Genomic DNA, 288,358 nt, shown 5'->3' with positions numbered 1-288,358 from the left:
AGAGAATTCAGGGTCATGTATGTCTGATATCTGCTAGGAGAGCAATACAGCGGTGCACAGACAATCCAGGAAGTTTTTGGAAACTGTCGGGGACAATTTCCTGGTGCAAGTGCTGGAGGAACCAACTAAGGGCAGAGCTCTTCTTGACCTGCTGCTCACAAACCGGGAAGAATTAGTAGGGGAAGCAAAAGTGGATGGGAACCTGGGAGGCAGTGACCATGAGATGGTCAAGTTCAGGATCCTGACACAGGGAAGAAAGGAGAGCAGCAGAATACGGACCCTTGACTTCAGAAAAGCAGACTTTGACTCCTTCTGGGAACTGATGGGCAGGATCCCCTGGGAGAATAACATGAGGGGGAAAGGAGTCCAGGAGAGCTGGCTGTATTTTAAAGAATCCTTATTGAGGTTACAGGGACAAACCATCCCGATGTGTATAAAGAATAGTAAATATGGCAGGCGACCAGCTTGGCTTAACAGTGAAATCCTTGCTGACCTTAAACACAAAAAAGAGGCTTACAAGAAGTGGAAGATTGGACAAATGAACAGGGATGAGTATATAAATTTTGCTCGGGCATGTAGGAATGAAATCAGGAAGGTTAAATCACACCTGGAGTTGCAGCTAGCGAGGGATGTTAAGAGAACCAAGAAGGGTTTCTTCAGGTATGTTGGCAATAAGAAGAAAGCCAAGGAAATTGTGGCCCCTTACTGAATGAGGGAGGCAATCTAGTGACAGAGGATGTGGAAAAAGCTAATGTACTCAATGATTTTTTTGCCTCTGTCTTCATGAACAAGGTCAGCTCCCAGACTACTGCACTGGGCAGCACAGCATGGGGAGGAGGTGGCCAGCCTCTGTGAAGGAAGAAGTGGTTCGGGATTATTTAGAAAAACTGGACGTGCACAAGTCCATGGGGCCGGATGCGTTGCATCCGAGATTGCTAAAGGAATTGGCGGATGTGATTGCAGAGCCATTGGCCATTATCTTTGAAAACTCATGGCGACTGGGGGAAGTCCCGGAAGACTGGAAAAAGGCTAATATAGTGCCAATCTTTTAAAAAGGGAAGAAGGAGGATCCTGGGAGCTATAGGCCAGTCAGCCTCACCTCAGTCCCCGGAAAAATCATGGAGCAGGTCCTCAAGGAATCAATTCTGAAGCACTTAGAGGAGAGGAAAGTGATCAGGAACAGTCAGCATGGATTCACAAAGGGCAAGTCATGCCTGACTTATCTAATTGCCTTCTATGATGAGATAACTGGTTCTGTGGATGAAGGGAAAGCAGTGGACGTGTTATTCCTCGACTTCAGCAAAGCTTTTGACATGGTCTCCCACAGTATTCTTGTCAGCAAGTTAAAGAAGTATGGGCTGGATGGATGCACTACAAGGTGGGTAGAAAGTTGGCTAGATTGTCGGGCTCAACGGGTAGTGATCAATGGCTCCATGTCTAGTTGGCAGCCAGTATCTAGCGGAGTGCCCCAAGGGTCAGTCCTGGGGCCTGTTTTGTTCAATATCTTCATAAATGATCTGGAGGATGGTGTGGATTGCACCCTCAGCAAGTTTGCGGATGACACTAAACTGGGAGGAGTGGTAGATATGCTGGAGAGTAGGGATAGGATACAGAGGAACCTAGACAAAATGGAGGATTGGGCCAAAAGAAATCTGATGAGGTTCAACAAGGACAAGTGCAGAGTCCTGCACTTAGGACAGAAGAATCCAATGCACCGCTACAGACTAGGGACCGAATGGCTAGGCAGCAGTTCAGCAGAGAAGGACCTCAGGGTGACAGTGAACGAGAAGCTGGATATGAATCAACAGTGTCCCCTTGTTGCCAAGAAGGCCAATGGCATTTTGGGGTGTATAATTAGGGGCATTGCCAGTAGATCGAGGGATGTTATCCTTCCCCTCTATTCGACATTGGTGAGGCCTCATCTGGAGTACTGTGTCCACTTTTGGGCCCCACACTACAAGAAGGTTGTGGAGAAATTGGAAAACGTCCAGTGGAGGGCAACAAAATTGATTAGGGGTCTGGAACACATGACTTATGAGGAGAGGCTGAGGGAACTGGGATTGTTTAGTCTACGGAAGAGAAGAATGAGGGGGGACTTAATAGTTGCTTTTAACTCTCTAAAAGGTGGATCCAAAGAGGATGGATCTAGACTATTCTCAGTGATAGCAGATGACAGAACGAGGAATAATGGTCTCAAGTTGCAGTGGGGGAGATTTAGGTTGGATATTAGGAAAATCTTTTTCACGAGGAGGGTGGTGAAACACTGGAATGCGTTCCCTAGGGAGGTGGTGGAATCCCCTTCCTTGGAAGTTTTTAAGGTCAGGCTTGACAAAGCCCTGGCTGGGATGATTTAGCTGGGATTGGTCCTGCTCTGGGCAGGGGGTTGGACTAGATGACCTCCAGAGGTCCCTTCCAACCCTGATATTCTATGATTCTATGATTCTATGTGAGCGCGAGGTGGAGCCTCTCTGGAGTTTTCTCCTTTTCCACTGCTAATTGAGCGAGAAGACAGACGTCCCTGTGGAGAAGGTAAGAGCCCCAGAGAGGTTTAGTACCTAGGCAGCCTGATCCACCCAGCTGCTGGCCAAATTCTCGGCAGGGAAAACAGGAGGTTAAGGTGGGATAATTTTCCCCCAGCTTGGCCTTTGTCCCTTTGAGTCCTTGGGGTTTGACTTTTTTGGTTTCCCTTTTCCTGCTTCCCTCCCTCCACTGGCGAGGAGGGGGTACTCTATAGCCCTCATGGTGGGAGACCTCCCAAAGAGATGGGACAGGAAGCGTGCTCTGAGAGTGATCCTCACCGGTGACCTGAGCCATCCCTGGGCCATCTGGGGAACCCTCAGCCCACCGCCAGAGTCTCCACGCTGATTGGCTGAGCAGGGGGTCTCGTGGCAGGGAGGAGACTCAGGACTTTGTTCTTCTCGTTTAAGGCCCAGCAAATAAGCCAGAACCAATCATCTACTTGGTGAATTGTTCTCCTTCTCACTGCTGATTGTCTCTGAGCCGTTCCTGGTTCTTGCTGGTGTTCTCGTGCTTCTAAAACACTTGCTGAAGAATCAGTGTGAATGGTTGTTGGCCTATAGCTCATTGCAGGTCCCTTTATTCTGATCATTCAGTGTGTGAAGCTCCAGCCTGATGGTTAGTTTGATGGTTAGTCAATTCTGTTTTGTTGAAATGGCTGATAAAAGAAGTTGTGGTGAATGGAATGTATATTCCTAATTTTTGTGTCTTTTTGTTACTTAAGGTTTAGCCTAGAGGGATTCTCTGTTCTGAATCTGATTACCCTGTAAGGTATTTCCCATCCTGATTTTACAGAGGTGATTCTTTTACTTTTTCTTTCATTAAAATTCTTATTTTAAGAACCAGATTGCTTTTTCATTGTTCCTAAGATCCAAGGGTTGGGTCTGTGTTCACCGATGCAAATTGGTGAGTATTTTTATCAAGCCTTCCCCAGGAAAGGGGGTGTAGGGCTTGGGAGGATTTGTGGGGGAAAGAGGTTTCCAAGCGGGCTCTTTCCCTGTTATATTTCTTTGACACTTGGTGGTGGCAGCAATAAAGTCCAGGGACAAAAGGTAAAATAGTTTGTACCTTGGGAAAATTTTAACCTGAGCTGGTAAAAATAAGCTTAGGGGGTTTTTCAGGCAGGTTCCCACATCTGTACCCTAGAGTTCAGAGTGGGGAATGAACCTTGACATAGACTGTTGGGATATGTTTCAAAATGTTGCAGGGCTTGTTTCATGGTCTCCACAACGACAATCTTTCTTCCTTTTAAGACGTGATGACATTTTTGGTCAAGGTCCTTGATTATTCAGGGACATATCCAGGAAGACCCAAAGTATTTGGGACATAAGCCTTGTCTGGAAGGGTGCACAGGGCTAAAGTGTTTTTGGCCATAGCAGGTTACTTGTCCCAAGACTGACGTCCATCCCCCTTCAATTCAAGCCCCAAATGAGCTGTTACCAGAATTGCCCATTTTGGGAGCTGCAGGGATCTTTAGCTTAGGTACAAGGAGCGTTGCTGCAGAGTGAATGGAGAAGCCAAAAACACCCATGGAGGTGGGGTGGGGGGGAGAGCAATCAGCTTAAGCATGAAAGTTATTTATTCCCAGTTAGTAACCTTACAAGGGGAGCCAAACCAAAAAAAACCGTTCCACTATTAAATGTAATTTAAATTTGATGACAAAATTAGGGCTAGCAAACTATAACTGATCACAAAAGGCAGGGTCACGAGGCTATTCCTAGAGAGAGAGAGAGGCACAGAAAGAGACAGATGGATCTCAGCACTCCTTGAAGCTGGACTCGATCAGGGTTCCCAGGTGGCCTTGGTCGCGGAGGGACCGGAGCGCTGGAGCCAGGCAGAGCCCCCAGCACAGTCAGTCAGGAAAAGCGAATGAGGAGGACTTGTGGCACCTTAGAGATGAACCAATTTATCTGAGCATAAGCTTTCATGGGCTAAAGCCCACTTCATCAGATGCATGCAGTGGAAAATACAGCAGGAAGATATAGATATAGCGATACAGAGAAGACGAGAAAATGGGGGTTGCCATAGCAACTCTTAACGAGACCAATCGATGAAGGTGGGCTGTTAGCAGCAGGAGAAACAAAACTTTTGCTGTAATCATCAGGCTAATCTGGGGGGACTAAAACTGCAGGGCAGAGAGAGCAGTAAGTGTTGGGGGTCCCGATCCAGTCCCCCAGCTTCTAGCCGCCCACCCCTTTAAGGCTGCCATTGCTGGGAGCCCCCTCCATCTGCAACTTCAACTTGTAAAGATTGTAGATAAAACCTATACAGCTGTGTGCCTTTGGGCAAAAACTTACACACAGGTACATGAAATCCATGCAAAGGAAACCACAGTGGGTAAAACCAGGGAACAAAAGCCTGAGCAGCCAAAACCCAGCCAGCTGTTGCTCCCACGAAGAGGGAGTCCACAGCTCACCCCCAGAGGGTCGCCGACGGTCTGGTGAGACGCTAGAAGGGCCATTTGCAAGTGCTTCAATTTTCCAGCTCGATTTGGCTGTTGGTTTCTGGCCCAAAATGCGGAGGCCTGACAGCGTCAGCACTGGGCAAATGTGGCTCGTTGCTGGAAGAGTCTGATTCTCCCGTCGTCTTCTCCCTCCCGAGGGATCCTCCGCGTCTCTCAGCAGCTCCTGGGGTCCCCAGCCACTGTCCCCCCAGCCCGGTGGCAGACTGACGGCAGGGCAAGAAAGCGGACGCCGAACCCTCTTTGCTGTTGGCCTCCGGGACATCGCAATCAGCTTGTGCAGAAACACACACAGACCCCACCCGGAGCACATCGTACGTCACACACACAACACGTCCTGCGTCGCACATCACACACACAAAACATTGCACGTCACACACACACAACACGCCTCACGTTGCACGTTGCATGTTGTACGTCGCACACGCAAACAGAAGACATCGCAAACCACACTTCACATGTGCGTCTTCTTGTTTGCCGTGTTGAGTGTGTGTGTGATGTTGTGTTTCTGGTGTCATGTGACATGGTGTGTGTGTGTGTGTGTGTGTGTGTGAGATGTGTGTTGGGTGTGTCGTGTTGTGTGTCATGTTGTGTGTTTGTGTGTGTGATGTGTGGTGTGTTTGTGGTGTCATGTGACATGGGGTGTGTGTGTGTGTATGTATAAGATGTGTTTTGCATAGTCTTGGGTGTGTCGTGTTGTGTGTCATGTTGTATGTGTTTGTGCCTATCTGTGTGATGTGTCATGTGTCGTGTTGTGTGTTTGTGTGTGTGTGACGTGTGGTGTGTTTGTGGTGTCATGTGGCGTGCGGGGATGTGTGTGTGACATGTTGTATGTCATGTTGTGTGTGTTTGTGTTTGTGTGACGTGTTGTGTGTTGTGTTGTGTATGTGTGAGGTGTTGTGTTTCATGTTGTGCATGTGTGAGACCTGTTTGTGTGTGTGATGTTTTGTGTTTGTGACACATTGCGTGTTTGTGCGACGTGCGACGTGTTGTGTGTGCGATGTGAGGTGTGCAATGTGCGACGTGTGCCGTGATGAGTGTGCGTGCGACGTGCGACGTGTTGTGTGTCTGACATTCGACACGTTGTGTGTGTGACGTGCGATGCGCAATGCGTTGTGTGTGCAGGTGTGATGTGCAACATGTGACGTGCGATGTGCAAAGTGTTTGTGCGAGTGAGGCGTGAAATGTGTTGTGTGTGTCCGTACGATGTGCGATGTGCGATCCGTTGTATGTGTGACTTGTTGTGTGTCATGTTGTGTGTGTTACATGTTGTGCTGTGTGTGTCATATTGTGCATGTCTGTGTGAGATGGGTTCTGTGTCTTCTTGTGTGTGTGTGAGAGAGGTGTTTGTGTGTGTCATGTTGTGTGTCACGTGTGTTTGTGTGTGACGTCTTTCTGTGTGTGTGTCGTGCGACTTGCATGCATGTGTGCATGCGATGTGTTGTGTGTATCTGTGCAACGTACAACAGGTTGTGAGGGACATGCAATTTGTTTCTGTGTGTGTCGTGTTGTGTGTGTGTCATCTTTTGTTATGTGTGTGTGTGAGACGGGTTGTGTGTCGTGTTGTGTGTGTGAAATGTTTTTGTGTGTGTTTGTGTCATGTTGTGTGTGTCATGTTATGTGTGTTTGTGTGATGGGTTGTGTGTTGTGTGTGAGTTGTGTGTTATCTAGAGTGTTGTATGGATTGTGTGTGCTTGTGTGTTTGTGATGACATGTGACGTGGTGTGTGGGTGTGGGTGTGTGAGACGTGTGTTGTGTGTGTGTGACATACTGTGTGTGTGTCTTTGTGGTGTGGTGTGTGGCCATTTTCTGTATTGTGTTCAGTGTGTGTATGGTGTTGTGTGTGTGGTGTCATGTTTTGTGTGAAGTGTGTGTCGTCTTGTGTGTGTTTGTGTGTGAGACGAGTTGTGTGATGTGTTGTGTGTATGTGACGTGTTGTGTGTCACATTCTGTGTGTGGTGTGTGTTGTCTAGAGTGTTGTGTTGTGTGTGTGTGTCTGTGTGAATGTCTGTGATGTGTTGTCTGTTAGGGTGTGTGCCTGTGTTATGTTGTGTGCCGTTTTGTGTGTTGTGCTGTGTATGTGACGTGTTGTGTGTCGTGTTGTGTGTGTTTGTGTATGTGTGACATGTGTGTAGTTTTTTCTGTCTGTGTGATGTGGTGTGTCTCGTGTTTTGTGTTTGTGAGTGTAAGGTGCTGTGCGAGCGACACGCAATGTGTTGTGTGTGTCCGTGCTATGTGCGATGTGCATCGTACAACAGGCGACGCGTTGTGTGTGTGTGTGCGACGTGCAATGTTTTGTGTGTGTGTGTGCTACACACAGCATGTTGTGCGTGTGATGTGCGACGTGTGTGTGAGACGTGCTACACGTGACGTGTTGTGTGGGTGGCGTACAATGTGTTGTGTCTGTGTGTGCGACACACACATCACACACAACACGTCTCATGACACCACAACCACACAACACACACTCAACATGACACACAAAACGGCACACAACTCAACACACACACAACACGACACACACACACACAACACAAAACACAACACAGCACACACACACTGAACACAAGACTCTGCACGACACACAGCACACACACAAGACATCACACACACACAGACGTGTCTCACACACACACGTGGGCAAACGTGGCTGGTTGCTGTCAGGGTCTGCGTCTCCCTGCGGGTCCAGGGGCCTGGCTGCAGCTCCCGCCCCAGCCCTCCCCCCGGGGGCGTTGGCTGCTGCCCCTTCCCGTGTCCCGGCCCCTCCGGCCTGGGTGTGTGGCTGGTGGCTGCTCTGTGGAAACGCCTGTGGGATGCGGCTTCCTTCGAGTTCCCAAAGGGTTGGTTGGACTCGGGGTAGAAAGTTGGCTAGATTGTCGGGCTCAATGGGTAGTGATCAATGGCTCCATGTCTAGTTGGCAGCCGGTATCTAGCGGAGTGCCCCAAGGGTCGGTCCTGGGGACGGTTTTGTTCAATATCTTCATTAATGATCTGGAGGATGGTGTGGATTGCACCCTCAGCAAGTTTGCGGATGACACTAAACTGGGAGGAGTGGTAGATACGCTGGAGGGTAGGGATAGGAAAGAGAGGGACCTAGACAAATTGGAGGATTGCGCCAAAAGAAATCTGATGAGGTTCAACAAGGACAAGTGCAGAGTCCTGCACTTAGTACAGAAAAATCCAATGCACCGCTACAGACTAGGGACCGAATGGCTAGGCAGCAGTTCTGTGGAAAAGGACCTAGGGGTGACAGTGGACGAGAAGCTGGATATGAGTCAGCAGTGTGCCCTTGTTGCCAAGAAAGCCAATGGCATTTTGGGCTGTATAAGTAGGGGCGTTGCCAGCAGATCAAGGGACGTGATCGTTCCCCTCTATTCGACATTGGTGAGGCCTCATCTGGAGTACTGTGTCCAGTTTTGGGCCCCACGCTACAAGAAAGATGTGGAAAAATTGGAGAGAGTCCAGCGAAGGGCAACAAAAATGATTAGGGGACTGGAACACATGAGTTATGAGGAGAGGCTGCGGGAACTGGGATTGTTTAGTCTACGGAAGAGAAGAATGAGGGGGGATTTGATAGCTGCTTTTAACTACCTGAAAGGTGGATCCAAAGAGGATGGATCTAGACTATTCTCAGTGATAGCAGATGACAGGACAAGGAGGAATGGTCTCAAGTTGCAGTGGGGGAGGTTTAGGTTGGATATTAGGAAAAACCTTTTTTACTAAGAGGGTGGTGAAACACTGGAATGTGTTACTTAGGGAGGTGGTGGAATCCCCTTCCTTAGAAGTTTTTAAGGTCAGGCTTGACAAAGCCCTGACTGGGATGATTTAGTGGGGATTGGTCCTGCTCTGGGCAGGGGGTTGGACGAGATGGCCTCCTGAGGTCCCTTCCAACTCTGTTATTCTATGATTCTATGAGTCTATGATTCAAATCCCTGACGTAATCCCACTCCGTCCAGTAGCCCCAGGCACATTCCAAGCGTTGGATTTGAGACACTGAGTCAGCTTCCTGCAGTGAGTTTCAGCCTTCCCAGAGGTAATTTGTGGGGGCTCGCCATTTTCGGATGTTCTTGTTTATTTCCCCTCCATCCAATTCAAATGAGTTTGAAATTACTCACGGCAACATTCTTTCACTTACTTTGGTAAACAGAACAGTTATCAAATGTTGTACTGAGAGACCAGTCAGTGGGGAACAGAGCGATAGTCATTTGTAAACCAGTTGCATTAAGAACCACAGGTCTCTGGATGGGGGTAGACCACCGTGGGGATGGGAGTGTCACAGAGAATTTGGAGGGAGGTGGCGGAGTAGAGGGTGGAAGAGGTTGAATTAGGGTACATTTTCCCTTGGCCCCGAAAGGGGCAGCACGACATGCCCAATTAAAAGGGGGTGTCACGCCTGAAGAATTTACAATATCCACCAAAATAACAGTAACAACAAGACAAACACAGAACACAATGTTTTGTTGCGACAGGGGACCCACGGCGTTCTGGGTTTTCTTCCACTGGCACCAGCTTGCCCAGAAAGTGTCTGAAAAAGAAAATAAACATTCCCCAGCCCCTGGGTGGGGACAGATGATTGCTTAAAAATGCCCCTTTCTTTTCACATTTTTTTTGACTGACTGCAGGAAAACCAAAAAATTACCTTTATATTTTGTTTGTTTGTTTTTTCATTCAAAGGATACTTGCTGCATACCTAGGCAGAGGAGGCCTGTCTATGTAAACACGGTCTGTTCCTGAAGTCTTTCCCCCAGCTCATCACTAGATGTGAGGGGGGAGGTCATTCAGGCCTTCCTTACACTTCGTATTTAAAAACTCCTTATTGTTCCTACCTCTGCTGGCCTTAGATTTCTCCTCCTGTCCCTTCTTTGGCAGCTCGTAAGAGGTGGCCAAGTGGTTAAAGTGGTGGGCTGCTAATCATTGTGCTTTGCATGCATGGGTTTGAATCCCATCCTCATTGTGTGCATTTTGTCTTCTCCCCTCCTTCACAAACAACCATCTCCCCTTTGGTACAAGCCACATTGCTTCCTGTAAACAAAAACCTTCTCAGGAACTCAGACCTCCCTTGCTGTCAATAAAACACGTCTAAATCCCAGATTTCTCAAAGAGTTCTTTGTTTCTTAGTATTTATCTCAAAAGGTAACAGCCTCATAACGTCCCCCAAACACCCTGGGACCAGCCCAAATAATTAAAATGCCCCCACCTCAGCCACGACAGTGACCCACAGCTAGCGTGTCTAGGTCAAGGTGCTCTGGAGGAAGCAACTCAAACGTTTTCTCTCTGCTTCCCTTGGCGAGGTCTGACTGGGAAAACAAAATTGAAAATTTTCTGCTGGGAAACCAATTCTAGTCTGTTTGGGGACTTTCATTTGAATGGATTATTATTATTCTCTTCTGATCTCTGAATTATTTCAGTTCAGTCTTTGTCCTCCAGATGTGTTGCCAGGTGTTGAGCAGAGTGGGAGTGAGGCCAAGTCATGACGTCTCTTCCCCTCTTCCAACTTGCTAGGAAGTTCCGCTGCCTTGATGTGAGTCAAGCAGTGTCCATTGTCTCCGGGCTTTCTCGGAGGTGTCCGCATTGTACACGGTTCCTGGGAGAGTCCTTGGGAGCGTGGATACCTTTACTGGGCCATCTGTCTCCACTGTCATTTTGTAGCCCTGCAGCCCCAGCCCCAGAAGCCTGAGTCAGCTACCCCGGGCTCTGAGACAGGTGCCCTGGGTGTTTTAATTGCAGTATAGACATAACATTAGGATACATCTACAGTGCAATGAATCACCCACGCCTGGCCCGTGTCACATTAATCCAGGACAGCGGCTTGGGCTGTAAAGTTGCAGGGCACGTGTCTCGGCTCAGGCTCAGGACCCTGCTCTAGGAGCCCAGAAGGTTGGGAGGGAGTTTGGCAAGTGAAAAAGGTAAAACCGCAGTGAAGTATTCCCCTGGACTCAATGGCATTTCTCCATTTCTCTGTCTGCTTCGGAGCAGTGACAAAACAGGTCCTGCTGCATTCGTTATTTCAAAGGGAGGTTTAGGATTTTCATTCTCAGACACGGTGCACAAAGCAGGACTCAACCCTCAGCATAAACTGAATGAGCCGCCCACAGATTCTGGCAGCCCCAATGAGCCACTTGGTGTGAGAGCTCGGACCTGCCCCTGTCCCAGAGGGAGGGGGTCATCTGCGAGGGGACTGGAACACTGGCCTATCAGCCCTTCACACCCAAACTTTCAGTCACTCTATTATCAGTGCCTATGAGTGTAATTTAAACAACAAGAACGGCTACACTGGGCTAGACCAAAGGTCCATCTAACTCTGTTATTTGTCTTCTGATAGGAGCCAGTATCAGGTGCCTTAAAAGCCACTACTGGGAGTTGAACCCAGGATCTCCTCTTTAGAAGACAGGTGCCTTAAACCAGCTAATCCATGGTGCTTTCCTCTGGCTAATGTATGGTGTCTGCCCACACCTGACTCCCTGCCAACCCGCACTGGGCCCTGACAAGCGTTTCTTGTGTTTCGATTCTGTAAAGCAGAGAAGCAGGTGAAGTTTTACTCCCAAGGTGTGTGTGTGATTCTTTGGACAGGTCTATCTTACAAAATTAAGTCAGTAACAACATTACTTTGGGGTGTTAAAAATTTTACCTTCCCTGAGCAATGCAGTTATATCAGCCTAATCCCGGTGTAGATAGCACTGGGTTAACAGGAGGACTTCTTCCCACCCCACTCTGCCTCTTCGGCTGAGGCCTGCTGGTCCACCTTTCACTCGCTCCTCTCTCCCCGAGGCCTCCTTGCCGGCTGCTCATTCCTCTCCGCCCCCTACCCCAAGGTCTGCCCGCCACCCACACCTCTCTGACCCCTCCCCTGAGACCCACCATGGCCGCCGCTCCCACCTCTCAGCCCCACCCATGAGACCCACCCAGCCTGCCACCCGTGCCTCTCCGTCCTGCCCTGCCCACCACTTGCACCTCTGTGCCCCTCCCCTGAGGCCCACCCTGCCCACCTCTTTCTTCATGCCGCTGTTGTTATTCCATGACACATTAAAGATGGAATGAAAAGCTGAGTTTCCTCCAGGGTGAGGAAAGGAAGGAGACACCAACCCCCTGGCAAAGCTCTGTGCCCCACAGAAAACCTGCCCCCTGCTATTACAGTCACTGATGTACTGGGGATATGACGGGAAAGGGACTGTCTGAATTATCGAGGCAGGAATTTTACAACAATCTACAGCAACATCACTGGCCACAAACACACTCTCCTCATGCTCCAGCCAGAAGGGAAACGAGCAGGAATTCTTGTTCAGCCCTGGGCACACTTACACAACAGCACAGCAGTGAGTGTGTTGTGGACGCTGGTCTGAGGAAACAATTGGAAACGATCACTCAGTGAGAAAAGAACTAGAGTGTCGTGAGAGCGCTCTATAAAGCAAGTAGTTGTGGCTGAGTGGTTAAGATGGTGGACTCGAAATCCCTTGGGGGGGGTCTCCCTGTGCAGGTTTGAATCCTGCCAACTACGGAGGAAGTTGTGGCTCTTCAGTTTCAGTGCCTGAGCATCCTTGGCCCCAGTGGGAGCCAGGCTACGTCTACACGACAGAGTTATGCTGCTTTAGTTAAAGCGTTTTAATTAAGCCGCTGTTGCATGTCCACACTAGGCTGCTTGTGTCACCGGAGCGCATCCAGGCTAGCAGCTCTTGGATCGCCACAGAGAGCAGTGCATTGTGGGACGCTATCCCACTGTGCAACTGGCCGCAGGGTGCTTTGGGAAGGGTTTGCAATGCCTTGTGGGCAGCCACACGAGGCAGGTTTCTCTATCCCATTGTTCCATGGGCATCCGACTCGATTGCCAGCTGCTTTTCAGCTGCCGTGGGCATGGTGGGCAGAGAGTGTGTGTGTGTTGGGGACAGACAGTGTGTGTGTTCGGGGAGCGTGTGTGTTGTGGAAGAGTGAATGTGTTGGCACGCTGTCCCTAAGTTCAGACAGCTGCTGGAAGCAACCAGTCCTGAGTCAGGCGGAGGGGGACACCCCAGTCCTGAGTCAGGGGGAGGGGGACACCCCAGTCCTGAGTCAGGGGGAGCAGGACAGCCCCGACATCAGCCCCCACTTCCCGCACTGGCTCAGCACAGCTCAGCAGTCTCTGTCACATACACACACTGCTGCCTGCCTGGCTGTGTGTCAGGGTGCAGGACGAGGGGGGTTTAGAGGGCCATGGGCCCAGCACTTTTTAGCAGCCCTAAGAACGGACAACGGAGGGGGGAACAAGGTGGAGCCTTGGGGGAAGAGGCGTTCTGTGGGTGTGGCCTCGGAGGGAGGGGTGGCATCAGGGAGAAGGGGCGGTGTGAGATTGGGGCCTCAGGGAGAAGGGGCGGAGTGAGTGAGGGCTGGGGGGAAAGGAGTGTCATGGGGGCGTCACAGTTCGGACGCCGGTGGCCCCCCCACTGTAAGGAATATTCCACCACCCCTGCTCTGGGTCCTAGGTGTGGTGAATTTGTCAGGTCTGTTGCCGGCACCCAGTGCCGAGAGGCTGAACAACAGCTTGAGTTGGTTCGTTACCCGGTGTGCTACACCCAATAATCACAACGGGGTGGAGAAGCAGAAAAGTTTATTTGCAGCTGCAAAAAGGTACAGGGAGAATAAAATCTCAAATCCTGCACAACAGAGCAGGAAGTTACACAGGCTTTTATACATCCTTTCTCCCAGCATACTTATCCAATAGCAAGCTGCCCCAAGTATCCATATAGCCAGCCAATCCAGTTCCCAGCTAGTTCCCTGATTCTCTGTATCATTTGTTAAACGAAACATAAAGCTGCTTTATTCAGCATTGTTCTTCCATATCTCCCCTGTTTGGCCTTGCTTAGTTTCAGGCAGTCTGACTCTGCAACATACTGTTGCAGATTCTCAGTATAACTGCTGTGTGTGCCTCCAGGTGGGGGGGCGGGCAAGGACACCTGGGCCTAGTGCAAGGGGGCTTCATAGACACTCATGGTCTTCCATCTCCTCGAGTTACCTAGTGGCCATGCCCCAGTGTCCCCAACAGGTCTGAGACAGGAGTTGCTTGTGAATGACAGTGACCCCTTTGCCAATTGGCACCAATAAGCTTTTGTCACACATTGCGACGGGGCAAGGCAAGACGGCTATAGTTAAGTAGTGCGGAACAGGTATTTTAGCCCCAGCCTAAACAAATCCTTGGTACTATGGTAACCAAATGGCAGTTGTTTCAGGTTAATCAAGACACCTGGGGCCAATTAAGATCCTTCTAGAAAGCAGTGGAGATAGCTAGGTTGATTGGAATACCTGAAGCGCATCATGGCCTGGCTGGAACTAGTGAAAAGCCTCCCAGTTCGTCAGTGAGGCGCATGTGTCAGGATCTGTAGGAGGAAGCCGTGCTGTTGGAGGAACCAAGCAGTGCAAATCCACATCAGGTGCAAGGAAGGAGGCCCTGAGGTAACAGCGAAGGAGATACTGAGTGGGGGCTACTGTGGGGAAGCGGCCCAGGGAATTGTACACGTCCTATTTCCCAAAAGTCAGCTACCATAGCTGCTACTATTAGGGTCCCTGGGCTGGAGCCCAGAGTAGAGGGTGGGCCCAGGCTCCCCCCTCCCCTCTCCTCCCCTTTCCTCCCCTCCTTGATTAATCATGGATACTGGGAAACAGAGATTGTGCGAGGGAGGGTTGCTTCTCCTCACCTCCCTTGCTGGCTTATGATGGCTCAGTAAGCTGTGGCCCTTGCCTCTAGAGAGAGAGAAGGGCTATGTGGATGGTCACAGTGAGCCTCTGAGGCTAGCAAAATCCACCAGGAAACGTGGGACCCATAGAGACAAGGACAGAGCTTTGTCACAACATGCACTGAGCTATACCCTCACACCCTGATATAATAGAAAGACCAGCACAAAAGACAGAGAAAGGAACAATAAGATACTAAAATAACAACGGTTGGAACTCTCCATTTCTCTCAGTCTTTGGGTGGATGGGTACGAAGAGCTGTAGCTACAGTTGAGGAACCAGGCGATCAGACAGCTGGCCCAGCCCTCCATACTAGTACCTCTCTCACATATAGGGAAATGGGTCAAAATTGGAATTCATGTCATGACTCACTTCCCATAGGGGATCGGTCTGTCTCAGGCTCTGTCTATACTTCAAACACTGGAAGTATTCTTCTGACAACCTAACACTGTCTATGCTGGGGCAGAGGTCACATTAACTACTTCTCTCAGTGGACTTTTCACACCCCTGAGAGAGGTGGCTACGTCAACATCGCTTTTCAGCATAGACCAGACTTTAGATGGCTTCTTGACCTAAAAGGTAATGGACTTCAGCCTTTTCCTTGGTGGTTGAGGACTGCAACTTTCCTACCTGCTGAACACATCCTATGACAGATGACTTTCCTTTGCAAATTAGAGAAGTGGGGAAGTCAGTGACCCTTACAGTCTAAGTGTAAGAACTTGTAAAAACTTCTACAAATTGTCTCTTCAAATAATTTTGCTTTCACTAGAAATAGACTTTGAAACTAAGCAAAATAAGTTCTATTTGAAACACAAAAATTTAAAATCTATACTGGGCCAATATTCACTTATACACTCTCACACACATTCTTCCACCCCAACCATTGGAGTGAGGTTTTTTACCAGAACTCCTTACACTACAGGGGGTAAATTAAAGCAAATTAACTTTTCAAGATCAGCTGTCACTTCCTGTATGACTAACAAAACAAAAAAAACAAGACACTTTGTTTTACAAAGTGATTCAGATTATCACACAATTAGTCTCCCATTCTTTAACCAATAAATTCATTTTAATTGGAAACAATAATATATTCAAAGAGCTCAAATTCTTGTCATATGAGTTCATTTTCTTTTAATCCCCGTTGCCAACAACTGAACCTTGGCTCTAGTTCCGGTTTGTCCCAACGTAGGTCCCAACCAATTCTCTGAGTTCATATATCCCTGGTTCTTCTAAAAGGCATTTATCGGTATAACTATATTGCTCAGGGGTGTGAAAAATCCAGAGTTGAGCAATGTAGTTACACAGCCCTAACGCCCTGTGTAGATAGCGCTACGTCAGCAGGACATATAGTTTGAGGGGGCTGGACTAATGAAGTCCGACGGCAGAGATCTCTCCCATTGGCTTAGAGCATCTGTAATAGCATGCTACACCAGTGCAGCTACATGGGGGCAGCTGTGCCAACATCAGCTTTATTGTGAAGCCGGAGCATCAGACACAAAACCAGAGAATCAGGACTCAACATGCGAGTATCTGGAAGTCTGAAACTGGAACCGGACACATTCGTTGCCTCATTGGTTGCCATCATTTCCACAGCCTGAAAGTCCTTGTTTCTGTGAAAATAGAATGAATTATATTGAAATTATAATTCATTAAAGAAATGCTACTTGAAGGGTTTGTTGAAATATAGTTGTCAAGAAGAGAAACATTAAGGAGTGTGAGACAATGGGTCCTCAAACTAATTAACTTAGAGCTCCTACTGAGCTGGGAGATTGGTAAACATTAGTATGCAAGTAAGATATGTATGTATATTTGTCAGTTTCTGCTTCCTTTTGTCTCTTATGTTAAATTGGCTTATCTGTATAAATAAGTTAGCTTGAGCCTTTGCAGGGGGCTCACATATCTGGGTGCACTGGCAAAGTGCTTTGCTAATAAACAGAATGGTCTGACAAATTATGTGAGTCCTGAAGCTGACTTTGACATTACCGGATCAGGCACCAAGTTTGGAATCCACGAGGAGGGAATGTCCTATGAAGCACTCTCTCTCTTTGGATCCAAATGGTGAAGGATGATTGTTCTCAATCTAACCCTGGCATGCTTTGGATCTGTAATCAGTGAGTTGTACAAACAAACAATTTTCCTTGGGGCTTTGGTCACCATAGCTTCTTTTACTGGGATGGAAACCAAGAATGGAGCGTGTACTCATTCAACCCCAGTTCTTTCCAAATCCTTGGCCTTGGTTAGGGTAAGTGTACACTTCAGAATCCTTTACAAAAGCACTCAAAATCTCAGCAGTGTTAGTGAGGAATGGCTTCCTGAAACATGCCCAGCTTTTCTTTAATTTGGTGGCACAATTCCAGGCAAGGGACTGGATACAGGCCTGTTAGTTATCAGAGCTGGAGTTTCTATTCAAAACTAGCTATTTTTCTGCAGCTATTAGATTTCCAACACTGATTTCATTTCATACACTTTTTTTTAGCACCTACAAAGGATAAATTCAATAAAAAACCCACTTCTATTTCCTCAACATCTGCATCATGAAGGAGACCATTCCCCATGCCATAGAATTAGTTAGGTTATTTAAAAACTTTTTAGTAACCTAGCATCCCCCATAATGGGGGACAAAACAGCCCCCTTGCCAGAAGTGGCTCTACCAATTGATGGAACCTGGGATTTAAACTCCAAATGATCACACAGTGCTTGGGATCCATCTGAATTCCCCTTCCAGGTTTTTGACACTTTCATCTCCAGGCATAGCGACTCTGATATAGGATTAAAGAAGTCAAAGCATCGTCTCCAAGCACAGACAGCTGAGAACGCTTCATCACGTGACACTTTGAGAAGTGGAGGGATAGAATGTGACGAAGATCCCTCCTGTCTGAGCCATGCAGAGTTAACAGGTCTGGAGTGATGGGGAAGGAGGGAATCTCTGAGTCACCCCATCTCCTTCCAGTGTCACAGAGGCTGAAATGACACTTCTTTTCCTGCCCCTGCTCCTCTTCCTTTAAATATAATTGGGAAAGTTCCCAATATAACTGCTCTTCAGCACAACCCAGAGCAACGTGAGAACAACTGGCAATGATATAATCTGAATCATTGGTGATTCCGAACAATCATTTTGCAATAGGAGGAATGGTATAGATGTGATGCTCCCTGGTTCCTGATAGGAAGGGCACACTCAAATTATTCATGAGACAATGGAGTAGATAGGAAGGACAAATGGGTCCACTTCAAAACAGGGTGAACTGCAAAAGGCAAAAATGGGCCACTCATTTGGACACGCTGAGGGATAACGGTGCTGCAAACAGTTCAAACAACTTTAAAAGCTACTATGTGGGAATCAGGAAAAGTATTAAAGAAAAAAAAGTACGGATAGCCCTAGAGGTTTTTATGGTGTTGATCTCCTGTGCAGATTCTTGGATGGCTAACATGGGCTGAGTGCCAAGAGAAGGTTTTCCCACACTCACAGCATTCATAGGGCCTCTCCCCTGTGTGGTTCTCTGATGGGTAACAAGGTTTGAGCTGCGATTGAAGGTTCTCACACTCACGGCATTCATAGGGCCTCTCTCCTGCGTGGATTCTCTGATGCTTTATAAGGGCTGACTGGTCATGTATGTTTTTCCCACACTCAGTGCATGCATTTTTTGTCTTTCCTCTGAGGATTTCCTGCTGTGTTGTGCTTTCCTTGAGGTCCTTCTGAGTTCCCCGACAGGAAATTAATTTACCCACTTTATCCCTTGGCCGATTTCCCTGCTCGCTCTCTGGTCTGTGCTGAATCTCACAGGATTTTCCCTGCTCATGACTCCTGGACACGTTCCTTTCCGATCTTTGTGATAATGCTCTGTGTTTATCCACTTGCCCAGCATCTTCCTGCTGAGAATTCTGCTCCTCTTTCTCACATGCCATCGCATCACCTGCTGCGGTAGAGACAGAAACCTCAAACAGGGATGGAAAGGGGAAGGCCAACGAAAAAAAGTGCTGGAGACAGGTCAAATAAAAGCAGGAACTGAACTCCTCCAAACACTTCCCCTAAATGGGAGAGAGGAGGGGATCAATTCAGCCTTCACATCCCATCAAATTCATGGGGGGAAGGGAGGAAGCTACTGCCTGATGTCTGCTCGGATCTACAGGAAGCCATGAGTTATAGTTACCCTGAGGTTATGACCCCTGCTCGGGACAATAATGAACTGAGTGACCTCCCAAGGGCTTCGTAGGGCATCCCAGATGTTTCCTTCAGGCACTTACAGATTCTGAGTTGGTTTCATGTTTCCTCACCTTTGCAGGGAGCTCTCAGGGTCTGTCTTTCCTCTGAACCCTGGAGCTCTGAGACCCATGGCTCTTCCCCTTCTTCCAGCTGGGAAAACACATCAGGTTTGGAAATGGGAAACCCTGCTCAGATGAAAGAAAACAAAGGAGTTCAGGTGATTGCATAAGACTTTGTCATAAAAAAACAAAACATTCTATTAATTTCACTTCAGTGCTTGGTGTGACCTGGTGTGCCTTGGGGAGTCCTGACTGAAAACGCTAAGGTCAGGGCAGGCTAAAAAAGGGAGAGAAGATGCTCCCAGAACTGATGGCTAACACTGAAGTTAAAATCACCGACCACTCACAAACTATGCTTCTGATCCCCCACACTGGTTATTGAGAAGCTGAAAAAGATCACACAGCCCCCTTTATTGCATTCCAGTTCTCTGACTCCCAATCAGCACCTGTGTTCGCTACAGTGAGAGCTTATTTAAAAATTCTGGTCACAGAAACACAATGTTCTGACCCCAAAGGGTCAGCCATATTACCAGGTCAGCACAGGTTTGAATCATAGAATCTCAGGGTTGGAAGGGACCTCAGGAGGTCATCTAGTCCAACCCCCTGCTCAAAGCAGGACCAATCCCCAATTAAATCATCCCAGCCAGGGCTTTGTCAAGCCTGACCTTAAAAAAAAGGTTTGGATCTTACCCAAAATACCAGGCTACCAGCCAATCCTTTAGCCTCTAAACTAAAGGCAAGAAGGAAAGGTCAGACACATTCAGAAATCTATATATCGGGTTCTTCACAGTATTGGTGAGTTCCTGGCTTGAAAGTCCGTCTGGAACACATCCACAGCTTGGATGGGTCATTCAGTCCTTTGTTCAAGGCTTCAGTTTGCAGAGAAGTTGCTCCAGAGGTAGGTAGAGGGATTGAAGAGAAAATGAAGATGATGCAGCTGCCCTTTCTATTCCCTTTGCCTTGTGGCTTGTACTTCCTGTGTCCCAAACACAAGCTTCACAGCACATGGCATGGAAAAGCCCTGGAGTTCTCAGTACACAGGCATACCCCTGCATGTCTTGCTGACTCAATAGGTGTATCCCCTTGGTTCTTTTCATGGGCTCATTGTACAGCTGATGACCCTTGACAGGCCAGTGAAGAGGCTCAGCAGTGCTGATGCCAGTCTGTCCGGGGATGTCACCCAGAAACACTGCACAAGTCTGGAAATACAGATATACCCTACATGTCTATAACTCACAACACAAAGGTGGTACAAAACATAGAAACAAAATGATCATACTTGGAAAATCATAGCATTTTCACTGACACCTTACATGGCATATCTAGCATGATTCATTGCAATTTCATCATATTGGTATTTTATTATTAATTATTATTATTAAAGTGTCTCACAATTCCCTACAGTGTCACGCCTAGTAAGCCAGTGAATTCCCAGGACCAGCTCCCTGGGTCCCTGAAGATGCTGAGCACTCTGCTTATGAGGGATTGAAATACCCACATATCTGCTGGGGACACACACAGACAGGCACAGTCTGTACCCTGTGACGAAGTTCCTGCTCTACCTTGGTGGGTCTTGCGCTTATTGGCGGATTTGCTCACCTTGGAGCTTCACAGCAGCCCTCAGCTTGGCCGTTTTTCTGAACCCACAGTCCAGGCTGACGACTCCTGCGTCTGACCAGGAGTTGGGAGGATTTGGGGGGAACCCGGGCCCGCCGTCTACTTCGGGCTCCAGCCCAGGGCCCTGTGGAATGCACCTGTCTAGAGTGCCTCCTGGAACAGCTCTGCGACAGCGACAACTCCCTGGGCTACTTCCCCATGGCCTCCTCCCAACCCCTTCTTTATCCTCACCATGGGACCTTCCTCCTGGTGTCTGACAATGCTTGTACTCCTCAGTCCTCCAACAGTCCGTGTTCTCACTCTCAGCTCCTCGCGCCCCTTACTCCCAGCTCCTCACACGCACCTCACTAACTGAGGTGAGCTCCTTTTTAAAACCCAGGTGCCCTGATTAGCCTGCCTCAATTGATTCAAGTAGCTTCTTGATTGGTTGCAGGTGTTCGAATCAGCCTGTCTTACTGCTCTCCAGAAGGTTCCTGATTGTTCTGTTACGTTACCCAAGGAAAAGGGACCTACTTAGCCATCTGGCCTGACCCTGTCACAACCCCTATGTTCACTCTTCTAGAAAACTATGATCAATTATTTACATAGTATGGCTTCTTTGAGGTATCATTTGAAAATGCATAATCTACAGAATATTATCCTCCTGTTAAAATATGTGTAGCAACACTATGTAAAATTATGAGATTTTACTGTATCCTATTAGTGAAAAAGTTACAATTCTGGGGAACACCCTCAGACCAGTTCCTCAGAGACAGCAAGGCAAGCAGCTGGTCAAATTGCCATTCTCCAGGAGGGGGAAGGTGTGAAGAAGACATTTACATTCCTTCACAGGGACCACTTGAAGCTCATAGCTACAACAGACAGCCGATCACCATGACTCAGCTGAGAACTGAAGTTGTTTGTCGTACAGAGGACTGAATTATAAAAAGAGGGGAGGAAAATGCTTGAGACTCTCTCTCTCCCCCTTTTCCTCTGCTCATGACAGCTCCTGAAGAAACTGAACTTGGCAGCAGGGGCGAATTAGGGGGACTTCTGGCTGAAAGGACAGCCAGCCTGCCTCAGGATATAGTGAGAGAAACATTTGCTTTGTATCCGTTTTAGCTTGTTAACTTAGATGTTAGTTTGGGTTTTATCTTGCATTTCTTTTGTAAACAATTCTGGCTTTTATACCTCACTACCTGTAGTCAATTAATATGGTTTTTGTGCCGGTAGTTAGCCATCTCTTTTTATTGTTTCATCTAACCAGTGTGTTGGGATTAAAGTGTGTTGGAAAATCCATTTGGGATAACAAGGCTGGCACATGTCACTTTTCCACTGATGAAATGACAGACTTCATATGACCTTGCGTCGTTCAGTAGTGTGCTGGACAGTGAAAGATGCACAAAAGTCCGGGACCAAAGAATTTTCTGGGGTTCTCCTGTGGTGCACTGGAACTGCTTCTTGCAGTTCCCTGGAACTGCTTCTTGCAGAGAGAGAGAGAAGTCCAGACACAATGAGAGAGTCCTGGGGAAGCTGGGAACACTAAGAATGGGCTGGTGGGGTTCAGTGGAGAAAGGGAACAGGAAGGGCAGGGATATCACTGAATGCAGGATCTCAGCAGTCCTAGATGTCAGGATAGCACCTAGTGCAGCCCATTGGAAAACATAATCCCAACTATACATATAAAATGATGGGGTCTACATTAGCTGTTTCCACTCAAGAGAGGGATCTTGGAGTCATTGTTGATAGTTCTCTGAAAACATCCACTCAGGGTGCAGAGGCAGTCAAAAAGCAAACAGGGTGTTGGGAATCATTAAGAAAGGGACAGATAATAAGACAGTACATAACTTGCCTCTATATAAACCCATGGTACGCCCACATCTTGAATATTGTGTGCGGATGTGGTCGGCCCATCTCAAGAAAGATACATTACAATTAGAAAAGGTTCAGAAAAGGGCAAAAAAACCCGGACTAGGAGTATGAAACAGCTTCTGTATGAGGAGAGATATGTAAGACTGGGACTTTTCAGCTTGGAAAAGAGACAAGAGGGCATATGAGAGAGGTCTATAAAAGCATGTCTGCTGTGGAGAAAGTAAAGAAGGAAGTGTCATTTACTCCTTCTCAGAACACAAGGACTAGGAATCACCCAATCAAATTAATAGGCAGCAGGTTTATAAGAAACAAAAGGAAGTATTTCTTCACACAACGCACAGTCAACCTGGGGAACTCCTTCCCAGAGGACGTTGTGAAGGCCAAGATTATAATAGGGTTACAAAAAACAAAAAACATCATGAGAAATCTATCGAGGACAGGTCCGTGAATGGTTATTAGCCAGGATGGGCAGGGATGGTGTCCCTAACTTCTGTTTGTCATAAGCTGTGAATGGGTGACAGGAGATGAATCACTTCATGATTCCCTGTTCTGTTCATTCCCTCTGGGACACCCAGCGCTGGTCACTGTCGGAAGACAGGACACTGGGCTAGATGGACCTTTGGTCTGTCCCAGTGTGGCCATTCTGAAATACCAGGGAACCTAGTGAGTCCAGTGCAATGGGAGGGAGTAGGAAAATCCCTGGCTGTGGAGAACACTGGGAAATTAGAAACTATCATTCAGAAGCAACAGACTCTAAATAGTCTAGAAAAGCAGAATGTGAAAAATAAGAATCGGGGTCATGTGACTTCAGGAATGAGGGACTCAAAAAACCAAGTGTGCAGAGAAGGTAAATTGTGGTTAGTGCACATGGGGATGGGGGGAGCAACTCTCCAGGTCTCAAGGATTTTCACCAGCAACCGAGGCCATTGTCCCATGCACGGGGCAATCTGGAGCAGTGAGGAGTTGTGTCATCTGTAATCCTGGCTGAGTTTCAATGCTCTGCTGCTGGAGCTCCCTTGTCTGGATTCCCCCAGCCAGCATTCAAGGTCTGTGTGATCAGTAACCCTGGACCAGCCGCTCTGACCCCAGCAGCCTGCTTCTTACACCCCAAGCACTTTCTGGTCTGGGTGGAAAGGCTCAGGGTTTGAGAGAAGGCCAGGGGTAGGAAGCTTCTGCTCGTTATGCTGGACCTAACCCCCCGTTTTACTTGTGCAAACAGGAGATATTTGACACTGTGCGATTCTGCTCCTGTGCTCTCTTCCCACAGCGTTCAGCAGCAGGGGAGGGTCTCTGGTCGTGTGTGTGTCACTGGCATGCTGGGGTGATGCTGGAACAGGACAGAGCAGAGGTGGCATTGTGGGGGTGGCGTGAACCTCATCTCTTCAGTTCCCCTTCCAAGAACCGAGGGGACAGGAATCCTTACCCAGCGAGGTCACAGTCTCATAGGTCTCCTGCATGACGTCTCTGTAGAGGGCTCTCTGAGCGGGGTCCAGCAGAGTCCCCTCTTCCCTGGTGAAATACACAGCCACCTCCTCGAAGGTCACCGTCCCCTGAAAGAGCCAGAGCCCCACACTCAGGACCTGCTGCCCCACTCACAGCCCCACTATTCGTGGGAGAGAGGAGCCAATCAAACGGAAACTCTGGGTGGACCGCAGCCAACAGAGTCCCACCCCCACCCCACTCAGACCACCCAGGAAACACCAGGGTGAGGGGGCGAAGAGACACCCCTCCTCTCTCCCAGCAGATCCATCACACACCTACTAGCCACAGACTGATACCGGAGATGCTGCCCCGAGCAGAGTCTAGGGAGAGATCTCTTGTAGGAAGCCCAACACCCTCCTCCTTGTGAGGAGCTGGATATGAGGCAGGAGAATCTCCCCTAAGCCTGACTGGTGGCTTCCCCCTTCATATTTCAAGGCACCCACTGGTTAGTTGGGTCAGGCTCCAGCACGAGGAGTCTGGTCCTTTTTCCCAGCCCCATGTACGTGCGTTATTTTCTGTTCACCAAATTGGAGCATTTCCACCTCCGAACCTCATGCGTCTGTTCCAAGAATCTAGGCCACTTATTAAACAACTCCCAGCAGGTCTGCCACCCCCTGGTCTCCTCCCTTTCTCCACCCTGTGCATTTCCTGTCCCCGCTCCAACCTCCAAACCAGACGGTGCAAACCTTCCCCTCTCCCATGTATTTGCTGTCCCACTCCCTCCTGCAGGAACAGATCAGAACCCCCCCAATAATCCCTACCTGAGCTGGCTCCCCTGCAGCTATGTCGCTCCCCTGTCCCATGGGAGGACGGGATGAACCGGAACGAAACGTGAGCGTCGTTCTGCAGCCTGATCGGGCGAGAAGGGCCGTTGTGGAGGTTTGGGAACGGGCATTAGTTCATTTCACATCACGCTTCCCCAGGCTCTTTCCTTGCAGAGCGAGATCCGAGATTCTGCCGTGCTGAGAAAATGCTAAAAGAAAAGGAGTACTTCTGGGACCTTAGAGACTAACCAATTTATTTGAGCATGAGCTTTCGTGATCTGCAGCTCACTTCATCGGATGCATACTGTGGAAACTGCAGCAGACTTTATATACACACAGAGAATATGAAACAATACCTCCTCCCAACCCACTGTCCTGCTGGTAATAGCTTATCTAAAGTGATCATCAAGTTGGGCCATTTCCAGCACAAATCCAGGTTTTCTCACCCTCCGCCCCCCACACAAATTCACTCTCCTGCTGGTGATAGCCCATCCAAAGTGTCAACTCTCTACTCAATCTCTGGATTACAGCAGAGACCTGGCCCCTCCTGCCAGGCTAAGCCCACAGACACACTTTTAACCTCTTTTCTCTCTCCCGCATCCCAAAACAAAGTCTCTGAACGCAATCCTAGAAAAAAGCAGAACCAAAGGAGTCCCTTTCGAGGATTCCCTCTGACACTGACCCCACGGCAGCCACACCCCAGCAGGAGGGACATGGAGTCAGGAACTGGGTTTTCCTCTCTCTCATCCTCGTCTTGTCCACAGGAAAGTGATTCTCCCCACAGTGCAGTAATACATCTGTCTGGGCAGATGAGAGAGCTGGAAATCTCTTTCAAAACTCTTTTATCCCACGGACCCTGTCAGTCTCTATCTCCTTTTCCCTCTGCCCTCTCCATGCCTGTCTGCTCGGAAACTCTCATTCCTGGGTTGTTTGCTCCCCCATGGCTGGATTTGCTCCTGCAAATGGCAGGAGAAATGGGGTGGGGGGCTGTTTGTGTAGAGTCATTTTATAGTCCCTCACTGCCTGCCTGGGATTTCCCCATTGCCTGCCTAGGACCCCCACCTGCCCTCCACCAGGATCTGCCAGCCCATTTGCCTGGGACCCCCTGCACCTCCCAGCAGGACCCCCTGACGCTTTACAGGAGGACCCCTCACTCTGCGCCAGGGACCGCCCCACCACAGCTCTGTGCACTGGGCATGGCAATGGTCCCAGGAGCCAGCTGGGCAATCCCAGACAGAGCCCCTGGCACAGCACCAGGCAGCGTCTAATCCCCTGCCCCACCTGCCCAAGAGACCCCCACCCCCACTGGTCTGCAGCCAACAGGCCCCCAGCCATACCCACCTCCAGGACCCATAGCCTTAGGGCTGGGCACATCAGAACTACTCCCCGAAACCCCAAACCCTCCAGAGCCCACCAACCTGACTAGGGTCCCCCCTGCCCAGCCACCCAGAGGCCTCCCCCTACCACAATGCCCCTTCAGCTCCCGCTGCAATCTCCCCACACAGACATGCCCCCCCCCCAGCAACAGTGTTCCCTCACAGTGTCTGACAAGTGGACAGAAAGTTATCACCGCCCCCTGCTGGCCAGTCACACAGGCAGGGGGAGCCCGGGGGGACGCCTCTTTAACAGGAGAAGGGAAGCCATGGAGGGCCAAAATAACTAAGAAATTTCCATACTCTGTCACTAGCAAATAATGGCCACCGTGGATCCACCCCAGAGTTGGCTACAGCTTTGCACTGCGGGAAGCCCCCCCTCATGGATACCCTTTGTCATGGGGTTTGGGATACTTCTGGACCCACGCTGCACTCAGAGGGACCTCCTCATCCTGTGCCAGCTGGAGAAAAGAAAAGGGTCCAGCCAACTCGACCTATTCGACATTGGTGAGGCCTCTATTCGACATTGGTGAGGCGTCATCTGGAGTACTGTGTCCAGTTTTGGGCCCCACACTACAAGAAGGATGTGGATAAATTGGAGAGAGTCCAGCGAAGGGCAACAAAAATGATTAGGGGACTGGAACACATGAGTTATGAGGAGAGGCTGAGGTAGCTGGGATTGTTTAGCCTGCAGAAGAGAAGAATGAGGTGGGATTTGATAGCTGCTTTCAACTACCTGAAAGGGGGTTCCAAAGAGGATGGCTCTAGTCTGTTCTCAATGGTAGCAGATGACAGAACGAGGAGTAATGGTCTCAAGTTGCAGTGAGGGAGGTTTAGATTGGATATTCGGAAAAACTTTTTCACTAAGAGGGTGGTGAAACACTGGAATGCGTTACCTAGGGAGGTGGTAGAATCTCCTTCCTTAGAGGTTTTTAAGGTCAGGCTTGACAAAGCCCTGGCTGGGATGATTTAACTGGGAATTGGTCCTGCTTCGAGCAGGGGGTTAGACTAGATGACCTTCTGGGGTCCCTTCCAACCCTGATATTCTATGATTCTATGAACTCTCTTGTTGCCAACTGGGAACCACCCATCCCCCAAACAGGGGGAGGCCCCTGGCTTTGATGGGTATTGAATATATGGCTAGTCTCTTTTATCAGCCAACATTTTTAACAGAGAGAAAGGAGGGAACAAATGATTCTCAAAGGAGAAGGAAAGATGATCATTGTTGCAGGGGGGTTAATTTCCCAACCAGGATGGAGAAGGACTCAGGGCGACAGGTTCCCCACAAAGAAGGACAAGTTCCTAGGATTTAGAGACATGGGGAACAGCCCCAAACGCGAGAGGATTTTTAATTGACATTTGATAATGACATCGTAAGAGGGAAACCTGAGATTTGAGATCAGTGTTCAGAAATGAAAGAGAAAGGTTGGAAATCTGAGGGATTTTGGATCCATTTATGCAAATTATAGAGAGGAAAGTGGAAAATGAGAGGGATTTTATAGCAGTTGTTGATAGGAGGTTGTCACGGAGTCCCTGGGCGATGCTCTGGAACTGCTCCCTACGAAGCCAGGCAGGACTCTGGGGAAGTCTCCTTTCTGTGAGCACCCTGTCTTCAGGACACACAGCTCACCCGGCTTCCACCTTCCTGGGTCTGACCTCGGACCATTCAGCATCCTCTGCCCCTCCGTCCGCTTCTCACAGCGAGTCCGCTCAGGCAGGGCTCCTGGGGAAGCCAGAGGGTCCTGCCCCCGAACTCCGCAGTCAGACGGGACTCTCAGCCAGCCAGTAAAACAGAGGTTTATTAGATGACAGGAACATGGTCTAAAACAGAGCTTGCAGGTGCAGAGAACAGGACCCCTCAGCTGGGGCCAATTTGGGGGTAGTGAGCCAGACAACCACGCCTGCACTTCACTCCAACTCCCTCCAGCCCCTCCTCCTCTGGGCTTTGTTCCTTTCCCGGGCCAGGAGGTCACCGGATTCCTTTGTTCTCCAACCCTTCAGCTCTCACCTTGCAGGGGGGAAGGGCCCAGGCCATCAGTGGCAAGGAAACAGGGTGTTGGCCATTCTCTGTGTCCAGACCCCTGCACACACATGCCCTCTAGGGCTCTGCAATGATCATACACCCTTATTGCACGACCTAGATACTAAAAAACTTCATAGGGGAAACTGAGGCACCCCCACACTATTCAGAGGAAACATTAAGAACAGTCCCACTTTGTCACATCTCTCCCCCCTTCGAGATCGAACTGAGCGGGGTCACTTTAGCCGGTGACCTGGGGAAGTTCGAAGCCACCAACGTTCCCATGGGTGCCCCAGCATCTCTCCCATTCCTTGGGAGGAGTTACACCAGGCCCTTCCAGTTTCACGCCCTCCCTTAGGTCAATGGTGGTCGATAGCACTCGCAGGCCACATGTGGGAAGGTTTCTGCGGCCCATGCCCTTTGGCCACCCCAAAACCCCAGGGGGTCAAACTGGGATTGGGTCTTCTCCCCAACAAGCTGGCCAAACACAGCCACTTGGTTATGGGACTGTTTAACTTTCTTAACAGCTTTCACTTCATCGGAGACCTTCTCAAAGCTCTCCACACTGGGTCTTTCAACAGGACAGTCAGTGGATCCATTCACAACAGAAAATTTCTGGCTGTTAGGAACTGAAACTTTCTTGATAAAATCACTTTCACTCCCTTCAGTGGCAGTAAACTGCTTGCAAAGACTCCATGAGGATTCCTTTCCCTAGGGCTTTTCTATGCAATAATTCACCCCTCACAGAAATTCTGCCCTTACCCTCTTCACCGAGGGCTTCCTCTAGAGGAACACTTTTCTGAGCAACAACAGACTCTTTCTGGGTCTCCCTTACATCCAGAATCACCTCTGGCCCATCCGGCGGATTCCTACACAATCCCCTTTCAGGCAAACTTACAGACTTCCTAGAGAAAAGGTCAGAAGCATTCTCCTTCCCTTTGCCACACACAAGTTCAAGAATCTTTTCCTTCTTGCTACCGGTTTCCACACCCTCAGGAGGTAACACAATCACATCACCTTCCTGCTCTCCTTGTGCCCTGGCTAGGATCTCACCCTGATTAGACAGAGTTGCTACACCCTTTCCAACAACACACTAGCAACAGGCAAAATACAAGCACCAGAATTGTCTCGTCTCTGGGATTTTACATAGACCCTAACTGGATGCGACCTAGTTACAGGGCCATTCTCCCGAGCAGACACAAACTTAGGACCCTTCCCTTCCTGGGCTTTAGCTGAATCCAGAACCAGCTCTGAGACAACTGCACGCCCCTCAACCATCACAGGCTGAAAGGCCCCTTCTGTCGCTCCACAGACAAAGAAGAGCCGGACACACTTTCTCCTTTCCCAGACACCCAGCTTGGGACCTCTCTCCCCTTGTCCCAGCACACAAGGCTGGTCACAGACAACTGCTTGGAGATCAGGGTAGCTCCCTCCAAAGGCAAGTCAATACCCCTGACAGACACAGGTACGTTTCCTTCACTGTCCCAATTCTCCACCCAGCTAACAGGTAAGGTCCAGGGACACTCCTCTTCCACTCTCCTCGACTTCCCACCCTGCTGACGAGACACAGCCATCAGCTCACAAGGCTGCCTAGGCTCATCCAGACTTTCCTTACCTAGCACCTTGCCACTCCCCACAGATCCCCTGCCCTGCCTGTGTCTCCCCCCACTCAGCTGGGGTCTCAGCTCCCCCCTTGCTCAGCACTGCCCTTGCTGTCCCAGTGGGGGTAGGCAGCGAGCTCGCTGCTTTCCTCACAGCATCAGAGCCAGCGTGAGCCCCCTCTCCGGTGTGCAAGGGGGGCGGGGAGCATCTCTCTGTCCCACCCAACTCCAGGGGTCTGGTTACAGGCAGGCAGATAGCTTGAGCCTAGCCGCTCCTCCCTGCTGCCAGCCAGGTCATCTGCATTTGCACTGACCATTTCCCTCTTCACGGATTGGTTCCCCGGATTCAAATCCTTGGAAGTTACATGAGTACGGCCTGGATCCTGTCCCAAAGAGACACAGTCACCCCATAACAGGGTCTTGCAGCTGGTGTCCTGGAGAACCCTAACGACCAGCCAGCCCCACCCCTCCTGGGTCTGCACAGGGATCTGTGCTATAGGCAGGGCGAGGGGCTTCGTCCCTGGGACCCTCACACAGCTCACACAGCCCCTCAGCCTCTGAGGCTGCACCACCCAGGGCCTGACACCAGTTCTCTCTGTCCCAGGATCTCGCCACCCCAGGAATGTCTCCCCATTCACCATCACCTTCTGCTCCCACTGGGGGTCTGAGGGGCCTGGCCCAAGGAAATTCCACACAGACAAATAGGTTGGGACCAGAAGTGGGAGCCTGTCCACCTCCCCACCCATCTGGCTGACGGAGTCTATGGCCTTGGGACCCAGCAAGGGAGCTAGACACCGGGGCTTTTCCGCAGGGTCCCCCGGTTCAAATCTCCAGCCTGCTCAAAGGCAGTGAGGTGGGCATCCACATCCCCCCCTCCTTAACCAGGGGCAGCAATTTAGTCTCGAGGTTCCCTGCAGAACTGGCCCCCCGGGGTCTATCCCCACTCACCCCTGGGGGGTCCCCTAGGCCTCTCCACTCCCCCATCACCAGTTCATGCTGCTGCTGCTGCTTCTGCAGCTCTTTCTCGGGCTCTCACTGTCTCTCACGGTCCTCTTGCTCTCTCGGACTCAGCTCCAATCCTGTCCGACTCCGATCCCCGGATGGGGAACCCGATCGTGAAGACCCTCGTCTGGTCGGGGACAGGAGTCTTGGCGATGCCTGGCTCCCACTCCAGCTGCTCCCAGATCCTGCTATAGCCCCATTTCGGGTCAGGAATCTGTCCCTTAGAGCGGTCATCCTCCTCCAGCTGCACGATTAACTGTGCTTTGGTGAACTTTCCAACGCTCAACCCTCTCTTTCTGTACAGGGTTACAATGTCCTTCTTCAGGAGACGGTGACAGGCCCTCACTCCGCCCTTCCCAAGTTGTTGTGGACTCACAGGCCTGTGTGCTCTCAGCTCCCCACGGTTTCCAGGGAGAACCCCTAGTGTGCCAGCCCTTCTCGAGATCACCCCCTCTTTGTCAGGGTCGAGCGGCAGACTCCTCCGTCCCTGGAACCGCTCACTGCAATCCCCAGGGGAACCCTGTTACTGCAAAAGTCCTTCTCTCTGGTCACACACTTCCAGGAGTTAACCGCCCCCTGAAACTGTCTCTCTCTGAATCTTCAGCACGCCTGGTTCCCGTCAATCCCCCTTCGTTTTACTGCTCCCCAGTCACTTACTGCAGGAAGCGCCATCCACTGGGTGCAGTACATCCCACCGCTACCACCAGTTGTCACAGAGTCCCTGGGCGATGCTCTGGAACTGCTCCCCATGAAGCCAGGCAGGACTCTGGGGCAGTCGCCTTTCTGTGAGCAGCCTGTCTTCAGGACACACAGCTCACCCGGCTTCCACCTTCCTGGGTCTGACCTCGGACCATTCAGCATCCTCTGCCCCTCCATGCGCTTCCCACAGCGAGTCCGCTCAGGCAGGGCTCCTGGGGAAGCCAGAGGGTCCTGCACCCCAACTCCGCAGTCAGACGGGACTCTCAGCCAGCCAGTAACACAGAGGTTTATTAGATGACAGGAACATGGTCTAAAACAGAGCTTGCAAGTGCAGAGAACAGGACCCCTCAGCTGGGGCCATTTTGGGGGGGGCAGTGAGCCAGACAACCATGTCTGCCCTTCACTCCATGTCCCAGCCAGCCCCCAACTGAAACTCCCTCCAGCCCCTCCTCCTCTGGGCTTGGTTCCTTTCCCGGGCTAGGAGGTCACCGGATTCCTTTGTTCTCCAACCCTTTAGCTCTCACCTTGCAGGGGGGAAGGGCCCAGGCCATCAGTGGCCAGGAAACAGGGTGTCGGCCATTCTCTGTGTCCAGACTCCTGCACACACCTGCCCTCTAGGGCTCTGCAATGATCATACACCCTTATCCCACCACCTAGATACTTAAGAACTGCCTAGGGGAAACTGAGGCACCCCCACACTATTCAGAGGAAACATTAAGAACATTAAGAAGAGTCCCACTTTGTCACAGAGGTAAAAGCTGAGTGTATTTCCCACCACTATTTGGTCAATGAATAGAAATGGGCAACATTGGCAAACATTTTAGATCCAAATTCAGGAATCTGAGAAAAGGTGTAAATCTGAGATTTTCGTCGTAATTTATAATTACGGAGACAGGGAAAGCTCTCAGGGGCATATTCAATTAGAAGTAGACAACTAGAGTAAAAGTGGGGCAAACATTTTTATCAATCTTTGAGACGTACAGAGAAAACGTGTCACAAACTACGCAACTGAGAACATGGGATAAACGCCAAGACCGGGGGGGCTTTTATGTGGCTATTAAAGAACTAGCTGGAAAAGGGGGGACCGTTTGTCATATAAAATCCAGCCTGTCCAAAACATAAACAGAGAGTGATCGTCCCCCCCCCCCACGGCCCCCGTTCACCTGGGCAGCAGGGAGCCCTCTGAGGGGCTGACCGGAGGGGGCGGGGGGGGAGCTGGAGGGCTCCCTGGGGGAGGGGAGGGTCGTGGGGGATGGGCAGGTGGGGGGCAGGTGGGGGCTGGGGGCAACGGTGCTGCAGTTGGGGGCAGCAAGTGGGACTGGGAAGCCGGGATCGGGGGCAGCCCCATGGGGGACACGCCCCCTCCCTTCCCCGCCTGGCAGAGACCCGGCGTCTCCTCCCACCCCCACGCAGGGGCAGCCAGGTTGGGGGATGGCTCCGGGCTCCAACTTCCCACCGACACCGGGACAAATCGCTGCGGATAAAACGGGGGGGGGGGGAAATCCCGCCCCCCCCCACGGGAGGGGAGTTTCAATGGACATGTGAGGAGGAGGGAGAGACGGGGGGGGGGATCAGGGAGACCAGAGAGCGGATCAATGGGGGGGTGGGGGGGAGTTTACAACCAGGTGGGAGCTACAGAGAGGGAAAAGGGGAAAACTGGGGGGCATTTGTGCCCGTGGGGGGGAAGGGATCCAATTAACTCCCCCGCCGCCCCCCACTTCCCCCCCGGGAATTTCCTGGCTGCACAGAGACAATTCAACCCCCACCCCCCGCAACTCCGGCTTCTCCCCCCAACACCCCCCAAGGGACCCCGCCCGCCGGGCCCCAGTCTCTGCCCCCCCCCAATCCCAGCCGTGCCGGGGGCAGAGAGTCATTTTCCTGCCCCCCCACCAGCGCTCCCCCCCCCCGCGGGGTCTCCCACTCACCGGGTCCGGGGGCGGGCAGAGCCGGGGCTGGTCCCAGCTGGACAAAGCCCCCCCCGGCCGGGCACGGGGGGGTTAATGACGGGACCCCCCAGCACAGACCCCGGAGCGGAGCCGCAGCTGCTCCTCCGAGAGACCCGACACGAGGCAGCGCCTGGGGGCGGGGCCTGGAGCAGACCGGGGGCGGGGCAGCGCCTGGGGGCGGGGCCTGGAGCGGATCGGGGGCGGGGCAGCGTCTGGGGGCGGGGCCTGGAGCAGACAGGGGCGGGGCAGCGTCTGGGGGCGGGGCTTGGAGACGACCCGGCGCTGCCTCGTGTCGGATCTGTAGGAGAAGCAGCTGCGGCTCCCCTCCGGGGTCTGTGCGGGGTGGGGCCCGTCATTAACCCCCCCGTGCTCCGGTGAGTGGGAGACCCCGGTGGGGGAGCGCTGGGCGGGGGCGGCAGGAAAGTGACTCTCTGCCCCCTACCTGCCCATCCCCCACTGCCGCCCCCTCCCCGCCCCCTTCAGTCAGCCCCTCAGAGGGCTCCCTGCTGCCCAGGTGAACGGGGGTCGTGGGGCGGGGGGACGACGATCACTCTCTGTTTATGTATTGGACAGGCTGGATTTTATATCACAAACGGTCCCCCCTTTTCCAGCTAGTTCTTTAATAGCCACATAAAATCCCCCCCGGTCTTGGCGTTTATCCCATGTTCTCAGTTGCGTAGTTTGTGACACGTTTTCTCTGTACGTCTCAAAGATTCCTCAAAAATACCCTCAACGTTTGCCCCACTTTTACTCTAGTTGTCTACTTCTAATTGAATATGCCCCTGAGAGCTTTCCCTGTCTCTGTAATTATAAATTACGACGAAAATCTCAGATTTACACCGTTTCTCAGATTCCTGAATATGGATCTCAAACGTTTGCCAACGTTGCCCATTTCCGCTCTATTCATTGACCAAATAGTGGTGGGAAATACACTCAGCTTTCACCTCCTATCAACAACTGATATAAAATCCCTCTCATTTTCCACTTTCCTCTCTATAATTTGCATAAATGGATCCAAAATCCCTCAGATTTCCACCCTTTCTCTTTCATTTCTGAACACTGATCTCAAATCTCAGGTTCCCCTCTTACGATGTCATGATCAAATGTCAATTAAAAATCCTCTTGGGTTAGGGGCTGTTCCCCATGTCTCTAAATCCCAGCAACTTGTCCTTCCTTGGGGGGAACCTGTCACCCTGAGTCCTTCTCCATCCTGGTTGGGAAATTAACCCCCCTGCAACAATGATCATCTTTCCCTCTCCTTTGAGAATCATTTGTTCCCTCCTTTCTCTCTGTTAAAAATGTTTGCTGATAAAAGAGACTAGCCATATACTCAATACCCATCAAAGCCAGGGGCCTCCCCCTGTTTGGGGGATGGGTGGTTCCCAGTTGGTAACAGGAGAGTTGGCTGGACCCTTTTCTTTTCTCCAGCTGGCACGGGATGAGGAGGTTCCTCTGAGTGCAGCGTGGTCCAGAAGTATCCCAAACCCCATGACAAAGGGTCTCCGTGAGGGGGGGCTTCCCGCAGTGCAAAGCTGTAGCCAACTCTGGGGTGGATCCACGGTGGCCATTATTTGCTAGTGACAGAGTATGGAAATGTCTTACTTATTTTGGCCCTCCATGGCTTCCCTTCTCCTGTTAAAGAGGCGTCCCCCCGGGCTCCCTCTGCCTGTGTGACTGGCCAGCAGGGGGTGGTGATAACTTTCTATCCACTTGTCAGACACTGTGAGGGAACACTGTTGCTTGGGGGGGGCAGGTGTCTGTGTGGGGAGATTGCAGCGGGAGCTGAAGGGGCATTGTGGTAGGGGGAGGCCTCTGGGTGGCTGGGCAGGGGGGGCCCTAGTCAGGTTGGTGGGTTCTGGAGGGTTTGGGGTTTCGGGGAGTAGTTCTGATGTGCCCAGCCCTAAGGCTATGGGTCCTGGAGGTGGGTATGGCTGGGGGCCTGTTGGCTGCAGACCAGTGGGGGTGGGTGTCTCTTGGGCAGGTGGGGCAGGGGATTAGACACTGCCTGGTGCTGTGCCAGGGGCTCTGTCTGGGATTGCCCAGCTGGCTCCTGGGACCATTGCCATGCCCAGTGCAGAGAGCTGTGGTGGGGCGGTCCCTGGTGCAGAGTGAGGAGTCCTCCTGTAAAGCGTCAGGGGGTCCTGCTGGGAGGAGGAGGGGGTCCCAGGCAAATGGCCTGGCAGATCCTGGTGGAGGGCAGGTGGGGGTCCTAGGCAGACAATGGGGAAATCTCAGGCAGGCAGTGAAGGACTATAAAATGACTCTACAGTAACAGCCCCCCACCCCATTTCTCCTGCCATCTGCAGGAGCAAATCCAGCCATGGGGGAGCAAACAACCCAGGAATGAGAGTTTCTGAGCAGACAGGCATGGAGAGGGCACAGGGAAAAGGAGAGAGAGAGACTGACAGGGTCCGTGGGATAAGAGTTTTGAAAGAGATTTCCAGCTCCCTCATCTGCCCAGACAGATGTATTACTGCACTGTGGGGAGAATCACTTTCCTGTGGACGAGAGGAGGATCAGACAGAGGAAAACCCAGTTCCTGACTCCATGTCCCTCCTGCTGGGGTGTGGCTGTCATGGGGTCAGTGTCAGAGGGAATCCTCGAAAGGGACTCCTTTGGTTCTGCTTTTTTCTGGGATTGCGTTCAGAGACTTTGTTTTGGGATGCGGGAGGGAGAAAGGAGGTTAAAAGTGTGTCTGTGGGCCTCGCCTGGCAGGAGGGCCCAGGTCTCTGCTGTAATCCAGAGATTGAGCATTTTCTCAGCACGGCAGAATCTCGCATCTCGCTCTGCAGGGAAAGAGCCTGGGGGAAGCGTGATGTGAAATGAACTAATGCCCGTTCCTAAACTTCTGCAACAGCCCTTCTTGCCCGGCCAGGTTGCAGAACGACGCTCATGTTTCTTTCCGGTTCATCCCGTCCTCCCATGGGACAAGGCAGCGACATGGCTGCAGAGGAGCCAGCTCAGGTAGGGATTATTGTGGGGGGTTCTGATCTGTTCCTGCAGGAGGGAGAGGGACAGGAAATACACGGGAGAGGGGAAGGTTTGCACCGTCTGGTTTGGAGGTTGGAGTGGGGCAGGAAATGCACAGGGTGGAGAAAGGGAGGAGGCCAGGGGGTGGCAGACCTGCTGGGAGTTGTTTAATAAGTGGCCTAGATTCTAGGAAGAGACCCATGAGGTTCGGAGGTGGAAATGCTCCAATCTGGTGAACAGAAAATAACCTACCTAGATGGGGCTGGGAAAAAGGACCAGACTCATAGTGCTGGAGCCTGACCCAACTAACCAGCGGGTGCCTTGAAATACGAAGGGGGAAGCCACCAGTCAGGCTTAGGGGAGATTCCCCTGCTTCATATCCAGCTCTAGGAGTGGCTAAGTCATTATGCAAGGTAACCTATTTCCCCTTGTTTTTTCCTGCCCCCCCATTCCCCCGACGTTCTTGTTAAACCCTGGATTTGTGCTGGAAATGGGCCACCTTGATTATCATACACATTGTAAGGAGAGTGATCACTTTAGATAAGCTGTTACCAGCAGGAGAGTGGGGTGGGAGGTGGTATTTTTTTCATGATTTGTGTGTATATAAAAAGCTCTTCTACACTTTCCACAGTTTGCATCGGATGAAGTGAGCTGTAGCTCACGAAAGCTTATGCTCAAATAAATTGGATAGTCTCTAAGGTGCCACAAGTCCTCCTTTTCTTTTCACAAGGAGGAGGGTGTTGGGCTTCCTACAAGAGATCTCTCCCTAGACCCTGCTTGGGGCAGCATCTCCGGTATCAGTCTGTGGCTAGTAGGTGTGTGATGGATCTGCTGGGAGAGAGGAGGGGTGTCTCTTCGCCCCCTCACCCTGGTATTTTCTGGGTGCTCTGAGTGGGGTGGGGGTGGGACTCTGTTGGCTGCGGTCCACCCAGAGTTTCCGTTTGATTGTCTCCTCTCCCCCACGAATAGTGGGGCTGTGAGTGGGGCAGCAGGTCCTGAGTGTGGGGCTCTGGCTCTTTCAGGGGCCGGTGACCTTCGAGGAGGTAGCTGTGTATTTCACCAGGGAAGAGTGGGCTCTGCTGGACCCCTCTCAGAGAGCCCTCTACAGAGACGTCATGCAGGAGACCTATGAGACTGTGACCTCGCTGGGTAAGGGTTCCTGTCCCCTCGGTTCTTGGAAGGGGAACGGAAGTGATGAGGTTCACGCCACCCCCACAATGCCACCTCTGCTCTGTCCTGTTCCAGCATCACCCCAGCATGCCAGTGACACACACACGACCAGAGACCCTCCCCTGCTGCTGAACGCTGTGGGAAGAGAGCACAGGAGCAGAATCGCACAGTGTCAAATATCTCCTGTTTGCACAAGTAAAACGGGGGGTTAGGTCCAGCATAACGAACAGAAGCTTCCTACCCCTGGCCTTCTCTCAAACCCTGAGCCTTCTCCACCCAGACCAGAATGTGCTTGGCGTGTAAGAAGCAGGCTGCTGGGGTCAGAGCGGCTGGTCCAGGGTTACTGATCACACAGACCTTGAATGCTGGCTGGGGGAATCCAGACAAGGGAGCTCCAGCAGCAGAACATTGAAACTCAGCCAGGATTACAGATGACACAACTCCTCACTGCTCCGGATTGCCCCGTGCATGGGACAATGGCCTCGGTTGCTGGTGAAAATCCTTGAGACCTGGAGAGTTGCTCCCCCATCCGCATGTGCACTAGCCACAATCTACCTTCTCTGCAGACTTGGTTTTTTGAGTCCCTCATTCCTGAAGTCACATGACCCCGATTCTTATTTTTCACATTCTGCTTTTCTAGACTATTTGGAGTCTGTTGCTTCTGAATGATAGTTTCTAATTTCCCAGTGTTCTCCACAGCCAGGGATTTTCCTACTCCCTCCCATTGCACTGGACTCACTAGGTTCCCTGGTATTTAAGAACGGCCACACTGGGACAGACCAAAGGTCCATCTAGCCCAGTGTCCTGTCTTCCAACAGTGACCAGCGCCGGGTGTCCCAGAGGGAATGAACAGAACAGGGAATCATGAAGTGATTCATCTCCTGTCACCCATTCACAGCTTATGACAAACAGAAGTTAGGGACACCATCCCTGCCCATCCTGGCTCATATACCATTCACGGACCTGTCCTCAATAGATTTCTCATGGTGTTTTTTTTTTTTTTTTTTTTTTGTAACCCTATTATAACCTTGGCCTTCACAACGTCCTCTGGCAAGGAGTTCCCCAGGTTGACTGTGCATTGTGTGAAGAAATACTTCCTTTTGTTTCTTATAAACCTGCTGCCTATTAATTTGATTGGGTGATTCCTAGTCCTTGTGTTATGAGAAGGAGTAAATGACACGTCCTTATTTACTTTCTCCATGGCAGTTTTGATTTTATAGACCTCTCTCATATCCCCCCTTTGTCTCTTTTCCAAGCTGAATAGTCCCGGTCTTTTTAATCTTTCCCCGTACAGAAGAGTTTCATACCTGTAATCATTTGGGTTGCCCTTTTCTGAACCTTTTCCAATTCCAATATATCTTTTTTTGAGATGGGGCAACCACATCTGCAGGCAGTATTTGAGATGTGGGTGTACCATGGGTTTATATAGAGGCGATAGGATATTTTCTGTCTTCTTATCTATCCATTTCAGAATGATTCCCAACATTCTCTTTGCTTTTTGCCTGCCATGGCACACTGTGTTGATGTTTTCAGAAAACTGTGCCCAGTGACTCCAAGATCCCTCTGTTCAGTGGAAACAGCTCATTTAGAGCCCATCATTTTATATGTATAGTTGGGATTTTGTTTTTCAATGGGCTGCAATATGGTGCTATCCTGACACCTAGTCCTGCTGAGATCCTGCATTCAGTGATATCCCTGCCCTTCCTGTTCCCGTTCTCATAAAACAAGAAGAGCATCCAAATGCGTGTTTACCTTCATTCCCTCAGCGGTCCTCATGCGAATCCCTGATCGGTTCCAAAGTGCATTAAAACCTTTGTTAAAGGGTTACCTCCTGGTGGTTATCAGGTCCTGTGAGTTTGTAGCCCAGAAAGACCCCCCTCAGTCAGCTCAAACTCAGCTGTTTATCCCCCAAAAGTCTGTCGTCTTCAGTCTTCTGAATGAGGGGAAATCCGTCACTACCCCTTTCTGCGTTGGGTAAAGCTTCAAAAGGTGGAGCTCTGCATAACCAGCCTTGAGATCTGGCATTCATCACCCTGTAGCGATACCAGCTTGCACAGGAAACCCATCCCGCAGCCCTTCCTGGTATCATGTGGCGCATCTCGGCATCATAGTCTGTGAAGAATTCATGCTTTCAAGGGCTGGCTTAGATATACAGATAACAGTCATAATTAGGGCAAGAGTTTGCAGGCAATGAAAAGAGAGTAATTGACAAACGTGAGCAATATTTAATCCTTTAAAGCCTGAAAGTGCCTTGGGGGGAGGGGACAGGAGCCGGCTGTGTGGGGGCGGTGGGGCTCAGATACTGGGCATTGAGAGCCTAGAGCCAGCTGTGCGCTGGAGAGACGGGGCATGAACCAGCTGTGTGCAGGGAGATGAGCAGGGGAGAGGTGCTGTGGACACGGCCGCGAGCAGCTGTGAGTGCCGTCCTCTCTGCAGCATGATGAGAGAGCCTGGCGTCCCACTGCCGATCCCAGACTTGTATGAGGAGGGAAGAAATTGGCAGCAAGTCTCAACCGCAGCCAGCCTGTGCCCTGGGGAGGAGACGGGTGTCTCCAGGGAGAAATCTGGGGGATTGTGACCCTGCATGCCCCACCCACCCTCTGATCAGCAATTCCGGATATTAACGGTGATTCCAGAAACAAAGAGTAATTTTGGGAAAAAATGCAGTCCTAGCGACAATTTCCGGAAAACACTGGCCCTGGTTGTAACATTAAATCCGATAGTCTCAAGATCTAGGCCTGTGTTGATTAGATCTGTCACTCTGCCTTCACGGAGTTCACTCTGCTGGTGGGTTCTACCCCTTCCCCCATTCTGTGTCTGCCTTGTCTATTTAGATTGTAACTTCTTCAGGACACGGGCCATCAACGCTTCTCGGTTTGTACTGTGCCAAGCAAAATGAGGACCCACTGTTAGTTGGCCCTTAGGCAGTAAGGTAATGAATATGATTTATAATAATCATCTCCTGGCACTTTGAGCCAAGGAAGCCGGCCTTGGGACGTTACTACTTAAAAGTGAGCTGGGTTTAAAAGCATGGAATATTCTTTGTGACAAGTATCCCACAAATTCCACTGACCTCCCTTGTTTTCTTTGCCTTGAGCAGGGTTTCCAGTTTCCAGAACTGATGTGATCTCGCAGCTGGAACGAGGGGAGGAGTCGTGCGTCCCAGACCTTCATGGTTCTGAGAAAAAAGTGCTCCCGAGAGCTGCCTGCATAGGTGAGGCATTGGTTAAACCAACCCCAAAACTGTCGGTGAATACAGGAAACATTTGGGATGCCCTACAAAGACCTTGTGAGCTCTCCAAGTTCAGGATTGTTCCCTGCAGATGTGGAATCGTTAGGCAGAGGTCACTCATGGCTTCCCACCTATCCTGACTGACAACTGGCAGCAGGTCCCTCCCCAATCTCGCTGTCCCCTGAGATTTCTTCTGAGATACGGACCCAGAACTGATCCCTTCCTTTCTCTCCTCTGGGGAAGGTTGAAGGGAAAATCAGCTCCTGATAGGTTTGATCTGTCCTGTACATGTTTTCGTTCCTTCATCCCTTTTTCCATTCTTCTCTCTGAGATTTCCTTTCTCTCTGGCGCAGGCAGAGACTTACGTCTGGATTCTCTCGGTCTCCCGTCAGGTGTTGGGATGGTGAGTGAAAACGAGGAGGAACCCCAGCAGGAAGACGCTGAGCGAGTAGAAGCCCATGGGATGTTGTCAGGAAGGTCCAAAGGGAATGATTCTGGGAGCTGTGCACGCCCAGAAAAAACAAAAGCCTGTGAGAGTCAGCAGAGGCCAGAGGAAAACTTCGGTAGCCAGTCAGACCTTATTACACGTGAGAGAATGAACTTGGAAGGAACACGGTACACATGCCTCGAGTGTGGGAAAAGCTTCAAAGGGAGCTCGGACCTTCTCACACATCAGAGAATCCACACGGGTGAGAAACCTTACGCATGCTGTGTGTGTGGGAAATGCTTCAAGCGGAGCTCACATCTCATTGCACATAAGAGAATCCACACGGGTGAGAAACCTTATGGATGCCCTGAGTGTGGGAAACACTTCAAGCAGAGCTCAAACCTTATTACACATCGGAAAATCCACACGGGTGAGAAACCTTACGGATGCCCTGAGTGTGGGAAACACTTCAAGCGGAGCTCACACCTTATTACACATCGGAAAATCCACTCGGGTGAGAAACCTTACGGATGCCCTGAGTGTGGGAAGCACTTCATTGACAGTTCATCCCTCCTCTCACATCAGCGAATCCACACAGGGGAGAGGCCCTACACATGCTCTGAGTGTGGGAAAAGATTCAATCACAGCTCTACCCTAATCACACATCAGAGAACGCACACAGGAGAGACCCCCTACATGTGCTCTGAGTGCGGGAAAAGCTTTAATCGGAGCTCTGTACTGACCACACATAGAAGAATCCACACAGGTGAGAAGCCTTATGGATGCTCTGAGTGTGGGAAACGCTTCAATCAAAGCTCAGCCCTTATCATACATCAGCGAATCCACACAGGAGAGAGGCCCTACACATGCTCTGAGTGCGGGAAAAGCTTCAATCAGAGCTCTACCCTAATCACACATCAGAGAACGCACACCGGAGAGAGGCCCTACACGTGCTCTGAGTGTGGGAAACGCTTCAATCGGAGCTCAACCCTTATTAGACATCAGAAAATCCACATGGGAGTGATCTGTAACAAATGCCTTGACTAGGGCTGGCCAAAGGTTTTTTTTTCTTTTAAATCACATTTGCTAATTCCCACTTAGTGATCTGTGCCCCATCTTCACCGTGGTTACTCAGCTCCCCCAGATGAGTTGCCTGCTTCTGCTTTTTGCAGCTCACCCTTCTTTGGGGTCAGTCCTGTGATGTTTTCTATCAACTCCTTTCCTTTTGAGTCGAAGGAGCGTGTGTCCCTCCAGCCAGGAATGTTCATCAGCTCCAGGTGGGGGAGAGAGGTTTGTTCCCAACAAGCTACACTGAGGCAAAAACTACCCGTGCCATACATCCACTAGGACTGTACATGGCGTTGGCTGCTCAAGTTAGTGATCTTGGTGTTAAAAGACAATTACAGTTGTCGTGCAGATGCAGCCGAGGTGCAGTGGTTGGCATTAGCTTTCCCCTTGACCTGACCTAAACTCCATCACTTTTCCTAGTCTAAACAAACCCTGAGCATCACAGTTATACTGTTCCCCCATTTAAAAACAATTGTTAGTCATCAAGTTCCCCCACCAGGAACATATTGTTTCATTCCCAGTTGTCACAGTTCATCAGAGCGCTGTTGCTTCAGGTTTTCCTGAAGGCAGATATTTTTACTTCCGTTTTCCTCCCTTAAAATATATTGAAGTATAACAAAGAGCAGGAATAGGGAAGGGAGAGGGAAAAATGTCTTTTCCCCTCTGTAACAACAGAAGAACATAGGGTAAATCAGAGGGATTCTCCATCGCCATCCCAATCCCCCTGTTCTTCAATTGATAAGGTCATTATTTCCCGAAGGGGTTGGGAAGAGGATTCTCTAGTAAATGATTTGGAACTAAGCAAAAGACCCATTCATTTGCCTCCCAAAGCAGTTGTGGCCCATGCCCTGCAGGAGGTTGCTCCTGAAGATCTTCCCTTCCTAATCAGGTGCATGTTGCCTCTTATTTGGGAAATGCAATCCCTTCCTAGGTAGAGATGGGAAAAATGGAAGTGACATTTCTGTTCAGCTCACTCCTGGCAGATGCTGTAAATGTGTAGGAAATGACATCCATGAGGAATGTGATAGAGCTGCAGAAAGACACCCATTTTGAGTAGATACCTGACATTTGGTGTCTTAGAGGGATTCTAAGCCGCACCTGAATTTAGTCCCTTATTTAAATCTGTTGCACCAGATTAAAGAAACAAAAGGGCATATTTGGGGGAGTTCTACCTCAGTATCGCGACTGGTATGTCGTGTGGTTGGTGAAGAATTCTACGCCAGAGCCGTGTAAAATTGCTACAACTAAGGTCAAAGATTTGACAAGAACTCAGGTAGAAATGAGAGGTACGAGTGGTTGATTTTCACCCCAGAGATGGACGCTATGGTGACCTGTGGCCAAGGTAAACTGTTTTTAGAATTGCTCACACTTCTAAAGGATGCCATGATGAAACTGGGAACAACTGTCTTTCACCATTTGGATCCCAAGTTTCCTGAAGCACAGAGAGAAACAGCTGATTCCTTCAGAGCCATGCCATGCCTATGGGTCCCAAACTGGCTGCCTTGCTGGACAAGAAGCACTTCTGTGTTGGTTAAATGATGGTAGCCAATGAGGGAATGTAACAGATTCCAAGTTCAGACTGCAGGATACATGAATGCTGAGTCCAGAGTCTGTGGTTTGGTCTCTTAGTTTTGCTCTTGAGTCTAATGCATGTGTCTCACTGTTCCGCCTCCTGCTACTCTGAAAGATTAGAAAGTGTGAAAGTAGAGCACAGGTGGTTTTTCTCATGATGCAGCCTTCCCCCGTAGTGTGAGACCCCTTCCACCCACACTTCTGGGAGAAGACCCAGGGAGAAATGAACCCTCAGAAATGGAAGGCTCCTAGGTTATGGTCGAATGTGACTTCACACAGAGCTCACTGGGTGAAAATGGGAATTAAGAGAAAACTGCCCTAAAGGTTTATAGTTTGTAATCTTTGAAGAAATTGTTACCAGCAACAAGGAAATTGCACACAAAGTTTATTAGTGTAAGGTAAGAGGCTGATTCTGTGATAACTTTCAGTGTTACAGTATAATTCAGGTTTTCTTCTAGCCCCCTCCTACAAAATAGCAAAAGGTGGCTAATCCTGCAATAAAAACCTGACTCCAAAGGAATCAGGTTTGGGGGAAAATGTGAGAGAAATAGCATGTACGAGAATAGAGACCCAGTATAGACTGGAATGATTTCTATTTCAAATGGAATTTATTTGGTAAATTTTAAAATAAATCTTCTGTTTGGAGGAAAACTACTTGAGACAAGATGTGGAACCTTTTCCCCAGTGAGAGGGAAAGAGCCAGAGAGTTCCCCAGGGCTCTTGTTCGCAAAGCAAAGATGTCACATTAGGCAGGAGATGTCAAGATCTACAATGGTGATGGGCGAGCGATGGGAGCTTTTCTGGGTGGTTGTTGTTTGGTTGTTTTTTTTCCATGTAATTTTTGTTTTGTTTTTGCAACTAGTTCTTTTTATCGCTGCTGAGCCCCCTTGTCCTTTTGAGCACAGCTCTTTAACCCTCAGGCCTGGCTCTGGAAACCTCAGAACCGGCTTTGAGGTTTTTTTTTTTCAGTTTGCTATCTTTGGAGTTCGCACATCCACACGACATGCGGTTCACAGCAACGGATACTTTGAGAAACCTGCTGGGTGAAGCAGGCCTTTTCCAAACTGACATTGGCCCAAATTCTGCCTCAGTTCAGCTGGATTGGGACACGTCTGTGTCAAAGGAGTGGTTCACACCTGATTTGCCCAGAGACCTCAGAGGAGGGGTAGTTAGATATAGGATAAGTAGGAATCGACAACAATTAAGTTAAATATAAAGGTGAAAGACCCTCACCTTGCAGGTCAACAAGCCTGTTCTGTTCTTTCCCTCCAATGCATCTGGCACTGGTCGCTCTCAGGTAGCACACTGGGCTTGACGGACCATTGGTCTGACCCAGTCTATGACCTGTCGTGCGTTCTTATGGAAGTCCTCTGCGGGCTTGTCTACACGGGCAAGTTTCTGCACAGGAAAGCAGCTTTCTGCGGTGTAACTCCCGAGGTGCGCACTCAGATTTCGTGATGCATGATAGGAAGGGGCCATGACAGGGACACACTGCCGTGCGGGGTCAAAATGAAGGAGCTGTGACATGCCTACCACAAGGTGCAGGAGGCAAACTGCTGCTCCATATTGGGGGCTAACTAACCCCAGCATCACGGCAAGAATCTACCTAGCAGCTGGAGAAAAAATATGAATGAGAGTCAAAGACACCTCCACGTGGCCTGTCTCTTCCCCAATCTCAACACCTGGAAGATTGTCTGGAAGACTCAGAATTTGAACTGCAGAGATTGGTCTCAGGCTGAGAGGGAATTCAGTCTGTGTATTAAGAACTCAACATGGCCTGGAGCAACCAGTGAGTGAGAAAAGCTGTTTGATCCAATTCTTGCTTAGTATATTCAAATTAGAGTTTAGACTGGGAGTCTGTTTTCATTTGTTATGTAACCACTTTTGACCTCTGTGACCAATACTTATACTCAGTTAAAATCTAACTTTCTGGAGTTTATAAACTTATTTTACTATTTTATACTTACTCCTGAGTTTGTCCAAAGTGCTTGGGAAAGTTGCTCACATGACAAAGGCTGGTGCATGTCCCCTTTATTTTTGATGAAGTGGCGAACTAATTAATGAGCTTACACTTTTCAAGAGAAGGACTGAGACGATCGCATTCTGACCTTTTACTGACACTTCTTTAATAACTAAAAAAAAAAAACAGGAGGACTTGTGGCACCTTAGAGGCTAACCGATTTATTTGAGCACTGTCCAGTTTTGGGCCCCACACTTCAAGAAGGATGTCGATAAATTGGAGAGAGTCCAGCAAAGGGCAACAAAAATGATTAGGGGACTGGAACACATGAGTTATGAGGAGAGGCTGAGGGAACTGGGATTGTTTAGTCTACGGAAGAGAAGAATGAAGGGGGATTTGATAGCTGCTTTTAACTACCTGAAAGGTGGACCCAAAGAGGATGGATCTAGACTATTCTCAGTGATAGCAGATGACAGGACAAGGAGGAATGGTCTCAAGTTGCAGTGGGGGAGATTTAGGTTGGATATTAGGAAAAACCTTTTCACTAGGAGGGTGGTGAAACACTGGAATGCATTACCTAGGGAAGTGGTGGAATCCCCTTTCTTAGAAGTTTCTAAGGTCAGGCTTGACAAAGCCCTGGCTGGGATGATTTAGTTGGGGTTGGTCCTGCTTTGGGCAGGGGGTAGGACTAGATACCTCCTGAGGACCCTTCCAACCCTGATCTTCTATGATTCTATGACCCTCCTCCAGGAGTGACAGAGCCTGGCGTGTGCTGGAAGAAGCGGGGAGCTCTGGTGCCCACGGACCTGTCCTGGCAGCTTTCTCAGCAGCAAAGAAATCAATTCTCCCTGCCCCTGAGCAACCCACCCACAGCTAATGGCAGCATTGGTGGGGGGTCCCAAGCTTTGCACCAACGTCCACATTTCAGACCTTCCTCTCATGGCACTTTCCATGTGAATTAGGACAAGCAAGCTGGGGAAGCTCCATGGGGTAATAGAAACCAGGGCTGCAGGGAAGGTTTGAACTCACAACCCCAGCAATATTGCCCTTTGCACTAACCACTTGCACCCCTGCAGGGGCTCCGTGGACAGCGCTGGGAAGTCGGCCATGATCCGTCTCTGTGGTTCGCACCTTTGCCTGGCAATTGAAAGGCTGCCGGTTCAAACCTCACTCAAGGTGTGGCTTTCCAGCAATGAGACTCCAGTCCATTTTAACAGGAAGCAAAACTCCTCTATTCTGGTTTAGCCCCATTTGACTCCTTCTGCCCGTCTTCTTCCTCCCCCATTGGTCCCTTTCCTTCCCCATTGGGGCCATGCAGAGGGGAGCCCCAGTCAGTCTCTGTCACCGAGAGGCTGTATCCCATAAGGGGAGGGAGGGGTCGCTGTAAAGCATTGATAATGGGTGGGGGAGGGGTGTGCGTGGTTAGGGGGAGAAAGTCTGGAGAACTAACAGTAGGGCCCAGAGAGATTCCCCCACAGACTGGGGAGATCCCCTGCTGCCCACCATCACCCAGCTCTGGGAAGAACAACTTGGGATTGCTTGGGGAAGCCACCTTTAAAAACACAAGTGTTCCATGCTAGTTACATTTTAATAAGACCAAAGCCGCCTCAAACCCAGTGTCACAGTCACTGGGACGACTTTGTCCTGACATTTTACCGGCCGCAGCCACAAAGCGAGTCAAATTACGGCTCCCGTTCGGCGTCAAGGCCCACAGACGAACCCAGAGGCTTTTCCTTCCTCAGGTTCTGCCGTCATTTCAGTGCTGGCCTGTTCCGAGATTCATCGTTGTGCAAAGCAGCGTCAGGCCCTGAAACTGGACGAGCCCAGAGCAGAGGCTGCCTTCATTTAACCCTCCAAAAACCAACCCGTCAAAACGTGGATTAGCACCCATGCTCCTCCAGCCGCAGGGGAGGCGCCTCATCTGGGCCCCTGGTGCCCAGGCTCCAGCAACATAAGACCACGGAGGCCTGGCTCCACCCAAGTCTGGGGCCCGGTGTCTCCCCCAGCCCCACCTGCTGCCCCCGGGCAATTTAAAAGGGCCCGGAAACCCCCACCGCCATCACCGGCAGCACAAGGGGGCTAAGGCGGCTTCCTGCCCACCCTCGCTCCGTGTAACCCTTCTGCCCGTCAGAGTTGGCAGCAACAAGGACCGGGTTCAGTATCTAGGGGATCCATTCCAATAACACAGTGCAAACCGGCTCGAGCCCCCACCCAGTGACCTGGGACAAATATGTACCACCCCCGCTGGGCGCCTCCCAGAGGCAATCCTTCCCCTCTCGCAAGCACCTAGTCTGAGTGTAGCAAAAAGCCTTTTAATAACAGAGAGAAACAATGTGGCATTATGTTGGGGACACACCACCAACAGGATTCATAACACAACCCACGAGCAAAAAAAAAACCCACCTCAAGCAAATTGGGGCATGCCCTTTCCCTTTGGTTCTTGAGTCCAGCAACCCCAAATCACCCAAAGTCCCAAAAGTCCAATGACCCAAAAGTCTCTGTCCCTGGTCAGGACAGCCCCAAAATTCAAAAGTTTATCTGCAGAGCTTCACCTCCCAACCTGGGTGGAGATGGGGGCGGGGGTAAAAGGCACCTTACATGATCTGAAACTGACTGCCCCACAGCACTCCACTGCCCCTCCACTCCACCAGCCGCCCCACAAACTGCTTCGCTCAGCTCCGCTCCGCTCCGCGGCCCACCAGCAGCTCCCGCCGTCCCACGAACTGCTCCACCAGCCTGTCCACAAGGCACTCCAGCCGTCCCGCAAACTTCTCCACAATAGATCTTCAGGCTCCCCCACTACTGAACACAACGCTCAGTGATTTCGGCTCTTACTCAGTTCAGCTCTTTGGTGAAGTCAGCTTGTAGTAGGGGAGCCTCAGTGCTGGGACACCATTAGCCCAAAATGAGCTTCGCAGCCTGTAACTAGAGTCCTAACGGAATCAAAATTAGCTCTGAGATTCCACAGTGAAGAAAAAAGAAAGAGCTATTAGCATGTAAGGCCATCACCAAGGGACCCATGCCACCAAGTATTAATACTTGTCCCCACCCTCTCTCAATTCACAGAGTTTTGGAACCCATGACCCTTGCCTAGCGAGTGCTGCTTAGTTGATGGTGAGTCCCTCCATCATAACAAAAGGCCCAGTACAGTTCCCAGCACAGTTCCCATAATCAGGGTAATAACAATTTATTCTTCCTGCCCCAATAACAGAGACACTGGGGATCCCACAGCAGCCAAAGTGAGCATTTGGGCAGCTATGGCCTCGTTCTAGGCGGGGTGGGTGTGCCTATGCAAATGAGATCGGCCCCTGAAGTTCTTTTCCACAACTTGCCAGACCTCACCACCAGGTGTCAGGGTGAGGCTCACCCTGACACTGCTTACACTCCGTGTGGCCTGCCAGTCTCGGAAGCGGCTGGCGCGTCCCTGCAGCCCCGGGGGTGGGGGGATCTCCACACGCTGCCCCCGCCCCGAGGGCCGACTCTGCCATCTGTGGCAATGGGAGCTGCTGGGGTGGTGTCCGTGGGCAGCGATGGGCAGAGACCCCCCACCTAGCAGCTGCTGCCAGAGGGGGGTGTGGGTCGCTTTTGGGAGATCCCTGAGGTAAGAGCTGCACCCTCATTCTCTCCCGCACCCCAAGCCCCAGCCCAGACCCCAGCCCCCTGTACCCAAACTCCCTCCCAGAGTCCACCCCCTGCACTCCCTCCTCCACCCTACCCCCATGCCCCAGCCCAGAGCCCACACCCCACACCCAAACTCCCACCCAGAGCCTGCGCCCGCACCCCCTCCTGCACCCCAACCCCCAACCCCAACCCAGATCCCGCACCCAAACTTCCTCCCACAGGCCTCCCCCCACACCTGGTCTCGCACCCCAACCCTCTTCCCCAGTCCAGAGCCCACCCCCTGCACCCAACTCCCTCCCAGAGCCTGACCTGCACCCTCTCCTGCACCCCAACCCCCTCCCCCAGCCCAGAGCCCACACCTGAACTCCCTCCCAGAACCTGGCCACCCCACCCATTCCTGCACCCAATGCCCTGCCCCAGCCAAGACCCCACACCTGCACCCAAACTGCCTCCCAGAGCCTGTACCCCTCACCCCCTCCCACACCCTAACCCCCTGCCCCAGCTCAGAGCCCACACCACACATCCAATTCCCTCCCAGAGCCTGCCCCCACACCTGCTCCTGCACCCCAACCCCCTGCCCCAGCCCAGACCCCGCACCCTTCATTCCCTCCTGCACCCCAACACCCTGCCGCAACCCACAGCCCACACCCAAACTCCCTCCCAGAGCCCAACCCCTTTCCCTCTCCCTCCCATACCCAAACTCCCAGAGCCTTAGGCAGATGTGGGGGGAGGTGGACGGGGAGGCAGGACTTGGTCCCATTGTGTGTGTGTGTGTCAGTGTTGTCTGTCGTGTTTTCTGTGTGTTGTCTTGGGTGGCCCCTCAGGGTATTGCACAAACTATTTCCATCGTGGAGAAACAGTGACACCAGGTGGCCAATCCAGATAATGTACAAACCATTTCCCTCACAGAGCAACAGTGGCACCGGGTGGCTAATCCAGGTATTGCACAAAGCATTTCCCTAATGGAGCAACAGTGACACTCGGTGGCCACTCTGGGTAATGCACAAATAATTTCCTTAACGGAGCAACAGCGACACTTGGTGGCCAGTCAGTGTAATGCACAAATCATTTCCCTCCTGGACCAACAGTGACACCGGGTGGCCACTTGGAGTAATGCAGAAAGCATTTCCTCACGGAGCAATGGGGACACTGCGTGGCCAATTCAGGTATTGCACAAATCATTTCCCTCCTGGCCCAACAGTGACAGTGGGTGGCTAAACCAGGTATTGCACAAAGCATTTCCCTTATGGAGCAACAGTGTCACCGGGCGGCCCCTTGGAGTAACACACAAATCATTTCCTCCCGGAGCACCCGTTGCACAAACTGAGTTTAATAATAATAATAAACAAAAAATAGTTTCACTAGAAAAGGCAGATTTTCAGTGATTATAAGGGATAGCAAACAGAAGAAGGCAGATTGCTAAGCAAATACAAATACACACACGTACTAAGCCTAAGATCTTAAAGAGACTGGATTCAAGAAGTCATTTCCCATCCTAAAGGTCTTTTGGCAACTTGAAGAGTTTCTGTAGCTTAGACTTCCCGTTGTTTCTCTTTACAGACTAGACTCCTGTCTTAGTCTGGACTCCCCCCTTCTCATTCCCTTTGTCTCTTCAGGTACTTTCTGCAGCCTTTCTACTGCCCTGCATCATTTTCGTCCGCTCCGACGTCTCCATGGCTCCCGAGACCTCACCTGTGGGAATGCACACCTACCCGTGTCCTACCAAGGGAGACGGCACCAGGAGAGCAGAGGGGAGAGAGCGAGTTGGCGAACACATGAGAAGACGGCAAGTGCGGACGAGGAACTGGCAGCGCCGACCTGGCAGCCGGGTCTGCAGCGGGCAGAGAGCGGAGGCCTGGTTCCGCCTCCTTGGAAAGAGGCCCAAGCGGCTCAGGCCCCTCCTGCCGCGTTCCCCTCCGGCGAGAGCTCCGGCACCATTCCTCGCCAGAGCCGCTGCGAGAGCCGAGCCGGAGCCCTCGCTCCACAGCGCTCGACGGGGGCTGGGAATCTCGCCCTCGGCCCTGCCGCCCTCTTCCCTCCCGCCCACACCGGCCCCACGCGCCGCCCAGAGACCGAGTTCCCCCGACCGTCCCCGCTCCGCTCTCGCCCCCGCGGGGGGTCATCTCCGGGGTGTGATTTCGGTGTCGTGTCCTCTGCCGTCTTGTGTGTCGTGTGACGTGTCAGTGTCGTGTCGTGGGCGTGTGAGACGTCATGTGTGTCAGTGTGTTTGCCGTCTCGCTGTGTGTGAGTCGTCGTGAGTCGGCGGGTGGGTGTGGGTGGGTGTGTGTGTGGGCGTGAGTTGTGTGTGGTGTGTGTCTTTCGGCGTGGGCGTATGTTGTGTTGTGTTGTGTTTTGTGTGTGGGGGGCGTGTCGTGTGGTGTGTTGTGTGTTGTGCATGTGTCGTGTGTGTGGGCGTGTGTTCTGCGTGCGTTGTGTGGGCGTGTGTGGGTGTGTGTTGTGTGGGCGTGTCATGTGTGGGCCTATGTGAGAGAAGTTGTGTGTGTGTGTGAGACGTCATGTTTGTGTGTGTGTGTGAGACGTCGTGTGTCTTGTGTGTGTGTGTCAGTCGTTGTCTGTGTCGTGTGTTTGTCAGTTTCATGTGTGTCAGTATTGTGTGTCGGCATGTGTGCGACATTATGTGCCGTGTGTTTGTGTGTGGACGTGTGTGAGAGCCGTCGTGTGCCTTGCATGTGTGTCGGCGTGTGTGAGAGACGTGTCTCTGTGTGTGAGACGTTGTGTGTCGTGTGTGTGTGAGACGTGGTTGTGTGTGTGTTGTCTTGAGTGTTTTGTTCAGTGTGTGATGTGTTATGTGTGATTTGTGTGTGTGTGTGACGGGTTGTGTGTCGTGTTGTGAGCGCGTGCGACGTCTCCCATGATCACGCAGTTTCCATGAGTATTTACTTCATTAAAAACATTAAAGAGGGCTCGATCCATATCCACATGAGATCCCGGCGGTCTCTAGCAGACTCCAAGCACTATCCCAGGGGAGGCTCGAGTCGTTTGCTTCCCCAATGTCATTTTTGCCCAGACGGACTCTGTCTTCTCCATTCCATCGCTGATTTCTTTACATTCGACCTCCTCATTGATAGACAATGCTACTCCACCACCTTGACCTTTATTTCGGTCTTTCCTAAACAGCACATACCCTTCAACACCCGTAGTCCAGTCATGACGACTATTCCACCCTGTTTCTGTTATCCCGAGAATATCTGGTTTCACTTCCTGCACCAGTACCTCTAGTTCCTCCATTTTGTTACCTAGGCTCCTCGCATTGGTGTACAAACATCTTCATTTTTGCTGTTTGGCCTCGCTCACGTTCTTTACCCAATGAGGCACGGTCATTCCACAGCCAGCAGAACCTACTAGACTGGTGTCCACACTGCCCTTCCTCCTTATAGCCATTCCCCTACCCACGGCTGTATCCTTTCTTACTTTCTTTTCTTCCCTCTCAAGGCTAAAATCCGGCGTGGAGATTACCTGGACATTCCCCAACCAACCATCTCCCCCAGATTCCTAGATTAAAGCTCCCTTAATCAGTTGTGCCAGCCTCCATCCTAGAAGTCTGTTTCCTTCCCTACTCAGATGAAGTCCATCCCGAGAGAACTGTCCTCTGTCCAGGAATGCCTCCCAGTGGCCATTCATCCCAAAGCCCGCCTTCTAGCACCACTGCCTGAGCCATCTGTTGATAGTCAAAATCTTGTCACGCCTTTGTTGACCTTCTCCAGGAACAGGCAAAATCCCACCACAGATCACCTGAGCCTCGATTTCCTTTAGCGTCTTCCCCAGCCAAGCACAGTCTCCCTTAATCCTTTCCAGCGAGAATCTAGCTGTATCATTTGTTCCCACATGAAGGATAATTAGGGGATTCTTTCCCGTTCCCTTTAGGATCCTTTTCAACCTCAGATCTACATCCCGTATCTTAGCACCTGGAAGACAGCACACCCTTCTATTCTCTGGATCAGCTCTGGTTACAGGCCTGTCTAGTCTTCTCAGTAAAGAGTCCCCGATCACGTAGCCCTGCCTTTCCCTGGTGACAATGCTATTCTCCAGTCTATCCCCTGTTCCCTCTGGCTGCAAGTTCTTTCCATTCCTATTCTCCCTTATAATCCTCTTCAACCCATCCTGTATCCTCCTGCGGCTCATATTTGGTGTAGTCTCCATTGACTCTTCCCCTTTTCCTATAGGACTAGCCACTCTTCTCTTCCTCCTTGCCCCTCCACCTTCAGTGACTACCTGCTGAGCCCCTTCTTCATTTTCCAACTCTCAAAAACTATTCCTGAACTCTATTTCTCCTTCACTAGCCCGTCTTTTCCTCTGCCTGGTTTTTTTTAGTCACATGCTTTCACTGACCACTTCCCTCACCCAGCAGTCTCCCCTCAGAATTCCTCAGTCCTGCTTCCATCTGCAAGTCAGAGCTTTTCCCTTCAGATACCTCATGTCTTTGCTCCATCATCTGCTCAAACCCCTTTCTAAACTCAACCAGACTTTCCACCTGCATCTCCAAACCTCCGATCTTCTCCTCCATCAGCTCGAGCAGACGGCATTTCATGCAGACAAAACTCTTACCAGGTCCCCCCTCCAGGATCATGGACATGCGGCAGCTTCCACAGCCAGTCATCTCCATTGTGTCTTCCACGACATGAGTCACTCCCACCGCTGCCTCTGTGTCTGTCATCGCCTTCCCACCTAAATCCTGTTCACCTGGGAAACACCCAAATCCTACCCCCCACAGGAACAACAAACCCCAAACAAGCACCACAAGACAAACTCCCCCTCAGACTCCCCTGTTTACAGCCCTGTTTGCTGGCTCCTGTTCCACGGCCTGACTGGCTGGCTCCCTTCATAGGACCCCGAGTCAGAGAAGCCCTGGCCCCGAATCAGGGCTCAGTTTCTCCCCCAGCACAAAGCCCCCACAAGCCTCGACACGTACACATAATCCCAATACACAACCAAATGCCAACACCTTCTCCCCCACACCATTCACAGCTGTTGGTGGGTCTTGGGGAAACCCTGGTGCACCAGCGGGCGCGGGTGTCTGACGGGGTGGGTGGGGTGGAGGGGGGCGGGGAGGGGGCCCAGCTGGGAGGTGGAGGGGTCTGTGTGGTGGGAGATGTGGGAGGGTAGGGGATGGATTGGTGCTGTGGGAGGAGGAGAGGGGGGTTGTGGACAGGTGGCAATTGGGTTGTAGGGATGGGGACTGGGTCTGGGAGGGATGTGGGGGAGGGAGAGGCTATAGGGGACCTGGATTGGGGACTTGGGTCAATGGCATGGCTGCGGCTGTTGGGTTGGGTTGGGAGGGGCAGCACCATGGCAGCTCCCAGGGGGACACAGCATGGCTATGGGGGGCTGTAGGGAGGGGAGGGGTCTGTGGGGTGGGGTGTCTCAGCTGGGTGGGGTGGCTGTGACATGTGGGGTGCGGGGGGGGCAGAAGAGGGGCCGGGGGCTCTGAGCCGTTCTCGAGAGCCCCCGGCCGCGTCCCTGCCGTTCCCCCCCCGCAGCCTCCGCTCCCAGCGCCGCCGGCCCATACTCCGGGCAGCGGGGCAACGAGCCTGGCCGACCCCGGGGCTCTCTGCAGTGCGGCCCGGCGGCTGGTCCTGGGGCTCCAGGCTGCGCGGTCAGGGGGCAGGGAGCAAGGGAGGGGTGGGGTAGAGGGCAGGGGAGTTCGGGGGGGGTCAGGGGCTGGGGGGTGGATGGGGTCGGGGTGGTGAGAGGGCGGGGAACAGGGGGTTGAATGGCAGCAGGAGGTCCCGGGGAGGTCAGGGAGAAGGGCTGGTTGGATGGGGCAGAAGGTCCGGGTGGCAGACAGGAAGGAGGGGGGTTGGATGGAGTGGTGGGGGGCTGTTAGGGGAGGGGGATCTGGAGCCCCTCAGAGAACAGAAGGGTTGGATGGGGCCGGAGGCCCGGGGCGGCCATCCGGGGGCGAGAAGCGGGGGTCAGATGGGGGCGGGGGCCGGGCCATGTCTTGCTCTTTGAGGAGGCCCAGCCTCCCCTAACTGTCCCTGTGTACAATTTCTGAAACCCGATCCGGCATCAGGCCAAAGTTTGCCTGCCCCTGGCTTAGGGCCTGATTCATGCAAAGACCCATTGGGAGTGTGTGAACATTGCCCCATTTCTGAAACTGGAAACAACCCCCTGCACAGGGCTGGGAAAACAGAGCAGAGCACTGGAGCCTGAACCCCCTCGTGAGAGACTGCGATGAAATCCTCTCAGGTATGGGCATCCAGACAGCAGGAGTATCTGGCTGTGTCGACTCTCTCCTCAGGCCCTGCGCGACCAGCATCCCTAGCCAGATATACCTGAGATGACGGGGCGTCCAGGATTTCCAGGTTTATGGATCTTGGGTAGCAGATAGAAGACCCCTGGTCGGGGTTCTAGGGGTGGGTCTGTGCAGATTTGTTCTTGTGCTTTTTCAGGGAGTTTCTTGAGCAGATGATGCAGTTTCTCTTGGTCACACTGAGTGGGATCAGAGGGGAATGGGCTGGAGAATGTGGAGTTGGAGAGCTGCCGAGCAGCCTCTTGTTCATATTCCAACCTATTCAGGATGACGACAGCACCTCCTTTGTCAGCCTTTTTGATTCTGATGTCAGAGTTGTTCCTGAGGCTGTGGACGGTGTTGTGTTCTGCACAGCTGAGGTTATGGGCCAAGTGATGCTGCTTTTCGACCACTTCAGCCCGTGCTTGTCGGCTGAAGCACTCAAGTTTAAGTCCAGTCTGCTGTTTCGACCTTCAGGCAGAATCCTTCTTTTTGTCGTGTTGGTCAGAAGGTCTCTGTGGATTAGTGTGTTGTTCAGAGGTGTGTTGGAAATATTGCTTCCGTCGGAGACGTGGAAAGTCGCATTCCAGGTCACCGCAGAACTGTATCATGTTGGTGGGGGTGGAGGGGCAGAAGGAGAGGCCACCCAGGACACCCACTTCCTAGACACTACAGTGCTAATAAGCAATGGTCACATAAACACCACCCTATCCTGGACCGCTATACTTACCTACATGCCTCCAGCTTTCATCCAGACCACATCACACGATCCGTTGTCTACAGCCAAGTTCTAAGATACAACCGCATTTGCTCCAATCCCTCAGACAGAGACAAACACCGACAGGATCTCTATCAAGCATTTGTCAAGGTTCCTCCCCCACTCTGAACTCTAGGGTACAGATGTGGGGACCTGCATGAAAACCTCCTTGGCTTACTTTCACCAACGTAGGTTAAAACTTCCCCAAGGTACAAATAAATTTTATTCTTTGTCCCTGGATCTCCACTGCCACCACCAAACTCAAACTGGGTTTACTGGGAAACGTAGTTTGGACACGTCTTTCCCCCCAAAATCCTGCCAACCCTTGCACCCCACTTCCTGGGAAAGGTTTGGTAAAAATCCTCACCAATTTGCATAGGTGACCACAGACCCAAACCCTTGGATCTGAGAATGATGAAAAAGCATTCAGTTTTCTTACAAGAAGACTTTTAATAGAAGTAAAGAAATCCCCTCTGTAAAATCAGGATGGTAGATACCTTACAGGGTAATTAGATTCAAAACATAGAGAATCCCTCTAGGCAAAACCTTAAGTTACAAAAAGGACACACAGACAGGAATAGTCATTCTATTCAGCACAGTTCCTTTCTCAGCCATTTAAAGAAATCATAATCGAACACATACCTAGCGAGATTACTTACTAAAAGTTCTAAGACTCCATTCCTGTTCTATCCCCGGCAAAAGCAGCATACAGACAGACACAGACCCTTTGTTTTTCTCCCTCCCCCAGCTTTTGAAAGTATCTTGTCTCCTCATTGGTCATTTTGGTCAGGTGCCAGCGAGGTTACCTTTAGCTTCTTAACCCTTTACAGGTGAGAGGATTTTTCCTCTGGCCAGGAGGGATTTTAAAGGGGTTTACCCTTCCCTTTATATTTATGACAGCATTCTTCAAACTACAATCCCCACCTGCTGAAAGGAAGAATACTCAGAAGTCACCTACTCCAGGACAGGCCCAACAAAGAAAGGAACAGAACGCCACCAGCCATCAGCTTCAGCCCCCAACTAAAAGATCTCCAGGGCAGAATCGAGGATCTACAATCTATTCTTAAGGATGATCCCTCAATCTCACAGGCCAGCCCCCACTTACAGACAGCCCCACAACCTGAAGCAAATCCTCATCAGCAACCAGACAACATAAACACTAACCCAGGAACCTATCCTTGCAACAAACCCACTGCACATATCTAGTCTAGGGACACCATCCTCGGACCTAATCACATCAGCCACACCATCAAATGTGCCCAAATACATTTGTTAGTCTCTAAGGTGCCAGAACTACTCCTTGTTTTGTTTTTTTGTTTGTTTGGTTGGTTTTTTTTTTGCTGATACAGACTAAGATGGCTCCCACTCTGAGCTAAATGATTGCATCTCTCCCCAAAATCGATCTGTAAGCACAAAGAAAACCCTGGAGACCAGGCCTTTAAACGTTAGGAAACATCAGAGTTAAGGTGACGTGTACACACTTCGCGCAGTGCTGTTGTTCATGTGTGTTATGATACAGACTCACAAGTGTGGCCTTGGGGTCAATTCCCTGCCCCCCACAGATTCAATTTCCTCCAGACTCCCAAGGGAAGTGGTGCTTCCTCCATCCCTTGATGAGATGCCTTTCTCGAGTCTGCTTTGGTCCAAAACTCACAACTGCGCCATGCAGGAGGCCTGTGATGTGTAGGGGGGCCAGATGAGATGATCTAAGAGTCTCTTCTGGCCTTCAAGTCTCCAAACCTCTGCAAAACCGAGTGCGGCACATTGAGCATCCTCTGATGGTTCCACGGGTGGCCTGCGTGAACCCTTGCACGACCACTGAGTGTGTGGGGGTGACCCAGGGGGAGCAGCTCAAACACACACAGGAGCCGGCTCGGGGCAGGACATGAGCCCTGCAGGGCAGGGGTGGGGGTGGCAGTGACATCACAAGGGCCTTTTGCAGCACTCAGCTGATTGGTGAAAGGCGGTTGGGAGGCGGTGACCTCACAGAGAGTCCACGACAACGGCCAGGGAGGACAGGCTGCAGGGCAGGGGGATCTCAGAGACCCCCGGGGCTTTGCTGCAGGGAGTCTCCTTCTGGAGGTGTCTCCTGGAGGACTGAGAGAGAATTCAGGGTCTCGTATGTGAGCGCGAGGTGGAGCCTCTCTGGAGTTTTCTCCTTTCCCACTGCTCACTGAGCGAGAAGACAGACGTCCCTGTGGAGAAGGGAAGAGCCCCAGAGAGGTTTGGTACCGAGGCAGCCTGATCCGCCCGGTGCTGGCCAAATTCTCGGCACGGAAAATAGGAGGTTAAGGTGCGACAATTTTCCCCCAGCTAGGCCTTTGTCCCTTCGACTCCTTGGGGTTTGTCTTTTTTGGTTTCCCTTTTCCTGCTTCCCTCCCTCCACTGGTGAGGAGGGGGCTGCTCTGTAGCCCTCATGGTGGGAGGCCTCCCAAAGAGATGGGACAGGAAGCGTGTTCTGAGAGTGATCCTCACCGGTGACCTGAGCCATCCCTGGGCCATCTGGGGAACCCTCAGCCCACTGCCAGAGTCTCCACGCTGATTGGCTGAGCAGGGGGTGTCGTGGCAGGGAGGAGACTCAGGACTTTGTTGTTCTCTTTTAAGGCCCAGGAAATAAGCCAGAACCAATCATCTGCTTGGTGAATTGTTCTCCCTCTCGCTGCTGATTGTCTCTGAGCCGTTCCTGGTTCTCGCTGGTGTTCTCGTGCTTCTGAAACACTTGCTGAAGAATCAGTGTGAATGGTTGTTAGTCTGTAGCTCATTGCAGGTCCCTTTATTCTGATCATTCAGTGTGTGAAACTCCAGCCTGATGGTTCGTTTGAAAGTCAGGACACCCGGGTCCTGTTCCCAACTCTATCCCGACAGGTTGTGTGAGGGAAGAGAAGGCCCTTCACCTTTCTCAGCCTTTGTTTCTCCTTCTGTCAGTTGGGGAGAACAATCCTTTCGCACCTGCCTCCCGGTGTGGGGAGGCTGGGGAGCTGTGGGGACCTATTTGAGAGCGTCACTCGGAGCAGTGTATCGCAGGAGGTGTCCCATCGGGTTGAGTCATTCCAGAGGATGATGTCGTGCAGCAGAAGCCCGTTTTCCCAACCTGGCGTGACACAGCTTTGCATGGGAACCGAATCAAGGGCGCACACAGGTCCAGAAGCCGGCGATTTCTCCTTTGGCCGCTAGATGGCGCTGCGCAGACTCCAACTTCCCCCTTCTCCTGGTCAGCGCAATGGGGGTTAGTCTCCCCAAAAAGAACGCCCGTCTCGCTTTGAACGTTCCTTGATGTGCACCCTGTGGACTGTCGGGATACGTGTCCAAAAGTTGCAGGGCTTGTTTCATGGTCTCCACAACAACAATCTTTCTTCCTTTTTAGACGTGACGACCTTTTTGGTCAAGATCCTTGATTATTCAGGGACTTATCCCGGAAGACCCAAAGTATTTGGGACACAAGACTTGTCTTGAAGGGTGCACAGTGCAAAGTGTTTTTGGCCATAGCAGGTGACTTGTCGCAAGAATAACATCCATCCCCCTTTCAAACAAGCTCCAAATGAGCTGTTACCAGAATTGCCCTTTACCTTGGGGTACGCCTATTTGTTAGGGTTACTCTTCTGGTGGGGGGAGATTCTGCAATTCTGTCAATGTGCTGCTTTTGTCACTTGTGTTTTCCTATGGATCGCTACTCCTTCCTTCTGCAAGTTCCCTCCCAATGGAGCTACCCTGCAGGACCTCGGTTCCCCAGGGCTGGGGTCTTCCAGCCCCCAAATGTGATGAACGTGAACAGACACACAGGCACACACACATGAACATAGCATGTCAGAGAGGACTGGGTCATCAGCACTCGCAAGCTGACCCCTGGTGTGTCCCGGGACTCAGTCGGCTGGATCGAACAGCAATTTAAAGCTGGTCCCCTCATGCGTCCTTGGACTCAGCGGGCTGGGCTGAGTGACACCTTAATCTGCCACCCTCCTTTGTCCCCAGGTTCAGCACCTCCCTATCCCCACCTTCACCCCACAACCATTCTGCTAGTAACCCACTTGCTGAGCAAACCCCCGAGGATTTTTGGGGCTGCAGGGATCTTTAGCTTGGGTACAAGGAGCGTTGCTGCAGAGTGAATGGAGAAGCCAAAAACACCCATGGAGGTGGGGTGGGGGGCTAGCAAACTATAACTGATCACAGGAGGGAGGGTCAGGAGGCCATACCTAGAGAGAGACAGAGGCACAGAAAGAGACAGATGGATCTCAGCACTCCTTGAAGCTGGATTCGATCAGGGATCCCAGGTGGCCTTGGTAGCTGAGGGACCGGAGCGCTGGAGCCAGGCAGAGTCCCCAGCACAATCAGTCGGGAAAAGCGAATGAGGAGGACTTGTAGCACCTTAGAGACAAACCAATTTATCTCAGCATAAGCTTTCATGGGCTAAAGCCCAGTTCATCAGATGCATGCAGGGGAAAATAGAGCAGGAAGATATAGATATACATGCTATTTTATATAATTGTTTGTTTAATAAGTTTGCTCTTGTGACTTCGCAGGAGTTACTAACGCCGCGTACGTGAGTAAAGTAGTTGAAGCCTTTGGCCGAGGTCGAGCTGACCTGTGAGGAAGGCTGGAGAAGCAGCTGCCAAACCAGGCGGGGCCGCCCGTTATCCCTGGAGCTAAGGAAGAAAGGCAAAAAGAAGAACTCATCATCCTCAGGGGGCGTCTGGCACCCGCAACGGCCTGTCCACTCAGCAGCAGAACTGCCCGGTCACGAAGAGCAGAGACCCCGACTCAGATGAGGGGGTCGGACTTTGGAGGTGGGCGAGGGCGGTGTTACCAACCGTCGAGGGTACACACGCTTGCAGTGTCTGGGGGGCGGGGTCCCTCTCCGGAGGCACCCAGCTCGGGCTGTATTTCGGTGGCCTAATACAGGACGCTGGTAGAAACTGGACTCAGAGTTGAGAAGTTCGTGGGATCCTAGAGTCGAATCTAACACCGAAATTGGTGAGAGACCGGCTAACTCATTTTTCCTTTGACAGTCGTGTTGTGTGTGTTTGTGTGTGTGAGCTGTTTTGTGTCTCGTCTTGTGTGCATCGTGATATGTGTGTGTGTGACGGGTTGTGTGTGTGTGTGACGTCTTGTGTGTCGTGTTGTGTGTGTGTTGTGTGTCGTCTAGAGTGTTGTGTGGATTGCGTGTGTGGTGGTATGTTTGTGGTGACATGTGAAGTGGTGTGTGTGTGTGTGACGTGTTTTGTGTAGTGTTGTGTGTGTGACGTGTTGTGTGTCGTGTTTCTTTGTGTCTATCTGTGTGTCATGTTGTGTGATGTGTTGAGTGTGTGTGTGGTGTTGTGGTTTTGGTGTTGTGTGTGACATAGTGTGTGTGTGTGTGTGTGTGAGATGTGGTGTGTGTCATGTTGTGCGTGTTTGTGTCTGTCTGTGTGACATGTGTGTTTTATTGTGTGTGTGACATGGGTGTAGTGTTTTGTGTCTGTGCGACGTGCGGTGTGCTGTGTGTGTGACATGTTGTGTGTGTGTCTTTGTGGTCTGGTGTGTGTGTGATGTGTTGTGTGTGTGTAATGTAGGCCATTTTGTGTGTCATATTCAGTGTGTGTGTGGTGTTGTGCGTGTGCTGTCATGTTACATGTTTTCTGTGACATGGTGTGTGCAGTGTGTGTATGTGTTGTGTTGTGTATCGTCTTGTGTTTGTTTGTGTGTGCGACGTATGTGTGTGTGACGCATTGTGTGATGTGTTGTATGTGTTGGGTGTCATCTAGAATGCTGTGTTGAGTGTGTGTGATGTTTTGTGTGTCGTGTTGTGTGTGTGTCTGTATGGGTGTCTGTGATGTGTTGTTTATAAGGTTGTGTGCCTGTGTTGTGTTGTGTGCCATTTTGTGTGTTGTGCTGTCTGTGTGACGTGGTGTGTGTCGTATCGTGCGTGTGTGAGACGTGTTTGTGAGTGTGACGTGCGACGTGCTGCACGTGCGTGCGACGCGCAACGTGTTGTATGTCTGCAGTGCGATGTGCTGCGTGTATAACGTTCGATGCGACGTGTTGTGAGTGTCCATGCAATTATGTGATGTGCATTGTGCGACAGCTAACGTGTTGTGTGTGTGCGTGTGAGGTGTGATGTTTTGTGTGTGTGATGTGCACGTGTGTCATGTTGCGTATGTGACATGCAATGTATTGTGTCTGTGCGTGCGACACACACGTCACACACAACACGTCTCATGACACCACAACCACACAACACACACTCAACATGACACACAACACGGCACACAAGTCAACACACACACACAACACGACACACAACACATCACAGACACACAACAGGTCACACAACACTCTAGATGTCACACAACACACAACACGAAACACAACACATCACACACACACTGAACACAAGACTCTGCACGACACACAGCACACACACAAGACCTCACACACACACAAACGTGTCTCTCACACACACGTGGGCAAACGTGGCTGGTTGCTGTCAGGGTCTGCGTCTCCCTGCGGGTCCAGGGGCCTGGCTGCAGCTCCCGCCCCAGCCCTCCCCCCGGGGGCGTTGGCTGCTGCCCCTTCCCGTGTCCCGGCCCCTCCGGCCTGGGTGTGTGGCTGGTGGCTGCTCTGTGGAAACGCCTGTGGGATGCGGCTTCCTTCGAGTTCCCAAAGGGTTGGTTGGACTCGGGCACGAGTCTCCTTTCCCGTGCAAGAGATCCCGGCGTCACCTTTCCACCACGTTCTTGCCAAGGCTCCCTGCGCAGCTGAGCCGGGAGGGTTTTCTCACCTGTGTTTTTCTCCACCATCCTGCCTGCAGAGGGAGAGCTGCATTCGGGTCTCACTGTGGTGTGTTGGGCAAGGGGTCAGATTCTCACTCGGGGCGGGAGAGAGTGCGGAGAAGACCTTGGAAAGGTGAAGTCGGGGGCAGGACATTTTCAGGTGCCTGTTTTTGTGGGGGTTTGTTGAATGTTGCTTTTGCTGAAATGGAGAGAAAGGTTGTTGGCTTTTCGGCCTGAAGGCTTGTTCTGTCCAGCAGCCCAAACTGCCAGCCTTGTTTCACCTCTTTAATGTTGGACAGGGACAGGGTCACGTGAGCACCTTTCACTCTTTTGGAGCCCCTTGACTCGACTGAAATGACCACAAAAGTTCCCACCCCCTGTGTGAGTAGCATGTGGGAGTGAGCCTCTTTTTTCCTTTCTCCCCTCTCGGATGTCAGAAGCCCCCTAGACAGGTGCATGGCTCCTTCCCCTTCACACGGCATGATAGTGGGCACAGGCTGAGAGAAAACAACTATCCCAGGGCCAAGTGCAAAGTGGGGAAGGTGACTGGTGGGGTCGGACTCTCCTTTGCATTATTACAAACCCAGGGTTCCTGCATTTCCTCCAAAACAAAACCTGTTTTCTAAGTCGCTTCTCTGCTAAGGCTGCATCTACACTCCCCTTTGTGTCAGTAGAACGTATGTCGCTCAGGGATGTGAAGAAGCCACCCCCCGAGTGAGACAAGTTACACCGACCTAAGTGCTGGTGTGGACAGTGCTCTGTCATTGATTTCCCTGCAGTAATAGGCTTCATCTCTCGCTCTGCAGAGCCAAGCCTCTCAAAGCCTTTCAAGGAATCCTCGGGTGCTTCAGGGGTGTCTGTGCTGAGGACAGCTGAATTAATGTGAATTGGCTGAGGCTTGGTTTTTCTCAGCTCAGGGCCCTGATTTATCTGGTGCTCTGGGTAGTTCCCCTGATCACACTTCCTCAGGCTCTTCCTTGAGAGGAGATTTATCAGAGAGGAATGATCATGGGGAAGTCAGTGATGAGCCTCCCAAATCTGCACCTTTGTCTTTCTTTAATGAACAGATGGAAGATCAAAGCATTGTATTCAATCCTTGAAGTGTCCATCCCATTTCTGTGCACACTGGACTTGAAAAGTTGTCCTTCTTTGTCTGTACACCATATGTGTCCATTTTAAATCAAAAGATGCATAATGAGCCATGGGCTACTTCCCTATGACACAGAGGGTCACAAACATGGTAGTGAAGAGGACAGATTACTAAGTAATCACAGTGGGTTTCAGCCCCGTAGGATCACCTGGAAGGATTTTTCCTTCCTTTAAAAATGGCAGAACTCAAACCCTATTCACAAGCTGCAGGGAACCTTGCAATACATTCTTCCCACATGGTCCTCTTTGTAAAGCCAGTCCATCAGAGAATGCCTTAGCACAAGAAAATAACGCCAGGCAGTGGTAAGCACACAAACAAGACTTTATTTACGAGAGGGAAAAGGACTAGGCTAGGCTAGAGAAGGGGTGGATTAACAAAACTTGAATTCTGGAAGTGCTCCAGTCTCCCAAACAATTACACCCAGGAGATCATGCTGATGTTCTCTCTCCCTTCTCTTGCAGGGACAGCGATGGACGGCTGCTGCTCTCTTGACATTGGACGTCAGGGAGGGACTCCATGATGAACACAGGAATAGGTGAGTAGACCTCACTAAAAACCCTCCCTATCCCTCTTTGTGTCGTCTCTGCCTGGATGTTAGACCCTATCTACGCGGATTCAATCCGCGCGTGGGAGTGTGCTTCCCAACCCAAACTAATATAGGAAATGGCTAAAGGTCACCAGCTTCTTTTCCCAAGTCCAAGATGGCCACCTGACAGATAACCCAAAAGGTACATGCCTTTCTTCCCTTCTTTTAGGAAAATTTGGCAGGGGCAAGCAGCATTTTACACACCCGGAGACTGGATTTGACCAATCAGGGGACGTTGCGGGGCAGGGTGACCCACGCAGAAGGGGGTTGTATATCCCCTCTGAGAACTCCTCCCTGTGTCCTCTATCAATTGAAGTGGGCGTCAGCCCCGTAGGACCACCCCGAGAGGGGATTTGACCAAAGAAGGGAAATGCTGCAGTGGAGTGACCTGCCCGCAACAGGATCCCGTGGTCCCTCTAAAACGTCCCCACACCACCCTTTAGCAGTTGGCGAGGGTTTCACTCCCACCTTAGGCCCAACAGCACTTCAATGGTCACTGAATGAGGGGCCTGTGGAAAAAAATAGTACAATTGTGCAATTAAAGACTGTGTCAAAATGCACATGCACAGTACTCAGACTCCCTGAATCCTGGCGTTTCCGAACTTTCCATTGCTCAGTTTTGCAAACTTACTAATTGTTATTTTAATGCAGATTTTTATATATTTGTTGGGCGTCTAAAGATATAAAAATACAGACATCGATTCATATCATTGTCGTGCAAACATCCCCATTTCATTGTTTGTTTTTAAAGAAAAAAGTACAGGACTAGGTTCTGGCAATTTCTGTATTGAGCTGTAAAGAAAGATATTTTTAAGGGTTTTGAACTGTTGAAACAGAGGCCCAGAGATTGTCTCACACAGGGAGGAGTGGGTGATGCAGTGCACACTTTCCCAAGCCAGCAGAATTGCTGGACCCCAAGAGATTCCCCCTCTATTCCTGAGTCAACCTTTGCCAGAAGCAAGCAGACAGAAGGACAAAAGTAGCTCTCCATTTTAATAAAGGCTCTTGTAACTTCCTGGGTAAATTGTCCCTTCCATTCTTTAGCTGACTATTACTCAGGCTCTTTTCTTACTGGCGAACTTGAATTTTGATTTTTCTATGTCATGGCCAGTCTTTATCGTCTCTCTTGTAAACTTGAATGTGCCAATTCCTGAGAGGACATACTTTCTTGTTTTTTCCTGGTTCAGCAATCATAGCTCTGGGGATTGAGCTCCCATTTAAGGTACTTTTAATGATGATCCCCTGTCCTTTATTTCATCTATCAGGATGTTCAAAGAGAGCAGCTACCCTTCACTGAACGCCACTGCTCTGACTTTGGATTCCTTTGTAGAATGTGTGGGGCTGGGGTAGTTGTCTCAGATGGATTCTTAATCCAGAGGAAAGACGCTCTCTCCTGTTCAATCAAGATCAGGAATGGCACATAGATTTGGGAGAAAAAGTACATTTTACTTTTACTTTATTTTCTTATTTCTCAAAAAGAACAGTACAACAAAGATAAAAACGCCATTGTGAATAATCAATATCGGTATTGGTGTATCTTGTCTGAAATGGGACAGCTGCTCTTCTACTCTCGGGATGGATGCCATATCAATAGATAAGATAAAAAGACAGGCCTAACTGAGAGACTGAACCCATATGAGGGCCAAATTCTGCTCCTCGGTTACATGAGTACGTCGCTCCCCGACTAGGGCCCAAATCTGTGTAAAGAAGAGTAAATTTGGTCCTGAGGGAGTATCGAACAACTTCCAAACTGTTTAAGAAGGGTGTTTGAGTCTACACTATAAAGACAATTCCAAATATGGACCGCAGTTCAGGAAAGCAGCCTTATTCATCCGAGCATATGAATGATGTAAGAAAATTCTGAAAATGTGGATCTTAGATCATGGTCATAATTTAAAAAATTAATTGACACAGCTGGACACCATTCACATTTGAAACATAAAGTAGCTTAAAACTGTCCTAGCTTGAAGTGGTTTGAAACTGCTTCAGGAAATGTGGTCCTCTTACAAGTGTAGATGTGAGGTTGCATATATGGTAAAGCCATGTATACAGAATACATGCTGATTTTAATCCTACAAATTTCCTAAACACTATACAGAATATCTAATTGCTTATTTTTAAATCCTAATCAGAGAAAAATTAAAATGATTTGTGCAAATAATTGAATTCTAAGGATTGTGTAACAACAAACACTCTTATTTTCTAGATCTACTGAGAGCTAGCTCTGAGAGAACAAAACAGTATTTTCAGTGTTTATGGTTCTTTACTGAAGCAGGTCTATTCTTTATCTAAGAACAGGAAAACAAAAGAATTCACAATATTGTTATCCCTTTTGACCTGAGCAATTAGTGACTATTTTGGGTCTTGTGAGTGTTTCCATTAGGGGGAGAAATGGATCATGGAGTCAGGTATTTTTTTGACACAATCCTGCTTATTTACAAAGAATGTACCCAAAGTTCTATTTCCCTAACGACAGCAGGAATAGTTTCTTGGCTCACAATTCCAAGCCTCTTTCTATCCAGCAGTCTACCCTAAAGCTCACTCTCTCTCTCAACTTTTTCTGAGATCACACTACAAATACTTCTCTGGGGCTCCTTTGTGCTTCTGCGGTGTCACACTCCTTCTCTTCCTCCCCCCCGCCCCGAACCCCATCCCCCTGCATTTGCATTCAGACCCTAGTGAAAGCCCCTTCCACTGTATGGCTCAACTCCTATTCCAGCTTTACTTGATGGTGACTTCTATTAAGTCAGCCATCTATTCCACAAAAGAGCTTGATTGTTTTACATTGATCCTGAATAAAGGACAACTGGTATGCCCACCAGCTTCAATAAGGCTTCCCCTTTCCCCAGCATAACTACCTGTTTTCATGTTGTTTTTATAAATCTGTATCTTGTACACATCCCCAAAACCCACAGCATTCTTTTATTTTTACTAACCTGAAACAGGATATTGAATGCATAATTTCAGTTACACCAATGTAAATCTGTGGTAATTCATTAGAATTATTCCATATTTATCCTGGTGGGAAAATATGTTAGAGAAAACATGACACTTTTTGATAATTGTTATTGTTGCCAGCACGCAGTGCCGAGAGGCTAAACAACAGCTGGGGTTGGTTCGCTACCCAGTGTGCTACACCCAATAATCACAAAGGGGTGGAGAAGCGGAAAAGTTTATTTGCAGCTGCAAAAAGATCCAGGGAGAATAGAATCTCAAATCCTGCACACAGAGCAGGAAGTTACACAGGCTTTTATACATTCTTTTTCCCAGCATACCCTAAGTATCCATATAGCCAGCCAATCCCGTTCCCAGCTAGTTCCCTTGTTCTCTGTATCATTTGTTAACATATACATAAAGCTGCTTTATTCAGCATTGTTCTTCCATATCTGCCCTGTTTGGCCTTGTTTAGTTTCAGGCAGTCTGACTCTGCAACATATTGTTGCAGATCCTCAGCATAACTGCTGCGAGTGCCTCCAGGCGGGGGGGCCAAGGACACTTGGGCCTACTACGCAGAGTTGCTGGGAGTGCCTCCAGGCGGGAGGGGGGGCCAAGGACACTTGGACCTAGTGCGAGGGGGCTTCATCGACACTCGTGGTCTTCCATCCCCTCGCGTTACCTAGTGGCCATGCCCCAGGGTCCCCAACACTAGTGAAACAAAACTGCAGGAACTGAGGGGTGGGGTGTGTGTTTAGTGGCTTGGCAGCCCTGAGCCAATCCCCTGAGCCCCGAGGGCCGGCAGCGCTGGCAGGGCAAGGGCAGGGCTATCCTACCCTCGAGCCTCTATCTTCATCCAGTGCCCTGCCGGGGCAGCCCCGGAGAGGGGAGCTCAGTCTCAGGGGCACATTCACCCCTTTGCTGTGGGACCCTGTCGGTGCCGCTCGTCGTGCTGGCTTCTGGGACACAAGTGCCCATCCTGCAGGGCTGAGCCCCCCCGACAGCTGATTTCACACAAAGACCCTAGCACCCCTCATCGCAAGCAGCTCTTCAGAGATCCCGCTCCCAGTCCAAACCCTGCCAGGGCTGAACCAGCAGAGCGGGTACCTCCGGGGGCAGGTCTCATCCCCAACCCAGGGTGACGTGCCGGGGGCAATGGCAGATTAGCCACTGAGCCTGTGCCCGGGGGTTGCCAGGCAGGCAGGGCAAGGAAAGCCCCCACATTCTGATCCCACTCCCTGGCGGAAGCCGTGGGGGGAGGGCCGGAGAAGCCCCTAGTGCCCCCTGAGCCCGCCCTGTGCTGCAGCCCCGGGACTGGAAAACCTCTTGCTGCCTGCCCCGGCCTCAGCTTCTCCAATATGGGGGAAGCGGGGGTGGGGGGAGGCCGTCTGGAATAGGGGCAGGGCCCTGGGGAAGGGGCAGAAAGGGGTGGGGCCATGGGCAGGGCCACAGGCAGAATGGGGGCAGGACCACAGTTAGAAGGGGTGGGGAAGGGCCCCGCACTTGTTCTGGCCCAGGGCCCCAGGAAACCTTAATCGGCCTCTGGCTGTGGGGTGGCCCGTACAGGGCACTCAGTGCCCCGCTTCCCCGTTAAGGCAGGGCCCAGAGCAGACCCCAACCCTTTCAGCTCCCCTTAAAATCATAATGAGCTGCCTCTTTTGAGGCCCCAGGTTTGATCGTGGAGGCCATTGGGCCTGTTGTGGGGACCAGGCCCTGGAGGCTAACACTGACATTTAAAGCACTCACATCCTCATCCCCTACAGGATTTGGCCGACCCCCACCGTGCCTCAGTGTTCTGTTAAATGGGCGCAGAGAAGGCAGAGGCCACCTCCCCGCTCCATCAGAGAGCGGCTGCTCTGCACAGGCCCTGGCACCAGCCACTGGTCTCCGCTACTCCTGCAGCACATGGCTGGGGGAGGCACCCAAAGCCCTAGAGGGGGCCCCACAAAATCACCTCCTTCTCCCAAAATTCTCTCACCAGGGCAGCAGGGTGCATTTACCAAAGTAACTGTGATGCCCTTGGGGCCAGCACCTCAGACCAGGGGAGTCCAGGACATGGCCAGCCCCACTCTGCAGACTGGGGGCAGCTGGCCCCAAGCTCTCCTGGCTGGCTCCTGGTCCCAGCTAGACTCAGGAGCTGTCACTGGAGTTTCCAGAGCTTGGGTATCTCCAAGGCCAGGCTGACGGTGCCCCTGGGGGGCCGAGGAACCAGCAGCAGCTAGCCCAGCCAGGAGCAGTTGTGGGGAGGGCAGGGTGGCAGGGGGCAGAGATGCTGGCTTGGCCCAGCAATGGGATAAGGACATAGACCATCTGGCCACGGAGGCCCCATAACTGACTCCTCTGGGACCAGGTCCAGCCCATGCAGAGCCTGGGGCTGGGACATGTGTGGGGAGGGGGGAAAGGGGGAGAGACAGGGCCTCTCAGCAAGGCAAGATTTGCCCTGCAGTTCTGGGGTTTGTCACCATACAGGGACATCCCTCGGTGGGTCCCTTGGCGACAGCCCCTGGTGGCTGCTCTTTGCCAGGCTCTCCTAGTGCTGCAGTCATTGCTCTATTGCCCTCATCTCCCATTGGGTCTGGCTGGGGTTTCCTGCCGGTCCTGAGGGAGCAGCGAGGACAGGAGGGACGGGCCAGGCCTCTCCTCCCCAAGGGTAGTGTGGGCAGAACAGCTGGTAGTGGCCTCTACACCATAGCATGGCTAGCTGTGCCTCGAGCAACCAAGCCCCTTAGGCCTGTCAACACCACAGTTCGGCTGGCATACATTGCCTTGCATTCACCTCGCTGTGCCCATGTCTACACTCAAATTTGTCTTTGGCCAATGTAATTGCTCCCTTACGGTGATGCCGTAAAACCACCTCTCCAGATGGCATTGGCCTACATCTACCCTAACCATCCTCCAGCAGCTGTCCCGCAATACCCCATTCCCTGCAACAGTGACCACAGTGGCCATGTTGTAAACTCCACGCAGCACCCCTTGCCCCATGAAGTGATTCCTGCACTGCAGGGAGCATGGTCTGCTCCCCGGAGTTCCCTAATCCCAAAGCTCATGGTAACTTTACTCTCTGTGAGGCCGTTGTGACGTTGCACTCATATGATTTATGAAAATATGCTTATGAACAGGAATATAACATGCCTGGAATATGCTTTATGCTAAATGCCCCATGTAACATATCATTAGAAAGCTTGTAATCTACTAAGTGTGTACTACTAGGGGCGGATCGGGGGCATCCCAGGTGCTGGGGGAGGAGGCCCGGGACCCCACTGGTGCTGGGGGAGGGGGCTGCAGTGCGCAGCCTGGGAGTGGGACCCCCGCTGGTCCTGGGGGGTGGGCACAGTTCCCATTGGCCAGGAACCTCAGCCAATGGGAGCTGCGGGGGGCAGGGCCTGCAGGCACAGGCAGAGTGGTGTGGAGACACCCCCCTCTCCAACCCCTCTGCCACCTAGGAGCTGCAGGACTATGCCAGTGGGAGCTGGGGAGCCCCCCATCCCGAGGTAAGCCGCCCCGCATCCCTCAACCCCCTGACCCAGCCCCCTCCCACCTCCTTTCAAGGTTCCTTCTCCACTCTGAATTCTAGGGTACAGATGTGGGGACCTGCATGAAAACCTCCTAAGCTTACTTTTACCAGCTTTTGTTAAAACTTCCCCAAGGTACAAACTATTTTACCCTTTTGCCCCTGAACTTCCACTGCCACCACCAAACTTTATCTGGGTTCCTGAGAAAACGTAATTTGGACATGTCTTTCCCCCCCAAATCCTCCCAACCCTTGCACCCCACTTCCTGGGGAAGGTTTGGTAAAAATCCTCACCAATTTGCATAGGTGACCACAGACCCAAATCCTTGGATCTTAGAACAATGAAAAAGCATTCCGTTTTCTTACAAGAAGACTTTTAATAGAAGTAAAAAGAATCACCTCTGTAAAATCAGGATGGTAGATATCTTACATGGTAATTAGATTCAAACATAGAGAATCCCTCTAGGCAAAACCTTAAGTTACAAAAAAGACACACAGACAGGAATAGTCATTCTATTCAGCACAGCTCTTTTCTCAGCCATTTAAAGAAATCATAATCTAACACCTACCTAGCTAGATTACTTACTAAGTTCTAAGACTCCATTCCTGTTCTGTCTCCGGCAAAAGCATCACACAGACAGACACAGACCCTTTGTTTTTCTCCCTCCTCGCAGCTTTTGAAAGTATCTTGTCTCCTCATTGGTCATTTTGGTAAGGTGCTAGCGAGGTTACCTTTAGCTTCTTAACCCTTTACAGGTGAGAGGATTTTTCCTCTGGCCAGGAGGGATTTTAAAGGGGTTTACCCTTCCCTTTATATTTATGTCAACTCACGACTGCGCCGTGCAGGAGGCCTGTGATGTGTAGGGGGCCAGATGAGATGATCTAAGAGTCTCTTCTGGCCTTCAAGTCTCCAAACCTCTGCAAAACCGAGTGCGGCACATTGAGAATCCTCTGATGGTTCCACGGGTGGCCTGCGTGAACCCTTGCACGACCACTGAGTGTGTGGGGGTGACCCAGGGGGAGCAGCTCAAACACGCACAGGAGCCGGCTCGGGGCAGGACATGAGCCCTGCAGGGCAGGGGTGGGGGTGGCAGTGACATCACAAGGGCCTTTTGCAGCACTCAGCTGATTGGTGAAAGGAGGTTGGGAGGCGGTGACCTCACAGAGAGTCCACGACAACGGCCAGGGAGGACAGGCTGCAGGGCAGGGGGATCTCAGAGACCCCCGGGGCTTTGCTGCAGGGAGTCTCCTTCTTGAGGTGTCTCCTTGAGGACTGAGAGAGAATTCAGGGTCTCGTATGTGAGCGCGAGGTGGAGCCTCTCTGGAGTTTTCTCCTTTCCCACTGCTCATTGAGCGAGAAGACAGACGTCCCTGTGGAGAAGGGAAGAGCCCCAGAGAGGTTTGGTACCGAGGCAGCCTGATCCACCTGGTGCTGGCCAAATTCTCGGCACGGAAAACAGGAGGTTAAGGTGGGACAATTTTCTCAGTGGTGGCAGATGACAGAACAAGGAGCAATGGTCTCCAGTTGCAGTGGGGGAGGTCGAGGTTGGATGTTAGGAAACACTAGTTCACTAGGAGGGTGGTGAAGCACTGGGATGGGTTCCCTCGGGAGGTGGTGGAATCTCCCTCCTTCGAGGTGTTTCAGGCCCGGCTTGACCAAGCCCTGGCTGGGATGATTTAGTTGGGCTTGGCCCTGCTTCGAGCAGGGGGTTGGAGTCTAAGTTCCCTCTCAGCCGCGCGCTCGCACACCAGCGATGAAGGGCCACGCAGCAGGGGCCTGGAGAGGAGAGGGGTAGACGGGAGGGGAGCCAGCTGGGGATGAAGGGCTGCCACAGGCCCCTCTCCTGGCCCCGGAGCTCGCTGCTGCCCGTGGGGGGAGAGAGGCCCCTTCCCCCGGAGCACCGTGCTGCTGGTGGGGAGAGGGCTTGGGGGAGTCCTCTGGCCCGAGCCCCCGTGCAGCCTCTTTGGGCCCAGGGCTATTCGATATTGTCGGCCCCCAGGCTCCAGGCTGTGGTGAATAATGCAGGGTTCAGAGCACAGGAGGTGCTGCAAGTTGAGACAGGGGGGTGGGTGCGGAAGGTGGTGAGGGGGCCGACTGGGGGTGCGGGCTCTGGGGCAGGGCTGGGGATGAGAGGTTTGGAATGTGGGAGGGGGCTCAGGGCAGGAGGTTGGGGTGGGGACTGGGGGGAGTTAGGGTGTGGGAGGGGGCTCAGGAAGGAGGTTGGGGTGGGGGTGGGGCTCTGGGAGAGAGTTAGGGTGTGGGAGGGGGTTCAAGACAGGAGGTTTGGGTGGGGGTGGGGCTCTGGGAGAGAGTTAGGGTGTGGGAGGGGGCTCAGAGCAGGAGGTTGGTGTGGGAGTGGGGGTCTGAGAGAGAGTTAGGGTGCGGGAGGGGGCTCAGGGCAGGAGGTTGGGGTGGGGGTCTGGGAGAGAGTTAGGGTGTGGGAGGGGGCTCAGGGCAGGAGGTTGGGGTGGGGGTATGGGGTTTGAAAGGGAGTTAGGGTGCAGGAGGGTCTCAGGGCAGGAGTTTGGGGTGAGAGTGGGGGTCTGGGAGGGAGTTATGGTGCGGGAGGGGGCTCAGGGCAGGAGGTTGGGGTTGGGGTGGGAGTCTGGAAGAGAGTTAGGGTGCAGGAGGGGGCTCAGGGCAGGAGGTTGGGGTGAGAGTGGGGGTCTGGGAGGGAGTTAGGGTGCAGGAGGGGGCTCAGGGCAGGAGATTGGGGTGGGAGTGGGGGTCTGGGAGGGAGTTAGGGTGCAGGAGGGGGCTCAGGGCTGGGGCGTGAGGTGCGGGGTGCTTGCCTGGGGCAGCTCCCATTTGGGGGCGCACTGGGGTTGAGGCAGGCTCCTTGCCTGCCCTGGCCCTGCGCTGCTCCTCCCGGAGTGACCCTGCAGCTGCCGGCACGGCACGGATGTCCCTGGCTGCGGCTCCGGGGGGGGAAGTTTGCTCCTTGCGCTGCCCTGCGTCTGCCTGCAGGCACCGCCCCCACAGATCCCATTGGCTGCCGTACCGGGCCAATGGGAGCTGTGGGGGTGGAGCCTGCAGGCGAGGGCAGCGGGTGGGCGGAGCTTCCAGGCGCTCACAGCTCCAGCTCCAGCCCAGCACGGTGGGGGAGGGACAGCCGTGCACGAAGCCGCCTCCCTGCTCCCCGCTAGGAAGGGCCGGACGCAGGGACGTTAGTGGCCGCAGTCCAGGGTCCCGGGCTAAGGGGGCCCCACCAAAAGATCTGCACTTCTGGCAGCCTGGAGATCTTTTGGCGGAGTCCCCCTTAGCCAGGGCTGCAGCCCCTAGAGCCCCTGCATTAATCCTGCCCTGTCTGCACCCCAAACTCCTCATCCCCAGCCCCACCCCAGAGCCCGCAGCCCCCACACCTCCCAGCCACTGGGTCTCATGATTTATAAAATTGCTATATGCAAAAATCCAAATACTGAAAATTAATTCCCGGATCCTGCAGACACTTAAACAGACACAGAACTTTACTCATAGAAACAGTCCCGTGGTTTAAAGTTCAGTGAGCGTTTGCAGCGTCAGGGACTCCGTGTATTTTTATTAAGAACTTGTCATGTGGTGGCATAAAATCTGTCACTTCAACAGTAAAACAATTTTGTTTTAACAATAAAAAGTTATTTAAACTCTCAGTAATTTACAATAGCAATTTTTTTATACCGGCCAAAGTTTGCAAAAAGTGGAGCCCAAAATTAGGCTCTTCAGCCTGCCTTTAGCCACCTAAGAGAGGGGTTTTCGAGAATGCTCAGGGCACAAGTCCTATTGACTTCAAACTGCAAATCCTGATGGTTGAAGCATTTCAGCTCTTTACTTGTGGAAGTACAGTGTCCTGGCCAGAAATCCTCTCGCTCTTCCACGTCGCTTTTCACTAGTAGATCTCAAAGCTCTTGACCAAGGAGGCGCAGAGCACAGGCTTCTTGATTTTCAATTCTGCGTCTGTATAGTCTCATACTAGGGGATATTAATGAGGCCTTGGGCTTGTCTTTTTCAGCACAGATGAGCATTTTAAGTGTGAAACTTCTTAGTAGAAAAATATCGACATAAAATCCAAAATCTTATTAACACTTAGGAAACGAAAAAAACAAACAAGTAGAAAACATCCACTTTGACAATTTAAGACCATAAAATGGAAGAGAAGAACTAGCAATATGTAGATAAGAAATTTGATGTAAATTTTCAAAAAAACCCTATATATAAATGTCATAATTTAAATAAAAATTTTAGTTGTGATTTTTAGCCACCCTAAGAAGGGGAGCTCCCAAAGGGTGCTGATGAAAATGTGGTCAGGTAGGAGAAACACCAAAACAAAACCAAGACCTGTTGTTTGAAAACACAAGAACATAAGAATGGCCATACTGGGTCAGTCCAAAGGTCCATCCAGCCCAGTATCCTGTCTACCGACAGTGGCCAATGCCAGGTGCCCCAGAGGGAGTGAACCTAACAAGTAATGATCAAGTGATCTCTCTCCTGCCATCCAGCTCCACTCTCTGACATACAGAGGATAGAGACACCAGTCCTTACCCATCCTGGCTAATAGCCATTAATGGACTTAACCTCCATGAAATTATCCAGTTCTCTTTTAAACCCTGTTATAGTCCTAACCTTCACAACCTCCTCAGGGAAGGAGTTCCGCAGGTTGACTGTGCGCTGAGTGAAGAAGAACTTTCTTTTATTTGTTTTAAACCTGCTGCCCATTCATTTCATTTGGTGGCCCCTAGTTCTTATGTTATGGGAACAGGTAAATAACTTTTCCTTATTCACCTTCTCCACACCACTCATGATTTTATAGACCTCTATCATATCCCCCCTTAGTCTCCTCTTTTCCAAGACAGAAAGTCCTAGCCTCTTTAATCTCTCCTCATACGGGACCAGTTCCAAACTCCTAATCATATTAGTTGTCCTTTTCTGAACCTTTTCTAATGCCAGTATATCTTTTTTGAGATGAGGGCTCCACATCTGTACGCAGTATTCAAGATGTGGACGTACCATGGATTTATATAAGGGCAATAAGATATTCTCCGTCTTATTCTCTATCCCTTTTTTAATGATTCCTAACATCCCGTTTGCTTTTTTGACTGCCGCTGCGCACTGTGTGGACGTCTTCAGAGAATTATCCACGATGACTCCAAGATCTTTCTCCTGGTTAGTTGTAGCTCAATTAGCCCCCCATCATATTGTAGATATAGTTGGGGTTATTTTTTCCAATGTGCATTACTTTACATTTAGCCACATTACATTTCATTTGCCATTTTGTTGCCCAATCACTTAGTTTTGTGAGATCTTTTCGAAGTTCTTCACAGTCTGCTTTGGTCTTAACTATCTTGAGCAGTTTAGTATCACCGGCAAACTTTGCCACCTCACTGTTTACCCCTTTCTCCAGATTGTTTATGTATACGTTGAATAGGATTGGTCCTAGGACTGACCCGTGGGGAACACCACTGGTTACCCCTCTCCATTCTGGAAATTTACCATTTATTCCTACCCTTTGTTCCCTGTCTTTTAACCAGTTCTCAATCCATGAAAGGGTCTTCCCTCTTATCCCATGACAACTTAATTTACGTAAGAGCCTTTGGTGAGGCTTCAGAGTGATAGCCGTGTTAGTCTGTTTCAGCAGAAAGAACGAGGAGGACTTGTGGCACCTTAGAGACTAACCAATTTATTTCAGCATAAGCTTTCATGGGCTAAAGCCCACTTCATCAGACGCAAGCAGTGGAAAATACAGCAGGAAGATATATAGATATATATACACAGAGAACATGAGAAAATGGGGGTTGCCATTCTAACTCTTAACGAGACCAATCGATTAAGGTATCACAACAAAAGTGTTTTTTTCTCCTGCTGCTAACAGCCCACCTTCATCGATTGGTCTCGTTAAGAGTTGGTAGGGCAACCCCCATTTTCTTGTCTTCTCTGTGTCGATATATATATATCTATATCTTCCTGCTGTATTTTCCCCTGCATGCATCTGATGAAGTGGGCTTTAGCCCATGAACGCTTATGCTCAGATAAATTGGTTCGTCTCTAAGGTGCCACAAGTCCTCCTCATTCGCTTTTCCTGACTGATTGTGCTGGGGGCTCTGCCTGGCTCCAGCGCTCCGGTCCCTCCGCGACCAAGGCCACCTGGGAACCCTGATCGAGTCCAGCTTCAGGAGTGCTGAGATCCATCTGTCTCTTTCTGTGCCTCTGTCTCTCTCTAGGTATGGCCTCCTGACCCTGCCTCCTGTGATCAGTTATAGTTTGCTAGCCCCCCACCCCACCTTGTTAGGATATAGATATTCAGGCCTGTCTGTAAGGGCCTATACTCTAAGAATGTAGGTGTATTCTTATCACTTGGCTAGTTATAGAGGTACAAAAGAGAATCAAAATCACTGTCTGTCGGTGCAAGGGCCTTTTCTTACTGTGACAGTCTGAGGCCCTGTGCTCAGGCTAAGGCCTTTGGCTAAGCAGCAGAGGCAGCCATAAGCTGGGAAGCGACCGGTCACATCCTCACATTCCAACCTAGTCACATTGAAAGAAGGTGCTATTGGGCTGTTAGGATACAATCCTGTCCTGATAATGCCTATCACCTCCAGAGAAAGGGAAGTGCCTAGAAAATGTAAAAGGAAACAGCATCCTGTCTGGCAAGAACTCACTTATCAATACTGGGATGTGAAATCCTCACTTCTGTATTGTTTTGTCATTATAGTTCCCACTTTGCTATTGTTTGTCTGTATAATCTCTGTCTGGTTCTGTGATTGTTCCTGTCTGCTGTATAATTAATTTTGCTGGGTGTAAACTAATTAAGGTGGTGGGATATAATTGGTTACATAATCATGTACCAATATGTTAGGATTGGTTAGTTAAATGTCAGGAAAATGATTGGTTAAGGTATAGCTAAGCAGAACTCAAGTTTTACTATATAATATGTAGTCAATGAGGAAGTGAGGGGGCATGGGTGGGTGGGGGTGGGGGAGATGGGCACAGGGAATGGGAGTAAGAAAATTGGAATCATGTTTTGCTAAGGGCAGGAATGGGAACAGGGACGCAGGTGTAAGGCTCTGAGGTGTCAGAGCTGGGAAGGAGGATACTAAGGAAGGAAACTGGAATCATGCTTGCTGGAAGTTCACCCCAATAAACATTGAATTGTTTGCACCTTTGGACTTCGGGTATTGTTGCTCTCTGTTCATGCGAGAAGGACCAGGGAAGTAAGTGGGTGAAGGAATAACCCCCTAACATACCTCCATGGGTGTTTTTGGCTTCTCCATTCACTCTGCAGCAACGCTCCTTGTACCCAAGCTAAAGATCCCTGCAGCTCCAAAAAACCTTGGGGGTTTGCTCATCAAATGGTTACGAGCAGAATGGCTGTGGGGTGAAGGCGGGGATAAGGAGGGGCTGAACCTGGGGGCAGAGGACGGTGGCAGATGAAGGTGTTGCTCAGCCCAGCCTGCCGAGTCCAAGGACATAGGAGGGGACCAGCATTAAATTGCTGTTCGATCCAGCCCACTGAGTCCCGGGACACATCAGGGGTCAGCTTGCGACTGCTGATGACCCCGTCCTCTCTGACATGCTAACTTCATGTGTGTGTGCCTGTGTGTCTGTTCATGTTCATCACATCTGGGGGCTGGAAGGCGTTCTTTTTGGGGAGTGTCACCCCCGCACACACCCCCACACACTCAGTGGTAGTGCAAGGGTTCAAGCAGGCGTTCTTTTTTGGGACACTAACCCCCATTGCGCTGACCAGGAGAAGGGGGAAGTGGGAGGCTGCAGCGCCATCTAGTGGCCAAAGGAGAAATCGCCGGCTTCTGGACCTGTGTGCGCCCTTGGTTCGGTTCACATGCAAAGCTGCGTCACGCCAGGTTGGGAAAACGGGGTTCTGCTGCACGACATCATCCTCTGGAATGACTCGACCCGATAGGACACCTCCTCCGATACACTGCTCCGAGTGACACTCTCAAACAGGTCCCCACAGCTCCCCAGCCTCCCCCGACCAGGAGGCAGGTGTGAGAGGATTGTTCTCCCCAACTGACAGAGGGAAAAACGAACACTGAGAAAGGCGAAGGGCCTTGTCTTCCATCACACAACCTGTCGGGATAGAGTTGGGAACAGGACCCGGGTGTCCTGGCTTTCAAACGTACCATGAGTCTGGAGTTTCACACACTGAATGATCAGAATACAGTGACCTGCAATGAGTTACAGACCAACAACCATTCACACTGATTCTTCAGCAATGTTTTAGAAGCAGGAGAACACCAGCGAGAACCAGGAACGGCTCAGAGACAATCAGCAGCGAGAAGGAGAACAATTCACCAAGCAGATGATTGGTTCTGGCTTATTTGCTGGGCCTTAAACGAGAACAACAAAGCCCTGAGTCTCCTCCCTGCCACGACACCCCCTGCTCAGCCAATCAGCGTGGAGACTCTGGCGGTGGCTGAGGGTTCCCCAGATGGCCCAGGCATGGCTCAGGTCACCGGTGAGGATCACTCTCAGAGCACGCTTCCTGTCCCATCTCTTTGGGAGGCCTCCCACCATGAGGGCTACAGAGCAGCCCCCTCCTCGCCAGTGGAGGGAGGGAAGCAGGAAAAGGGAAACCAAAAAAGTCAAACCCCAAGGACTCGAAGGGACAAAGGCCAAGCTGGGGGAAAATTGTCCCACCTTAACCTCCTGTTTTCCGTGCCGAGAATTTGGCCAGCACCGGGCGGATCAGGCTGCCTCGGTACCAAACCTCTCTGGGGCTCTTCCCTTCTCCACAGGGACGTCTGTCTTCTCGCTCAATGAGCAGTGGGAAAGGAGAAAACTCCAGAGAGGCTCCACCTCGCGCTCACATACGGGACCCTGAATTCTCTCTCAGTCCTCAAGGAGACACCTCCAGAAGGAGACTCCCTGCAGCAAAGTCCCGGGGGTCTCTGAGATCCCCCTGCCCTGCAGCCTGTCCTCCCTGGCCGTTGTCGTGGACTCTCTGTGAGGTCACCGCCTCCCAACCGCCTTTCACCAATCAGCTGAGTGCTGCAAAAGGCCCTTGTGATGTCACTGCCACCCCCACCCCTGCCCTGCAGGGCTCATGTTCTGCCCCGAGCCGGCTCCTGTGTGTGTTTGAGCTGCTCCCCCTGGGTCACCCCCACACACTCAGTGGTTGTGCAAGGGCTCACGCAGGCCACACGTGGAACCATCAGAGGATGCTCAATGTGCCGCACTCAGTTTTGCAGAGGTTTGGAGACTTGAAGGCCAGAAGAGACTCTTAGATCATCTCATCTGGCCCCCTACACATCCCAGGCCTCCTGCATGGCGCAGTCGCGAGTTGTCATAAATATAAAGGGAAGGGTAAATCCCTTTAAAATCCCTCCTGGCCAGAGGAAAAATCCTCTCACCTGTAAAGGGTTAAGAAGCTAAAGGTAACCTCGCTGGCACCTGACCAAAATGACCAATGAGGAGACAAGATACTTTCAAAAGCTGGGAGGAGGGAGAGAAACACAGGGTCTATAATCTATCTATATGCTGGTCTTTGTCGGGGATAGACCAGGAATGGAGTCTTAGAACTTTTAGTAAGTAATCTAGCTAGGTATGTGTTAGATTATGATTTCTTTAAATGGCTGAGAAAAGAATTGTGCTGAATAGAATAACTATTTCTGTCTGTGTATCTTTTTTTGTAACTTAAGGTTTTGCCTAGAGGGGTTCTCTATGTTTTTGAATCTAATTACCCTGTAAGATATCTACCATCCTGATTTTACAGGGGGGATTTCTTTATTTCTATTTACTTCTATTTTTTATTAAAAGTCTTCTTGTAAAAAACTGAATGCTTTTTCATTGTGCTCAGATCCAAGGGTTTGGGTCTGTGGTCACCTATGCAAATTGGTGAGGCTTTTTATCCAACATTTCCCAGGAAAGGGGGGGGTGCAAGTGTTGGGAGGATTGTTCATTGTTCTTAAGATCCAAGGGTCTGGGTCTGTAGTCACCTAGGCAAATTGGTGAGGCTTTTTACCAAACCTTGTCCAGGAAGTGGGGTGCAAGGTTTTGGGAAGTATTTTGGGGGGAAAGACGCATCCAAACATCTCTTCCCCAGTAACCAGTATTAGTTTGGTGGTGGTAGCAGCCAGTCCAAGGACAACGGGTGGAATATTTTGAACCTTGGGGAAGTTTTGACCTAAGCTGGTAAAGATAAGCTTAGGAGGTTTTTCATGCAGGTCCCCACATCTGTACCCTAGAGTTCAGAGTGGGGGAGGAACCTTGACACGGGGTCAGACCAAAGGTCCATCTAGCCTGTGTCCGTCTGCCGGCAGTGGCCAGTGCCAGGTCCCCCAGAGGGAATGAACAGACAGGAATCATGCCGGGATCCATCCCTTGTCGCCCCATTCCCAGCTTTTGACAAACAGAGGTTAGGGACACCATCCCTGCCCATCTTGGCTAATCGCCATCGATGGACCAAGCCGCCAGGAATCTCTCTAGTTCCCTGTCGAACCTTTTGATCCCAGGACCCTGCTCAGGAACAGTGAAGTACCAAGTTCTAATAAAGAAGCAGCTTCTGATACCAGGGCAGCTCTTCTTCCTCCTCCCCTCCCATGGGAATGAGCAGCCCCCCCAACTGTCTCTCTGCCCCAGGCCTCCTTCTCTCATCACCCCTTCAGCCTCCTTCCAAATATCCCCTTCCTCCCATCACCTCTTCAGCCCCCCATCACTCCCTTCAGCCTCCCCCAACTTCCCCAGTCCCCCTCCCCTCATCGTCCCCTCAACCTTCCCCCCCTTCCCAGGCTCCTCCCTAGCTGCCCTTTCAGTCTTCCCCACCTACAACCAACTGCCCTCCTTCAGCCTTCCCCCCGAACCCCTTACCCAGCTGCCCCACCTGACCCCCTTTAGCCTCCCTGCAACTGCCCCTTCACCCCTCCCCCACTCCCCTCCCTCTGCCTCTCCCCAAATCCCAGCTCTACCATGCTGAGGTTCCCTTCCCCACAACCATCCGCTTCCTTCCCATGGGGAACAGGGGCAGGAAATGCTTTTTGAAAAACTTGCTGCCAAATAAAAAGTAAAACAAGCCAAGCAAGCCCCTCCCTTGCTTTGTGCTGGGCGCCCAGCTCTCTCTCTCTCTCTCTCTCTCTCTGTGTGTGTGGGGGGGGGGGGGTTGTTCTCAGCACACTCTGTTCAGGGAAGGGGTGGAGTTGGCCAAAGGGGCACGTTGAATCCTTAGCAGAGAATTCCTTTCTCCACGATGTTAGCTGAGCGTTGCTGTTACATGTCAGCCGACGAATGCAGCATTTGAAACCATCTGACGGTAAATCCCTTGCCCTCTCAGTTGCTGGAGTTCTCGCACCCTCTGCTCTTGGGAGGTCCCCATGTGATGTGGTGTCTTATTTCCATAGCGTCTTGGAGATTAGACGGGACCTCAATTTCCACGGTAAAAAATGAAGCGTAACTCCTTCCCTTCCCCCATTTGACTTAGGAAAAATAAATCCTGTCCCCTCCCGCAGCCCCAAACCAGCCCCACAGGAAGTGCTGCGGCCAGGAGAGAGGTGCCTCAGCCCTGGCCCTGAGCTGCTGTGGTAAGAGAGGCCTCGGGTGTGGGGGGTGTGAGTCCTCTTTCCCTGGGGCAATCTGCACCCCAAACCTCTCATCCCCAACTCCACCCTGAAGCCCACACCCCCAGACGGAGCCCTAACCCCCTCCCCCCCCCCGCACCCCAACCCTCTGCCCCATCACCATCTCCAGAGGGGATCACTCTCAGATCCACACCCACCTCTTTGGGAGGACCCCCCACAATGAGAGCAACCCCACCCCACCCACACTCCACACACACCCCTCCTTGGACGGGGGAGGGAAGCAGGGAAAAGGGGGAAAAGAAGCAAGAGAAGAGGAGAAAAGAGGAAAAGGGAAACCAAAAAGGATAAACCCCAAGGTCCCCAGTGATTCCAAGGGTCACAGTCCAAGGTAGGAAATCAAATTCTGCCCCTTAAGCCAGTGTTTTCTGTCCCGAGAATTCTGCCTGCAGCAGGTGCATCAGACCCAACAGGTTCCAAACCTCTCGGAGCCTCTGCCCTTGTCCAAGGGACGTTCGTTTTCTGGCACAACCAGGGGTAGGAAAGGAGAAAACTCCACAGAGGATCCTCCTCACGCTCACAGACGGGAATCCTAATTCTCTCCCCGTCCTCAAGGGGAGACCTGGAGAAGGAGACGTGCAGCTGCAAAGCCGGGGGGGTCTCCGAGACTGCCCTGGCCCTGCACCTCGGCCCTGCCCGCCTGATGTCGGGGTCTCTCTGCGAGGTCACCCCCTCCCCACCACCTTTGCCCAATGGGCTGAGTTCCTGCAAAAGGCCTTGGTGATGTCACTGCCCCACCCACCCCTCCCCTCCAAGCTGATGTCCTGCCCCTGCCCAGCCTCTTTGGAGGTTGGAGTTGTTGCCCCTGGATCTCGGGTTGCCAACTTCCGCACCCAACAAAACTGAACACCCTTGTGCCCCCCTTCGCCAAGGTCCCGGCCCACTCACACCATCTCCCTCCCCTCCGTCGCTCCCTCTCCCGCACGCTCCCTCACTCGCTCATTGTCACCGCGCTGAGGAGGGCTGGGGAGGGCCCCTTTTCAACTGGGTGTTGTCGGGACGCACCTGGGAAGGAGGGCTGCCTGCCAAGCACCTTTAGGAGGAGGCGTCTACCAGCAAGTCAAAACACAGGAAGGATTTCCTCATTTGACAATACTGGGGCTGTCTGAGGGTCTGTCCACACTGCACACTGAGCCTGTCTCTATGTGGCCTGGGCTTGCTGACTTGTGTTGCCAAGCCGGTGTTTGAGCATCCAGACTGCAGGGGAAACTCAGGCCTCACACTGTGTCTATCTGTCAAGGTTCCTTCCCCACTCTGAACGCTGGTTACAGATGTGGGGACCTGCATGAAAACCTCCTCAGCTTACTTTTACCAGCTTAGGTTAAAACGTCCCCAAGGTACAAACTATTTTACCTTTTGCCCTTGGACTTTCGCTGCTACCTCCAAAAGTCTAACCGGGTTTTTTATTAGGAAAGAGCCGTTTGGAAACGTCTTTCCCCCAAAAATTCTCACCAAAACATTGCTCCCCCCTTCCTGGGGAAGGTTTGGAAAAATCCTCACCAATTTGCATAGGTGACCACAGACCCACACCCTTGGATCTTAAGAACAATAAAAAACATTCAGTTTCTTAAAAGAAGAATTTTAATAGAAGAAAAAGTAAAAAGAATCACCTCTGTAAAATCAGGATGGTAAATACCTTACAGGGTAATTAGATTGAAAACACCGAGAATCCCTCTAGGCAAAACCTTAAGTTACAAAAAGACACACAGACAGGAATATCCATTCCATTCAGCGCAGCTTATTTTCTCATCCATTTAAAGGAATCAGAATCTAACGCATATCTAGCTTGATTACTTACTAAGTTCTAAGACGCCATTCCTGTTCTGTCCCCGGCAAAAGCATCACACAGACAGATCCAGACCCTTTGTTTCTCTCTCCCCCCAGCTTTTGAAAGTATCTTATCTCCTCATTGGTCATTTTGGTCAGGTGCCAGCGAGGTTATCCGAGCTTCTTAACCCTTTACAGGTGAGAGGATTTTTCCTCTGGCCAGGAGGGATTTAAAGGTGGTTAGCCTTCCCTTTCTATTTATGACTCTATCCTACCGCAGGAAGTCGTCCTAAGTTACGCTGCTCCTGCTGCATGAATAACAGAACTGGATTTGATGTAGCTTTGGTCGACTTCCTGCTGTGTCTACACTGGGCTGGGTCGACGGGAGATGCTCTTCGGTCGACTTCCCTTCCTCCTGCCGTTCCCGACGCAGTCCCAACGGCGCCTGGAGAGCGCTCTGCTGTCAATTTAGTGGGTCTTCACTCGACCCCCACGACATCAACCCCCAGTGGATCCACCGCAGCAAACAGAGCCTCCCAACCATGCTGCCCCATCCACATGGCACGACTTAGACCCAAGTGGGAAATTCAGCTCCTGTGGGGTGTGTCACCCTCATCCGCTGAAGATGCTCCCCGAGTCTCCAGGGATTCCTGCCCTAACTGCTCTCCAGCCGGTTTGTGTCCATACGCTCCCCGCGGGGAGGCTGTGAGTGGCCTGGTTACAAGTGCTGGTTGCTCAGGCCTGGCAGGAAGGGAAGCTCCGGGCAGCATTGACAGTCTGGAGATCCCTCCGGGGAAGCACAGGCGGTGGGTGGAACAGGCGGGGAGGCGAAGCTGCGGGGTCCTGCGGACGCCCTGAAACCAGCTCACAGACCCCGGGGGTCACACTGCCCTACACGCTGTTGCAGTAATGTTTGTACAAGGCGTGACGCTGAAAGAGCAGCTTGTGTCAGAGTGTATTCAGGCCAACGGATGTGTGTGTTAGTAGAGATCAAAGCGACTGTTCAATGTTCAAATGTATTGGGTGTTTAAAGCTCCTGAAAACTCGTGGAATGTTGTTTGCACTGTTTTCACGTCTCTGTGTCCTGTTACGCTGTGATAGCAAAGAGTTGCCTTGTGTGGACCCCTGTCACTAAATAACCCCTCAAAGGAGAATGAAGGTGTGTGGGATGCAAGTGAAGAAAAGGTTCATTTCCAAAGAAGGGGTGGTAAGAAGCAGGATTCCTGGGTGGGGGGCAGGAGGGTGGTTTGCACTGTTGTTGCCCAGAGTGGGAATGGGGAACTGGGCTCTGGCTTAAAGCGGTGTCAGGCTTCGGGGGGCTGTGTTCAGGGCTGGAGGTTCGGGTTGGGGTGAGGGTTGGGCTACAGTTTTGGTTCAGGGGTTTCGAGTTGGGGGGCAGGTTATGGGGTCAGGGTTCCAGGTGGGTTCCGGGGAGGGGGTGGGGTTTAGATTTTGGGGGGAGGGTTTGGCCAACAGCAGCATAGAAGTGCGGGTGGCAATGGGGTGCAGCCAATAGTGATAAGTCGGGGGTCTTTTAGGTCGTTTTAGTGTCAGTAGCACCCTGGGAAGGGGGGAGGGTCATGTTTACGACAGGGGGCTAAAGTGTTGGGGAAGGGGGCGGCAAGTTGACCCATCCCACTTCACACTTCCCACACGGACACGCACAATACGTCGAACGCGTGGACGCACACACGTCACACACACACGATGACACAAAACGGCACACAGCACAACACACAAAAATAACACACGACACAGACAAACACACAACATGACACGGAAAGCATCACACACAAAACATCACACACACTCAACACAACACGACCCACAACACGTCACACACACACGCAAACACGACACACAACATGTCTCACACTCAAGACGACACACAACATGAACCACATCACGTCTCACACACAGTCAACGACACACAGCACGTTGCACTTAAATCGCACACACACGTCACACACACAGTTTGTCGCATGTTGCACGTATCACGTCATGCACATGTCGCACTACACACATGCACACGTACAACACGTCGCACGCACGCACACACTACGTGTCACACACACACGATGCCCACAACACGACACATGACACAAAATGGCACATGACATTGAGACACACACACACGACACTGACACGTTGCACGTGGAATACACAGCACGTCGCACGTCACGCACAACACGTCGCACTTTACATGTCACACGCACAACACGTAGCACACAGCACGTCGAGCGTTGCTCGTGCATCGCACGTCGCAGGTTGTAGACCGCACGTTGCATGTTATACACACAACACATCGCACACAGCCTGTCGCACGTTGTAGACAGCGCGTCACACGTCGCTCACTCAACACAGTGCGCGTCGCACGTAAATGGCATGTCAGGCGTACACTGCATGTCACACACTCACAACACGACAGACAACCCGTTACACACACAAAAATCACACACAACACTGACACACAACACGTCACACACCAACAAAACACTCAAGACAACACACACACAACCATGTCTCAAACACACACAACACCACATGACACACTACGTCTCACACACACAAACACGTCTCTCACACACGTCGACACACATTCACACACACACACGGCACATGACGTCTCTCACACACAACACCGAGACACACGACATCTCACATGCCCACGACACGACATACGACACACAAGATGGCAGAGGACACGACACCGAAATCACACCCCGGAGACGACCCCCCGCGGGGGCGAGAGCGGAGCGGGGACGGTCGGGGGAACTCGGTCTCTGGGCGGCGCGTGGGGCCGGTGTGGGCGGGAGGGAAGAGGGCGGCAGGGCCGAGGGCGAGATTCCCAGCCCCCGTCGAGCGCTGTGGAGCGAGGGCTCCGGCTCGGCTCTCGCAGCGGCTCTGGCGAGGAATGGTGCCGGAGCTCTCGCCGGAGGGGAACGCGGCAGGAGGGGCCTGAGCCGCTTGGGCCTCTTTCCAAGGAGGCGGAACCAGGCCTCCGCTCTCTGCCCGCTGCAGACCCGGCTGCCAGGTCGGCGCTTCCAGTTCCTCGTCCGCACTCGCCGTCTTCTCGTGTGTTCGCCAACTCGCTCTCTCCCCTCTGCTCTCCTGGTGCCGTCTCCCTTTGTAGGACACGGGTAGGTGTGCATTCCCACAGGTGAGGTCTCGGGAGCCATGGAGACGTCGGAGCGGACGAAAATCATGCAGGGCAGTAGAAAGGCTGCAGAAAGTACCTGAAGAGACAAAGGGAATGAGAAGGGGGAGTCCAGACTAAGACAGGAGTCTAGTCTGTAAAGAGAAACAACGGGAAGTCTAAGCTACAGAAACTCTTCAAGTTGCCAAAAGACATTTAGGATGGGAAATGACTTCTTGAATCCAGTCTCTTTAAGATCTTAGGCTTAGTATGTGGGTGTATTTGTATTTGCTTAGCAATCTGCCTTCTTCTGTTTGCTATCCCTTCTAATCACTGAAAATCTGCCTTTTCTAGTGAAACTATTTGTTGTTTATTATTATTATTAAACTCAGTTTGTGCAACGGGTGCTCCGGGAGGAAATGATTTGTGTGTTACTCCAAGGGGCCGCCCGGTGACACTCTTGCTCCATGAGGGAAATGCTTTGTGCAATACCTGGATTAGCCACCCAGTGTCACTGTTGCTCCGTTAGGGAAATGATTTGTGCATTACCCTGAGTGGCCACCGAGTGTCACTGTTGCTCCATGAGGGAAATGCTTTGTGCAGTACCTGGATTAGCCACCCGGTGTCACTGTTGCTCCACGAGGGAAATTGTTGGTGCATGACCCTGAGTGGTGTGAAGGAAAAGTTAGCACCTGTGACTCCATTTTGGTTTGGGGCCCACCATTGTCTAAAAGCAAGCACACCATGCACCAGGAGGAGTGTTTCTTAGATACTGCATTCCTGTGAAAATCCTCCCCCCCCCCCAGCCCTTGTCTCCAGCCTGTTTTATCTCCCGGTTTCTGTTCTTTGTCTGTTCCTAACTCCCTGCCTCCTGGCCTTGCTGTGGGCCTCCCATCCTGATGAGAAAAGTTCCTGGTGCATTGCTTTAGGACCATGTAATGTAGCTGAAGTCACGGTCTAGCACGGGGAATGTACCTAGCCGGGATAGGTGGTAGCTAAGGGAAGGGTTTGTCTCTTGGCTAAGGTTTCCGATGCATGAGGGCAACGTGCCTTGCTAAAAGGTCTATAATCTCTGTATAACCTGCCTGCGGGGTCCCCTCCTGATGAGCAGGGCGGCACCACGCTCGAGCGTAATAAACTGAGTATTTTTGGGAACCCTGCCGTTGTGGACTTCGTTCGTGTGCCTCAGCCTAGACTCGAACTGTGCGGGACCAATCGGGTATAATTCGTAGAAGTTCCTGTGCATGACCTGTCGGGTCTAATTCGTAACAGTGACCACCTACAGACAGCCCCGCAACCTGAAGCAAATACTCACCAACAACCACATACCACACAACAGAACCACTAACCCAGGAACTTATCCTTGCAACAATGCCCGTTGCCAACTGTGCCCACATATCTATTCAGGGGACACCTTCACAGGGCCTAATCACATCAGCCACACTATCAGAGGCTCGTTCACCTGCACATCCACCAATGTGATATATGCCATCATGTGCCAGCAATGCCCCTCTGCCATGTACATTGGTCAAACTGGACAGTCTCTACGTAAAAGAGTAAATGGACACAAATCAGATGTCAAGAATTATAACATTCATAAACCAGTCGGAGAACACTTCCATCTCTCTGGTCACGCAATCAAAGACATGAAGGTCACTATCTTAAAACAAAAAAAACTTCAAATCCAGACTCCAGCGAGAAACTGCTGAATTGGAATTCATTTGCAAATTGGATACTATTAATTTAGGCTTAAATAGAGACTGGGAGTGGCTAAGTCATTATGCAAGGTAGCCTATTTCCCCTTGTTTTTTCCAACCCCCCCCCCCCCGCCCAGACGTTCTTGTTAAACTTGGATTTAAACTTGGAGAGTGGTCAGTTTGGATGAGCTATTGCCAGCAGGAAAGTGAGTTTGTGTGTGTGTGGGCATGGGGGGGGGGGGGGGTGAGAAAACCTGGATTTGTGCTGGAAATGGCCCACCTTCATTATCATTCACATTGTAAGGAGAGTGATCACTTTAGATAAGCTGTTACCAGCAGGAGAGTGAGTTTGTGTTTGGGGGGTGGAGGGTGAGAAAACCTGGATTTGTGCTGGAAATGGCCCAACTTGATGATCACTTTAGAAAAGCTATTACCAGCAGGAGAGTGGGGTGGGGGGAGGTATTGTTTCATGTTCTCTGTGTGTATATAATGTCTGCTGCAGTTTCCACGGTATGCATCCGATGAAGTGAGCTGTAGCTCACGAAAACTCATGCTCAAATAAATTGGTTAGTCTCTAAGGTGCCACAAGTCCTCCTTTTCTTTTTGCGAATACAGACTAACACGGCTGTTACTCTGAAACCTGTCCACTGTCACCGTTGCTCTGTGCGGGAAATGGTTTGTGCATTATCTGGATTGGCCACCTGGTGTCACTGTTGCTCCATGATGGAAATGGTTTGTGCAGTACCCTGAGGGGCCACAAGGGGACACTGTTGCTCCGTGAGGAAATGGTTTGTGCATGACCTGAGTTGGCCACACACATCACTGTTGCTCCGGGGGGGGGAGGGGGGATTGTTTGTGTGTTACTCCTGAGTGGCCACGTTGTGTCACTCTTCCTCCAGGAGGGGAATGCTTTGTGTCTTCCCCTGTGTGGCCACCCAAGACAACACACACATCACACACAAAACATCACACACACAAAACACGACAGATGACACTCACACACATCACACACAACATGACACCGACACACCCAGAGAGAACACGTCACACATACAGAAACACGTCTCTCTCACACACACAGCACAGGACACCGACACACACAAACAACATGACACACAAATAAAATGACATACAAAACAGCACACAACACGACACACAAAAATCACACACAAATCACGACAGCGACACATAAACACACACACACGAGATGAGGCACAAAACGGCAGACAACGTGACACAGAAATCACACATGACACCAACACCCACACACAATACAACACACAACACCTCACATGACACACAAAACAGCACATGTGACACACGCACAACATGATGCACAAAACATCGCACACAAAATATCACACACCCACACACAACACGACACACACACGGACAACACGACACCGATACACAACACACAAAACGGCACACGACAGGAGACACAAAAATCTCACACAGCACATGACACCGACACACACAACATGCCCACAAAACAGCACACAACACGGCACACACCGTCACACGCACACAACACGGCATACAACATGGCACACACACACTCAACATGGACCACAACACGCACACATAAACACGTCTCACAAACACAAAACGACACACAAGTCACACACACAACACATCACACGACACACGCAACACGGCACACAGCAGAAGGTTTCATCGAGGAGGAGGATGTCCCGGGGTCCCCGGGCGATGCTCTGGGACTGCTCCCCAGGAAGCCAGGCAGGACTCTGGGGGAGTCTCCTCTCGGGGAGCAGCCTGTCTGCAGGACACACAGCTCCCCCGGCTCCACCTTCCTGGCTCTGACCTCGGAGCCTTCAGCCTCCTCTGCCCCTCCCTGCGCTTCCCACAGCCAGTCCGCCCAGGCGGGGTCCTGGGGGGGCAGAGGGTCCTGCCCCCCAACTCCGCAGTCAGACGGGACTCTCAGCCAGCCAGGAAAACAGAGGTTTATTAGACGACAGGGACATGGTCTAACACAGAGCTTGTAGGTGCAGAGAACAGGACCCCTCAGCCGGGTCCATTTTGGGGGGCAGTGAGCCAGACAACCCCGTCTGCCCTTCACTACATGTCTCCAGCCAGCCCCCAACTGAAACTCCCCCCAGCCCCTCCTCCTCTGGGCTTTGTCTCTGTCCCCGGCCAGGAGGGCACCCGATTCCTTTGTTCTCCAACCCTTTAGCTCTCACCTCGCAGGGGGGAAGGGCCCAGGGCATCAGGTGCCAGGAAAGAGGGTGTCGGCCATTCTCTGTGTCCAGACCCCTGCACACACCTGCCCTCCAGAGCTCTGCAACGATCATACACCCTTACCCCACCCCCTAGATCCTTAAGAACTGCATATGGGAAACTGAGGCACCCCCACACGATTCAGAGGAAACATGAAGTCCTGCTTCATCACAGATGACTCCAGGAGGTGAGTTGCTTGCTATCCTACCATGTTTTTCTGTCTCTCTCCTCTAGTATGTTGGCCAACACACACATTCTGTCTCTGTCTCTCTCCTCTCCTGGTGCCAACGATGACCAGACCCCAGGTGCCTGGGCCCCAGTGCCCCGCCTGTGCTCCATCTCTTCCTGTATCTGCCTCACCCCTTCTCCCAGCCCACACTGCCCACCGCTGCCTGGATGATTTCCCCCTCTCCTCCACTGCACCCCCCTCTGTGGGGTCCCTGCCACTCACTGTCTGCCTCCTCTCCTCCACCCCCTCCCCCGCTTCCCCACGGGTCACTCTGGGGCCGGTTTTCTTCACCATCTTCGTGCATGATCTGGAGGACGGGATGGATTGCACCCTCAGCAAGTTCGCAGATGACACTAAGCTGGGGGGAGAGGGAGATACGCTGGAGGGTCGGGATAGGGTTCAGAGTGACCCAGACCAATTAGAGGATTGGGCCAAAAGAAATCTGATGAGGTTCAGCAAGGACAAGTGCTGAGCCCTGCACTGAGGAGAGAAGAATCCCATGCACTGCCCCAAGTGTGCCATGTCCCCGCCCCGAACCGACCCTCCCGGAGCATCCTCAATTCCATGAAACAGCTGTTCTGGGGTGGGCAGGAAGTGCTGGGAAGGAGGGTGGGGAGTTGCTCAGTGGGGGTGTGTCTCTCTGGGTGGGGTCTGTGTGTGTTTACGCACAAGCTGATTGTGATATCACGGATGCCAACAGCAAAGAGTGTTGGGCGTCAGCATTCTTTCCCTGCCCTCAGTCTGCCAACTGGCTTGGTTGACAACGGCTGGTGACCCAAGGAGCTGCTGAGAGACGCGGACCATCCCTCTGTCAGCAACTTCTTGAATCAGCTATTTCCACAGGTGTTTGAGGAACAAAAGGATGAGTTTTTACAGAAGGTAATTCCCAGATTCTTTCCCTGCTCATAAGATCGCACACGACAGGTCGGTGCCTCCTTCTCCTGGGGACGGGTGGGGGCGGGTGTGGCAACAGGCAGGTCTCAGCGTTCCCTTTTGATTTGAAAGTGGCCGTCTCTCAGGTCTCCTCCTGCTTCAGCCGGTCAGGTTCTTTGGAGGCAGATTTAGATGATTTTATCTTTCAGCAGACTAGTCGGGGGGAATTTCCAGGGATAGAACCAAAAGGGAAGATAACAAAACTCGTGTAGAATTTAGATTGAGATCTCCATCAATAGTCTTTCCCTTGGAGTTGCCCCTAATGCACTCCTTGCCTTCAAGTTGGGAATAGAAACCCTTTGTCTCCTGTCATGACTGGCAAAGAAATGTGTAAATGAGGATATTCTATGATTCTATGATTTACACCCATCAGGGGACACTGTCTTTTTGAGGCGGGTGCAGCTGGCTTGGGATGGTGCTGATGATGGATAGAAAACAGGCTGGAGTCAATGACAGATGGGACCACAGAAGGGGAAGGGGAAGGGCATCTCCATAGAAGGTCCTGGGTGCTCAGATACCCCAGTTCTAGGTACCCTGGCCTGTCCCAGAGAGAAAAGACAAAGAGGGGCCCAGCCCCCCGACAGTCATCCCATGGACAAGAATCTGGTTGGGAGTGGGCTGAAGGTTCCCGCTGGACAAAGGGGAGCTGAAGTCCCCCAGCGTCCTGGAATTTAAGCAATGCAAGCTTCAAACCCTGCACGGGTGGGGCCTGAGGGGCACCCGCAGAAGGTTGGGCTGGACAGGGGCGGCAGGTTTCTACAATTTTTGGTGGTTTCCAGAATGGGACCAAGTCCTGCCTCCCCGTCCACCTCCCCCCACATCTACCTAAGGCTCTGGGAGTTTGGGTATGGGAGGGAGAGGGAAAGGGGTTGGGCTCTGGGAGGGAGTTTGGGTGTGGGCTGTGGGTTGCGGCAGGGTGTTGGGGTGCAGGAGGGAATGAAGGGTGCGGGGTCTGGGCTGGGGCAGGGGGTTGGGGTGCAGGAGCAGGTGTGGGGGCAGGCTCTGGGAGTGAATTGGATGTGTGGTGTGGGCTCTGGGCTGGGGCAGGGGGTTAGGGTGTGGGAGGGGGTGAGGGGTACAGGCTCTGGGAGGCAGTTTGGGTGCAGGTGTGGGGTCTTGGCTGGGGCAGGGCATTGGGTGCAGGAATGGGTGGGGTGGCCAGGTTCTGGGAGGGAGTTCAGGTGTGGGCTCTGGGCTGGGGGAGGGGGTTGGGGTGCAGGAGAGGGTGCAGGTCGGGCTCTGGGAGGGAGTTGGGTGCAGGGGGTGGGCTCTGGACTGGGGAAGAGGGTTGGGGTGCGAGAGCAGGTGTCGGGGGAGGCCTGTGGGAGGAACTTTGGGTGCGGGATCTGGATTGGGGTTGGGGGTTGGGGTGCAGGAGGGGGTGCGGGCGCAGGCTCTGGGAGGGAGTTTGGGTGTGGGGTGTGGGCTCTGGGCTAGGGCATGGGGGTAGGGTGGAGAAGGGAGTGCAGGGGGTGGACTCTGGGAGGGAGTTTGGGTGCAGGGGGTTGGGGTCTGGGCTGGGGCTTGGGGTGCGGGAGAGAATGAGGGTGCAGCTCTTACCTCAGGGATCTCCCAAAAGCGACCCACACCCCCCTCTGGCAGCAGCTCCTAGGTGGGGGGTCTCTGCCCATCGCTGCCCACGGACACCACCCCAGCAGCTCCCATTGCCACAGATGGCAGAGTCGGCCCTCGGGGCAGGGGCAGCATGTGGAGATCCCCCCATCCCCGGGGCTGCAGGGACGCGCCAGCCGCTTCCGAGACTGGCAGGCCACACGGAGTGTAAGCAGTGTCAGGGTGAGCCTCACCCTGACATCTGGTGGTGAGGTCTGGCAAGTTGTGGAAAAGAACTTCAGGGGCTGATCTCATTTGCATAGGCACACCCACCCCCCCTAGAACGAGGCCATAGCTGCCCAAATGCTCACTTTGGCTGCTGTGGGATCCCCAGTGTCTCTGTTATTGGGGCAGGAAGAATAAATTGTTATTACCCTCATTATGGGAACTGTGCTGGGAACTGTACTTGGCCTTTTGTTATGATGGAGGGACTCACCATCAACTAAGTAGCACTCGCTAGGCAAGGGTCATGGGTTCCAAAATGCTGTGAATTGAGAGAGGTTGGGGGTAAGTATTAATACTTTGTACCATGGGTCCCTTGGTGAGGACCTTTCATGCTAATTGCTCTTCCTTTTCTCTCCACTGTGGAATCTCAGAGCTAATTTTGATTCCGTTAGGACTCTAGTTACAGGCTGCTAAGCTCATTTTGGGCTAATGGTGTCCCAGCACTGAGGCTCCCCTACTACAGGCTGACTTCACCAAAGAGCTGAACTGAGTAAGAGCCGAAATCACTGAGCGTTGTGTTCAGTAGTGGGGGAGCCTGAAGATCTATTGTGGAGAAGTTTGCGGGACGGCTGGAGTGCCTCGTGGACAGGCTGGTGGAGCAGTTCATGGGACGGCTGGTGGAATGGAGGCCTATGGAGCTGTGGGGCGGTCAGCTTCAGATCATGTAAGGTGCCTTTTACCCCCGCCCCCATCTCCACCCAGGTTGGGAGGTAAAGCTCTGCAGATAAACTTTTGAACCTTGGGGCTGCCCTGACCAGGGACAGAGACTTTTGGGTCATTGGACTTTTGGGACGTTGGGTGATTTGGGGTTGCTGGACTCAAGAACCAAAGGGAAAGGGCATGCCCCAATTTACTTGGGGTGGGTTTTTTTTTTGCTCGTGGGTTGTGTTATGAATCCTGTTGGTGCTGTTTCCCCAACATAATGCCACATTGTTTCTCTCTGTTATTAAAAGGCTTTTTGCTACACTCAGACTAGGTGCTTGCGAGAGGGGAAGGATTGCCTCTGGGAGGTGCCCAGCGGGGGTGGTACATATTTGTCCCAGGTCACTGGGTGGGGTCTCAAGCAGGTTTGCATTGTGTTATTGGAATGGATCCCCTAGATACTGAAGCTGGCCCTTGTTGCTGCCAACTCTGACGGGCAGAAGGGTTACACGGAGCGAGGGTGGGCAGGAAGCCACCTTAGCCCCCTTGTGCTGCCGGTGATGGTTCCCAGGCCCTTTTAAATTGCCCGGGGGCAGCAGGCGGGGCTGGGGGAGACACCGGGCCCCGGACTTTGGTGGAGCCAGGCCCCCGTGCTCTTATGTTGCTGGAGCATGGGCACCAGGGGCCCAGATGAGGCGCCTCCCCTGCAGCTGGAGGAGCATGGGTGCTAATCCACGTTTTGGCGGGTTGGTTTTTGGAAGGTTAAATGAAGGCAGCCTGTGCTCTGGGCTCACCCAGTTTCAGGGCCTGACGCTGCTTTGCACAACGATGAATCTCGGAACAGGCCAGCAATGAAATGACGGCAGAACCTGAGGAACGAAAAGCCTCTGGGTTCGTCTGTGGGCCTTGACGCCGAACGGGAGCCGTAATTTGACTCGCTTTGTGGCTGCGGCCGGTAAAATGTCAGGACGAAGTCATCCCAGTGATTGTGACACTGGGTTTGAGGCGGCTTTGGTCTTATTAAAATGTAACTAGCATGGAACACTTGTGTTTTTAAAGGTGGCTTCCCCAAGCAATCCCAAGTTGTTCTTCCCAGAGCTGGGTGATGGTGGGCAGCAGGGGATCTCCCTCTCCCCAGTCTGTGGGGGAATCTCTCTGGGCCCCACTGTTAGTTCTCCAGCCTTTCTCCCCCTAACCACGTACACCCCTCCCCTCTCCATTATCAATGCTTTACAGCGACCCCTCCCTCCCCTTATGGGATACAGCCTCTCGGTGACCGAGACTGACTGGGGCTCCCCTCTGCATGGCCCCAATGGGGAAGGAAAGGGACTGACAGGGGAGAGGAAGGAGACAGGCCGAAGGAGTCAAATGGGGCTAGACGAGAATAGAGGAGATTTTCTTCCTATTAAAATGGACTGGAGTCTCATTGCTGGAAAGACACACCTTGAGTGAGGTTTGAACCGGCAGCCTTTCAATTGCCAGGCAAAGGTGCGAACCACAGAGACCGATCACGGCCGACTTCCCAATGCTGTCCAAGGAGCCCCTGCAGGGGTGCAAGTGGTTAGTGCAAAGGGCAATATTGCTGGGGTTGTGAGTTCAAGCTTTCCCTGCAGCCCTGGTTTCTATTACCCCATGGAGCTTCCCCAGCTTGCTTGTCCTAATTCACATGGAAAGTGCCATGAGAGGAAGGTCAGGGTTGCTCAGGGGCAGGGAGAATTGATTTCTTTGCTGCTGAGAAAGCTGCCAGGACAGGTCTGTGGGCACCAGAGCTCCCCGCTTCTTCCAGCACATGCCAGGCTCTGTCACTCCTGGAGGAGGGTCATAGAATCATAGAAGATCAGGGTTGGAAGGGTCCTCAGGAGGTATCTAGTCCTACCCCCTGCCCAGAGCAGGACCAACCCCAACTAAATCATCACAGCCAGGGCTTTGTCAAGCCCGACCTTAGAAACTTCTAAGAAAGGGGATTCCACCACTTCCCTAGGTAATGCATTCCAGTGTTTCACCACCCTCCTAGTGAAAAAGTTTTTCCTAATATCCAACCTAAATCTCCCCCACTGCAACTTGAGACCATTACTCCTTGTCCTGTCATCTGCTATCACTGAGAATAGTCTAGATCCATCCTCTTTGGATCCACCTTTCAGGTAGTTGAAAGCAGCTATCAAATCCCCCTTCATTCTTCTCTTCCATAGACTAAACAATCCCAGTTCCCTCAGCCTCTCCTCATAACTCATGTGTTCCAGTCCCCTAATCATTTTTGTTGCCCTTCGCTGTACTCTCTCCAATTTTTCCACATCCTTCTTGTAGTGTGGGGCCCAAAACTGGACACAGTACTCCAGATGAGGCCTCACCAATGTCGAATAGAGGGGAACGATCACGTCCCTTGATCTAGTGGCAATGCCCCTACTTATACACCCCAAAATGCCATTGGCCTTCTTGGCAACAAGGGCACACTGCTGACTCATATACAGCTTCTCGTCCACTGTCACCCCTAGGTCCTTTTCTGCAGAACTGCTGCCAAGCCATTCGGTCCCTAGTCTGTAGCAGTGCATGGGATTCTTCCATCCTACGTGCAGGACTCTGCACTTGTCCTTGTTGAACCTCATCAGATTTCTTTTGGCTCTATCCTCCAATTTGTCTAGGGCCCTCTGTATCCTATCCCTACCCTCCAGCGTATCTACCACTCCTCCCAGTTTAGTGTCATCCACAAATTTGCTGAGAGTGCAATCTACACCATCCTCCAGATCATTAATGAAGATATTGAACAAAACCAGCCCCAGGACCGACCCTTGGGGCACTCCGCTAGATACCGGCTGCCAACTAGACATGGAGCCATTGATCACTACCCGTTGAGCCCGACAATCTAGCCAGCTTTCTATCCACCTTATAGTGCATTCATCCAGACCATACTTCTTTAACTTGCTGGCAAGAATACTGTGGGAGACCGTGTCAAAAGCTTTGCTAAAGTCAAGGAACAACATGTCCACTGCTTTCCCCTCACCCACAGAGCCAGTTATCTCATCATAGAAGGCAATTAGATTAGTCAGGCATGACTTGCCCTTGGTGAATCCATGCTGACTGTTCCTGATCACTTTCCTCTCCTCTAAGTGCTTCAGAATTGATTCCTTGAGGACATGCTCCATGATTTTTCCAGGGACTGAGGTGAGGCTGACTGGCCTGTAGTTCCCAGGATCCTCCTTCTTCCCTTTTTGAAAGATGGGCACTACATTAGCCTTTTTCCAGTCTTCCGGGACTTCCCCCGATCGCCATGAGTTTTCAAAGATAATAGCCAATGGCTCTGCAATCACATCCGCCAATTCCTTTAGCACTCTTGGATGCAGCTCATCTGGCCCCATGGACTTGTGCACGTCCACTTTTTCTAAATAGTCCCGAACCACTTCTTTCTTCACAGAGGGCTTGCCACCTCCTCCGAATGCTGTGCTGCCCAGTGCAGCCGTCTGGGAGCTGACCTTGTTCGTGAAGACAGAGGCAAAAAAAGCATTGAGTATGTTAGCTTTTTCCACATCCTCTGTCACTAGGTTGCCTCTCTCATTTAGTAAGGGGCCCACAGTTTCCTTGGCTTTCTTCTTATTGCCAAAATACCTGAAGAATCCCTTCTTGTTACTCTTAACTTCGCTCGCTAGCTGCAACTCGAGGTGTGATTTGGCCTTCCTGATTTCACTTCTGTATGCCTGAGCAATATTTATATACTCATCCGTGGTCATTTGTCCAATCTTCCACTTCTTGTAAGCCTCTTTTTTGTGTTTAAGATCAGCAAGGATTTCTCTGTTAAGCCAAGCTGGTCGCCTACCATATTTACTATTCTTTCTACACATCGGGATGGTTTGTCTCTGTAACCTCAATAAGGATTCTTTAAAATACAGCCAGCTCTCCTGGACTCCTTTCCCCCTCATGTTATTCTCCCAGGGGATCTTTCCCATCAGTTCCCTGAGGGAGTCAAAGTCTGCTTTTCTGAAGTTCAGAGTCTGTATTCTGCTGCTTTCCTTTCCTCCTTGTGTCAGGATCCTGAACTCGACCATTTCATGGTCACTGCCTCCCAGGTTCCCATCCACTTTTGCTTCCCCTACTAATTCTTCCCGGTTTGTGAGCAGCAGGTCAAGAAGAGCTCTGCCCCTAGTCGGTTCCTCCAGCACTTGCACCAGGAAATTGTCCCCTACAGTTTCCAAAAACTTCCTGCATTGTCTGTGCACTGCTGTATTGCTCTCCCAGCAGATATCAGGATGATTGAAGTCGCCCATGAGAACCAGGGCGTGCCATCTTGTAGCTTCTGCGAGTTGCCGGAAGAAAGCCTCATCCACCTCATCCCCCTGGTCTGGTGGTCTGTAGGAGACTCCCACCACGACACCACTCTTGTTGCTCAGGCTTCTAAACTTAATCCAGAGACTCTCAGGATTTTCTACAGTTTCATTCTTGAGCTCTGAGCAGTCATACTGCTCCCCTACATACAGTGCAACTCCCCCACCTTTTCTGGCCTCCCTGTCCTTCCTGAACAGTTTATATGCATCCATGACAGCACTCCAGTCATGAGAGTTATCCCACCAAGTCTCCGTTATTCCAATCACATCATAATTCCCTGACTTGGCCAGGATCTCCAGTTCTCCCTGCTTGTGTCCCAGGCTTTGTGCATTTGTATATAGGCACTTGAGATAACCCGCTGATCGCCCCTTGTTCTCAGTATGAGGCAGGCGTCCTCCCCTCTCACACGCTCCAGCTCGTGCTTCCTCCCGGTATCCCGCTTCCCCACTTACCTCAGGGCTTTGGTCTCCTTTCCCTGGTGAACCTAGTTTAAAGCCCTCCTCACTAGGTTAGCCAGCCTGCTCACGAAGATGCTCTTCCCTCTCTTCGTTAAGTGGAGCCCGTCTCTGCCTAGCATTCCTCCTACTTGGAACACCATCCCATGGTTGAAGAATCCAAAGCCTTCTCTCCGACACCACCTGTGTAGCCATTCCTTGACTTCCACGATTTGACGGTCTCTACTCAGGCCTTTTCCTTCCACGGGGAGGATGGACAAGAACACCACTTGCACCTCAAACTCCTTTATCCTTCTTCCCAGAGCCACGTAGTCTGCAGTGATCCGCTCAAGGTAATTCTTGACAGTATCATTGGTGCCCACGTGGAAAAGCAGGAAGGGGTAGCGATCCGAGGGCTTGATGAGTCTCGGCAGTCTCTCCGTCACATCGCGAATCTTAGCCCCCGGCAAGCAGCAGACTTCTCTGTTTTTCCCGGTCAGGGTGGCAGATAGATGACTCAGTCCTCCTGAGGAGAGCGTCCCCGACCACCACCACCCACCTCCTTCTCTTGGGAGTGGTGGTCGTGGAACCCCCAACCCTAGGACAGTGCATCTCATGCCTTTCAACTGGTGGAGTCTCCTTCTGCTCCCTTCCCCCAGACGTATCATCTGGGTCACTCCCCGCAATGGTACCTGTGGAGAGAACATGAAAATGGTTACTTACCTGTGTCCGCTTTGCTGGTCCATGGACTTTCCCCCTTCTTCTTCTGGAGGTCACATGTTGCCAGATTTCTTCACAGTCCTCCTGTCCCTGCTGCGCAGCCTGCTCTGAATCTTCAGAACCTTGTGCCCATAGAAGCATATCCTGACGTCTGTCCAGGAAATCTTCAGTTTCTCTTATGCAAGGCAGGGTCGATACCTGTTGCTCCAGACCTTGAACCTTCTCTTCCAATATGGAGACCAGCTTGCACTTCGTACAAAGTCGCTTCTGTCCTCTGGAAGAAAGACAAAGATGGCACATCCAGTGCAGGTCACAACAGTTGAACACTCCCCATCCATATTACCTTCCTACTATGAGCTTCCTCCGGAGATGCAGTAATTCCTCAGAGAAGTCGTTAGGGTTTAATTCTCAGTGGGCTCACTCCAGGTGAACTCCCAGGCAAACTCCTGCTGTTTGCTGCTCAGCTGGTTCCCCGCTGCTCAGCTGGTTCTATAAGCACCGAGCCTAAAGCTCTTCCAAGCCTTCTTAGCGCAGCGGGCAGCACATCAGTCTCATAATCTGAAGGTCCTGAGTTCAAGCCTCAGAGAAGGCAACTCTTCTTGCTCCCTGCTTTAGATTTTCTAACGTAAATCAGAGAAAAAAAGGCTAGAGCTGAGTGGTTTCTAGACACCCTCCCATCCATCTAACACACACACACAAGACTTTTCTAACGGTACATGTACAGTATGAAATTAGTTCAAAATTATTCGATTTGAAATTTTGGGAGCTATTTTAGACATTCAGGCTTCGGTGTCCCCACTAAAGCATGTGAATTCGGCAGAGTGCGTCCACAGTACCGAGGCTAGCATCGAACGGCGGAGCGGGTGCACCGTGGGTCGCTATCCCACAGTTCCCGCCGCCCACTGGAATTCTGGGTTACGCTCCCAGTGCACGATGGGGCAAAAACATTCTTGCGGGTGTTTCTGGTGCATGTCATAAGGAAGCTCTGGCAGACAATCGTTTCACGCCTTTTTGGCATGCAGACGCCGTACTGCTTTCAGCAGACGGTGCACCGCTTGCTCTCCTGCAACTATGAATCCGCCTCTCATTTCCTCTCCCCTTCTCTACTATCTGCTCTTTCTCTTCCTCATCGAACTCTTCTGCCTCCAACTCTGCTCTCCCGCTGGTGCCACGCTTCCGAGCTTCTCCGGGTTGTCTGTCCTGGGCTCCTGCCTCCGTGAAAGCCACAGAAGACAACCATTTCCCGCCTTTGTTCGGCTACCACGAACCAAACAGCACCTCTTCCCCTGCCGCTCTGCTCTCCTACATTTCGCGCCCGTTTTCCAGGATTACCCGTGCAGGTGCCATGGAGCCCGCTCAGATCTCCGCTGAAGTTTTGAGCACTGTAAATACCTCGCGCATTATCCAGCAGTATGTGCAGTCCCTGCAAAACGGGGCGAGGAAACGACGACCGTGCGATTACTATACTAATGAGGACATGGACAAAGATGGCACGGCGTGTGGCAATTTGGAGATCATGGTGGCGCTGGGCCAGGTTCATGCCGTGGCACGCCGATTCTGGGCCCAGGAAACAAGCGCAGACTGCTGGGGCCTCATCGCGTTGCTGGTGTGGGATGATTCCCAGTGGCTGAGAAACTTTTGTATGCGTAAGGGCCACTTTCATGGAGCTTTGCGACTTGCTGTCTCCTGCCCTGAAGTGCAAAGACACCAAAATGAGAGCCGCCCTCACAGTTCAGAAGTGAGTGGCCATAGCCCTGCGGAAGCTTGCAACGCCCGACATCTAGCGGTCAGTCGGGAATAAGTTTAGAGTGGGCAAATCTTCTGTGGGGCCTGCTGTGATCCAAATAGCCAACACAATCATTGATCAGCTGCTATCAAGGGTCGTGACTTTGGGAAATGTGCAGACCAGTGTGGATGGCTTTAATGCGCTGGGGTTCCCTGACTGCGGCGGGGCGATAGACATAACGCATATCCCTCTCTTGGCCCTGGAACAGCGGGGCGGCCACTACATAAACCGCAAGGGGTACTCTTCCATGGTGCTGCAAGCCCTGGTGGATCACAAGGGACGTGGCAAAAGGGATGCACAAACAATCCAGTTGGGCCATTGCCCACAAGCTCACCCCAAGCAGCTTGGACTCCTGATGACTGTGATGCTGAGGTTCCTTAGACCCCTGTTCATATTTCAGACCCCAGCCGGTGCACCATCCCTGCCCAACCACTCACCATCTGCCCCAGGAGAACCAGCTGGTGGGCTGCATCCACAGGCAGGTAGTTTATGCCGCTCCCCTCAGAGCAGCAGCCACAGCTGTGCAGCTAATCCCCACATCTGGTTGCCGGGGATCCAGCTGGATTGTTTGGGCATCCCTTTCAAGACTTGCCCTCAACAACCTGGCAGCCCCCAGCTTTCTCATTGCTCTGTGGTTGTTTGCTCTGTGAAAGGGGCCTCTAGGAATTGGTATTTCCAGAGGCATTAAAGAATCATAAAGGAGAAGGAAAAGTTAATGCCTTAGAAAAGTCTGTGTGTCTGTACTAGATGGATGGGTGGGTGTCTAGAAACCACTCTGCTCTCGTCTTTTTTTCTCTGATTTCCAGTGGTAATCAAGGTCGGCCATTGCCAGCAGTTGACAAGAACATGTGAGAGCAGTGGGGGCGGGAAATAAACATGGGGAAATAGTTTTACTTTGTGTAATGACCCATCCACTCCCAGTCTTTATTCAAGCCTAAGTTAACTGTATCCAGTTTGCAAATTAATTCCAATGATCACTACAAAAGGTTCCCCCCACCCCACCCGGCTCTCCTGCTGGTAATAGCTCACCTTACCTGATCACTCTCGTTACAGTGTGTCGGGTAACCCCCATTGTTTCATGTTCTCTGTGTATAGGAGTCTCCCCACTGTATTTTCCACTGCATGCATCTGATGTAGCTCACGAAAGCTTATGCTCCAATAAATTTGTTCGTCTCTAAGGTGCCACAAGTCCTCCTGTTCTTACTCATGGTGTTGTATCCCCATAGTGTGGCCGTTTGGTGTCAGTCCTTTTAAATAAACAATGAGTTTTTTTCATAGAAACCATATTTTCCTCATACAGACACAGGAGTTGTCATAAATATAAAGGGAAGGGTAAACACCTTTGAAATCCCTCCTGGCCAGGGGAAAGCTCCTCTCACCTGTAAAGGGTTAAGAAGCTAAAGGTAACCTCGCTGGCACCTGACCAAAATGACCAATGAGGAGACAAGATACTTTCAAAAGCTGGGAGGAGGGAGAGAAACAAAGGGTCTGGGGCTGTCTGTATGCTGGTTTCTGCCAGGGATAGACCAGGAATGGAGCCTTAGAACTTTTAGTAAGTAATCTAGCTAGGTATGTGTTAGATTATGATTTCTTTAAATGGCTGAGAAAAGAATTGTGCTGAATAGAATAACTATTTCTGTCTGTGTATCTTTTTTGTAACTTAAGGTTTTGCCTAGAGGGGTTCTCTATGTTTTTGAATCTAATTACCCTGTAAGATATCTACCATCCTGATTTTACAGGGGGGATTTCTTTATTTCTATTTACTTCTATTTTTTATTAAAAGTCTTCTTGTAAAAAACTGAATGCTTTTTCATTGTTCTCAGATCCAAGGGTTTGGGTCTGTGGTCACCTATGCAAATTGGTGAGGCTTTTTATCCAACATTTCCCAGGAAAGGGGGGGTGCAAGTGTTGGGAGGATTGTTCATTGTTCTTAAGATCCAAGGGTCTGGGTCTGTAGTCACCTAGGCAAATTGGTGAGGCTTTTTACCAAACCTTGTCCAGGAAGTGGGGTGCAGGGTTTTGGGAAGTATTTTGGGGGGAAAGACGCGTCCAAACAGCTCTTCCCCAGTAACCAGTATTAGTTTGGTGGTGGTAGCGGCCAGTCCAAGGACAACGGGGGGAATATTCTGTACCTTGGGGAAGTTTTGACCTAAGCTGGTAAAGATAAGCTTAGGAGGTTTTTTTCATGCAGGTCCCCACATCTGTACCCTAGAGTTCAGACTGGGGGAGGAACCTTGACAGGAGTAGATTAATCTACAAAGGGAAGGTGATTCCAAGGCAGTTCCGGAGGGAGAAGGGAACGTTTTCAGCATCACTAAATTATCATGTTGTACCTCGCACACACACAGAGTGACAATAAACTCAATTAACTGAGCTACCAACACACTGCACAGGAATGAAATAAACAACTTTATGTTCAAGGAGTTCGGTGCATGTAAATAATACTAAAAATATGTTTTGGGCAACGCATGGAAAAGTCATTGTGTTGTACAACCCACTTGATATAGTTAACACACCACAATATATTTAACGAAATTAAGAACCATGTGCTTATAAATTAACATGTTGTGCCATTTACACACGCACAAGACCTAGAAAAAACTGAATTATTTGAGCTTCCAACATTTCCACTTTCTCACAGCATGTTAGACCCCCTGCTTTAAATGAAATATGTCTAAAGGCCAGATGTATGAAAGAATTGTCTCGTTCTGTATTTCTTAGCTTTTATCTCAAAAGCTAATAGCCTCATAATCTCCCCCAAACACCCTGGGACCTCTGCAAATTATTAAAATGCCCCTGTTCTCAGCAAGGCCACGACAGTGACCCACAGCTAGAGTGTCTAGGCCAAGCGTTCTGAAGGAGGCAAGTCAAAGATTTTCTCTCTGCTTCCCTTGGCAAGGTCTGAGTGGGAAAACAAAATCCCCCACATGGAAAGTTTTCTCCTGAGAAACCAATACTAGTCTGTTTGGGGACGTTGATTTGAATGGATTATTATTCTTCTCTTCTGATCTCTGAATTATTTCAGTTCAGTCTTTGTCCTCCAGATGTGTTGCAAGGTGTTGAATTGCGGGGGAGAGAGGCCAAGTCATGACGTCTCTTCCCCTCTTTCATAATTTCTTCCAACTTGTTAGGAAGTTCCTCTGCCTTGATGTGAGTCAAGCAGTGTCCATTGTCTCCGGGCTGTCTCGGAGGAGTCCGCATTGTACACGGTTCCTGGGAGAGTCCTTGGGAGCGTGGATACCTTCACTGGGCCAGCAGCGAGTCTGGCTCCTCCAGCGTCACACCGGAAAGGCTGGCGGTGGCCATTTCCCAGCCTCATCACATATTTCAGTGACGCACCCAGAGCAAAACTCCACCACTTCCCAGACAAGCCTAGCGCACACCATCCACCCAGGTATTAGCCTTCAACAGATCACGACTTTTACAATGATAGCTCACCAGGCCGACTCTGTACAAATCGTACCTTAATTCTATGAGAGTGGTGACTATGGGGCTTCCAGGGTGCTGCTTTGAGCACAGCCTGCCACCCCTGGGCTGACACTGCAATGGAGACGTCCCCGTAGAGTCTCTCTCTCCCGGGATAAAGATGGCAGCAGGGCTGGCCTGGGTCACCTGATGTGGGCTTCTGGAGCTCAAGCTGTGGGGCTGAAAAGTGGGGTGCAGATACTGGTGTTCCTGCTGAAGCCTGGGTTTGGAAACCCTCACCCCTCATGGGACCTCAGAGATTGAGCTCAAGCCCATCTGTCTCCATTGTCATTTTATAGCCCTGCAGCTGCAGCCCCAGAAGCCTGAGTCAGCTGCCCCGGGCTCTGAGACAGGTGCCCTGGGTGTTTTAATCGCTGTGGAGACATAACGTTGGGATATGTCTACAGTGCAATGAATCACCCATGGCTGGCTGGTGTCACATTAATCAGGATCATGTGGCTTGGGCTGAAAAGTTGCAGTGTACAAATACAAAGAAACAAGAGCAAAAACCGGTTGCCTTTATAGCTAGATAGCTATAGATACATGGCAAATAGCAACAAGAATCAGCGTAGAGCTGGATCTAAAAAAATGAAAGATTAATCTTTGCTCTACAAATAATAACGACTGATAAATGGTAATATAAAAAAGGACCTGGAATTCCTTCATACTTTGACGGTTCTTGGAATGGCCTGCTAAACCCAGGGTTGTGAGTTCAATCCTTGAGGTGGCCATTTAGGGATTGGGGCAAAAATTGGGGATCGGTCCTGCTTTGAGCAGGGGGTTGGACTAGATGACCTCCTGAGGTCCCTTCCAACCCTGATATTCTATGATTCTATGAAGTTCCAGGCATATTGGCTAGAATTTTCGAGACACAGATTGTCAGAAAAACGTAACACGCTGAGTGCTCCACCTGAAACAACAGCAAATACTGTTGCCAAGATAGATAGATACATTGCAAAGAGCAACAAGAATCAATGTGGAGCTGAATCTGCAAAACGGAAAGATTAATCTTGCAATACAAATAATAATGTATTAATTATTATTATTAATTATTATTATTATGTCATAAAGGACCATGAATTCTTTCATACTTTTATCATCCTCAGGATGTTGCTGTGAATTCAGAGACATGACCGTTTTCTGGAGCAGCCATTGCAGTTTCAAAAGGAAATGCAGGCAGAAAACAAAGCAGGGAGGGTTGTGATGGGGGCGCATGAAAGGAGAGGAGGCTTGTTCCTCTTGAGTTTTCTTTCAGTTTCTCTTGTGATCGTGATGGAGGAAGCGGAAGCTTAATTTGAGTTTGTCCCCACTCCCCTCCTTCTGTCGGCGGAGTGTGTCTTCACCAGGAGTGCTTCCACCGAATGAAGAGGGGCAGTGTGGGGGGGCTGAGAAACGGGGTTCTTCACTCTGCGCAGCTGCCCACTGGGAGCCCAGCTGCCCCCTGGGCTCTTGACTCCCCACCTCCTCCCTGGAGTGGGAGCCGGCCACCTGGGCTTCTTGCCTGCCTGCTCCCAGCCAGGAGTGGGGGCGGGGGCCAAGTGCTCAGGCTTCTCGGCTCCCTGCGCTGGGAGCCGGGAGCTTTCGTGCAGCAGTCCCGCGAGGAGCCAGGCAGGTGCAGCCCCGCTGGGATCAGGGAGCGGAGGGCAGCCATGAAGGGAGCCAGCCGGAAGCCATGACATTGGCAAGACAGCCAGCAGCCCCTGTGAGTAAGGCAGTGTCTACACAGACACTGGGTTGTCCTAAGGACCCCAACACAATCCCCGTGCCTCTTGAGGAGCTGGAGTTACTATGTGGGTGTAGCAGGGCACTTACATAGATGGGACAAGGCTGTAGCGTGCACCGTGAGGTAATTAGGACAACGTAAAATGCTGTCGGCGGGCCTAACTGTGTAGTGTAGCCCAGGTTTTAATCTCCTGCTGATGGGTTATATGCTGGGTGCCTTGTTTCCTTTGCTTAGGAGTTCTTGTTCTCACACCTATCTCCTCGCTTTCCATTCCAGTTCAGGGAAGGAGAGAATAACCAAGTCTTCAGGTATGAAAAGGCAAAACATTTCTACATGACCCTTCGCAGTCAGTGAAACCTGTGGTGGGAAACGTGCCCTTGATTTTACTGCATTTTGGTTTCTTGTCTTGTTGGTTGCTCCCGAGGAGCTGGCAGGGAAATGTCCATGGAGAAGTGGAGTGGATGTGAGGTTTCTTGCTTACGAGATTTGCCTGCGTTTTGGCCTCATTGTGAGAAGGGCAAATTGGATGAGACATTGCAGCTTTTCTGATGCCTGTCTGAGTTTGGAAAGTAAGTTCTTTGTTGTCCTGTTCTTCAAAGGGGAACTGAGGGAGCGGATATACACTGGCAGCTGAGAAAGCCTTAGAAGGGGACATCCAAAGCTGGGCACAACTGGTTTCTGCAATGGATTGTAGTGTAGTGTGGTGGTTATCAAGTTTGCTTCACACGCAAAATATCCCTGACTTAAAACTAGGCAAAAACAGTGCCTTTTCCCCCGACTGATCACTTTTGGTCTTCCTCCATTCCAAGTCCTTTGCTGAAATACACCCGTATTTCCCACACTTTTTGTTCCTTTTTCTTTCCTTTTACGATATTTTAGGGTTGTAATTTAATGGCCACACAATTTTGCTCATGAATTAAAGTTTAACACAACATTTGACAGCCTTTTCCCATGCCCTCCTTTCTGTCACTTACAGGAGTTTACTTATGGGAATATTCACTGATTTATTGCACCGAGCATTTCAAAGGAAAGGTCAGAATCATTTACCTTGGATTCACTTTCCTTACTTCTTTCTAATTCTTTCTCTCACATAGATGGGGAAATCGCTGTTGGAGCAATTTAGCTTACCACTCTCTCTTTCTAGACGGAAGCTGACACAATTTAAAACTTCCCAATTTGCAAATATCTATGCGAAAATATTTTCTAAACCAATGCAGAGATCCTGGGCAAGGCTAGGGGTGAGGCAGATTAATAATTGGCTGTTCTTTATTTTGGTGCTTGCTAATTGACCATTTGGAATTTTAATACAGGATGGCATTACAGTCAAAAGATAATCTCAACATGTGGAGAAGAAATGGTTATACGGGCTAATAAATAATTTCTTGGTGTCACACCAAAAGTGATGCATTCCAGTGTGAAAGAAGAACTAATTCATGGCTTATGAGCATTTGCTATGTAGTTGTAGCCATGCAGGTCCCAGAAAAGCTTGTCTTTGTCCCCAACAGAAGCTGGCCCAGTCAAAGATATTATCTCACCCACCTGCGCGTTTGCTCGCCACACTACCTGAGACAAGCGGAAAGAGACTCAAAGCAGAGAAAAGGGAACAAAGAAGTTGAATTCCTAGCTGAAAAATGGGCCCTTTGTCAGCTGGAGGCAATCTCAGATGATTCTGGGACCTCTCGTGGCTATTGCTGGTTTTGAAAAAAGCCAGGTGTTATTTAGGCAATATTGCTTCTACTATATCCACTGAAGAAGATTTATGCTTCACGATTGCTGTATATCCAAAGAGATTCATTCAATTCAGCACACAAGTGAATAGAGATAGGCAGCTGGAGTCAGCCAGTTCGCCCCCATCTCAAAGTCTTTGGTTTTTAAAAAGGCCCCTTTTGGTGTTTATACAGGACAGGGCAGAAAACGGCCAGATAATAAGCTATTGGGGTGAAAGTTCTGAGGTTTTTTTTAATTTGCAGTGAAGACTGAATGGAGAATTGTGTCGAGAAGTTTCTTTCCTTGACTGAGGATGGAACCAAGGCAGCATCAAGGAGACTCCTAACCAGTAGACCAAGGGTACTCAACAGGTGTACCATGGGCCAACTCAAGACAGCCAGAAATTTTTAATGGACCCTGAAATCTTTTTAAAAATCATAATAATAAGTAAATAAAATTATTTTCTCTGGAGTCTGGACCTTGATCGTATCTTGACAGAGATTTTGGACCTTGACAAAAAATAGTTGACTATCCCTGCAGTAGACCATAAGGGGGGGTAATGTAGGGATTTTTGGTTCAGCTCCTCTATGCTTTCTAAGGCTACTTGCTCTCCAGTTAAAGAAATCCATTCATACCCTGATATTCTATGATTCTGTGAAATGGTCCATTCCCCATTTCAGAGGGGACAGGAACAGAGAGTGAAGGAACCCCTGTGCTCATAACCTGAGCTCAAGGAAAAGCATTGAAACAAGCTCGAATTATGATTTAGGTTCCTCCATCAGAATCCCAAGAGGAACACAAAAGAGGAACAATCCTCCTCTGCTTTCATTTACCCCACCGCATCCCTCTCCGCTTCTTCTTCCGCCTGCCTAGTGGCTTGATTTCCTTTCAGAGTGGTAGCCGTGTTAGTCTGTATCAGCAAAAACAATGAGGAGGACTTGTGGCACTTTGGAGACTAACAAATTTATTTGGGCGTAATCTTTCCTGGGCTAAAACCCACTTCATCACATGCATGGAGTGGAAAATACAGCAGGAAGAGATATATACAGAGTCCATGAAAAGATGGTGGTTGCCTTAAAATCATAGAAGATCAGGGTTGGAAGGGACCTCAGGATGTCATCTAGTCCAACCCCCTGCTCAAAGCAGGACCAACCCCAACTAAATCATCCCAGCCAGGGCTTTGTCAAGTCCCCTGCCCTCTGACATGTCCTTTCACAGAATCACAGAGTTGGAAGGGACCTCAGGAGGTCATCTAGTCCAATCCACTGCTCAAGGCAGGACCAATCCCCAATTTTTGCCCCAGATCCCTAAATGGCCCCCTCAAGGATTGAACTCACAGAGAACTGTTTGAAATGGGCCACCCTGTTTACCACTACAAAAAGTGATTTTTCCTCCTACTGCTAATAGCCCATGACATGCTAACAAAGAAACAGCCGTGATTTAAAATCTCCACTCAGAAATGGTGAACAACAGCAGAACCCAAAGTAACTGAAGGAAGGGCGGATGATCACAGTTAGGACACAGAATTCAGAAGATGGCAACGCTCAGAGCCCCGTTACATGGAGTCAGAATGCAATCAGCTGACAAAGAGGGGGAGCAAACTCCCTCCCTTGCTCTCTATGCCAAAGTTCCTGTCAGCTCAATGTCCAGGTCGGCTGCTGAGAGGGTTGCAATGGGGTCAGTGAAGGCAGAGGAGGATTGTTCCTCCTGGGTTTTCTTTGTGTTGCTCTGTGATCCTAGTGGAGGAAGCTGACGCATCATTTGAGTTTGTTTCAGTGGCTTGGGTTGGGCTCAGGTTGTGACCCTGAGCACAGGGGTTCCTGCCCGCTCTGCTCTTAGCCGCTCAGGGAATGGACAAAGGAGCAGCTTCAGAAATTGGAGAGAAAATAGCCTAGGGAAGTGTAGCACAGCTGAGAAGAACAACAGCCCCATCTTCTCCCTGGTGGTCTAGTGGTTAGGATTTGGCGCTCTCACCACCACGGCCTGGGTTCAATTCCCAGTCAGGGAAAAGTGACTTTACAGCAAAACACCTTAATTTATTCTTCTCTTGCAATTTGAACAAATTGACGGTTTTTCCCTGACTCCTCCATCTTCTACGTGATCTTGGCAAGGGCTTTGGAGACCATATCAAAATCAAAGCTTCCCATTGACTAGGAGCAGAATATGGGCATGTTTCCACTGTGCACTTCGTTGTCCACAAATAGACAGGTGCAAATTCTTGTTCCCCCTTTCTAGCTAGCCTAACCAATGTTGTAACAACAGTAATAGACACTCAGGTTGACCCAAGATGTCAGTTTTCTTGCTGAAACAAAACCAAAAAATCATTTGGGGTCAACCAAATTCTTTCAGCAAATAAAATATTCACTCAAAAAACTTTCATCCCACTCTATATACCAATCTTTGGAAGTAACCATCTCAGCAAAACTGACCATTAGCCTCTTCCATTCCTGAGGGCTAGCTGCTGTCGTGTTCTAAGCATAGACGATGGGCCTTTCACCTGTTGGCCACTGGTTTCTAGCTTGCTCAGGTAGCACTGATGAAAGGCAATGTGGTTTAGTGGCAGACCTACTTCTATCCCTCTGTCCAACTAGGCGTGTTTGTTTCACACTAATTGTAAAAATACAATCAATGCATTTTGTTGATACCTAAATCTGGGATCAAGATGAAACATTGTGATTGTAAGTCAATGAGAAAATCTCTGCTGAGTTCGACAGAAGGAAGGTTTTCTCATCAGGTTCTAGCACACGATAAAAGTTCTGAAGGTTCTTAGAGTTTCCAGACACATGGGCCAGAATTTTCAGAAGGTCTCACCCCCACCCCTAGAGCCAGATTTTCAGAAGAACTCAGCTCCCATTTGGGCAATAAACATTTTGGCCAGATTTTCAGAAAGGCTCAACACACTGAGGGCTGAGCTATTTTGGAAACAAAAGGTGGTAGAAGTTGTGGGTGCTGGTTGCTTGGCCGTCTGGCCCACCAGGCAGGAGTTTGAGGTTCAACATTACTTTCTCAGAATGGTAGCAATCATCTTTTATTCCCTTAAAAAGGGAGCAGGGAGATGACATATAAAAATCGCTTGTGCTTTAGAAAGTCTCTGGAAGTTGAAAGAGATATGCCATCTCCACCTCCCTGGAAAGTTCACAACAAGTTAAAGAAAACTGTGATTGATAAGTGGCTTGACTAACAGTGACAGGCTGGCCGAGTGGTCTAACCTGTCAAACTCAAGGCTGTGTCTTTCCGTCATTTGTGTTCTGGGCTCCATATGCAGGTGGGCGTTCAAATCCCCTTCCTGACACAATCATTGCCTTCTACATGAGAAATAGCCTCATTTCAACCTCTCCTGTAACATTACAACACCAACTGCTTCGCATTTCTATGCTAGAACTTGGAGGGAATTCAAAAGTGGTGCATTCAGGGCACCTAGTTGAGGTCACGGGTGGTCTAGTTATAAGCTAAGGTTGTTCAGTCCTGTCTGGGAGGGTAAGCTCTGGAGAACACGGATCATCTGAAGATTACTGAGGGGAAGCAGGAACATCTGATCCAGCCAGTGGAGGACAGCCATCTAGAATCCTAAGGAGATATTTTGGCATCTAGGGAGTGAGAAGTAAATCTCAGAACGGAGAGCTGAGGTGGTGCTGATGACTATTTCCTGCGGCTAAGGCTAAACGGGAGCATGTACATCTAGGAACAAGGAATGTCAGCCACGTATACAGCAACAGTGGGATCTCAGCTAGGAGTCGAAAGGTCTTTTTACCTCTGTATTTGTTGTGCCCACTTCATCCAGTTCTGAGGTCCCCAGTTCAAGAAGGAGGATGAAACATTTGAGAGGAGAAAGAAGAGCCATGAGAAGGATGAAAGGCTTAAAACCCCTGCCTTGCTGTGATAGTCACAAAGAGCTCAGAAAAGGTTTAGGGGATGACGCTCTCACTCCCTAAGTACCTACATGGGGAACAATACTTACAAACAGGCTCTTCAATCTAACAGACAAATGTATAATGTGAGCCACTGGCTGGAAGTGAAGCTAGACATATTCAGATTGGAAATAAGGCATGCTTTCTGACAGGGAAGGGAATTAACCATTGAAAATCTTACCCAGAGTCCTGGTGGAGTCTCCATTCCTGGAAATTTTCAAATCAAAATTGGATCTATGTTTTTTTTAAACGGATCTGTTCTAGTTGAAAAGGAATTCTTCGGGGGCAGGTATCGGGCCCGTGCTAGACAAGAGGTCAGACTGGGTGTTTACGAAGACCCCTTGTGGTTTTAAAATATGGGAAACAAACCCTTAAATGACAAACGCTTTATTCTGTGAATCAAAAGGAAGTGCTTCCCCTGGCTCTTTTTCTCATTTTGTAAACAAGGGCTTGGAATTTCAACTCTCAGTGAAGCTTTGCCTTTAAACTGAATTAGGTGAATTTTCCAGCTCTTGATCCTCTGAGTCTAAGGAAGAATCCCTGAAAAGCAGGTGAGGTTGCAGTTCAGAATTTCATAGGTTAATTTGATGCCATCCAAGAGTGAACGCTTCGGTAGGGAACAAGTGAGAATTTGTTGACTGAGAAAAATTCCTGGTGAAAATTGGCAAAGCTGTGGATATTTTTAAACATTCCAGTGAATTTACACATGAAGATACAAACAGAGAGAGAAAGAGAAAATCACACACTGAACAGCCCCTTGTAGGCATTAACAAAAATCAGACCCACACAGCACACAGAGAATCATAGAATCATAGAATATCAGGGTTGGAAGGGACCCCAGAAGGTCATCTAGTCCAACCCCCTGCTTGAAGCAGGACCAATTCCCAGTTAAATCATCCCAGCCAGGGCTTTGTCAAGCCTGACCTTAAAAACTTCTAAGGAAGGGGATTCCACCACCTCCCGAGGTAACCCATTCCAGTGTTTCACCACCCTCCTAGTGAAAAAGTTTTTCCTAATATGCAACCTAAACCTCCCCCACTGCAACTTGAGACCATTACTCCTTGTCCTGTCATGTGCTGTCACTGAGAATAGTTTAGATCCATCCTCTTTGGATCCACCTTTCAGGTAGCTAAAAGCAGCTATCAAATCCCCCCTCATTCTTCTCTTCTGTAGACTAAACAATCCCAGTTCCCTCAGCCTCTGCTCATAGGTCATGTGTTCCAGTCCCCTAATCATTTTTGTTGCCCTTCGTTGGACTCTCTCCAATTTATCCACATCCTTCTTGTAGCGTGGGGCCCAAAACTGGACACAGTACTCCAGATGAGGCCTCACCAATGTCGAATAGAGGGGAACGATCACGTCCCTCGATCTGCTGGCAATGCCCCTACTTATACAGCCCAAAATGCCATTGGCGTTCTTGGCAACAAGGGCACACTCTTGACTCATATCCAGCTTCTCGTCCACTGTCATCCCTAGGTCCTTCTCTGCAGAACTGCTGCCTAGCCATTCGGTCCCTAGTCTGTAGCGGTGCATTGGATTCTTCTGTCCTAAGTGCAGGACTCTGCACTTGTCCTTGTTGAACCTCATCAGATTTCTTTTGGCCCAATCCTCCAATTTGTCTAGGTCCCTCTGTATCTACCACTCCTCCCAGTTTAGTGTCATCTGCAAACTTGCTGAAGGTGCAATCCACACCATCCTCCAGATCATTAATGAAGATATTGAACAAAACCGGCCCCAGGACCGACTCTTGGGGCAGTCCACTAGATACCGGCTGCCAACTAGACATGGAGCCATTGATCAGTAGACATATGTACATAAGGGAAAGCCACACAAAACATACAGAAAAAGCACACAAGACGAAAGCACAAAAACCACATACCAAAAGAATACGAAGCAAAAAACAATTTGCCTGCAAAAATCAGACACACGCACACAAAACTATGCAAGGCATCCACAGAAATCACACAGGACCCACATGCTCATCAACCTGACAGACAAAAACCACATGAACATATCGAAAGCCAGGCAGGGTTGAGTCTCACAGCCAAGAGGGAGTGCAGGAAGGTGGTTTGGGGAGCAAAGGTTGAGGGGGAAGTCAGGGGCTCAAGAATCACAGGATGGGCAGTGCTCTGGGCTCTGCTTGATGCCTCCTGACACAGGGTGCAGGTGGAGAATGGAGCCTTGTAGATCTGTGGAATCTGTCCTGCACTCTGCAGAGGAAGAGAACCTGGGTGTCTTCTGAGCCGGAATTGTATTTTCCGACGGGCAAGATGAATGGCAGAAGCCATTGCTTAAAGAAAGCTGATGCTTGAACTCACAACCTCAGCATCTGAGTGGACCAGATCATACGTCTGAGGGAAGGCAGCAGAAGGAGACTGCGCCAATTGGAAGGCATGAGATGCACTGTGCTAGAGTTGGGGGTTCCACGACCACCGCTCCCAAGAGAAGGAGGCGGGTGGTGGTGGTCGGGACTCTCTCCTCAGGGAGACTGAGTCATCTATCTGCCATCCCAACCGGGAAAACCGAGAAGTCTGCTGCTTGTCAGGAGCTAAGATTCGTGATGTGACGGAGAGACTGCCGAGACTCATCAAGCCCTCGGATCGCTACCCCTTCCTGCTTCTCCATGTGGGCACCAATGATACTGCCAAGAATGACCTTGAGCGGATCACTGTGGACTACATGGCTCTGGGAAGAAGGATAAAGGAGTTTGAGGTGCAATTGGTCTTCTCGTCCATCCTCCCCTGTGGAAGGAAAAGGCCAGGGTAGAGACCGTCGAATTGTAGAAGTCAACGAATGGCTACGCAGGTGGTGCCGGAGAGGCGGCTTTGGATTCTTTGACCATGGGATAGTGTTCCAAGAAGGAGGAGTGCTAGGAAGAGACGGGCTCCACCTTACGAAGAGAGGGAAGAGCATCTTCGCAAGCAGGCTGGCTAACCTAGTGAGGAGGGCTTTAAACTAGGTTCACTGGGGGAAGGAGACCACAGCCCTGAGGTAAGTGGGATACCAGGAGGAAGCACGAGCAGGAGTGCAGGAGAGAGGAGGGCTCCTGCTTCATACTGAGAAAGAGGGGCAATCAGCGGGTTACCTCAAGTGCCTATACATAAATGCACAAAGCCTGGGAAACAAGCAGGGAGAACTGGAAGTCCTGGCAAAGTCAAGGAATTATGATGTGATTGGAATAACAGAGACTTGGTGGGATAACTCACATGACTGGAGTACTGTCATGGATGGATATAAACTGTTCAGGAAGGACAGGGAGGCCAGAAAAAGTGGGGGAGTTGCACTGTATGTAAGGGAGCAGTATGACTGCTCAGAGCTCAAGTATGAAACTGCAGAAAAACCTGAGAGTCTCTGGATTAAGTTTAAGATTAAGTTTAGAAGCGTGAGCAACAAGGGTGATGCAGTGGTGGGAGTCTCCTATAGACCACCGGACCAGGGGGATGAGGTGGATGAGGCTTTCTTCTGGCCACTCGCAGAAGCTACAAGATGGCACGCCCTGGTTCTCATGGGGGACTTCAATCACCCCGATATCTGCTGGGAGAGCAATACAGCGGTGCACAGAAAATCCAGGAAGTTTTTGGAAACTGTACGGGACAATTTCCTGGTGCAAGTGCTGGAGGAACCAACTAGGGGCGGAGCTCTTCTTGACCTGCTGCTCACAAACCGGGAAGAATTAGTAGGGGAAGCAAAAGTGGATGGGAACCTAGGAGGCAGTGGCCATGAGATGGTCGAGTTCAGGATCCTGACACAAGGAGGAAAGGAAAGCAGCAGAATACGGACCCTGGACTTCAGAAAAGCAGACTTTGACTCCTTCTGGGAACTGATGGGAAGGATCCCCTGGGAGAATAACATGAGGGGGAAAGGAGTCCAGGAGAGCTTGATGTACTTTACAGAATCCTTATTGTGGTTACAGGGACAAACCATCCCGATGTGTAGAAAGAATAGTAAATATGGCAGGCGACCAGCTTGGCTTAACAGTGAAATCCTTGCTGATCTTAAACACAAAAAAGAGGCTTACAAGAAGTGGAAGATTGGACAAATGACCAGGGATGAGTATAAAAATATTGCTCGGGCATGTAGGAATGAAATCAAAAAGGCTAAATCACACCTGGAGTTGTAGCTAGCGAGAGATGTTAAGAGTAACAAGAAGGGTTTCTTCAGGTATGTTGGCAACAAGAAGAAAGCCAAGGAAAGTGTGGGCCCCTTACTGAATGAGGGAGGCAACCTAGTGACAGAGGAGATGGAAAAAGCTAATGTACTCAATGCTTTTTTTGCCTCTGTCTTCACGAGGTCAGCTCCCAGACTACTGCACTGGGCAGCACAGCATGGGGTGGAGGTGGCAAGCCCTCTGTGGAGAAAGAAGTGGTTCGGGACTATTTAGAAAAGCTGGATGTGCACAAGTCCATGGGGCCGGATGCGTTGCATCCGAGAGTGCTAAAGGAATTGGTGGATGTGATTGCAGAGCCATTGGCCATTATCTTTGAAAACTCATGGCGAACGGGGGAAGTCCTGGATGACTGGAAAAAGGCTAATGTAGTGCCAATCTTTAAAAAAGGGAAGAAGAAGGATCCGGGGAACTACAGGCCAGTCAGCCTCACCTCAGTCCCCGGAAAAATCATGGCGCAGGTCCTCAAGGAATCAATTCTGAAGCACTTCGAGGAGAAGAAAGTGATCAGGAACAGTCAGCATGGATTCACCAAGGGAAAGTCATGCCTGACTAATCTAATTGCCTTTTATGATGAGATAACTGGTTCTGTGGATGAAGGGAAAGCATTAGACGTGTTATTAATTGACTTTAGCAAAGCTTTTGACACGGTCTCCCACAGTATGCTTGTCAGCAAGTTAAAAAAGTATGAGCTGGATGGATGCACTACAAGGTGGGTAGAAAGCTGGCTAGATTGTCAGGCTCAACGGGTAGTGATCAATGGCTCCATGTCTAGTTAGCAGTCGGTATCTAGCGGAGTGCCCCAAGGGTCGGTCCTGGGGCCGGTTTTGTTCAATATCTTCATAAATGATCTGGAGGATGGTGTGGATTGCACCCTCAGCAAGTTTGCGGATGACACTAAACTGGGAGGAGAGGTAGATATGCTGGAGGGGAGGGTAGGATACAAAGGGCCCTAGACAAATTGGAGGATTGGGCCAAAAGAAATCTGAGGAGGTTCAACAAAGGACAAGTGCAGAGTCCTGCACTTAGGATGGAAGAATCCAATGTACCGCTACAAACTAGGGACCGAATGGCTCGGCAGCAGTTCTGCAGAGAAGGACCTGGGGTGACAGTGGATGAGAAGCTGGAGATGAGTCAACAGTGTGCCCTTGTTGCCAAGAAGGCTAATGGCATTTTGGGCTGTATAAGTAGGGGCATTGCCAGCAGATCGGGGGATGTGATCGTTCCCCTCTATTCGACACTGGTGAGGCCTCACCTGGAGTACTGTGTCCAGTTTTGGGCCCCACACTACAAGAAGGATGTGGAGAAATTGGAGAGAGTCCAGTGAAGGGCAACAAAAATGATTCGGGGTCTGGAACACATGTCTTATGAGGAGAGGCTGAGGGAACTGGGATTGTTTAGTCTACGGAAGAGAAGAATGAGGGGGGATGTCATAGCTGCTTTGAACTAAATGAAGGTGGATCCAAAAAGGACGGATCTAGACTATTCTCAGTGACAGCAGATGACACGACAAGGAGTAATGGTGAAGTTGCAGTGGGGGAGATTTAGCTTGGATATTAGGAGAAACTTTTTCACTAGGAGGGTGGTGAAACACTGGAATGGGTTACCTCGGGAGGTGGTGGAATCTCCTTCCTTAGAAGTTTTTAAGATCAGGCTTGACAAAGCCCTGGCTGGGATGATTTAGTTGGGGATTGGTCCTCCTTTGGGCAGGGGGTTGGACTAGATACCTCCTGAGGTCCCTTCCAACCCCGATATCCTAGGATTCTATGATCATTTGGCCAACAACATGTAGCAAAGCACCCAACTAAGTTGCATGAATGCTCTATAAGCCACTCCTCAATTATACAGAGACACCAGCATATCTCCCCAGCTCTCAGCCTTGCACCTCAGAAATGTACCATCTTACACGGCTCATGGCCTTCTCTTGAAAAGTGTAAGCTCATTAATTAGTTCGCCACTTCATCAAAAATAAAGGGGACATGCACCAGCCTTTGTCATGTGAGCAACTTTCCCAAACACTTTGGACAAACTCAGGAGTAAGTATAAAATATTAAAATAAGTTTATTAACTACAGAAAGTTAGATTTTAACTGAGTCTAACTGTTGGTCACAGAGGTCAAAAGTGGTTGCATAACAAATGAAAATAGACTCCCAGTCTACACTCTAATTTGAATATACTAAGCAAGAATTGGATCAAACAGCTTTTCTCACTCACTGGTTGCTCCAGGCAATGTTGAGTTCTTAATACACAGACTGAATTCCCTCTCAGCCTGGGACCAATCTCCGCAGTTCAAATTCTGAGTCTTCCAGACAATCTTCCAGGTGTTGAGATTGGGGAAGATACAGGTCATGTGGGGGTGTCTTTGACTCTCATACGTATTTTTTCTCCAGCTGCTAGGTAGATTCTTGCCGTGATGCTGGGGTTAGTTAGCCCCCAATATGGAGCAGCAGTTTGCCTCCTGCACCTTGTGGTAGGCGTCTCACAGCTCCTTCCCTTTGACCCCGCACGGCAGTGTGTCCCTGTCATGGCCCCTTTCTATCATGCATCACGAAATCTGCGTGCGCACCTCGGGAGTTACACCACAGAAAGCTGCTTTCCTGTGCAGAAACTTGCCCGTGTAGACAAGGCCGCAGAGGGCTTACATAAGAACGCACGACAGGTCATAGACTGGGTCAGACCAATGCTCCGTCAAGCCCAGTGTGCTACCTGAGAGCGACCAGTGCCAGATGCATTGGATGGAAAGAACAGAACAGGCTTGTTGACCTGCAAGGTGAGGGTCTTTCACCTTTATATTTAACTTCATTGTTGTCAATTCCTACTTATCCTATATCTAACTACCCCTCCTCTGAGGTCTCTGGGCAAATCAGGTGTGAACCACTCCTTTGACACAGACGTGTCCCAATCCAGCTGAACTGAGGCAGAATTTGGGCCAATGTCAGTTTGGAAAAGGCCTGCTTCACCCAGCAGGTTTCTCAAAGTATCCGTTGCTGTGAACCGCATGTCGTGTGGATGTGCGAACTCGGAAGATAGCAAACATGAAAAAAAAAAAACGCAAAGCCGGTTCTGAGGTTTCCAGAGCCAGGCCTGAGGGTTAAAGAGCTGTGCTCAAAAGGACAAGGGTCTCAACAGCTATAAAAAGAACTAGTTGCAAAAACAAAACAAAAATTACATGGAAAAAAAACAACCAAACAACAACCACCCAGAAAAGCTCCCATCACTCGCCCATCACCATTGTAGATCTTGACATCTCCTGCCTAATGTGACATCTTTGCTTTGCGAACAAGAGCCCTGGGGAACTCCTGCGAACTCCAAAGATAGCAAACATGAAAAAAAAAACCGCAAAGCCGGTTCTGAGGTTTCCAGAGCCAGGCCTGAGGGTTAAAGAGCTGTGCTCAAAAGGACAAGGGTCTCAGCAGCTATAAAAAGAACTAGTTGCAAAAACAAAACAAAAATTACGTGGAAAAAAAACAACCAAACAACAACCACCCAGAAAAGCTCCCATCACTCGCCCATCACCATTGTAGATCTTGACATCTCCTGCCTAATGTGACATCTTTGCTTTGCGAACAAGAGCCCTGGGGAACTCCTGCAAACTCCAAAGATAGCAAACATGAAAAAAAAACCGCAAAGCCGGTTCTGAGGTTTCCAGAGCCAGGCCTGAGGGTTAAAGAGCTGTGCTCAAAAGGACAAGGGGGCTCAGCAGCTATAAAAAGAACTAGTTGCAAAAACAAAACAAAAATTACATGGAAAAAAAACAACCAAACAACAACCACCCAGAAAAGCTCCCATCACTCGCCCATCACCATTGTAGATCTTGACATCTCCTGCCTAATGTGACATCTTTGCTTTGCGAACAAGAGCCCTGGGGAACTCTCTGGCTCACCTGTGTGGGTGGAAGGGGTCTCACACTACGTGGGAAGGCTGCATCATGAGAAAAACCACCTGTGCTCTACTTTCACACTTTCTAATCTTTCAGAGTAGCAGGAGGCGGAAAAGTGAGACACATGCATTAGACTCAAGAGCAAAACTAAGAGACCAAACCACAGACTCTGGACTCAGCATTCATGTATCCTGCAGTCTGAACTTGGAATCTGTTACATTCCCTCATTGGCTACCATCATTTAACCAACACGGAAGTGCTTCTTGTCCAGCAAGGCAGCCAGTTTGGGACCCATAGGCATGGCATGGCTCTGGAGGAATCAGCTGTTTCTCTCTGTGCTTCAGGAAACTTGGGATCCAAATGGTAAAAGACAGTTGTTCCCAGTTTCATCATGGCATCCCTTAGAAGTGTGAGCAATTCTAAAAACAGTTTACCTTGGCCACAGGTCACCATAGCGTCCATCTCTGGGGTGAAAATCAACCACTCGTACCTCTCATTTCTACCTGAGTTCTTGTCAAATCTTTGACCTTAGTTGTAGCAATTTTACACGGCTCTGGCGTAGAATTCTTCACCAACCACACGACATACCAGTAGCGATACTGAGGTAGAACTCCCCCAAATATGCCCTTTTGTTTCTTTAATCTGGTGGCACAGATTTAAATAAGGGACTAAATTCAGGTGCGGCTTAGAATCCCTCTAAGACACCAAATGTCAGGTATCTACTCAAAATGGGTGTCTTTCTGCAGCTCTATCACATTCCTCATGGATGCCATTTCCTACACATTTACAGCATCTCCCAGGAGTGAGCTGAACAGAAATGTCACTTCCATTTTTCCCATCTCTACCTAGGAAGGGATTGCATTTCCCAAATAAGAGGCAACATGCACCTGATTAGGAAGGGAAGATCTTCAGGAGCAACCTCCTGCAGGGCATGGGCCACAACTGCTTTGGGAGGCAAATGAATGGGTCTTTTGCTTAGTTCCAAATCATTTACTAGAGAATCCTCTTCCCAGCCCCTTCGGGAAATACTGACCTTTCCAATTGAAGAACAGGGGGATAGAGATGGTGATGGAGAATCCCTCTGATTTACCCTATGTTCTTCTGTTGTTACAGAGGGGAAAAGACATTTTTCCCTATCCCTTCCCTATTCCTGCTCTTTGTTATACTTCAATATATTTTAAGGGAGGAAAACGGGAGTAAAAATATCTGCCTTCAGGAAAACCTGAAGCAACAGCGCTCTGATGAACTGTGACAACTGGGAATGAAACAATATGATCCTGGTGGGGGAACTTGATGACTAACAATTGTTTTTAAATGGGGGAACAGTATAACTGTTATGCGCAGGGTTTGTTTAGACTAGGATATGTGATGGAGTTTAGGTCAGGTCAAGGGGAAAGCTAATGCCAACCACTGCACCTCGCCTGCATCTGCACGACAACTGTAATTGTCTTTTAACACCAAGATCAGTGACTTCAGCTGCCAACGCCATGTACAGTCCTAGTGGATGTAAGGCACGGGTAGTTTTTGCCTCAGTGTAGCTTGTTGGGAACAAACCTCTCTCCCCCACCTGGAGCTGATGAACATTCCTGGCTGGAGGGACACACGCTCCTTCGACCCAAAAGGAAAGGAGTTGATAGAAAACATCACAGGACTGACCCCAAAGAAGGGTGAGCTGCAAAAGGCAGGAGCAGGCAACTCATCTGGGGGAGCTGAGTAACCACGGTGAAGATGGGGCACAGATCACTAAGTGGGAATTAGCAAATGTGATTTAAAAGAAAAAAATACCTTTGGCCAGCCCTAGTCAAGGCATTTGTTACAGATCACTCCCATGTGGATTTTCTGATGTCTAATAAGGGTTGAGCTCCGATTGAAGCGTTTCCCACACTCAGAGCACGTGTAGGGCCTCTCTCCGGTGTGCGTTCTCTGATGTCTGATTAGGGTAGAGCTCTGATTGAAGCTTTTCCCGCACTCAGAGCACGTGTAGGGCCTCTCTCCTGTGTGGATTCGCTGATGTGTGACAAGGGCTGAGCTTTGATTGAAGTGTTTGCCACACTCACGGCATCCATAAGGTTTCTCACCCATATGGATTCGCCGATGTATGATAAGGTATGAGCTCCGATTGAAGCGTTTCCCACACTCAGAGCATCCATAAGGCTTCTCACCTGTGTGGATTCTTCTATGTGTGGTCAGTACAGAGCTCCGATTAAAGCTTTTCCCGCACTCAGAGCACATGTAGGGGGTCTCTCCTGTGTGCGTTCTCTGATGTGTGATTAGGGTAGAGCTGTGATTGAATCTTTTCCCACACTCAGAGCATGTGTAGGGCCTCTCCCCTGTGTGGATTCGCTGATGTGAGAGGAGGGATGAACTGTCAATGAAGTGCTTCCCACACTCAGGGCATCCATAAGGTTTCTCACCCGTGTGGATTTTCCGATGTGTAATAAGGTGTGAGCTCTGCTTGAAGTGTTTCCCACACTCAGGGCATCCGTAAGGTTTCTCACCCGTGTGGATTTTCCGATGTGTAATAAGTTGTGAGCTCCGCTTGAAGTGTTTCCCACACTCAGGGCATCCGTAAGGTTTCTCACCCGTGTGGATTTTCCGATGTGTAATAAGGTGTGAGCTCTGCTTGAAGTGTTTCCCACACTCAGGGCATCCATAAGGTTTCTCACCCGTGTGGATTCTCTTATGTGCAATGAGATGCAAGCTCTGCTTGAAGCATTTCCCACACACACAGCATGCGTAAGGTTTCTCACCCGTGAGGATTCTCAAATGTGTGAGAAGGTCCGAGCTCCCTTTGAAGCTTTTCCCACACTCGAGGCATGTGTAGCGTGTTCCTTCCACGTTCATTCTCTCACGTGTAAAAAGGTCTGACTGGCTACCGAAGTTTTCCTCTGGCCTCTGCTGACTCTCACAGGCTTTTGTTTTTTCTGGGCATGCACAGCTCCCAGAATCATTCCCTTTGGACCTTCCTGACAACATCCCATGGGCTCCTACTCGCTCAGCATCTTCCTGCTGGGGTTCCTCCTCGTTTTCACTCACCATCCCAACACCTGACGGGAGACCGAGAGAATCCAGACGTAAGTCTCTGCCTGCGCCAGAGAGAAAGCAAATCTCAGAGAGAAGAATGGGAAAAGGGATGAAGGAACCAAAATGTGTACAGGACAGATCAAACCTATCAGGAGCTGATTTTCCCTTCAACCTTCCCCAGAGGAGAGAAAGGAAGGGATCAGTTCTGGGTCCGTATCTCAGAAGAAATCTCAGGGGACAGCGAGATTGGGGAGGGACCTGCTGCCAGTTGTCAGTCAGGATAGGTGGGAAACCATGAGTGACCTCTGCCTAACGATTCTACATCTGCAGGGAACAATCCAGAACTTGGAGAGCTCACAAGGTCTTTGTAGGGCATCCCAAATGTTTCCTGTATTCACCGACAGTTTTGGCGTTGGTTTAACCAATGCCTCACCTATGCAGGCAGCTCTCGGGAGCACTTTTTTCTTAGAGTCATGAAGGTCTGGGACGCACGACTCCTCCCCTCGTTCCAGCTGCGAGATCACATCAGTTCTGGAAACTGGAAACCTTGCTCAAGGCAAAGAAAACAAGGGAGGTCAGTGGAATTTGTGGGATACTTGTCACAAAGAATATTCCATGCTTTTAAGCCCAGCTCACTTTTAAGTAGTAACGTCCCAAGGCCGGCTTCCTTGGCTCAAAGTGCCAGGAGATGATTATTATAAATCATATTCATTACCTTAGTGCCTAAGGGCCAACTGACAGTGGGTCCTCATTTTGCTAGGCACAGTACAAACCGAGAAGCGTTGATGGCCCGTGCCCTGAAGAAGTTACAATCTAAATAGACAAGGCAGACACAGAATGGGGGAAGGGGTACAACCCACCAGCAGAGTGAACTCCGTGAAGGCAGAGTGGCAGATCTGATCAACACAGGCCTAGATCTTGAGACTATTGGATTTAATGTTTCAACCAAGGCCAGTGTTTTCCAGAAATTGTCGCTAGGACTGCATTTTTTCCCAAAATTACTCTTTGTTTGTGGAATCACCGTTAATATCCGGAATTGCTGATCAGAGGGTGGGTGGGGCATGCAGGGTCACAATCCCCCAGATTTCTCCCTGGAGACACCCGTCTCCTCCCCAGGGCACAGGCTGGCTGCGGTTGAGACTTGATGCCAATTTCTTCCCTCCTCATACAAGTCTGGGATCGGCAGTGGGACGCCAGGCTCTCTCATCATGCTGCAGAGAGGACGGCACTCACGGCTGCTCGCGGCCGTGTCCACAGCACCTCTCCCCTGCTCATTTCCCCTGTACACAGCTGGTTCATGCCCCGTCTCTCCAGCGCACAGCTGGCTCTAGGCTCTCAATGCCCAGTATCTGAGCCCCACCGCCCCCACACAGCCGGCTCCTGTCCCCTCCCCCCAAGGCACTTTCACGCTTTAAAGGATTAGATATTGCTCACGTTTGTCAGTTACTCTCTTTTCATTGCCTGCAAACTCTTGCCCTAATTATGACTGTTATCTGTATATCTAAGCCAGCCCTTGAAAGCATGAATTCTTCACAGACTATGATGCCGAGATGCGCCACATGATACCAGGAAGGGCTGCGGGATGGGTTTCCTGTGCAAGCTGGTATCACTACAGGGTGATGAATGCCAGATCTCAAGGCTGGTTATGCAGAGCTCCACCTTTTGAAGCTTTACCCAACGCAGAAAGGGGAAGTGACGGATTTCCCCTCATTCAGGAGACTGAAGACGACAGACTTTTGGGGGATAAACAGCTGAGTTTGAGATGACTGAGGGGGGTCTTTCTGGGCTACAAACTCACAGGACCTGATAACCACCAGGAGGTAACCCTTTAAGAAAGGTTTTAATACACTTTGGAACCGATCAGGGATTCCCATGAGGACCGCTGAGGGAATGAAGGTAAACACGCATTTGGATGCTCTTCTTCTTTTATGAGAACTGGAACAGGAAGGGCAGGGATATCACTGAATGCAGGATCTCAGCAGGACTAGGTGTCAGGATAGCACCATATTGCAGCCCATTGGAAAACATAATCCCAACTACACATATAAAATGATGGGCTCTAAATGAGCTGTTTCCACTCAACAGAGGGATCTTGGAGTCACTGGGCACAGTTCTCTGAAAACATCAACTCAGTGTGCCACGGCAGTCAAAAAGCAAAGAGAATATTGGGAATCATTCTGAAATGGATAGATAAGAAGACAGAAAATATCCTATTGCCTCTATATAAACCCATGGTACACCCACATCTCGAATACTGCCTGCAGATCTGGTTGCCCCATCTCAAAAAAAGATATATTGGAAAAGGTTCAGAAAAGGGCAACCCAAATGATTACAGGTATGAAACTCTTCTGTACGGGGAAAGATTAAAAAGACCGGGACTATTCAGCTTGGAAAACAGACAAAGGGGGGATATTAGAGAGGTCTATAAAATCAAAACTGCCGTGGAGAAAGTAAATAAGGACGTGTCATTTACTCCTTCTCATAACACAAGGACGAGGAATCACCCAAACAAATTAATAGGCAGCAGGTTTATAAGAAACAAAAGGAAGTATTTCTTCACACAATGCACAGTCAACCTGGGGAACTCCTTGCCAGAGGACGTTGTGAAGGCCAAGATTATAATAGGGTTACAAAAAAAAAAAACAAAAAACACCATGAGAAATCTATTGAGGACAGGTCCATGAATGGTTATTAGCCAGGATGGGCAGGGATGGTGTCCCTAACTTCTGTTTGTCATAAGCTGTGAATGGGTGACAGGAGATGAATCACTTCATGATTCCCTGTTCTCTTCATTCCCTCTGGGACACCCGGCGCTGGTCACTGTCGGAAGACAGGACACTGGGCTAGATGGACCTTTGGTCTGTCCCAGTGTGGCCATTCTTAAATACTAGGGAACCTAGTGAGTCCAGTGCAATGGGAGGGAGTAGGAAAATCCCTGGGTGTGGAAAACACTGGGAAATTAGAAACTATCATTCACAAGCAACAGACTCTAAATAGTCTAGAAAAGCAGAATGTGAAAAATAAGAATCGGGGTCATGTGACTTCAGGAATGAGGGACTCAAAAAACCAAGTCTGCAGAGAAGGTAGATTGTGGCTAGTGCACATGCGGATGGGGGAGCAACTCTCCAGGTCTCAAGGATTTTCACCAGCAACCGAGGCCATTGTCCCATGCACGGGGCAATCCGGAGCAGTGAGGAGTTGTGTCATCTGTAATCCTGGCTGAGTTCCAATGTTCTGCTGCTGGAGCTCCCTTGTCTGGATTCCCCCAGCCAGCATTCAAGGTCTGTGTGATCAGTAACCCTGGACCAGCCGCTCTGACCCCAGCAGCCTGCTTCTTACACCCCAAGCACATTCTGGTCTGGGTGGAGAAGGCTCAGGGTTTGAGAGAAGGCCAGGGGTAGGAAGCTTCTGTTCGTTATGCTGGACCTAACCCCCCGTTTTACTTGTGCAAACAGGAGATATCTGACACTGTGCGATTCTGCTCCTGTGCTCTCTTCCCACAGCGTTCAGCAGCAGGGGAGGGTCTCTGGTCGTGTGTGTGTCACTGGCATGCTGGGGTGATGCTGGAACAGGACAGAGCAGAGGTGGCATTGTGGGGGTGGCGTGAACCTCATCACTTCCGTTCCCCTTCCAATAACCGAGGGGACAGGAACCCTTACCCAGCGAGGTCACAGTCTCATAGGTCTCCTGCATGACGTCTCTGTAGAGGGCTCTCTGACCGGGGTCCAGCAGAGCCCACTCTTCCCTGGTGAAATACACAGCTACCTCCTCGATGGTCACCATCCCCTGAAAGAGCCAGAGCCCCACACTCAGGACCTGCTGCCCCACTCACAGCCCCACTATTCGTGGGGGAGAGGAGACAATCAAACGGAAACTCTGGGTGGACCGCAGTCAACAGGGTCCCACCCCGACCCCACTCAGAGCACCCAGGAAACACCAGGGTGAGGGGGCGAAGAGACACCCCTCCTCTCTCCCAGCAGATCCATCACACACCTACTAGCCACAGACTGATACCGGAGATGCTGCCCCGAGCAGGGTCTAGGGAGAGATCTCTTGTAGGAAGCCCAACACCCTCCTCCTTGTGAAAAGAAAAGGAGGACTTGTGGCACCTTAGAGACTATCCAATTTATTTGAGCATAAGCTTTCGTGAGCTACAGCTCACTTCATCCGATGCAAACTGTGGAAAGTGTAGAAGAGCTTTTTATATACACACAAATCATGAAAAAAATACCTCCTCCCACCCCACTCTCCTGCTGGTAACAGCTTATCTAAAGTGATCACTCTCCTTACAATGTGTATGATAATCAAGGTGGCCCATTTCCAGCACAAATCCAGGGTTTAACAAGAACGTTGGGGGGGTGGGGGGGCAGGAAAAAACAAGGGGAAATAGGTTACCTTGCAAAATGACTTAGCCACTCCGAGAGCTGGATATGAAGCAGGGGAATCTCCCCTAAGCCTGACTGGTGGCTTCCCCCTTCGTATTTCAAGGCACCCGCTGGTTAGTTGGGTCAGGCTCCAGCACTACGAGTCTGGTCCTTTTTCCCAGCCCCATCTAGGTAGGTTATTTTCTGTTCACCAGATTGGAGCATTTCCACCTCCGAACCTCATGGGTCTCTTCCAAGAATCGAGGCCACTTATTAAACAACTCCCAGCAGGTCTGCCACCCCCTGGCCTCCTCCCTTTCTCCACCCTGTGCATTTCCTGCCCCACTCCAACCTCCAAACCAGACGGTGCAAACCTTCCCCTCTCCCGTGTATTTCCTGTCCCTCTCCCTCCTGCAGGAACAGATCAGAACCCCCCACAATAATCCCTACCTGAGCTGGCTCCTCTGCAGCCATGTCACTCCCTTGTCCCATGGGAGGACGGGATGAACCGGAAAGAAACATGAGCGTCGTTCTGCAACCTGGCCGGGCAAGAAGGGCTGTTGTAGAAGTTTAGAAACGGGCATTAGTTCATTTCACATCACGCTTCCCCCAGGCTCTTTCCTTGCAGAGCGAGATCCGAGATTCTGCCGCGCTGAGAAAATGCTCAATCTCTGGATTACAGCGGAGACCTAGGCCCACAGACACACTTTTAACCTCCTTTCTCCCTCCCGCATCCCAAAACAAAGTCTCTGAATGCAATCCTAGAAAAAAGCAGAACCAAAGGAGTCCCTTTCGAGGATTCCCTCTGACACTGACCCCACGGCAGCCACACCCCAGCAGGAGGGACATGGAGTCAGGAACTGGGTTTTCCTCTCTCTGATCCTCGTCTCGTCCACAGGAAAGTGATTTTCCCCACAGTGCAGTAATACATCAGTCTGGGCAGATGAGAGAGCTGGAAATCTCTTTCAAAACTCTTTTATCCCACGGACCCTGTCAGTCTCTCTATCTCCTTTTCCCTGTGCCCTCTCCATGCCTGTCTGCTAGGAAACTCTCATTCCTGGGTTGTTTGCTCCCCCATGGCTGGATTTGCTCCTGCAAATGGCAGGAGAAATGGGGTGGGGGGCTGTTTGTGTAGAGTCATTTTATAGTCCTTCACTGACTGCCTGGGATTTCCCCATTGCCTGCCTAGGACCCCCACCTGCCCTCCACCAGGATCTGCCAGCCCGTTTGCCTGGGACCCCCTCCTCCTCCCAGCAGGACCCCCTGACGCTTTACAGGAGGACCCCTCACTCTGCGCCAGGGACCAACCCACCACAGCTCTGTGCACTGGGCATGGCAATGGTCCCAGGAGCCAGCTGGGCAATCCCTGACAGAGGCCCTGGCACAGCACCAGTCAGCATCTAATCCCCTGCCCCACCTGCCCAAGAGACCCCCACCCCCACTGGTCTGCAGCCAACAGGCCCCCAGCCATACCCACCTCCAGGACCCATAGCCTTAGGGCTGGGCACATCAGAACTACCCCCCGAAACCCCAAACCCTCCAGAATCCACCAACCTAACTAGGGCCCCCCCTGCCCAGCCACCCAGAGGCTTCCCCCTACCACAATGCCCCTTCAGCTCCCGCTGCAATCTCCCCACACAGACACCTGCCCCCCCCAGCAACAATGTTCTCTCACAGTGTCTGGTAAGTGGATAGAAAGTTATCACCACCCCCTGCTGGCCAGTCACACAGGCAATGGGAGCCTGGGGGGGATGCCTCTTTAACAGGAGAAGGGAAGCCATGGAGGGCTAAAATAAGTAAGAAATTTCCATACTCTGTCACTAGCAAATAATGGCCACCGTGGATCCACCCCAGAGTTGGCTTCATCTTTGCACTGCGGGAAGCCCCCCCCTCACGGAGACCCTTTGTCATGGGGTTTGGGATACTTCTGGACCACGCTGCACTCAGAGGGACCTCCTCATCCCGTGCCAGCTGGAGAAAAGAAAAGGGTCCAGCCAACTCTCCTGTTACCAACTGGGAACACCCATCCCCCAAACAGGGGGAGGCCCCTGGCTTTGATGGGTATTGAATATATGGCTAGTCTCTTTTATCAGTAAACATTTTTAACAGAGAGAAAGGAGGGAACAAATGATTCTCAAAGGAGAGGGAAAGATGATCATTGTTGCAGGGGGGTTAATTTCCCAACCAGGATGGAGAAGGACTCAGGGCCACAGGTTCCCCCCAAAGAAGGACAAGTTGCTAGGATTTAGAGACATGGGGAACAGCCCCAAACTTGAGAGGATTTTTAATTGACATTTGATAATGACATCGTAAGAGGGAAACCTGAGATTTGAGATCAGTGTTCAGAAATGAAAGAGAAAGGGTGGAAATCTGAGGGATTTTGGATCCATTTATGCAAATTATCGAGAGGAAAGTGGAAAATGAGAGGGATTTTATAGCAGTTGTTGATAGGAGGTTGTCACGGAGTCCCTGGGCGATGCTCTGGAACTGCTCCCCATGAAGCCAGGCAGGACTCTGGGGCAGTCGCCTTTCTGTGAGCAGCCTGTCTTCAGGACACACAGCTCACCCAGCTTCCACCTTCCTGGGTCTGACCTCGGACCATTCAGCATCCTCTGCCTCTCCATGCCCTTCCCACAACGAGTCCGCTCAGGCAGGGCTCCTGGGGAAGCCAGAGGGTCCTGCCCCCCAACTCCGCAGTCAGACGGGACTCTCAGCCAGCCAGTAAAACAGAGGTTTATTAGATGACAGGAACATGGTCTAAAACAGAGCTTGCAGGTGCAGAGAACAGGACCCCTCAGCTGGGGCCATTTTGGGTGGGGCAGTGAGCCAGACAACCACGTCTGCACTTCACTCCAACTCCCTCCAGCCCCTCCTCCTCTGGGCTTGGTTCCTTTCCCGGGCCAGGAGGTCACCGGATTCCTTTGTTCTCCAACCCTTTAGCTCTCACCTTGCAGGGGGGAAGGGCCCAGGCCATCAGTGGCCAGGAAACAGGGTGTCGGCCATTCTCTGTGTCCAGACTCCTGCACACACATGCCCTCTAGGGCTCTGCAATGGTCATACACCCTTATCGCACCACCTAGATACTTAAAAACTTCATAGGGGAAACTGAGGCACCCCCACACTATTCAGAGGAAACATTAAGAACATTAAGAACAGTCCCACTTTGTCACAGAGGTAAAAGCTGAGTGTATTTCCCACCACTATTTGGTCAATAAAAAGAAATGGGCAACATTGGCAAACGTTTTAGATCCATATTCAGGAATCTGAGGAAAGGTGTAAATCTGAGATTTTCGTCGTAATTTATAATTACGGAGACAGGGAAAGCTCTCAGGGGCATATTCAATTAGAAGTAGACAACTAGAGTAAAAGTGGGGCAAACTTTTTTATCAATCTTTGAGACGTACAGAGAAAACGTGTCACAAACTACGCAACTGAGAACATGGGATAAACGCCAAGACCGGGGGGGCTTTTATGTGGCTATTAAAGAACTAGCTGGAAAAGGGGGGACCGTTTGTCATATAAAATCCAGCCTGTCCAAAACATAAACAGAGAGTGGTCGTCGTCGTCCCCCCGGCCCCGGTCACCTGGGCAGCAGGGAGCCCTCTGAGGGGCTGACTGAAGGGGGCAGGGGGGGGGGAGCTGGAGGGCTCCCTGGGGGAGGGGAGGGGGCGGTAGTGGGGGATGGGCAGGTGGGGGGCAGGTGGGGGCTGGGGGCAACGGTGCGGCAGTTGGGGGCATCAAGTGGGACTGGGAAGCCGGGATCGGGGGCAGCCCCATGGGGGACACGTCCCCTCCCTTCCCCGCCCCGGCAGAGACCCGGGCTCCGGGCTCCAACTTCCCACCGACACCGGGACAAATCGCTGCGGATAAAACGGGGGGGGAGGGAAATCCCGCCCCCACCCACGGGAGGGGAGTATCAATGGACATGTGAGGAGGAGGGAGAGACGGGGGGGGGATCAGGGGAGACCAGAGAGCGGATCAATGGGGGGTGGGGGGGAGTTTACAACCAGGTGGGAGCTACCGAGAGGGAAAAGGGGAAAACTGGGGGGCATTTGTGCCCGGGGGGGAAGGGGATCCAATTAACTCCCCCGCCGCCCCCCACTTCCCCCCGGGAATTTCCTGGCTGCACAGAGACAATTCAACCCCCACCCCCCGCAACTCCGGCTTCTCCCCCCAACACCCCCCAAGGGACCCCGCCCGCCGGGCCCCAGTCTCTGCCCCCCCCAATCCCAGCCGTGCCGGGGGCAGAGAGTCACTTTCCTGCCCCCCCCCACCAGCGCTCCCCCCCCCCCGCGGGGTCTCCCACTCACCGGGTCGGGGGCAGACAGAGCCAGGGGCTGGTCCCAGCTGGAGAAAGCCCCCCCCGGCCGGGCACGGGGGGGTTAATGACGGGCCCCCCCAGCACAGACCCCGGAGGGGAGCCGCAGCCGCTCCTCCGAGAGACCCGACACGAGGCAGCGCCTGGGGGCGGGGCTTAGAGCAGACCGGGGGCGGGGCAGCGTCTGGGGGCGGGGCCTGGAGCAGACCGGGGGCGGGGCAGCGCCAGGGGGCGGGGCCTGGAGCAGACCGGGGGCGGGGCAGCGTCTGGGGGCGGAGCCCGGAGCAGACCAGGCGCTGCCTCGTGTCGGATCTGTCGGAGGAGCAGCTGCGGCTCCTCTCCGGGGTCTGTGCGGGGTGGGGCCCATCATTAACCCCCCCCGTGCTCCGGTGAGTGGGAGACCCCGGGGGGGGAGCGCTGGGCGGGGGGGGCAGGAAAGTGACTCTCTGCCCCCTACCTGCCCATCCCCCACTGCCGCCCCTCCCCGCCCCCAGGGAGCCCTCCAGCTCCCCCCCCCGCCCCCTTCAGTCAGCCCCTCAGAGGGCTCCATGCTGCCCAGGTGAACGGGGGCCGTGGGGGGGGGACCATCACTTTCTGCTTCTGTATTGGACAGGCTGGATTTTATTTGACAAACCGTCCCCCCTTTTCCAGCTAGTTTTTAATAGCCACATAAAAGCCCCCCCGGTCCTGGCGTTTATCCCATGTTCTCAGTTGCGTAGTTTGTGACACGTTTTCTCTGTACGTCTCAAAGATTCCTCAAAAATACCCTCAACGTTTGCCCCACTTTTACTCTAGTTGTCTACTTCTAATTGAATATGCCCCTGAGAGCTTTCCCTGTCTCTGTAATGATAAATTACGACGAAAATCTCAGATTTACACCTTTTCTCAGATTCCTGAATATGGATCTCAAACGTTTGCCAATGTTGCCCATTTCCGCTCTATTCATTGACCAAATAGTGGTGGGAAATACACTCAGCTTTTACCTCCTATCAACAACTGCGATAAAATCCCTCTCATTTTCCACTTTCCTCTCTATAATTTGCATAAATGGATCCAAAATCCCTCAGATTTCCACCCTTTCTCTTTCATTGCTGAACACTGATCTCAAATCTCAGGTTTCCCTCTTACGATGTCATTATCAAATGTCAATTAAAAATCCTCTTGGGTTTGGGGCTGTTCCCCACGTCTCTAAATCCTAGCAACTTGTCCTTCTTTGGGGGGAACCTGTCACCCTGAGTCCTTCTCCATCCTGGTTGGGAAATTAACCCCCCTGCAACAATGATCATCTTTCCCTCTCCTTTGAGAATCATTTGTTCCCTCCTTTCTCTCTGTTAAAAATGTTTGCTGATAAAAGAGATTAGCCATATACTCAATACCCATCAAAGCCAGGGGCCTCCCCCTGTTTGGGGGATGGGTGGTTCCCAGTTGGTAACAGGAGAGTTGGCTGGACCCTTTTCTTTTCTCCAGCTGGCACGGGATGAGGAGGTCCCTCTGAGTGCAGCGTGGGTCCAGAAGTATCCCAAACCCCATGACAAAGGGTCTCCGTGAGGGGGGGCTTCCCGCAGTGCAAAGCTGTAGCCAACTCTGGGGTGGATCCACGGTGGCCATTATTTGCTAGTGACAGAGTATGGAAATGTCTTACTTATTTTAGCCCTCCATGGCTTCCCTTCTCCTGTTAAAGAGGCGTCCCCCCGGGCTCCCTCTGCCTGTGTGACTGGCCAGCAGGGGGTGGTGATAACTTTCTATCCACTTACCAGACACTGTGAGAGAACATTGTTGCTGGGGCGGGGGGCAGGTGTCTGTGTGGGGAGATTGCAGCGGGAGCTGAAGGGGCATTGTGGTAGGGGGAGGCCTCTGGGTGGCTGGGCAGGGGGGGCCCTAGTCAGGTTAGTGGGTTCTGGAGGGTTTGGGGTTTCGGGGAGTAGTTCTGATGTGCCCAGCCCTAAGGCTATGGGTCCTGGAGGTGGGTATGGCTGGGGGCCTGTTGGCTGCAGACCAGAGGGGGTGGGGGTCTCTTGGGCAGGTGGGGCAGGGGATTAGACGCTGCCTGGTGCTGTGCCAGGGGCTCTGTCTGGGATTGCCCAGCTGGCTCCTGGGACCATTGCCATGCCCAGTGCACAGAGCTGTGGTGGGGCGGTCCCTGGCGCAGAGTGAGGGGTCCTCCTGTAATGCGTCAGGGGGTCCTGCTGAGAGGAGGAGGGGGTCCCAGGCAAATGGCCTGGCAGATCCTGGTGGAGGGCAGGTGGGGGTCCTAGGCAGGCAATGGGGAAATCCCAGGCAGGCAGTGAAGGCCTATAAAATGACTCTACACAAACAGCCCCCCACCCCATTTCTCCTGCCATTTGCAGGAGCAAATCCAGCCATGGGGGAGCAAACAACCCAGGAATGAGAGTTTCCTTGCAGACAGGCATGGAGAGGGCACAGGGAAAAGGAGATAGAGAGACTGACAGGGTCCGTGGGATAAAAGAGTTTTGAAAGAGATTTCCAGCTCTCTCATCTGCCCAGACAGATGTATTACTGCACTGTGGGGAGAATCACTTTCCTGTGGACAAGACGAGGATGAGAGAGAGGAAAACCCAGTTCCTGACTCCATGTCCCTCCTGCTGGGGTGTGGCTGCCGTGGGGTCAGTGTCAGAGGGAATCCTCGAAAGGGACTCCTTTGGTTCTGCTTTTTTCTAGGATTGCATTCAGAGACTTTGTTTTGGGATGCGGGAGGGAGAAAGGAGGTTAAAAGTGTGTCTGTGGGCCTAGCCTGGCAGGAGGGGCCAGGTCTCTGCTGTAATCCAGAGATTGAGCATTTTCTCAGCACGGCAGAATCTCGGATCTCGCTCTGCAGGGAAAGAGCCTGGGGGAAGCGTGATGTGAATTGAACTAATGTCCGTTCCTAAACTTCCACAACAGCCCTTCTTGCCCGGCCAGGTTGCAGAACGACGCTCATGTTTCTTTCCGGTTCATCCCGTCCTCCCATGGGACAAGGGAGCGACATGGCTGCAGAGGAGCCAGCTTAGGTAGGGATTATTGTGGGGGGTTCTGATCTGTTCCTGCAGGAGGGAGAGGGACAGCAAATACACGGGAGAGGGGAAGGTTTGCACCATCTGGTTTGGAGGTTGGAGCGGGGTAGGAAATGCACAGGGTGGAGAAAGGGAGGAGGCCAGGGGGTGGCAGACCTGCTGGGAGTTGTTTAATAAGTGGCCTCGATTCTGGGAAGAGACCCATGAGGTTCGGAGGTGGAAATGCTCCAATCTGGTGAACAGAAAATAACCTACCTAGATGGGGCTGGGAAAAAGGACCAGACTCGTAGTGCTGGAGCCTGACCCAACTAACCAGCGGGTGCCTTGAAATACGAAGGGGGAAGCCACCAGTCAGGCTTAGGGGAGATTCCCCTGCTTCATATCCAGCTCTAGGAGTGGCTAAGTCATTATGCAAGGTAACCTATTTCTTCTTGTTTTTTCCTGCCCCGCCCCCCCCGCGTTCTTGTTAAACCCTGGATTTGTTCTGGAAATGGGCCACCTTGATTATCATACACATTCTAAGGAAAGTGATCACTTTAGATAAGCTGTTACCAGCAGGAGAGTGGGGTGGGAGGTGGTATTTTTTTCATGATTTGTGTGTATATAAAAAGCTCTTCTACACTTTCCACAGTTTGCATCCGATGAAGTGAGCTGTAGCTCACAAAAGCTTATGCTCAAATAAATTGGATAGTCTCTAAGGTGCCACAAGTCCTCCTTTCCTTTTCACACGGAGGAGGGTGTTGGGCTTCCTACAAGAGATCTCTCCCTAGACCCTGCTCGGGGCAGCATCTCCGAGAATCTGGGGGAATCCAGACAAGGGAGCTCCAGCAGCAGAGCATTGAAACTCAGCCAGGATTACAGATGACACAACTCCTCACTGCTCCGGATTGCCCCGTGCATGGGACAATGGCCTCGGTTGCTGGTGAAAATCCTTGAGACCTGGAGAGTTGCTCCCCCATCCGCATGTGCAATAGCCACAATCTCTCTTCTCTGTAGACTTGGTTTTTTGAGTCCCTCATTCCTGAAGTCACATGACCCCGATTCTTATTTTTCACATTCTGCTTTTCTAGACTATTTAGAGTCTGTTGCTTCTGAATGATAGTTTCTAATTTCCCAGTGTTCTCCACACCCAGGGATTTTCCTACTCCCTCCCATTGCACTGGACTCACTAGGTTCCCTGGTATTTAAGAATGGCCACACTGGGACAGACCAAAGGTCCATCTAGCCCAGTGTCCTGTCTTCCGACAGTGACCAGCGCCGGGTGTCCCAGAGGGAATGAACAGAACAGGGAATCATGAAGTGATTCATCTCCTGTCACCCATTCACAGCTTATGACAAACACAAGTTAGGGACACCATCCCTGCCCATCCTGGCTAATAACCATTCACGACCTGTCCTCAATAGATTTCTCATGGTGTTTTTTGGTTTTTTTTTTGTAACCCTATTATAATCTTGGCCTTCACAACGTCCTCTGGCAAGGAGTTCCCCAGGTTGACTGTGCGTTGTGTGAAGAAATACTTCCTTTTGTTTCTTATAAACCTGCTGCCTATTAATTTGATTGGGTGATTCCTAGTCCTTGTGTTATGAGAAGGAGTAAATGACACGTCCTTATTTACTTTCTCCACGGCAGTTTTCATTTTATAGACCTCTCTCATATCCCCCCTTTGTCTGTTTTACAAGATGAATAATCCCGGTCTTTTTAATCTTTCCCCGTACGGAAGAGTTTCATACCTGTAATCATTTGGGTTGCCCTTTTCTGAACCTTTTCCAATTCCAATATATCTTTTTTTGAGATGGGGCAACCACATCTGCAGGCAGTATTCGAGATGTGGGTGTACCATGGGTTTATATAGAGGCAATATGATATTTTCTGTCGTCTTATCTCTCCATTTCAGAATGATTCCCAACATTCTCTTTGCTTTTTGACTGCCGTGGCACACTGAGTTGATGTTTTCAGAGAACTGTGCCCAGTGACTCCAAGATCCCTCTGTTGAGTGGAAACAGCTCATTTAGAGCCCATCATTTTGTATGTGTAGTTGGGATTATGTTTTCCAATGGGCTGCAATATGGTGCTATCCTGACATCTAGGACTGCTGAGATCCTGCATTCAGTGATATCCCTGCCCTTCCTGTTCCCATTCTCATAAAACAAGAAGAGCATCCAAATGTGTTTCAGAGTAACAGCCGTGTTAGTCTGTATTCGCAAAAAGAAAAGGAGGACTTGTGGCACCTTAGAGACTAACCAATTTATTAGAGCATGAGCTTTCGTGAGCTACAGCTCACTTCCTCAGATGCATATCGTGGAAACTGCAGCAGGCTTTATATATACACAGAGAATATGAAACAATACCTATTCCCACCCCACTGTCCTGCTGGTAATAGCTTATCTAAAGTGATTTCCAGCACAAATCCAGGTTTTCTCACCCTCCACCCCCCCACACAAATTCACTCTCCTGCTGGTGATAGCCCATCCAAAGTGACAACTCTTTACACAATGTGCATGACAATCAAGCTGGGCTATTTCCTGCATAAATCCAGGTTCTCACATCCCCCCCACCCCCATACACACACAAACTCACTCTCCTGCTGGTAATAGCTCATCCAAACTGACCACACATCTGATTTGTAACAAGAATGTCAAGAATTATAACATTCATAAACCAGTCGGAGAACACTTCAATCTCTCTGGTCACGCGATCACAGACATGAAGGTCGCTATCTTAAAACAAAAAAACTTCAAATCCAGACTCCAGCGAGAAACTGCTGAATTGGAATTCATTTGCAAATTGGATACTATTAATTTAGGCTTAAATAGAGACTTGGAGTGGCTAAGTCATTATGCAAGGTAGCCTGTTTCCTCTTGTTTTTTCCTACCCCCCCCCCCGATGTTCTGGTTTAACTTGGATTTTAACTTGAAGAGTGGTCAGTTTGGATGAGCTATTACCAGCAGGAGAGTGAGTTTGTGTGTGTATGGGGGTGGGGGGGATGTGAGAACCTGGATTTATGCAGGAAATAGCCCAGCTTGATTGTCATGCACATTGTGTAAAGAGTTGTCACTTTGGATGGGCTATCACCAGCAGGAGAGTGAATTTGTGTGGGGGGGTGGAGGGTGAGAAAACCTGGATTTGTGCTGGAAATCACTTTAGATAAGCTATTACCAGCAGGACAGTGGGGTGGGAATAGGTATTGTTTCATATTCTCTGTGTATATATAAAGCCTGCTGCAGTTTCCACGATATGCATCTGAGGAAGTGAGCTGTAGCTCACGAAAGCTCATGCTCTAATAAATTGGTTAGTCTCTAAGGTGCCACAAGTCCTCCTTTTCTTTTTATCCAAATGTGTGTTTACCTTCATTCCCTCAGCGGTCCTCATGGGAATCCCTGATCAGTTCCAAAGTGTATTAAAACCTTTCTTAAAGGGTTACCTCCTGGTGGTTATCAGGTCCTGTGAGTTTGTAGCCCAGAAAGACCCCCCTCAGTCAGCTCAAACTCAGCTGTTTATCCCCCAAAAGTCTGTTGTCTTCAGTCTCCTGAATGAGGGGAAATCCGTCACTACCCCTTTCTGCGTTGGGTAAAGCTTCAAAAGGTGGAGCTCTGCATAACCAGCCTTGAGATCTGGCATTCATCACCCCGTAGCGATACCAGCTTGCACAGGAAACCCATCCCGCAGCCCTTCCTGGTATCATGTGGCGCATCTCGGCATCATAGTCTGTGAAGAATTCATGCTTTCAAGGGCTGGCTTAGATATACAGATAACAGTCATAATTAGGGCAAGAGTTTGCAGGCAATGAAAAGAGAGTAATTGACAAACGTGAGCAATATCTAATCCTTTAAAGCCTGAAAGTGCCTTGGGGGGAGGGGACAGGAGCCGGCTGTGTGGGGGCGGTGGGGCTCAGATACTGGGCATTGAGAGCCTAGAGCCAGCTGTGCGCTGGAGAGACGGGGCATGAACCAGCTGTGTACAGGGCAGATGAGCAGGGGAGAGGTGCTGTGGACACGGCCGCGAGCAGCTGTGAGTGCCGTCCTCTCTGCAGCATGATGAGAGAGCCTGGCGTCCCACTGCCGATCCCAGACTTGTATGAGGAGGGAAGAAATTGGCATCAAGTCTCAACCGCAGCCAGCCTGTGCCCTGGGGAGGAGACGGGTGTCTCCAGGGAGAAATCTGGGGGATTGTGACCCTGCATGCCCCACCCACCCTCTGATCAGCAATTCTGGATATTAACGGTGATTCCAGAAACAAAGAGTAATTTTGGGAAAAAATGCAGTCCTAGCGACAATTTCCGGAAAACACTGGCCCTGGTTGTAACATTAAATCCGATAGTCTCAAGATCTAGGCCCGTGTTGATCAGATCTGTCACTCTGCCTTCACGGAGTTCACGCTGCTGGTGGGTTCTACCCCTTCCCCCATTCTGTGTCTGCCTTGTCTATTTAGATTGTAACTTCTTCAGGGCACGGGCCATCAACGCTTCTCGGTTGGTACTGTGCCTAGCAAAATGAGGACCCACTGTTAGTTGGCCCTTAGGCATTAAGGTAATGAATATGATTTATAATAATCATCTCCTGGCACTTTGAGCCAAGGAAGCCGGCCTTGGGACGTTACTACTTAAAAGTGAGCTGGGCTTAAAAGCATGGAATATTCTTTGTGACAAGTATCCCACAAATTCCACTGACCTCCCTTGTTTTCTTTGCCTTGAGCAGGGTTTCCAGTTTCCAGAACTGATGTGATCTCGCAGCTGGAACGAGGGGAGGAGTCGTGCGTCCCAGACCTTCATGGCTCTAAGAAAAAAGTGCTCCCGAGAGCTCCCTGCATAGGTGAGGCATTGGTTAAACCAACCCCAAAACTGTCGGTGAATACAGGAAACATTTGGGATGCCCTACAAAGACCTTGTGAGCTCTCCAAGTTCAGGATTGTTCCCTGCAGATGTAGAATCGTTAGGCAGAGGTCACTCATGGCTTCCCACCTATCCTGACTGACAACTAGCAGCAGGTCCCTCCCCAATCTCGCTGTCCCCTGAGATTTCTTCTGAGATACGGACCCAGAACTGATCCCTTCCTTTCTCTCCTCTGGGGAAGGTTGAAGGGAAAATCAGCTCCTGATAGGTTTGATCTGTCCTGTACACATTTTGGTTCCTTCATCCCTTTTTCCATTCTTCTCTCTGAGATTTCCTTTCTCTCTGGCGCAGGCAGAGACTTACGTCTGGATTCTCTCGGTCTCCCGTCAGGTGTTGGGATGGTGAGTGAAAACGAGGAGGAACCCCAGCAGGAAGATGCTGAGCGAGTAGAAGCCCATGGGATGTTGTCAGGAAGGTCCAAAGGGAATGATTCTGGGAGCTGTGCGCGCCCAGAAAAAACAAAAGCCTGTGAGAGTCAGCAGAGGCCAGAGGAAAACTTCGGTAGCCAGTCAGACCTTATTACACGTGAGAGAATGAACTTGGAAGGAAAACGCTACACATGCCTCGAGTGTGGGAAAAGCTTCAAAGGGAGCTCGGACCTTCTCACACATCAGAGAATCCACACGGGTGAGAAACCTTACGGATGCCCTGAGTGTGGGAAACACTTCAAGCAGAGCTCACACCTTATTACACATCGGAAAATCCACACGGGTGAGAAACCTTATGGATGCCCTGAGTGTGGGAAACACTTCAAGCAGAGCTCACACCTTATTACACATCGGCAAATCCACACGGGTGAGAAACCTTATGGATGCCCTGAGTGTGGGAAACACTTCAAGCGGAGCTCACACCTTATTAGACATCGGAAAATCCACATGGGTGAGAAACCTTACGGATGCCCTGAGTGTGGGAAACACTTCAAGCAGAGCTCACACCTTATTACACATCGGAAAATCCACAAGGGTGAGAAACCTTATGAATGCCCTGAGTGTGGGAAGCACTTCATTGACAGTTCATCCCTCCTCTCACATCAGCGAATCCACACCGGGGAGAGGCCCTACACATGCTCTGAGTGTGGGAAAAGCTTCAATCGGAGCTCAAACCTGATCAGACATCAGCGAATCCACACGGGAGACACACCCTACACATGCTCTGAGTGTGGGGAATGCTTCCGTTATAGCTCAGCCCTTACCACACATCAGAGAATCCACACCGGGGAGAGGCCCTACACATGCTCTGAGTGTGGGAAAAGCTTCAATCGGAGCTCAAACCTGATCAGACATCAGCGAATTCACACGGGAGACACACCCTACATGTGCTCTGAGTGCGGGAAAAGCTTTAATCAGAGCTCTGTACTGACCACACATAGAAGAATCCACACAGGTGAGAAGCCTTATGGATGCTCTGAGTGTGGGAAACGCTTCGATCGGAGCTCATACTTTATCATACATCGGCGAATCCATACGGGTGAGAAACCTTATGGATGCCGTGAGTGTGGCAAACACTTCAATCAAAGCTCAGCCCTTTTCACACATCAGCGAATCCACACAGGAGAGAGGCCTTACACGTGCTCTGAGTGTGGGAGAAGCTTCAATCAGCGCTCAACCCTTATTAGACATCAGAAAATCCACATGGGAGTGATCTCTAACAAATGCCTTGACTAGGGCTGGCCAAAGGTATTTTTTGCTTTTAAATCACATTTGCTAATTCCCACTTAGTGATCTGTGCCCCATCTTCACCGTGGTTACTCAGCTCCCCCAGATGAGTTGCCTGCTCCTGCCTTTTGCAGCTCACCCTTCTTTGGGGTCAATCCTGTGATGTTTTCTATCAACTCCTTTCCTTTTGGGTCGAAGGAGCGTGTGTCCCTCCAGCCAGGAATGTTCATCAGCTCCAGGTGGGGGAGAGAGGTTTGTTCCCAACAAGCTACACTGTGGCAAAAACTACCCGTGCCTTACATCCACTAGGACTGTACCTGGCGTTGGCTGCTCAAGTTAGTGATCTTGGTGTTAAAAGACAATTACAGTTGTCGTGCAGATGCAGCCGAGGTGCAGTGGTTGGCATTAGCTTTCCCCTTGTCCTGACCTAAACTCCATCACATGTCCTAGTCTAAACAAAGCCTGAGCATCACAGTTATACTGTTCCCCCATTTAAAAACAATTGTTAGTCATCAAGTTCCCCCACCAGGAACATATTGTTTCATTCCCAGTTGTCACAGTTCATCAGAGCGCTGTTGCTTCAGGTTTTCCTGAAGGCAGATATTTTTACTACCGTTTTCCTCCCTTAAAATATATTGAAGTATAACAAAGAGCAGGAATAGGGAAGGGAGAGGGGAAAATGTCTTTTCCCCTCTGTAACAACAGAAGAACATAGGGTAAATCAGAGGGATTCTCCATCACCATCTCTATCCCCCTGTTCTTCAATTGGTAAGGTCAATATTTCCCGAAGGGGCTGGGAAGAGGATTCTCTAGTAAATTATTTGGAACTAAGCAAAAGACCCATTCATTTGCCTCCCAACGCAGTTGTGGCCCATGCCCTGCAGGAGGTTGCTCCTGAAGATCTTCCCTTCCTAATCAGGTGCATGTTGCCTCTTATTTGGGAAATGCAATCCCTTCCTAGGTAGAGATGGGAAAAATGGAAGTGACATTTCTGTTCAGCTCACTCCTGGGAGATGCTGTAAATGTGTAGGAAATGGCATCCATGAGGAATGTGATAGAGCTGCAGAAAGACACCCATTTTGAGTAGATACCTGACATTTGGTGTCTTAGAGGGATTCTAAGCCGCACCTGAATTTAGTCCCTTATTTAAATCTGTTGCACCAGATTAAAGAAACAAAAGGGTATATTTGGGGGAGTTCTACCTCAGTATCGCTACTGGTATGTCGTGTGGTTGGTGAAGAATTCTACGCCAGAGCCGTGTAAAATTGCTACAACTAAGGTCAAAGATTTGACAAGAACTCAGGTAGAAATGAGAGGTTTTAGTGGTTGATTTTCACCCCAGAGATGGACGCTATGGTGACCTGTGGCCAAGGTAAACTGTTTTTAGAATTGCTCACACTTCTAAAGGATGCCATGATGAAACTGGGAACAACTGTCTTTTACCATTTGGATCCCAAGTTTCCTGAAGCACAGAGAGAAACAGCTGATTCCTTCAGAGCCATGCCATGCCTATGGGTCCCAAACTGGCTGCCTTGCTGGACAAGAAGCACTTCCGTGTTGGTTAAATGATGGTAGCCAATGAGGGAATGTAACAGATTCCAAGTTCAGACTGCAGGATACATGAATGCTGAGTCCAGAGTCTGTGGTTTGGTCTCTTAGTTTTGCTCTTGAGTCAAATGCATGTGTCTCACTTTTCCGCCTCCTGCTACTCTGAAAGATTAGAAAGGGTGAAAGTAGAGCACAGGTGGTTTTTCTCATGATGCAGCCTTCCCACGTAGTGTGAGACCCCTTCCACCCACACAGGTGAGCCAGAGAGTTCCCCAGGGCTCTTGTTCGCAAAGCAAAGATGTCACATTAGGCAGGAGATGTCAAGATCTACAATGGTGATGGGCGAGTGATGGGAGCTTTTCTGGGTGGTTGTTGTTTGGTTGTTTTTTTCCCATGTAATTTTTGTTTTGTTTTTGCAACTAGTTCTTTTTATAGCTGCTGAGCCCCCTTGTCCTTTTGAGCACAGCTTTTTAACCCTCAGCCCTGGCTCTGGAAACCTCAGAACCGGCTTTGCGTTTTTTTTTTTCATGTTTGCTATCTTTGGAGTTCGCAGGAGTTCCCCAGGGCTCTTCTTCGCAAAACAAAGATGTCACATTAGGCAGGAGATGTCAAGATCTACAATGGTGATGGGCGAGTGATAGGAGCTTTTCTGGGTGGTTGTTGTTTGGTTGGTTTTTTTCCATGTAATTTTTGTTTTGTTTTTGCAACTAGTTCTTTTTATAGCTGCTGAGACGCTTGTCCTTTTGAGCACAGCTCTTTAACCCTCAGGCCTGGCTCTGGAAACCTCAGAACCGGCTTTGCGTTTTTTTTTTCATGTTTGCTATCTTTGGAGTTCGCACATCCACACGACATGCGGTTCACAGCAACGGATACTTTGAGAAACCTGCTGGGTGAAGCAGGCCTTTTCCAAACTGACATTGGCCCAAATTCTGCCTCAATTCAGCTGGATTGGGACACGTCTGTGTCAAAGGAGTGGTTCACACCTGATTTGCCCAGAGACCTCAGAGGAGGGGTAGTTAGATATAGGATAAGTAGGAATCGACAACAATGAAGTTAAATATAAAGGTGAAAGACCCTCACCTTGCAGGTCAACAAGCCTGTTCTGTTCTTTCCCTCCAATGCATCTGGCACTGGTCGCTCTCAGGTAGCACACTGGGCTTGACGGACCATTGGTCTGACCCAGTCTATGACCTGTCGTGCGTTCTTATGTAAGCCCTCTGCGGCCTTGTCTACACGGGCAAGTTTCTGCACAGGAAAGCAGCTTTCTGCGGTGTAACTCCCGAGGTGCGCACGCAGATTTCGTGATGCATGATAGAAAGGGGCCATGACAGGGACACACTGCCCTGTGGGGTCAAAGTCAAGGAGCTGTGACACGCCTACCACACGGTGCAGGAGGCAAACTGCTGCTCCATATTGGGGGCTAACTAACCCCAGCATCACGGCAAGAATCTACCTAGCATCTGGAGAAAAAATATGTATGAGAGTCAAAGACACCCCCACATGGCCTATCTCTTCCCCAATCTCAACACCTGGAAGACTGTCTGGAAGACTCAGAATTTGAATTGCGGAGATTGGTCCCAGGCTGAGAGGGAATTCAGTCTGTGTATTAAGAACTCAACATTGCCTGGAGCAACCAGTAAGTGAGAAAAGCTGTTTGATCCAATTCTTGCTTAGTATTTTCAAATTAGAGTTTAGACTGGGAGTCTGTTTTCATTTGTTATGTAACCACTTTTGACCTCTGTGACCAACAGTTAGACTCAGTTAAAATCTAACTTTCTGTAGTTAATAAACTTATTTTAATATTTTATACTTACTCCTGAGTTTGTCCAAAGTGTTTGGGAAAGTTGCTCACATGACAAAGGCTGGTGCATGTCCCCTTTATTTTTGATGAAGTGGCGAACTAATTAATGAGCTTACACTTTTCAAGAGAAGGCCATGAGTCGTGTAAGATGGTACATTTCTGAGGTGCAAGGCTGAGAGCTGGGGAGATATGCTGGTGTCTCTGTATAATTGAGGAGTGGCTTATAGAGCATTCATGCAACTGAGTTGGGTGCTTTGCTGCATGTTGTTGGCCAAATGATCATAGAATCCTAGGATATCGGGTTTGGAAGGGACCTCAGGAGGTATCTAGTCCAACCCCCTGCCCAGAGGAGGACCAATCCCCAACTAAATCATCCCAGCCAGGGCTTTGTCAAGCCTGATCTTAAAAACTTCTAAGGAAGGAGATTCCACCACCTCCCGAGGTAACCCATTCCAGTGTTTCACCACCCTCCTAGTGAAAAAGTTTCTCCTAATATCCAAGCTAAATCTCCCCCACTGCAACTTGACCATTACTCCTTGTCCTGTCATCTGCTGTCACTGAGAATAGTCTAGATCCGTCCTCTTTGGATCCACCTTCATTTAGTTCAAAGCAGCGATGACATCCCCCCTCATTCTTCTCTTCCGTAGACTAAACAATCCCAGTTCCCTCAGCCTCTCCTCATAAGGCATGTGTTCCAGACCCCGAATCATTTTTGTTTCCCTTCACTGGACTCTCTCCAATTTCTCCACATCCTTCTTGTAGTGTGGGGCCCAAAACTGGACACAGTACTCCAGATGAGGCCTCACCAATGTCGAATAGAGGGGAACGATCACATCCCTCGATCTGCTGGCAATGCCCCTACTTATACAGCCCAAAATGCCATTGGCCTTCTTGGCAACAAGGGCACACTGTTGATTCATCTCCAGCTTCTCATCCACTGTCACCCCAGGTCCTTCTCTGCAGAACTGCTGCCGAGCCATTCGGTCCCTAGTTTGTAGCGGTACATTGGATTCTTCCATCCTAAGTGCAGGACTCTGCACTTGTCCTTTGTTGAACCTCCTCAGATTTCTTTTGGCCCAATCCTCCAATTTGTCTAATTAAGAGTCCTGCACTTAGGACGGAAGAACCCAATGCACAGCTACAGACTAGGGACCGAAAGGCTCGGCAGCAGTTCTGCAGAGAAGGACCTAGGGATGACAGTGGACGAGAAGCTGGATATGAGTCAAGAGTGTGCCCTTGTTGCCAAGAAGGCCAATGGCATTTTGGGCTGTATAAGTAGGGGCATTGCCAGCAGATCGAGGGACGTGATCGTTCCCCTCTATTCGACATTGGTGAGGCCTCATCTGGAGTACTGTGTCCAGTTTTGGGCCCCACGCTACAAGAAAGATGTGGAAAAATTGGAGAGAGTCCAGCGAAGGGCAACAAAAATGATTAGGGGACTGGAACACATGACCTATGAGCAGAGGCTGAGGGAACTGGGATTGTTTAGTCTACAGAAGAGAAGAATGAGGGGGGATTTGATAGCTGCTTTTAGCTACCTGAAAGGTGGATCCAAAGAGGATGGATCTAAACTATTCTCAGTGATAGCACATGACAGGACAAGGAGGAATGGTCTCAAGTTGCAGTGGGGGAGGTTTAGGTTGCATATTAGGAAAAACTTTTTCACTAGGAGGGTGGTGAAACACTGGAATGGGTTACCTCGGGAGGTGGTGGAATCCCCTTCCTTAGAAGTTTTTAAGGTCAGGCTTGACAAAGCCCTGGCTGGGATGATTTAACTGGGAATTGGTCCTGCTTCAAGCAGGGGGTTGGACTAGATGACCTTCTGGGGTCCCTTCCAACCCTGATATTCTATGATTCTATGATTCTCTGTGTGCTGTGTGGGTTTGTGTGTGGGTCTGATTTTTGTTAATGCCTACAAGGGGCTGTTCAGTGTGTGATTTTCTCTTTCTCTCTCTGTTTGTATCTTCATGTGTAAATTCACTGGAATGTTTAAAAATATCCACAGCTTTGCCAATTTTCACCAGGAATTTTTCTCAGTCAACAAATTCTCACTTGTTCCCTACCGAAGTGTTCACTCTTGGATGGCATCAAATTAACCTATGAAATTCTGAACTGAAACCTCACCTGCTTTTCAGGGATTCTTCCTTAGACTCAGAGGATCAAGAGCTGGAAAATTCACCTAATTCAGTTTAAAGGCAAAGCTTCACTGAGAGTTGAAATTCCAAGCCCTTGTTTACAAAATGAGAAAAAGAGCCAGGGGAAGCACTTCCTTTTGATTCACAGAATAAAACGTTTGTCATTTAAGGGTTTGTTTCCCATATTTTAAAACCACAAGGGGTCTTCGTAAACACCCAGTCTGACCTCTTGTCTAGCACGGGCCCGATACCTGCCCCCGAAGAATTCCTTTTCAACTAGAACAGATCCGTTTAAAAAAAAATAGATCCAATTTTGATTTGAAAATTTCCAGGAATGGAGACTCCACCAGGACTCTGGGTAAGATTTTCAATGGTTAATTCCCTTCCCTGTCAGAAAGCATGCCTTATTTCCAATCTGAATATGTCTAGCTTCACTTCCAGCCATTGGCTCACATTATACATTTGTCTGTTAGATTGAAGAGCCTGTTTTTAAGTATTGTTCCCCATGTAGGTACTTAGGGAGTGAGAGCGTCATCCCCTAAACCTTTTCTGAGCTCTTTGTGACTATCACAGCAAGGCGGGGGTTTTAAGCCTTTCATCCTTCTCATGGCTCTTCTTTCTCCTCTCAAATGTTTCATCCTCCTTCTTGAACTGGGGACCTCAGAACTGGATGAAGTGGGCACAACAAATACAGAGGTAAAAAAGACCTTTTGACTCCTAGCTGAGATCCCACTGTTGCTGTATACGTGGCTGACATTCCTTGTTCCTAGATGTACACGCTCCCGTTTAGCCTTAGCCACAGGAAATAGTCATCAGCACCACCTCAGCTCTCCGTTCTGAGATTTACTTCTCACTCCCTAGATGCCAAAATATCTCCTTAGGATTCTAGATGGCTGTCCTCCACTGTCTGGATCAGATGTTCCTGCTTCCCCTCAGTAATCTTCAGATGATCCGTGTTCTCCAGAGCTTACCCTCCCAGACAGGACTGAACAACCTTAGCTTATAACTAGACCACCCATGACCTCAACTAGGTGCCCTGAATGCACCACTTTTGAATTCCCTCCAAGTTCTAGCATAGAAATGCGAAGCAGTTGGTGTTGTAATGTTACAGGAGAGGTTGAAATGAGGCTATTTCTCATGTAGAAGGCAATGATTGTGTCAGGAAGGGGATTTGAACGCCCACCTGCATATGGAGCCCAGAACACAAATGACGGAAAGACACAGCCTTGAGTTTGACACGTTAGACCACTCGGTCAGCCTGTCACTGTTAGTCAAGCCACTTATCAATCACAGTTTTCTTTAACTTGTTGTGAACTTTCCAGGGAGGTGGAGATGGCATATCTCTTTCAACTTCTAGAGACTTTCTAAAGCACAAGCGATTTTTATATGTCATCTCCCTGCTCCCTTTTTAAGGGAATAAAAGATGATTGCTACCATTCTGAGAAAGTAATGTTGAACCTCAAACTCCTGCCTGGTGGGCCAGACGGCCAAGCAACCAGCACCCACAACTTCTACCACCTTTTGTTTCCAAAATAGCTCAGCCCTCAGTGTGTTGAGCCTTTCTGAAAATCTGGCCAAAATGTTTATTGCCTAAATGGGAGCTGAGTTCTTCTGAAAATCTGGCTCTAGGGGTGGGGGTGAAACCTTCTGAAAATTCTGGCCCATGTGTCTGGAAACTCTAAGAACCTTCAGAACTTTTATTGTGTGCTAGAACCTGATGAGAAAACCTTCCTTCTGTCGAACTCAGCAGAGATTTTCTCATTGACTTACAATCACAATGTTTCATCTTGATCCCAGATTTAGGTATCAACAAAATGCATTGATTGTATTTTTACAAGCAGTGTGAAACAAACACGCCTAGTTGGGCAGAGGGATAGAAGTAGGTCTGCCACTAAACCACATTGCCTTTCATCAGTAGCTACCTGAGCAAGGTAGAAACCAGTGGCCAACAGGTGAAAGGCCCATCGTCTATGCTTAGAACACGACAGCAGCTAGCCCTCAGGAATGGAAGAGGCTAATGGTCAGTTTTGCTGAGATGGTTACTTCCAAAGATTGGTATATAGAGTGGGATGAAAGTTTTTTGAGTGAATATTTTATTTGCTGAAAGAATTTGGTTGACCCCAAATGATTTTTTGGTTTTGTTTCAGCAAGAAAACTGACATCTTGGGTCAACCTGAGTGTCTATTACTGTTGTTACAACATTGGTTAGGCTAGCTAGCAAGGGGGAACAAGAATTTGCACCTGTCTATTTGTGGACAACGAAGTGCACAGTGGAAACATGCCCATATTCTGCTCCTAGTCAATGGGAAGCTTTGATTTTGATATGGTCTCCAAAGCCCTTGCCAAGATCACGTAGAAGATGGGGGAGTCAGGGAAAAACCGTCAATTTGTTCAAATTGCAAGAGAAGAATAAATTAAGGTGTTTTGCTGTAAAGTCACTTTTCCCTGACTGGGAATTGAACCCAGGCCGTGGTGGTGAGAGCGCCAAATCCTAACCACTAGACCACCAGGGAGAAGATGGGGCTGTTGTTCTTCTCAGCTGTGCTACACTTCCTTAGGCTATTTTCTCTCCAATTTCTGAAGCTGCTCCTTTGTCCATTCCCTGAGCGGCTAAGAGCAGAGCGGGCAGGAACCCCTGTGCTCAGGGTCACAACCTGAGCCCAACCCAAGCCACTGAAACAAACTCAAATGATGCGTCAGCTTCCTCCACTAGGATCACAGAGCAACACAAAGAAAACCCAGGAGGAACAATCCTCTTCTGCCTTCACTGACCCCATTGCAACCCTCTCAGCAGCCGACCTGGACATTGAGCTGACAGGAACTTTGGCATAGAGAGCAAGGGAGGGAGTTTGCTCCCCCTCATTGTGAGCTGATTGCATTCTGACTCCATGTAACGGGGCTCTGAGCGTTGCCATCTTCTGAATTCTGTGTCCTAACTGTGATCATCCGCCCTTCCTTCAGTTACTTTGGGTTCTGCTGTTGTTCACCATTTCTGAGTGGAGATTTTAAATCACGGCTATTTCCTCGTTAGCATGTCATGGGCTATTAGCAGTAGGAGGAAAAATCACTTTTTGTAGTGGTAAACAGGGTGGCCCATTTCAAACAGTTCTCTGTGAGTTCAATCCTTGAGGGGGCCATTTAGGGATCTGGGGCAAAAATTGGGGATTGGTCCTGCCTTGAGCAGTGGATTGGACTAGATGACCTCCTGAGGTCCCTTCCAACTCTGTGATTCTGTGAAAGGACATGTCAGAGGGCAGGGGACTTGACAAAGCCCTGGCTGGGATGATTTAGTTGGGGTTGGTCCTGCTTTGATCAGGGGGTTGGACTAGATGACATCCTGAGGTCCCTTCCAACCCTGATCTTCTATGATTTTAAGGCAACCCCCATCTTTTCATGGACTCTGTATATATCTCTTCCTGCTGTATTTTCCACTCCATGCATGTGATGAAGTGGGTTTTAGCCCAGGAAAGATTACGCCCAAATAAATTTGTTAGTCTCCAAAGTGCCACAAGTCCTCCTCATTGTTTTTGCTGATACAGACTAACACGGCTACCACTCTGAAAGGAAATCAAGCCACTAGGTAGGCGGAAGAAGAAGCGGAGAGGGATGCGGTGGGGTAAATGAAAGCAGAGGAGGATTGTTCCTCTTTTGTGTTCCTCTTGGGATTCTGATGGAGGAACCTAAATCGTAATTTGAGCTTGTTTCAATGCTTTTCCTTGAGCTCAGGTTATGAGCACAGGGGTTCCTTCACTCTCTGTTCCTGTCCCCTCTGAAATGGGGAATGGACCATTTCATAGAATCATAGAATATCAGGGTTGGAAGGGATTTCTTTAACTGGAGAGCAAGTAGCCTTAGAAAGCATAGAGGAGCTGAACCAAAAAACCCTACATTACCCCCCCTTATGGTCTACTGCAGGGGTAGTCAACTATTTTTTGTCAAGGTCCAAAATCTCAGTCAAGATATGATCAAGGTCCAGACTCCAGAGAAAATAATTTTATTTACTTATTATTATGATTTTTAAAAAGATTTCAGGGTCCATTAAAAATTTCTGGCGGTCTAGAGTTGGCCCATGGTACACCTGTTGAGTACCCTTGGTCTACTGGTTAGGAGTCTCGTTGATGCTGCCTTGGTTCCATCCTCAGTCAGGGAAAGAAACTTCTCGACACAATTCTCCATTCAGTCTTCACTGCAAATTAAAAAAAACCTCAGAACTTTCACCCCAATAGCTTATTATCTGGCCGTTTTCTGCCCTGTCCTGTATAAACACCAAAAGGGGCCTTTTTAAAAACCAAAGACTTTGAGATGGGGGCGAACTGGCTGACTCCAGCTGCCTATCTCTATTCACTTGTGTGCTGAATTGAATGAATCTCTTTGGATACACAGCAATCGTGAAGCATAAATCTGCTTCAGTGGATATAGTAGAAGCGATATTGCCTAAATAACACCTGGCTTTTTTCAAAACCAGCAATAGTCACAAGAGGTCCCAGAATCGTCTGAGATTGCCTCCAGCTGACAAAGGGGCCCATTTTTCAGCTAGGAATTCAACTTCTTTGTTCCATTTTCTCTGCTTTGAGTCTCTTTCCGCTTGTCTCAGGTAGTGTGGCGAGCAAACGCGCAGGTGGGTGAGATAATATCTTTGACTGGGCCAGCTTCTGTTGGGGACAAAGACAAGCTTTTCTGGGACCTGCATGGCTACAACTACGTAGCAAATGCTCATAAGCCATGAATTAGTTCTTCTTTCACACTGGAATGCATCACTTTTGGTGTGACACCAAGAAATTATTTATTAGCCCGTATAACCGTTTCTTCTCCACATGTTGAGATTATCTTTCGCCTGTAATGCCATCACGTATTAAAATTCCAAATGGCCAATTAGCAAGCACCAAAATAAAGAACAGCCAATTATTAATCTGCCTCACCCCTAGCCCTGCCCAGGATCTCTGCATTGGTTTATGAAATATTTTCACATAGATATTTGCAAATTGGGAAGTTTTAATTGTGTCAGCTTCCGTCTAGAAAGAGAGAGTGGTAAGCTAAATTGCTCCAACACAGATTTCCCCATCTATGTGAAAGAAAGAATTAGAAAGAAGTAAGGAAAGTGAATCCAAGGTAAATGATTCTGACCTTTCCTTTGAAATGCTCGGTGCAATAAATCAGTGAATATTCCCATAAGTAAACTCCCGTAAGTGACAGAAAAGAGGGCATAGGAAAAGGCTGTCAAATGTTGTGTTAAACTTGAATTCATGAGCAAAATTGTGTGGCCATTAAATTACAACCCTAAAATATCGTCAAAGGAAAGAAAAAGGAACAAAAAGTGTGGGAAATACGGGTGTATTTCAGCAAAGGGCTTGGAATGGAGGAAGACCAAAACTGATCAGTCAGGGGAAAAGGCACTGTTTCTGCCTAGTTTTAAACCAGGGATACTTTACGTTTGAAGCAAACATGATAACCACCACACTACACTACAATCTGTGACAGAAACGAATTGTACCAATTTGCCCTTCTCAAAATGAGGCCAAAACGCAGGCAAATCTCGTAAGCAAGAAACCTCACATCCACTCCACTTCTCCATGGACATTTCCCTGCCAGCTCCTCGGGAGCAACCAACAAGACAAGAAACCAAAATGCAGTAAAATCCAGGGCACGTTTCCCACCACAGGTTTCACTGACTGCGAAGGGTCATGTAGAAATGTTTTGCCTTTTCATACCTGAAGACTTGGTTATTCTCTCCTTCCCTGAACTGGAATGGAAAGCGAGGAGATAGGTGTGAGAACAAGCACTCCTAAGCAAAGGAAACAAGGCACCCAGCATATAACCCATCAGCAGGAGATTAAAACCTGGGCTACACTACACAGTTAGGCCCGCCGACAGCATTTTATGTTGTCCTAATTACCTCACGGTGCACACTACAGCCTTGTCCCATCTATGTAAGTGCCCTGCTACACCCACATGGTAACTCCAGCTCCTCAAGAGGCACGGGGATTGTGTTGGGGTCGTTAGGACAACCCAGTATCTGTGTAGACACTGCCTTACTCACAGGGGCTGCTGGCTGTCTTGCCAATGTCATGGCTTCCGGCTGGCTCCCTTCATGGCTGCCCTCCGCTTCCTGATCCCAGCGGGGCTGCACCTGCCTGGCTCCTCGCGGGGCTGCTGCACGAAAGCTCCCGGCTCCCAGCGCAGGGAGCCGAAAAGCCTGAACCCTTGGCCCCCGCCCCCACTCCTGGCTGGGAGCAGGCAGGCAAGAAGCCCAGGTGGCCGGCTCCCACTCCAGGGAGGAGGTGGGGAGTCAAGAGCCCAGGGGGCAGCTGGGCTCCCAGTGGGCAGCTGCGCGGAGTGAAGAGCCCCGTTTCTCAGCCCCCCCACACTGCCCCTCTTCATTCGGTGGAAGCACTCCTGGTGAAGACACACTCCGCCGAGAGAAGGAGGGGAGTGGGGACAAACTCAAATTAAGCTTCTGCTTCCTCCATCACGATCACAAGAGAAACTGAAAGAAAACTCAAGAGGAACAAGCCTCCTCTGCTTTCATGCGCCCCCATCACAACCCTCCCTGCTTTGTTTTCTGCCTGCATTTCCTTTTGAAACTGCAACGGCTGCTCCAGAAAACGATCATGTCTCTGAATTCACAGCAACATTCTGAGGATGATAAAAGTATGAAGGAATTCATGGTCCTTTATGACATAATAATAATTAATAATTAATACATTATTATTTGTATTGCAAGATTAATCTTTCCGTTTTGCAGATTCAGCTCCACATTGATTCTTGTTGCTCTTTGCAATGTATCTATCTATCTTGGCAACAGTATTTGCTGTTGTTTCAGGTGGAGCACTCAGCGTGTTATGTTTTTCTGACAATCTGTGTCTCGAAAATTCTAGCCAATATGCCTGGAACTTCCAAGAACCGTCAAATTATGAAGGAATTCCAGGTCCTTTTTCACATTACCATTTATCAGTCGTTATTATTTGTAGAGCAAAGATTAATCTTTCATTTTTTTAGATCCAGCTCTACGCTGATTCTTGTTGCTATTTGCCATGTATCTATAGCTATCTAGCTATAAAGGCAACCGGTTTTTGCTCTTGTTTCTTTGTATTTGTACACTGCAACTTTTCAGCCCAAGCCACATGACCCTGATTAATGTGACACCAGCCAGCCATGGGTGATTCACTGCACTGTAGAAATATCCCAACGTTATGTCTCCACAGCGATTAAAACACCCAAGGCACCTGTCTCAGAGCCCGGGGCAGCTGACTCAGGCTTCTGGGGCTGCAGCTGCAGGGCTATAAAATAACAGTAGAGACAGATGGGCTTGAGCTCAATCTCTGAGGTCCCATGAGGGGTGAGGGTTTCCAAACCCAGGCTTCAGCAGGAACACTAGTATCTGCACCCCACTTTTCAGCCCCACAGCTTGAGCTCCAGAAGCCCACATCAGGTGACCCAGGCCAGCCCTCCTGCCATCTTTATCCCGGGAGAGAGAGACTCTACGGGGACGTCTCCATTGCAGTGTCAGCCCAGGGGTGGCAGGCTGTGCTCAAAGCAGCACCCTGGAAGCCCCATAGTCACCACTCTCATAGAATTAAGGTATGATTTGTGCAGAGTCGGCCTGGTGAGCTATCATTGTAAAAGTCGTGATCTGTTGAAGGCTAATACCTGGGTGGATGGTGTGCGCTAGGCTTGTCTGGGAAGTGGTGGAGTTTTGCTCTGGGTGCGTCACTGAAATATGTGATGAGGCTGGGAAATGGCCACCGCCAGCCTTTCCGGTGTGACGCTGGAGGAGCCAGACTCGCTGCTGGCCCAGTGAAGGTATCCACGCTCCCAAGGACTCTCCCAGGAACCGTGTACAATGCGGACTCCTCCGAGACAGCCCGGAGACAATGGACACTGCTTGACTCACATCAAGGCAGAGGAACTTCCTAACAAGTTGGAAGAAATTATGAAAGAGGGGAAGAGACGTCATGACTTGGCCTCTCTCCCCCGCAATTCAACACCTTGCAACACATCTGGAGGACAAAGACTGAACTGAAATAATTCAGAGATCAGAAGAGAAGAATAATAATCCATTCAAATCAACGTCCCCAAACAGACTAGTATTGGTTTCTCAGGAGAAAACTTTCCATGTGGGGGATTTTGTTTTCCCACTCAGACCTTGCCAAGGGAAGCAGAGAGAAAATCTTTGACTTGCCTCCTTCAGAACGCTTGGCCTAGACACTCTAGCTGTGGGTCACTGTCGTGGCCTTGCTGAGAACAGGGGCATTTTAATAATTTGGGGAGGTCCCAGGGTGTTTGGGGGAAGATTATGAGGCTGTTACCTTTTGAGTTAAAAGCTAAGAAATACAGAACGAGACAATTCTTTCATACATCTGGCCTTTAGACATATTTCATTTAAAGCAGGGGGTCTAACATGCCGTGAGAAAGTGGAAATGTTGGAAGCTCAAATAATTCCGTTTTTTCTAGGTCTCGTGCGTGTGTAAATGGCACAACATGTTAATTTATAAGCACATCGTTCTTAACTTCATTAAATATTATGTGGTGTATTAACTATATCAAGTGGGTTGTACAATACAATGACTTTTCCATGCGTTGCCCAAAACATATTTTTTAATATTATTTAAATGCACCAAACTCCTTGAACATAAAGTTGTTTATTTCATTCCTGTGCAGTGTGTTGGTAGCTCAGTTAATTGAGTTTATTGTCACTCTGTGTGTGTGTGAGGTACAACACAATAATTTAGTGATGCTGAAAACGTTCCCTTCTCCCTCCGGAACTGCCTTGGAATCACCTTCCCTTTGTAGATTAATCTACTCCTGTGTCTGTATGAGGAAAATATGGTTTCTATGAAAAAAACTCATTGTTTATTTAGAAGGACTGACACCAAACGGCCACACTATGGGGATACAACACCATGAGTAGGAACAGGAGGACTTGTGGCACCTTAGAGACGAACAAATTTATTGGAGCATAAGCTTCCGTGAGCTACATCAGATGCATGCAGTGGAAAATACAGTGGGGAGACTCCTATACACAGAGAACATGAAACAATGGGGGTTACCCTACACACTGTAACGAGAGTGATCAGGTAAGGTGAGCTATTACCAGCAGGAGAGCCGGGTGGGGTGGGGGGAACCTTTTGTAGTGATCATTGGAATTAATTTGCAAACTGGATACAGTTAACTTAGGCTTGAATAAAGACTGGGAGTGGATGGGTCATTACACAAAGTAAAACTATTTCCCCATGTTTATTTCCCGCCCCCACTGCTCTCACATGTTCTTGTCAACTGCTGGTAATGGCCGACCTTGATTACCACTGGAAATCAGAGAAAAAAAGACGAGAGCAGAGTGGTTTCTAGACACCCACCCATCCATCTAATACAGACACACAGACTTTTCTAAGGCATTAACTTTTCCTTCTCCTTTATGATTCTTTAATGTCTCTGGAAATACCAATTCCTAGAGGCCCCTTTCACAGAGCAAACAACCACAGAGCAATGAGAAAGCTGGGGGCTGCCAGGTTGTTGAGGGCAAGTCTTGAAAGGGATGCCCAAACAATCCAGCTGGATCCCCGGCAACCAGATGTGGGGATTAGCTGCACAGCTGTGGCTGCTGCTCTGAGGGGAGCGGCATAAACTACCTGCCTGTGGATGCAGCCCACCAGCTGGTTCTCCTGGGGCAGATGGTGAGTGGTTGGGCAGGGATGGTGCACCGGCTGGGGTCTGAAATATGAACAGGGGTCTAAGGAACCTCAGCATCACAGTCATCAGGAGTCCAAGCTGCTTGGGGTGAGCTTGTGGGCAATGGCCCAACTGGATTGTTTGTGCATCCCTTTCGCCACGTCCCTTGTGATCCACCAGGGCTTGCAGCACCATGGAAGAGTACCCCTTGCGGTTTATGTAGTGGCCGCCCCGCTGTTCCGGGGCCGAGAGAGGGATGTGCGTTATGTCTATCGCCCCGCCGCAGTCAGGGAACCCCAGCGCATTAAAGCCATCCACAATGGTCTGCACATTTCCCAAAGTCACGACCCTTGATAGCAGCTGATCAATGATTGTGTTGGCTATTTGGATCACAGCAGGCCCCACAGAAGATTTGCCCACTCTAAACTTATTCCCGACTGACCGCTAGATGTCGGGCGTTGCAAGCTTCCGCAGGGCTATGGCCACTCACTTCTGAACTGTGAGGGCGGCTCTCATTTTGGTGTCTTTGCACTTCAGGGCAGGAGACAGCAAGTCGCAAAGCTCCATGAAAGTGGCCCTTACGCATACAAAAGTTTCTCAGCCACTGGGAATCATCCCACACCTGCAACACGATGAGGCCCCAGCAGTCTGTGCTTGTTTCCTGGGCCCAGAATCGGCGTGCCACGGCATGAACCTGGCCCAGCGCCACCATGATCTCCCAATTGCCACACGCCGTGCCATCTTTGTCCATGTCCTCATCAGTATAGTAATCGCACGGTCGTCGTTTCCTTGCCCCGTTTTGCAGGGACTGCACATACTGCTGGATAATGCGCGAGGTATTTAAAATGCTTAAAACTGCAGCGGAGATCTGAGCAGGCTCCAGGGCGCCTGCACGGGTAATCCTGGAAAACGGGCACGAAATGTAGGAGAGCAGAGTGGCAGGGGAAGAGGTGCTGTTTGGTTCGTGGTAGCCGAAGAAAGGCGGGAAATGGTTGTCTTCCGTGGTTTTCACGGAGACGGGAGCCCAGGACAGACAACCCGGAGAAGCTCGGAAGCGTGGCACCAGCGGGAGAGCAAAGTTGGAGGCAGAAGAGTTCGATGAGGAAGAGAAAGAGCAGATAGTAGAGATTACATCGGAAGGGAAGAGGAAATGAGAGGCGGATTCATAGTTGCAGGAGAGCAAGCGGTGCACCGTCTGCTGAAAGCAGTACGGCGTCTGCATGCCAAAAAGGCGTGAAACGATTGCCCGCCATAGGTTCCTGATGACACGCACCAGAAACACCCGCAAGAATGTTTTTGCCCCATTGTGCACTGGGAGCGTAACCCAGTATTCCAGTGGGCGGCAGGGACTGCGGGAACTGTGGGATAGCGACCCACGGTGCACCCGCTCCGATGTTCGATGCTAGCCTCGGTACTGTGGATGCACTCTGCTGAATTCACGCGCTTCAGTGGGGACACCGAAGCCTGAATGTCTAAAATAGCTCCCGAAATTTCGAATCGAATAATTTTGAACTAATTTCATACTGTACACGTACCATTAGAAAAGTCTGTGTGTGTGTGTTAGATGGATGGGAGGGTGTCTAGAAACCACTCAGTTCTAGTCTTTTTTACTCTGATTTACGTTAGAAAATCTAAAGCAGGGAGCAAGAAGAGTTGCCTTCTCTGAGGCTTAAACTCAGGACCTTCAGATTATGAGACTGATGCACTGCCCGCTGCGCTAAGAAGGCTTGGAAGAGCTTTAGGCTCGGTGCTTATAGAACCAGCTGAGCAGCGGGGAACCAGCTGAGCAGCAAACAGCAGGAGTTTGCCTGGGAGTTCACCTGGAGTGAGCCCACTGAGGATTAAACCCTAACGACTTCTCTGAGGAATTACTTCATCTCCGGAGGAAGCTCATAGTAGGAAGGTAATATGGATGGGGAGTGTTCAACTGTTGTGACCTGCACTGGATGTGCCATGTTTGTCTTTCTTCCAGAGGACAGAAGCGACTTTGTCTGTACAAAGTGCAAGCTGGTCTCCATATTGGAAGAGAAGGTTCAAGGTCTGGAGCAACAAGTATCGACCCTGCGTTGCATAAGAGAAACTGAAGATTTCCTGGACAGACGTCAGGATATGCTTCTATGGGCACAAGGTTGGTGTGTGATCTATGATTTTGGGGTGTATAAGTAGGAGCATTGCCAGTAGATCAAGGGATGTGATCATTCCCCTCTATTCGACATTGGTGAGGCCTCATCTGGAGTACTGTGTCCAGTTTTGGGCCCCACACTACAAGAAGGATGTGGAAAAATTGGAGAGAGTCCAGCGAAGGGCAACAAAAATGATGAGGGGACTGGAACACATGAGTTATGAGGAGAGGCTGAGGGAACTGGGATTGTTTAGTCTATGGAAGAGAAGAATGAAGGGGGATTTGATAGCTGCTTTTAACTACCTGAAAGATGGATCCAAAGAGGATGGATCTAGACTATTCTCAGTGATAGCAGATGACAGGACAAGGAGGAATGGTCTCAAGTTGCAGTGGGGGAGATTTAGGTTGGATATTAGGAAAAACCTTTTCACTAGGAGGGTGGTGAAACACTGGAATGCATTACCTAGGGAAGTGGTGGAATCCCCTTTCTTAGAAGTTTCTAAGGTCAGGCTTGACAAAGCCCTGGCTGGGATGATTTAGTTGGGGTTGGTCCTGCTCTGGGCAGGGGGTTGGACTAGATACCTCCTGAGGGCCCTTCCAACCCTGATCTTCTATGATTCTATGACCCTCCTCCAGGAGTGACAGAGCCTGGCATGTGCTGGAAGAAGCGGGGAGCTCTGGTGCCCACAGACCCGTCCTGGCAGCTTTCTCAGCAGCAAAGAAATCAATTCTCCCTGCCCCTGAGCAACCCATCCACAGCTAGTGGCAGCATTGGTGGGGGGTCCCAAGCTTTGCACCAACGTCCACATTTCAGACCTTCCTCTCATGGCACTTCCCATGTGAATTAGGACAAGCAAGCTGGTGTAGCTCCATGGGGTAATAGAAACCAGGGCTGCAGGGAAGGCTTGAACTCACAACCCCAGCAATATTGCCCTTTGCACTAACCACTTGCACCCCTGCAGGGGCTCCTTGGACATCGCTGGGAAGTCGGCCGTGATCCGTCTCTGTGGTTCGCACCTTTGCCTGGCAATTGAAAGGCTGCCGGTTCAAACCTCACTCAAGCTGTGGCTTTCCAGCAATGAGACTCCCGTCCATTTTAACAGGAAGAAAATCTCATCTATTCTGGTTTAGACCCATTTGACTCCTTCTGCCTGTCTTCTTCCTCCCCCATCGGTCCCTTTCCTTCCCCATTGGGGCCATGCAGAGGGGAGCCCCAGTCAGTCTCGGTCACCGAGAGGCTGTATCCCATAAGGGGAGGGAGGGGTCGCTGTAAAGCATTGATAATGGGTGGGGAGAGGTGTGCGTGGTTAGGGGGAGAAAGTCTGGAGAACTAACAGTGGGGCCCAGAGAGATTTCCCGACAGACTGGGGAGATCCCCTGCTGCCCACCATCACCCAGCTCTGGGAAGAACAACTTGGGATTGCTTGGGGAAGCCACCTTTAAAAACACAAGTGTTCCATGCTAGTTACATTTTAAAAAGACCAAAGCCTCCTCAAACCCAGTGTCACAATCACTGGGACGACTTCGTCCTGATATTTTACCGGCCGCAGCCACAAAGCGAGTCAAATTACGGCTCCCGTTCGGCGTCAAGGCCCACAGACGAACCCAGAGGCTTTTCGTTCCTCAGGTTCTGCCGTCATTTCATTGCTGGCCTGTTCCGAGATTCATCGTTGTGCAAAGCAGCGTCAGGCCCTGAAACTGGGTGAGCCCAGAGCAGAGGCTGCCTTCATTTAACCTTCCAAACACCAACCCCCCAAAACGTGGATTAGCACCCATGCTCCTCCAGCCGCAGGGGAGGCGCCTCATCTGGGCCCCTGGTACCCATGCTACAGCAACATAAGACCACGGGGGCCTGGCTCCACCAAAGTCCGGGGCCCGGTGTCTCCCCCAGCCCCGCCTGCTGCCCCCGGGCAATTTAAAAGGGCCCGGGAACCATCACCGGCAGCACAAGGGGGCTAAGGCGGCTTCCTGCCCACTCTCGCTCCGTGTAACCCTTCTGCCCGTCAGAGTTGGCAGCAACAAGGGCCAGCTTCAGTATCTAGGGGATCCATTCCAGTAACACAATGCAAACCGGCTCGAGCCCCCACCCAGTGACCTGGGACAAATATGTACCACCCCCGCTGGGCGCCTCCCAGAGGCAATGCTTCCCCTCTCGCAAGCACCTAGCCTGAGTGTAGTAAAAAGCCTTTTAATAACAGAGAGAAACAATGTGGCATTATGTTGGGGAAACACCACCAACAGGATTCATAACACAACCCACGAGCAAAAAAAAACCCACCCCAAGCAAATTGGGGCATGCCCTTTCCCTTTGGTTCTTGAGTCCAGCAACCCCAAATCACCCAACGTCCCAAAAGTCCAATGACCCAAAAGTCTCTGTCCCTGGTCAGGGCAGCCCCAAAGTTCAAAAGTTTATCTGCAGAGCTTCACCTCCCAACCTGGGTGGAGATGGGGGCGGGGGTAAGAGGCACCTTACATGATCTGAAGCTGACCGCCCCACAGCTCCATAGGCCTCCACTCCACCAGCCGCCCCACGAACTGCTTCGCTCAGCTCCGCTCCGCGGCCCACCAGCAGCTCCCGCCGACCCACGAACTGCTCCACCAGCCTGTCCACGAGGCACTCTAGCCGTCCCGCAAACTTCTCCACAATAGATCTTCAGGCTCCCCCACTACTGAACACAACGCTCAGTGATTTCGGCTCTTACTCAGTTCAGCTCTTTGGTGAAGTCAGCTTGTAGTAGGGGAGCCTCAGTGCTGGGACACCATTAGCCCAAAATGAGCTCAGCAGCCTGTAACTAGAGTCCTAACGGAATCAAAACTAGCTCTGAGATTCCACAGTGAAGAGAAAAGGAAGAGCAATTAGCATATAAGTCCATCACCAAGGGACCCATGGCACCAAGTATTAATACTTACCCCCAACCTCTCTCAATTCACAGCATTTTGGAACCCATGACCCTTGCCTAGCGAGTGCTACTTAGTTGATGGTGAGTCCCTCCATCATAACAAAAGGCCCAGTACAGTTCCCAGCACAGTTCCCATAATCAGGGTAATAACAATTTATTCTTCCTGCCCCAATAACAGAGACACTGGGGATCCCACAGCAGCCAAAGTGAGCATTTGGGCAGCTATGGCCTCGTTCTAGGTGGGGTGGGTGTGCCTATGCAAATGAGATCGGCCCCTGAAGTTCTTTTCCACAACTTGCCAGACCTCACCACCAGATGTCAGGGTGAGGCTCACCCTGACACTGCTTACACTCCGTGTGGCCTGCCAGTCTCGGAAGCGGCTGGCGCGTCCCTGCAGCCCCGGGGCTGGGGGGATCTCCACATGCTGCCCCTGCCCCGAGGGCCGACTCTGCCATCTGTGGCAATGGGAGCTGCTGGGGTGGTGTCCGTGGGCAGCGATGGGCAGAGACCCCCCACCTAGGAGCTGCTGCCAGAGGGGGGTGTGGGTCGCTTTTGGGAGATGCCTGAGGTAAGAGCTGCACCCTCATTCTCTCCCGCACCCCAAGCCCCAGCCCAGACCCCAACCCCCTGCACCCAAACTCCCTCCCAGAGTCCACCCCCTGCACTCCCTCCTCCACCCTACCCCCATGCCCTAGCCCAGAGCCCACACCCCACACCCAAACTCCCTCCCAGAGCCTGCGCCCGCACCCCCTCCTGCACCCCAACCCCCAACCCCAACCCAGATCCCGCACCCAAAGTTCCTCCCACAGTCCTCCCCCCACACCTGCTCTCGCACCCCAACCCTCTTCCCCAGTCCAGAGCCCACCCCCTGCACCCAACTCCCTCCCAGAGCCCGACCTGCACCCTCTCCTGCACCCCAACCCCCTCCCCCAGCCCAGAGCCCACACCTGAACTCCCTCCCAGAACCTGGCCCCCCACCCATTCCTGCACCCAATGCCCTGCCCCAGCCAAGACCCCACACCTGCACCCAAACTGCCTCCCAGAGCCTCTACCCCTCACCCCCTCCCACACCCTAACCCCCTGCCCCAGCCCAGAGCCCACACCACACATCCAATTCCCTCCCAGAGCCTGCCCCCACACCTGCTCCTGCACCCCAACCCCCTGCCCCAGCCCAGACCCCGCACCCTTCATTCCCTCCTGCACCCCAACACCCTGTCGCAACCCACAGCCCACACCCAAACTCCCTCCCAGAGCCCAACCCCTTTCCCTCTCCCTCCCATACCCAAACTCCCAGAGCCTTAGGCAGATGTGGGGGGAGGTGAACGGGGAGGCAGGACTTGGTCCCATTCTGGAAACCACCAAAAATTGTAGAAACCTGCCGCCCCTGTCCAGCCCAACCTTCTGCGGGTGCCCCTCAGGCCCCACCCGTGCAGGGTTTGAAGCTTGCATTGCTTAAATTCCAGGACGCTGGGGGACTTCAGCTCCCCTTTGTCCAGCGGGAACCTTCAGCCCACTCCCAACCAGATTCTTGTCCATGGGATGACTGTCAGGGGGCTGGGCCCCTCTTTGTCTTTTCTCTCTGGGACAGGCCAGGGTACCTAGAACTGGGGTATCTGAGCACCCAGGACCTTCTATGGAGATGTCCTTCCCCTTCCCCTTCTGTGGTCCCATCTGTCATTGACTCCAGCCTGTTTTCTATCCATCATCAGCACCATCCCAAGCCAGCTGCACCCGCCTCAAAAAGACAGTGTCCCCTGATGGGTGTAAATCATAGAATCATAGAATATCCTCATTTACACATTTCTTTGCCAGTCATGACAGGAGACAAAGGGTTTCTATTCCCAACTTGAAGGCAAGGAGTGCATTAGGGGCAACTCCAAGGGAAAGACTATTGATGGAGATCTCAATCTAAATTCTACACGAGTTTTGTTATCTTCCCTTTTGGTTCTATCCCTGGAAATTCCCCCCGACTAGTCTGCTGAAAGATAAAATCATCTAAATCTGCCTCCAAAGAACCTGACCGGCTGAAGCAGGAGGAGACCTGAGAGATGGCCACTTTCAAATCAAAAGGGAACGCTGAGACCTGCCTGTTGCCACACCCGCCCCCACCCGTCCCCAGGAGAAGGAGGCACCGACCTGTCGTGTGCGATCTAATGAGCAGGGAAAGAATCTGGGAATTACCTTCTGTAAAAACTCATCCTTTTGTTCCTCAAACACCTGTGGAAATAGCTGATTCAAGAAGTTGTTGACAGAGGGATGGTCCGCGTCTCTCAGCAGCTCCTTGGGTCACCAGCCGTTGTCAACCAAGCCAGTTGGCAGACTGACGGCAGGGCAAGAATGCTGACGCCCAACACTCTTTGCTGTTGGCCTCCGTGACATCACAATCAGCTTGTGCATAAACACACACAGACCCCACCCAGAGAGACACACCCCCACTGAGCAACTCCCCACTCTCCCTCCCAGCACTTCCTGCCCACCACAGAACAGCTGTTTCATGGAATTGAGGATGCTCCGGGAGGGTCGGTTCGGGGCGGGGACATGGCACACTTGGGGCACTGCATGGGATTCTTCTCTCCTCAGTGCAGGGCTCAGCACTTGTCCTTGCTGAACCTCATCAGATTTCTTTTGGCCCAATCCTCTAATTGGTCTGGGTCACTCTGAACCCTATCCCGACCCTCCAGCGTATCTCCCTCTTCCCCCAGCTTAGTGTCATCTGCGAACTTGCTGAGGGTGCAATCCATCCCGTCCTCCAGATCATGCACAAAGATGGTGAAGAAAACCGGCCCCCAGAGTGACCCGTGGGGAAGCGGGGGAGGGGGTGGAGGAGAGGAGGCAGACGGTGAGTGGCAGGGACCCCACAGAGGGGGGTGCAGTGGAGGAGAGGGGGAAATCATCCAGGCAGCGGTGGGCAGTGTGGGCTGGGAGAAGGGGTGAGGCAGATACAGGAAGAGATGGAGCACAGGCGGGGCACTGGGGCCCAGGCACCTGGGGTCTGGTCATGGTTGGCACCAGGAGAGGAGAGAGACAGAGACAGAATGTGTGTGTTGGCCAACATACTAGAGGAGAGAGACAGAAAAACATGGTAGGATAGCAAGCAACTCACCTCCTGGAGTCATCTGTGATGAAGCAGGACTTCATGTTTCCTCTGAATCGTGTGGGGGTGCCTCAGTTTCCCGTATGCAGTTCTTAAGGATCTAGGGGGTGGGGTAAGGGTGTATGATCGTTGCAGAGCTCTGGAGGGCAGGTGTGTGCAGGGGTCTGGACACAGAGAATGGCCGACACCCTCTTTCCTGGCACCTGATGCCCTGGGCCCTTCCCCCCTGCGAGGTGAGAGCTAAAGGGTTGGAGAACAAAGGAATCGGGTGCCCTCCTGGCCGGGGACAGGGACAAAGCCCAGAGGAGGAGGGGCTGGGGGGAGTTTCAGTTGGGGGCTGGCTGGAGACATGGAGTGAAGGGCAGACGGGGTTGTCTGGCTCACTGCACCCCCCCAAAATGGACCCGGCTGAGGGGTCCTGTTCTCTGCACCTACAAGCTCTGTGTTAGACCATGTCCCTGTCGTCTAATAAACCTCTGTTTTCCTGGATGGCTGAGAGTCCCGTCTGACTGCGGAGTTGGGGGGCAGGACCCTCTGCCCCCCCAGGACCCCACCTGGGTGGACTGGCTGTGGGAAGCGCAGGGAGGGGCAGAGGAGGCTGAAGGCTCCGAGGTCAGAGCCAGGAAGGTGGAGCCGGGGGAGCTGTGTGTCCTGCAGACAGGCTGCTCCCCGAGAGGAGACTTCCCCAGAGTCCTGCCTGGCTTCCTGGGGAGCAGTCCCAGAGCATCGCCCGGGGACCCCGGGACATCCTCCTCCTCGATGAAACCTTCTGCCGTGTGACGTGTTGTGTGTGTCGTGTTGCGTGTGTCGTGTGATGTGTTGTGTGTGTGACTTGTGTGTCGTTTTGTGTTTGTGAGACGTGTTTATGTGTGCGTGTTGTGGTCCATGTTGAGTGTGTGTGTGCCATGTTGTATGCCGTGTTGTGTGCGTGTGACGGTGTGTGCCGTGTTGTGTGCTGTTTTGTGGGCATGTTGTGTGTGTCGGTGTCATGTGCTGTGTGAGATTTTTGTGTCTCCTGTCGTGTGCCGTTTTGTGTGTTGTGTATCGGTGTCGTGTTGTCCGTGTGTGTGTCGTGTTGTGTGTGGGTGTGTGATATTTTGTGTGCGATGTTTTGTGCATCATGTTGTGCGTGTGTCACATGTGCTGTTTTGTGTGTCATGTGAGGTGTTGTGTGTTGTATTGTGTGTGGGTGTCGGTGTCATGTGTGATTTCTGTGTCACGTTGTCTGCCGTTTTGTGCCTCATCTCGTGTGTGTGTGTTTATGTGTCGGTGTCGTGATTTGTGTGTGATTTTTGTGTGTCGTGTTGTGTGCTGTTTTGTATGTCATTTTATTTGTGTGTCATGTTGTTTGTGTGTGTCGGTGTCCTGTGCTGTGTGTGTGAGAGAGACGTGTTTCTGTATGTGTGACGTGTTCTCTCTGGGTGTGTCGGTGTTGTGTTGTGTGTGATGTGTGTGAGTGTCATCTGTCGTGTTTTGTGTGTGTGATGTTTTGTGTGTGATGTGTGTGTTGTCTTGGGTGGCCACACAGGGGAAGACACAAAGCATTCCCCTCCTGGAGGAAGAGTGACACAACGTGGCCACTCAGGAGTAACACACAAACAATCCCCCCTCCCCCCCCCCGGAGCAACAGTGATGTGTGTGGCCAACTCAGGTCATGCACAAACCATTTCCCTCACGGAGCAACAGTGTCCCCTTGTGGCCCCTCAGGGTACTGCACAAACCATTTCCATCATGGAGCAACAGTGACACCAGGTGGCCAATCCAGATAATGCACAAACCATTTCCCGCACAGAGCAACGGTGACAGTGGACAGGTTTCAGAGTAACAGCCGTGTTAGTCTGTATTCGCAAAAAGAAAAGGAGGACTTGTGGCACCTTAGAGACTAGGAAATTTCTTTGAGCATAAGCTTTCGTGAGCTACAGCTCACTTCATTGGATGCATTCAGTGGAAAATACAGCAGGGAGATTTATATACAGAGAGAACATGAAACAATGGGTGTTACCATACACACGGTAACGAGAGTGATCACTTAAGGTGAGCTATTACCAGCAGGAAAACGGGGGACGGGGGGGGGGAAACCTTTTGTAGTGATAATCAAGGTGGGCCATTTCCAGCAGCTGACAAGAAAGTCTGAGGAACAGTGGGGGGTGGGGGTGAGGAGAAATAAACATGGGGAAATAATTTTACTTTGTGAAATGACCCTTCCACTCCCAGCCTCTATTTAAGCCTCAGTTAATTGTATCCAGTTTGCAAATGAATTCCAATTCAGCAGTCTCTGGTTGGAGTCTGTTTCTGAAGCTTTTTAGTTGAAGAATTGCAACTTTTAGGTCTGTAATCGAGTGACCAAAGAGATTGAAGTGTTCTCCGACTGGTTTTTGAATGTTATAATTCTTGACGTCTGATTTGTGTCCATTGATTCTTTTACGTAGAGACTGTCCAGTTTGACCAATGTACATGGCAGAGGGGCATTGCTGGCACATGACGGCATATATCACATCGGTAGATGTGCAGGTGAACGAGCCTCTGATAGTGTGGCTGATGTGATTAGGCTCTATGATGGTGTCCCCTGAACAGATATGTGGGCACAGTTGGCAACGGGCTTTGTTGGAAGGATAGGTTCCTGGGTTAGTGGTTCTGTTGTGTGGTGTGTGGTTGCTGGTGAGTATTTGCTTCAGGTTGGGGGGCTGTCTGTAAGCAAGGGCTGGCTTGTCTCGCAAGATCTGTGAGAGTGATGGGCCGTCGTTCAGGATAGGTTGTAGATCCTTGATGATGTGTTGGAGAGGTTTTAGTTGGGGGCTGAAGGTGACGGCTAGTGGTGTTCTGTTATTTTCTTTGTTGGGCCTGTCCTGTAGTAGATGACTTCTGGGTACTCTTCTGGCTCTGTCAATCTGTTTCTTCACTTCAGCAGGTGGGTAGTGTAGTTGTAAGAATGCTTGATAGAGATCCTGGAGGTGTTTGTCTCTGTCCGAGGGTTTGGAGCAAATGTGGTTGTATCGCAGAGCTCGGCTGTAGACGATGGATCGTGTGGTGAGCCTCCAGCTTTCATCCAGACCACACCACACAATCCATTGTCTGCAGCCGAGCTTTACGGTACAACCACATTTGCTCCAACCCCTCGGACAGAGACAAACACCTACAGGATCTCTATCAAGCGATCTTAAAACTACCTGCTGAAGGGAAGAATACCCAGAAGTCACCTACTCCAGGACAGGCCCAACAAAGAAAGGAACAGAACGCCACCAGCCGTCACCTTCAGCCCCCAACTGAAACCTCTCCAGCACAGCATCAAGGATCTGCAACCTATTCTGAAGGATGACCCCTCACTCTCACAGATCTTGGGAGACAGGCCAGCCCTCACTTACAGATAGCCCCCCAACCTGAAGCAAATACTCACCAGCAACCACACAACAAAAACACTAACCCAGGAACCGATCCTTCCAACAAACCCATTGCCAACTCTGTCCACATATCTATTCTGGAGATCTGGAGTGCTGTGTCCAGTTTTGGGCCCACACTACAAGAAGGAGGTGGAAAAATTGGAAAGAGTCCAGTGGAGGGCAACAAAAATGATGAGGGGACTGGAACACATGATTTATGAGAAGAGGCTGAGGGAACTGGGATTGTTTCGTCTGCAGAAGAGAAGAATGAGGGGGGATTTGATCGCTGCTTTCAACTACCTGAAAGGTGGTTCCAAAGAGGATGGATCTAGACTGTTCTCAGTGGTAGCTGATGACAGAACAAGGAGTAATGGTCTCATATTACAGTGGGGGAGGTTTAGGTTGGATATTAGGAAAAACTTTTTCACTAGGAGGGTGGTGAAACACTGGAATGCGTTACCTAGGAGGTGGTGGAATCTCCTTCCTTAGAAGTTTTTAAGGTCAGGCTAGACAAAGCCCTGGCTGGGATGATTTAGTTGAGGATTGGTCCTGCTTTGAGCAGGGGAGTTGTTGGGGACACTGGGGCATGGCCAGTAGGTAAGTCGAGGGATAGAAGACCAAGAGTGTCGATGAACGATGAAGCCCCCTAGCACTAGGCCTAGGTGTCCTTGCCCCCGCCCCTCTGCCTGGAGGCACTCGCAGCAGCTCTGCATACTAGGCCGAAGTGTCCTTGGCCACCCCCGCCTGGAGGCACTCGCAGCAGTTATGCTGAGGATCTGCAACAATATGTTGCAGAGTCAGACTGCCTGAAACTAAACAAGGCCGAACAGGGCAGATATGGAAGAACAATGCTGAATAAAGCAGCTTTATGTATAGGTTAACAAATGATACAGAGAACAAGGGAACTAGCTGGGAACTGGATTGGCTGGCTAGATGGATACTTAGGGCAGCTTCCTATTGGATAAGTATGCTGAAGAAAGAATGTATAAAAGCCTGTGTTCCCAACCAACCCTTTGGGAACTCGAAGGAAGCCGCATCCCACAGGCGTTTCCACAGAGCAGCCACCAGCCACACACCCAGGCCGGAGGGGCCGGGGCACGGGAAGGGGCAGCAGCCAACGCCCCCGGGGGGAGGGCTGGGGCGGGAGCTGCAGCCAGGCCCCTGGACCCGCAGGGAGACACAGACCCTGACGGCAACCAGCCACGTTTGCCCACGTGTGTGTGTGAGACACGTCTGTGTGTGTGTGAGGTCTTGTGTGTGTGCGATGTCTTGTGTGTGTGCTGTGTGTCGTGCAGAGTCTTGTGCTCAGTGTGTAGTGTTGTGTGTGTCGTGTTGTGTGTGTGTTGAGTTGTGTGCCGTTTTGTGTGTCATGTTGAGTGTGTGTTGTGTGGTTGTGGTGTCATGAGACGTGTTGTGTGTGATGTGGTGTGTGTCGCACACACAGACACAACACATTGTACGCCGCACACACAACACGTCACGTGTAGCACGTCTCACACACACGTCGCACGTCACATGCACAGCATGCTGCCTGTGGCACGCACACACACAAAACATTGCACGTCGCACCCACACACACACAACGCGTCGCCTGTCGCACGATGCACATGGCACATAGCACGGACACACACAACACGTTGCGTGTCGCTCGCACAGCACCTTACACTCACAAACACAAAACACGACACACACCACATCACACAGACAGAAAAAACTACACACATGTCACACATACACAAACACACACAACACACAACACGTCACATACACAGCACAACACACAAAACGGCACACAACATAACACAGGCACACACCCTGACAGACAACACATCACAGACATTCACACAGACACACACACACAACACAACACTCTAGACAACACACAACACACAGAATGTGACACACAACACGTCACATACACACAACACGTCACACAACTCGTCTCACACACACAAACACACACAAGACGACACACACTTCACACAAAACATGACACCACACACACAACACCATACACACACTGAACACAATACAGAAAATGGCCACACACCACACCACAAAGACACACACACAGTGTGTCACACACACACAACACTACACAATACATGTCTCACACACCCACACCCACATACCACGTCACATGTCATCACAAACACACAAGCACACACAATCCATACAACACTCTAGATAACACACAACTCACACACAACACACAACCCATCACACAAACACACATAACATGACACACACAACATGACACAAACACACACAAACACATTTCACACACACAACACGACACACAGAAACAAATTGCATGTCCCTCACAACCTGTTGTACGTTGCACGGATACACACAACACATCGCATGCATGCAAGTCGCACGACACACACACAGAAAGACGTCACACACAAACACACGTGACACACAACATGACACACACAAACACCTCTCTCACACACACACAAGAAGACACAGAACCCATCTCACACAGACACGCACAATATGACACACACAGCACAACATGTAACACACAACAAGTCACACATACAACAGATCGCACATTGCACATCGTACGGACACACACAACACATTTCACCCCGCACTTGCACAAACACTTTGCACATCGCACGACACATGTTGCACATCACACCTGCACACACAACGCATCGCGCATCGCACGTCACACACACAACGCGTCGAATGTCAGACACACAACACGTCACACGCACACTCATCACGGCACACGTCGCACATTGCACGCCACACTTCGAACACACAACACGTCGCGTTTCGCACGTCACACACAAAAACGTTGCATGTCGCACACACAACATATTGCACGTCGCACATCGCACACACAACACGTCGCACATCGCACAAACACACAATGTGTCACAAACAAAACATCACACACACAAACAGGTCTCACACATGCACAACATGAAACACAACACCTCACACATACACAACACAACACACAACACGTCACACAAACACAAACACACACAACATGACATACAGCATGTCACACACACATCCCCACACGCCACATGACACCACAAACACACCACACGTCACACACACACAAACACACAACACGACACATGACACATCACACAGATAGGCACAAACACATACAACATGACACACAACACGACACACCCAAGACTATGCAAAACACATCTTATACATACACACACACCCCATGTCACATGACACCACAAACACACCACATGTCACACACACAAACACACAACATGACACACAACACGACACACCCAACACACATCTCACACACACACCCCCCATGTCACATGACACCAGAAACACAACATCACACACACACTCAACACGGCAAACAAGAAGACACGCACATATGAAGTGTGAGGTGCGATGTCTTCTGTTTGCGTGTGCGACGTACAACATGCAACGTGAGGCGTGTTGCATGTGTGTGACGTGCAATGTTTTGTGTGTGTGATGTGTGACGCAGGACGTGTTGTGTGTGTGACGTGCGATGTGCTCCGGGTGGGGTCTGTGTGTGTTTCTGCACAAGCTGATTGCGATGTCCCGGAGGCCAACAGCAAAGAGGGTTCGGCGTCCGCTTTCTTGCCCTGCCGTCAGTCTGCCACCGGGCTGGGGGGACAGCGGCTGGGGACCCCAGGAGCTGCTGAGAGACGCGGAGGATCCCTCGGGAGGGAGAAGACGACGGGAGAATCAGACTCTTCCAGCAACGAGCCACATTTGCCCAGTGCTGACGCTGTCAGGCCTCCGCATTTTGGGCCAGAAACCAACAGCCAAATCGAGCTGGAAAATTGAAGCACTTGCAAATGGCCCTTGTAGCGTCTCACCAGACCGTCGGCGACCCTCTGGGGGTGAGCTGTGGGCTCCCGAGAGGTAGAATCCAGGGCCTGCCTCTTCGCTTCCCACGGCCAGGTATTTTCAGCCCCCAACAATGAGGGGAAGAACAGGGAGATGAAAAGCCAAAGAAAGTTTCAAGAGTTCTCCTTCCTGGCTGAGCTGGGGGCGCTGTCCAGGTCACGGATGGTCATTCTGGGGAGGGATGTGGGTCTGGTCCACTTTGCAGGCGGTTGATCTGGGGAAGGATGTGGGTCTCAGATATCTGGAGGATTGGCCCAGAGCCCAGTCTTGTGGGGGCACAGCTGGTGGTCCTCATCCGCATCTGTCTGCCTCTCTTCTGCCAGAGAAGGCAAGCCAGGCGAGTACGAACAATGATGCTGTCAATAAAATGGAATCAAGTTGTGGATGTTTTTTCTCTGAAAAAATATTTTCACACTTTTCAATCGGCCCCTGGTAGTTCCTAGGAGAAATGTGAAGGACGAGATCTTGGAACAGTTCCCTCTTCGTGGGAGCAACAGCTGGCTGGGTTTGGCTGCTCAGGCTTTTGTTCCCTGGTTTTACCCACTGTGGTTCCTTTGCATGGATTTCATGTACCTGTGTGTAAGTTTTTGCCCAAAGGCACACAGCTGTACAGGTTTTATCTACAATCTTTACAAGTTGAAGCTGCAGATGGAGGGGGCTCCCAGCAATGGCAGCCTTAAGGGGGTGGGCGGCTAGAAGCTGGGGGACTGGATCGGGACCCCCCAACACTCACTGCTCTCTCTGCCCTGCAGTTTTAGTCCCCCCAGATTAGCCTGATTATCACAACAAAATTTTGTTTCTCCTGCTGCTAACAGCCCACCTTCATCGATTGGTCTCGTTAAGAGTTGCTATGGCAACCCCCACTTTCTCGTCTTCTCTGTATCGCTATATCTATATCTTCCTGCTGTATTTCCCCTGCATGCATCTGATGAAGTGGGCTTTAGCCCATGAAAGTTTATGCTCAGATAAATTGGTTCGTCTCTAAGGTGCCACAAGTCCTCCTCATTCGCTTTTCCTGACTGATTGTGCTGGGGACTCTGCCTGGCTCCAGCGCTCCGGTCCCTCAGCGACCAAGGCCACCTGGGATCCCTGATCGAATCCAGCTTCAAGGAGTGCTGAGATCCATCTGTCTCTTTCTGTGCCTCTGTCTCTCTCTAGGAATAGCCTCCTGACCCTGCCTCCTGTGATCAGTTATAGTTTGCTAGCCCCCCACCCCACCTCCATGGGTGTTTTTGGCTTCTCCATTCACTCTGCAGCAACGCTCCTTGTACCCAAGCTAAAGATCCCTGCAGCCCCAAAAATCCTCGGGGGTTTGCTCAGCAAGTGGGTTACGAGCAGAATGGTTGTGGGGTGAAGGTGGGGAGAGAGAGGTGCTGAACCTGGGGGCAGAGGAGGGTGGCAGATTAAGGTGTTGCTCAGCCCAGCCCGCTGAGTCCAAGGACATATGAGGGGACCAGCTTTAAATTGCTGTTCGATCCAGCCGACTGAGTCCCGGGACACATCAGGGGTCAGCTTGCGAGTGCTGATGACCCAGTCCTCTCTGACATGCTAACTTCATGTGTGTGTGCCTGTGTGTCTGTTCATGTTCATCACATTTGGGGGCTGGAAGACCCCAGCCCTGGGGAACCGAGGTCCTGCACAGTAGCTCCATTGGGAGGGAACTTGCAGAAGGAAGGAGTAGCGCTACATGGGGAAACACAAGTGACAAAAGCAGCACATTGACAGAATTGCAGAATCTCCCCCCACCAAAAGAGGAATCCTAACAAATGGGCGTACCCCAAGGTAAAGGGCAATTCTGGTAACAGCTCATTTGGGGCTTGTTTGGAAGGGGGATGGACGTCATTCTTGCGACAAGGCACCTGCTATGGCCAAAAACAATTTAGCCCTATGCGCCCTTCCAGACAAGTCTTATGTCCCATATACTTTGGGTCTTCCGGGATAGGTCCCCGAATAATCAAGGATCTTGACCAAAAAGGTTGTCACGTCCAAAAAGGAAGATACACTGCTCTGAGTGACACTCTCAAACAGGTCCCCACAGCTCCCCAGCCTCCGGGAGGCAGGTGTGAGAAGATTGTTCTCCCCAACTGACAGAGGGAGAAACAAAGGCTGAGAAAGGCGAAGGGCCTTGTCTTCCATCACATAATCTGTCGGGATAGAGTTGGGAATAGGACCCGGGTGTCCTGACTTTCAAACGAACCATCAGTCTGGAGTTTCACACACTGAATGATCAAAATAAAGGGACCTGCAATGAGCTACAGACCAACAACCATTCACACTGATTCTTCAGCAAGTGTTTTAGAAGCAGGAGAACACCAGCGAGAACCAGGAACGGCTCAGAGACAATCAGCAGCGAGAAGGAGAACAATTCACCAAGCAGATGATTGGTTCTGGCTTATTTGCTGGGCCTTAAAGGAGAACAACAAAGTCCTGAGTCTCCTCCCTGCCACGACACCCCCTGCTCAGCCAATCAGCGTGGAGACTCTGGCGGTGGCTGAGGGTTCCCCAGATGGCCCAGGGATGGCTCAGGTCACCGGTGAGGATCACTCTCAGAGCACGCTTCCTGTCCCATCTCTTTGGGAGGCCTCCCACCATGAGGGCTACAGAGCAGCCCCCTCCTCGCCAGTGGAGGGAGGGAAGCAGGAAAAGGGAAACCAAAAAAGTCAAACCCCAAAGACTCGAAGGCAGAAAGGCCTAGCTCGAGGAAAATTGTCCCACCTTAATCTACTGTTTTCCGTGCCCAGAATTTGGCCAGTACCGGGTGGATCAGGCTGCCTCGGTACCAAACCTCTCTGGGGCTCTTCCGTTCTCCACAGGGACGTCTGTCTTCTCGCTCAGTGAGCAGTGGGAAAGGAGAAAACTCCAGAGAGGCTCCACCTCGCGCTCACATACGAGACCCTGAATTCTCTCTCAGTCCTCAAGGAGACACCTCAAGAAGGAGACTCCCTGCAGCAAAGCCCCGGGGGTCTCTGAGATCCCTCTGCCCTGCAGCCTGTCCTCCCTGGCCATTGTCGTGGACTCTCTGTGAGGTCACCGCCTCCCAACCTCCTTTCACCAATCAGCTGAGTGCTGCAAAAGGCCCTTGTGATGTCACGGCCACCCCCACCCCTGCCCTGCAGGGCTCAAGTCCTGCCCCGAGCCGGCTCCTGTGAGTGTTTGACCTGCTCCCCCTGGGTCACCCCCACACACTCAGTGGTCGTGCAAGGGTTCACGCAGGCCACCCGTGGAACCATCAGAGGATGCTCAATGTGCCACACTCGATTTTGCAGAGATTTGGAGATGTGAAGGCCAGAAGAGACTCTTAGATCATCTCATCTGGCCCCCTACACATCACAGGCCTCCTGCATGGCGCAGTAGCGAGTTTTGGACGAAAGCAGACTCCAGAAAGGCATCTCATCAAGGGATGGAGGAAGCACCACTTCCCTTGGGAGTCTGGAGGAAATTGATGCTGTGGGGGGCAGGGAATTGACCCCACGGCCACACTTGTGAGTCTGTATCATAACACACATGCACAACAGCACTGCGCGAAGTATGTACACGTCACCTTAACTCTGATGTTTCCTAACGTTTAGAGGCCTGGCCTCCAGGGTGTTCTTTGTGCTTCTAGGTCAATTCTGGGGAGAGATGCAATCATTTAGTTCAGAGGGGGAGCCGTGTTAGTCTGTAGCAGCAAAAAACAAAAACAAAACGAGGAGTAGTTCTGGCACCTTAGAGACTAACAAATGTATCTGGGCACATTTGATGGTGTGGCTGATGTGATTAGGTCCGAGGATGGGTCCCTAGACTAGATATGTGGACAGAGTTGGCAATGGGTTTGTTGCAAGGATAGGTTCCTGGGTTAGTGTTTTTGTTGTGTGGTTGCTGGTGAGTATTTGCTTCAGGTTGGGGGGCTGTCTGTCAGCGAGGACCAGCCTGTTTCCCAAGATCTGTGAGATTGAGGGATCGTCCTTCAGAATAGATTGTAGATCCTTGATCCTGCCCTGGAGATCTTTTAGTTGGGGGCTGAAGGTGACGGCTGGTGGCGTTCGGTTCCTTTCTTTGTTGGGCCTGTCCTGGAGTAGGTGACTTCTGGGTATTCTTCCTTTCAGCAGGTGGGGATTGTAGTATGAAGAATGCTTGATAGAGATCCTGGAGATGTTTGTCACTGTCTGAGGGATTGGAGCAAATGTGGTTGTATCTTAGAGCTTGGCTGTAGACAATGGATAGTGTGATGTGGTCTGGATGAAAGCTAGAGGCATAATGGGAAGTATAGCGGTCCAGGATAGGGTGGTGTTTATGTGACCATTGCTTATTAACACTGTAGTGTCCAGGAAGTGGGTGTCTTGTGTGCCCTCTCCTTATGCCCCTCCACCCCCAACAACATGATACAGTTCTGCGGTGACCTGGAATCCGACTTTCCACATCTCCGACAGAAGGAATATTTCCAACACACCTCTGAACAACACACTAATCCACAGAGACCTTCCGACCAACACGACAAAAAGAAGGATTCTGCCTGAAGGTCGAAACAGCAGACTGGACCTCAACTCGAATGCTTCAGCCGACAAGCACGGGCTGAAGTGGTCGAAAAGCAGCATCACTTGGTCCATAACCTCAGCCGTGCAGAACACAACACCTCGGCAGCTCTCCAACTCCACATTCTCCAGCCCATTCCCCTCTGATCCCACTCAGGGTGACCAAGAGAAACTGCACCATCTGCTCAAGAAACTCCCTGAAAAAGCAGAAGAACAAATCTGCACAGACCCGCCCCTGGAACCCCAACCAGGGGTCTTCTATCTGCTACCCAAGATCCATAAACCTGGAAATGCTGGACGCCCCGTCATCTCAAGCATTGGCTAGGGGTGCTGGTCGCACAAGGCCGGAGGAGAGAGTCGACACAACCAGATACTCCTGCTGTCAGGATGCCCAGGCCTGAGAGGATTTCATCGCAGTCTCTCACGAGGGGGTTCAGGCTCCAGTGCTCTGCTCTGTTTTCCCAGCCCTGTGCAGGGGGTTGTTTCCAGTTTCAGAAATGGGGCAATGTTCACACACTCCCAATGGGTCTTTGCATGAATCAGGCCCTAAGCCAGGGGCAGGCAAACTTTGGCCAGATGCCGGATCGGGTTTCAGAAATTGTACGGAGGGACAGTTAGGGGAGGCTGGGCCTCCTCAAAGAGCAAGACATGGCCCGGCCCCCGCCCCCATCTGACCCCCGCTTCTCGCCCCCGGATGGCCGCCCCGGGCCTCCGGCCCCATCCAACCCTTCTGTTCTCTGAGGGGCTCCAGATCCCCCTCCCCTAACAGCCCCCCACCACTCCATCCAACCCCCCCTCCTTCCTGTCTGCCACCCGGACCTTCTGCCCCATCCAACCAGCCCTTCTCCCTGACCGCCCCGGGACCTCCTGCTGCCATTCAACCCCCTGTTCCCCGCCCTCTCACCACCCCGACCCCATCCACCCCCCAGCCCCTGACCCCCCCCGAACTCCCCTGCCCTCTACCCCACCCCTCCCTTGCTCCCTGCCCCCTGACCGCGCAGCCTGGAGCCCCAGGACCAGCCGCCGGGCCGCACTGCAGAGAGCCCCGGGGTCGGCCAGGCTCGTTGCCCCGCTGCCCGGAGCATGGGCCGGCGGTGCTGGGAGCGGAGGCTGCGGGGGGGGGGAACGGCAGGGACGCGGCCGGGGGCTCTCCAGAACGGCTCAGAGCCCCCGGCCCCTCTTCTGCCCCCCCCGCTCCCCACATGTCACAGCCACCCCACCCAGCTGAGACACCCCACCCCACAGACCCCTCCCCTCCCTACAGCCCCCCATAGCCATGCTGTGTCCCCCTGGGAGCTACCATGGTGCTGTCCCTCCCAACCCAACCCAACAGCCGCAGCCATGCCATTGACCCAAGTCCCCAATCCAGGTCCCCTATAGCCTCTCCCTCCCCCCCGCATCCCTCCCAGACCCAGTCCCCATCCCGACAACCCAATTGCCACCTGTCCACAACCCCCCTCTCCTCCTCCCACAGCACCAATCCATCCCCTACCCTCCCACAGCTCCCACCACACAGACCCCTCCACCTCCCAGCTTGGCCCCCTCCCCGCCCCCCCCACCCCACCCACCCCGTCAGACACCCGCCCCCGCTGGTGCACCAGGGTTTCCCCAAGACCCACCAACAGCTGTGAATGGTGTGGGGGAGAAGGTGTTGGCATTTGGTTGTGTATTGGGATTATGTGTACGTGTCGAGGCTTGTGGGGGCTTTGTGCTGGGGGAGAAACTGAGCCCTGATTCGGGGCCAGGGCTTCTCTGACTCGGGGTCCTATGAAGGGAGCCAGCCAGTCAGGCCGTGGCACAGGAGCCAGCAAACAGGGCTGTAAACAGGGGAGTCTGAGGGGGAGTTTGTCTTGTGGTGCTTGTTTGGGGTTTGTTGTTCCTGTGGGGGGTGGGATTTGGGTGTTTCCCAGGTGAACAGGATTTAGGTGGGAAGGCGATGACAGACACAGAGGCAGCGGTGGGAGTGACTCATGTCGTGGAAGACACAATGGAGATGACTGGCTGTGGAAGCTGCCGCATGTCCATGATCCTGGAGGGGGGACCTGGTAAGAGTTTTGTCTGCATGAAATGCCGTCTGCTCGAGCTGATGGAGGAGAAGATCTGAGGTTTGGAGATGCAGGTGGAAAGTCTGGTTGAGTTTAGAAAGGGGTTTGAGCAGATGATGGAGCAAAGACATGAGGTATCTGAAGGGAAAAGCTCTGACTTGCAGATGGAAGCAGGACTGAGGAATTCTGAGGGGAGACTGCTGGGTGAGGAAAGTGGTCAGTGAAAGCATGTGACTAAAAAAAAACCAGGCAGAGGAAAAGACGGGCTAGTGAAGGAGAAATAGAGTTCAGGAATAGTTTTTGAGAGTTGGAAAATGAAGAAGGGGCTCAGCAGGTAGTCACTGAAGGTGGAGGGGCAAGGAGGAAGAGAAGAGTGGCTAGTCCTATAGGAAAAGGGGAAGAGTCAATGGAGACTACACCAAATATGAGCCGCAGGAGGATACAGGATGGGTTGAAGAGGATTACAAGGGAGAATAGGAATGGAAAGAACTTGCAGCCAGAGGGAACAGGGGATAGACTGGAGAATAGCATTGTCACCAGGGAAAGGCAGGGCTACGTGATCGGGGACTCTTTACTGAGAAGACTAGACAGGCCTGTAACCAGAGCTGATCCAGAGAATAGAAGGGTGTGCTGTCTTCCAGGTGCTAAGATACGGGATGTAGATCTGAGGTTGAAAAGGATCCTAAAGGGAACGGGAAAGAATCCCCTAATTATCCTTCATGTGGGAACAAATGATACAGCTAGATTCTCGCTGGAAAGGATTAAGGGAGACTGTGCTTGGCTGGGGAAGACGCTTAAGGAAATCGAGGCTCAGGTGATCTGTGGTGGGATTTTGCCTATTCCTGGAGAAGGTCAACAAAGGCGTGACAAGATTATGACTATCAACAGATGGCTCAGGCAGTGGTGCTAGAAGGAGGGCTTTGGGATGAATGGCCACTGGGAGGCATTCCTGGACAGAGGACAGTTCTCTCGGGATGGACTTCATCTGAGTAGGGAAGGAAACAGACTTCTAGGATGGAGGCTGGCACAACTGATTAAGGGAGCTTTAATCTAGGAATCTGGGGGAGATGATTGGTTGGGGAATGTCCAGGTAATCTCCATGCCGGATTTTAGCCTTGAGAGGGAAGAAAAGAAAGTAAGAAAGGATACAGCCGTGGGTAGGGGAATGGCTATAAGGAGGAAGGGCAGTGTGGACACCAGTCTAGTAGGTTCTGCTGGCTGTGGAATGACCGTGCCTCATTGGGTAAAGAACGTGAGCGAGGCCAAGCAGCAAAAATGAAGATGTTTGTTCACCAATGCGAGGAGCCTAGGTAACAAAATGGAGGAATTAGAGGTACTGGTGCAGGAAGTGAAACCAGATATTCTCGGGAGAACAGAAACAGGGGGGAATAGTCGTCATGACTGGACTACGGGTGTTGAAGGGTATGTGCTGTTTAGGAAAGACCGAAATAAAGGTCAAGGTGGTGGAGTAGCATTGTCTATCAATGAGGAGGTCGAATGTAAAGAAATCAGCGATGGAATGGAGAAGACAGAGTCCGTCTGGGCAAAAATGACATTGGGGAAGCAAACGACTCGAGCCTCCCCTGGGATAGTGCTTGGAGTGTGCTAGAGGCCGCCGGGATCTCATGTGGATATGGATCGAGCCCTCTTTAATGTTTTTAATGAAGTAAATACTCATGGAAACTGCGTGATCATGGGAGACGTCGCACGCGCGCACAACACGACACACAACCCGTCACACACACACAAATCACACATAACACATCACACACTGAACAAAACACTCAAGACAACACACACACAACCACGTCTCACACACACACGACACACAACGTCTCACACACACAGACACGTCTCTCACACACGCCGACACACACACGCAAGGCACACGACGGCTATCACACACGTCCACACACACACACACGACACATGAGGTCGCACACACGCCGACACAAACACACACGCCGACACACGATGTCTCTCACAGATGCCGTCACAAACACACACGCCAACACACGACGTCTCACACACACACATCGACAGACACAGACCACACACATGCCGACACACGATACTGACACACATGAAACCGACACACACCACAGACGACGACTGACACACACACACACACAAGACACACAATGTCTCACACACACACACACAACTTCTCTCACATACGCCCACACATGCCCACACAACACACGCAGAACACACACCCACCCACACGACACACGCGACACGACACGCCCACACACCACACACAACACAACACACGCCCACGCCAAAAGACACACACCACACACAACACACACCCACTCCCACACACGCCCACACACTCACCCGCCCACACCCACTGACACACACACCCGACGACTCACGACGACTCACACACAGAGAGACGGCAAACACACTGACACACACGACGTCTCACACGCCCACGACACGTCACACGACACACAAGACGGCAGAGGACACGACACCGAAATCACACCCCGGAGACGACCCCCCGCGGGGGCGAGAGCGGAGCGGGGACGGTCGGGGGAACTCGGTCTCTGGGCGGCGCGTGGGGCCGGTGTGGGCGGGAGGGAAGAGGGCGGCAGGGCCGAGGGCGAGATTCCCAGCCCCCGTCGAGCGCTGTGGAGCGAGGGCTCCGGCTCGGCTCTCGCAGCGGCTCTGGCGAGGAATGGTGCCGGAGCTCTCGCCGGAGGGGAACGCGGCAGGAGGGGCCTGAGCCGCTTGGGCCTCTTTCCAAGGAGGCGGAACCAGGCCTCCGCTCTCTGCCCGCTGCAGACCCGGCTGCCAGGTCGGCGCTTCCAGTTCCTCGTCCGCACTCGCCGTCTTCTCGTGTGTTCGCCAACTCGCTCTCTCTCCTCTGCTCTCCTGGTGCCGTCTCCCTTTGTAGGACACGGGTAGGTGTGCATTCCCACAGGTGAGGTCTCGGGAGCCATGGAGAAGTTGGAGCGGACGAAAATCATGCCGGGCAGTAGAAAGGCTGCAGAAAGTACCTGAAGAGACAAAGGGAATGAGAAGGGGGAAGTCCAGACTAAGACAGGAGTCTAGTCTGTAAAGACAAACAACGGGAAGTCTAAGCTACAGAAACTCTTCAAGTTGCCAAAAGACCTTTAGGATGGGAAATGACTTCTTGAATCCAGTCTCTTTAAGATCTTAGGCTTAGTATGTGTGTGTATTTGTATTTGCTTAGCAATCTGCCTTCTTCTGTTTGCTATCCCTTCTAATCACTGAAAATCTGCCTTTTCTAGTGAAACTATTTGTTGTTTATTATTATTATTAAACTCAGTTTGTGCAACGGGTGCTCCGGGAGGAAATGATTTGTGTGTTACTCCAAGGGGCCGCCCGGTGACACTGTTGCTCCATGAGGGAAATGCTTTGTGCAATACCTGGTTTAGCCACCCACTGTCACTGTTGGTCCAGGAGGGAAATGATTTGTGCAATACCTGAATTGGCCACACAGTGTCCCCATTGCTCCGTGAGGAAATGCTTTCTGCATTACTCCAAGTGGCCACCCGGTGTCACTGTTGGGCCAGGAGGGAAATGATTTGTGCATTACACTGACTGGCCACCCAGTGTCACTGTTGCTCCGTTAAGGAAATTATTTGTGCATTACCCAGAGTGGCCACCGAGTGTCACTGTTGCTCCATTAGGGAAATGCTTCGTGCAATACCTGGATTAGCCACCCGGTGTCACTGTTGCTCTGTGAGGGAAATGGTTTGTACATTATCTGGATTGGCCACCTGGTGTCACTGTTTCTCCACGATGGAAATGGTTTGTGCAATACCCTGAGGGGCCACCCAAGACAACACACAGAAAACACGACAGACAACACTGACACACACACACACAACATGACACCGACACACAAAGAGAGAACACTCTCACACACACACAACACAGGACACCGAAAGACACAAACAACATGACACACAAATAAACTGACACACAAAACAGCACACAACAAGACACACAAAAATCACACACAACACACGACACCGACACATACACACACACACACTTGATGACGCACAAAACAGCAGACAACGTGACAAAGAAATCACACACGACACCGACACACACACACAATATGACACACACCTCACATGACACACAAAACGGCACACGTGACACACACACACAACACGATGCACAAAACTTCGCACACAAAATATCACACACCCACACACAACACGACACACGATACCGACACACGACACACAAAACGGCACACAACACGAGACACAAAAATCTCACACAACACATGACACCGACACACACAACATGCACACAAAACGGCACACACCGTCACATGCACACAACACGGTATACAACATGGCACACACACACACTCAACACGGACCACAACACGCACACATAAACACATCTCACACACACAAAACAACACACAAGTCACACACACAACACGTCACACGACACATGCAACACGACACACACAACACGGCACACAGCAGAAGGTTTCATCGAGGAGGAGGATGTCCCGGGGTCCCCGGGCGATGCTCTGGGACTGCTCCCCAGGAAGCCAGGCAGGACTCTGGGGAAGTCTCCTCTCGGGGAGCAGCCTGTCTGCAGGACACACAGCTCCCCCGGCTCCACCTTCCTGGCTCTGACCTCGGAGCCTTCAGCCTCCTCTGCCCCTCCCTGCGCTTCCCACAGCCAGTCCGCCCAGGCGGGGTCCTGGGGGGGCAGAGGGTCCTGCCCCCCAACTCCGCAGTCAGACGGGACTCTCAGCCAGCCAGGAAAACAGAGGTTTATTAGACCACAGGGACATGGTCTAACACAGAGCTTGTAGGTGCAGAGAACAGGACCCCTCAGCCGGGTCCATTTTGGGGGGGGGCAGTGAGCCAGACAACCCCGTCTGCCCTTCACTCCATGTCTCCAGCCAGCCCCCAACTGAAACTCCCCCCAGCCCCTCCTCCTCTGGGCTTTGTCCCTGTCCCCGGCCAGGAGGGCACCCGATTCCTTTGTTCTCCAACCCTTTAGCTCTCACCTCGCAGGGGGGAAGGGCCCAGGGCATCAGGTGCCAGGAAAGAGGGTGTCGGCCATTCTCTGTGTCCAGACCCCTGCACACACCTGCCCTCCAGAGCTCTGCAACGATCATACACCCTTACCCCACCCCCTAGATCCTTAATAGGGATTAGTCTGCATAGGGGAAACTGAGGCACCCCCACACGATTCAGAGGAAACATGAAGTCCCGCTTCATCACAGATGACTCCAGGAGGTGAGTTGCTTGCTATCCTACCATGTTTTTCTGTCTCTCTCCTCTAGTATGTTGGCCATCACACACACTCTGTCTCTGTCTCTCTCCTCTCCTGGTGCCAACGATGACCAGGCCCCGGGTGCCTGGGCCCCAGTGCCCCGCCTGTGCTCCATCTCTTCCTGTATCTGCCTCACCCCTTCTCCCAGCCCACACTGCCCACCGCTGCCTGGATGATTTCCCCCTCTCCTCCACTGCACCCCCCTCTGTGGGGTCCCTGCCACTCACCGTCTGCCTCCTCTCCTCCACCCCCTCCCCCGCTTCCCCACGGGTCACTCTGGGGGCCGGTTTTCTTCACCATCTTTGTGCATGATCTGGAGGATGGGATGGATTGCACCCTCAGCAAGTTCGCAGATGACACTAAGCTGGGGGGAGAGGGAGATACGCTGGAGGGTCGGGATAGGGTTCAGAGTGACCCAGACCAATTAGAGGATTGGGCCAAAAGAAATCTGATGAGGTTCAGCAAGGACAAGTGCTGAGCCCTGCACTGAGGAGAGAAGAATCCCATGCAGTGCCCCAAGTGTGCCATGTCCCCGCCCCGAACCGACCCTCCCGGAGCATCCTCAATTCCATGAAACAGCTGTTCTGGGGTGGGCAGGAAGTGCTGGGAGGGAGAGTGGGGAGTTGCTCAGTGGGGGTGTGTCTCTCTGGGTGGGGTCTGTGTGTGTTTATGCACAAGCTGATTGTGATGTCACGGAGCCAACAGCAAAGAGTGTTGGGCGTCAGCATTCTTGCCCTGCCGTCAGTCTGCCAACTGGCTTGGTTGACAACGGCTGGTGACCCAAGGAGCTGCTGAGAGACGCGGACCATCCCTCTGTCAACCACTTCTTGAATCAGCTATTTCCACAGGTGTTTGAGGAACAAAAGGATGAGTTTTTACAGAAGGTAATTCCCAGATTCTTTCCCTGCTCATTAGATCGCACACGACAGGTCGGTGCCTCCTTCTCCTCGGGACGGGTGGGGGCGGGTGTGGCAACAGGCAGGTCTCAGCGTTCCCTTTTGATTTGAAAGTGGCCGTCTCTCAGGTCTCCTCTTGCTTCAGCCGGTCAGGTTCTTTGGAGGCAGATTTAGATGATTTTATCTTTCAGCAGACTAGTCGGGGGGAATTTCCAGGGATAGAACCAAAAGGGAAGATAACAAAACTCGTGTAGAATTTAGATTGAGATCTCCATCAATAGTCTTTCCCTTGGAGTTGCCCCTAATGCACTCCTTGCCTTCAAGTTGGGAATAGAAACCCTTTGTCTCCTGTCATGACTGCCAAAGAAATGTGTAAATGAGGATATTCTATGATTCTATGATTTACACCCATCAGGGGACACTGTCTTTTTGAGGCGGGTGCAGCTGGCTTGGGATGGTGCTGATGATGGATAGAAAACAGGCTGGAGTCAATGACAGATGGGACCACAGAAGGGGAAGGAGAAGGGCATCTCCATAGAAGGTCCTGGGTGCTCAGATACCCCAGTTCTAGGTACCCTGGCCTGTCCCAGAGAGAAAAGACAAAGAGGGGCCCAGCCCCCCGACAGTCATGCCATGGACAAGAATCTGGTTGGGAGTGGGCTGAAGGTTCCCGCTGGAGAAAGGGGAGCTGAAGTCCCCCAGCGTCCTGGAATTTAAGCAATGCAAGCTTCAAACCCTGCACAGGTGGGGCCTGAGGGGCACCTGCAGAAGGTTGGGCTGGACAGGGGTGGCAGGTTTCTACAATTTTTGGTGGTTTCCAGAATGGGACCAAGTCCTGCCTCCCCGTCCACCTCCCCCCACATCTGCCTAAGGCTCTGGGAGTTTGGGTATGGGAGGCAGAGGGAAAGAGGTTGGGCTCTGGGAGGGAGTTTGGGTGTGGGCTGTGGGTTGCGGCAGGGTGTTGGGGTGCAGGAGGGAATGAAGGGTGCGGGGTCTGGGCTGGGGCAGGGGGTTGGGGTGCAGGAGCAGGTGTGGGGGCAGGCTCTGGGAGGGAATTGGATGTGTGGTGTGGGCTCTGGGCTGGGGCAGGGGGTTAGGGTGTGGGAGGGGGTGAGGGGTACAGGCTCTGGGAGGTAGTTTGGGTGCAGGTGTGGGGTCTTGGCTGGGGCAGGGCATTGGGTGCAGGAATGGGTGGGGTGGCCAGGTTCTGGGAGGGAGTTCAGGTGTGGGCTCTGGGCTGGGGGAGGGGGTTGGGGTGCAGGAGAGGGTGCAGGTCGGGCTCTGGGAGGGAGTTGGGTGCAGGGGGTGGGCTCTGGACTGGGGAAGAGGGTTGGGGTGCGAGAGCAGGTGTGGGGGGAGGCCTGTGGGAGGAACTTTGGGTGTGGGATCTGGGTTGGGGTTGGGGGTTGGGGTGCAGGAGGGGGTGCGGGCGCAGGCTCTGGGAGGGAGTTTGGGTGTGGGGTGTGGGCTCTGGGCTAGGGCATAGGGTAGGGTGGAGGAGGGAGTGCAGGGGGTGGACTCTGGGAGGGAGTTTGGGTGCAGGGGGTTGGGGTCTGGGCTGGGGCTTGGGGTGCGGGAGAGAGTGAGGGTGCAGCTCTTACCTCAGGGATCTCCCAAAAGCGACCCACACCCCCCTCTGGCAGCAGCTCCTAGGTGGGGGGTCTCTGCCCATCGCTGCCCACGGACACCACCCCAGCAGCTCCCATTGCCACAGATGGCAGAGTCGGCCCTCGGGGCGGGGGCAGCCTGTGGAGATCCCCCCATCCCCGGGGCTGCAGGGACGCGCCAGCCGCTTCCGAGACTGGCAGGCCACACGGAGTGTAAGCAGTGTCAGGGTGAGCCTCACCCTGACATCTGGTGGTGAGGTGTGGCAAGTTGTGGAAAAGAACTTCAGGGGCCGATCTCATTTGCATAGGCACACCCACCCCCCCTAGAACGAGGCCATAGCTGCCCAAATGCTCACTTTGGCTGCTGTGGGATCCCCAGTGTCTCTGTTATTGGGGCAGGAAGAATAAATTGTTATTACCCTCATTATGGGAACTGTGCTGGGAACTGTACTTGGCCTTTTGTTATGATGGAGGGACTCACCATCAACTAAGTAGCACTCGCTAGGCAAGGGTCATGGGTTCCAAAACGCTGTGAATTGAGAGAGGTTGGGGGTAAGTATTAATACTTGGTGCCATGGGTCCCTTGGTGATGGACTTACATGCTAATTGCTCTTCCTTTTCTCTCCACTGTGGAATCTCAGAGCTAATTTTGATTCCGTTAGGAGTCTCGTTACAGGCTGCTAAGCTCATTTTGGGCTAATGGTGTCCCAGCACTGAGGCTCCCCTACTACGAGCTGACTTCACCAAAGAGCTGAACTGAGTAAGAGCCGAAATCACTGAGCGTTATGTTCAGTAGTGGGGGAGCCTGAAGATCTATTGTGGAGAAGTTTGCGGGACGGCTGGAGTGCCTCGTGGACAGGCTGGTGGAGCAGTTCGTGGGACGGCGGGAGCTGCTGGTGGGCCGCGGAGCGGAGCTGAGCGAAGCAGTTCGTGGGGCGGCTGGTGGAGCGGAGGCCTATGGGGCTGTGGGGCAGTCAGTTTCAGATCATGTAAGGTGCCTTTTACCCCCGCCCCCATCTCCACCCAGGTTGGAAGATAAAGCTCTGCAGATAAACTTTTCAACTTTGGGGCTGCCCTGACCAGGGACAGAGACTTTTGGGTCATTGGACTTTTGGGACTTCGGGTAATTTGGGGTTGCTGGACTCAAGAACCAAAGGGAAAGGGCATGCCCCAATTTGCTTGGGGTGGGTTTTTTTTTTGCTCGTGGGTTGTGTTATGAATCCTGTTGGTGGTGTTTCCCCAACATAATGCCACATTGTTTCTCTCTGTTATTAAAAGGCTTTTTGCTACACTCAGACTAGGTGCTTGCGAGAGGGGAAGGATTGCCTCTGGGAGGTGCCCAGCGGGGGTGGTACATATTTGTCCCAGGTCACTGGGTGGGGGCTCGAGCCGGTTTGCATTGTGTTATTGGAATGGATCCCCTAGATACTGAACCCGGCCCTTGTTGCTGCCAACTCTGAGGGGCAGAAGGGTTACACGGAGCGAGGGTGGGCAGGAAGCCGCCTTAGCCCCCTTGTGCTGCTGGTGATGGCGGTGGGGGGTCCCCAGGCCCTTTTAAATTGCCCGGGGGCAGCAGGCGGGGCTGGGGGAGACACCGGGCCCCGGACTTTGGTGGAGCCAGGCCCCCGTGGTCTTATGTTGCTGGAGCATGGGCACCAGGGGCCCAGATGAGGCGCCTCCCATGCGGCTGGAGGAGCATGGGTGCTAATCCACGTTTCGTCGGGTTGGTTTTTGGAAGGTTAAATGAAGGCAGCCTCTGCTCTGGGCTCACCCAGTTTCAGGGCCTGACGCTGCTTTGCACAACGATGAATCTCGGAACAGGCCAGCACTAAAATGACGCCAGAACCTGAGGAAGGAAAAGCCTCCGGGTTCGTCTGTGGGCCTTGACGCCGAACGGGAGCCGTAATTTGACTTGCTTTGTGGCTGCGGCCGGTAAAATGTCAGGTAAAATGGCTCTGCAATCACATCCGCCAATTCCTTTAGCACTCTCGGATGCAGCTCATCTGGCCCCATGGACTTGTGCACATCCACTTTTTCTAAATAGTCCCGAACCACTTCTTTCTTCACAGAGGGCTTGCCACCTCCTCCGAATGCTGTGCTGCCCAGTGCAGTCATCTGGGAGCTGACCTTGTTCGTGAAGACAGAGGCAAAAAAAGCATTGAGTATGTTAGCTTTTTCCACATCCTCTGTCACTAGGTTGCCTCTCTCATTTAGTAATGGGCCCACAGTTTCCTTGGCTTTCTTCTTATTGCCAAAATACCTGAAGAAACCCTTCTTGTTACTCTTAACTTCGCTCGCTAGCTGCAACTCCAGGTGTGATTTGGCCTTCCTGATTTCACTTCTGCATGCCTGAGCAATATTTATATACTCATCCCTGGTCATTTGTCCAATCTTCCACTTCTTGTAAGCCTCTTTTTTGTGTTTAAGATCAGCAAGGATTTCTCTGTTAAGCCAAGCTGGTCGCCTACCATATTCACTATTCTTTCTACACATCGGGATGGTTTGTCTCTGTAACCTCAATAAGGATTCTTTAAAATACAGCCAGCTCTCCTGGACTCCTTTCCCCCTCATGTTATTCTCCCAGGGGATCTTTCCCATCAGTTCCCTGAGGGAGTCAAAGTCTGCTTTTCTGAAGTTCAGAGTCCGTATTCTGCTGCTTTCCTTTCCTCCTTGTGTCAGGATCCTGAACTCGACCATCTCATGGTCACTGCCTCCCAGGTTCCCATCCACTTTTGCTTCCCCTAGTAATTCTTCCCGGTTTGTGTGCAGCAGGTCAAGAAGAGCTCTGCCCCTAGTCGGTTCCTCCAGCACTTGCACCAGGAAATTGTCCCCTACAGTTTCCAAAAACTTCCTGGATTGTCTGTGCACCGCTGTATTGCTCTCCCAGCAGATATCAGGATGATTGAAGTCGCCCATGAGAACCAGGGCGTGCCATCTTGTAGCTTCTGCGAGTTGCCGGAAGAAAGTCTCATCCACCTCATCCCCCTGGTCTGGTGGTCTATAGGAGACTCCCACCACTGCATCACTCTTGTTCCTCAGGCTTCTAAACTTAATCCAGAGACTCTCAGGTTTTTCTACAGTTTCATTCTTCAGCTCTGAGCAGTCATACTGCTCCCTTACATACAGTGCAACTCGCCCACCTTTCCTGGCCTCCCTGTCCTTCCTGAACAGTTTATATCCATCCATGACAGCACTCCAGTCATGCGAGTTATCCCACTAAGTCTCCGTTATTCCAATCACATCATAATTCCCTGACTTGGCCAGGATCTCCAGTTCTCCCTGCTTGTGTCCCAGGCTTTGTGCATTTGTATATAGGCACTTGAGATAACCCGCTGATCGCCCCTTGTTCTCAGTATGAGGCAGGAGCCCTCCCCTCTCACACGCTCCAGCTCATGCTTCCTCCCGGTATCCCGCTTCCCCACTTACCTCAGAGCTTTGGTCTCCTTTCCCTGGTGAACCTAGTTTAAAGCCCTCCTCACTAGGTTAGCCAGCCTGCTCACGAAGATGCTCTTCCCTCTCTTCGTTAAGTGGAGCCCGTCTCTGCCTAGCATTCCTCCTACTTGGAACACCATCCCATGGTTGAAGAATCCAAAGCCTTCTCTCAGACACCACCTGTGTAGCCATTCCTTGACTTCCACGATTTGACGGTCTCTACCCAGGCCTTTTCCTTCCACGGGGAGGATGGACGAGAACACCACTTGCACCTCAAACTCCTTTATCCTTCTTCCCAGAGCCACGTAGTCTGCAGTGATCCGCTCAAGGTAATTCTTGGCAGTATCATTGGTGCCCACGTGGAAAAGCAGGAAGGGGTAGCGGTCCGAGGGCTTGATGAGTCTCGGCAGTCTCTCCGTCACATCGCGAATCTTAGCCCCCGGCAAGCAGCAGACTTCTCTGTTTTCCCGGTCAGGGTGGCAGATAGATGACTCAGTCCTCCTGAGGAGAGAGTCCCCGACCACCACCACCCACCTCCTTCTCTTGGGAGTGGTGGTCGTGGAACCCCCAACCCTAGGACAGTGCATCTCATGCCTTTCAACTGGTGGAGTCTCCTTCTGCTCCCTTCCCCCAGACGTATCATCTGGGTCACTCCCCGCAATGGTACCTGTGGAGAGAACATGAAAATGGTTACTTACCTGTGTCCGCTTTGCTGGTCCATGGACTTTCCCCCTTCTTCTTCTGGAGGTCACATGTTGCCAGATTTCTTCACAGTCCTCCTGTCCCTGCTGCGCAGCCTGCTCTGAATCTTCAGAACCTTGTGCCCATAGAAGCATATCCTGACGTCTGTCCAGGAAATCTTCAGTTTCCCTTATGCAACGCAGGGTCGATACCTGTTGCTCCAGACCTTGAACCTTCTCTTCCAATATGGAGACCAGCTTGCACTTTGTACAGACAAAGTCGCTTCTGTCCTCTGGAAGAAAGACAAAGATGGCACATCCAGTGCAGGTCACAACAGTTGAACACTCCCCATCCATATTACCTTCCTACTATGAGCTTCCTCCGGAGATGCAGTAATTCCTCAGAGAAGTCGTTAGGGTTTAAGCCTCAGTGGGCTCACTCCAGGTGAACTCCCAGGCAAAGTCCTGCTGTTTGCTGCTCAGCTGGTTCCCCGCTGCTCAGCTGGTTCTATAAGCACCGAGCCTAAAGCTCTTCCAAGCCTTCTTAGCGCAGCGGGCAGCACATCAGTCTCATAATCTGAAGGTCCTGAGTTTAAGCCTCAGAGAAGGCAACTCTTCTTGCTCCCTGCTTTAGATTTTCTAACGTAAATCAGAGAAAAAAAGACTAGAGCTGAGTGGTTTCTAGACACCCTCCCATCCATCTAACACACACACAGACTTTTCTATCGGTACGTGTACAGTATGAAATTAGTTCAAAATTATTCGATTCGAAATTTTGGGAGCTATTTTAGACATTCAGGCTTCGGTGTCCCCACTGAAGTGCGTGAATTCGGCAGAGTGCGTCCACAGTACCGAGGCTAGCATCGAACGTCGGAGCGGGTGCACCGTGGGTCGCTATCCCGCAGTTCCCGCCGCCCACTGGAATTCTGGGTAACGCTCCCAGTGCACGATGGGGCAAAAACATTCTTGCGGGTGTTTCTGGTGCATGTCATCAGGAAGCTCTGGCAGACAATCGTTTCACGCCTTTTCGCATGCAGACGCCGTACTGTTTTCAGCAGACAGTGCACCTCTTGCTCTCCTGCAACTATGAATCCGCCTCTCATTTCCTCTCCCCTTCCGATGTAATCTCTACTATCTACTTTTGCTCTTCCTCATCGAACTCTTCTGCCTCCAACTCTGCTCTCCCGGTGGTGACACGCTTCCGAGCTTCTCTGGGTTGTCTGTCCTGGGCTCCCGCCTCCGTGAAAACCACGGAAGACAACCATTTCCCGCCTTTGTTCAGCTACCACGAACCAAACAGCACCTCTTCCCCTGCCACTCTGCTCTCCTACATTTTGCGCCCTTTTTCCAGGATTACCCGTGCAGGCGCCATGGAGCCCGCTCAGATCTCCGCTGCAGTTTTGAGCATTGTAAATACCTCGCGCATTATCCAGCAGTATGTGCAGTACCTGCAAAACGGGGCGAGGAAACGACGACGGTGTGATTACTATACTGATGAGGACATGGACAAAGATGGCACGGCGTGTGGCAATTGGGAGATCATGGTGGTGCTGGGCCAGGTTCATGCCGTGGCAGGCCAATTCTGGGCCCAGAAAACAAGCAGAGACTGCTGGGGCCTCATCGCGTTGCAGGTGTGGGATGATTCCCAGTGGCTGAGAAACTTTTGTATGCGTAAGGGCCACTTTCATGGAGCTTTGCGACTTGCTGTCCCCTGCCCTGAAGTGCAAAGACACCAAAATGAGAGCCGCCCTCACAGTTGAGAAGTGAGTGGCCATAGCCCTGCGGAAGCTTGCATCGCCCGACAGCTACCGGTCAGTTGGGAATCAGCAAATCTACTGTGGGGGCTGCTGTGATCCAAGTAGCCAACACAATCATTGATCAGCTTTGCCTTTGGGAAATGTGTATTTCCAGAGGCATTAAAGAATCATAAAGGAGAAGGAAAAGTTAATGCCTTAGAAAAGTCTGTGTGTCTGTGTTAGATGGATGGGTGGGTGTCTAGAAACCACTCTGCTCTCATCTTTTTTTGCGGATTTCCAGTGGTAATCAAGGTCAGCCTTTGCCAGCAGTTGACAAGAACATGTGAGAGCAGTGGGGGTGGGAAATAAACATGGGGAAATAGTTTTACTTTGTGTAATGACCCATCCACTCCCAGTCTTTATTCAAGCCTAAGTTAACTGTATCCAGTTTGCAAATTAATACCAATGATCACTACAAAAGGTTTCCCCCACTGGCTCTCCTGCTGGTAATAGCTCACCTTACCTGATCACTCTCGTTACAGTGTGTAGGGTAACCCCCATTGTTTCATGTTCTCTGTGTATAGGAATCTCCCCACTGTATTTTCCACTGCATGCATCTGATGAAGTGAGCTGTAGCTCACGAAAGCTTATGCTCAAATAAACTGGTTAGTCTCTAAGGTACCACGAGTCCTCCTGTTCTTATTGATGGTGTTGTATCCCCATAGTGTGGCCATTTGGTGTCAGTCCTTTTAAATAAACAATGAGTTTTTTTCATAGAAACCATATTTTCCTCATACAGACACAGGAGTAGATTAATCTACAAAGGGAAGGTGATTCCAAGGCAGTTCCGGAGGGAGAAGGGAACGTTTTCAGCATCACTAAATTATTGTGTTGTACCTCACACACACACAGAGTGACAATACACTCAATTAACTGAGCTACCAACACACTGCACAGGAATGAAATAAACAACTTTATGTTCAAGGAGTTCGGTGCATTTAAATAATATTAAAAATATGTTTTGGGCAACGCATGGAAAAGTCATTGTGTTGTACAACCCATTTGATATAGTTAATACGCCACATAATATTTAACGAAATTAAGAACGATGTGCTTATAAATTAACATGTTGTGCCATTTACACACGCACAAGACCTAGAAAAAACGGAATTATTTGAGCTTCCAACATTTCCACTTTCTCACAGCATGTTAGACCCCCTGCTTTAAATGAAATATGTCTAAAGGCCAGATGTATGAAAGAATTGTCTCGTTCTGTATTTCTTAGCTTTTATCTCAAAAGGTAATAGCCTCATAATCTCCCCCAAACACCCTGGGACCTCTGCAAATTATTAAAATGCCCCTGTTCTCAGCAAGGCCACGACAGTGACCCACAGCTAGAGTGTCTAGGCCAAGCGTTCTGAAGGAGGCAAGTCAAAGATTTTCTCTCTGCTTCCCTTGGCAAGGTCTGAGTGGGAAAACAAAATCCCCCACATGGAAAGTTTTCTGCTGAGAAACCAATACTAGTCTGTTTGGGGACTTTGATTTGAATGGATTATTATTCTTCTCTTCTGATCTCTGAATTATTTCAGTTCAGTCTTTGTCCTCCAGATGTGTTGCAAGGTGTTGAATTGCGGGGGAGAGAGGCCAAGTCATGACGTCTCTTCCCCTCTTTCATAATTTCTTCCAACTTGTTAGGAAGTTCCTCTGCCTTGATGTGAGTCAAGCAGTGTCCATTGTCTCCGGGCTGTCTCGGAGGAGTCCGCATTGTACACGGTTCCTGGGAGAGTCCTTGGGAGCGTGGATACCTTCACTGGGCCAGCAGCGAGTCTGGCTCCTCCAGCGTCACACCGGAAAGGCTGGCGGTGGCCATTTCCCAGCCTCATCACATATTTCAGTGACGCACCCAGAGCAAAACTTCACCACTTCCCAGACAAGCCTAGCACACACCATCCATCCAGGTATTAGCCTTCAACAGATCATGACTTTTACAATGATAGCTCACCAGGCCGACTCTGTACAAATCATACCTTAATTCTATGAGAGTGGTGACTATGGGGCTTCCAGGGTGCTGCTTTGAGCACAGCCTGCCACCCCTGGGCTGACACTGCAATGGAGACGTCCCCGTAGAGTCTCTCTCTCCCGGGATAAAGATGGCAGCAGGGCTGGCCTGGGTCACCTGATGTGGGCTTCTGGAGCTCAAGCTGTGGGGCTGAAAAGTGGGGTGCAGATACTGGTGTTCCAGCTGAAGCCTGGGTTTGGAAACCCTCACCCCTCATGGGACCTCAGAGATTGAGCTCAAGCCCATCTGTCTCCACTGTCATTTTATAGCCCTGCAGCTGCAGCCCCAGAAGCCTGAGTCAGCTGCCCCGGGCTCTGAGACAGGTGCCCTGGGTGTTTTAATCGCTGTGGAGACATAACGTTGGGATATGTCTACAGTGCAATGATTCACCCATGGCTGGCTGGTGTCACATTAATCAGGGTCATGTGGCTTGGGCTGAAAAGTTGCAGTGTACAAATACAAAGAAACAAGAGCAAAGACCGGTTGCCTTTATAGCTAGATAGCTATAGATACATGGCAAATAGCAACAAGAATCAGCGTAGAGCTGGATCTAAAAAAATGAAAGATTAATCTTTGCTCTACAAATAATAATGACTGATAAATGGTAATATAAAAAAGGACCTGGAATTCCTTCATACTTTGACGGTTCTTGGAAGTTCCAGGCATATTGGCTAGAATTTTCGAGACACAGATTGTCAGAAAAACGTAACACGCTGAGTGCTCCACCTGAAACAACAGCAAATACTGTTGCCAAGATAGATACATTGCAAAGAGCAACAAGAATCAATGTGGAGCTGAATCTGCAAAATGGAAAGATTAATCTTGCAATACAAATAATAATGTATTAATTATTATTATTAATTATTATTATGTCATAAAGGACCGTGAATTCCTTCATACTTTTATCATCCTCAGGATGTTGCTGTGAATTCAGAGACATGACCGTTTTCTGGAGCAGCCATTGCAGTTTCAAAAGGAAATGCAGGCAGAAAACAAAGCAGGGAGGGTTGTGATGGGGGCGCATGAAAGCAGAGGAGGCTTGTTCCTCTTGAGTTTTCTTTCAGTTTCTCTTGTGATCGTGATGGAGGAAGCGGAAGCTTAATTTGAGTTTGTCCCCACTCCCCTCCTTCTGTCGGCGGAGTGTGTCTTCACCAGGAGTGCTTCCACCGAATGAAGAGGGGCAGTGTGGGGGGGCTGAGAAACGGGGCTCTTCACTCTGCGCAGCTGCCCACTGGGAGCCCAGCTACCCCCAGGACTCTTGACTCCCCACCTCCTCCCTGGAGTGGGAGCCGGCCACCTGGGCTTCTTGCCTGCCTCTTCCCAGCCAGGAGTGGGGGCGGGGGCCAAGGGCTCAGGCTTCTCAGCTCCCTGCGCTGGGAGCCAGGAGCTTTCGTGCAGCAGCCCCGCGAGGAGCCAGGCAGGTGCAGCCCCGCTGGGATCAGGGAGCAGAGGACAGCCATGAAGGGAGCCAGCCGGAAGCCATGACATTGGCAAGACAGCCAGCAGCCCCTGTGAGTAAGGCAGTGTCTACACAGACACTGTGTTGTCCTAATGACCCCAACGCAATCCCCGTGCCTCTTGAGGAGCTGGAGTTACTATGTGGGTGTAGCAGGGCACTTACATAGATGGGACAAGGCTGTAGCGTGCACCGTGAGGTAATTAGGACAACGTAAAATGCTGTCGGCGGGCCTAACTGTGTAGTGTAGCCCAGGTTTTAATCTCCTGCTGATGGGTTATATGCTGGGTGCCTTGTTTCCTTTGCTTAGGAGTGCTTGTTCTCACACCTATCTCCTCGCTTTCCATTCCAGTTCAGGGAAGGAGAGAATAACCAAGTCTTCAGGTATGAAAAGGCAAAACATTTCTACATGACCCTTCGCAGTCAGTGAAACCTGTGGTGGGAAACGTGCCCTTGATTTTACTGCATTTTGGTTTCTTGTCTTGTTGGTTGCTCCCGAGGAGCTGGCAGGGAAATGTCCATGGAGAAGTGGAGTGGATGTGAGGTTTTTTGCTTACGAGATTTGCCTGCGTTTTGGCCTCATTGTGAGAAGGGAAAATTGGTACAATTGGTTTCTGTCGTAGATTGTAGTGTAGTGTGGTGGTTATCATGTTTGCTTCACACGTAAAATATCCCTGGTTTACAACTAGGCAGAAACAGTGCCTTTTCCCCCGACTGATCACTTTTGGTCTTCCTCCATTCCAAGCCCTTTGCTGAAATACACCCATCTTTCCCACACTTTTTGTTCCTTTTTCTTTCCTTTGACTATATTTTAGGTTTGTAATTTAATGGCCACACAATTTTGCTCATGAATTAAAGTTTAACACAACATTTGACAGCCTTTTCCTATGCCCTCTTTTCTGTCAATTACGGGAGTTTACTTATGGGAATATTCACTGATTTATTGCACCGAGCATTTCAAAGGAAAGGTCAGAATCATTTACCTTGGATTCACTTTCCTTACTTCTTTCTAATTCTTTCTTTCACATAGATCGGGAAATCTGTGTTGGAGCAATTTAGCTTACCACTCTCTCTTTCTAGACGGAAGCTGACACAATTTAAAACTTCCCAATTTGCAAATATCTATGTGAAAATATTTCCTAAACCAATGCAGAGATCCTGGGCAGCGCTAGGGGTGAGGCAGATTAATAATTGGCTGTTCTTTATTTTGGTGCTTGCTAATTGGCCATTTGGAATTTTAATATGTGATGGCATTACAGGCGAAAGGTAATCTCAACATGTGGAGAAGAAACGGTTATACGGGCTAATAAATAATTTCTTGGTGTCACACCAAAAGTGATGCATTCCAGTGTGAAAGAAGAACTAATTCATGGCTTATGAGCATTTGCTATGTAGTTGTAGCCATGCAGGTCCCAGAAAAGCTTGTCTTTGTCCCCAACAGAAGCTGGCCCAGTCAAAGATATTATCTCACCCACCTGCGCGTTTGCTCGCCACACTACCTGAGACAAGCGGAAAGAGACTCAAAGCAGAGAAAATGGAACAAAGAAGTTGAATTCCTAGCTGAAAAATGGGCCCCTTTGTCAGCTGGAGGCAATCTCAGATGATTCTGGGACCTCTCGTGGCTATTGCTGGTTTTGAAAAAAGCCAGGTGTTATTTAGGCAATATCGCTTCTACTATATCCACTGAAGCAGATTTATGCTTCACGATTGCTGTGTATCCAAAGAGATTCATTCAATTCAGCACACAAGGGAATAGAGATAGGCAGCTGGAGTCAGCCAGTTCTCCCCCATTCTCAAAGTCTTTGGTTTTTAAAAAGGCCCCTTTTGGTCTTTATACAGGACAGGGCAGAAAACGGCCAGATAATAAGCTATTGGGGTGAAAGTTCTGAGGTTTTTTTTAATTTGCAGTGAAGACTGAATGGAGAATTGTGTCGAGAAGTTTCTTTCCCTGACTGAGGATGGAACCAAGGCAGCATCAACGAGACTCCTAACCAGTAGACCAAGGGTACTCAACAGGTGTACTATGGGCCAACTCTAGACAGCCAGAAATTTTTAATGGACCCTGAAATCTTTTTAAAAATCATAATAATAAGTAAATAAAATTATTTTCTCTGGAGTCTGGACCTTGATCATATCTTGACTGAGATTTTGGACCTTGACAAAAAATAGTTGACTACCCCTGCAGTAGACCATAAGGGGGGGTTACGTAGGGTTTTTTGGTTCAGCTCCTCTATGCTTTGGTGGGTTGCCTTAAAATCATAGAAGATCAGGGTTGGAAGGGACCTCAGGATGTCATCTAGTCCAACCCCCTGCTCAAAGCAGGACCAACCCCAACTAAATCATCCCAGCCAGGGCTTTGTCAAGTCCCCTGCCCTCTGACATGTCCTTTCACAGAATCGCAGAGTTGGAAGGGACCTCAGGGGGTCATCTAGTCCAATCCACTGCTCAAGGCAGGACCAATCCCCAATTTTTGCCCCAGATCCCTAAATGGCCCCCTCAAGGATTGAACTCACAGAGAACTGTTTGAAATGGGCCACCCTGTTTACCACTACAAAAAGTGATTTTTCCTCCTACTGCTAATAGCCCATGACATGCTAACAAAGAAACAGCCGTGATTTAAAATCTCCACTCAGAAATGGTGAACAACAGCAGAACCCAAAGTAACTGAAGGAAGGGCAGATGATCACAGTTAGTTCAATTGTTTAAGTCAATATTGTCTCAGATGTTCTGGGGAGAGAATTCCACTGTAAGTGATTTTGTATTTTTGCAGGACATCAGACCCCCTGGGGAGAAGCTCCTCAAAGAAAATGTGGCCCCAGGAGTGTCAGAGAAGGGAATCACTCTTTGCCTTACAAGGTGGGTGAGGGAAACCTGCAGGGACTTAGATTCCTCCAGAGTCTGATGAAACCATTGGTGGGGAAAGTCCGGGGAAGCTGAGGAAGAGAAGGAGCGGTAAAAAGGGCTTGCAGCTCTTGTGCAATCCCCATGCTCCCAGCAGAAGGGTCCAGGGGGTTCAGCACTTCGGCTGCTTGTTGAGGACACAGAATTCAGAAGATGGCAAAGCTCAGAGCCCCGTTACATGGAGTCAGAATGCAATCAGCTCACAATGAGGGGGAGCAAACTCCCTCCCTTGCTCTCTATGCCAAAGTTCCTGTCAGCTCAATGTCCAGGTCGGCTGCTGAGAGGGTTGCAATGGGGTCAGTGAAGGCAGAGGAGGATTGTTCCTCCTGGGTTTTCTTTGTGTTGCTCTGTGATCCTAGTGGAGGAAGCTGACGCATCATTTGAGTTTGTTTCAGTGGCTTGGGTTGGGCTCAGGTTGTGACCCTGAGCACAGGGGTTCCTGCCCGCTCTGCTCTTAGCCGCTCAGGGAATGGACAAAGGAGCAGCTTCAGAAATTGGACAGAAAATAGCCTAAGGAAGTGTAGCACAGCTGAGAAGAACAACAGCCCCATCTTCTCCCTGGTGGTCTAGTGGTTAGGATTTGGCACTCTCACCACCACGGCCTGGGTTCAATTCCCAGTCAGGGAAAAGTGACTTTACAGCAAAACACCTTAATTTATTCTTCTCTTGCAATTTGAACAAATTGACGGTTTTTCCCTGACTCCCCCATCTTCTACGTGATCTTGGCAAGGGCTTTGGAGACCATATCAAAATCAAAGCTTCCCATTGACTAGGAGCAGAATGTGGGCATGTTTCCACTGTGCACTTCGTTGTCCACAAATAGACAGGTGCAAATTCTTGTTCCCCCTTGCTAGCTAGCCTAACCAATGTTGTAACAACAGTAATAGACACTCAGGTTGACCCAAGATGTCAGTTTTCTTGCTGAAACAAAACCAAAAAATCATTTGGGGTCAACCAAATTCTTTCAGCAAATAAAATATTCACTCAAAAAACTTTCATCCCACTCTATATACCAATCTTTGGAAGTAACCATCTCAGCAAAACTGACCATTAGCCTCTTCCATTCCTGAGGGCTAGCTGCTGTCGTGTTCTAAGCATAGACGATGGGCCTTTCACCTGTTGGCCACTGGTTTCTACCTTGCTCAGGTAGCTACTGGTGAAAGGCAATGTGGTTTAGTGGCAGACCTACTTCTATCCCTCTGTCCAACTAGGCGTGTTTGTTTCACACTGCTTGTAAAAATACAATCAATGCATTTTGTTGATACCTAAATCTGGGATCAAGATGAAACACTGTGATTGTAAGTCAATGAGAAAATCTCTGCTGAGTTCAACAGAAGGAAGGTTTTCTCATCAGGTTCTAGCACACGATAAAAGTTCTGAAGGTTCTTAGAGTTTCCAGACACATGGGCCAGAATTTTCAGAAGGTCTTACCCCCACCCCTAGAGCCAGATTTTCAGAAGAACTCAGCTCCCATTTGGGCAATAAACATTTTGGCCAGATTTTCAGAAAGGCTCAACACACTGAGGGCTGAGCTATTTTGGAAACAAAAGGTGGTAGAAGTTGTGGGTGCTGGTTGCTTGGCCGTCTGGCCCACCAGGCAGGAGTTTGAGGTTCAACATTACTTTCTCAGAATGGTAGCAATCATCTTTTATTCCCTTAAAAAGGGAACAGGGAGATGACATATAAAAATCGCTTGTGCTTTAGAAAGTCTCTAGAAGTTGAAAGAGATATGCCATCTCCACCTCCCTGGAAAGTTCACAACAAGTTAAAGAAAACTGTGATTGATAAGTGGCTTGACTAACAGTGACAGGCTGGCCGAGTGGTCTAACGTGTCAAACTCAAGGCTGTGTCTTTCCGTCATTTGTGTTCTGGGCTCCATATGCAGGTGGGCGTTCAAATCCCCTTCCTGACACAATCATTGCCTTCTACATGAGAAATAGCCTCATTTCAACCTCTCCTGTAACATTACAACACCAACTGCTTCGCATTTCTATGCTAGAACTTGGAGGGAATTCAAAAGTGGTGCATTCAGGGCACCTAGTTGAGGTCACGGGTGGTCTAGTTATAAGCTAAGGTTGTTCAGTCCTGTCTGGGAGGGTAAGCTCTGGAGAACACGGATCATCTGAAGATTACTGAGGGGAAGCAGGAACATCTGATCCAGCCAGTGGAGGACAGCCATCTAGAATCCTAAGGAGATATTTTGGCATCTAGGGAGTGAGAAGTAAATCTCAGAACGGAGAGCTGAGGTGGTGCTGATGACTATTTCCTGCGGCTAAGGCTAAACGGGAGCGTGTACATCTAGGAACAAGGAATGTCAGCCACGTATACAGCAACAGTGGGATCTCAGCTAGGAGTCGAAAGGTCTTTTTACCTCTGTATTTGTTGTGCCCACTTCATCCAGTTCTGAGGTCCCCAGTTCAAGAAGGAGGATGAAACATTTGAGAGGAGAAAGAAGAGCCATGAGAAGGATGAAAGGCTTAAAACCCCCGCCTTGCTGTGATAGTCACAAAGAGCTCAGAAAAGGTTTAGGGGATGACGCTCTCACTCCCTAAGTACCTACATGGGGAACAATACTTACAAACAGGCTCTTCAATCTAACAGACAAATGTATAATGTGAGCCACTGGCTGGAAGTGAAGCTAGACATATTCAGATTGGAAATAAGGCATGCTTTCTGACAGGGAAGGGAATTAACCATTGAAAATCTTACCCAGAGTCCTGGTGGAGTCTCCATTCCTGGAAATTTTCAAATCAAAATTGGATCTATTTTTTTTTTTAAACGGATCTGTTCTAGTTGAAAAGGAATTCTTCAGGGGCAGGTATCGGGCCCGTGCTAGACAAGAGGTCAGACTGGGTGTTTACGAAGACCCCTTGTGGTTTTAAAATATGGGAAACAAACCCTTAAATGACAAACGCTTTATTCTGTGAATCAAAAGGAAGTGTTTCCCCTGGCTCTTTTTCTCATTTTGTAAACAAGGGCTTGGAATTTCAACTCTCAGTGAAGCTTTGCCTTTAAACTGAATTAGGTGAATTTTCCAGCTCTTGATCCTCTGAGTCTAAGGAAGAATCCCTGAAAAGCAGGTGAGGTTTCAGTTCAGAATTTCATAGGTTAATTTGATGCCATCCAAGAGTGAACACTTCGGTAGGGAACAAGTGAGAATTTGTTGACTGAGAAAAATTCCTGGTGAAAATTGGAAAAGCTGTGGATATTTTTAAACATTCCAGTGAATTTACACATGAAGATACAAACAGAGAGAGAAAGAGAAAATCACACACTGCACAGCCCCTTGTAGGCATTAACAAAAATCAAACCCCCACACAAACCCACACAGCACACAGAGAATCATAGAATCATAGAATATCAGGGTTGGAAGGGACCCCAGAAGGTCATCTAGTCCAACCCCCTGCTTGAAACAGGGCCAATTCCCAGTTAAATCATCCCAGCCAGGGCTTTGTCAAGCCTGACCTTAAAAACTTCTAAGGAAGGGGATTCCACCACCTCCCGAGGTAACCCATTCCAGTGTTTCACCACCCTCCTAGTGAAAAAGTTTTTCCTAATATGCAACCTAAACCTCCCCCACTGCAACTTGAGACCATTACTCCTTGTCCTGTCATGTGCTATCACTGAGAATAGTTTAGATCCATCCTCTTTGGATCCACCTTTCAGGTAGCTAAAAGCAGCTATCAAATCCCCCCTCATTCTTCTCTTCTGTAGACTAAACAATCCCAGTTCCCTCAGCCTCTGCTCATAGGTCATGTGTTCCAGTCCCCTAATAATTTTTGTTGCCCTTCGCTGGACTCTCTCCAATTTATCCACATCCTTCTTGTAGCGTGGGGCCCAAAACTGGACACAGTACTCCAGATGAGGCCTCACCAATGTCGAATAGAGGGGAACGATCACGTCCCTCGATCTGCTGGCAATGCCCCTACCTATACAGCCCAAAATGCCATTGGCGTTCTTGGCAACAAGGGCACACTCTTGACTCATATCCAGCTTCTCGTCCACTGTCATCCCTAGGTCCTTCTCTGCAGAACTGCTGCCTAGCCATTCGGTCCCTAGTCTGTAGCGGTGCATTGGATTCTTCTGTCCTAAGTGCAGGACTCTGCACTTGTCCTTGTTGAACCTCATCAGATTTCTTTTGGCCCAATCCTCCAATTTGTCTAGGTCCCTCTGTATCTACCACTCCTCCCAGTTTAGTGTCATCTGCAAACTTGCTGAAGGTGCAATCCACACCATCCTCCAGATCATTAATGAAGATATTGAACAAAACCGGCCCCAGGACCGACTCTTGGGGCAGTCCACTAGATACCGGCTGCCAACTAGACATGGAGCCATTGATCAGTAGACATATGTACAGAAGGGAAAGCCACACAAAACATACAGAAAAAGCACACAAGACGAAAGCACAAAAACCACATACCAAAAGAATACGAAGCAAAAAACAATTTGCCTGCAAAAATCAGACACACGCACACAAAACTATGCAAGGCATCCACAGAAATCACACAGGACCCACATGCTCATCAACCTGACAGACAAAAACCACATGAACATATCGAAAGCCAGGCAGGGTTTGAGTCTCACAGCCAAGAGGGAGTGCAGGAAGGTGGTTTGGGGAGCAAAGGTTGAGGGGGAAGTCAGGGGCTCAAGAATCACAGGATGGGCAGTGCTCTGGGCTCTGCTTGATGCCTCCTGACACAGGGTGCAGGTGGAGAATGGAGCCTTGTAGATCTGTGGAATCTGTCCTGCACTCTGCAGAGGAAGAGAACCTGGGTGTCTTCTGAGCCGGAATTGTATTTTCCGACGGGCAAGATGAATGGCAGAAGCCATTGCTTAAAGAAAGCTGATGCTTGAACTCACAACCTCAGCATCTGAGTGGACCAGATCATACGTCTGAGGGAAGGCAGCAGAAGGAGACTGCGCCAATTGGAAGGCATGAGATGCACTGTGCTAGGGTTGGGGGTTCCACGACCACCGCTCCCAAGAGAAGGAGGCGGGTGGTGGTGGTCGGGACTCTCTCCTCAGGGAGACTGAGTCATCTGTCTGCCATCCCAACTGGGAAAACCGAGAAGTCTGCTGCTTGTCAGGAGCTAAGATTCGTGATGTGACGGAGAGACTGCCGAGACTCATCAAGCCCTCGGATCGCTACCCCTTCCTGCTTCTCCACGTGGGCACCAATGATACTGCCAAGAATGACCTTGAGCGGATCACTGTGGACTACATGGCTCTGGGAAGAAGGATAAAGGAGTTTGAGGTGCAATTGGTCTTCTCGTCCATCCTCCCCGTGGAAGGAAAAGGCCAGGGTAGAGACCGTCGAATTGTAGAAGTCAACGAATGGCTACGCAGGTGGTGCCGGAGAGGCGGCTTTGGATTCTTTGACCATGGGATAGTGTTCCAAGAAGGAGGAGTGCTAGGAAGAGACGGGCTCCACCTTACGAAGAGAGGGAAGAGCATCTTCGCAAGCAGGCTGGCTAACCTAGTGAGGAGGGCTTTAAACTAGGTTCACTGGGGGAAGGAGACCAAAGCCCTGAGGTAAGTGGGATACCAGGAGGAAGCACGAGCAGGAGTGCAGGAGAGAGGAGGGCTCCTGCCTCATACTGAGAAAGAGGGGCAATCAGCGGGTTACCTCAAGTGCCTATACATAAATGCACAAAGCCTGGGAAACAAGCAGGGAGAACTGGAAGTCCTGGCAAAGTCAAGGAATTATGATGTGATTGGAATAACAGAGACTTGGTGGGATAACTCACATGACTGGAGTACTGTCATGGATGGATATAAACTGTTCAGGAAGAACAGGGAGGCCAGAAAAAGTGGGGGAGTTGCACTGTATGTAAGGGAGCAGTGGGGAAGGTTTAGATTGGATATTAGGAAAAACTTTTTCACTAAGAGGGTGGTGAAACACTGGAATGCGTTACCTAGGGAGGTGGTAGAATCTCCTTCCTTAGAGGTTTTTAAGGTCAGGCTTGACAAAGCCCTGGTTGGGATGATTTAACAGGGAATTGGTCCTGCTTTGAGCAGGGGGTTGGACTAGATGACCTTTTGGGGTCCCTTCCAACCCTCATATTCTATGATTCTATGACTGCTCAGAGCTCAAGTATGAAACTGCAGAAAAACCTGAGAGTCTCTGGATTAAGTTTAGAAGCGTGAGCAACAAGGGTGATGTCGTGGTGGGAGTCTCCTATAGACCACCGGACCAGGGGGATGAGGTGGATGAGGCTTTCTTCTGGCAACTCGCAGAAGCTACTAGATCGCACGCCCTGGTTCTCATGGGAGACTTCAATCACCCTGATATCTGTGGGAGAGCAATACAGCGGTGCACAGACAATCCAGGAAGTTTTTGGAAACTGTAGGGGACAATTTCCTGATGCAAGTGCTGGAGGAACCAACTAGGGGCGGAGCTCTTCTTGACCTGCTGCTCACAAACCGGGAAGAATTAGTAGGGGAAGCAAAAGTGGATGGGAACCTAGGAGGCAGTGGCCATGAGATGGTCGAGTTCAGGATCCTCACACAAGGAGGAAAGGAAAGCAGCAGAATACGGACCCTGGACTTCAGAAAAGCAGACTTTGACTCCTTCTGGGAACTGATGGGCAGGATCCCCTGGGAGAATAACATGAGGGGGAAAGGAGTCCAGGAGAGCTCGATGTACTTTACAGAATCCTTATTGTGGTTACAGGGACAAACCATCCCGATGTGTAGAAAGAATAGTAAATATGGCAGGCGACCAGCTTGGCTTAACAGTGAAATCCTTGCTGATCTTAAACACAAAAAAGAGGCTTACAAGAAGTGGAAGATTGGACAAATGACCAGGGATGAGTATAACAATATTGCTCGGGCATGTAGGAATGAAATCAAAAAGGCTAAATCACACCTGGAGTTGTAGCTAGCGAGAGATGTTAAGAGTAACAAGAAGGGTTTCTTCAGGTATGTTGGCAACAAGAAGAAAGCCAAGGAAAGTGTGGGCCCCTTACTGAATGAGGGAGGCAACCTAGTGACAGAGGAGGTGGAAAAAGCTAATGTACTCAATGCTTTTTTGGCCTCTGTCTTCACGAGGTCAGCTCCCAGACGGCTGCACTCGGCAGCACAGCGTGGGGCAGAGGTGGCAAGCCCTCTGTGGAGAAAGAAGTGGTTCGGGACTATTTAGAAAAGCTGGATGTGCACAAGTCCATGGGGCCGGATGCGTTGCATCCGAGAGTGCTAAAGGAATTGGTGGATGTGATTGCAGAGCCATTGGCCATTATCTTTGAAAACTCATGGCCAACGGGGGAAGTCCTGGATGACTGGAAAAAGGCTAATGTAGTGCCAATCTTTAAAAAAGGGAAGAAGAAGGATCCGGGGAACTACAGGCCAGTCAGCCTCACCTCAGTCCCCGGAAAAATCATGGCGCAGGTCCTCAAGGAATCAATTCTGAAGCACTTTGAGGAGAGGAAAATGATCAGGAACAGTCAGCATGGATTCACCAAGGGAAAGTCATGCCTGACTAATCTAATTGCCTTTTATGATGAGATAACTGGTTCTGTGGATGAAGGGAAAGCATTAGACGTGTTATTAATTGACTTTAGCAAAGCTTTTGACACGGTCTCCCACAGTATGCTTGTCAGCAAGTTAAAGTAGTATGAGCTGGATGGATGCACTACAAGGTGGGTAGAAAGTTGGCTAGATTGTCAGGCTCAACGGGTAGTGATCAATGGCTCCATGTCTAGTTAGCAGTCGGTATCTAGCGGAGTGCCCCAAGGGTCGGTCCTGGGGCCGGTTTTGTTCAATATCTTCATTAATGATCTGGAGGATGGTGTGGATTGCACCCTCAGCAAGTTTGCGGATGACACTAAACTGGGAGGAGAGGTAGATACGCTGGAGGGTAGGGTAGGATACAAAGGGCCCTAGACAAATTGGAGGATTGGGCCAAAAGAAATCTGAGGAGGTTCAACAAAGGACAAGTGCAGAGTCCTGCACTTAGGATGGAAGAATCCAATGTACCGCTACAAACTAGGGACCGAATGGCTCGGCAGCAGTTCTGCAGAGAAGGACCTGGGGTGACAGTGGATGAGAAGCTGGATATGAGTCAACAGTGTGCCCTTGTTGCCAAGAAGGCCAATGGCATTTTGGGCTGTATAAGTAGGGGCATTGCCAGCAGATCGAGGGATGTGATCGTTCCCCTCTATTCGACACTGGTGAGGCCTCATCTGGAGTACTGTGTCCAGTTTTGGGCCCCACACTACAAGAAGGATGTGGAGAAATTGGAGAGAGTCCAGTGAAGGGCAACAAAAATGATTCGGGGTCTGGAACACATGTCTTATGAGGAGAGGCTGAGGGAACTGGGATTGTTTAGTCTACCGAAGAGAAGAATGAGGGGGGATGTCATAGCTGCTTTGAACTAAATGAAGGTGGATCCAAAAAGGACGGATCTAGACTATTCTCAGTGACAGCAGATGACAGGACAAGGAGTAATGGTCAAGTTGCAGTGGGGGAGATTTAGCTTGGATATTAGGAGAAACTTTTTCACTTGGAGGGTGGTGAAACACTGGAATGGGTTTCCTCGGGAGGTGGTGGAATCTCCTTCCTTAGAAGTTTTTAAGATCAGGCTTGACAAAGCCCTGGCTGGGATGATTTAGTTGGGGATTGGTCCTCCTTTGGGCAGGGGGTTGGAGTAGATACCTCCTGAGGTCCCTTCCAACCCCGATATCCTAGGATTCTATGATCATTTGGCCAACAACATGTAGCAAAGCACCCAACTAAGTTGCATGAATGCTCTATAAGCCACTCCTCAATTATACAGAGACACCAGCATATCTCCCCAGCTCTCAGCCTTGCACCTCAGAAATGTACCATCTTACACGGCTCATGGCCTTCTCTTGAAAAGTGTAAGCTCATTAATTAGTTCGCCACTTCATCAAAAATAAAGGGGACATGCACCAGCCTTTGTCATGTGAGCAACTTTCCCAAACACTTTGGACAAACTCAGGAGTAAGTATAAAATATTAAAATAAGTTTATTAACTACAGAAAGTTAGATTTTAACTGAGTCTAACTGTTGGTCACAGAGGTCAAAAGTGGTTACATAACAAATGAAAATAGACTCCCAGTCTACACTCTAATTTGAATATACTAAGCAAGAATTGGATCAAACAGCTTTTCTCACTCACTGGTTGCTCCAGGCAATGTTGAGTTCTTAATACACAGACTGAATTCCCTCTCAGCCTGGGACCAATCTCCGCAGTTCATATTCTGAGTCTTCCAGACAATCTTCCAGGTGTTGAGATTGGGGAAGATACAGGTCATGTGGGGGTGTCTTTGACTCTCATACATATTTTTTCTCCAGCTGCTAGGTAGATTCTTGCCGTGATGCTGGGGTTAGTTAGCCCCCAATATGGAGCAGCAGTTTGCCTCCTGCACCTTGTGGTAGGCGTGTCACAGCTCCTTTACTTTGACCCCGCACGACAGTGTGTCCCTGTTATGGCCCCTTTCTATCATGCATCACGAAATCTGTGCGCACCTCGGGAGTTACACCACAGAAAGCTGCTTTCCTGTGCAGAAACTTGCCCATGTAGACAAGGCCGCAGAGGGCTTACATAAGAACGCACGACAGGTCATAGACTGGGTCAGACCAATGGTCCGTCAAGCCCAGTGTGCTACCTGAGAGCGACCAGTGCCAGATGCATTGGATGGAAAGAACAGAACAGGCTTGTTGACCTGCAAGGTGAGGGTCTTTCACCTTTATATTTAACTTCATTGTTGTCAATTCCTACTTATCCTATATCTAACTACCCCTCCTCTGAGGTCTCTGGGCAAATCAGGTGTGAACCACTCCTTTGACACAGACGTGTCCCAATCCAGCTGAACTGAGGCAGAATTTGGGCCAATGTCAGTTTGGAAAAGGCCTGCTTCACTCAGCAGGTTTCTCAAAGTATCCGTTGCTGTGAACCGCATGTCGTGTGGATGTGCGAACTCGGAAGATAGCAAACATGAAAAAAAAAAACGCAAAGCCGGTTCTGAGGTTTCCAGAGCCAGGCCTGAGGGTTAAAGAGCTGTGCTCAAAAGGACAAGGGTCTCAACAGCTATAAAAAGAACTAGTTGCAAAAACAAAACAAAAATTACATGGAAAAAAAACAACCAAACAACAACCACCCAGAAAAGCTCCCATCACTCGCCCATCACCATTGTAGATCTTCACATCTCCTGCCTAATGTGACATCTTTGCTTTGCGAACAAGAGCCCTGGGGAACTCCTGCAAACTCCAAAGATAGCAAACATGAAAAAAAAAACGCAAAGCCGGTTCTGAGGTTTCCAGAGCCAGGCCTGAGGGTTAAAGAGCTGTGCTCAAAAGGACAAGGGGGCTCAGCAGCTATAAAAAGAACTAGTTGCAAAAACAAAACAAAAATTACATGGAAAAAAAACAACCAAACAACAACCACCCAGAAAAGCTCCCATCACTCGCCCATCACCATTGTAGATCTTGACATCTCCTGCCTAATGTGACATCTTTGCTTTGCGAACAAGAGCCCTGGGGAACTCCTGCGAACTCCAAAGATAGCAAACATGAAAAAAAAACCGCAAAGCCGGTTCTGAGGTTTCCAGAGCCAGGCCTGAGGGTTAAAGAGCTGTGCTCATAAGGACAAGGGTCCCTGCAGCTATAAAAAGAACTAGTTGCAAAAACAAAACAAAAATTACATGGGAAAAAAACAACCAAACAACAACCACGCAGAAAAGCTCCCATCACTCGCCCATCACCATTGTAGATCTTCACATCTCCTGCCTAATGTGACATCTTTGCTTTGCGAACAAGAGCCCTGGGGAACTCTCTGGCTCACCTGTGTGGGTGGAAGGGGTCTCACACTACGGGGGAAGGCTGCATCATGAGAAAAACCACCTGTGCTCTACTTTCACCCTTTCTAATCTTTCAGAGTAGCAGGAGGCGGAAAAGTGAGACACATGCATTAGACTCAAGAGCAAAACTAAGAGACCAAACCACAGACTCTGGACTCAGCATTCATGTATCCTGCAGTCTGAACTTGGAATCTGTTACATTCCCTCATTGGCTACCATCATTTAACCAACACAGAAGTGCTTCTTGTCCAGCAAGGCAGCCAGTTTGGGACCCATAGGCATGGCATGGCTCTGAAGGAATCAGCTGTTTCTCTCTGTGCTTCAGGAAACTTGGGATCCAAATGGTAAAAGACAGTTGTTCCCAGTTTCATCATGGCATCCTTTAGAAGTGTGAGCAATTCTAAAAACAGTTTACCTTGGCCACAGGTCACCATAGCGTCCATCTCTGGGGTGAAAATCAACCACTAAAACCTCTCATTTCTACCTGAGTTCTTGTCAAATCTTTGACCTTAGTTGTAGCAATTTTACACGGCTCTGGCGTAGAATTCTTCACCAACCACACGACATACCAGTAGCGATACTGAGGTAGAACTCCCCCAAATATGCCCTTTTGTTTCTTTAATCTGGTGCAACAGATTTAAATAAGGGACTAAATTCAGGTGCGCCTTAGAATCCCTCTAAGACACCAAATGTCAGGTATCTACTCAAAATGGGTGTCTTTCTGCAGCTCTATCACATTCCTCATGGATTCATTTCCTACACATTTACAGCATCTCCCAGGAGTGAGCTGAACAGAAATGTCACTTCCATTTTTCCCATCTCTACCTAGGAAGGGATTGCATTTCCCAAATAAGAGGCAACATGCACCTGATTAGGAAGGGAAGATCTTCAGGAGCAACCTCCTGCAGGGCATGGGCCACAACTGCTTTGGGAGGCAAATGAATGGGTCTTTTGCTTAGTTCCAAATCATTTACTAGAGAATCCTCTTCCCAGCCCCTTCGGGAAATATTGACCTTACCAATTGAAGAACAGGGGGATAGAGATGGTGATGGAGAATCCCTCTGATTTACCCTATGTTCTTCTGTTGTTACAGAGGGGAAAAGACATTTTTCCCTCTCCCTTCCCTATTCCTGCTCTTTGTTATACTTCAATATATTTTAAGGGAGGAAAACGGGAGTAAAAATATCTGCCTTCAGGAAAACCTGAAGCAACAGCGCTCTGATGAACTGTGACAACTGGGAATGAAACAATATGATCCTGGTGGGGGAACTTGATGACTAACAATTGTTTTTAAATGGGGGAACAGTATAACTGTGATGCTCAGGCTTTGTTTAGACTAGGACATGTGATGGAGTTTAGGTCAGGTCAAGGGGAAAGCTAATGCCAACCACTGCACCTCGGCTGCATCTGCACGACAACTGTAATTGTCTTTTAACACCAAGATCACTAACTTGAGCAGCCAACGCCATGTACAGTCCTAGTGGATGTAAGGCACGGGTAGTTTTTGCCTCAGAGTAGCTTGTTGGGAACAAACCTCTCTCCCCCACCTGGAGCTGATGAACATTCCTGGCTGGAGGGACACACGCTCCTTCGACCCAAAAGGAAAGGAGTTGATAGAAAACATCACAGGACTGACCCCAAAGAAGGGTGAGCTGCAAAAGGCAGGAGCAGACAACTCATCTGGGGGAGCTGAGTAACCACGGTGAAGATGGGGCACAGATCACTAAGTGGGAATTAGCAAATGTGATTTAAAAGCAAAAAATACCTTTGGCCAGCCCTAGTCAAGGCATTTGTTACAGATCACTCCCTTGTGGATTTTCTGATGTCTAATAAGGGTTGAGTGCTGATTGAAGTGTTTCCCACACTCAGGGCATCCATAAGGTTTCTCACCCGTGTGGATTTTCCAATGTGTAATAAGGTGTGAGCTCTGCTTGAAGTGTTTCCCACACTCAGGGCATCCGTAAGGTTTCTCACCCGTGTGGATTCTCTGATGTGTGAGAAGGTCCGAGCTCCCTTTGAAGCTTTTCCCACACTCGAGGCATGTGTAGCGTGTTCCTTCCAAGTTCATTCTCTCACGTGTAATAAGGTCTGACTGGCTACCGAAGTTTTCCTCTGGCCTCTGCTGACTCTCACAGGCTTTTGTTTTTTCTGGGCGTGCACAGCTCCCAGAATCATTCCCTTTGGACCTTCCTGACAACATCCCATGGGCTTCTACTCGCTCAGCATCTTCCTGCTGGGGTTCCTTCTCGTTTTCACTCACCATCCCAACACCTGACGGGAGACCGAGAGAATCCAGACGTAAGTCTCTGCCTGCGCCAGAGAGAAAGGAAAGCTCAGAGAGAAGAATGGAAAAAGGGATGAAGGAACCAAAATGTGTACAGGACAGATCAAACCTATCAGGAGCTGATTTTCCCTTCAACCTTCCCCAGAGGAGAGAAAGGAAGGGATCAGTTCTGGGTCCGTATCTCAGAAGAAATCTCAGGGGACAGCGAGATTGGGGAGGGACCTGCTGCTAGTTGTCAGTCAGGATAGGTGGGAAGCCATGAGTGACCTCTGCCTAACGATTCTACATCTGCAGGGAACAATCCTGAACTTGGAGAGCTCACAAGCTCTTTGTAGGGCATCCCAAATGTTTCCTGTATTCACCGACAGTTTTGGGGTTGGTTTAACCAATGCCTCACCTATGCAGGGAGCTCTCGGGAGCACTTTTTTCTTAGAGCCATGAAGGTCTGGGACGCACGACTCCTCCCCTCGTTCCAGCTGCGAGATCACATCAGTTCTGGAAACTGGAAACCCTGCTCAAGGCAAAGAAAACAAGGGAGGTCAGTGGAATTTGTGGGATACTTGTCACAAAGAATATTCCATGCTTTTAAGCCCAGCTCACTTTTAAGTAGTAACGTCCCAAGGCCGGCTTCCTTGGCTCAAAGTGCCAGGAGATGATTATTATAAATCATATTCATTACCTTAGTGCCTAAGGGCCAACTAACAGTGGGTCCTCATTTTGCTAGGCACAGTACAAACCGAGAAGCGTTGATGGCCCGTGCCCTGAAGAAGTTACAATCTAAATAGACAAGGCAGACACAGAATGGGGGAAGGGGTAGAACCCACCAGCAGAGTGAACTCCGTGAAGGCAGAGTGACAGATCTGATCAACACAGGCCTAGATCTTGAGACTATCGGATTTAATGTTACAACCAGGGCCAGTGTTTTCCGGAAATTGTCGCTAGGACTGCATTTTTTCCCAAAATTACTCTTTGTTTGTGGAATCACCGTTAATATCCGGAATTGCTGATCAGAGGGTGGGTGGGGCATGCAGGGTCACAATCCTCCAGATTTCTCCCTGGAGACACCCGTCTCCTCCCCAGGGCACAGGCTGGCTGCGGTTGAGACTTGATGCCAATTTCTTCCCTCCTCATACAAGTCTGGGATCGGCAGTGGGACACCAGGCTCTCTCATCATGCTGCAGAGAGGACGGCACTCACAGCTGCTCGCGGCCGTGTCCACAGCACCTCTCCCCTGCTCATCTGCCCTGTACACAGCTGGTTCATGCCCCGTCTCTCCAGCGCACAGCTGGCTCTAGGCTCTCAATGCCCAGTATCTGAGCCCCACCGCCCCCACACAGCCGGCTCCTGTCCCCTCCCCACAAGGCACTTTCAGGCTTTAAAGGATTAGATATTGCTCACGTTTGTCAATTACTCTCTTTTCATTGCCTGCAAACTCTTGCCCTAATTATGACTGTTATCTGTATATCTAAGCCAGCCCTTGAAAGCATGAATTCTTCACAGACTATGATGCCGAGATGCGCCACATGATACCAGGAAGGGCAGCGGGATGGGTTTCCTGTGCAAGCTGGTATCACTACAGGGTGATGAATGCCAGATCTCAAGGCTGGTTATGCAGAGCTCCACCTTTTGAAGCTTTACCCAACGCAGAAAGGGGTAGTGACGGATTTCCCCTCATTCAGGAGACTGAAGACGACAGACTTTTGGGGGATAAACAGCTGAGTTTGAGCTGACTGAGGGGGGTCTTTCTGGGCTACAAACTCACAGGACCTGATAACCACCAGGAGGTAACCCTTTAAGAAAGGTTTTAATACACTTTGGAACTGATCAGGGATTCCCATGAGGACCGCTGAGGGAATGAAGGTCAACACGCATTTGGATGCTCTTCTTGTTTTATGAGAACGGGAACAGGAAGGGCAGGGATCTCACTGAATGCAGGATCTCAGCAGGACGAGGTGTCAGGATAGCACCATATTGCAGCCCATTGGAAAACATAATCCCAACTACACATACAAAATGATGGGCTCTAAATGAGCTGTTTCCACTCAACAGAGGGATCTTGGAGTCACTGGGCACAGTTATCTGAAAACATCAACTCAGTGTGCCACGGCAGTCAAAAAGCAAAGAGAATGTTGGGAATCATTCTGAAATGGAGAGATAAGACGACAGAAAATATCATATCGCCTCTATATAAACCCATGGTACACCCACATCTCGAATACTGCCTGCAGATGTGGTTGCCCCATCTCAAAAAAAGATATATTGGAATTGGAAAAGGTTCAGAAAAGGGCAACCCAAATGATTACAGGTATGAAACTCTTCTGTATGGGGAAAGATTAAAAAGACTGGGATTATTCATCTTGTAAAACAGACAAAGGGGGGATATGAGAGAGGTCTATAAAATGAAAACTGCCGTGGAGAAAGTAAATAAGGACGTGTCATTTACTCCTTCTCAGAACACAAGGACTAGGAATCACCCAATCAAATTAATAGGCAGCAGGTTTATAAGAAACAAAAGGAAGTATTTCTTCACACAACGCACAGTCAACCTGGGGAACTCTTTGCCAGAGGACGTTGTGAAGGCCAAGATTATAATAGGGTTACAAAAAAAAAAACAAAAAACACCATGAGAAATCTATTGAGGACAGGTCCGTGAATGGTTATTAGCCAGGATGGGCAGGGATGGTGTCCCTAACTTCTCTTTGTCATAAGCTGTGAATGGGTGACAGGAGATGAATCACTTCATGATTCCCTGTTCTGTTCATTCCCTCTGGGACACCTGGCGCTCGTCACTGTCGGAAGACAGGACACTGGGCTAGATGGACCTTTGGAAAGGTGGAAATCTGAGGGATTTTGGATCCATTTATGCAAATTATAGAGAGGAAAGTGGAAAATGAGAGGGATTTTATCGCAGTTGTTGATAGGAGGTAAAAGCTGAGTGTATTTCCCACCACTATTTGGTCAATGAATAGAGCGGAAATGGGCAACATTGGCAAACGTTTGAGATCCATATTCAGGAATCTGAGAAAAGGTGTAAATCTGAGATTTTCGTCGTAATTTATAATTACAGAGACAGGGAAAGCTCTCAGGGGCATATTCAATTAGAAGTAGACAACTAGAGTAAAAGTGGGGCAAACGTTGAGGGTATTTTTGAGGAATCTTTGAGACGTACAGAGAAAACGTGTCACAAACTACGCAACTGAGAACATGGGATAAACGCCAAGACCGGGGGGGCTTTTATGTGGCTATTAAAGAACGAGCTGGAAAAGGGGGGACCGTTTGTGATATAAAATCCAGCCTGTCCAATACATAAACAGAAAGTGATGGTCCCCCCCCCACGGCCCCCGTTCACCTGGGCAGCAGGGAGCCCTCTGAGGGGCTGACTGAAGGGGGCGGGGGGGGAGCTGGAGGGCTCCCTGGGGGCGGGGAGGGGGCGGCAGTGGGGGATGGGCAGGCAGGGGGCAGAGAGTCACTTTCCTGCCCCCCCCCGCCCAGCGCTCCCCCCCCGCCCAGCGCTCCCCCACCGGGGTCTCCCACTCACCGGAGCACGGGGGGTTCATGACGGGCCCCACCCCGCACAGACCCCGGAGGGGAGCCGCAGCTGCTCCTCCGACAGATCCGATACGAGGCAGCGCCTGGTCTGCTCCGGGCTCCGCCCCCAGACGCTGCCCCGCCCCTGTCTGATCTAGGCCCCGCCCCCTGGCGCTGCCCCGCCCCCGGTCTGCTCCAGGCCCCGCCCCCAGACGCTGCCCCGCCCCCGATCCGCTCCAGGCCCCGCCCCCAGGCGCTGCCTCGTGTCGGGTCTCTCGGAGGAGCAGGTGCGGCTCCGCTCCGGGGTCTGTGCTGGGGGGGCCCGTCATTAACCCCCCCGTGCCCGGCCGGGGGGGGCTTTCTCCAGCGGGGACCCGGCCCCGGGCTCTGCCCGCCCCCGACCCGGTGAGTGGGAGACCCCGCGGGGGGGGGAGCGCTGGTGGGGGGGCAGGAAAGTGACTCTCTGCCCCCGGCACGGCTGGGATTGGGGGGGGCAGAGACTGGGGCCCGGCGGGCGGGGTCCCTTGGGAGGTGTTGGGGGGAGAAGCCGGAGTTGCGGGGGGTGGGGGTTGAATTGTCTCTGTGCAGCCAGGAAATTCCCGGGGGGGAAGTGGGGGGCGGCGGGGGAGTTAATTGGATCCCCTCCCCCCCCGGGCACAAATGCCCCCCAGTTTTCCCCTTTTCCCTCTCTGTAGCTCCCACCTGGTTGTAAACTCTCCCCCACCCCCCATTGATCCGCTCTCTGGTCTCCCCTGATCCCCCCCCCCCCGTCTCTCCCTCCTCCTCACATGTCCATTGAAACTCCCCTCCCGTGGGGGGGCGGCGGGATTTCCCTCCCCCCCGTTTTATCCGCAGCGATTTGTCCCGGTGTCGGTGGGAAGTTGGAGCCCGGAGCCATCCCCCAACCTGGCTGCCCCGGCGTGGGGGTGGGAGGAGACGCCGGGTCTCTGCCGGGGCGGGGAAGGGAGGGGACGTGTCCCCCATGGGGCTGCCCCCGATCCCGGCTTCCCAGTCCCACTTGATGCCCCCAACTGCCGCACCGTTGCCCCAGCCCCCACCTGCCCCCCACCTGCCCATCCCCCACTACCGCCCCCTCCCCTCCCCCAGGGAGCCCTCCAGCTCCCCCCCCCGCCCCCTTCAGGCAGCCCCTCAGAGGGCTCCCTGCTGCCCAGGTGACCGGGGCCGGGGGGACGACGACGATCACTCTCCGTTTATGTTTTGGACAGGCTGGATTTTATATGACAAACGGTCCCCCCTTTTCCAGCTAGTTCTTTAATAGCCACAAAAAATCCCCCCCGATCTTGGCGTTTATCCCTTGTTCTCAGTTGCGTAGTTTGTGACACGTTTTCTCTGTACGTCTTAAAGATTGATAAAAAAGTTTGCCCCACTTTTACTCTAGTTGTCTACTTCTAATTGAATATGCCCCTGAGAGCTTTCCCTGTCTCCGTAATTATAAATTACGACGAAAATCTCAGATTTACACCTTTTCTCAGATTCCTGAATATGGATCTAAAACGTTTGCCAATGTTGCCCATTTCTATTCATTGACCAAATAGTGGTGGGAAATACACTCAGCTTTTACCTCTGTGACAAAGTGGAACTGTTCTTAATGTTTCCTCTGAATAGTGTGGGGTTGCCTCAGTTTCCCCTAGGCAGTTCTTAAGTATCTAGGTGGTGGGATAAGGGTGTATGATCGTTCCAGAGCCCTAGAGGGCAGGTGTGTGCAGGAGTCTGGACACAGAGAATGGCCGACACCCTGTTTCCTGGCCACTGATGGCCTGGGCCCTTCCCCCCTGCAAGGTGAGAGCTAAAGGGTTGGAGAACAAAGGAATCCGGTGACCTCCTGGCCCGGGAAAGGAACAAAGCCCAGAGGAGGAGGGGCTGGAGGGAGTTTCAGTTGGGGGCTGGCTGGGACATGGAGTGAAGGGCAGACGTGGTTGTCTGGCTCACTGCCCCCCCCCAAAATGGCCCCAGCTGAGGGGTCCTGTTCTCTGCACCTGCAAGCTCTGTTTTAGACCATGTTCCTGTCATCTAATAAACCTCTGTGTTACTGGCTGGCTGAGAGTCCCGTCTGACTGCGAAGTTGGGGTGCAGGACCCTCTGGCTTCCCCAGGAGCCCTGCCTAAGCGGACTCGCTGTGGGAAGGGCATGGAGGGGCAGAGGATGCTGAATGATCCGAGGTCAGACCCAGGAAGGTGGAAGCTGGGTGAGCTGTGTGTCCTGAAGACAGGCTGCTCACAGAAAGGAGACAACTGGTGGTAGCGGTGGGATGTACTGCACCCCGTGGACAGTGCTTCCTGCAGAAAGTGACTGGGGAGCAGTAAAATGAAGGGGGATTGACGGGAACCAGGCATGCTGAAGATTCAGAGAGAGACAGTTTCAGGGGGCGGTTAACTCCTGGAAGTGTGTGACCAGAGAGAAGGACTTTTGCAGTAACAGGGTTCCCCGGGGGATTGCAGCGAGCGGTCCCAGGGACGGAGGAGTCTGCCGCTCGACCCTGACAAAGAGGGGGTGACCTCGAGAAGGGCTGGCACACTAGGGGTTCTCCCTGGAAACCGTGGGGAGCTGAGAGCACACAGGCCTGTGAGTCCACAACAACTTGGGAAGTGAGGGCCTGTCACCGTCTCCTGAAGAAGGACATTGTAACCCTGTACAGAAAGAGAGGGTTGAGCGTTGGAAAGTTCACCGAAGCACAGTTAATCGTGCAGCTGGAGGAGGATGACCGCTCTAAGGAAAAGATTCCTGACCCGAAATGGGGCTATAGCAGGATCTGGGAGCAGCTGGAGTGGGAGCCAGGCATCGCCAAGACTCCTGTCCCCGACCAGACGAGGATCTTCACGATCGGGTTCCCCATCCGGGGATCGGAGACGGACAGGATTGGAGCTGAGTCTGAGAGAGCAAGAGGACCGTGGGAGACAGCGAGAGCCCGAGAAAGAGCTGCAGAAGCAGCAGCAGCATGAACTGGTGATGGGGGAGTGGAGAGGCCTAGGGGACCCCCCAGGGGTGAGTGGGGATAGACCCCGGGGGGCCAGTTCCGCAGGGAACCTCGAGACTAAATTGCTGCCCCTGCTTAAGGAGGGGGGGGATGTGGATGCCCACCTCACTGCCTTTGAGCAGGTTGGAGATTTGAACCGGGGGACCCTGCGGAAAAGCCCCGGTGTCTAGCTCCCTTGCTGGGTCCCAAGGCCATAGACTCCGTCAGCCAGATGGGTGGGGAGGTGGACAGGCTCCCACTTCTGGTCCCAACCTATATGTCTGTGTGGAGTTTCCTTGGGCCAGGCCCCTCGGACCTCCAGTGGGAGCAGAAGGTGATGGTGAATGGGGAGACATTCCTGGGGTGGCGAGATCCTGGGACAGAGAGAACTGGTGTCAGGCCCTGGGTGGTGCAGCCTCAGAGGCTGAGGGGCTGTGTGAGCTGGGTGAGGGTCCCAGAGACGAAGCCCCTCGCCCTGCCTATGGCCCAGATCCCTGTGCAGACCCAGGAGGGGTGGGGCTGGCTGGTTGTTGGGGTTCTCCAGGACACCAGCTGCAAGACCCTGTTATGGGGTGACTGTGTCTCTTTGGGACAGGATCCAGGCCTTACTCCTGTAACTGCCAAGGGTTTGAATCTGGGGAACCAATCGGTGGAGAGGGAAATGGTCGGTGCAAATGCAGATGACCTGGCTGGCAGCAGGGAGGAGCGGCTAGGCTCAAGCTATCTGCCTGACTTTAACCAGACCCCTGGAGCTGGGTGGGACAGAGAGATGCTCCCCGCCCCCCTTGCACACCGGAGAGGGGGCTCACGCTGGCTCTGATGCAGTGAGGAAAGCAGGGAGCTCGCTGCCTACCCCCACTGGGACAGCAAGGGCAGTGCTGAGCAAGGGGGGAGCTGAGACCCCAGCTGAGTGGGGGGAGACACAGGCAGGGCAGGGGATCTGTGGGGAGTGGCAAGGTGCTGGGTAAGGAGAGTCTGGATGAGCCTAGGCAGCCTTGTGAGCTGATGGCTGTGTCTAGTCAGCAGGGTGGGAAGTTGAGGAGAGTGGAAGAGGAGTGTCCCTGGACCTTACCTGTTAGCTGGGTGGAGAATTGGGACAGTGAAGGAAACATACCTGTGTCTGTCAGGGGTATTGACTTGCCAATGGAGGGAGCTACCCTGATCTCCAAGCAGTTGTCTGTGACCAGCCTTGTGTGCTGGGACAAGGGGAGAGAGGTCCCAAGCTGGGTGTCTGGGAAAGGAGAAAGTGTGTCCGGCTCTTCTTTGTCTGTGGAGCAGACAGAAGGGGCCTTTCAGCCTGTAATGGTTGAGGGTCGTGCAGTTGTCTCAGAGCTGGTTCTGGATTCAGCTAAAGCCCAGGAAGGGAAGGGTCCTAAGTTTGTGTCTGCTCGGGAGAATGGCCCTGTAACTAGGTTGCATCCAGTTGGGGTCTATGTAAAATCCCAGAGACGAGACAATTCTGGTGCTTGTATTTTGCCTGTTGCTAGTGTGTTGTTGGAAAGGGTGTAGCAACTCTGTCTAATCAGGGTGAGATCCTAGCCAGGGCACAAGGAGAGCAGGAAGGTGATGTGATTTTGTTACCTCCTGAGGGTGTGGAAACCGGTAGCAAGAAGGAAAAGATTCCTGAACTTGTGTGTGGCAAAGGGAAGGAGAATGCTTCTGACCTTTTCTCTAGGAAGTCTGTAAGTTTGCCTGAAAGGGGATTGTGTAGGAATCCGCCGGATGGGCCAGAGGTGATTCTGGATGTAAGGGAGACCCAGAAAGAGTCTGTTGTTGCTCAGGAAAGTGTTCCTCTAGAGCAAGCCCTCGGTGAAGAGGGTAAGGGCAGAATTTCTGGGAGGGGTGAATTATTGCATAGAAAAGCCCCTAGGGAAAGGAATCCTCATGGAGTCTTTGCAAGCAGTTTACTGCCACTGACGGGTGTGAAAGTGATTTAATCAAGAAAGTTTCAGTTCCTAACAGCCAGAAATTTTCTGTTGTGAATGGATCCACTGACTGTCCTGTTGAAAGACCCAGTGTGGAGAGCTTTGAGAAGGTCTCAGATGAAGTGAAAGCTGTTAAGAAAGTTAAACAGTCCCATAACCAAGTGGCTGTGTTTGGCCAGCTTGTTGGGGAGAAGACCCAATCCCAGTTTGACCCCCTGGGGTTTTGGGGTGGCCAAAGGGCATGGGCCACAGAAACCTTCCCACATGCGGCCTGCGAGTGCTATCGACCACCACCGACCTAAGGGAGGGCGTGAAACTGGAAGGGCCTGGTGTAACTCCTCCCAAGGAATGGGAGAGATGCTGGGGCACCCATGGGAACGTTGGTGGCTTCGAACTTCCCCAGGTCACCGGCTAAAGTGACCCCGCTCAGTTCGATCTCGAAGGGGGGAGAGATGTGACAAAGTGGGACTGTTCTTAATGTTTCCTCTGAATAGTGTGGGGGTGCCTCAGTTTCCCCTATGAAGTTTTTAAGTATCTAGGTGGTGCGATAAGGGTGTATGACCATTGCAGAGCCCTAGAGGGCATGTGTGTGCAGGAGTCTGGACACAGAGAATGGCCGACACCCTGTTTCCTGGCCACTGATGGCCTGGGCCCTTCCCCCCTGCAAGGGGAGAGCTAAAGGGTTGGAGAACAAAGGAATCCGGTGACCTCCTGGCCCGGGAAAGGAACAAAGCCCAGAGGAGGAGGGGCTGGAGGGAGTTGGAGTGAAGTGCAGGCGTGGTTGTCTGGCTCACTGCCCCCAAAATGGCTCAAGCTGAGGGGTCCTGTTCTCTGCACCTGCAAGCTCTGTGTTAGACCATGTTCCTGTCATCTAATAAACCTCTGTTTTACTGGCTGGCTGAGAGTCCCGTCTGACTGCGGAGTTGGGGGGCAGGACCCTCTGGCTTCCCCAGGAGCCCCGCCTGAGCAGACTCGCTGTGGGAAGCGGACGGAGGGGCAGAGGATGCTGAATGCTCCGAGGTCAGACCCAGGAAGGTGGAAGCCGGGTGAGCTGTGTGTCCTGAAGACAGGCTGCTCACAGAAAGGCGACTGCCCCAGAGTCCTGCCCAGCTTCATGGGGAGTAGTTCCAGAGCATCGCCCAGGGACTCCGTGACAACCTCCTATCAACAACTGCTCTAAAATCCCTCTCATTTTCCACTTTCCTCTCTATAATTTGCATAAATGGATCCAAAATCCCTCAGATTTCCACCCTTTCTCTTTCATTTCTGAACACTGATCTCAAATCTCAGTTTTCCCTCTTACGATGTCATCATCAAATGTCAATTAAAAATCCTCTTGGGTTTGGGGCTGTTCCCCATGTCTCTAAATCCTAGCAACTTGTCCTTCTTTGGGGGGAACCTGTCGCCCTGAGTCCTTCTCCATCCTGGTTGGGAAATTAACCCCCCTGCAACAATGATCATCTTTCCCTCGCCTTTGAGAATCATTTGTTCCCTCCTTTCTCTCTGTTAAAAATGTTTGCTGATAAAAGAGACTAGCCATAGATTCAATACCCATCAAAGCCAGGGGCCTCCCCCTGTTTGGGGGATGGGTGGTTCCCAGTTGGTAACAGGAGAGTTGGCTGGACCCTTTTCTTTTCTCCAGCTGGCACGGGATGAGGAGGTCCCTCTGAGTGCAGCGTGGTTCAGAAGTATCCCAAACCCCATGACAAAGGGTCTCCGTGAGGGGGGGCTTCCCGCAGTGCAAAGCTGTAGCCAACTCTGGGGTGGATCCATGGTGGCCATTATTTGCTAGTGACAGAGTATGGAAATGTCTTACTTATTTTGGCCCTCCATGGCTTCCCTTCTCCTGTTAAAGAGGCGTCCCCCCGGGCTCCCTCTGCCTGTGTGACTGGCCAGCAAGGGGTGGTGATAACTTTCTATCCACTTACCAGACACTGTGAGGGAACACTGTTGCTGGGGGGTGCATGTCTGTGCGGGGAGATTGCAGCGGGAGCTGAAGGGGCATTGTGGTAGGGGGAGGCCTCTGGGTGGCTGGGCAGGGGGGACCCTAGTCAGGTTGGTGGGTTCTGGAGGGTTTGGGTTTTCGGGGGGTAGTTCTGATGTGCCCAGCCCTAAGGCTATGGGTCCTGGAGGTGGGTATGGCTGGGGGCCTGTTGGCTGCAGACCAGTGGGGGTCGGGGTCTCTTGGGCAGGTGGGGCAGGGGATTAGACGCTGCCTGGTGCTGTGCCAGGGGCTCTGTCTGGGATTTCCCAGCTGGCTCCTGGGACCATTGCCATGCCCAGTGCACAGAGCTGTGGTGGGGCGGTCCCTGGCGCAGAGTGAGGGGTCCTCCTGTAAAGCGTCAGGGGGTCCTGCTGGGAGGAGGAGGGGGTCCCAGACAAATGGGCTGGCAGATCCTGGTGGAGGGCAGGTGGGGGTCCTAGGCAGGCAATGGGGAAATCCCAGGCAGGCAGTGAAGGACTATAAAATGACTCTACACAAACAGCCCCCCACCCCATTTCTCCTGCCATTTGCAGGAGCAAATCCAGCCATGGGGGAGCAAACAACCCAGGAATGAGAGTTTCCGAGCAGACAGGCATGGAGAGGGCACAGGGAAAAGGAGATAGAGACTGACAGGGTCTGTGGGATAAAAGAGTTTTGAAAGAGATTTCCAGCTCTCTCATCTGCCCAGACAGATGTATTACTGCACTGTGGGGAGAATCACTTTCCTGTGGACAAGACGAGGATGAGAGAGAGGAAAACCCAGTTCCTGACTCCATGTCCCTCCTGCTGGGGTGTGGCTGCCGTGGGGACAGTGTCAGAGGGAATCCTCGAAAGGGACTCCTTTGGTTCTGCTTTTTTCTGGGATTGCGTTCAGAGACTTTGTTTTGGGATGCGGGAGGGAGAAAGGAGGTTAAAAGTGTGTCTGTGGGCTTAGCCTGGCAGGAGGGGCCAGGTCTCTGCTGTAATCCAGAGATTGAGTAGAGAGTTGTCACTTTGGATGGGCTATCACCAGCAGGAGAGTGAATTTGTGTGGGGGGCGGAGGGTGAGAAAACCTGGATTTGTGCTGGAAATGGCCCAACTTGATGATCACTTTAGATAAGCTATTACCAGCAGGACAGTGGGTTGGGAGGAGATATTGTTTCATATTCTCTGTGTATATATAAAGTCTGCTGCAGTTTCCACGGTATGCATCCGATGAAGTGAGCTGTAGCTCACGAAAGCTCATGCTCAAATAAATTGGTTAGTCTCTAAGGTCCCACAAGTACTCCTTTTCTTTTAGCATTTTCTCAGTACGGCAGAATCTCAGATCTCACTCTGCAGGGAAAGCGCCTGGGGGAAGCGTGATGTGAAATGAACTAATGCCCATTCCCAAACCTCCACAACGGCCCTTCTCGCCCGGCCAGGCTGCAGAACGATGCTCACGTTTCGTTCCGGTTCATCCCGTCCTCCCATGGGACAGGGGAGCGACATGGCTGCAGAGGAGCCAGCTCAGGTAGGGATTATTGGGGGGGTTCTGATTTGTTCCTGCAGGAGGGAGAGGGACAGCAAATACACGGGAGAGGGGAAGGTTTACACGGTCTGGTTTGGAGGTTAGAGCAGGGCAGGAAATGCACAGGGTGGAGAAAGGGAGGAGGCCAGGGGGTGGCAGACCTGCCTGGAGTTGTTTAATAAGTGGTCTACGTTCTTGGAACAGACCCATGAGGTTCGGAGGTGGAAATGCTCCAATTTGGTGAACAGAAAATAACCCACGTAGATGGGGCTGGGAAAAAGGACCAGACTCCTAGTGCTGGAGCCTGACCCAACTAACCAGCGGGTGCCTTGAAATACGAAGGGGGAAGCCACCAGTCAGGCTTAGGGGAGATTCTCCTGCCTCATATCCAGCTCCTCACAAGGAGGAGGGTGTTGGGCTTCCTACAAGAGATCTCTCCCTAGACCCTGCTTGGGGCAGCATCTCCGGTATCAGTCTGTGGCTAGTAGGTGTGTGATGGATCTGCTGGGAGAGAGGAGGGGCTCTCTCTTCGCCCCCTCACCCTGGTGTTTCCTGGGTGCTCTGAGCGGGGTGGGGGTGGGACTGTGTTGACTGCGGTCCACCCAGAGTTTCGTTTGATTGGCTCCTCTCCCCCACGAATAGTGGGGCTGTGAGTGGGGCAGCAGGTCCTGAGTGTGGGGCTCTGGCTCTTTCAGGGGCCGGTGACCTTCGAGGAGGTGGCTGTGTATTTCACCAGGGAAGAGTGGGCTCTGCTGGACCCCGCTCAGAGAGCCCTCTCCAGAGACGTCATGCAGGAGACCTGTGAGAATGTGACCTCTGCTGGGTAAGGGTTCCTGTCCCCTCGGTTCTTGGAAGGGGAACGGAAGAGATGAGGTTCACGCCACCCCCACAATGCCACCTCTGCTCTGTCCTGTTCCAGCATCACCCCAGCATGCCAGTGACACACACACGACCAGAGACCCTCCCCTGCTGCTGAACGCTGTGGGAAGAGAGCACAGGAGCAGAATCGCACAGTGTCAAATATCTCCTGTTTGCAAAAGTAAAACAGGGGGTTAGGTCCAGCATAACGAGCAGAAGCTTCCTACCCCTGGCCTTCTCTCAAACCCTGAGCCTTCTCCACCCAGACCGGAAAGTGCTTGGGGTGTAAGAAGCAGGCTGCTGGGGCCAGAGCGGCTGGTCCAGGGTTACTGATCACACAGACCTTGAATGCTGGCTGGGGGAATCCAGACAAGGGAGCTCCAGCAGCAGAACATTGAAACTCAGCCAGGATTACAGATGACACAACTCCTCACTGCTCCGGATTGCCCCGTGCATGGGACAATGGCCTCGGTTGCTGGTGAAAATCCTTGAGACCTGGAGAGTTGCTCCCCCCATCCCCATGTGCAATAGCCACAATCTCTCTTCTCTGCAGACTTGGTTTTTTGAGTCCCTCATTCCTGAAGTCACATGACCCCGATTCTTATTTTTCACATTCTGCTTTTCTAGACTATTTAGAGTCTGTTGCTTCTGAATGATAGTTTCTAATTTCCCAGTGTTCTCCACACCCAGGGATTTTCCTACTCCCTCCCATTGCACTGGACTCACTAGGTTCCCTGGTATTTAAGAACGGCCACACTGGGACAGACCAAAGGTCCATCTAGCCCAGTGTCCTGTCTTCCGACAGTGACCAGCGCCGGGTGTCCCAGAGGGAATGAACAGAACAGGGAATCATGAAGTGATTCATCTCCTGTCACCCATTCACAGCTTATGACAAACAGAAGTTAGGGACACCATCCCTGCCCATGCTGGCTAATAACCATTCACGGACCTGTCCTCAATAGATTTCTCATGGTGTTTGTTTGTTTTTTTTGTATCCCTATTATAATCTTGGCCTTCACAACGTCCTCTGGCAAGGAGTTCCCCAGGTTGACTGTGCGTTGTGTGAAGAAATACTTCCTTTTGTTTCTTATAAACCTCTGCCTATTAATTTGATTGGGTGATTCCTAGTCCTTGTGTTCTGAGAAGGAGTAAATAACACTTCCTTCTTTACTTTCTCCACAGCAGACATGCTTTTATAGACCTCTCTCATATGCCCTCTTGTCTCTTTTCCAAGCTGAAAATTCCCAGTCTTACATATCTCTCCTCATACAGAAGCTGTTTCATACTCCTAGTCCGGGTTTTTTGCCCTTTTCTGAACCTTTTCCAATTGCAATGTATCTTTTTTGAGATGGGCCGACCACATCTGCACACAATATTCAAGATGTGGGCGTACCATGGATTTATATAGAGGCAAGTTATGGACTGTCTTATTATCTATCCCTTTCTTAATGATTCCCAACACCCTGTTCGCTTTTTGACTGGCTCTGCACCCTGAGTGGATGTTTTCAGAGAACTATCGACAATGACTCCAAGATCCCTCTCTTGAGTGGAAACAGCTATTGTAGACCCCATCATTTTATATGTATAGTTGGGATTATGTTTTCCAATGGGCTGCACTAGGTGCTATCCTGACATCTAGGACTGCTGAGATCCTGCATTCAGTGATATCCCTGCCCTTCCTGTTCCCTTTCTCCACTGAACCCCACCAGCCCATTCTTAGTGTTCCCAGCTTCCCCAGGACTCTCTCATTGTGTCTGGACCTCTCTCTCTCTGCAAGAAGCAGTTCCAGGGAGACTTGTCCTCTGTCTGGAGTCTTCAACTTCTGGGACATGGATTTACTTTCTCTGTGTTTTAGGAGATGCTTTGAAATTGAGTGTCTGTGACATTAACCACAGTGCAATCTTGACTGGTTGAACAGCTGTTTCCCCTCAGTTGCCCAAGCTGGGGTGGCTTTTACACTGCTTTACTGTGAGAACAGCCACTCCTGGGCAGTTAACACCCAGTCTCCAGCATGTAACTCGCTGCCAGCTACACAGTATTGAGCGCTGTTAGTCAGCGACTCACGAATTACAGTGCACCGCAGGAGAACCCCAGAAAATTCTCTGGTCTTGGACTTTTGTGCATCTTTCACTGTCCAGCACACTACTGAACGGCTCAAGGTCATATGAAGTCTGTCATTTCATCAGTGGAAAATGACACGTGCCAGCCTTGTTATCCCAAATGGATTTTCCAACACACTTTAATCCCAACACACTGGTTAGATGAAACAATAAAATGAGATGGCTAACTACCGGCAAAAAAACCATATTAATTGACTACAGGTAATGAGGTATAAAAGCCAGAATTGTTTACAAAAGAAATGCAAGATAAAACCCAAACTAACAGCTAAGTTAACAAGCTAAAACGGATACAAAGCAAATGTTTCTCTCACTATATCCTGAGGCAGGCTGGCTGTCCTTTCAGCCAGAAGTCCCCCTAATTCGCCCCTGCTGCCAAGTTCAGTTTCTTCAGGAGCTGTCATGAGCAGAGGAAAAGGGGGAGAGAGAGAGTCTCAAGCATTTTCCTCCCCTCTTTTTATAATTCAGTCCTTTGTATGACAAACAACTTCAGTTCTCAACTGAATCATGGTGACTGGCTGTCTGTTGTAGCTATGAGCTTCAAGTGGTCCCTGTGAAGGAATGTAAATGTCTTCTTCACACCTTCCCCCTCCTGGAGAATGGCAATTTGACCAGCTGCTTGCCTTGCTGTCTCTGAGGAACTGGTCTGAGGGTGTTCCCCAGAATTGTAACTTTTTCACTAATAGGATACAGTAAAATCTCATAATTTTACATAGTGTTGCTACACATATTTTAACAGGAGGATAATATTCTGTAGATTATGCATTTTCAAATGATACCTCAAACAAGCCATACTATGTAAATAATTGATCATAGTTTTCTAGAAGAGTGAACATAGGGGTTGTGACAGGGTCAGGCCAGATGGCTAAGTAGGTCCCTTTTCCTTGGGTAAAGTAACAGAACAATCAGGAACCTTCTGGAGACCAGTAAGACAGGCTGATTCGAACACCTGCAACCAATCAAGAAGCTACTTGAATCAATTGAGGCAGGCTAATCGGGGCACCTGGGTTTTAAAAAGGAGCTCACCTCAGTTAGTGAGGTGCGTGTGAGGAGCTGGGAGCAAGGGGCGCGAGGAGCTGAGAGTGAGAACACGGACTGTTGGAGGACTGAGGAGTACAAGCATTATCAGACACCAGGAGGAAGGTCCTATGGTGAGGATAAAGAAGGGGTTGGGAGGAGGCCATGGGGAAGTAGCCCAGATAGTTGTCGCTGTCGTAGAGCTGTTCCAGGAGGCACTCTAGACAGGTGCATTCCACAGGGCCCTGGGCTGGAGCCCGGAGTAGACGGCGGGCCCGGGTTCCCCCCAAATCCTCCCAACTCCTGGTCAGACGCAGGAGTCGTCAGCCTGGACTGTGGGTTCAGAAAAACGGCCAAGCTGAGGGCTGCCGTGAAGCTCCAAGGCGAGCAAATCCGCCAATAAGCGCAAGACCCACCAAGGTAGAGCAGGAACTTCGTCACAGGGTACAGACTGTGCCTGTCTGTGTGTGTCCCCAGCAGATATGTGGGTATTTCAATCCCTCATAAGCAGAGTGCTCAGCATCTTCAGGGACCCAGGGAGCTGGTCCTGGGAATTCACTGGTTTACTAGGCGTGACACTGTAGGGAATTGTGAGACACTTCAATAATAATAATTAATAATAAAATACCAATATGATGAAATTGCAATGAATCATGCTAGATATGCCGTGTAAGGTGTCAGTGAAAATGCTATGATTTTCCAAGTATGATCATTTTGTTTCTATGTTTTGTACCACCTTTGTGTTGTGAGTTATAGAGATGTAGGGTATATCTGTATTTCCAGACTTGTGCAGTGTTTCTGGGTGACACCCCCGGACAGACTGGCATCAGCACTGCCGAGCCTCTTCACTGGCCTGTCAAGGGTCATCAGCTGTACAATGAGCCCATGAAAAGAACCAAGGGGATACACCTATTGAGTCAGCAAGACATGCAGGGGTATGCCTGTGTACTGAGAACTCCAGGGCTTTTCCATGCCATGTGCTGTGAAGCTTGTGTTTGGGACACAGGAAGTACAAGCCACAAGGCAAAGGAAATAGAAAGGGCAGATGCATCATCTTCATTTTCTCTTCAATCCCTCTTCCTACCTCTGGAGCAACTTCTCTGCAAACTGAAGCCTTGAACAAAGGACTGAATGACCCATCCAAGCTGTGGATGTGTTCCAGACGGACTTTCAAGCCAGGAACTCACCAATACTGTGAAGAACCCGATATATAGATTTCTGAATGTATCTGACCTTTCCTTCTTTCCTTTAGTTTAGAGGCTAAAGGATTGGCTGGCAGCCTGGTATTTTGGGTAAGATCCAAACCTTTTTTTTAAGGTCAGCCTTGACAAAGCCCTGGCTGGGATGATTTAATTGGGGATTGGTCCTGCTTTGAGCAGAGGGTTGGACTAGATGATCTCCTGAGGTCCCTTCCAACCCTGAGATTCTATGATTCAAACCTGTGCTGACCTGGTAATATGGTTGACCCTTTGGGGTCAGAACATTGTGTTTCTGTGACCAGAATTTTTAAATAAGCTCTCACTGTACCGAACACAGGTGCTGATTGGGAGTCAGAGAACTGGAATGCAATAAAGGGGGCTGTGTGATCTTTTTCAGCTTCTCAATAACCAGTGTGGGGGATCAGAAGCATAGTTTGTGAGTGGTCGGTGATTTTAACTTCAGTGTTAGCCATCAGTTCTGGGAGCATCTTCTCTCCCTTTTTTAGCCTGCCCTGACCTTAGCGTTTTCAGTCAGGACTCCCCAAGGCACACCAGGTCACACTAAGCACTGAAGTTAAATTAATAGAATGATTTGTTTTTTTTATGACAGAGTCTTATGCAATCACCTGAACTCCTTTGTTTTCTTTCATCTGAGCAGGGTTTCCCATTTCCAAACCTGATGTGTTTTCCCAGCTGGAACAAGGGGAAGAGCCATGGGTCTCAGAGCTCCAGGGTTCAGAGGAAAGACAGACCCTGAGAGCTCCCTGCAAAGGTGAGGAAACATGAAACCAACTCAGAATCTGTAAGTGCCTGAAGGAAACATCTGGGATGCCCTACAAAGCCCTTGGGAGGTCACTCAGTTCATTATTGTCTCTAGCACGGGTCATAACCTCAGGGTAACTATAACTCATGGCTTCCTGTAGATCCTAGCAGACATCAGGCAGTAGCTTCCTCCCTTCCCCCCATGAATTTGATGGGATGTGAAGGCTGAATTGATCCCCTCCTCTCTCCCATTTAGGGGAAGTGTTTGGAGGAGTTCAGTTCCTGTTTTTATTTGACCTGTCTCCAGCACTTTTTTTTGTTGGCCTTCCCCTTTCCATCCCTGTTTGAGGTTTCTGTCTCTATCGCAGCAGGTGATGCGATGGCATGTGAGAAAGAGGAGCAGAATTCTCAGCAGGAAGATGCTGGGCAAGTGGATAAACACAGAGCATTATCACAAAGATCGGAAAGGAACGTGTCCAGGAGTCATGAGCAGGGAAAATCCTGTGAGATTCAGCACAGACCAGAGAGAGAGCAGGGAAATCGGCCAAGGGATAAAGTGGGTAAATTAATTTCCTGTCGGGGAACTCAGAAGGAGCTCAAGGAAAGCACAACACAGCAGGAAATCCTCAGGGGAAAGACAAAAAATGCATGCACTGAGTGTGGGAAAAACGTATATGACCAGTCAGCCCTTATAAAGCATCAGAGAATCCGCGCAGGAGAGAGGCCCTATGAATGCCGTGAGTGTGGGAAAACCTTCTCTTGGCACTCAGCCCATGTTAGCCATCCAAGAATCTGCACAGGAGATCAACACCATAAAAACCTCTAGGGCTATCCGTACTTTCTTTTCTTTAATACTTTTCCTGATTCCCACATAGTAACTTTTAAAGTTGTTTGAACTGTTTGCAGCACCGTTATCCCTCAGCGTGTCCAAATGAGTGGCCCATTTTTGCCTTTTGCAGTTCACCCTGTTTTGAGGTGGACCCATTTGTCCTTCCTATCTACTCCATTGTCTCACGAATAATTTGAGTGTGCCCTTCCTATCAGGAACCAGGGAGCATCACATCTATACCATTCCTCCTATTGCAAAATTATTGTTCGGAATCACCAATGATTCAGATTATATCATTGCCAGTTGTTCTCACGTTGCTCTGGGTTGTGCTGAAGAGCAGTTATATTGGGAACTTTCCCAATTATATTTAAAGGAAGAGGAGCAGGGGCAGGAAAAGAAGTGTCATTTCAGCCTCTGTGACACTGGAAGGAGATGGGGTGACTCAGAGATTCCCTCCTTCCCCATCGCTCCAGACCTGTTAACTCTGCATGGCTCAGACAGGAGGGATCTTTATCACATTCTATCCCTCCACTTCTCAAAGTGTCACGTGATGAAGCGTTCTCAGCTGTCTGTGCTTGGAGACGATGCTTTGACTTCTTTAATCCTATATCAGAGTCGCTATGCCTGGAGATGAAAGTGTCAAAAACCTGGAAGGGGAATTCAGATGGATCCCAAGCACCGTGTGATCATTTGGAGTTTAAATCCCAGGTTCCATCAATTGGTAGAGCCACTTCTGGCAAGGGGGCTGTTTTGTCCCCCATTATGGGGGATGCTAGGTTACTAAAAAGTTGTTAAATAACCTAACTAATTCTATGGCATGGGGAATGGTCCCCTTCATGATGCAGATGTTGAGGAAATAGAAGTGGGTTTTTTATTGAATTTATCCTTTGTAGGTGCTAAAAAAAAGTGTATGAAATGAAATCAGTGTTGGAAATCTAATAGCTGCAGAAAAATAGCTAGTTTTGAATAGAAACTCCAGCTCTGATAACTAACAGGCCTGTATCCAGTCCCTTGCCTGGAATTGTGCCACCAAATTAAAGAAAAGCTGGGCATGTTTCAGGAAGCCATTCCTCACTAACACTGCTGAGATTTTGAGTGCTTTTGTAAAGGATTCTGAAGTGTACATTTACCCTAACCAAGGCCAAGGATTTGGAAAGAACTGGGGTTGAATGAGTACACGCTCCGTTCTTGGTTTCCATCCCAGTAAAAGAAGCTATGGTGACCAAAGCCCCAAGGAAAATTGTTTGTTTGTACAACTCACTGATTACAGATCCAAAGCATGCCAGGGTTAGATTGAGAACAATCATCCTTCACCATTTGGATCCAAAGAGAGAGAGTGCTTCATAGGACATTCCCTCCTCGTGGATTCCAAACTTGGTGCCTGATCGGGTAATGTCAAAGTCAGCTTCAGGACTCACATAATTTGTCAGACCATTCTGTTTATTAGCAAAGCACTTTGCCAGTGCCCCCGGATATGTGAGCCCCCTGCAAAGGCTCAAGCTAACTTATTTATACAGATAACCCAATTTAACATAAGAGACAAAAGGAAGCAGAAACTGACAAATATACATACATATCTTACTTCCATACTAATGTTTACCAATCTCCCAGCTCAGTAGGAGCTCTAAGTTAATTAGTTTGAGGACCCATTGTCTCACACTCCTTAATGTTTCTCTTCTTGACAACTATATTTCAACAAACCCTTCAAGTAGCATTTCTTTAATGAATTATAATTTCAATATAATTCATTCTATTTTCACAGAAACAAGGACTTTCAGGCTGTGGAAATGATGGCAACCAATGAGGCAACGAATGTGTCCGGTTCCAGTTTCAGACTTCCAGATACTCGCATGTTGAGTCCTGATTCTCTGGTTTTGTGTCTGATGCTCCGGCTTCACAATAAAGCTGATGTTGGCACAGCTGCCCCCATGTAGCTGCACTGGTGTAGCATGCTATTACAGATGCTCTAAGCCAATGGGAGAGATCTCTCCCGTCGGACTTCATTAGTCCAACCCCCTCAAGCTATATCTCCTGCTGACGTAGCGCTATCTACACAGGGCGTTAGGGCTGTGTAACTACATTGCTCAACTCTGGATTTTTCACACCCCTGAGCAATATAGTTATACCGATAAATGCCTTTTAGAAGAACCAGCGATATATGAACTCAGAGAATTGGTTGGGACCTACGTTGGGACAAACCGGAACTAGAGCCAAGGTTCAGTTGTTGGCAACGGGGATTAAAAGAAAATGAACTCATATGACAAGAATTTGAGCTCTTTGAATATGTTATTGTTTCCAATGAAAATGAATTTATTGGTTAAAGAGTAGGAGACTAATTGTGTGATAATCTGAATCACTTTGTAAAACAAAGTGTCTTGTTTTTTTTGTTTTGTTAGTCATACAGGAAGTGACAGCTGATCTTGAAAAGTTAATTTGCTTTAATTTACCCCCTGTAGTGTAAGGAGTTCTGGTAGAAAACCTCACTCCAATGGTTGGGGTGGAAGAATGTGTGTGAGAGTGTATAAGTGAATATTGGCCCAGTATAGATTTTAAATTTTTGTGTTTCAAATAGAACTTATTTTGCTTAGTTTCAAAGTCTATTTCTAGTGAAAGCAAAAGTATTCGAAGAGACAATTTGTAGAAGTTTTTACAAGTTCTTACACTTAGACTGTAAGGGTCACTGACTTCCCCACTTCTCTAATTTGCAAAGGAAAGTCATCTGTCATAGGATGTGTTCAGCAGGTAGGAAAGTTGCAGTTCTCAACCACCAAGGAAAAGGCTGAAGTCCATTACCTTTTAGGTCAAGAAGCCATCTACAGTCTGGTCTATGCTGAAAAGCGATGTTGACGTAGCCACCTCTCTCAGGGGTGTGAAAAGTCCACTCCACTGAGAGAAGTAGTTAATGTGACCTCAGCCCCAGCGCAGACAGTGTTAGGTTGTCAGAAGAATACTTCCAGTGTTTGAAGTATAGACAGAGCCTGAGACAGACCGATCCCCTATGGGAAGTGAGTCATGACATCAATTCCAATTTTGACCCATTTCCCTATATGTCAGAGAGGTACTAGTATGGAGGGCTGGGCCAGCTGTCCGATCGCCTGGTTCCTCAACTGTAGCTACAGCTCTTCGTACCCATCCACCCAAAGACTGAGAGAAATGGAGAGTTCCAACCGTTGTTATTTTAGTATCTTATTGTTCCTTTCTCTGTTTTTTGTGCTGGTCTTTCTGTTATACCAGGGGGTGAGGGTATAGCTCAGTGCATGTTGTGACAAAGCTCTGTCCTTGTCTCTATCGGTCCCACGTTTCCTGGTGGATTTTGCTAGCCTCAGAGGCTCACTGTGACCCTCCACACAGCCCTTCTCTCTCTCTAGAGGCAAGGGCCACAGCTTACTGAGCCATCATAAGCCAGCAAGGGAGGTGAGGAGAAGCAACCCTCCCTCGCACAATCTCTGTTTCCCAGTATCCATGATTAATCAAGGAGGGGAGGGAAGGGGAGGAGAGGGGAGGGGGGAGCCCGGGCCCACCCTCTACTCTGGGCTCCAGCCCAGGGACCCTAATAGTAGCAGCTATGGTAGCTGACTTTTGGGAAATAGGACGTGTACAATTCCCTGGGCTGCTTCCCCACAGCAGCCCCCACTCAGTATCTCCTTCGCTGTTTCATCAGGGCCTCCTTCCTTGCACCTGATGTGGATTTGCACTGCTTGGTTCCTCCAACAGCATGGCTTCCTCCTACAGATCCTGACACATGCGCCTCACTGACGAACTGGGAGGCTTTTCACGAGTTCCAGCCAGGCCATGATGCGCTTCAGGTATTCCAATCAACCTAGCTATCTCCACTGCTTTCTAGAAGGATCTTAATTGGCCCCAGGTGTCTTGATTAACCTGAAACAACTGCCATTTGGTTACCATAGTACCAAGGATTTGTTTAGCCTGGGGCTAAAATACCTGTTCCGCACTACTTAACTATAGCCGTCTTGCCTTACCCCGTGGCAATGTGTGACAAAAGCTTATTGGTGCCAATTGGCAAAGGGGTCACTGTCATTCACAAGCAACTCCTGTCTCAGACCTGTTGGGGACACTGGGGCATGGCCACTAGGTAACTCGAGCAGATGGAAGACCACGAGTGTCTATGAAGCCCCCTTGCACTAGGCCCAGGTGTCCTTACCCCCACCCCCCCGCCTGGAGGCACACACAGCAGTTATGCTGAGAATCTGCAACAGTATGTTGCAGAGTCAGACTGCCTGAAACTAAGCAAGGCCAAACAGGGGAGATATGGAAGAACAATGCTGAATAAAGCAGCTTTATGTATAGTTTAACAAATGATACAGAGAATCAGGGAACTAGCTGGGAACTGGATTGGCTGGCTATATGGATACTTGGGGCAGCTTGCTATTGGATAAGTATGCTGGGAAAAAGGATGTATAAAAGCCTGTGTAACTTCCTGCTCTGTTGTGCAGGATTTGAGATTTTATTCTCCCTGTACCTTTTTGCAGCTGCAAATAAACTTTTCTGCTTCTCCACCCCGTTGTGATTATTGGGTGTAGCACACCGGGTAACGAACCAACTCAAGCTGTTGTTCAGCCTCTCGGCACTGGGTGCTGGCAACAGACCTGACAAATTCACCACACCTAGGACCCAGAGCAGGGGTGGTGGAATATTCCTTACAGTGGGGGGGCCACCGGCGTCCGAACTGTGACGCCCCCATGACACTCCTTTCCCCCCAGCCCTCACTCACTCCGCCCCTTCTCCCTGAGGCCCCAATCTCACACCGCCCCTTCTCCCTGATGCCACCCCTCCCTCCGAGGCCACACCCACAGAACGCCTCTTCCCCCAAGGCTCCACCTTGTTCCCCCCTCCGTCGTCCGTTCTTAGGGCTGCTAAAAAGTGCTGGGCCCATGGCCCTCTAAACCCCCCTCGTCCTGCACCCTGACACACAGCCAGGCAGGCAGCAGTGTGTGTATGTGACAGAGACTGCTGAGCTGTGCTGAGCCAGTGCGGGAAGTGGGGGCTGATGTCGGGGCTGTCCTGCTCCCCCTGACTCAGGACTGGGGTGTCCCCCTCCCCCTGACTCAGGACTGGGGTGTCCCCCTCCCCCTGACTCAGGACTGGTTGCTTCCAGCAGCTGTCTGAACTTAGGGACAGCGTGCCAACACACTCACTCTTCCACAACACACACGCTCCCCGAACACACACACTGTCTGTCCCCAACACACACACACTCTCTGCCCACCATGCCCACGGCAGCTGAAAAGCAGCTGGCAATCGAGTCGGATGCCCATGGAACAATGGGATAGAGAAACCTGCCTCGTGTGGCTGCCCACAAGGCATTGCAAACCCTTCCCAAAGCACCCTGCGGCCAGTTGCACAGTGGGATAGCGTCCCACAATGCACTGCTCTCTGTGGCGATCCAAGAGCTGCTAGCCTGGATGCGCTCCGGTGACACAAGCAGCCTAGTGTGGACATGCAACAGCGGCTTAATTAAAACGCTTTAACTAAAGCAGCATAACTCTGTCGTGTAGACGTAGCCTGGCTCCCACTGGGGCCAAGGATGCTCAGGCACTGAAACTGAAGAGCCACAACTTCCTCCGTAGTTGGCAGGATTCAAACCTGCACAGGGAGACCCCCCCCAAGGGATTTCGAGTCCACCACCTTAACCACTCAGCCACAACTACTTGCTTTATAGAGCGCTCTCACGACACTCTAGTTCTTTTCTCACTGAGTGATCGTTTCCAATTGTTTCCTCAGACCAGCGTCCACAACACACTCACTGCTGTGCTGTTGTGTAAGTGTGCCCAGGGCTGAACAAGAATTCCTGCTCGTTTCCCTTCTGGCTGGAGCATGAGGAGAGTGTGTTTGTGGCCAGTGATGTTGCTGTAGATTGTTGTAAAATTCCTGCCTCGATAATTCAGACAGTCCCTTTCCCGTCATATCCCCAGTACATCAGTGACTGTAATAGCAGGGGGCAGGTTTTCTGTGGGGCACAGAGCTTTGCCAGGGGGTTGGTGTCTCCTTCCTTTCCTCACCCTGGAGGAAACTCAGCTTTTCATTCCATCTTTAATGTGTCATGGAATAACAACAGCGGCATGAAGAAAGAGGTGGGCAGGGTGGGCCTCAGGGGAGGGGCACAGAGGTGCAAGTGGTGGTCAGGGCAGGACGGAGAGGCACGGGTGGCAGGCTGGGTGGGTCTCATGGGTGGGGCTGAGAGGTGGGAGCGGCGGCCATGGTGGGTCTCAGGGGAGGGGTCAGAGAGGTGTGGGTGGCGGGCAGACCTTGGGGTAGGGGGCGGAGAGGAATGAGCAGCCGGCAAGGAGGCCTCGGGGAGAGAGGAGCGAGTGAAAGGTGGACCAGCAGGCCTCAGCCGAAGAGGCAGAGTGGGGTGGGAAGAAGTCCTCCTGTTAACCCAGTGCTATCTACACCGGGATTAGGCTGATATAACTGCATTGCTCAGGGAAGGTAAAATTTTTAACACCCCAAAGTAATGTTGTTACTGACTTAATTTTGTAAGATAGACCTGTCCAAAGAATCACACACACCCCTTGGGAGTAAAACTTCACCCGCTTCTCTGCTTTACAGAATCGAAACACAAGAAACGCTTGTCAGGGCCCAGTGTGGGTTGGCAGGGAGTCAGGTGTGGGCAGACACCATACATTAGCCAGAGGAAAGCACCATGGATTAGCTGGTTTAAGGCACCTGTCTTCTAAACAGGAGATCCTGGGTTCAACTCCCAGTAGTGGCTTTTAAGGCACCTGATACTGGCTCCTATCAGAAGACAAATAACAGAGTTAGATGGACCTTTGCTCTAGCCCAGTGTAGCCGTTCTTGTTGTTTAAATTACACTCATAGGCACTGATAATAGAGTGACTGAAAGTTTGGGTGTGAAGGGCTGATAGGCCAGTGTTCCAGTCCCCTCGCAGATGACCCCCTCCCTCTGGGACAGGGGCAGGTCTGAGCTCTCACACCAAGTGGCTCATTGGGGCTGCCAGAATCTGTGGGCGGCTCATTCAGTTTATGCTGAGGGTTGAGTCCTGCTTTGTGCACCGTGTCTGAGAATGAAAATCCTAAACCTCCCTTTGAAATAATGAATACAGCAGGACCTGTTTTGTCACTGCTCCAAAGCAGACAGAGAAATGGAGAAATGCCATTGAGTCCAGGGGAATACTTCACTGCGGTTTTACCTTTTTCACTTGCCAAACTCCCGCCCAACCTTCTGGGCTCCTAGAGCAGGGTCCTGAGCCTGAGCCGAGACACGTACCCTGCTACTTTACAGCCCAAGCCGCTGTCCTGGATTAATGTGACATGGGCCAGCCGTGGGTGATTCATTGCACTGTAGACGTATCCTAATGTTATGTCTATACTGCAATTAAAACACCCAGGGCACCTGTCTCAGAGCCCGGGGCAGCTGACTCAGGCTTATGGGGCTGGGGCTGCAGAGCTATAAAATGACAGTGGAGACAGATGGCCCAGGAAAGGTATCCACGCTCCCAAGGACTCTCCCAGGAACCGTGTACAATGCGGACTCCTCCGAGACAGCCCGGAGACAATGGACACTGCTTGACTCACATCAAGGCAGCGGAACTTCCTAGCAAGTTGGAAGAGGGGAAGAGACGTCATGACTTGGCCTCACTCCCACTCTGCTCAACACCTGGCAACACATCTGGAGGACAAAGACTGAACTGAAATAATTCAGAGATCAGAAGAGAATAATAATAATCCATTCAAATGAAAGTCCCCAAACAGACTAGAATTGGTTTCCCAGCAGAAAATTTTCAATTTTGTTTTCCCAGTCAGACCTCGCCAAGGGAAGCAGAGAGAAAACGTTTGAGTTGCTTCCTCCAGAGCACCTTGACCTAGACACGCTAGCTGTGGTTCACTGTCGTGGCTGAGGTGGGGGCATTTTAATTATTTGGGCTGGTCCCAGGGTGTTTCGGGGACGTTATGAGGCTGTTACCTTTTGAGATAAATACTAAGAAACAAAGAACTCTTTGAGAAATCTGGGATTTAGACGTGTTTTATTGACAGCAAGGGAGGTCTGAGTTCCTGAGAAGGTTTTTGTTTCCAGGAAGCAATGTGGCTTGTACCAAAGGGGAGATGGTTGTTTGTGAAGGAGGGGAGAAGACAAAATGCACACAATGAGGATGGGATTCAAACCCATGCATGCAAAGCACAATGATAAGCAGCCCACCACTTTAACCACTTGGCCACATCATATGAGCTGCCAAAGAAGGGACAGGAGGAGAAATCTAAGGCCAGCAGAGATAGGAAGAATAAGGAGTTTTTAAATACGAAGTGTAAGGAAGGCCTGAATGACCTCCCCCCTCACATCTAGTGATGAGCTGGGGGAAAGACTTCAGGAACAGACCGTGTTTACATAGACAGGCCTCCTCTGTCTAGGTATGCAGCAAGTATCCTTTGAATAAAAAAACAAACAAAATATAAAGGTAATTTTTTGGTTTTCCTGCAGTCAGCCAAAAAAAATGTGAAAAGAAAGGGGCATTTTTAAGCAATCATCTGTCCCCACCCAGGGGCTGGGGAATGCTTATTTTCTTTTTCAGACACTTTCTGGGCAAGCTGGTGCCAGTGGAAGAAAACCCAGAACGCCGTGGGTCCCCTGTTGCAACAAAACACTGTGTTCTGTGTTTGTCTTGTTGTTACTGTTATTTTGGTGGATATTGTAAATTCTTCAGGCGTGACACCCCCTTTTAATTGGGCATGTCGTGCTGCCCCTTTCGGGGCCAAGGGAAAATGTACCCTAATTCAACCTCTTCCACCCTCTACTCCGCCACCTCCCTCCAAATTCTCTGTGACACTCCCATCCCCACGGTGGTCTACCCCCATCCAGAGACCTGTGGTTCTTAATGCAGCTGGTTTACAAATGACTATCGCTCTGTTCCCCACTGACTGGTCTCTCAGTACAACATTTGATAACTGTTCTGTTTACCAAAGTAGGTGAAAGAATGTTGCCGTGAGTAATTTCAAACTCATTTGAATTGGATGGAGGGGAATTAAACAAGAACATCCGAAAAGGGTGAGCCCCCACAAATTACCTCTGGGAAGGCTGAAACTCACTGCAGGAAGCTGACTCAGTGTCTCGAATCCAACGCTTGGAATGTGCCTGGGGCTACTGGACGGTGTGGGATTACGTCAGGGATTTGAATCAAAGACTCATAGAACCATAGAATAACAGAGTTGGAAGGGACCTCTGGAGGCCATCTAGTCCAACCCCCTGCCCAGAGCAGGACCAATCCCCACTAAATCATCCCAGCCAGGGCTTTGTCAAGCCTGACCTTAAAAACTCTAAGGAAGGGGATTCCACCACCTCCCTAAGTAACGCATTCCAGTGTTTCACCACCCTCTTAGTAAAAAAGTTTTTCCTAATATCCAACCTAAACCTCCCCCACTGCAACTTGAGACCATTCCTCGTTGTCCTGTCATCTGCTATCACTGAGAATAGTCTAGATCCATCCTCTTTGGGTCCACCTTTCAGGTAGTTAAAAGCAGCTATCAAATCCCCCCTCATTCTTCTCTTCCGTAGACTAAACAATCCCAGTTCCCGCAGCCTCTCCTCATAACTCATGTGTTCCAGTCCCCTAATCATTTTTGTTGCCCTTCGCTGGACTCTCTCCAATTTTTCCACATCTTTCTTGTAGCATGGGACCCAAAACTGGACACAGTACTCCAGAAGAGGACTTACTGATCCCCAGTCACTTACTGCAGGAAGCGCCGTCCACGGGGTGCAGTATATCCCACCGTTGCCACCAGTTGTCACGGAGTCCCTGGGCGATGCTCTGGAGCTGCTCCCCATGAAGCCAGGCAGGACTCTGGGGCAGTCGCCTTTCCGTGAGCAGCCTGTCTTCAGGACACACAGCTCACCCAGCTTCCACCTTCCTGGGTCTGACCTCGGACCTTTCAGCTTCCTCTGCCCCTCCATGCGCTTCCCACAGCAAGTCCGCTCAGGCAGGGCTCCTGGGGAAGCCAGAGGGTCCTGCACCCCAACTTCGCAGTCAGACGTGACTCTCAGCCAGCCAGTAAAACAGAGGTTTATTAGATGACAGGAACATGGTCTAACACAGAGCTTGCAGGTGCAGAGAACAGGACCCCTCAGCTTGGGCCATTTTGGGGGGGGCAGTGAGCCAGACAACCCCGTCTGCCCTTCACTCCATGTCCCAGCCAGCCCCCAACTGAAACTCCCTGCAGCCCCTCCTCCTCTTGGCTTTGTTCCTTTCCGGGGCCAGGAGGTCACCTGATTCCTTTGTTCTCCAACCCTTTAGCTCTCACCTTGCAGGGGAGAAGGGCCCAGGCCATCAGTGGCCAGGAAACAGGGTGTCGGCCATTCTCTGTGTCCAGACTCCTGCACACACCTGCCCTCTAGGGCTCTGCAACGATCATACACCCTTATCCCACCACCTAGATACTTAAGAACTTCATAGGGGAAACTGAGGCACCCCCACACTATTCAGAGGAAACATTAAGAACAGTCCCACTTTGTCACAGAGGTAAAACCTGAGTGTATTTCCCACCACTATTTGGTCAATGAATAGAAATGGGCAACATTGGCAAACGTTTTAGATCCATATTCAGGAATCTGAGAAAAGGTGTAAAATTGAGATTTTCATTGTAATTTATAATTACGGAGACAGGGAAAGCTCTCAGGGGCATATTCAATTAGAAGTAGACAACTAGAGTAAAAGTGGGGCAAACTTTTTTATCAATCTTTAAGACGTACAGAGAAAACGTGTCACAAACTACGCAACTGAGAACATGGGATAAATGCCAAGACCGGGGGGGATTTTATGTGGCTATTAAAGAACTAGCTGGAAAAGGGGGGACCGTTTGTCATATAAAATCCAACCTGTCCAAAACATAAACAGAGAGTGATCGTCGTCCCCCCCCCGCCAACCGTTCACCTGGGCAGCAGGGAGCCCTCTGAGGGGCTGACTGAAGGGGGCGGGGGGGGGGGAGCTGGAGGGCTCCCTGGGGGAGGGGAGGGGGCGGCAGTGGGGGATGGGCAGGTGGGGGCTGGGGGCAACGGTGCGGCAGTTGGGGGCCGCAAGTGGGACTGGGAAGCCGGAATCGGGGGCAGCCCCATGGGGGACACGTCCCCTCCCTTCCCCGCCCCGGCAGAGACCCGGCGTCTCCTCCCACCCCCACGCCGGGGCAGCCAGGTTGGGGGATGGCTCCGGGCTCCAACTTCCCACCGACATCGGGACAAATCGCTGCAGATAAAACGGGGGGGGAGGGAAATCCCGCCCCCCCCCCACGGGAGGGGAGTTTCAATGGACATGTGAGGAGGAGGGAGAGACTGGGGGGGGGGATCGGGGAGACCAGAGAGCGGATCAATGGGGGGGTGGGGGGGAGTTTACAACCAGGTGGGAGCTACCGAGAGGGAAAAGGGGAGACCTGGGGGGCATTTGTGCCCGTGGGGGGGGAGGGGATCCAATTAACTCCCCCGCCGCCCCCCACTTCCCCCCCGGGGAATTTCCTGGCTGCACAGAGACAATTCAACCCCCACCCCCCGCAACTCCGGCTTCTCCCCCCAACACCCCCCAAGGGACCCCGCCCGCCGGGCCCCAGTCTCTGCCCCCCCCAATCCCAGCCGTGCCGGGGGCAGAGAGTCACTTTCCTGCCCCCCCAACCGCGGGGTCTCCCACTCACCGGGTCGGGGGCGGGCAGAGCCGGGGCTGGTCCCAGCTGGAGAAAGCCCCCCCCGGCCGGGCACGGGGGGTTAATGACGGGCCCCCCCAGCACAGACCCCGGAGCGGAGCCGCAGCTGCTCCTCCGAGAGACCCGACACGAGGCAGCGCCTGGGGGCGGGGCTTAGAGCTGACCGGGGGCGGGGCAGCGCCAGGGGGCGGGGCATGGAGCAGACAGGGGCGGGGCAGCGTCTGGGGGCGGGGCCTGGAGCAGACCAGGCGCTGCCTCGTGTCGGATCTGTAGGAGGAGCAGCTGCGGCTCCCCTCCGGGGTCTGTGCGGGGTGGGGCCCGTCATTAACCCCCCCGTGCTCCGGTGAGTGGGAGACCCCGGGGGGGGAGCGCTGGGCGGGGGGGGGCAGGAAAGTGACTCTCTGCCCCCTACCTGCCCATCCCCCACTGCCGTCCCCTCCCTGCCCCCAGGGAGCCCTCCAGCGCCCCCCCCCCCGCCCCCTTCAGTCAGCCCCTCAGAGGGCTCCCTGCTGCCCAGGTGAACGGGGGCCGTGGGGGGGGGACCATCACTTTCTGCTTATGTATTGGACAGGCTGGATTTTATATCACAAACGGTCCCCCCTTTTCCAGCTAGTTCTTTAATAGCCACATAAAAGCCCCCCCGGTCTTGGCGTTTATCCCATGTTCTCAGTTGCGTAGTTTGTGACACGTTTTCTCTGTACGTCTCAAAGATTCCTCAAAAACACCCTCAACGTTTGCCCCACTTTTACTCTCGTTGTCTACTTCTAATTGAATATGCCCCTGAGAGTTTTCCCTGTCTCCGTAATTATAAATTACGACGAAAATCTCAGATTTACACCTTTTCTCAGATTCCTGAATATGGATCTCAAACGTTTGCCAATGTTGCCCATTTCCGCTCTATTCATTGACCAAACAGTGGTGGGAAATACACTCAGCTTTTACGTCCTATCAACAACTGCTATAAAATCCCTCTCATTTTCCACTTTCCTCTCTATAATTTGCATAAATGGATCCAAAATCCCTCAGATTTCCACCCTTTCTCTTTCATTTCTGAACACTGATCTCAAATCTCAGGTTTCCCTCTTACGATGTCATGATCAAATGTCAATTAAAAATCCTCTTGGGTTTGGGGCTGTTCCCCATGTCTCTAAATCCCAGCAACTTGTCCTTCCTTGGAGGGAAACTGTCGCCCTGAGTTCTTCTCCATCCTGGTTGGGAAATTAACCCCCCTGCAACAATGATCATCTTTCCTTCTCCTTTGAGAATCATTTGTTCCCTCCTTTCTCTCTGTTAAAAATGTTTGCTGATAAAAGAGACGAGCCATATACTCAATACCCATCAAAGCCAGGGGCCTCCCCCTGTTTGGGGGATGGGTGGTTCCCAGTTGGTAACAGGAGAGTTGGCTGGACCCTTTTCTTTTCTCCAGCTGGCACGGGATGAGGAGGTCCCTCTGAGTGCAGCGTGGTCCAGAAGTATCCCAAACCCCATGACAAAGGGTCTCCGTGAGGGGGGGCTTCCCGCAGTGCAAAGCTGTAGCCAACTCTGGGGTGGATCCACGGTGGCCATTATTTGCTAGTGTTGCCAGCACCCAGTGCCGAGAGGCTGAACAACAGCTTGAGTGGTTTGTTACCCGGTGTGCTACACCCAATAATTACAACGGGGTGGAGAAGCAGAAAAGTTTATTTGCAGCTGCAAAAAGGTACAGGGAGAATAAAATCTTAAATCCTGCACAACAGAGCAGGAAGTTACACAGGCTTTTATATATATATATTTTTAGCATACTTATTTAATAGCAAGCTGCTCCAAGTATTCATATAGCCAGCCAATTCAGTTCCCAGCTAGTTCCCTGATTTTTTGTATTATTTGTTAAACTATATATAAAGCAGCTTTATTTAGCATTGTTTTTTTATATTGTTTTTGTTTGGCCTTGCTTAGTTTCAGGCAGTCTGACTCTGCAACATACTGTTGCAGATTCTTAGCATAACTGCTGTGTGTGCCTCCAGGCGGGGGGGCCAAGGACACTTGGGCCTAGTATGCAGAGCTGCTGCGAATGCCTCCAGGCGGGGGGTGGGGGCAAGGACACAGGGGCCTAGTGCGAGGGGGCTTCATCGACACTCCTGGTCTTCCATCCCCTCGAGTTACCTAGTGGCCATGCCCCAGTGTTCCCAACAACTCCCCCCTTTGAGAACATTTAACAGCCTTGGCTTTGAGTTTTTTTATTTGGGCTATTTATTTTTTTATAATATGATTTTTTATAAGCATTTTGTGATAGCCCTGAAGAGAATGATTTATTAATTTTTGCAAAAGGGCCCTGATATATGATATTGCACAGCATAATACTAGTAATACAAGCAATATAGGAAAGAGAAATTTTAATAGCAGGCTAAATAAACCACCAAGCCAAGATGACAAACTTTAGCCTGAAAACAAGGGTTATAACCAATTGTTTTTTGGGGCAGTATAGGCAACCTGTGCTTTGGCTTGGGCATGGGTTTTAGCCTGTATTATTTTTTTATAGATTTTATAATTGCTATTATTTATATATATATAATATTGGGGCCCGATGAGGGCATAATTTTTTTTTTGGGATGCTAAGAGATAGTTTAAAGCTAGCCTGTTTTGGAGGGAAAATGTTTTGAGCTGCTATATTTTTTTATTTAATGTTTTTATTGTTGATTTTAAATTATTAATTGAGTTTTTTAATTTTAAGGCTATTTTTTTAAGTATTATTTGCAGCTTTATAGTATAGGTCTCCGTGAGGGGAGGCTTCCCGCAGTGCAAAGCTGTAGCCAACTCTGGGGTGGATCCACGGTGGCCATTATTTGCTAGTGACAGAGTATGGAAATGTCTTACTTATTTTGGCCCTCCATGGCTTCCCTTCTCCTGTTAAAGAGGCGTCCCCCCGGGCTCCCCCTGCCTGTGTGACTGGCCAGCAGGGGGTGGTGATAACTTTCTATCCACTTGTCAGACACTGTGAGGGAACACTGTTGCTGGGGGGGGCAGGTGTTTGTGCGGGGAGATTGCAGCGGGAGCTGAAGGGGCATTGTGGTAGGGGGAGGCCTCTGGGTGGCTGGGCAGGGGGGGCCCTAGTCAGGTTGGTGGGTTCTGGAGGATTTGGGGTTTTGGGGGGTAGTTCTGATGTGCCCAGCCCTAAGGCTATGGGTCCTGGAGGTGGATATCGCTGGGGGCCTGTTGGCTGCAGACCAGTGGGGGTGGGGGTCTCTTGGGCAGGTGGGGCAGGGGATTAGATGCTGCCTGGTGCTGTGCCAGGGGCTCTGTCTGGGATTGCCCAGCTGGCTCCTGGGACCATTGCCATGCCCAGTGCACAGAGCTGTGGTGGGGCGGTCCCTGGCACAGAGTGAGGGGTCCTCCTGTAAAGCGTCAGGGGGTCCTGCTGGGAGGAGGAGGGGGTCCCAGGCAAATGGCCTGGCAGATCCTGGTGGAGGGCAGGTGGGGGTCCTAGGCAGACAATGGGGAAATCCCAGGCAGGCAGTGAAGGACTATAAAATGACTCTACAGTAACAGCCCCCCACCCCATTTCTCCTGCCATCTGCAGGAGCAAATCCAGCCATGGGGGAGCAAACAACCCAGGAATGAGAGTTTCCTTGCAGACAGGCATGGAGAGGGCACAGGGAAAAGGAGATAGAGAGACTGACAGGGTCCGTGGGATAAAAGGGTTTTGAAAGAGATTTCCAGCTCTCTCATCTGCCCAGACAGATGTATTACTGCACTGTGGGGAGAATCACTTTCCTGTGGACGAGACGAGGATCAGAGAGAGGAAAACCCAGTTCCTGACTCCATGTCCCTCCTGCTGGGGTGTGGCTGTCATGGGGTCAGTGTCAGAGGGAATCCTCGAAAGGGACTCCTTTGGTTCTGCTTTTTTCTGGGATTGCGTTCAGAGACTTTGTTTTGGGATGCGGGAGGGAGAAAGGAGGTTAAAAGTGTGTCTGTGGGCCTAGCCTGGCAGGAGGGGCCAGGTCTCTGCTGTAATCCAGAGATTGAGCATTTTCTCAGCACGGCAGAATCTCGGATCTCGCTCTGCAGGGAAAGAGCCTGGGGGAAGCGTGATGTGAATTGAACTAATGTCCGTTCCTAAACTTCTACAACAGCCCTTCTTGCCCGGCCAGGTTGCAGAACGACGCTCATGTTTCTTTCTGGTTCATCCCGTCCTCCCATGGGACAAGGGAGCGACATGGCTGCAGAGGAGCCAGCTCAGGTAGGGATTATTGTGGGGGGTTCTGATCTGTTCCTGCAGGAGGGAGAGGGACAGGAAATACACGGGAGAGGGGAAGGTTTGCACCGTCTGGTTTGGAGGTTGGAGCGGGGCAGGAAATGCACAGGGTGGAGAAAGGGAGGAGGCCAGGGGGTGGCAGACCTGCTGGGAGTTGTTTAATAAGTGGCCTAGATTCTAGGAAGAGACCCATGAGGTTCGGAGGTGGAAATGCTCCAATCTGGTGAACAGAAAATAACCTACCTAGATGGGGCTGGGAAAAAGGACCAGACTCGTAGTGCTGGAGCCTGACCCAACTAACCAGCGGGTGCCTTGAAATACGAAGGGGGAAGCCACCAGTCAGGCTTAGGAGAGATTCCCCTGCCTCATATCCAGCTCTGGGAGTGGCTAAGTCATTATGCAAGGTAACCTATTTCCCCTTGTTTTTTCCTGCCCCCCACCCCCCCGACGTTCTTGTTAAACCCTGGATTTGTGCTGGAAATGGGCCACCTTGATTATCATACACATTGTAAGGAGAGTGATCACTTTAGATAAGCTATTACCAGCAGGAGAGTGGGGTGGGAGGAGGTATTTTTTTCATGATTTGTGTGTATATAAAAAGCTCTTCTACACTTTCCACAGTTTGCATCCGATGAAGTGAGCTGTAGCTCACGAAAGCTTATGCTCAAATAAATTCGATAGTCTCTAAGGTGCCACAAGTCCTCCTTTTCTTTTCACAAGGAGGAGGGTGTTGGGCTTCCTACAAGAGATCTCTCCCTAGACCCTGCTCGGGGCAGCATCTCCGGTATCAGTCTGTGGCTAGTAGGTGTGTGATGGATCTGCTGGGAGAGAGGAGGGGCTCTCTCTTCGCCCCCTCACCCTGGTGTTTCCTGGGTGCTCTGAGCAGGGTGGGGGTGGGACTCTGTTGACTGCGGTCCACCCAGAGTTTCCGTTTGATTGGCTCCTCTCCCCCACGAATAGTGGGGCTGTGAGTGGGGCAGCAGGTCCTGAGTGTGGGGCTCTGGCTCTTTCAGGGGCCGGTGACCTTCGAGGAGGTGGCTGTGTATTTCACCAGGGAAGAGTGGGCTCTGCTGGACCCCGCTCAGAGAGCCCTCTACAGAGACGTCATGCAGGAGACCTATGAGAATGTGACCTCGCTGGGTAAGGGTTCCTGTCCCCTCGGTTCTTGGGAGGGGAACGGAAGAGATGAGGTTCACGCCACCCCCACAATGCCACCTCTGCTCTGTCCTGTTCCAGCATCACCCCAGCATGCCAGTGACACACACACGGCCAGCGACCCTCCCCTGCTGCTGAACGCTGTGGGAAGAGAGCACAGGAGCAGAATTGCACAGTGTCAAATATCTCCTGTTTGCACAAATAAAATGGGGGGTTAGGTCCAGCATAACGAACAGAAGCTTCCTACCCCGGCCTTCTCTCAAACCCTGAGCCTTCTCCACCCAGACCAGAATGTGCTTGGGGTGTAAGAAGCAGGCTGCTGGGGTCAGAGCGGCTGGTCCAGGGTTACTGATCACACAGACCTTGAATGCTGGCTGGGGGAATCCAGACAAGGGAGCTCCAGCAGCAGAGCATTGAAACTCAGCCAGGATTACAGATGACACAACTCCTCACTGCTCCGGATTGCCCCGTGCATGGGACAATGGCCTCGGTTGCTGGTGAAAATCCTTGAGACCTGGAGAGTTGCTCCCCCCATCCCCATGTGCACTAACCACAATCTACCTTCTCTGCAGACTTGGTTTTTTGAGTCCCTCATTCCTGAAGTCACATGACCCCGATTCTTATTCTTATTTTTCACATTCTGCTTTTCTAGACTATTTAGAGTCTGTTGCTTCTGAATGATAGTTTCTAATTTCCCAGTGTTCTCCACAGCCAGGGATTTTCCTACTCCCTCCCATTGCACTGGACTCACTAGGTTCCCTGGTATTTCAGAATGGCCACACTGGGACAGACCAAAGGTCCATCTAGCCCAGTGTCCTGTCTTCCGACAGTGACCAGCGCCAGGTGTCCCAGAGGGAATGAACAGAACAGGGAATCATGAAGTGATTCATCTCCTGTCACCCATTCACAGCTTATGACAAAGAGAAGTTAGGGACACCATCCCTGCCCATCCTGGCTAATAACCATTCACGGACCTGTCCTCAATAGATTTCTCATGGTGTTTTTTTTTTTTTTGTAACCCTGTTATAATCTTGTCCTTCACAACGTCCTCTGGCAAGGAGTTCCCCAGGTTGACTGTGCATTGTGTGAAGAAATACTTCCTTTTGTTTCTTATAAACCTGCTGCCTATTAATTTGATTGGGTGATTCCTAGTCCTTGCGTTATGAGAAGGAGTAAATGACACGTCCTTATTTACTTTCTCCATGGCAGTTTTGATTTTATAGACCTCTCTCATATCCCCCCTTTGTCTCTTTTCCAAGCTGAATAGTCCCGGTCTTTTTAATCTTTCCCCGTACAGAAGAGTTTCATACCTGTAATCATTTGGGTTGCCCTTTTCTGAACCTTTTCCAATTCCAATATATCTTTTTTTGAGATGGGGCAACCACATCTGCAGGCAGTATTCGAGATGTGGGTGTACCATGGGTTTATATAGAGGCGATAGGATATTTTCTGTCTTCTTATCTATCCATTTCAGAATGATTCCCAACATTCTCTTTGCTTTTTGACTGCCGTGGCACACTGAGTTGATGTTTTCAGAGAACTGTGCCCAGTGACTCCAAGATCCCTCTGTTGAGTGGAAACAGCTCATTTAGAGCCCATCATTTTATATGTGTAGTTGGGATTATGTTTTCCAATGGGCTGCAATATGGTGCTATCCTGCTATCCTGTTCCCATTCTCATAAAAGAAGAAGAGCATCCAAATGCGTGTTTACCTTCATTCCCTCAGCGGTCCTCATGGGAATCCCTGATCGGTTCCAAAGTGTATTAAAACCTTTGTGAAAGGGTTACCTCCTGGTGGTTATCAGGTCCTGTGAGTTTGTAGCCCAGAAAGACCCCCCTCAGTCAGCTCAAACTCAGCTGTTTATCCCCCAAAAGTCTGTCGTCTTCAGTCTCCTGAATGAGGGTGACTCCCTTTCTGCATTGGGTAAAGCTTCAAAAGGTGGAGCTCTGCATAACCAACCTTGAGATCTGGCATTCATCACCCTGTAGCGATACCAGCTTGCACAGGAAACCCATCCCGCAGCCCTTCCTGGTATCATGTGGCGCATCTCGGCATCATAGTCTGTGAAGAATTCATGCTTTCAAGGGCTGGCTTAGATATAGAGATAACAGTCATAATTAGGGCAAGAGTTTGCAGGCGATGAAAAGAGAGTAATTGACAAACGTGAGCAATATCTAATCCTTTAAAGCCTGAAAGTGCCTTGGGGGGAGGGGACAGGAGCCGGCTGTGTGGGGGCGGTGGGGCTCAGATACTGGGCATTGAGAGCCTAGAGCCAGCTGTGCGCTGGAGAGACGGGGCATGAACCAGCTGTGTACAGGGGAGATGAGCAGGGGAGAGGTGCTGTGGACACAGCCGTAAGCAGCTGTGAGTGCCGTCCTCTCTGCAGCATGATGAGAGAGCCTGGCATCCCACTGCCGATCCCAGACTTGTATGAGGAGGGAAGAAATTGGCATCAAGTCTCAACCGCAGCCAGCCTGTGCCCTGGGGAGGAGACGGGTGTCTCCAGGGAGAAATCTGGGGGATTGTGACCCTGCATGCCCCACCCACCCTCTGATCAGCAATTCCGGATATTAACGGTGATTCCACAAACAAAGAGTAATTTTGGGAAAAAATGCAGTCCTAGCGACAATTTCCGGAAAACACTGGCCCTGGTTGGAACATTAAATCCGATAGTCTCAAGATCTAGGCCTGTGTTGATCAGATCTGCCACTCTGCCTTCACGGAGTTCACTCTGCTGGTGGGTTCTACCCCTTCCCCCATTCTGTGTCTGCCTTGTCTATTTAGATCGTAACTTCTTCAGGGCACGGGCCATCAACGCTTCTCGGTTTGTACTGTGCCTAGCAAAATGAGGACCCACTGTTAGTTGGCCCTTAGGCACTAAGGTAATGAATATGATTTATAATAATCATCTCCTGGCACTTTGAGCCAAGGAAGCCGGCCTTGGGATGTTACTACTTAAAAGTGAGGTGGGCTTAAAAGCATGGAATATTCTTTGTGACAAGTATCCCACAAATTCCACTGGGCTCCCTTGTTTTCTTTGCCTTGAGCAGGGTTTCCAGTTTCCAGAACTGATGTGATCTCGCAGCTGGAACGAGGGGAGGAGCCGTGGGTCCCAGACCTTCATGGCTCTAAGAAAAAAGTGCTCCCGAGAGCTGCCTGCATAGGTGAGGCATTGGTTAAACCAACCCCAAAACTGTCGGTGAATACAGGAAACATTTGGGATGCCCTACAAAGACCTTGTGAGCTCTCCAAGTTCAGGATTGTTCCCTGCAGATGTAGAATCGTTAGGCAGAGGTCACTCATGGCTTCCCACCTATCCTGACTGACAACTGGCAGCAGATCCCTCCCCAATCTCGATGTCCCCTGAGATTTCTTCTGACATACGGACCCAGAACTGATCCCTTCCTTTCTTTCCTCTGGGGAAGGTTGAAGGGAAAATCAGCTCCTGATAAGTTTGATCTGTCCTGTACACATTTTGGTTCCTTCATCCCTTTTTCCATTCTTCTCTCTGAGATTTCCTTTCTCTCTGGCGCAGGCAGAGACTTACGTCTGGATTCTCTCGGTCTCCCATCAGGTGTTGGGATGGTGAGTGAAAACGAGGAGGAACCCCAGCAGGAAGATGCTGAGCGAGTAGAAGCCCATGGGATGTTGTCAGGAAGGTCCAAAGGGAATGATTCTGGGAGCTGTGCACGCCCAGAAAAAACAAAAGCCTGTGAGAGTCAGCAGAGGCCAGAGGAAAACTTCGGTAGCCAGTCAGACCTTATTACACGTGAGAGAATGAACTTGGAAGGAACACGCTACACATGCCTCGAGTGTGGGAAAAGCTTCAAAGGGAGCTCGGACCTTCTCACACATCAGAGAATCCACACGGGTGAGAAACCTTACGCATGCTGTGTGTGTGGGAAATGCTTCAAGCAGAGCTCACATCTCATTGCACATAAGAGAATCCACATAGATGACAAACCTTATAGCTGCCCTGAGTGTGGGAAACACTTCAAGCAGAGCTCACACCTTATTACACATCGGAAAATCCACACGGGTGAGAAACCTTACGGATGCTCTGAGTGTGGGAAACACTTCAAGCAGAGCTCACACCTTATTACACATCGGAAAATCCACACGGGTGAGAAACCTTATGGATGCCCTGAGTGTGGGAAGCACTTCATTGACAGTTCATCCCTCCTCTCACATCAGCGAATCCACACAGGGGAGAGGCCCTACATATGCTCTGAGTGCGGGAAAAGCTTCAGTCAGAGCTCTACCCTAATCACACATCAGAGAACGCACACAGGAGAGACCCCCTACATGTGCTCTGAGTGCGGGAAAAGCTTTAATCGGAGCTCTGTACTGACCACACATAGAAGAATCCACACAGGTGAGAAGCCTTATGGATGCTCCGAGTGTGGGAAACGCTTCAATCGGAGCTCATACTTTATCATACATCGGCGAATCCATACGGGTGAGAAACCTTATGGATGCCGTGAGTGTGGCAAACACTTCAATCAAAGCTCAGCCCTTACCACACATCAGAGAATCCACACCGGTGAGAGGCCCTACATATGCTCTGAGTGCGGGAAAAGCTTCAGTCAGAGCTCTACCCTAATCACACATCAGAGAACGCACACAGGAGAGACCCCCTACATGTGCTCTGAGTGCGGGAAAAGCTTTAATCGGAGCTCTGTACTGACCACACATAGAAGAATCCACACAGGTGAGAAGACTTATGGATGCTCTGAGTGTGGGAAACGCTTCCATCGGAGCTCATACCTTATCATACATCGGCGAATCCATACGGGTGAGAAACCTTATGGATGCCGTGAATGTGGCAAACACTTCAATCAAAACTCAGCCCTTACCACACATCAGCGAATCCACACAGGAGAGAGGCCCTACACGTGCTCTGAGTGTGGGAGAAGCTTCAATCAGCGCTCAACCCTTATTAGACATCAGAAAATCCACAAGGGAGTGATCTGTAACAAATGCCTTGACTAGGGCTGGCCAAAGGTATTTTTTTCTTTTAAATCACATTTGCTAATTCCCACTTAGTGATCTGTGCCCCATCTTCACCGTGGTTACTCAGCTCCCCCAGATGAGTTGCCTGCTCCTGCCTTTTGCAGCTCACCCTTCTTTGGGGTCAATCCTGTGATGTTTTCTATCAACTCCTTTCCTTTTGGGTCAAAGGAGCGTGTGTCCCTCCAGCCAGGAATGTTCATCAGCTCCAGGTGGGGGAGAGAGGTTTGTTCCCAACAAGCTACACTGAGGCAAAAACTACCCGTGCCTTACATCCACTAGGACTGTACATGGCGTTGGCTGCTCAAGTTAGTGATCTTGGTGTTAAAAGACAATTACAGTTGTCGTGCAGATGCAGCCGAGGTGCAGTGGTTGGCATTAGCTTTCCCCTTGACCTGACCTAAACTCCATCACATGTCCTAGTCTAAACAAAGCCTGAGCATCACAGTTATACTGTTCCCCCATTTAAAAACAATTGTTAGTCATCAAGTTCCCCCACCAGGATCATATTGTTTCATTCCCAGTTGTCACAGTTCAGAGCGCTGTTGCTTCACGTTTTCCTGAAAGCAGATATTTTTCCTCCCGTTTTCCTCCCTTAAAATATATTGAAGTATAACAAAGAGCAGGAATAGGGAAGGGATAGGGAAAAATGTCTTTTCCCCTCTGTAACAACAGAAGAACATAGGGTAAATCAGAGGGATTCTCCATCACCATCTCTATCCCCCTGTTCTTCAATTGGTAAGGTCAATATTTCCCGAAGGGGCTGGGAAGAGGATTCTCTAGTAAAGGATTTGGAACTAAGCAAAAGACCCATTCATTTGCCTCCCAAAGCAGTTGTGGCCCATGCCCTGCAGGAGGTTGCTCCTGAAGATCTTCCCTTCCTAATCAGGTGCATGTTGCCTCTTATTTGGGAAATGCAATCCCTTCCTAGGTAGAGATGGGAAAAATGGAAGTGACATTTCTGTTCAGCTCACTCCTGGCAGATGCTGTAAATGTGTAGGAAATGACATCCATGAGGAATGTGATAGAGCTGCAGAAAGACACCCATTTTGAGTAGATACCTGACATTTGGTGTCTTAGAGGGATTCTAAGGCGCACCTGAATTTAGTCCCTTATTTAAATCTGTTGCACCAGATTAAAGAAACAAAAGGGCATATTTGGGGGAGTTCTACCTCAGTATCGCGACTGGTATGTTGTGTGGTTGGTGAAGAATTCTACGCCAGAGCCGTGTAAAATTGCTACAACTAAGGTCAAAGATTTGACAAGAACTCAGGTAGAAATGAGAGGTACGAGTGGTTGATTTTCACCCCAGAGATGGACGCTATGGTGACCTGTGGCCAAGGTAAACTGTTTTTAGAATTGCTCACACTTCTAAAGGATGCCATGATGAAACTGGGAATAACTGTCTTTTACCATTTGGATCCCAAGTTTCCTGAAGCACAGAGAGAAACAGCTGATTCCTTCAGAGCCATGCCATGCCTATGGGTCCCAAACTGGCTGCCTTGCTGGACAAGAAGCACTTCTGTGTTGGTTAAATGATGGTAGCCAATGAGGGAATGTAACAGATTCCAAGTTCAGACTGCAGGATACATGAATGCTGAGTCCAGAGTCTGTGGTTTGGTCTCTTAGTTTTGCTCTTGAGTCTAATGCATGTGTCTCACTGTTCCGCCTCCTGCTACTCTGAAAGATTAGAAAGTGTGAAAGTAGAGCACAGGTGGTTTTTCTCATGATGCAGCCTTCCCCCGTAGTGTGAGACCCCTTCCACCCACACTTCTGGGAGAAGACCCAGGGAGAAATGAACCCTCAGAAATGGAAGGCTCCTAGGTTATGGGAGAATGTGATTTCACACAGAGCTCACTGGGTGAAAATGGGAATTAAGAGAAAACTGCCCTAAAGGTTTATAGTTTGTAATCTTTGAAGAAATTGTTACCAGCAACAAGGAAATTGCACATGAAGTTTATTAGTGTAAGGTAAGAGGCTGATTCTGTGATCACTTTCAGTGTTACAGTATAATTCAGGTTTTCTTCTAGCCCCCTCCTACAAAATAGCAAATGGTGGCTAATCCTGCAATAAAAACCTGACTCCAAAGGAATCAGGTTTGGGGGAAAATGTGAGAGAAATAGCATGTACGAGAATAGAGACCCAGTATAGACTGGAATGATTTCTGTTTCAAATGGAATTTATTTGGTAAATTTTAAAATAAATCTTCTGTTGGGAGGAAAACTACTTGAGAGAAGATGTGGAACCTTTTCCCCAGTGAGAGGGAAAGAGCCAGAGAGTTCCCCAGGGCTCTTGTTCGCAAAGCAAAGATGTCACATTAGGCAGGAGATGTCAAGATCTACAATGGTGATGGGCGAGTGATGGGAGCTTTTCTGGGTGGTTGTTGTTTGGTTGTTTTTTTCCATGTAAGTTTTGTTTTGTTTTTGCAACTAGTTCTTTTTATAGCTGCTGAGCCCCCTTGTCCTTTTGATCACAGCTCTTTAACCCTCAGGCCTGGCTCTGGAAACCTCAGAACCGGCTTTGCGTTTTTTTTTTTCATGTTTGCTATCTTTGGAGTTCGCACATCCACACGACATGCGGTTCACAGCAACGGATACTTTGAGAAACCTGCTGGGTGAAGCAGGCCTTTTCCAAACTGACATTGGCCCAAATTCTGCCTCAATTCAGCTGGATTGGGACACGTCTGTGTCAAAGGAGTGGTTCACACCTGATTTGCCCAGAGACCTCAGAGGAGGGGTAGTTAGATATAGGATAAGTAGGAATCGACAACAATTAAGTTAAATATAAAGGTGAAAGACCCTCACCTTGCAGGTCAACAAGCCTGTTCTGTTCTTTCCCTCCAATGCATCTGGCACTGGTCGCTCTCAGGTAGCACACTGGGCTTGACGGACCACTGGTCTGACCCAGTCTATGACCTGTCGTGCGTTCTTATGGAAGTCCTCTGCGGGCTTGTCTACACGGGCAAGTTTCTGCACAGGAAAGCAGCTTTCTGCGGTGTAACTCCCGAGGTGCGCACTCAGATTTCGTGATGCATGATAGGAAGGGGCCATGACAGGGACACACTGCCGTGCGGGGTCAAAATGAAGGAGCTGTGACATGCCTACCACAAGGTGCAGGAGGCAAACTGCTGCTCCATATTGGGGGCTAACTAACCCCAGCATCACGGCAAGAATCTACCTAGCAGCTGGAGAAAAAATATGAATGAGAGTCAAAGACACCTCCACGTGGCCTGTCTCTTCCCCAATCTCAACACCTGGAAGATTGTCTGGAAGACTCAGAATTTGAACTGCAGAGATTGGTCTCAGGCTGAGAGGGAATTCAGTCTGTGTATTAAGAACTCAACATGGCCTGGAGCAACCAGTGAGTGAGAAAAGCTGTTTGATCCAATTCTTGCTTAGTATATTCAAATTAGAGTTTAGACTGGGAGTCTGTTTTCATTTGTTATGTAACCACTTTTGACCTCTGTGACCAATACTTATACTCAGTTAAAATCTAACTTTCTGGAGTTAATAAACTTATTTTACTATTTTATACTTACTCCTGAGTTTGTCCAAAGTGCTTGGGAAAGTTGCTCACATGACAAAGGCTGGTGCATGTCCCCTTTATTTTTGATGAAGTGGCGAACTAATTAATGAGCTTACACTTTTCAAGAGAAGGACTGAGACGATCGCATTCTGACCTTTTACTGACACTTCTTTAATAACTAAAAAAAAAGAACAGGAGGACTTGTGGCACCTTAGAGGCTAACCGATTTATTTGAGCACTGTCCAGTTTTGGGCCCCACACTTCAAGAAGGATGTGGATAAATTGGAGAGAGTCCAGCAAAGGGCAACAAAAATGATTAGGGGACTGGAACACATGAGTTATGAGGAGAGGCTGAGGGAACTGGGATTGTTTAGTCTACGGAAGAGAAGAATGAAGGGGGATTTGATAGCTGCTTTTAACTACCTGAAAGGTGGATCCAAAGAGGATGGATCTAGACTATTCTCAGTGATAGCAGATGACAGGACAAGGAGGAATGGTCTCAAGTTGCAGTGGGGGAGATTTAGGTTGGATATTAGGAAAAACCTTTTCACTGGGAGGGTGGTGAAACACTGGAATGCATTACCTAGGGAAGTGGTGGAATCCCCTTTCTTAGAAGTTTCTAAGGTCAGGCTTGACAAAGCCCTGGCTGGGATGATTTAGTTGGGGTTGGTCCTGCTTTGGGCAGGGGGTAGGACTAGATTCCTCCTGAGGACCCTTCCAACCCTGATCTTCTATGATTCGATGACCCTCCTCCAGGAGTGACAGAGCCTGGCATGTGCTGGAAGAAGCGGGGAGCTCTGGTGCCCACGGACCTGTCCTGGCAGCTTTCTCAGCAGCAAAGAAATCAATTCTCCCTGCCCCTGAGCAACCCACCCACAGCTAATGGCAGCATTGGTGGGGGGTCCCAAGCTTTGCACCAATGTCCACATTTCAGACCTTCCTCTCATGGCACTTTCCATGTGAATTAGGACAAGCAAGCTGGGGAAGCTCCATGGGGTAATAGAAACCAGGGCTGCAGGGAAGGTTTGAACTCACAACCCCAGCAATATTGCCCTTTGCACTAACCACTTGCACCCCTGCAGGGGCTCCTTGGACAGCGCTGGGAAGTCGGCCGTGATCCGTCTCTGTGGTTCGCACCTTTGCCTGGCAATTGAAAGGCTGCCGGTTCAAACCTCACTCAAGGTGTGGCTTTCCAGCAATGAGACTCCAGTCCATTTTAACAGGAAGAAAATCTCCTCTATTCTGGTTTAGCCCCATTTCACTCCTTCTGCCCGTCTTCTTCCTCCCCCATCGGTCCCTTTCCTTCCCCATTGGGGCCATGCAGAGGGGAGCCCCAGTCAGTCTCTGGCACCGAGAGGCTGTATCCCATAAGGGGAGGGAGGGGTCGCTGTAAAGCATTGATAATGGGTGGGGGAGGGGTGTGCGTGGTTAGGGGGAGAAAGTCTGGAGAACTAACAGTGGGGCCCAGAGAGATTCCCCCACAGACTGGGGAGATCTCCTGCTGCCCACCATCACCCAGCTCTGGGAAGAACAACTTGGGATTGCTTGGGGAACCCACCTTTAAAAACACAAGTGTTCCATGCTAGTTACATTTGAATAAGACCAAAGCCGCCTCAAACCCAGTGTCACAGTCACTGGGACGACTTCATCCTGACATTTTACCGGCCGCAGCCACAAAGCGAGTCAAATTACGGCTCCCGTTCGGCGTCAAGGCTCACAGACGAACCCAGAGGCTTTTCCTTCCTCAGGTTCTGCCGTCATTTCAGTGCTGGCCTGTTCCGAGATTCATCGTTGTGCAAAGCAGCGTCAGGCCCTGAAACTGGACGAGCCCAGAGCAGAGGCTGCCTTCATTTAACCCTCCAAAAACCAACCCGCCGAAACGTGGATTTGCACCCATGCTCCTCCAGCCGCAGGGGAGGCGCCTCATCTGGGCCCCTGGTGCCCATGCTCCAGCAACATAAGACCACGGGGGCCTGGCTCCACCCAAGTCTGGGGGCCGGTGTCTCCCCCAGCCCCACCTGCTGCCCCCGGGCAATTTAAAAGGGCCCGGAAACCCCCACCGCCATCACCGGCAGCACAAGGGGGCTAAGGCGGCTTCCTGCCCACCCTCGCTCCGTGTAACCCTTCTGCCCGTCAGAGTTGGCAGCAACAAGGACCGGGTTCAATATCTAGGGGATCCATTCCAATAACACAATGCAAACCGGCTCGAGCCCCCACCCAGTGACCTGGGACAAATATGTACCACCCCCGCTGGGCACCTCCCAGAGGCAATACTTCCCCTCTCGTAAGCACCAAGTCTGAGTGTAGCAAAAAGCCTTTTAATAACAGAGAGAAACAATGTGGCATTATGTTGGGGAAACACCACCAACAGGATTCATAACACAACTCACGAGCAAAAAAAAAACCCACCCCAAGCAAATTGGGGCATGCCCTTTCCCTTTGGTTCTTGAGTCCAGCAACCCCAAATCACCCAAAGTCCCAAAAGTCCAATGACCCAAAAGTCTCTGTCCCTGGTCAGGGCAGCCCCAAAGTTCAAAAGTTTATCTGCAGAGCTTTACCTCCCAACCTGGGTGGAGATGGGGGCGGGGGTAAAAGGCACCTTACATGATCTGAAGCTGACCGCCCCACAGCCCCATAGGCCTCCGCTCCACCAGCCGTCTCACAAACCTCTCCACAATAAATCTTCAGGCTCCCCCACTACTGAACACAACGCTCAGTGATTTCGGCTCTTACTCAGTTCAGCTCTTTGGTGAAGTCAGCTTGTAGTAGGGGAGCCTCAGTGCTGGGACACCATTAGCCCGAAATGAGCTTCGCAGCCTGTAACTAGAGTCCTAACGGAATCAAAATTAGCTCTGAGATTCCACAGTGGAGAGAAAAGGAAGAGCAATTAGCATGTAAGTCCATCACCAAGGGACCCATGGCACCAAGTATTAATACTTGTCCCCACCCTCTCTCAATTCACAGCGTTTTGGAACCCATGACCCTTGCCTAGCGAGTGCTACTTAGTTGATGGTGAGTCCCTCCATCATAACAAAAGGCCAAGTACAGTTCCCAGCACAGTTCCCATAATCAGGGTAATAACAATTTATTCTTCCTGCCCCAATAACAGAGACATTGGGGATCCCACAGCAGCCAAAGTGAGCATTTGGGCAGCTATGGCCTCGTTCTAGGCGGGGTGGGTGTGCCTATGCAAATGAGATCGGCCCCTGAAGTTCTTTTCCACAACTTGCCAGACCTCACCACCAGATGTCAGGGTGAGGCTCACCCTGACACTGCTTACACTCCGTGTGGCCTGCCAGTCTCGGAAGCGGCTGGCGCGTCCCTGCTGCCCCGGGGGTGGGGGGATCTCCACACGCTGCCCCCGCCCCGAGGGCCGACTCTGCCATCTGTGGCAATGGGAGCTGCTGGGGTGGTGTCCGTGGGCAGCGATGGGCAGAGACCCCCCACCTAGGAGCTGCTGCCAGAGGGGGGTGTGGGTCGCTTTTGGGAGATCCCTGAGGTAAGAGCTGCACCCTCATTCTCTCCCACACCCCAAGCCCCAGCCCAGACCCCAGCCCCCTGTACCCAAACTCCCTCCCAGAGTCCACCCCCTGCACTCCCTCCTCCACCCTACCCCCATGCCCCAGCCCAGAGCCCATACCCCACACCCAAACTCCCTCCCAGAGCCTGCACCCGCACCCCCTCCTGCACCCCAACCCCCAACCCCAACCCAGATCCCGCACCCAAACTTCCTCCCACAGGCCTCCCCCCACACCTGCTCTCGCACCCCAACCCTCTTCCCCAGTCCAGAGCCCACCCCTTGCACCCAACTCCCTCCCAGAGCCCGACCTGCACCCTCTCCTGCACCCCAACCCCCTCCCCCAGCCCAGAGCCCACACCTGAACTCCCTCCCAGAACCTGGCCACCCCACCCATTCCTGCACCCAATGCCCTGCCCCAGCCAAGACCCCACACCTGCACCCAAACTGCCTCCCACAGCCTGTACCCCTCACCCCCTCCCACACCCTAACCCCCTGCCCCAGCCCAGAGCCCACACCACACATCCAATTCCCTCCCAGAGCCTGCCCCCACACCTGCTCCTGCACCCCAACCCCCTGCCCCAGCCCAGACCCCGCACCCTTCATTCCCTCCTGCACCCCAACACCCTGCCGCAACCCACAGCCCACACCCAAACTCCCTCCCAGAGCCCAACCCCTTTCCCTCTCCCTCCCATACCCAAACTCCCAGAGCCTTCGGCAAATGTGGGGGGAAGTGGACGGGGAGGCAGGACTTGGTCCCATTCTGGAAACCACCAAAAATTGTAGAAACCTGCCGCCCCTGTCCAGCCCAACCTTCTGCAGGTGCCCCTCAGGCCCCACCCGTGCAGGGTTTGAAGCTTGCATTGCTTAAATTCCAGGATGCTGGGGGACTTCAGCTCCCCTTTCTCCAGCGGGAACCTTCAGCCCACTCCCAACCAGATTCTTGTCCATGGCATGACTGTCGCGGGGCTGGGCCCCTCTTTGTCTTTTCTCTCTGGGACAGGCCAGGGTACCTAGAACTGGGGTATCTGAGCACCCAGGACCTTCTATGGAGATGCCCTTCCCCTTCCCCTTCTGTGGTCCCATCTGTCATTGACTCCAGCCTGTTTTCTATCCATCATCAGCACCATCCCAAGCCAGCTGCACCCGCCTCAAAAAGACAGTGTCCCCTGATGGGTGTAAATCATAGAATCATAGAATATCCTCATTTACACATTTCTTTGGCAGTCATGACAGGAGACAAAGGGTTTCTATTCCCAACTTGAAGGCAAGGAGTGCATTAGGGGCAACTCCAAGGGAAAGACTATTGATGGAGATATCAATCTAAATTCTACACGAGTTTTGTTATCTCCCCTTTTGGTTCTATCCCTGGAAATTCCCCCCGACTAGTCTGCTGAAAGATAAAATCATCTAAATCTGCCTCCAAAGAACCTGACTGGCTGAAGCAGGAGGAGACCTGAGAGATGGCCACTTTCAAATCAAAAGGGAACGCTGAGACCTGCCTGTTGCCACACCCGCCCCCACCCGTCCCGAGGAGAAGGAGGCGCCGACCTGTCGTGTGCGATCTAATGAGCAGGGAAAGAATCTGGGAATTACCTTCTGTAAAAACTCATCCTTTTGTTCCTCAAACACCTGTGGAAATAGCTGATTCAAGAAGTGGTTGACAGAGGGATGGTCCGCGTCTCTCAGCAGCTCCTTGGGTCACCAGCCGTTGTCAACCAAGCCAGTTGGCAGACTGACGGCAGGGCAAGAATGCTGACCCCCAACACTCTTTGCTGTTGGCCTCCGTGACATCACAATCAGCTTGTGCGTAAACACACACAGACCCCACCCAGAGAGACACACCCCCACTGAGCAACTCCCCACTCTCCTTCCCAGCACTTCCTGCCCACCCCAGAACAGCTGTTTCATGGAATTGAGGATGCTCCGGGAGGGTCGGTTCGGGGCGGGGACATGGCACACTTGGGGCAGTGCATGGGATTCTTCTCTCCTCAGTGCAGGGCTCAGCACTTGTCCTTGCTGAACCTCATCAGATTTCTTTTGGCCCAATCCTCTAATTGGTCTGGGTCACTCTGAACCCTATCCCGACCCTCCAGCGTATCTCCCTCTCCCCCCAGCTTAGTGTCATCTGCGAACTTGCTGAGGGTGCAATCCATCCCGTCCTCCAGATCATGCACGAAGATGGTGAAGAAAACCGGCCCCCAGAGTGACCCGTGGGGAAGCGGGGGAGGGGTGGAGGAGAGGAGGCAGACGGTGAGTGGCAGGGACCCCACAGAGGGGGGTGCAGTGGAGGAGAGGGGGAAATCATCCAGGCAGCGGTGGGCAGTGTGGGCTGGGAGAAGGGGTGAGGCAGATACAGGAAGAGATGGAGCACAGGCGGGGCACTGGGGCCCAGGCACCTGGGGTCTGGTCATCGTTGGCACCAGGAGAGGAGAGAGACAGAGACAGAATGTGTGTGTTGGCCAACATACTGGAGGAGAGACAGAGAAAAACATGGTAGGATAGCAAGCAACTCACCTCCTGGAGTCATCTGTGATGAAGCGGGACTTCATGTTTCCTCTGAATCGTGTGGGGGTGCCTCAGTTTCCCCTATGCAGTTCTTAAGGATCTAGGGGGTGGGGTAAGGGTGTATGATCGTTGCAGAGCTCTGGAGGGCAGGTGTGTGCAGGGGTCTGGACACAGAGGATGGCCGACACCCTCTTTCCTGGTACCTGATGCCCTGGGCCCTTCCCCCCTGCGAGGTGAGAGCTAAAGGGTTGGAGAACAAAGGAATCGGGTGCCCTCCTGGCCGGGGACAGGGACAAAGCCCAGAGGAGGAGGGGCTGGGGGGAGTTTCAGTTGGGGGCTGGCTGGAGACATGGAGTGAAGGGCAGACGGGGTTGTCTGGCTCACTGCCCCCCCCCAAAATGGACCCGGCTGAGGGGTCCTGTTCTCTGCACCTACAAGCTCTGTGTTAGACCATGTCCCTGTGGTCTAATAAACCTCTGTTTTCCTGGCTGGCTGAGAGTCCCGTCTGCCTGCGGAGTTGGGGGGCAGGACCCTCTGCCCCCCCCAGGACCCCGCCTGGGCGGACTGGCTGTGGGAAGCGCAGGGAGGGGCAGAGGAGGCTGAAGGCTCCGAGGTCAGAGCCAGGAAGGTGGAGCCGGGGGAGCTGTGTGTCCTGCAGACAGGCTGCTCCCCGAGAGGAGACTTCCCCAGAGTCCTGCCTGGCTTCCTGGGGAGCAGTCCCAGAGCATCGCCCGGGGACCCCGGGACATCCTCCTCCTCGATGAAACCTTCTGCCATGTGACGTGTTGTGTGTGTCGTGTTGCGTGTGTCGTGTGATGTGTTGTGTGTGTGACTTGTGTGTCGTTTTGTGTTTGTGAGACGTGTTTATGTGTGCGTGTTGTGGTCCATGTTGAGTGTGTGTGTGCCATGTTGTATGCCGTGTTGTGTGCGTGTGACGGTGTGTGCCGTGTTGTGTGCTGTTTTGTGGGCATGTTGTGTGTGTCGGTGTCATGTGCTGTGTGAGATTTTTGTGTCTCCTGTCGTGTGCCGTTTTGTGTGTTGTGTATCGGTGTCGTGTTGTCCGTGTGTGTGTCGTGTTGTGTGTGGGTGTGTGATATTTTGTGTGCGATGTTTTGTGCATCATGTTGTGCGTGTGTCACATGTGCTGTTTTGTGTGTCATGTGAGGTGTTGTGTGTTGTATTGTGTGTGGGTGTCGGTGTCATGTGTGATTTCTGTGTCACATTGTCTGCCGTTTTGTGCCTCATCTCGTGTGTGTGTGTTTATGTGTCGGTGTCGTGATTTGTGTGTGATTTTTGTGTGTCGTGTTGTGTGCTGTTTTGTATGTCATTTTATTTGTGTGTCATGTTGTTTGTGTGTGTCGGTGTCCTGTGCTGTGTGTGTGAGAGAGACGTGTTTCTGTATGTGTGACGTGTTCTCTCTGGGTGTGTCGGTGTTGTGTTGTGTGTGATGTGTGTGAGTGTCATCTGTCGTGTTTTGTGTGTGTGATGTTTTGTGTGTGATGTGTGTGTTGTCTTGGGTGGCCACACAGGGGAAGACACAAAGCATTCCCCTCCTGGAGGAAGAGTGACACAACGTGGCCACTCAGGAGTAACACACAAACAATCCCCCCTCCCCCCCCCGGAGCAACAGTGATGTGTGTGGCCAACTCAGGTCATGCACAAACCATTTCCCTCACGGAGCAACAGTGTCCCCTTGTGGCCCCTCAGGGTACTGCACAAACCATTTCCATCATGGAGCAACAGTGACACCAGGTGGCCAATCCAGATAATGCACAAACCATTTCCCGCACAGAGCAACGGTGACAGTGGACAGGTTTCAGAGTAACAGCCGTGTTAGTCTGTATTCGCAAAAAGAAAAGGAGGACTTGTGGCACCTTAGAGACTAGGAAATTTCTTTGAGCATAAGCTTTCGTGAGCTACAGCTCACTTCATTGGATGCATTCAGTGGAAAATACAGCAGGGAGATTTATATACAGAGAGAACATGAAACAATGGGTGTTACCATACACACGGTAACGAGAGTGATCACTTAAGGTGAGCTATTACCAGCAGGAAAACGGGGGGGGGGGGAAACCTTTTGTAGTGATAATCAAGGTGGGCCATTTCCAGCAGCTGACAAGAAAGTCTGAGGAACAGTGGGGGGTGGGGGTGAGGAGAAATAAACATGGGGAAATAATTTTACTTTGTGAAATGACCCTTCCACTCCCAGCCTCTATTTAAGCCTCAATTAATTGTATCCAGTTTGCAAATGAATTCCAATTCAGCAGTCTCTGGTTGGAGTCTGTTTCTGAAGCTTTTTAGTTGAAGAATTGCAACTTTTAGGTCTGTAATCGAGTGACCAAAGAGATTGAAGTGTTCTCCGACTGGTTTTTGAATGTTATAATTCTTGACGTCTGATTTGTGTCCATTGATTCTTTTACGTAGAGACTGTCCAGTTTGACCAATGTACATGGCAGAGGGGCATTGCTGGCACATGACGGCATATATCACATCGGTAGATGTGCAGGTGAACGAGCCTCTGATACTGTGGCTGATGTGATTAGGCTCTATGATGGTGTCCCCTGAACAGATATGTGGGCACAGTTGGCAACGGGCTTTGTTGCAAGGATAGGTTCCTGGGTTAGTGGTTCTGTTGTGTGGTGTGTGGTTGCTGGTGAGTATTTGCTTCAGGTTGGGGGGCTGTCTGTAAGCAAGGGCTGGCTTGTCTCGCAAGATCTGTGAGAGTGATGGGCCGTCGTTCAGGATAGGTTGTAGATCCTTGATGATGTGTGGGAGAGGTTTTAGTTGGGGGCTGAAGGTGACGGCTAGTGGTGTTCTGTTATTTTCTTTGTTGGGCCTGTCCTGTAGTAGGTGACTTCTGGGTACTCTTCTGGCTCTGTCAATCTGTTTCTTCACTTCAGCAGGTGGGTAGTGTAGTTGTAAGAATGCTTGATAGAGATCCTGGAGGTGTTTGTCTCTGTCCGAGGGTTTGGAGCAAATGTGGTTGTATCGCAGAGCTCGGCTGTAGACGATGGATCGTGTGGTGAGCCTCCAGCTTTCATCCAGACCACACCACACAATCCATTGTCTGCAGCCTAGCTCTACGGTACAACCACATTTGCTCCAACCCCTCGGACAGAGACAAACACCTACAGGATCTCTATCAAGCGATCTTAAAACTACCTGCTGAAGGGAAGAATACCCAGAAGTCACCTACTCCAGGACAGGCCCAACAAAGAAAGGAACAGAACGCCACCAGCCGTCACCTTCAGCCCCCAACTGAAACCTCTCCAGCACAGCATCAAGGATCTGCAACCTATTCTGAAGGATGACCCCTCACTCTCACAGATCTTGGGAGACAGGCCAGCCCTCACTTACAGATAGCCCCCCAACCTGAAGCAAATACTCACCAGCAACCACACAACAAAAACACTAACCCAGGAACCGATCCTTCCAACAAACCCATTGCCAACTCTGTCCACATATCTATTCTGGAGATCTGGAGTGCTGTGTCCAGTTTTGGGCCCACACTACAAGAAGGAGGTGGAAAAATTGGAAAGAGTCCAGTGGAGGGCAACAAAAATGATGAGGGGACTGGAACACATGATTTATGAGAAGAGGCTGAGGGAACTGGGATTGTTTCGTCTGCAGAAGAGAAGAATGAGGGGGGATTTGATCGCTGCTTTCAACTACCTGAAAGGTGGTTCCAAAGAGGATGGATCTAGACTGTTCTCAGTGGTAGCTGATGACAGAACAAGGAGTAATGGTCTCATATTACAGTGGGGGAGGTTTAGGTTGGATATTAGGAAAAACTTTTTCACTAGGAGGGTGGTGAAACACTGGAATGCGTTACCTAGGAGGTGGTGGAATCTCCTTCCTTAGAAGTTTTTAAGGTCTGGCTTGACAAAGCCCTGGCTGGGATGATTTAGTTGAGGATTGGTCCTGCTTTGAGCAGGGGAGTTGTTGGGGACACTGGGGCATGGCCAGTAGGTAAGTCGAGGGATAGAAGACCAAGAGTGTCGATGAACGATGAAGCCCCCTCGCACTAGGCCTAGGTGTCCTTGCCCCCGCCCCTCTGCCTGGAGGCACTCGCAGCAGCTCTGCATACTAGGCCGAAGTGTCCTTGGCCCCCCCGCACCTGGAGGCACTCGCAGCAGTTATGCTGAGGATCTGCAACAATATGTTGCAGAGTCAGACTGCCTGAAACTAAACAAGGCCGAACAGGGCAGATATGGAAGAACAATGCTGAATAAAGCAGCTTTATGTATAGGTTAACAAATGATACAGAGAACAAGGGAACTAGCTGGGAACTGGATTGGCTGGCTAGATGGATACTTAGGGCAGCTTGCTATTGGATAAGTATGCTGAAGAAAGGATGTATAAAAGCCTGTGTAACTTCCTGCTCTGGGTGCAGGATTTGAGATTCTATTCTCCCTGGACCTTTTTGAAGCTTCAAATAAACTTTTCTGCTTCTCCATCCCGTTGTGATTATTGGGTGACGCACACCGGGTAATGAACCCCTCCCCCTTGCTGTTGTTTTGCCTCTCGGCACTGGGTGCCGGCAACACTGTCTAACATTAAAGAGGTGAAACAAGGCTGGCAGTTTGGGCTGCTGGACAGAACAAGCCTTCAGGCCGAAAAGCCAACAACCTTTCTCTCCATTTCAGCAAAAAACAACATTCAACAAACCCCCACAAAAACAGGCACCTGAAAAGTCCTGCCCCCGACTTCACCTTTCCAAGGTCTTCTCCGCACTCTCTCCCGCCCCGAGTGAGAATCCGACCCCTTGCCCAACACGCCACAGTGAGACCCGAATGCAGCTCTCCCTCTGCAGGCAGGATGGTGGAGAAAAACACAGGTGAGAAAACCCTCCCGGCTCAGCTGCGCAGGGAGCCTTGGCAAGGACGTGGTGGAAAGGTGACGCCGGGATCTCTCGCACGGGAAAGGAGACTCGTGCCCGAGTCCAACCAACCCTTTGGGAACTCGAAGGAAGCCGCATCCCACAGGCGTTTCCACAGAGCAGCCACCAGCCACACACCCAGGCCGGAGGGGCCGGGACACGGGAAGGGGCAGCAGCCAACGCCCCCGGGGGGAGGGCTGGGGCGGGAGCTGCAGCCAGGCCCCTGGACCCGCAGGGAGACGCAGACCCTGACAGCAACCAGCCACGTTTGCCCACGTGTGTGTGTGAGACACGTCTGTGTGTGTGTGAGGTCTTGTGTGTGTGCGATGTCTTGTGTGTGTGCTGTGTGTCGTGCAGAGTCTTGTGCTCAGTGTGTAGTGTTGTGTGTTGTGTGTGTGTGTTGTGTTGTGTGTGTGTTGAGTTGTGTGCCGTTTTGTGTGTCATGTTGAGTGTGTGTTGTGTGGTTGTGGTGTCATGAGACGTGTTGTGTGTGATGTGGTGTGTGTCGCACACACAGACACAACACATTGTACGCCGCACACACAACACGTCACGTGTAGCACGTCTCACACACACGTCGCACGTCACACGCACAGCATGCTGCCTGTGGCACGCACACACACAAAACATTGCACGTCGCACCCACACACACACAACGCGTCGCCTGTCGCACGATGCACATGGCACATAGCACGGACACACACAACACGTTGCGTGTCGCTCGCACAGCACCTTACACTCACAAACACAAAACACGACACACACCACATCACACAGACAGAAAAAACTACACACATGTCACACATACACAAACACACACAACACAACACACAACACGTCACATACACAGCACAACACACAAAACATAACACAGGCACACACCCTGACAGACAACACATCACAGACATTCACACAGACACACACACACAACACAACACTCTAGACAACACACAACACACACAGAATGTGACACACAACACGTCACATACACACAACACGTCACACAACTCGTCTCACACACACAAACACACACAAGACGACACACACTTCACACAAAACATGACACCACACACACAACACCATACACACACTGAACACAATACAGAAAATGGCCACACACCACACCACAAAGACACACACACAGTGTGTCACACACACACAACACTACACAAAACATGTCTCACACACCCACACCCACATACCACGTCACATGTCATCACAAACACACAAGCACACACAATCCATACAACATTCTAGATAACACACAACTCACACACAACACACAACCCATCACACAAACACACATAACATGACACACACAACATGACACAAACACACACGAAAACATTTCACACACACAACACGACACACAACCCATCTCACACACACACATAACACAACATGACACACACACAACACGACACACAGAAACAAATTGCATGTCCCTCACAACCTGTTGTACGTTGCACGGATACACACAACACATCGCATGCATGCAAGTCGCACGACACACACACAGAAAGACGTCACACACAAACACACGTGACACACAACATGACACACACAAACACCTCTCTCACACACACACAAGAAGACACAGAACCCATCTCACACAGACACGCACAATATGACACACACAGCACAACATGTAACACACAACAAGTCACACATACAACAGATCGCACATTGCACATCGTACGGACACACACAACACATTTCACCCCGCACTTGCACAAACACTTTGCACATCGCACGACACATGTTGCACATCACACCTGCACACACAACGCATCGCGCATCGCACGTCACACACACAACGCGTCGAATGTCAGACACACAACACGTCACACGCACACTCATCACGGCATACGTCGCACATTGCACGCCACACTTTGAACACACAACACGTCGCGTTTCGCACGTCACACACAAAAACGTTGCATGTCGCACACACAACATATTGCACGTCGCACATCGCACACACAACACGTCGCACATCGCACAAACACACAATGTGTCACAAACACAAAACATCACACACACAAACAGGTCTCACACATGCACAACATGAAACACAACACCTCACACATACACAACACAACACACAACACGTCACACAAACACAAACACACACAACATGACATACAGCATGTCACACACACATCCCCACACGCCACATGACACCACAAACACACCACACGTAACACACACACAAACACACAACACGACACATGACACATCACACAGATAGGCACAAACACATACAACATGACACACAACACGACACACCCAAGACTATGCAAAACACATCTTATACATACACACACACCCCATGTCACATGACACCACAAACACACCACACGTCACACACACAAACACACAACATGACACACAACACGACACACCCAACACACATCTCACACACACACACACACACACCCCATGTCACATGACACCAGAAACACAACATCACACACACACTCAACACGGCAAACAAGAAGACACGCACATGTGAAGTGTGAGGTGCGATGTCTTCTGTTTGCGTGTGCGACGTACAACATGCAACGTGCAACGTGAGGCGTGTTGCATGTGTGTGACGTGCAATGTTTTGTGTGTGTGATGTGTGACGCAGGACGTGTTGTGTGTGTGACGTGCGATGTGCTCCGGGTGGGGTCTGTGTGTGTTTCTGCACAAGCTGATTGCGATGTCCCGGAGGCCAACAGCAAAGAGGGTTCGGCGTCCGCTTTCTTGCCCTGCCGTCAGTCTGCCACCGGGCTGGGGGGACAGCGGCTGGGGACCCCAGGGGCTGCTGAGAGACGCGGAGGATCCCTCGGGAGGGAGAAGACGACGGGAGAATCAGACTCTTCCAGCAACGAGCCACATTTGCCCAGTGCTGACGCTGTCAGGCCTCCGCATTTTGGGCCAGAAACCAACAGCCAAATCGAGCTGGAAAATTGAAGCACTTGCAAATGGCCCTTCTAGCGTCTCACCAGACCGTCGGCGACCCTCTGGGGGTGAGCTGTGGGCTCCCGAGAGGTAGAATCCAGGGCCTGCCTCTTCGCTTCCCACGGCCAGGTATTTTCAGCCCCCAACAATGAGGGGAAGAACAGGGAGATGAAAAGCCAAAGAAAGTTTCAAGAGTTCTCCTTCCTGGCTGAGCTGGGGGCGCTGTCCAGGTCACGGATGGTCATTCTGGGGAGGGATGTGGGTCTGGTCCACTTTGCAGGCGGTTGATCTGGGGAAGGATGTGGGTCTCAGATATCTGGAGGATTGGCCCAGAGCCCAGTCTTGTGGGGGCACAGCTGGTGGTCCTCATCCGCGTCTGTCTGCCTCTCTTCTGCCAGAGAAGGCAAGCCAGGCCAGTACGAACAATGATGCCGTCAATAAAATGGAATCAAGTTGTGGATGTTTTTTCTCTGAAAAAATATTTTCACACTTTTCAGTCGGCCCCTGGTAGTTCCGATGAGAAATGTGAAGGACGAGATCTTGGAACAGTTCCCTCTTCGTGGGAGCAACAGCTGGCTGGGTTTGGCTGCTCAGGCTTTTGTTCCCTGGTTTTACCCACTGTGGTTCCTTTTGCATGGATTTCATGTACCTGTGTGTAAGTTTTTCCCCAAGGCACACAGCTGTACAGGTTTTATCTCCAATCTTTACAAGTTGAAGTTGCAGATGGAGGGGGCTCCCAGCAATGGCAGCCTTAAGGGGGTGGGCGGCTAGAAGCTGGGGGACTGGATCGGGACCCCCCAACACTCACTGCTCTCTCTGCCCTGCAGTTTTAGTCCCCCCAGATTAGCCTGATTATCACAACAAAATTCTGTTTCTCCTGCTGCTAACAGCCCACCTTCATCGATTGGTCTCGTTAAGAGTTGCTATGGCAACCCCCATTTTCTCGTCTTCTCTGTATCGCTATATCTATATCTTCCTGCTGTATTTCCCCTGCAAGCATCTGATGAAGTGGGCTTTAGCCCATGAAAGCTTATGCTCAGATAAATTGATTCATAGATATTTAGGTCAGAAGGGACCATTATGATCATCTAGTCTGACCTCCTGCACAATGCAGGCCACAGAACTTCACCCACCACTCCTAAAAAAGACCTCACACCTATATCTGTGCTATTGAAGTCCTCAAATTGTAGTTTGAAGACCTCAAGGAGCAGAGAATCCTCCAGCAAGTGACCCATGCCCCATGCTACAGAGGAAGGCGAAAATTGGTTCATCTCTAAGGTGCCACAAGTCCTCCTCATTCTCCTTTCCTGACTGATTGTGCTGGGGGCTCTGCCTGGCTCCAGCGCTCCGGTCCCTCAGCGACCAAGGCCACCTGGGATCCCTGATCGAATCCAGCTTCAAGGAGTGCTGAGATCCATCTGTCTCTTTCTGTGCCTCTGTCTCTCTCTAGGAATAGCCTCCTGACCCTGCCTCCTGTGATCAGTTATAGTTTGCTAGCCCCCCACCCCACCTCCATGGGTGTTTTTGGCTTCTCCATTCACTCTGCAGCAACGCTCCTTGTACCGAAGCTAAAGATCCCTGCAGCCCCAAAAATCCTCGGGGGTTTGCTCAGCAAGTGGGTTACGAGCAGAACGGTTGTGGGGTGAAGGTGGGGAGAGAGAGGTGCTGAACCTGGGGGCAGAGGAGGGTGGCAGATTAAGGTGTTGCTCAGCCCAGCCCGCTGAGTCCAAGGACATATGAGGGGACCAGCTTTAAATTGCTGTTCGATCCAGCCCACTGAGTCCCGGGACACATCAGGGGTCAGCTTGCGAGTGCTGATGACCCAGTCCTCTCTGACATGCTAACTTCATGTGTGTGTGCCTGTGTGTCTGTTCATGTTCATCACATTTGGGGGCTGGAAGACCCCAGCCCTGGGGAACCGAGGTCCTGCAGGGTAGCTCCATTGGGAGGGAACTTGCAGAAGGAAGGAGTAGCGATCCATAGGAAAACACAAGTGACAGAAGCAGCACATTGACAGAATTGCAGAATCTCCCCCCACCAGAAGAGGAATCCTAACAAATGGGCGTACCCCAAGGTAAAGGCCAATTCTGGTAACAGCTCATTTGGGGCTTGTTTGGAAGGGGGATGGACGTCATTCTTGCGACAAGGCACCTGCTATGGCTAAAAACAATTTAGCCCTATGCGCCCTTCCAGACAAGTCTTATGTCCCATATACTTTGGGTCTTCCGGGATAGGTCCCCGAATAATCAAGGATCTTGACCAAAAAGGTTGTCACGTCCAAAAAGGAAGATACACTGCTCTGAGTGACACTCTCAAACAGGTCCCCACAGCTCCCCAGCCTCCGGGAGGCAGGTGTGAGAAGATTGTTCTCCCCAACTGACAGAGGGAGAAACAAAGGCTGAGAAAGGCGAAGGGCCTTGTCTTCCATCACATAATCTGTCGGGATAGAGTTGGGAATAGGACCCGGGTGTCCTGACTTTCAAACGAACCATCAGTCTGGAGTTTCACACACTGAATGATCAAAATAAAGGGACCTGCAATGAGCTACAGACCAACAACCATTCACACTGATTCTTCAGCAAGTGTTTTAGAAGCAGGAGAACACCAGCGAGAACCAGGAACGGCTCAGAGACAATCAGCAGCGAGAAGGAGAACAATTCACCAAGCAGATGATTGGTTCTGGCTTATTTTCTGGGCCTTAAAGGAGAACAACAAAGTCCTGAGTCTCCTCCCTGCCACGAGACCCCCTGCTCAGCCAATCAGCGTGGAGACTCTGGCGGTGGCCTGAGGGTTCCCCAGATGGCCCAGGGATGGCTCAGGTCACCGGTGAGGATCACTCTCAGAGCACGCTTCCTGTCCCATCTCTTTGGGAGGCCTCCCACCATGAGGGCTACAAAGCAGCCCCCTCCTCGCCAGTGGAGGGAGGGAAGCAGGAAAAGGGAAACCAAAAAAGTCAAACCCCAAAGACTCGAAGGCAGAAAGGCCTAGCTCGAGGAAAATTGTCCCACCTTAATCTACTGTTTTCCGTGCCCAGAATTTGGCCAGTACCGGGTGGATCAGGCTGCCTCGGTACCAAACCTCTCTGGGGCTCTTCCGTTCTCCACAGGGACGTCTGTCTTCTCGCTCAGTGAGCAGTGGGAAAGGAGAAAACTCCAGAGAGGCTCCACCTCGCGCTCACATACGAGACCCTGAATTCTCTCTCAGTCCTCAAGGAGACACCTCCAGAAGGAGACTCCCTGCAGCAAAGCCCCGGGGGTCTCTGAGATCCCTCTGCCCTGCAGCCTGTCCTCCCTGGCCGTTGTCGTGGACTCTCTGTGAGGTCACCGCCTCCCAACCTCCTTTCACCAATCAGCTGAGTGCTGCAAAAGGCCCTTGTGATGTCACGGCCACCCCCACCCCTGCCCTGCAGGGCTCATGTCCTGCCCCGAGCCGGCTCCTGTGCGTGTTTGAGCTGCTCCCCCTGGGTCACCCCCACACACTCAGTGGTCGTGCAAGGGTTCACGCAGGCCACACGTGGAACCATCAGAGGATGCTCAATGTGCCGCACTCGGTTTTGCAGAGATTTGGAGATGTGAAGGCCAGAAGAGACTCTTAGATCATCTCATCTGGCCCCCTACACATCACAGGCCTCCTGCATGGCGCAATAGCGAGTTTTGGACGAAAGGAGACTCCAGAAAGGCATCTCATCAAGGGATGGAGGAAGCACCACTTCCCTTGGGAGTCTGGAGGAAATTGATGCTGTGGGGGGCAGGGAATTGACCCCACGGCCACACTTGTGAGTCTGTATCATAACACACATGCACAACAGCACTGCGCGAAGTATGTACACGTCACCTTAACTCTGATGTTTCCTAACGTTTAGAGGCCTGGCCTCCAGGGTGTTCTTTGTGCTTCTAGGTCAATTTTGGGGAGAGATGCAATCATTTAGTTCAGAGGGGGAGCCGTGTTAGTCTGTAGCAGCAAAAAACAAAAACAAAACGAGGAGTAGTTCTGGCACCTTAGAGACTAACAAATGTATCTGGGCACATTTGATGGTGTGGCTGATGTGATTAGGTCCGAGGATGGGTCCCTAGACTAGATATGTGGACAGAGTTGGCAATGGGTTTGTTGCAAGGATAGGTTCCTGGGTTAGTGTTTTTGTTGTGTGGTTGCTGGTGAGTATTTGCTTCAGGTTGGGGGGCTGTCTGTCAGCGAGGACCAGCCTGTCTCCCAAGATCTGTGAGATTGAGGGATCGTCCTTCAGAATAGATTGTAGATCCTTGATCCTGCCCTGGAGATCTTTTAGTTGGGGGCTGAAGGTGACGGCTGGTGGCGTTCGGTTCCTTTCTTTGTTGGGCCTGTCCTGGAGTAGGTGACTTCTGGGTATTCTTCCTTTCAGCAGGTGGGGATTGTAGTATGAAGAATGCTTGATAGAGATCCTGGAGATGTTTGTCACTGTCTGAGGGATTGGAGCAAATGCGGTTGTATCTTAGAGCTTGGCTGTAGACAATGGATAGTGTGATGTGGTCTGGATGAAAGCTAGAGGCATAATGGGAAGTATAGCGGTCCAGGATAGGGTGGTGTTTATGTGACCATTGCTTATTAACACTGTAGTGTCCAGGAAGTGGGTGTCTTGTGTGCCCTCTCCTTATGCCCCTCCACCCCCAACAACATGATACAGTTCTGCGGTGACCTGGAATCCGACTTTCCACATCTCCGACAGAAGGAATATTTCCAACACACCTCTGAACAACACACTAATCCACAGAGACCTTCCGACCAACACGACAAAAAGAAGGATTCTGCCTGAAGGTCGAAACAGCAGACTGGACCTCAACTCGAGTGCTTCAGCCGACAAACACGGGCTGAAGTGGTCGAAAAGCAGCATCACTTGGTCCATAACCTCAGCCGTGCAGAACACAACACCTCGGCAGCTCTCCAACTCCACATTCTCCAGCCCATTCCCCTCTGATCCCACTCAGGGTGACCAAGAGAAACTGCACCATCTGCTCAAGAAACTCCCTGAAAAAGCACAAGAACAAATCTGCACAGACCCGCCCCTGGAACCCCAACCAGGGGTCTTCTATCTGCTACCCAAGATCCATAAACCTGGAAATCCTGGACGCCCCGTCATCTCAGGTATATCTGGCTAGGGATGCTGGTCGCGCAGGGCCTGAGGAGAGAGTCGACACAGCCAGATACTCCTGCTGTCAGGATGCCCATACCTGAGAGGATTTCATCGCAGTCTCTCACGAGGGGGTTCAGGCTCCAGTGCTCTGCTCTGTTTTCCCAGCCCTGTGCAGGGGGTTGTTTCCAGTTTCAGAAATGGGGCAATGTTCACACACTCCCAATGGGTCTTTGCATGAATCAGGCCCTAAGCCAGGGGCAGGCAAACTTTGGCCAGATGCCGGATCGGGTTTCAGAAATTGTACAGAGGGACAGTTAGGGGAGGCTGGGCCTCCTCAAAGAGCAAGACATGGCCCGGCCCCCGCCCCCATCTGACCCCCGCTTCTCGCCCCTGGATGGCCGCCCCGGGCCTCCGGCCCCATCCAACCCTTCTGTTCTCTGAGGGGCTCCAGATCCCCCTCCCCTAACAGCCCCCCACCACTCCATCCAACCCCCCCTCCTTCCTGTCTGCCACCCGGACCTTCTGCCCCATCCAACCAGCCCTTCTCCCTGACCGCCCCGGGACCTCCTGCTGCCATTCAACCCCCTGTTCCCCGCCCTCTCACCACCCCGACCCCATCCACCCCCCAGCCCCTGACCCCCCCCGAACTCCCCTGCCCTCTACCCCACCCCTCCCTTGCTCCCTGCCCCCTGACCGCGCAGCCTGGAGCCCCAGGACCAGCCGCCGGGCCGCACTGCAGAGAGCCCCGGGGTTGGCCAGGCTCGTTGCCCCGCTGCCTGGAGCATGGGCCGGCGGCGCTGGGAGTGGAGGCTGCGGGGGGGGAACGGCAGGGACGCGGCCGGGGGCTCTCCAGAACGGCTCAGAGCCCCCGGCCCCTCTTCTGCCCCCCCCCGCTCCCCACGTGTCACAGCCACCCCACCCAGCTGAGACACCCCACCCCACAGACCCCTCCCCTCCCTACAGCCCCCCATAGCCATGCTGTGTCCCCCTGGGAGCTGCCATGGTGCTGCCCCTCCCAACCCAACCCAACAGCCGCAGCCATGCCATTGACCCAAGTCCCCAATCCAGGTCCCCTATAGCCTCTCCCTCCCCCACATCCCTCCCAGACCCAGTCCCCATCCCTACAACCCAATTGCCACCTGTCCACAACCCCCCTCTCCTCCTCCCACAGCACCAATCCATCCCCTACCCTCCCACAGCTCCCACCACACAGACCCCTCCACCTCCCAGCTGGGCCCCCTCCCCGCCCCCCTCCACCCCACCCACCCCGTCAGACACCCGCCCCCGCTGGTGCACCAGGGTTTCCCCAAGACCCACCAACAGCTGTGAATGGTGTGGGGGAGAAGGTGTTGGCATTTGGTTGTGTATTGGGATTATGTGTACGTGTCGAGGCTTGTGGGGGCTTTGTGCTGGGGGAGAAACTGAGCCCTGATTCGGGGCCAGGGCTTCTCTGACTCGGGGTCCTATGAAGGGAGCCAGCCAGTCAGGCCGTGGAACAGGAGCCAGCAAACAGGGCTGTAAACAGGGGAGTCTGAGGGGGAGTTTGTCTTGTGGTGCTTGTTTGGGGTTTGTTGTTCCTGTGGGGGGTGGGATTTGGGTGTTTCCCAGGTGAACAGGATTTAGGTGGGAAGGCGATGACAGACACAGAGGCAGCGGTGGGAGTGACTCATGTCGTGGAAGACACAATGGAGATGACTGGCTGTGGAAGCTGCCGCATGTCCATGATCCTGGAGGGGGGACCTGGTAAGAGTTTTGTCTGCATGAAATGCCATCTGCTCGAGCTGATGGAGGAGAAGATCGGAGGTTTGGAGATGCAGGTGGAAAGTCTGGTTGAGTTTAGAAAGGGGTTTGAGCAGATGATGGAGCAAAGACATGAGGTATCTGAAGGGAAAAGCTCAGACTTGCAGATGGAAGCAGGACTGAGGAATTCTGAGGGGAGACTGCTGGGTGAGGAAAGTGGTCAGTGAAAGCATGTGACTAAAAAAAAACCAGGCAGAGGAAAAGACGGGCTAGTGAAGGAGAAATAGAGTTCAGGAATAGTTTTTGAGAGTTGGAAAATGAAGAAGGGGCTCAACAGGTAGTCACTGAAGGTGGAGGGGCAAGGAGGAAGAGAAGAGTGGCTAGTCCTATAGGAAAAGGGGAAGAGTCAATGGAGACGACACCAAATATGAGCCGCAGGAGGATACAGGATGGGTTGAAGAGGATTACAAGGGAGAATAGGAATGGAAAGAACTTGCAGCCAGAGGGAACAGGGGATAGACTGGAGAATAGCATTGTCACCAGGGAAAGGCAGGGCTACGTGATCGGGGACTCTTTACTGAGAAGACTAGACAGGCCTGTAACCAGAGCTGATCCAGAGAATAGAAGGGTGTGCTGTCTTCCAGGTGCTAAGATACGGGATGTAGATCTGAGGTTGAAAAGGATCCTAAAGGGAACGGGAAAGAATCCCCTAATTATCCTTCATGTGGGAACAAATGATACAGCTAGATTCTCGCTGGAAAGGATTAAGGGAGACTGTGCTTGGCTGGGGAAGACGCTTAAGGAAATCGAGGCTCAGGTGATCTGTGGTGGGATTTTGCCTATTCCTGGAGAAGGTCAACAAAGGCGTGACAAGATTATGACTATCAACAGATGGCTCAGGCAGTGGTGCTAGAAGGACAGCTTTGGGATGAATGGCCACTGGGAGGCATTCCTGGACAGAGGACAGTTCTCTCGGGATGGACTTCATCTGAGTAGGGAAGGAAACGGACTTCTAGGATGGAGGCTGGCACAACTGATTAAGGGAGCTTTAATCTAGGAATCTGGGGGAGATGATTGGTTGGGGAATGTCCAGGTAATCTCCATGCCGGATTTTAGCCTTGAGAGGGAAGAAAAGAAAGTAAGAAAGGATACAGCCGTGGGTAGGGGAATGGCTATAAGGAGGAAGGGCAGTGTGGACACCAGTCTAGTAGGTTCTGCTGGCTGTGGAATGACCGTGCCTCATTGGGTAAAGAACGTGAGCGAGGCCAAACAGCAAAAATGAAGATGTTTGTACACCAATGCGAGGAGCCTAGGTAACAAAATGGAGGAATTAGAGGTACTGGTGCAGGAAGTGAAACCAGATATTCTCGGGATAACAGAAACAGGGTGGAATAGTCGTCATGACTGGACTACGGGTGTTGAAGGGTCTGTGCTGTTTAGGAAAGACCAAAATAAAGGTCAAGGTGGTGGAGTAGCATTGTCTATCAATGAGGAGGTCGAATGTAAAGAAATCAGCGATGGAATGGAGAAGACAGAGTCCGTCTGGGCAAAAATGACATTGGGGAAGCAAACGACTCGAGCCTCCCCTGGGATAGTGCTTGGAGTGAGCTAGAGGCCGCCGGGATCTCATGTGGATATGGATCGAGCCCTCTTTAATGTTTTTAATGAAGTAAATACGAATGGAAACTGCGTGATCATGGGAGACGTCGCATGCGCTCACAACACGACACACAACCCGTCACACACACACACAAATCACACACAACACATCACACACTGAACAAAACACTCAAGACAACACACACACAACCACGTCTCACACACACACGACACACAACGTCTCACACACAGAGACACGTCTCTCACACACGCCGACACACACACGCAAGGCACACGACAGCTCTCACACACGTCCACACACACACACACGACACATGAGGTTGCACACACGCCGACACAAACACACACGCCGACACACGATGTCTCTCACAGATGCCGTCACAAACACACACGCCAACACACGACGTCTCACACACACACATCGACAGACACAGACCACACACATGCCGACACACGATACTGACACACATGAAACCGACACACACCACAGACGACGACTGACACACACACACACAAGACACACAATGTCTCACACACACACACACACAACTTCTCTCACATACGCCCACACATGCCCACACAACACACGCAGAACACACACACACCCACACGACACACGTGACATGACACGCCCACACACCACACACAACACAACACACGCCCACGCCAAAAGACACACACCACACACAACACACACCCACTCCCACACACGCCCACACACTCACCCGCCCACACCCACTGACACACACACACGCCGACTCACGACGACTCACACACAGAGAGACGGCAAACACACTGACACACACGACGTCTCACACGCCCACGACACGTCACACGACACACAAGACGGCAGAGGACACGACACCGAAATCACACCCCGGAGATGACCCCCCGCGGGGGCGAGAGCGGAGCGGGGACGGTCGGGGGAACTCGGTCTCTGGGCGGCGCGTGGGGCCGGTGTGGGCGGGAGGGAAGAGGGCGGCAGGGCCGAGGGCGAGATTCCCAGCCCCCGTCGAGCGCTGTGGAGCGAGGGCTCCGGCTCGGCTCTCGCAGCGGCTCTGGCGAGGAATGGTGCCGGAGCTCTCGCCGGACGGGAACGCGGCAGGAGGGGCCTGAGCCGCTTGGGCCTCTTTCCAAGGAGGCAGAACCAGGCCTCCGCTCTCTGCCCGCTGCAGACCCAGCTGCCAGGTCGGCGCTGCCAGTTCCTCGTCCGCACTCGCCGTCTTCTCGTGTGTTCGCCAACTCGCTCTCTCCCCTCTGCTCTCCTGGTGCCGTCTCCCTTGGTAGGACACGGGTAGGTGTGCATTCCCACAGGCGAGGTCTCGGGAGCCATGGAGAAGTTGGAGCGGACGAAAATCATGCCGGGCAGTAGAAAGGCTGCAGAAAGTACCTGAAGAGACAAAGGGAATGAGAAGGGGGAAGTCCAGACTAAGACAGGAGTCTAGTCTGTAAAGAGAAACAACGGGAAGTCTAAGCTACAGAAACTCTTCAAGTTGCCAAAAGACCTTTAGGATTGGAAATGACTTCTTGAATCCAGTCTCTTTTAGATCTTAGGCTTAGTACGTGTGTGTATTTGTATTTGCTTAGTAATCTGCCTTCTTCTGTTTGCTATCCCTTCTAATCACTGAAAATCTGCCTTTTCTAGTGAAACTATTTGTTGTTTATTATTATTATTAAACTCAGTTTGTGCAACGGGTGCTCCGGGAGGAAATGATTTGTGTGTTACTCCAAGGGGCCGCCCGGTGACACTGTTGCTCCATAAGGGAAATGATTTGTGCAATACCTGGTTTAGCCACCCACTGTCACTGTTGGTCCAGGAGGGAAATGATTTGTGCAATACCTGAATTGGCCACGCAGTGTCCCCATTGCTCCGTGAGGAAATGCTTTCTGCATTACTCCAAGTGGCCACCCGGTGTCACTGTTGGGCCAGGAGGGAAATGATTTGTGCATTGCACTGACTGGCCACCCGGTGTCACTGTTGCTCCGTTAAGGAAATTATTTGTGCATTACCCAGAGTGGCCACGTGTGTCACTGTTGCTCCATGAGGGAAATGCTTTGTGCAATACCTGGATTAGCCACCCGGTGTCACTGTTGCTCTGTGAGGGAAATGGTTTGTACATTATCTGGATTGGCCACCTGGTGTCACTGTTTCTCCACGATGGAAATGGTTTGTGCAGTACCCTGAGGGGCCACCCAAGACAACACACAGAAAACACGACAGACAACACTGACACACACACACACAACATGACACCGACACACACAGAGAGAACACTCTCACACACACACAACACAGGACACCGAAAGACACAAACAACATGACACACAAATAAACTGACACACAAAACAGCACACAACACGACACACAAAAATCACACACAACACACGACACCGACACATACACACACACACACTTGATGACGCACAAAACAGCAGACAACGTGACAAAGAAATCACACACGACACCGACACACACACACAATATGACACACAACACCTCACATGACACACAAAACGGCACACGTGACACACACACACAACACGATGCACAAAACTTCGCACACAAAATATCACACACCCACACACAACACGACACACGATACCGACACACGACACACAAAACGGCACACAACACGAGACACAAAAATCTCACACAACACATGACACCGACACACACAACATGCACACAAAACGGCACACACCGTCACATGCACACAACACGGTATACAACATGGCACACACACACACTCAACACAGACCACAACACGCACACATAAACACATCTCACACACACAAAACAACACACAAGTCACACACACAACACGTCACACGACACACGCAACACGACACACACAACACGTCACACGGCAGAAGGTTTCATCGAGGAGGAGGATGTCCCGGGGTCCCCGGGCGATGCTCTGGGACTGCTCCCCAGGAAGCCAGGCAGGACTCTGGGGAAGTCTCCTCTCGGGGAGCAGCCTGTCTGCAGGACACACAGCTCCCCCGGCTCCACCTTCCTGGCTCTGACCTCGGAGCCTTCAGCCTCCTCTGCCCCTCCCTGCGCTTCCCACAGCCAGTCCGCCCAGGCGGGGTCCTGCGGGGGGCAGAGGGTCCTGCCCCCCAACTCCGCAGTCAGACGGGACTCTCAGCCAGCCAGGAAAACAGAGGTTTATTAGACGACAGGGACATGGTCTAACACAGAGCTTGTAGGTGCAGAGAACCGGACCCCTCAGCCGGGTCCATTTTGGGGGGGGGGCAGTGAGCCAGACAACCCCGTCTGCCCTTCACTCCATGTCTCCAGCCAGCCCCCAACTGAAACTCCCCCCAGCCCCTCCTCCTCTGGGCTTTGTCCCTGTCCCCGGCCAGGAGGGCACCCGATTCCTTTGTTCTCCAACCCTTTAGCTCTCACCTTGCAGGGGGGAAGGGCCCAGGGCATCAGGTGCCAGGAAAGAGGGTGTCGGCCATTCTCTGTGTCCAGACCCCTGCACACACCTGCCCTCCAGAGCTCTGCAACGATCATACACCCTTACCCCACCCCCTAGATCCTTAAGAACTGCATAGGGGAAACTGAGGCACCCCCACACAATTCAGAGGAAACATGAAGTCCCGCTTCATCACAGATGACTCCAGGAGGTGAGTTGCTTGCTATCCTACCATGTTTTTCTCTGTCTCTCCTCCAGTACGTTGGCCAACACACACACTCTGTCTCTGTCTCTCTCCTCTCCTGGTGCCAACGATGACCAGACCCCAGGTGCCTGGGCCCCAGTGCCCCGCCTGTGCTCCATCTCTTCCTGTATCTGCCTCGCCCCTTCTCCCAGCCCACACTGCCCACCGCTGCCTGGATGATTTCCCCCTCTCCTCCACTGCACCCCCCTCTGTGGGGTCCCTGCCACTCACCGTCTGCCTCCTCTCCTCCACCCCCTCCCCCGCTTCCCCACGGGTCACTCTGGGGCCGGTTTTCTTCACCATCTTCGTGCATGATCTGGAGGACGGGATGGATTGCACCCTCAGCAAGTTCGCAGATGACACTAAGCTGGGGGGAGAGGGAGATACGCTGGAGGGTCGGGATAGGGTTCAGAGTGACCCAGACCAATTAGAGGATTGGGCCAAAAGAAATCTGATGAGGTTCAGCAAGGACAAGTGCTGAGCCCTGCACTGAGGAGAGAAGAATCCCATGCACTGCCCCAAGTGTGCCATGTCCCCGCCCCGAACCGACCCTCCCGGAGCATCCTCAATTCCATGAAACAGCTGTTCTGTGGTGGGCAGGAAGTGCTGGGAGGGAGAGTGGGGAGTTGCTCAGTGGGGGTGTGTCTCTCTGGGTGGGGTCTGTGTGTGTTTATGCACAAGCTGATGGTGATGTCACGGAGGCCAACAGCAAAGAGTGTTGGGGGTCAGCATTCTTGCCCTGCCGTCAGTCTGCCAACTGGCTTGGTTGACAACGGCTGGTGACCCAAGGAGCTGCTGAGAGACGCGGACCATCCCTCTGTCAACCACTTCTTGAATCAGCTATTTCCACAGGTGTTTGAGGAACAAAAGGATGAGTTTTTACAGAAGGTAATTCCCAGATTCTTTCCCTGCTCATTAGATCGCACACGACAGGTCGGCGCCTCCTTCTCCTCGGGACGGGTGGGGGCGGGTGTGGCAACAGGCAGGTCTCAGCATTCCCTTTTGATTTGAAAGTGGCCATCTCTCAGGTCTCCTCCTGCTTCAGCCGGTCAGGTTCTTTGGAGGCAGATTTAGATGATTTTATCTTTCAGCAGACTAGTCGGGGGGAATTTCCAGGGATAGAACCAAAAGGGAAGATAACAAAACTCGTGTAGAATTTAGATTGAGATCTCCATCAATAGTCTTTCCCTTGGAGTTGCCCCTAATGCACTCCTTGCCTTCAAGTTGGGAATAGAAACCCTTTGTCTCCTGTCATGACTGCCAAAGAAATGTGTAAATGAGGATATTCTATGATTCTATGATTTACACCCATCAGGGGACACTGTCTTTTTGAGGCGGGTGCAGCTGGCTTGGGATGGTGCTGATGATGGATAGAAAACAGGCTGGAGTCAATGACAGATGGGACCACAGAAGGGGAAGGGGAAGGGCATCTCCATAGAAGGTCCTGGGTGCTCAGATACCCCAGTTCTAGGTACCCTGGCCTGTCCCAGAGAGAAAAGACAAAGAGGGGCCCAGCCCCGCGACAGTCATGCCATGGACAAGAATCTGGTTGGGAGTGGGCTGAAGGTTCCCGCTGGACAAAGGGGAGCTGAAGTCCTCCAGCATCCTGGAATTTAAGCAATGCAAGCTTCAAACCCTGCATGGGTGGGGCCTGAGGGGCACCTGCAGAAGGTTGGGCTGGACAGGGGCGGCAGGTTTCTACAATTTTTGGTGGTTTCCAGAATGGGACCAAGTCCTGCCTCCCCGTCCACCTCCCCCCACATCTGCCTAAGGCTCTGGGAGTTTGGGTATGGGAGGGAGAGGGAAAGGGGTTGGGCTCTGGGAGGGAGTTTGGGTGTGGGCTGTGGGTTGCGGCAGGGTGTTGGGGTGCAGGAGGGAATGAAGGGTGCGGGGTCTGGGCTGGGGCAGGGGGTTGGGGTGCAGGAGCAGGTGTGGGGGCAGGCTCTGGGAGGGAATTGGATGTGTGGTGTGGGCTCTGGGCTGGGGCAGGGGGTTAGGGTGTGGGTGGGGGTGAGGGGTACAGGCTGTGGGAGGCAGTTTGGGTGCAGGTGTGGGGTCTTGGCTGGGGCAGGGCATTGGGTGCAGGAATGGGTGGGGTGGCCAGGTTCTGGGAGGGAGTTCAGGTGTGGGCTCTGGGCTGGGGGAGGGGGTTGGGGTGCAGGAGAGGGTGCAGGTCGGGCTCTGGGAGGGAGTTGGGTGCAAGGGGTGGGCTCTGGACTGGGGAAGAGGGTTGGGGTGCGAGACCAGGTGTGGGGGGAGGCCTGTGGGAGGAAGTTTGGGTGCGGGATCTGGGTTGGGGTTGGGGGTTGGGGTGCAGGAGGGGGTGCGGGCGCAGGCTCTGGGAGGGAGTTTGGGTGTGGGGTGTGGGCTCTGGGCTGGGGCATGGGGGTAGGGTGGAGGAGGGAGTGCAGGGGGTGGACTCTGGGAGGGAGTTTGGGTGCAGGGGGCTGGGGTCTGGGCTGGGGCTTGGGGTGCGGGAGAGAATGAGGGTGCAGCTCTTACCTCAGGGATCTCCCAAAAGCGACCCACACCCCCCTCTGGCAGCAGCTCCTAGGTGGGGGGTCTCTGCCCATCGCTGCCCACGGACACCACCCCAGCAGCTCCCATTGCCACAGATGGCAGAGTCGGCCCTCGGGGCGGGGCCAGCGTGTGGAGATCCCCCCACCCCCAGGGCAGCAGGGACGCGCCAGCCGCTTCCGAGACTGGCAGGCCACACGGAGTGTAAGCAGTGTCAGGGTGAGCCTCACCCTGACATCTGGTGGTGAGGTCTGGCAAGTTGTGGAAAAGAACTTCAGGGGCCGATCTCATTTGCATAGGCACACCCACCCCGCCTAGAACGAGGCCATAGCTGCCCAAATGCTCACTTTGGCTGCTGTGGGATCCCCAGTGTCTCTGTTATTGGGGCAGGAAGAATAAATTGTTATTACCCTGATTATGGGAACTGTGCTGGGAACTGTACTTGGCCTTTTGTTATGATGGAGGGACTCACCATCAACTAAGTCGCACTCGCTAGGCAAGGGTCATGGGTTCCAAAACTCTGTGAATTGAGAGAGGGTGGGGACAAGTATTAATACTTGGTGCCATGGGTCCCTTGGTGATGGACTTACATGCTAATTGTTCTTCCTTTTCTCTCCACTGTGGAATCTCAGAGCTAATTTTGATTCCGTTAGGATTCTCGTTACAGGCTGCGAAGCTCATTTCGGGCTAATGGTGTCCCAGCACTGAGGCTCCCCTACTACAAGCTGACTTCACCAAAGAGCTGAACTGAGTAAGAGCCGAAATCACTGAGCGTTGTGTTCAGTAGTGGGGGAGCCTGAAGATCTATTGTGGAGAAGTTTGTGAGACGGCTGGTGGAGAGGAGGCCTATGGGGCTGTGGGGCGGTCAGCTTCAGATCATGTAAGGTGCCTTTTACCCCCGCCCCCATCTCCACCCAGGTTGGGAGGTGAAGCTCTGCAGATAAACTTTTGAACTTTGGGGCTGCCCTGACCAGGGACAGAGACTTTTGGGTCATTGGACTTTTGGGACTTTGGGTGATTTGGGGTTGCTGGACTCAAGAACCAAAGGGAAAGGGCATGCCCCAATTTGCTTGGGGTGGGTTTTTTTTTTGCTCGTGGGTTGTGTTATAAATCCTGTTGGTGGGTGTTTCCCCAACATAATGCCACATTGTTTCTCTCTGTTATTAAAAGGCTTTTTGCTACACTCAGACTAGGTGCTTACGAGAGGGGAAGTATTGCCTCTGGGAGGTGCCCAGCTGGGGTGGTACATATTTGTCCCAGGTTACTGGGTGGGGGCTCGAGCCGGTTTGCATTGTGTTATTGGAATGGATCCCCTAGATATTGAACCCGGTCCTTGTTGCTGCCAACTCTGACGGGCAGAAGGGTTACACGGAGCGAGGGTGGGCAGGAAGCCGCCTTAGCCCCCTTGTGCTGCCGGTGATGGCGGTGGGGGTTTCCGGGCCCTTTTAAATTGCCCGGGGGCAGCAGGTGGGGCTGGGGGAGACACCGGCCCCCGGTCTTGGGTGGAGCCAGGCCCCCGTGGTCTTATGTTGCTGGAGCATGGGCACCAGGGGCCCAGATGAGGCGCCTCCCCTGCGGCTGGAGGAGCATGGGTGCTAATCCATGTTTCGGCGGGTTGGTTTTTGGAGGGTTAAATGAAGGCAGCCTCTGCTCTGGGCTCGTCCAGTTTCAGGGCCTGACGCTGCTTTGCACAACGATGAATCTCGGAACAGGCCAGCACTGAAATGACGGCAGAACCTGAGGAAGGAAAAGCCTCTGGGTTCGTCTGTGAGCCTTGACGCCGAACGGGAGCCGTAATTTGACTCGCTTTGTGGCTGCGGCCGGTAAAATGTCAGGACAAAGTCGTCCCAGTGACTGTGACACTGGGTTAGAGGCGGCTTTGGTCTTATTCAAATGTAACTAGCATGGAACACTTGTGTTTTTAAAGGTGGGTTCCCCAAGCAATCCCAAGTTGTTCTTCCCAGAGCTGGGTGATGGTGGGCAGCAGGGGATCTCCCCAGTCTGTGGGGGAATCTCTCTGGGCCCCACTGTTAGTTCTCCAGACTTTCTCCCCCTAACCACGCACACCCCTCCCCCACCCATTATCAATGCTTTACAGCGACCCCTCCCTCCCCTTATGGGATACAGCCTCTCGGTGCCAGAGACTGACTGGGGCTCCCCTCTGCATGGCCCCAATGGGGAAGGAAAGGGACCGATGGGGGAGGAAGAAGACGGGCAGAAGGAGTCAAATGGGGCTAAACCAGAATAGAGGAGATTTTCTTCCTGTTAAAATGGACTGGAGTCTCATTGCTGGAAAGCCACACCTTGAGTGAGGTTTGAACCGGCAGCCTTTCAATTGCCAGGCAAAGGTGCGAACCACAGAGACGGATCACGGCCGACTTCCCAGCGCTGTCCAAGGAGCCCCTGCAGGGGTGCAAGTGGTTAGTGCAAAGGGCAATATTGCTGGGGTTGTGAGTTCAAACCTTCCCTGCAGCCCTGGTTTCTATTACCCCATGGAGCTTCCCCAGCTTGCTTGTCCTAATTCACATGGAAAGTGCCATGAGAGGAAGGTCTGAAATGTGGACGTTGGTGCAAAGCTTGGGACCCCCCACCAATGCTGCCATTAGCTGTGGGTGGGTTGCTCAGGGGCAGGGAGAATTGATTTCTTTGCTGCTGAGAAAGCTGCCAGGACAGGTCCGTGGGCACCAGAGCTCCCCGCTTCTTCCAGC

The 288,358-nt window shown here is 50.9% G+C and overlaps 1 protein-coding gene, 1 long non-coding RNA gene and 6 other non-coding genes across 8 annotated transcripts; 4 read left to right on the top strand and 4 right to left on the bottom strand.

Annotated features, from left to right (window-relative positions):
* Positions 1-16,217: 16,217 nt before the first annotated feature.
* LOC140904410 (uncharacterized) lies at positions 16,218-23,890 on the bottom strand. Its single transcript, XR_012156493.1, has 3 exons — positions 23,829-23,890; positions 18,950-19,063; positions 16,218-16,287 (listed from the first exon to the last, which is right to left on the bottom strand). It is a non-coding gene; the product is annotated as an uncharacterized lncRNA (long non-coding RNA).
* Positions 23,891-101,273: 77,383 nt separating this feature from the next.
* On the top strand, positions 101,274-101,346 carry TRNAM-CAU (transfer RNA methionine (anticodon CAU)). Its single transcript has one exon. It is a non-coding gene; the product is annotated as a tRNA-Met (tRNA).
* Positions 101,347-111,371: 10,025 nt separating this feature from the next.
* Positions 111,372-111,443, top strand: TRNAE-CUC (transfer RNA glutamic acid (anticodon CUC)). The gene has a single exon. It is a non-coding gene; the product is annotated as a tRNA-Glu (tRNA).
* A 30,084-nt stretch (positions 111,444-141,527) lies between these two features.
* LOC140904411 (uncharacterized) lies at positions 141,528-253,607 on the top strand. Its single transcript, XM_073326808.1, has 3 exons — positions 141,528-142,631; positions 231,379-231,516; positions 252,432-253,607. The coding sequence occupies exons 1-3, from the start codon at positions 141,528-141,530 to the stop codon at positions 253,605-253,607; spliced, it is 2,418 nt and encodes an 805-aa protein (XP_073182909.1).
* Positions 150,575-150,646, bottom strand: TRNAE-CUC (transfer RNA glutamic acid (anticodon CUC)). Its single transcript has one exon. It is a non-coding gene; the product is annotated as a tRNA-Glu (tRNA).
* Positions 159,454-159,526, bottom strand: TRNAM-CAU (transfer RNA methionine (anticodon CAU)). The gene has a single exon. It is a non-coding gene; the product is annotated as a tRNA-Met (tRNA).
* On the top strand, positions 192,170-192,242 carry TRNAM-CAU (transfer RNA methionine (anticodon CAU)). Its single transcript has one exon. It is a non-coding gene; the product is annotated as a tRNA-Met (tRNA).
* On the bottom strand, positions 237,154-237,239 carry TRNAS-CGA (transfer RNA serine (anticodon CGA)). The gene has a single exon. It is a non-coding gene; the product is annotated as a tRNA-Ser (tRNA).
* Positions 253,608-288,358: the final 34,751 nt, after the last annotated feature.

Source organism: Lepidochelys kempii, unplaced genomic scaffold, assembly GCF_965140265.1.
Source record: "Lepidochelys kempii isolate rLepKem1 unplaced genomic scaffold, rLepKem1.hap2 scaffold_112, whole genome shotgun sequence".
NCBI lineage: Eukaryota > Metazoa > Chordata > Testudines > Cheloniidae > Lepidochelys > Lepidochelys kempii.
This window is presented reverse-complemented; position numbering and strand designations above follow the sequence as displayed.

Bases quoted from the DNA above. Each gene is read 5' to 3' on its own strand.
- LOC140904411 (XM_073326808.1), top strand. From the start codon at position 141,528: ATGAACTTGGAAGGAAAACGCTACACATGCCTCGAGTGTGGGAAAAGC. The intron at 142,632-231,378 runs GTGATCTCTAAC...CTCAGGGGAAAG, and splicing joins ATCAGAAAATCCACATGGGA to ACAAAAAATGCATGCACTGA. The intron at 231,517-252,431 runs GTTAGCCATCCA...TGCCTCGAGTGT, and splicing joins TCTCTTGGCACTCAGCCCAT to GGGAAAAGCTTCAAAGGGAG.